This window comes from Perognathus longimembris, chromosome 21, assembly GCF_023159225.1.
Source record: "Perognathus longimembris pacificus isolate PPM17 chromosome 21, ASM2315922v1, whole genome shotgun sequence".
Classification (NCBI taxonomy): domain Eukaryota; kingdom Metazoa; phylum Chordata; class Mammalia; order Rodentia; family Heteromyidae; genus Perognathus; species Perognathus longimembris.
Window position 1 is genome coordinate 6,046,724 of NC_063181.1, and position 276,995 is coordinate 6,323,718.

General features: G+C 50.2%; 4 protein-coding genes and 2 long non-coding RNA genes across 9 annotated transcripts; 3 read left to right on the forward strand and 3 right to left on the reverse strand.

The window, feature by feature from the left end:
- Positions 1–54,796: 54,796 nt before the first annotated feature.
- On the forward strand, positions 54,797–122,269 carry Adra1a (adrenoceptor alpha 1A). Of its 2 annotated transcripts, XM_048330822.1 has the most exons (3): positions 54,797–56,361; positions 115,435–115,817; positions 120,327–122,269. In XM_048330822.1, the coding sequence occupies exons 1-3, from the start codon at positions 55,452–55,454 to the stop codon at positions 120,333–120,335; spliced, it is 1,302 nt and encodes a 433-aa protein (XP_048186779.1). In that variant the 5' UTR covers positions 54,797–55,451; the 3' UTR covers positions 120,336–122,269. The 2 variants fall into 2 exon arrangements, with proteins under 2 accessions (XP_048186779.1, XP_048186778.1); XM_048330821.1 differs by lacking the exon at positions 120,327–122,269 and having other exon boundaries at positions 115,435–116,279.
- LOC125339613 lies at positions 56,521–76,653 on the forward strand. Its single transcript, XR_007208569.1, has 3 exons — positions 56,521–57,415; positions 59,034–59,038; positions 76,643–76,653. It is a non-coding gene; the product is annotated as an uncharacterized LOC125339613 (long non-coding RNA).
- On the reverse strand, positions 119,047–133,469 carry LOC125339612. The gene is made up of 3 exons (XR_007208568.1): positions 133,458–133,469; positions 127,012–127,014; positions 119,047–119,681 (listed from the first exon to the last, which is right to left on the reverse strand). It is a non-coding gene; the product is annotated as an uncharacterized LOC125339612 (long non-coding RNA).
- A 16,844-nt stretch (positions 133,470–150,313) lies between these two features.
- On the reverse strand, positions 150,314–222,342 carry Dpysl2 (dihydropyrimidinase like 2). Of its 2 annotated transcripts, none has more exons than XM_048330818.1 (14): positions 221,989–222,342; positions 198,343–198,431; positions 195,377–195,561; positions 171,185–171,349; positions 168,823–168,884; positions 168,159–168,239; positions 167,695–167,763; positions 164,039–164,159; positions 156,240–156,396; positions 155,831–155,972; positions 154,148–154,318; positions 151,659–151,838; positions 150,816–150,981; positions 150,314–150,631 (listed from the first exon to the last, which is right to left on the reverse strand). In XM_048330818.1, the coding sequence occupies exons 1-14, from the start codon at positions 222,340–222,342 to the stop codon at positions 150,540–150,542; spliced, it is 2,034 nt and encodes a 677-aa protein (XP_048186775.1). In that variant the 3' UTR covers positions 150,314–150,539. The 2 variants fall into 2 exon arrangements, with proteins under 2 accessions (XP_048186775.1, XP_048186776.1); XM_048330819.1 differs by lacking the exon at positions 221,989–222,342 and adding an exon at positions 201,577–201,922.
- A 4,335-nt stretch (positions 222,343–226,677) lies between these two features.
- On the forward strand, positions 226,678–228,072 carry Pnma2 (PNMA family member 2). Its single transcript, XM_048330737.1, has one exon. It carries the CDS (start codon positions 226,678–226,680, stop codon positions 227,773–227,775), a length of 1,098 nt encoding a protein of 365 aa, XP_048186694.1. The 3' UTR covers positions 227,776–228,072.
- A 20,161-nt stretch (positions 228,073–248,233) lies between these two features.
- On the reverse strand, positions 248,234–269,327 carry Bnip3l (BCL2 interacting protein 3 like). 2 transcript variants are annotated; one of them, XM_048330417.1, is made up of 6 exons: positions 269,125–269,327; positions 260,863–261,043; positions 257,600–257,672; positions 252,346–252,449; positions 252,098–252,247; positions 248,234–249,995 (listed from the first exon to the last, which is right to left on the reverse strand). In XM_048330417.1, the coding sequence occupies exons 1-6, from the start codon at positions 269,222–269,224 to the stop codon at positions 249,947–249,949; spliced, it is 657 nt and encodes a 218-aa protein (XP_048186374.1). In that variant the 5' UTR covers positions 269,225–269,327; the 3' UTR covers positions 248,234–249,946. The 2 variants fall into 2 exon arrangements, with proteins under 2 accessions (XP_048186374.1, XP_048186375.1); XM_048330418.1 differs by lacking the exon at positions 269,125–269,327 and adding an exon at positions 262,327–262,435.
- Positions 269,328–276,995: the final 7,668 nt, after the last annotated feature.

Sequence of the window (276,995 nt, forward strand, 5' to 3'; positions counted from 1 at the left end):
TTTATCAAGCCTGAGGGCAGACAGTACAAAGGAAAGTTTTTATTTGAAAGACCTGGATTTTTTTTTTTTTAGGGCGTGGGGTTGTGGCACCTTGTACAAATTATGTAGTTCGGTGCTGACTATAGGACAAGGCGTTATCAAGCCCAATTTCTTTGGCTTAACGTGACTGTAAAAATATTCAACTCTTTGGATTTTTGTCACGGCTGAGCTAAAACAAGTAACAGCATGTCTTAGACACAGAAGAGTTCTTCACAAAGGTTTTGTTCAGTCCAAATGTAGCAAACTAATTATAACGATCAACGTCTTTTTACCTTTTTATAACCAGCCACAGCAAAGCAAAAAATATATATAAATGTTTTATCAAACATGACAATATCAACATTATGTTCTCTCCTGAACTATAACTTTACACTTTAAAAGGGAGTACATATGATAATATATAGAAACAAACAAACAAGCAAGTTAGTAAATGTACAAAGCCAACAGTGGGAACGAGCTTCTAAGTTGACTGGAATGCTCGATCGTGTAAATTCTGACATTCTGTTATGATGTCATGATGTTAGGAAGATGTTATCATTCAAGCAAAGATCTTTTGAAAGGGAATTAAGTGGAAAATGAATTTAATGACATGGAGCCAAACCCGAAAGGAAAACTATGAGGAGAGGAGCATCATTTTAAGCCTATGTTTAATCAGCTTAGCGATATCCTGTTCCCTGAACATTAATTATTTCACGACATGAGGAATTAAATAATACGATACTCTTTCCCATTATTTATGCTATTCTCCAAAAAATGTGGACCAATACATAGTGCTAATTTGGGAATTAAAGCAGGCTTTGAACATTTGGACACCTTGAAGAACACACACTTTGTTGTCATCTGGCTTAATGTGACAGTTAAAATTACCATCTAGCCGAGACATTTCTACATCAATAGTGCTTGGGCTGGGAAGTTTCAATGAAAAAAGAAGGACTGAAGCTATCATCTAGCTTCTTGTGGTGAAATTTACAAGAATAGAAACAGAAAATAGAAATCAGCTCCTTTCCTAATACATCTAAATAGGGCTGACCTTATAGCAATCTAATTACAGGATCCATTTATAAACCATAATGAACTTATTAGTAGACTGCATAGATTAAGTTATGGAAATAATTTTTTTCCAATAAAATACGCCACGTTAAGAATGACAAGTATTCCAGTGGCTATTAATTTACATCATTCAGAGCAATTTTAAATTTCATATATTCATAATTCTTTTCATTTACCTATAAACTAATCGTAAAGGTAGGAAAGGTAGGTATAACCTGTACTTCAATGATAAAGAAACTTGGACTGAGTTTGGGGGTGATTAATAATAGGAAAAAACAGGTTCTTTCTCCCTGGTGAAATTAGTACTCCAATTTGCATGGCCCCTTACCAATTTTGTAAACATTTAAATAATACTTGCTCAGGGAGAAACTCAAATCCATTTCATCTCAGAATGAGTGAATCCATTGATTCCCATAACTAGCAAAAGCAACGCTACTGCATTCACACCACCCCAGTCTCTGTGTTACGAGTCGCCTGCTTCCTTCGTTTGCCTCAGTCTTCTGTATATGTCCTCTCTCTCTCTCTCTCTTTCTCTCTCTCTCTCTCTCTCTTTCTCTCTCTCTCTCTCTCTCTCTCTCTCTCTCTCTCTCTCTCTGCCGAAGGGCTTCCGTCTTAGTCTTTCTGTAGGGCATATGAGTGTCTAATGCTCAGGATTCTCACCTGATACTGGATCCTAAAAGAAGAGCCATGGTCCTGCCCATTCCCATCAGCCAGCAATGTGAGCAAACGTGAGAGGCTTCCTGCCTTCTACTGCTTCCACCCCCCACCCCCGAGGAGGACAGGTTTATCGTTGTTGTCGTTATTCCAGTCTAGCATGCATGCCTACCTACTATTAGTTCATCAGATAGATTTTCTTCTGCCAAGTGACATGCTTGCATTCATCTACCGTGGATTAAACTTTCTGACTGGATCTTCTTGAAGGAAATCATAAAAGCTATCCACCAAAAATACAAAGAAATTTCTCTGTGTACAGAGTATTGAGATTGCCACATAAGAACAAATAAGGAATTGATTGTACTCTAATCCCCTCCATTTTCTTGTGGCTAAAAACAAATATGAGCAGGCTGAAGGCCAACGTAAGCTCGGTTGTTTTTATTTTTTTATGTGGTTTTTTTTTGCTGCTGCTGCTGCTGTTGTTGTTGTTCTTATTAGCTTAAGAAATACCACTTTTCACCTAGTCTTCCTTGTTAATTTTAGCTGACTGAAGTAGGAAGATAACCTAGAGAAAACCAAAATAGAGTCAAATAAGATCTACTAGCAACTTTTGAGAGCTCCAGGAATCTCTCCAGTCTTTTTGCCAGATTCACTGTCTCCCTTCCTAAACTGCAAGAGTCGAACAACTTGACAGGGCAAAGAGGCATTCACCACGGTCTACGCAAGGATGGAAGAGTGATCTAGACTCGGACAAATGATTCAACATTCCCAGCAAGTGGGCCAAAGGTCTGGGTTAAAGGGTTTTCCTGGCCTGACCTGAGAAGATTGCTTCATAGTGACTGACTTTTGGTCCAGTGACTCTACTAAGTCTCCCTTCTGTGGCACCAGGTTGTTTAGAAGTTCACACATGATTTTGACATAGTTTGGGTCTTTATGGCTCTATTTTAAAGGAATAATACCTTGGATAAAGAAGCATAGGCTTGAAGAGTAGATGGATATCATCAGCTCAGTGTTTATAATGAAATGCCTGAAGAGATTGGGTTCATGTCCCACTCTTGCCACTTAAGAATGAAGATAATGGGTCCAGTTACGTCTCGTGGCTTCCATTTCCCCTCAAGTGTGGGAGGTTGAAATGAAATAAACACGTATAAAGCACTAAGAACACCGTGGCAGCAATCAACCACTGCCTGCCTTGGAGATGGAGGCCATGTTTCCCCCAGGATCAGAAACATGAGGAGGAGAAGCAGTTACCCTACACTAGTGTCACCCAGGACAAAGCACTTCTGTCCCTGGCTGGCATCCTTTTCTTTTAGACCTGTGGCAAATGTTCTCATCCTAGAGAGGGCGGGGTGGTCCAGGAACAGCTACCGAAGCTCAGGGACACCAGTAAAGCAGGAGTTCTCCCCAAGAACAAAAGAGTAGCATCACTAAAGTTGGAATTGCACCTTCGCTACTGATAATTAACCGAAAAAGGAGTGATTGCTTGGGGGCCACATGCCCACGAATAAAAGAGAAATCTCGGGCTTGGAAAATAAGTCCCTACCCTTTCCATTGTTGCTTACTGAATCCATCAGTCTGCCTGAAGAATGTTGACTCTGAATTCTAATCACTCTATATAGAATGGTCTAGAAGTTCTATAGGAGCCCCTTTCCCCTGTGTGCCGTGTGTGTTCCTCTATTTTGTGTCTTTTGTGGCCACTGGCCAACAGTCAGGACTGAATATTTGATCTAAAATGAAAGCCGCAGAGCTGTGCGGTCCTCATTTGCAGTCTGGGCCTGTTGCACTGCAGCAAGCAACAAGTTTAGGCTTAGGAAAGGGAAATGCACAAACAATCAGTCTGGCTCCCTTCTGAGCTGATGAGCTGGACGAGGCAGCCAGCACAGCCGGCTCAGCTTCAGTCTCCAGCAGCACAGGGACCTGGCCTCTCTCCCTTCCTCGGCGGTGGATTTATGAGGCTGGGAAACAGATGAAGTGGTGTCTACGCCACCTAAGGACAAAGACTGCCGGAATCCATCTCCCATACGTGGCAACCCCACAGACCTTAAGAAACTTCTAGAGCAGGAAAAGATTTAAAAACAACAACAAAAAAAAAAGAAAAGAAAAACAACCTGCTGGGGACTTTGCTGCTCCCATGTGTAAGGCTGGTGGCATCTGCTGGTTTCCCCAGACTGTTGACCTCACGAGGACACAGGGCTCGCCCTCCGGCCGTGGAGGAGGCAGCCAAAGGGAGGCCACGCGCAAACCCAGGAGAAAGCCTTCGCCGCACACTGGGTCGGGCTGCGCTGCGGTTTGGACTCCTGCCTCCAGACCTACGAGAAAATGCGTGTCTGCGATGGTATTTCGTCTTGGCCCCTTGCATGGACTCAGACATTGAATTTCTGTGACTCGGCTGTTTCTCCTGAGTTTGCTCTGGAACGTGTGGCAACTCCGCACAAGTGACCGCAGTCCCGGCTCACCTGGGGTCTACGCTCAGAGGAAACACAGGGCTGGAGCCCCACAAAGCACCATGCCTAGAGAAGCAAGGTTTTGTGAGGCTCCAGGTCCCTGAAGAGAAGAAGACAGCACTCATGTGGGCAGGTGGATAATCATTGGTCAGGGAGGTTGGGTGAGAAGCAGGGCCTGGAGTGGGGGGAAAGGCTGTACATCTCTTGAGTAGCTCTGGGTTTCTCAGGACAGAGACCCCCCTACCTGAGAGGCGTTAAGTACGGGACTTGGAGTGACAGCAAGCTTTTGCATCTCCAGGAATACCTGATAGAGCTGGCCTCCTCAGACCCATACAGGTGCGCAGACGTGACCAGGAGAGCTCTGACTCAGGGCTGAGTGAAGACTGACACGTTGAACACCTTCTTTACATAGTCAGCACCCACAAATCTTACACACTAAAAGGCTTTCACATCCTTTAAAACAAAGGTATTTTACATCAACAGCTGTTAATCACTGGTTGCCAACGTAACAAAAAGTTTCAGGTTGGATGAGTGGGCCCAAAGCAGAGTGAATCCACATCAGGATTTCTGTGTGTAACCCTCCGGTTCCTGTGTGTGTGTGTGTGTGTGTGTGTGTGTGTGTGTGTGTGTGTGTGTAATGGATATCATGCTTTAAAAATACTTTGCCCAATAAATTCTGCTTCTCTACAGGGTGTGATTACATGAATAATCTTGTCAGAACAAATGGGTGTTCTCCTCCACCCGCCTGTCCACCCCCTCTTCTCCTCCTCACAACCAGCCCTCCTCCCTTTCTGGAGTTTATCCCAAAGATTTTCCTTTGCTTTCCACTGTGGGACCCAAAAGAGGCATCAGGACCCCAGGGAGGTGGGCAAGGGGGGATCAGGGAGCATGTCTGGAAGCAAACATGGAAGGGGCCAGTGTAGCTGCGGAGAGATGGCACAGACAGGGAGGGGAGGGTTTGGTTTCAGAGAAGCCTTACGTAAGAGAAAAGACCAGGAATAAGAGGAATGCCTCCCACTGCCCAGTCTCTTTCTCCCCCATTGTCCCTCTAGTGGACCCCAAGATGTCAACTATTTGCATTGAAGCTGGCCATCACCTACCTTAGACCTTACAACGCTTGTGCTCAGCAATTTCCAGAATGTTTCTAGCCTGTTTTGAATGAAGGATGCGAGGCTAAGTCAAAGTCATTAATAAAACATAGCTCTCCCAAGCCGCCCTCACTGCTGTGACAGGATCAGCCTTTCCTAAGCACCTCGGCAGCTTGTCTGCCACAACCGAGACCAAGGCCACGACTGGATCCACAGGGGCTGAGGCCTTCAGCCACACGCACTGGCGTCTCCCCTGCCGGGGCTCGGGGCCTTCCTGCTCTGATCTATGGGCGTCCAACCCTCATAAATCATTGCGTCACCCCTCGGACTTGCACTCCTCTAGGAAGAGCTGCTGCTGTGTGCGGTATTTCCTAAGCGTCCTCTGGGTTTTCGTGTTTGTCTGATGGCGATGTCCCAGGCTTGTGACCCAGGGAGATTGCAATTCAGACAAGAGTGCCGTAAGCACCTGCAGTTCCCACAAGTAGGCCAGAGATGGCAGGGAGCAGACCTGAGGACCAGAACCCCGACTCAGCGCCCCGCTGAAGACGGTTGTGCTGTGCTCTCCGTGAACCCTGACAGATCCTCACAGGGGCTGTCCATCTACACGGTGCTCACACTGCTCCCGGGTCCAACTCCAGAGCGGAGGAGCCTCCGGGGTCAGTTAGTAAGTTACTATTCTGCCTGAGCTGGCTATACAGCGAGTTCTGCTGGTTGTGCCTTAGAACCAAGCCTTTGGGGTTCCATGAGTGATTATAGGCGTGCCCAGGGCCAGCAGGCCCTCAAGGAAGAGCTGTCCAAGGACTCCAGATGGGGCTGGCTGCTTCTGAGCTGAAAGACCATCCAGACAGAGAACAATTCCCACATCCTCATTTGCCAACCCCTGGTTAAGAAGCCAGGGAGTTTTAAATTTTTTTATTTCTATGCCTGTGCTAAAAAAAAAGAGTTCATCTTTATGATCGACACGGGGCTGAGGTAGCAAAAAATTCAAAGTCAAGGTCTAGGCCTGAGAGTTGCCAAAAATTCAGTCCGCTGCAGTGACAGTACTGCCTGGCTTTGTCTGTGATGAGTTAGGCGCAAGAGAGGATCTCAGAGCACAGGGATGGATACAAAACAGGAGGAGGTTGGGAAGCACCTGTAGACTGCTATTGGCCTGAGAATCCCTGAGCAGTGGATGAGTCCGTCCTCCCTATCGGATGATCTCCCATCCTTGTTCAGAGGCCACTGCAGATCTTCATTCAAAACCATTCAATCTTAACAGCCCCCCCCCCCACCTATCTCTAGACTACACCTAGACCCAGAGCCCACTTACAGGAGCAAGTCACATCACACCTAGGAAATCACGGATGGGGACAACAATTTGTTAGAACTCCTACTTATATTAGGAGGAACTTAAAAAAAAAAGTATCTCCCATAAGCTTATTTTTACATTTTGATCAATAGTTGGCAATTTATGTTCAAGAATCGCCTGCACAAGTTGTGATATCATGTGGTATGAACACAGGGCTGATGGTGGTTCATGCCCGTTGTATCTTGCCACTTATGTCTAGAGAACCAGCTTTTCGGGAGCAGAGCTGAGCAGGACTCCTGGTTTGTAGCGCTTTTCAATTTTCATGTTGTAAAAACGACTACCATGGGGAAATCTCCCATTTCTTAAAATTTTAAATTGTTATTACAAAGGTGACGTGCTGAGGAGTTTTAGTTACCTAAGTCAGGAAATGAGTACATTTCATTTAGAGCAGTGTCACTCTCTTCCAGTTTTTCCCTCCCATTCCCACCCACAAGTTGGACAGTTCATTTTCAACATAGTGTCTCATGAGTATCACTGCTGCATGTGTTTACCGTTTGCTCCTGTATACTTTTGAAGGATAGTAAAATCTCTGACAATGGTAGTTTGTTCAAGTCCCATTTAGTCTCTATGATTCGGAAAACTTAACACCAGCAGCGTGAACTCGCATCTCAGACCTTCGATGAACTTAGATTCCTCTCCCTCTTGTCCATCATTCTCAAACTACATTCAAAGAGGCTGAAACATCCTGGGATGGAGGAGGAAAAGACCAGCCCTACATGGCTTGTGTGCTCATTTCTCCTGGAATAGTGTTCTGTGGCGCTTGAGCTCAGCAACTCAGGTATACCCAGGGTGTAAAAGCCCCTGCCCTGCTGTCTCACGGGTGCATGCAGCAGACGCTGTGTCTATGTCTGCACTTCCCTGGGTCTGAGAGACAAGAACGTAGAAGAGTGGACTACGAGCTGTCCATTGCTCATACCTTTGTGTGACTACTCTAGGCTTAGAAGCTGAGCCCCTCACCAGAACACAGGTGACCGAGTCAAACAGAGGAGTGTCCATGCCTCTGAAAGATCTGCAACTGGCTTCCTTTTGGTCAAGGATGTGAGTAGAAGATACTGTCATTGACATGATCTGCCTGGATATTAGATAGGAGCTTTGAACTGTCCGAGGTTAGATTTCTGTGGCCCAATCAATAGGCAACAGGGGCCACATCGTAAATATACATATATATATATATATATATATATATATTCTTTAAGTAATCGTACAAAGGAATTGCAAAAGCAATTATGAATACAATGTATCTTGATCAATGTCATCCCTTTCAACATTCTCACCCATCCCTCCCCAACCCACCCCTTCCCTCACTCTTCTTAATTTTGTAGGCTATACTCTTGACCACATTCTTCCCTTCTTCTATTCTTCATTCATCCCCACCCTTCCCCTTCACAATAGAATCTTTCATGTTTGTTAAGGGACAATAATGTCTCTAAACACAAAATGAGTGGATAGTTCACCAAAGTCTTATTTGATTTATGCAACGGAAAATTTAGGACTGGAAACAAGAATACAGTTGATACTCTGCAGAAGGGGAGTCCCAGACATGAACTACACCCAGAGCCCTTGAAATGGAGGTACAGAAAGGACCTCAACATCTCCTGTATATCTTGCCACTTTCCCTCTTGGCCTTTGAGGCCACATGAACCCTCTCACCAGGGAAAAGAAAACGCTTAGATATTTTAGAGATAGTTGTCATTGATGCTACAAACCTGGAATCTGGGGTGCCGATTGCAGCCCATCAGTTAGTGGAGTTGGCAGAGAAGTGTGACGGGAGCTGGAATCTAAGTTGGGGGGTGGGGAGGCCTCCTTGTCCCCTTTCCTAGTTGTATAGCTAGAAAGAAAAGTCTGGTTCCTTAATCCACGGATTAAAGCCTACTAGGAGTGAAATAGCCACATTGAGAGTCCCTAGAACTCATTTTCTCCTTGAATTAGTAAATCTGAGCTTTCTTGGCAAATGGGCAACGTTGTAAGGTTATTTGACAATCGTCAATGTTAGCATCAACGAATGAAAGACACCAAGATGGCGATGTGTGTTGTGCGTTGTTTAAGCTTCCAGGCCTACCTGGGGGGAGCACAGATGCATCTTGGGAGGTGACAGATGAGGAGAAGATGGGCCAGTGTTGCAGCATTGCTAGGCCCTACAACCCTATTTGTGAGCTTGTTTGTTCTCAGTATCAATGTACAGAGAGTCTAGAAGAAGTGTGGAAAATCGTGTACCAAGGACTTCTCAAGAGCAAAGATTTACTCATCCCACAACACAAAATGAAATGCTCACGGGTGCAATGTAGGTACAGAAGAAACAAGGGAGGAAGGAAGACAGAAAGATTTCAGGGTGAGTGTTTTAACCTGAGGAGACTTGGAATGTCTGTTTTGTTTTGTTTGCTTTTTGTTGGTCCTAGGTCCTGAACTCTGGGCCTGGGCGCTGTCCCTGAGCTCTTCATCTCAAGGCTAGCACTCTACCACTTGAGACACAATACCACTTCCAGTTTTCTGGTGGTTAATTGGAGATAAGAGTCTCATGGACTTTCCTGTCTGGGCTGGCTTTGAACTGTAATCCTCAGATCTCAGCCTTCTAAGTAGCTAGGATGACAGACATGAGCCACCAGTGCCTGACTGGGGATGGAGCTCAGGGGTAGAGGGCTTGCCTAGCTAAAGAAGGTCTTGGGTGTGATCCCAGTACTACAAAAGAATTAAAAATCATATTTTTAACTCATAAAAGACTAAGAATGTGTCACCAGTACATCTACGTGACAAGTAGAGTTGATAAAATAATACCAGAACTAGAGGCATGGTAAAAGCAGTAGACTATCTACCAAGCTCAAGGCCCTAAGTTCAAACCCTAGTAATTAAAGGCAATAAAAAACAAATGCAAATATAGTCTACAAGTCATAAGATCTCTTGTATGTGAAAATCTCTCTTCCTTCTCCTCTTCCACCTCCTCCTCCTCCCTCTTCTTTTTCTTCTCTCCTTCTCCTCCTTGTTCTTCTTTCTCTTCTTTTCAGTACAGTAACACAACTTAGATCACTGACGGCCCAAGGTTTCAGAGCCATTTTGCTGCAAAGAGAATTACAGTTGAATTATACAGAATTATACCATGCTGCAAGGACAAGATTCTTTCCAAAGACACCAGATTTCCCCAATGCTGTAATTATTTCAATTATAGTATATTATTTTGTGCTCAGACCACTGAGTATATTTTTGGCTAGGTCAATGCCTTCAAGAACAGTTCAGACCAGTAAGAAGAGAATTATAGACTAATGATTCATTTTGATGCCACCAAGGTAAGGAGGAAAATGTTTCAAAGGGCTCTAAAGTATTTCCTGGTATTCACTAGTTCCCTGTTCAATCAGATACCTTATTTGAAGGTTTCCAGGGATGTTCTCTGCGCTTTCCATCACATTAGCAGCTTTGTCAAGAATATCAGCAATTTCTCCAATTGTTTCCATCACACTGATTTCAGAACCCTGAAAGGACTTTGTACTGCTGCGATGAAGTATATCCAGAAGGCCAGCTAATATCGGGGGAAAGCCTTGTTTCAAAGCATTTGGAGAGTTTTCAAAGTGGTTTTTTTTTTCTTTTTGCAAATGAAAACTTCTACTTTGTGTTTAGTTAAGTATGTGACGATCTGTCGTCTTGTAGGCCGGCAAACTTTGTCACTCAAATCATGACTTTCTTTTTCCTTTGTGTCATTGCATGAACCCTGAGTTATTTCCCATGCTCATCATGTTTTCAACTACAGGCACACCACGAGAACAGCTGGCCAACCCCCAAGAGACGCTCTGTCTACTGGAGGACTCGCTTCCTTGCCAGAGATCCATCCATCTCGTTTGACTTTCGCTTTTCTCCTAGTCACAATTCATTGCTGACAAGTGTATTACTCTATCTAGAACAATATAGACCAAACAAGTTTAACTATCCTATGGACAAGTCAATGGTTGCCATGTAGTCCTTAAAATAATGGGTAATTGCTGGCAAACTGCCAACTGGGCACCCAGCACATCTGCTATGCTATGATATGTGGGAAGCCAGAATGGTTTCCCATCTGCATTCTCTTTTTATACCTTGTGTGGATGCTTCATTGACTGTGAAATGGTGCTCATGTCCAGTATCTGATACAAATGGTAATTATGTTATTGTCCTGTGAAACTACCATGCATCAAAAAAAATACCTTTACAAGAAAGCTATGAAAGGAGAAAGAACAAGTAGAAAGAAAAATTCCCAAGCAGCTCCCTAAATTTCAGGAAGGGTACAGAGTCTGATGAACTATTGTAATCTGCATGTCTTCTGAATTAAAAGTTGGGGTAGTGGTACATCTTAACAAGGGGATTAGTCCTGAAAAGTACCATCATTAGGCAATTTAACCAGCATGGAAATATTACAAAATATCACACAAGCATTGATGGTTAGACTGCACACTTGATATGGACATCATGATGTAGTTCAGAACCATGAAGAGAAAATGTATGAAGCTGCTGCTAGTGTGAGTATAGCATACCATTTACAGTCAGCATTTTAATAAGTAGGAGTCTATTTTAAAATAAAAAGTGCAGGAGAAATTGCATACTAGTAGCTCATGTGTATACCCTAGCTACCTGGGATGCTCAAAGTGGAAAGATCATGGTTCAAGGCCAGCCCTGGAGGAACAGTCTACAAGATGACATCTCTCTGGAGGGAAGATGGATGTAGTGGCATGAATTTATTCTTCACAACAACAATGGGAAGTCAAAAATAGGCACCTTGCAGTCCAGGCACATATTGGGCAAAGTATGAGGTCCTAGTCTCAAAAAACAACCCATAACAAATAGGGCTGAAGGTATGGCTCTGTAATAGAGCTCCTGCCTGTCTGCAGCAAGGCTGTAAGTTCAAACTTACAATCCTAACAAAAGCAGCATAGTCAATGCCCAAACCAGGAAGAGATCCATTTATCACCACCCTGGCTATAGTTCTGTTCTTACCAGCGTGCCTCAAAACCTGGGAATAATGTGTTGGACCACAAGGGTAGGACAGCCATTTTTTTTCAGCTCCATTATTATCTGTGCAGATTAAATCCACAAAAAATATGAAGTTTCAAGTCCAGAATTGCAATTGAATCCATCATCTTTTAGATTTACTTCTTACTGTTTACCTGTACAGACCCAGTTTAAGTTGGAACATCAATGAAATAGAAGCAGAGAGACTCCTGGAAACATTTTGCCCTTGGTTGGTTGATATGAAACGGTAGCAGAAAGCAAAGTCATGGTATTTTCCAGGCCAAAGTTTCAGCCACTGAAGCATGAATGCAGCAAACTGCAAAAACTGTTCATAACTACCAATGCTCAAAAATGCTTCTAAACCAGATATTTAGGGTAAGGAGGTGGTAGACTGGGTCAATCTTAACTCCAAAAAAAGTTGGGACCTGCCTAAACCTTGAATTTACCACTACAGCAAAACTGCTTCTTAATGTATTTTGAACAATCTTGGGGTAAAGTCGTGTATTATAAAGAGTTGAGCTGGTTTGTGAAACAGACTGGAGGAAAGACTAGAAATGATTTTCTTGTCTAATAACATGTTCTGGAATAGTTGACACTGTATTTAACACTGTGAAGTGACTCATCAAACGGTTGACAGCCTTCTCATTTCTTCTCAGTATGTAACTGCCTGGAACGATAGACGTCTTTCTATGTAATCATATCCTTTTAAAAAAAATATTCACTATTTACATGCTAATGCCATCAGAGAAAGCCACATTTTTGTGAGCTCCTTTTGAAATGACAAAGAATGCCAATCTTTTGGAAATGGTAAAACAAAAAAAAAGGTGGTTTTTTGTGTTGTTTTTTTTTTTTGCCAAACTGCTTGTACGGAAGATGATAAGAGCTTTGGAGCTTCACAGATGGGGCCTGGAGAGGCTTGAAGCGCACCTGGATGTGCTGCTTTGCAAAGAAAAGAAATACCGTGCACATCTTTGCCAAGACGCTCTCAATGTCTCAGAAGGAAGTTTGGTTGGCAGCGGTAAAACCACAACCTTCACCAAAACTGACCAAAATTCCTTGACCACAAACGACTAAAAGTAAGTCTGAAACTTCAGTGAAAAGACAACGCATATGAGAATTCTTACTGCAGAAGCTTGGAGACCAAGGCTAACAGGGATTGAAAACATAATGAAACAGGCTAGAAAGATCCAACATTTTCTAGGGGCATTTTGTTAGAAGCTAAGCACTATTAAATCATGTTACCTTGTTGTTAAATATGCACATTAATGTTAAATATGTATATTTCCCTTCAAATAAGCTAAGTTGCCGTGGGCTAGGGCAGTTAGCCCCCTTCAGTGACAAGCTGTCCATTCTTCATTTCTTCCCCACTACAGCAGACAACTGTCAGTCAAGACATCGTTTCTCTGGCAACAGGCCAGACTGATCTCCTGGCACCCTGGCTGTCTGGAACACTCTCGCAGCTGAAGAGGACCTCTGCAACCCGTGGCTGCAGCCAGAGATGCAACTCCTGCCTCCGAAGGCCTTGCTCCAATCCGGATGGCTTCGGGCAACCTGCGGGGCCTTGGAAGGCCATTGGGAATTGCCATTCAAGACCCACTAGCCTCCAGGGATTTTAGAGGAGCTCGCTGCTCAAGGAACATCTCCTCAGCAAGAAGCCACTGGTGGGTGCAGCGCAGGGGCTTAGGACTGGCTTTTATGCAGGGCTTCTGGTTGGTGGAATTGTAGGCTGTGCTGTGATTGGTGCAAATCAACTCCTTCATTTGCATGCCACACCCACAGCACGCACTTGGCACTTTCCTCTGAGGCAGCCAGACACAAGCAGCAGTGTGGCCCCCTAGTGCTGTGACATGATGCCCGAAGCCTTCCCAAGGGGGGGTCGGTGAAGAGAGGGAGTCCCTCAGGGCAGAGACAGCAGGGAGGAGAAGGGACAGAGGCCAGAAGGAAGTGTGGAGAACCCTAAGAGCTGACAACCACACTGACTGTGGGACTGAAAGAGGGGCAGGGAGCTGCCAAACCCTAAGAGACTGAAGGTCCCAGCACCCGAGGCCCAGGAGCCTAGTTAGCTACTCATGAGCCCCCCTGCTGAACAGTCTTGTTTCATGGACGCCATGTCTGGGAAGCGATGAGCAATTGTTCTAAGCAAGTCTTCATGTCATCAGATAGTGGCTAGTCCTTTCCAGTTGCTTCTTCTGCAGATTTGTCGTCATCTCTGAGATTCTCGATGTCGTGGAGGACTGCATGCTCACCGCGGAGTGTCCTGGCGTGGGTTTCCACTGTGGAGTCTTTCGCGTCACACGCTTCCAGTTTGACTTTGTTGTTTAGCTTTCAGCTTAGGGGTGCACCTGGTCAGATTGCCCACAGAAATCGCTTCCAGGATCAAGGGATATAAACTTAACTCTGAGGATTCTGAGAATCAAGGTAGGAAAGAAACGTGGAGGTCTCAGCTTAGAGGAACAGACCCAGATAATACCACGGTCCAGGTGTTGCCTTCTTTCTCCCTGGGGCTTATTGTCTCCATCCTCCAGAGAATAAATCTCACATTTTCTGCAAGACTGTGCAAGACTCTAAATGGTCTCGAAAGAGACTTTTAAACATTCCACCTATTTGAGGATCCTATTCATTCTTCACAGGACCTGGTGTCCTGAGATTTGGGGATTTAGCAGTGAAATTGGATTGCCTCCTACTTTATCTCCTGCCAACTTAGCATCTAACACTCAGGTCTAATTAGTCAGTCACCATCTCTTCTGCTGCTTTCTAGTTTCCAGTATGTTATTGCTAATGGTATCCTCATCTACCCTCATTCATTGTGTGGACTTAAACATTTTTGTCACAAATAAAATGTCCTTTCTATCCATTGCTATTTGGGGAGAGAACAGAAACAAAGACTGAAATTCAGTCTGCATCTTTGACAAGTTATCCCCATCAGTTTCTAAAGATATGTTTTTCTCTTTCTTTGCTTTATTCCCTTCAACCAAATTAAAACTTGACTCTCGCAATGCTACAGGAAAAGGATTCTTTGTTTGAAATTTCTTCCCAATTAACTAATAATATGTTTTCTTATTCTTCAGGATTTTTCTTTTTTTTTGGCCAGTCCTGGGCCTTGGACTCAGGGCCTGAGCACCGTCCCTGGTTTCTTCCCGCTCAAGGCTCGCACTCTGCCACCTGAGCCACAGCGCACCTTCTGGCCATTTTCCGTATACGTGGTGCTGGGGAATCGAACCTAGGTCTTCATGTATGGGAGGCAAGCTCTCTTGCCTCTAGGCCATATCCCCAGCCCCTTCTTCAGGATTTTTGGTTGGTTCTTGTCAGATATCTCTACAGTTGTTAAGCCACTTCAATCTAAAATCAAGAATGCATGCTCAAAATTTGAACTAATTAGAAGTTCTTTGAGATTTCAGTGTCTTATGTGATTAGAGAGGGAAAGTAGGAGAAAAATGAGAAAGGAGTAACAAATATGACAAGAAACATACTCACTACCTTGAGTATGTAACTGTAATCCCTATGTACATCACCTTGACAATAAAATTAAATTAAGAAATAAAGTTATGATCATTTCTCCTAATGTATTTTCCTATTTGGAAGAACTTAGCATGCCCATAACTAAAGCACCAAGATACAAGCAGTCTTGAAAAGTGACCATGATGTTGAAAATAAATTAAATTGTGATTATGTCTATCTCTATTGATGGGACGTGTTTCTACTCTAATTGACGAAAGAACATGGGAAGTTGTATATTTACATATCTTCCCTGATAACTTTATGCATTTTTTTCCACAGTGCCATTTGTATCCAGTATTTAAGAAACTACAGCATGTACTAGATTTGTCCTGGAACCACTAAGTCAGTACAGCTCATTATTTTAGAACCACTCACATTTTTATGGAATATCAGTTACCATATAAAAATTATATGATGGACAAATATTTCCCAAGAAGTATCTCAATGTTGATAAATTCAAAGGGCATAGTTTTATCCTTGAAGGCCCTTTGGTTGAGTGGGCAGATGCTTGTTCATTCTATTACGAAGGGGAAAATCTTTCAAGCTACTAATGGAACACGTTTCAATGTGCTAGTTGAAGTCTGGAGCTCCACCTTGGTTGAATTATTTGAATTCAGAGGAATGGAAGTCTCACATCTCATAACATTCGCAAAGTCAAAATCTTTTATTGAAGGTCCTTTCCTTGAGAAAACACTGCAAACCCGTTATGGGCTACCCATTCTTTTATGAGAATATGATATTGAAAGATACTATTATTAAGAAGTTTAAAAAACATTGATCCAAGCACAAAACTTATGAGGGGAGAGCTTCAAAGTGAATCAGAAACCCAGAGGACTGATTAGGAATGACTCGCTGCACCGTGTCACGGTTAAGAACAAACTCTGCCAGGGTCTGGAGTCCAGAACCAGCCCCCGACAGAAATGAGGTTCTTGAATGGCAGCCTGAGCTCATTCAAGGCGGCCCTACTAGTGAGGCCGACACTGCGTGGGCTTGGAGTATGACTACCGTGATACTAACAAGACAGATGGAGGACATAAATATAACTCCCCGCAGGAAATGGCAGAGCGGAATGACAAGCTATGCTACCCTCCCAATATCACCGGGAAGAGGGCTTTCCAACCACTTTCCATTATAGCACCTCCTGGTTTAGGGCTGGATTCCTGAGGGCCTGGAGAAAGGCCAGCACTTGGCGAGATGTGATGGAGAACCAAGCAATAAGAAGGAAAGGGAAGCAAAAGAAGAAGAAAAGGAGACAGAGATTAATGGTTGAATTTTAAGCTTGCAAATTAAAAGTAATGAACTCCACATTATGGAAACAAGTGGTATATCATTGTTGTGGTTATTTTCAACATGCCAAGTGAAACAGCACCTTTTTTTTTCTCCCTCTCATATTCCCTTCCTGTGGTTTTACCCCTGCTATCACTGTATCTGATCTTAGTACCCTGGATACTGTATATACATGTATTAGAACTAGGGAAGGGAAAAGGAATACCAAAATTGAGAGACAATGGATAAAAAGATGAACCATTCCAAAAGCAATACTTATAAAACCATTTGGTGTAAACAAGGGTACAACTCATGGGGGAGGGGGGGAAGGGAAAGGGGGAGGGGAAAGCGGGAGGGGGGGATGAGGGCGGAGGTAACAAGTTGAACAAGAAATGTACTCACTGCCTTACATATGAAACTGTAACCCCTTTGTACTTCACTTTGACAATAAAGAAAAAATAAAGAAAAATGGCCAATAAAATCAAAATGTAAACTCTTTTAGCTAAATCTAAATAATATAGCAAGTTGAAGTATGCTTTGAAATAAGTTAATGTACTTTATTGCAAAAATAGGCAAGCTTAACAGCAGCATAAAAGAATAAGATGATATTAATAAGAAGCATAAGTAAAATAGGAAATAACAAATATAAGACAGCCTGGTGGTAGACTTGTCTTGAAGTAACAAATGATGGAATAGGGTGGAATAATATTTTTAAGTGTTAGGAATAAACGTGAGGCTAGAAATAATTATTTTACTAATCTTTTCTAATTTTGTTTTCTATAGTATTAGCATGAGGGGTAGACAAATAGGCATGTGATTAGGATAAAAAATGAATGACAGAATTACACATTCCTAGGAACTTAATATGTGCAAGAAGTTGAATTATAATTAGTGAGGAAAGGCCAGATTTTAATTACAATTTGATGTTGGAATTGCTACTTTCCCAGGTGGAAAAGAATGCTACATCTCAGTTCATGACCAAAAGTAAGCCCCAAGTGATTTAAAGATCTACAATTTTTAAAAGGAAACTTCAAACTTGTTAGGAGAAAATGCCGACTATTTCTTATAATGTCAGAGTATAGAAAGATTGCTTCAACAACAAGGCATAAAAAGCAAATTAAAATTGCAAAGATTAATAGATTTGATTACATTAAAATTAAAACATACTGTACAAAAACACCAGGAACATGATGAATAAAATTTAGTTTCCAATATTTTTCCATTACACAGCTATAATGAACATCTGTACGCACATATTTTTGTGCAAGTGTTTCATAAAACAAATTTCTTGAAGTGGAATTGCTGTATTGGAGAGTGGATTTTCCTCAAGATTCAATAGTTCTTTCTTAACTGTTTTATCCATTTATTTTTACATTAACATTAATGAAAAGTGTATCTTCATTATATTCCTTTCGGTGTTGATTATTATAACTCAGTACTTCTTGTATCCACGCTTTTATTTTATTTCTAATCTTTGCTATCTCAAGAAATGCTTCATTAAATATCATTGCATGAGTGTTTTTGAACTTGTAAATACTCCATATAAAACACAGAACTATGTAAGGCTCTATATCAAAATGAGGATGTGGAATCAACATGGCCTAACTATTGTCAGATTTATGTCCAAAGAAACAGTTCCTAACTTCGACCAATCTAAAAAAAAAACAAAAACAAAAACAAAAATCGCAATGACCTTAATGTCATTCTTTCGTTATGAGTGAGGTTGAATCTCTCTACATTGTCTCAGGCTATTTGGGTTTCCTGTTTTGTGAATGTGTTGATTCATTATCATAGTTGTGTATTGAGCACATTATTTATGGAGCCAGACTGCAATGGAGACCTCGGAGAAGCAATGATGATACAAGGCAGAAGATCCTAGAATGTGGAATGTTTGGCTCAGCGGAGGGAAGTTAGGTAAGAAACATGGAGGGAAGTCTGGTAATAAACAAAGAAGCAGCCAACGCTTAGGCAGTGAACTGGAGGAAATGCAGCAGGGTGTTGTTATGGTTACTGGGGTGATGGAGAGATGATACCATGTGGGGAAGGCAGACAGCACAGGTTTCCTTGTTGAAACTGCTCTTCCGGGTTCCTGTCTCCCTTTCTCTTCATTGGGATACTTTTTTTTTTTTTACACAGCATGTGTAACTCTGCTTGGTAATCATAATTATACCAAGGTTAGCTCTAATTCCAAGTTTAGGGCATTCAACTCTCGGGAGCATCTTTCTTACCCCAGATGTCTTTGTTTGTTTGTTTGTTTTGTTTTATTCTCAAATTCTTGCATGGCCTGTTTCTGAAATCCACAGGGCCACTATGGAGAAGGACTACTTAGCTCCGTCTGAAGTCCTACGGTGGTACTTTATCTTCTTCCTAACCCTGTAGCCATTTCAGTGACCTCTGCCATCTGCTGTTTTCTGTCATTTGCCGTGACGCCACCTCAATCTTTTCCTAAGGGTGACTTAAACGATAATCTAGATTCTTCTAAGATTGGAGTCCTATCCTTCAGGTCTGAAACCATGACCAGGACACAAATCAGGAAAATGCCATTCTTCACAACTCAAATTTCAGAAAATGTCAGTCTATGCAGTTTTACCTGTGGTGGTGCTGGGGTTCAAGCTCCAGGTTTGCTGGCTAGGCAGGCATTCTGTCATTTGAGCCGTACCCTAGCCCCTTTCTGCTTTTATGTTTCAGGTGGAATCGTGTGGTTTTGCCTGTGGCTGCCCTTACATGTTGGTTCTCCTACCTATGCCTGGTCATGTTGCTTTAATTCCTCTCAAATCAGACACATCTCTCTTGAACTTTCTTATATTTTGAAGTTGAATTTTTCTTCTGCTTTGTATTCATTATTTGACTTTCGATCTTAATTCATGATGTAGTTTGTATTTATAAGACCCGTCACTCAGTAGTCATGTTCTTCCCTCCCTTCTCATTTAAATGAAGACTGTTGGGGGAGGGGGCGGGGACACACTTCTGCAACGCCCGCTTTCCTTCTTAAATTGTACAGCATTTCCTCTCAAATTGATGCTGTGTTTACCAACCTCCATAGCTGCATGAGCTGAGCTAAGTCCTTGTAGTGAGGCCCACGTATGTGTACAAATGCCCCCCCCACACACACACACACACTAGACAAGAGTAACAAAGCAAGGAGTCACAGGAGGCCTTCCCTCCTAGGCTGAATCTCTAATGCTTAAGGAAGCACTGGCTTTCTGGCCAATCAAGCCCCAGTGCATTTAAGCACAGCCCTCCGTGGGTCCTGCTGTCTGGTGTGTGCTGGTGGCTCCTAGAATTCGGCTCTTCTCTCCCTTTGATGCCTGCTTTCCACCCGGTCCTCTTGGAAGTCCTTGTGGTTTTCCATCCTTGCCTTTATCCGCCCACAAGGCAGTGAAGGGCAAATAGAGAAGATTTTTCCCTTACTTAAAATCTACACATAAGTTCCAAGGACAGCATTTTTTTAAACATAATTCTCTCATTACTTGACAATAGGGATGTATTCTGAGAGACAGGTTATTATCAGCTTGGTTCTTGAGCAAACATGATCGTGTGTTGTTACCCAAACCCAGATTAAAGCCTGGAATATGCAGGATTTATCACCATCTACCCTGTCTGTTAACTGAAATATCCACAGGCAGTGTGTGACTGCGCTGGTTAAGTTTCTAGTCCCCTAAATCACCAGAGATTAGTAGTTGAAAAGAAAACAATAATTAAAGGTCTCAGGCCATGTTCTCATGTGATTAGCTAGAATACCTTTTGTGGCCATGGGTCCTTTTAGATTTTGTTGTTCACAAGTGACAGGAGTAAATCTGATTTTTTTTAAGGATCTCTAGGTAGTCATTTGGCATATGCTAAGACGAATCTCAGGCAAAACAAAGGTATGTAGCAGTTAGCTGTTCAGTAAAGAAAGCCCAGTGTTTGCTGCAGCTTTACCCACACTGTGTAATGACACCGTGTATCTGAAATCATACCCATTGGGAGGCCATAATTACAGCAACGCCACTCTGCACGCCATTCGCCATTCGTTGCTACGCTTAGCTGAAAACTGAAAGGAAGTTGAGCCACAATCTACCCACTTATTCTACAAATGTTTATTCTACAAAATAATCACTAGAAAACCAGAGCTGAAGAGCTCAGGGACAGCACCAAGGCCCAGAGTTCAAGTCCCACAACCTACAAAAAAAAATTGGGGGGCTGGGAATACGGCCTAGTGGTAGAGTGCTTGCCTCATATACATGAAGCCCTGGGTTCGATTCCTCAGCACCACATACGTAGGAAAAGTCAAAAGTGGCTCTGTGGCTCAAGTGGTAGAGTGCTAGCCTTGAGCAAAAGAAGCTTAGGGACAGTGCTCAGGCCCTGAGTTCAAGCTCCAGGACTGGCAAAAAAAAAATTACATGTATTTGGCTGCATTAATGTTATTCTATATAGAAACAAACTAAGCTTAGCAAGGAGGAATGAGTTTGTTAAAGGGAAGCTCCTCTTCTACATGTTCTATATGGCTTTTACAATGAGAATGCTTCAATATACTACTTTTTTAATTTTTGGAAGTTATTATGGCTGGGAAAGCATAACTGCATGTGTTCATGAGGTACAGAGTGATGTTATTCCTTTATGAGTGATACCATTATTTGTGAATACAATATGGGACACTTAACACAAGCTAATGACTATATCTATTACTTCAAATATTTTTTTTGTGGTACGAATGTTTGCAATTTACCTTTTTGGAGACTTTGAAATACCGAAGTACTTTCTTGTAATGTTTCACGGTGGTAAATACACAGAACAAAGTTTGTCCTTTTCACCCTAGTGTTAAGTATATCCCACTATGGGAAAACTAGCGCAGCCACTCATCCCCAGAATTTGTTTCATCATAACAAACAGAAATTCTGTCCTCATTAAAAAAGGGCTCTCTTTTCTCTTCCCCTTAGCTCTCATGCACGCTAGGCAAGCACTGGCCCGCTAAGCCACATTGCCAGCCCCCTCTTAACTTGCAGTAGCCTCTACTCGACGTTCTGTTTCTACTCGTGTCCCTCTTCCGTCAGTGTTCAGATTTTTCTGATTGGGCTAGCTGGACCAAGGTCCTTCCGATCTCAGCCTCCCACGTAGCTTAGGATGACAGGCACGTGCCGCTGCTCCCAGAGATGAGTTGAGAACAAGTCTTGAGAACTTTTCTGCCCACGTTGGCCTTTAACTGTGGTCATCTCGTTCTCAGCCCCCGTGGCTTGACTTTACGCATCTGTTCTTGAACACACGGGTCATTGCTCTCTCTTGAATAATGTTGCCGTTAACGTCCGTGCACGTCTCACTGGGGTCCTTGCTTTCCGTTCTTGTGGTTATATATCTGGAGTGGAGCTCCTGGAAAATGTCATTCTATTTTCAATTTCTTGATGAGCTGCCAGATGGTTTTTAATGGTGGCTGCACTATTTTACATTCAAACCAGCAATATATGATGGGTCTAATTGTTTTTCCAATTTTTATTACACAAGAGCCATGCTAATGGGTGTGAAGTGACACTTCATTGTGGCTTTTCTGAATATTTCCCTAATGACTCACGATGCTGAGCACTTCTTGTGTATTTATTAGCAATTTATAGTTCTACTTTGGAGAAATGTCTATTCAACTCTTTTGTCCATTTTTAAAATTAGATTGGTTTCAGTTATTGTATATACTACTTTTTCAAATAATGCATTTCATATACTCACGGTAATCATCCAGAATCTGAAATCCAAGAGCATGTCCAACAGCTAAAACAAAGAATTCTGGGACACCGTGAACTTCTTATCTCATAGGGTAGGAATGAAATGAGAGCCGTGTATTCTGACATTAATAAGTTAGAAAACAGGTTCAAATGACAAATGTTTAGCATTAGCACTAGCAAACTAAAAATGATACCGTTTATTTCTTTACCATGAAGAAATACACTATAAATACATTTATATAAAAGGGGAGAAAGACAGCAAAGAAACATCCGTTCTCACCGTCGATGGTTGGCTCATGCCCTTCTGTCTATCTGTACTTGCATAGGAAGATTTGTCTCTTTTTTCATACTTAATTTATTATTCATCTTTAATTTGTTTTCATTAAACTTCTTATTAGCATACAAATAAGCCTACAGTATGAGTTCTTTCCTTTTTCTTTGGCCTGGCAATAGACTCTTCCTTTCCTGTGGCCTCAGGGGGAAAAAAAATGCCCCAGGATTGGTGAGTCAGAGAAATTTATTCCCTTATTGAATTAACTGATAGAGGAATAAATAGTCCCCGGATTGGGCTAGCTAGATCCTTCTCAAACCTCCCTCCCACTCCGTGCAGCATGACCAGAGAGAAAATAATGCGGTCTCTTTTCTCTACAGTCACCCAACTATTTGGATCTGATTTTCAGCCACTGACACCCAGATATATTGTTTATCTGTTGGTTTTCTCACACCAACAACCACTTACAAACAGCATCTCTCTGGATACCAGCTGAGTATCTAATGACTCGAGTCAGCTCTGGTCCTAACTGGAGTTGGCACAGACGCCCCAAGTGAAGAGTTCAGTCTCCTTCTGCCTCCATTTTAGACGCCAGTGCCCATGTGTGTAATAGGCTACAGAGTTTGGAGGAGAATGAGACGTTTCCCTAACTCCCCAGAGGATGGTGTTTCTGAAACCCTCCACTCCGGTTCATTTATTAGCGGAAATGGTTCACAGGACTCAGAAAGGCCCCTTACTTCCTCTCCCGATTCATTACACGAGAGGCAGATCAGAAGCATCACTCGGAAGAGGGGCATGGGACAAGGTGTTTCTGCCAAGCTAGAAACTCTCAGAACCCCATTGTCTAAAAGGTTTTTGTGTCACTCCCATTAAGGAGGAGGTGTCATTGATTAAATTATTGGCCATTGGTCAGGATTGGGTCCAAAAATAAAACTTTTGTCCATTGTTTTAGGTTTTTTCCCCCCCTAACAAAAAACTTGACTATGGGTAACACATAAAGATAAGATGTTAACTTGGCTCACAGCTCTGGTAGCTGAAGGTCCACAGCAGAAGGTTCTGATAGCCTCATGAGCATTCACAGCCTGGAGAGAAACCATAAAGGGAGTCTGCTAAGAAGGGCAAAAATAAGTAAATTAAAATTAAAAGAAAATCCCTGAAGCTTATGACCTTGAGCACAATCTTCAATTTCTGTTTATCATGGTATGCTTATCAGTAAAATGAGATACTAACATCTCTATGGTTCTTTTTTTATCTCTAAAATTGTTTACTTCGAAAGGGAACATTGGCCTTCTTTGCTGACAATTCCAATTTCTATGCCCCAAGGAGGATAGATGGTCAATGATTCTAAAATATGATAGTGCGGTAATATTTAGGGCCTATTTATCTGTCTGCGGAGATCCCTAACGTGATTTTTATGAAATAGTAAAGGCAAAGTGGCCGTTTTTCAATATTCTTAATTGAGCAATAAATCAACAGAACTTGAAAGTGAATTTCAAGACATGCTTAATACAATAAAATGCCGACTCCTGGGTTTTGAGCCAAGGATCTGAAGTTTGGACGCCTATTTAGAGTTCTGGCCAGCACAGTGCCTCCTTTGTCATTGCAGGGGACACTGTGTGTCACCGAGTTCCTCGCTGCAAATCTGGGGGAAGTTCTATTTCCAATGACACGTGGCTCACCCTTCAATAACAAACTGCCTACTCATTGTGCAAGTTCTCTGGTTAAAATCTCCCATCTTCCACCTATACGGTCTAGGAAGGAAATGTTACAGTGAGGAAATTACAGAGGGAAAAATGAAATGCAGAGGAGTTAAAAGTAAGAGCTGATTCATGTCATTAGAACATGTGACTCAGCAGGGGACAAAGGTAAATCATCGGAAACCAGAGGCTGGAGAGTTCTCACAGACTCAACATGTCAAGATGCTGTCATCTCATGACACAGCAAGTCCTGCCAGTAAATTAATTGGCACTGTCAATATTCTACAAAGCTTCAAGAAAGCCCCTCCAGCATCTTCAACAATCCAGACCCCGTAAAAGATTAACTTCATCTTCCTACCACTTCGAATCCTGGCCATGAGCTAATACATATAACTCACGAAGTTCTCTGAGACACTCCATAGGTAGGTGACTGGGATTCATAGGTATTAAAGAAAAAGAGAAGCGGGGACGTCTGGCAATCCAATACTTGTACTTAGAGGACTCTCAACGTCAGATAAATCCAGTTCCTGGCCTGAGTTATCCAGAACCCCTAAGGCCTCTTTTCCCTCCACATTCAGCCTTCTCGAAATTAAACTGACACTAAAATGACAAAAGATTTTTTTTGCCTTGAGTTTTAGAAGAAAGGGCTTTCTTTGTGTTTCGGATTTTTCATGTTTGTTTTGCTTGTCCTCCTACTGATTTCCAGTAGGAAGGGGTGGGAGGCGAAGTATCAGAGCTCTTCATCTTTATCGAAAGCAGGAAAAGGGAAAGATGATTACTTCAACCAAAGACACATCCATTTATTTTTCCATATGTATTTGTGTATTTAAATGTCTATGCGCACAGTCATGGGCTATTTGTGCCAAATCAGATGCGGTAGTCACACGGCCTAAGATGGCTCCAATACCACAAGGTGACAGGCTCTCCCGGGACCACCGTCATGCAGGAAGCATTGTCGTCCATCATTAACCCATGCTTGCTGGTGTGGCGCATGTCTATACAGACGCGTGTGACCATCGCTCGCTATCTGGACATGTCTGATGAAAAAGATTGGCTAGTTTTCAAGCCTAGGAAAAATAGCCTTCAATCTCATAAAAATAATGATTGAATAGACAATGCAGGGAGGGAGGAAGGAAGAGTTGCATTTTGAATACACAAAGCAAGGTTTGAACTTGGCTTCAAGAGTTGTACAAAAGGGTTTCAAGGCAACATGGTCGTTTTTAAGTGTCTTGATGCATGTCATCCCTTCCATCATTCTCCCCACCATCTTCATACAACATTCTCTAAGCACCTAGGATGAACAGGGAGTGCCATGACCACGTCCAGGACCCAGGAGTTCCGCATTACTTAGAGACAGGGGATAGAAGCAGCTACAAAGTACGTGTGTGCAGAGAACAGCCCCTCCAGCTCCAACAGAGCTTGAATCCCTATCATTGTGGGGACACAATTTCCCATGAGTTCCCATGGTTATGGACACAACATGGAGAGGTGGTGAAGCAGAGGAAACCGAGTGAGACATGAAGCACAGAGAACACCCACATCTCCAACCCCCAGGGCCCAGGAAGGGAAAACCCAGCCCTGCCTACAAGATGGAGGGGTCACTGTCCTAGGAGATGTAGCCACGCTACTGAAATAAAGAGAGCTGGAACACCCGTGAATCCCTTCCTATCAGCACCCCAGAATGGGAAAGGTTGGACTAACTGGATGTGAAGTTGCTGACAGAAAACAAAAAATGAAAGCCCCGTCCAAGGTCAATCAAGAAGCAGAGGAAACTGCTGATATCAAACGTCAAAGTGAATTAAATATCCTAAAACAAGCATCTCCTAAAGCATCTCTTAAAACCTTAGAACTAAAAATTCAAAAACTAAGAGCATGCAAAACACAGAAAGAAATGAAACAAGAGCTAATCAAGACCAGGAGAAAAACAACAGGAAAAGGCAAAAAAAAAAAAAAATCAACTCAGAAATTAAGAATAGATTACGAGGTCCTCAATGGAACAGAATCCAACTAAATTATAAAGGAATAATAAAGAAAAAAGTTTAAAAATCTAAGACTAGAAATGAGGTAAAGGAAAAAAGAATGGAAAACAGACAGAATGTGGTTGAAAATAAACATATGCAATTAGAATCCCTGAAGAGGAAAACAAAGCAATAAATGGCACAAATACTGTAATGTGAAGCAAAACCCTTGTCAGAAACAGAAAGGACGCAAATCTACACATTGAATGGCACTCCATGTAACTCAGAAAATTTGTCCTGAATGAATAATTCTGGTGCATATTTCAGAAAAACAAGTAGACCTTAAAGGCCATGGGAAAAAAAATGCTTGGTCCCCCCAGGCTAAAAGAACAAACAAGTAATAAGAAAAAAGTTTCAGCTGGCATGAAACTTGTAAGAAGAAACATATAAAGCACAGCAACCATGAAGCTACGTTTTCAAGAGCCCCCACCCCACCAATACAAAGTAGGAGGGAACTGGAAGACTTATATCCAGCTGTGCCTGGGCTGAATGGCATCAGTTTGAAGAGTATGTTGGAAAGTTAATCTCTAATGCAATACTGGAAGCAAAAAAGCTCATGGGAGAAATAGTAGCCTTTCGAGTTCTGTCTCCTGGATGGGGTAATGTCATTACCACAGGTGTGGATGCTTATTATGGGAGTGGGTTTCCTTCTGAAAAGATCCTCTCCCCTTCTTGTGTCTCTCATCCATGCTTGCCCTTGCCATTTCTGCCACAGGATGATACAGCAAGACGGCTCTCATCAGATGTCAGCTCCTGGAACTTGGATGCCAGCCTCTGCACCATGAGCCAACACAGTGGTTTCTTATAAATTGCCCTGAGTCAGGTCTTGGGTTGCAGCAGCACAAAGCACTGTTGTAGCTTGGGTCTTGATGCCTTCTAAAGCTCCCCAGCCAATGGCACTGTGGGGAGGCAGTGGAGCCTTGGGGAGGCACGGACAAGCGGGAAGAAGTTAGGTGACTGGGGGTGAGACCTCCAAAGGACGCTGGCCCCTAGCCCCTTCCTCTCACTCTCCTGTTGCTTCCTGGCCACCACGAAGTGAGAAGCCCTCTTCCACCTCACACTTCCCATCATGCTGTTCGTTTTTTCCAACATAGTGGACAGCTGACTAGGACTGAAATCTTCACAAACGTGAGCAGGAACTGCCTTTCTTGTAAAGCTGTTTAACTCGGGTACTTGTCACGGTGATGGAAGCTGACTGACAAATGACAGCCGTAGATGGGTATCTGATGAGGGTGTCTGTGGCTTCCAAGACAGAGAGAAGACGTTGAGTCCTCACATGACAGAAGAGATAGGAGGGGAGAAAGCAGTAGGACATTTCCTTCACCTTCTTTTTTCAAATTGTTTGGTTGCTGTTGTTGTTTCCTCTCTCCCTGCGTGGCTACATCTCGTAGGACAGTGACCCCTCCATCTTGTAGGCAGGGTTGGGTTTTCCCTTCCTGGGCCCTGGGGGTTGGAGATGTGGGTGTTCTCTGTGCTTCATGTCTCACTCGGTTTCCTCTGCTTCACCACCTCTCCATGTTGTATCCATAACCACGGGAACGCATGGGAAATTGTGTCCCCACAATGATAGGGATTCAAGCTCTGTTGGAGCTGGAGGGGCTGGAGGGGCTGTTCTCTGCACACATGTACTTTGTAGCTGCTTCTATCCCCTGTCTCTCCCTTGACTTCTTTGCTTGCTTTCTTGCTGGCTTCACTCCAGTCCCTTCGGCTTCTTTCACAAGAGCACTAATCTGACCATGCAGGTGGAGCCTCATGCTGTAATCGTTTTCCAAAACCTTCATCTCTTCATATCATACGTAAGGGGTTTAAATTCCAAGGTAAGAATTTTGGAGGCACAGGTACCCAAGTCATAGCACTAACCACCCATCACTGTCCTCAAAAGGATCGTCAGACCTATTTTTGGCTGGAGCTACCATCATCAGGACAAGAATTTGTTATTATTGATGGGTCAATTTTTTTTTTTTAAATCACAAGCTTCTAGTGGATGAAAACATTTGAGACCACCTTCGGCTGGAATGTTTAGGGGAGTGGAAGATGAACTGTGACTGGCAAAGGGATGCCAGTCAGCTGTGCCAAGGCCCTGGTGCCACTTCCTAAAGGCTGGACTGAGGAGGCGCTGCAGGGCAGATACCAAAACAAAGAAAGCTAGTGACCCCAAACCCTGAGTACAGGGCTGGGAGAACAGGACATGTAGAGACTGGACTTGGCTGAGCCTCTTGTGGGATTAGACAGACACTGCTAGTTGGCAAGGTTGCAGTCTTGCAGGTATTATAGAACCAGTAATCTGGAGATGGATCAACTCAAGAAAGATTTCTAAATGAAGGAAAAGGATGCGCAAAGATGGAGCGTGCCTTGTGCCGTCACCAGGCGGCTCCTGACGTGCCGTTACTATTTTGTAACTTCCTGACTGAGCTGAGTCTGGCTGAAGTGCTTTCATGAGCTGTACACTCGTGGAGGAAGAACTTAAACTTTCTCCTAAGGAAGTGCTTCCCAAAGTAGGAAATTTGCTACCCAAGATGCTAAGCCCTGGACCGTCTCCTCCGACCCCCGAAATTCTTCTTTTGGTCACCACCTCCCCATTCTCCTCCGCTCACCCCACCACCCTGGAGTTCAAGAAGGTGCTGAAAGGAGAAAGCTTGCCAAAGTCAAACTTGAAAGCTTCATAATTGAGCCGTTGGCTAGGACCATGTTTTCATGTGAGAGCCAGGAATAAACCTGAATCAGAGGCATACCACTAGGGAAGCCAAGAAACTTCAGAAACACGACCAAAATACAAGCTTTCTCCTGCTCTCACGTTTCCGCTTGATGTGTCGTGCTTCATACCAACATTGTGCATTGCACATAGGAGGAGTCTATATATTTAAGAGTGAGGTGGAATATTCTAGGCTGTGTCCTGTGATGGCTGTCTGCCTCATTCCACCCTATTGTCTCCTCGACCATTGCAACAGTTCTGATTTCCTCTACGCCAATCCCTCTTACTCTTCATCATCCAAGAAGAAGCCTACAGGAACTTTCTGGTAGGAATAGATTGTATTCTTCTTAAGAAGGAAAATGACATTGGTAGTGTCTTTGCAATCCATTATTTCACTTAACTTTAAAACTCCACAACACAGGTTTGATAAGTGAAGACAGTTTCAAGAAAACTCATTTGTCCCTATTTCCACAGCTCAGCCACAGAAATGATCTATTTGAGTACAAGGGTGTGGCTCCAACCCCCATGTTCTTTCTCGGGCTTCTAAAGTTAGTGGAATTGTTTTGGAGATGACAGAGGAACAGTGTGTACCTTACAAAGAAGCCAGGAAAGACAACAGAGTCAAACACAACCTAAAAAATAATTCAGAGCAATTAACTTTCTCCACCATCAACTTGTTCATGCATTCTAAGAGAAGAAACAAATTGAGGATAAATAGATTTATCTTCATCTACTTTTACAGCCTGGAAGTGGGTAGAGAGGGGGAAGCGTCAGACTGAGAAAAAGAAATCCATGAAAGTGTCCATTCTTGATACCCGTTACTTTCAAATTATAATTTTTAAATGCGCATCGCTAAAATATGCAATCCTTTAGATATTAACTGAATCCACTGCTTACCATTTTTGTGCCGTTTTGGAATTTGTCTTAGGTAATGATTTTCAAACCTTGGAGCTCCTAGGATTGTCGCACATTCTCTCGCATCTGGGGCAGGCTGGGAAAGCAAGGGTTTTGAGGAAAGCAACAAAACTGAGTGGGCTCCCAAATAAAATGATCGTGGTTGCTTAATTTTAAACAGGAGAGACAGAGACTGCTAGCTGTATAGCCTCCCTTTCGGTCTCTTGTATCCTCATCAGTAACAGATATCCAATCCTACTTGAGATAAACACGTACCCCTGACGTGGAATGCTCAGGAGGCGAGGTGAACCATGGGCGAGCTGGAAGAAGACACAAGTAGGGCATGATGCACCACCAACCAAAGGACTTCACTCCAAGGGACGATGGCGCCAATGCACCCTCTCACTTCTAGACTTCCTGTCCCCAGACCATTTTATACAGGTTGAAAAATAAAATTCTATCCTAAGCCAGTGCTCATTCTTGTCAGTTAAAACCAACTGTAATTCCTAGCCTCGCTTATCTCAAAGAATCAGAAGTCTTAGAAATAGTCTTTCAGGAAAGACACCACCAGGAGCTAAACATGTTCCCACTATTCTTTCTAGAATGTCAATTCCAGTCATTAACCAGCCATCTTAGGGTCCATAGGGAGGGATCTGGGCACATATACTAAAATACAAGCTCATTGTCTAGTTATTTACAGTAAACAAAGGAAGCTTTTATTTGCATCTGTGAGATTAAGTCATTCTGTATAAACTGATTCTCAGGAGCAAATACAGCTAATAAGCTAAAGAAAACACATGCATGGAAATAATTTAAAGTGGATAGTAAAAACAACCATTGCTGTAGATCAATATGTTTTTACTCTTGGCGAAAAACATTGAAAAGAATGGATGTACATAAAGTGCCCAATAAAATTAGCCATAAAGTTAAAATGCAAGAAGAAAATACAGAATGTTATACAGTCAGCAGGGTGACTGCCCAAATAATGCATTGGTATGGAGGTGGACTTTCACTATGGGTATTTATAGAGGTTTGGAACATGGTTTGGGGGTAGAAATTACGAGAGAGAGAGAGAGAGAGAGAGACAGAGAGAGAGACAGAGACAGAGAAGAGAGAGAGAAATGCTTTTCTGCACTGGGTTGGTTGTCTTTCCTTTTTATTTAAAGTATTCCCCATATTGGCTTTTTATTGCTATGAAATCTAATGTATCCATCTTTCCTGTTTCAGGGCCATTTTTAGAACAGCCTTTGTCACCCCAAGATTGCATAAATATCCACCAAAATTTCCCTCCAGTACTTTTATGGTTTCATTTTTGGGATTTAATTCTTAAATCCATCTGGAACTGATTTCTGAAAGAAGTAAAATAATGCCAGCTATTTTGTCTTGGAGCCAATGTCTCCTAAGTTGAAAACTTCAGCTCTATCCAGTAGGGTGATGTCATTAAAGATAATAAGATTTAGGATCCGATTCTGAGCTGTGCTTCCATCGCTGTGAAAATTTTAGCAAGTCATTTCACCTTTCTGAGAATTCTAAACAGACCTTATGGGAAGAACTCAAAGGAACAGGTGGCTCAGAAATCCTTGTGAACCAAAGGCCCGTTGAAGAGAGAGGACAGCAGAAGGAGAGCCGGAGGGTTGAGTGTGGGCTGGGGTCAGGCGAAATCGCCATCACCACTTCTTTATTTTCTTCTCAGTAAAAATAGATTCATGGAATTGGAGGCATGCCTCAGTTATTAGAGTGCTAGCCAATGGGGAAAAGTAGCAGGTACTGAGTACAAGTTTGGTCTTGAACATAACAACAACAAAAAAGTAAATAAAGATAAAAGTAGTAACCTTCTTTGTATGATTTATTGTGATGGTTAAATTAATAAATGCAAAGAACTTAGACAAGTGTCTAAACCATACTGGTGAGAAGGTAATAAATAATAGCTCTCTGAAGAAGGGATGTCATTGTTTCTGTGAGCATACCGGAGATTTCTGGCTTGCCCTCTTTGAAAGAAACAAGACGAGGGTGTCCTCAAAATGTACTCCACAAAGGGATGTGTTGTCAGAATGTGCTCCAAAATGAGCTCATAGTAGCAGTAAAGAAGAGAGGTAGAACACCAGGTGACTGGCTAGACTACCAAAGTAACCCTCTCCCCAGAAATAATTGCCCTGAGTTCTTGCAAATGCATTACTTGTCTTCTGTTTTTAAAACCCAAGAAGAGTAACTGAAAATGCTCTCTAATTTGTGTTGTGTTGTTGTCTTTTCTACTTGCAGTACTGGGGCTTGAACTCAGGGCCTCAAGCTTGCTAGGCAAGTATTCTACCATTTGAGCCACATCTCTCACGTCTATCTTTTGCTTCACTGGAAATAAGAGTGTCACAGATTTTTCTGCCTCAGATGGCTTCAAATCTGGCTCCTCAGATCTCAGCTCCTAAGTAGCTAGGATTACAAGAAGGAGCCACCAGTGCCCAGCTGGTTTTAATTTATATAACTAGATTTTACTAACTGCAGAGAAGGATTGATAAGGATGTTACAGAGTGTATAAGAAAATGGAATGGGAGAAGATGGTTCCACCAGACATCCAATCATAATGAATCCTTGCACTGTTTTGATTTTCTAAAATTTGAGGAACTAAAAAAAATAAATAAAATATGAGGAACTAGGAGGGGGGCTAACTCTGCAGTGTCACAGAATAATAAAAACTAAATTGCATGCTCTTTTTCCTTCATTTCCTGGTATTTCCATAATTGTGCAGCACGGAATGGCCTCACCTCTCTTCAAACAGGGCCAGCTTGTGCTGCCAGAATTGTAGATCCCTTTCACTAAGTTCAAATGCAGGGACTTATTATGTGCATCAAATTTAACACTCACTTATCTAGAATTGCTTCTCATGTTACAGCTTGTCATAGAACAGAATAGCATCAGTTACCCAACTAAGGATAAAAGAAGTTTCATTTATTGTTTTGTTTTGTGTTGCTGGGATTAAAAAAATATATTTTTATTTTCGGACACACTTTTACAACAGCAACATCATCAACTGACACGTTCCCACAGAGAATTCCAACGCCTGCCAGACATCGATGGTGGTAACTACAATCTAGCCCTTTTACGTTTATTAAGCCATTAGACAAATTTATCGTTTTTCCCATTCAGTATGATGAATCAGAGAAATGACAGTTATTGGAAGCGTGGGAGGAAATGGGCTGCTTTTCCATCTATACTTCATGCTTGCGGGTAGGGACCTTGAACCTATTCCTGTCCTCCACTAGTGAGTTAGTGCAGGGTTACAGCCTCACTGTGTTACAATGCCATAGAAATTACTTGGGAAAATAGAAAGAACTAGAACTAGAAATTATTTGGGAAAGCATGCTAGTGTACTGAACATGTGCAGATTTTCTTGCTTGTCCTCATTGCTTAAACAGCAAAGCAGGATGGAGATTCATACACAATCTACATTGTCTTTGGAGTTCTATTAGTCTAAGAGAAATTTTTAAGGAATGGGAGGTTATGAATGCGTATCTGCGAACACAGGGCCATTTTATAGATAGAAGCTGAGCATTCGATGACTTGGGTATCCATTAGAGGGTTATTGTTCATGGATATCAAGAGTTGACTGCATCTTCTACTACTACTTAAAAAGAGCCAGCTGGCTCGCTGTCTGGCTGTCAGCAGTCTGTCACCAGCCCTGTAGACCAGAGCACCGCACCTGTGTGTGAAGCACACCAAAGGCCCCGTCTCGTACAGCTCTGACTTAGCCAGGCCGCATGGATAATTCCAGTCTGCGCTCTGCTCTCCATGGAGACTGGTTATCTCAAATTAAGAGACAGTTAATGGAATGAGGCTGGGTTTGTGCTCTGGTTCAAGCCCTGTTCTCCAGTCAAGGGTCGACAAGAGCCTAAGTGGTAACTTGACCATCATTTGCCCTTCCTGTTTCTTCTCTAAGCACCGGAAGGCAAATTGAAGTGGGATCAAGCTCTCATGGCACACGGTCAGTTTGCTTGTGTCCTGGAGCAGGGTCTTTGTGACCTTTGTCCACGGTGGCAGGGACATCCCGGTTTCCAGCTCTCACGTGGAAAGAGCACCACTCTAATCTCGTCAAGTTTCAGCGTTGCTTGGCATTAATTACCTGAAACAGCAACACGTTTTCTACTTAATACTGTGACAGGAATCCACTACTATGCCAGGACAGTTCACCAGAACAGGAAGAACAAGGGTGAAAATCACTGGTGGATTTACTTGACCTAAAAAAACAAAACCCAACTCAACAAAGTATGTTCTTGCCTTTCATTACTGCCTTCTATTGACATCCCCTATTCAGTTCCCTGTAAGGCAGACTCTTCAGATGGGCTGTTACTGCATAGAGTGTCAGGTAAGAAAACGAGTCACTTTCTTTTGGGACAACAGCTATGCACCACCTACTACGCCATTGCGGGATTCCAGATGGCTCTGGGGACAGCCATCAGACACTTGAGGAGCGTGGTCTGCTCCCGTGAATTGCCACATGGGTGTCAGGAGTACGCACCACCAACCTAGGTCAGCACGGGCCAGAGTTATTATTTGTATTATTCTTTCAATTTCCTTGAGGATGCTGCTCACTTTATTGGGAGAAGGAATTATTTACATTTTGACAGTTATATTAGTTTTCTCCGACTGTCATAACAAATTGCTGCAGACTTGGTGGCTTAAAACGGGTTGAAATCTCTCCCCCCCACACCCCCCGCGCGCCCGCATAGTTCCAGAAACTACAAGTCCAAAGTCAATGTGTCAATAGGGCCACGGGCCTTCTGGAGACACAGAGAAGACGTCTTCTTTGCCTCTCCCAACCTCTGATGGCTGCAGGCACTTCCTTGGTTTATGGCTACATAACTCTCATCTCTGCCTCCATTTCCACATGACCCCTTCTTTTGTGTTCTCTCCTCTTGTTTTATAAGGTCACTTGTCACTGGACTCAGAGATGATTTCATCTCTAGTTCTCCTTCCTTCTGGCTGCAAAGACCATTTGTCCAAGTAAGTTCATATCTTCAGGTCCTTTCGGATGGCGTCATTCCACCCACTCTTCAAGGGAGGTAAAGCGGATATAGAGACTTGAGCTACCTTTGCCTGTGTTCCTGGGGTCTGCTGTTTGTTGAGAGCTCTTTAAAGCTCCACCCTGAGTCTAGCTCATGGCTGCAGAGACGAGAACAGAAGCCGAGCGCTGGGAGAAAGACACACTGGAAAGAAGAGTTTCTATCATAGTGTGTCAGTCAGCTTTCCACTTCTGTAGCCAAATGTCCGGTAGGCTACTTATCAAGCACAATGTTCATTCCGGTTCGTGGTGATGAAGGTTCGAATCCGAGCTCTGGTGGCTCTGGTGGCTTCAGCATGTCTTGGCTAGAGCACATACCTGAGTAAGAAAAAAATGTTTGCAAGAAAATCTTGGAAAACTCAAAAGTGGTAGATGATGATAGGTAGGTAGGTAGACAGACAGACAGACAGATGATAGATAGATATCAGCTTTAACAGCACCACTTAAATGTTACTCTGTTAGCATAAACATCTATATATTATTATCTAAAATCAACCACTGGAGTGATAAATGATCATTTCAAAAACTGGCAAGACGTGTTTTTCTGTAAAGGTGACTAAAGCATGGCTCTTGTGCAAACCAGATTGTTCCAAAATATCTTTGGAGCAAGATCATCAGAATACGTCTCCAAGAATGTGCATTTATAGAGATCTCTGTGTGCAAACAAGTTTCCCATCTATTATTTTATCTGATCTTCACACTCCCCAGTGGAGTACTGGTGTGCACCCACTTGTCATGCACACAAGGAACAAGTCTCACAGAGAGGATACGACTCAGCCAACCTTCCAGCTAACGGTTGCCTTACACCCATAGCTACTGCCCCAGTTGCCTTACCTTGGGGTGTCCATTAGACTCGCCAGTGGGGCTAGAAGGGCCACAATGACAAGGCTATGCCCACAGAGCAAAGCAGAATCTCTGTGGTAAGACCAAACTAGGCCCGGCTCAGGGTGTCAAACACTGGATAATCTACATAATGTTTTTGTCGTAGAAACTGAATGTAAAAAGGTAGTTACTAGAGGTGAGGGTGGGAGGATGGGGAAGAGTGTGATCAAAGATGACCACGTTTCATTTCGACTGGAGAAGTATGTTGAGGGACCTAGTAGACTGTATGGTGACTACAGTGAATCGTGATGTTTTAAAGCTGCTGAGAGAAGAGATTATTTTTTCACATTCTCTGCTCAAAAGTCAGTGGATGAAGTAATGAATATGTTAGTGAGCTTGACTGAATCATTTAACAATGTATACATAGATGAAAACATCACTTTGTACAACAGGGAGAGAAGGAGAAAAGGAAAGGAGGTAAGAGGAGATACGGGGAGAGTTGCAGAGAGGATAAAGGAGAACTAGAGGACGGGTGGGGAGGAGAGATGAAAGGCAAGGACTGGAGAGAGGAAGGACAAGGGGAAGAGGAGAGGCAGAGGGAGAAGGGGGGAGGGGTGGGAAAGAGAGAACAATCCCCAGGTTATTTTAGTGTGCATTTAGAATCAGTAAATTACTTGATCCTTTTGTGAAACCTTGTTATCTTTCTTTTTTTTTCTTTAAAGAAAGCTTTATTTACTACATACATCCTAAGAATGTATTGTAAATGGAGCAAGATCTAAAAAGCATTTCCAATACAAAGAAGCTACAGATAACTAAACTATGAGCATGTTTGAAAATAAAACTCTAAGACTTTTTTTCAAAACATTTATATACTTTGTTCTTAACCCTAAAAAAAAAGTTCACATTTCAAGTTATAGACTCACCTCAGTAGTGTGTACATGAAATGGTTTTTCAAACAGGAACACGTTAAGACCACAGAGAGAGGGCTCATGGGTAAACTTAACTGGCTGTCACCAACATTTGTTTTTAAGGTAGCTTGGTAGTTGCCACATTAAGACATCACCTTTTATTTTTTGCAAATGTTTTGTAGGCACATGTAAAATACAGTAGGAGCACTGGGTCAGAGTTTTACCCAGTGAATCTCTGTTAGCAGTTCTTTGCTGGAAGGACAATGCTTTCGCACAAATGAGGGGAAGAGGGTCCAATCCGAATGGCATTTTTTGGTTGTGTTCTGGTCACCCATCCATTTGCATTTGGATGCAGCTTGCTGGCTGGAACATCAGGATCATTGCACGATTACTTCATGTCATACAAGAATGATGGAAAGGACTATCAGGAATGTTTAAAGGCCTTAGTGGGCACACAATAATTTTATAGAATAGCTAAAAAAATAAATATTCCTTACATATAAAAACTCATCAAGATGAGCAGAGATGGAAGGCATTTTTAGAATCTCCTAATTTTTCTTGTTATCTTTCTTGATAAAGGGGGATTGTTACAGAAAATTACAAGGCAAGATAGACCTTTTAGGATCAAGTCTCTTATGAACAGAGATGTCAGATTTTTTTTTCAAATTTTTATTATCAAACTGATGTACAGAGAGGTTACAGTTTCATACATTAGGCATTGGATACATTTCTTATACTGTTTGTTACCTTGTCCCTCATATCCCCCCCCTCCTCCCCCTTTCCCTTTCCCCCCATGAGGTGTTCAGTTCACTTACACCAAACAGTTTGAGATGTCAGATTTTTATAAAGGGGAATAAAAGAATCTTGGAGCACTAATGCGCCAATTACATGTAGAATGTTCTCTTGTTTTCTGATGGGCATTTCTACTTGTGTACCCCATGGAAAATGAAAGATGTCAAGAAGGAGCCAGGTAAAGTGGTTAACCCCCACTGCCCAGCAACTTGAAGGTCAAAGTAGGAGGCCTGCAGTCCAAGATTGGCCCAGACACAAGTCAAGACCATCTCTGAACAAGAAACCAAAGCAAAAAGGGCTGCTGAAATGGCTCAAGTGGTAGAAAGCCTAGTTATAAGCAAGAGCACAAAACCTTGAGTTCAAACCTCAGTACTGCAAATAAATAAGGGATCAAAAAGTACATAGTGTGATTCATGGGAAATATCAAAACATTCGAAACTATGTTATAGGTTTCTACATGCCGTATGGGTTTTCATATTCAAGCTTACCTTCAAAGATCATATGGATAGCATTTATTTCTCAACTAAAGATATGATTCTGGCAATATGGGTTATCTGGTTGCTTTTGTTTGATAGCTGAGGGCAACACTGGAAAGTTTTGAGGAGCAACCAAGCTCTCTCAACACTCGCACTGGAAATGTTCCTGCTGTGTGTAAGAGCTGAGGGCTGTAGGTTGTACAATAGGTTTTGCATTTCTTTGTGGGGTTCAGAGGATGGGAGGGAAGGGGACAATTATTCCGTGGTGACAGTGAAATGGTTCTGCTTTCAAGTATGCACTGGGGAGAGGTGGAGTGGGTAAGATGTTAACTAATAGCACATTGCAGTATTTCAATTATTAAGAGGGCATTTTTCCTGCACAGTTGGGCTATAAATAAAAAATAAGTATGTGAAATATTCCAGAAATAAATCCCAAGACTGGTTGTAATACCATTGCAAGAAGAATATTAAAAAATGAATTGAAACTAGCACTTCTTGTAGCCATGCTTAGGAATACAAAGCAGCTTGGCTCATGCCAGTATATCCTGACTATTCAGGAGGCTGAGATCTGAGGAGTCAAGGTCCGCCCAGACAGGGAAGTCAGTGAGACTCTTATCTCCAATTAACCAGCAAAAAAAAAATGGATGTGTGGCTCAAGTGGTAGAGCACCAGATAGGAAAAAAAAAACTAAACAAGAGCACATTCCTGAGTTCAAGTCAGCAGATGGATTGCATGGCCCACACAATCTCAGCTCTTCAATTGCCCTTCTTCCCAGCATCCTCTCTGCTATCATCAGGCTGTTTGCCGCCTGTCACTCCTCCCATTCCTTCAGACCAAGGCCCAGAGCTGTGACTCGGTCCCTGCTGCTCTCTCATTTGGATAGCCTTTGACCAGGTGCCCGCCCTTGGGCTCACATCGCCTCTGGGGAAACCCCCTCCACTGCTCTAGGCCAAGCTGGTCCTGTCATTCCACCCACTACACTTCAGCGGCCACAGTACAATCCTCTACTCCACGTGGGACATCACTGCAAGGGACTAAGATGAACGCACACAGATGCCCAGGGTCAGAACACCAGATCTACAGAATATCACGTGAGACAAGGTCCTTCAGGCACTAGAGGCTGAACTGTGATGGTTTTATGGGCTCATTTGTCTGAGGCATGGAGTACCCAGATATGTGATCAAACTTTCTGTGTGTACCTGTAAGGACCCTTCTGGATGGGACTAACACCGAAGTCAGCTTGGGTGAGCCGATCGACTTCCTCCATGTGAATGGGCCTCTGTCCTCCTTATATTTCTTCCCATGGGTAGTATTCAGACACAGAGCTACTGACTTAAGAGAGATCCCATCTATGGCTTGGCATAGTGGTTTGTGCTTATGATTGCAGCTACTCAAGAGGCAGAAGTTTGAAGGATTGTGGCCTGTGGCCAAACTGGGCAAAACTTAGCAAGATCCCGTCTCAAAAAACAAACCAGGTGTGGTGGGATATGCCGGTCATCTCAGCTCCTTGGGAGATAGGAGGGTCACAGCCTAAGGCTGGACCAACCAAAAGCACAAGAGTCTATCTGTTGGAAAAAAAAAAAAAACAACAACAACAACCCAAAAACCTAAAAGGGCAAAAGGACTGGGATGATGGCTCAAGAGGTAGGGCTCTGTAAGGTAACTCACTGGGACTTCTGCTCACAGGCCCCTCCAGGGTTCCACAGTTGACACAAACTCACACAGATAACAGCCAGTCCAGTTATAGGGCAGAGGCCCGCCTATTGTCTAAGGCACCCTGTTCGTGATTGGTTGCTCTTTCCTTGTCTGTGTACGTCATCATGCTCAGAGGTTCTCTCACTTACCAGATTATGAAATTTAATCGCCTTCGTTCTTTGGAGCTCTCACAGTGGTCACCCATCCATCTGCTCTGCAATTGCTCCGTTGCTTTGTTCCAGAGGCTGATCTAGGTTGGGGGAAGCCCTCGCGAGGTAGATGCTTCTTTTAACTGTATAAGTAGACGGGGAAATAAGCAAAACAAACAAAGTCTGGCCTGCCCGACGGTGCCAGGGGCTAGGAGGGAAAACCACAGGGCAAGGGGTGGCAGGGCCAGGGCCAGGGGCAGTGACTCCCCAAAGTTCGGGTGTGTGTAGAAGCCCTCACTGATAACGCCTTAACTCATTAAGAAATATGGTTTTCGGGCTGGGGATATAGCCTAGTGGCAAGAGTGCCTGCCTCGGATACACAAGGCCCTAGGTTCGATTCCCCAGCACCACATATACAGAAAACGGCCAGAAGCGGCGCTGTGGCTCAAGTGGTGGAGTGCTAGCCTTGAGCGGGAAGAAGCCAGGGACAGTGCTCAGGCCCGGAGTCCAAGGCCCAGGACTGGCCAAAAAAAAAAAAATATATGGTTTTCATATGTGAATAGGATTAGCATCTTTATGAAAAGATCCCCCCCGCCCCCACTTAGCCCCCTTCTCTGCCACACGGTACACAGCCAGAAAGCAATGTCTACAAGCCATGAAAAAGGTGACCATCTTCACCAGGCCTGAGAACTTGCAGGCTCCAGAACTCGGAAAGATGCAGACGCATTGCTGAGGCCAGGAGTGGCCCGGGGTCACTGCGTGGCAGCTGCTCTGACCCCCACCCCCACCCCCACTGCCCGGCCTCTTGATAAAGCAGGAGCAGCATGACGTGTGTGTGTGTGTGTGTGTGTGTGTGTGTGTGTGTGTGTGTGTGAATGAGAGAGAACCCCAAGAGGTCACTAAGGAATAAAACTGGAAAAGGAGCTGCAAATAACGCGCCTTTCCTGTGGCGAGCCATCTTTCGTGGCCTCACATTCTCAGACACTGTGTTCACAGATGACTAGCTCGGCTAATTCAGTGGCTTAGTCTTGACTTTCATACCAGGGATCAGGGCCACATCCCTGTGAACGTTTCGGGAGAGATTTAAACGCTGCTGTCTTGTTGTCTCGTTCTTGGGGCTGAACATGAAGGCGGAGGCAGGGACATCTAGGCAGAAGCCAGGCTGGTTTTCTCCCTCTCAGTCTATCTGCCTCCCTGGGTAATTCGCACAGCCGAACGCAACGAGGCATGCATTTCACTTGCGATGCCGAAGGCCCAGGCTTATTAATCCAATTATTTTATTAAATGAATTGCAGAAAATTTCCCTTAGCTGGTGCACTAATATTACCTTTGTATTCTTGAAACTTCACAAAGAAAATGGGTGGCTCTGTTTTCATTTTGTAAGAGTCCCTGCCAGTCGAAACATTGATATTTAAAGCCCAGATTTCAGGAAGGGGGGAGGGGGAGGGGGAGGAGAAGTGATTGCCTTAGAACTCAAACCATCCGGTGTTTGCAAAATTGCAATGACGGGCAGAGGGCTGCTGAGGAGCTGGAAAACCGGAGGCTCCAGCAAGTTCTCTGCTGTCTACGAAGGGAGACAGCGGAGACCCAAAGAAGCAGGATACGGAATCGCTTCTGCCAGTTCCTACTGAAATGCCTTGGAAGACTGGGAGCAACAGCAAAGTTCAATATCTAGAAAATACCATGCGTATTCATTCTTATATGGGAAGGGAACGAACTGGCAAAGGGTGGTGCAGCGCTGCCACTCCACCAGCAGGTGTGGAAGGTTCCCCTGAGCTGCAGGCACACAAAAGGGCAGCCTCGGGGACCCACCTGGCGAGGGACCCCATGGAGGTGCCAGCAGCCACAGTCCAGTGGCCAGCATCTACCTTGAAATGGGCCAGGGCTGAGGCCCTGGAGCTCCGCAGTGGGGGAAGCCGTGGGAGAGAAGACTGCCTTCACTCCTGATTAGGCTAAAAGGTTCAAAAAGAGACCAGGGCCATCCATACTTAAATACAGTGTACAGACCATCTCCGCCAAACCCTAACGGGACACACCAACGCTGAGCACCAGCACGCCTAGACCTCCGTCCCTCAAGAGCAAACAAGCCATTGACAGCACTGTGAGAGCAAGAAGAACAAATGTCATACTCTTTCTTTCTATCTCTCTTTCTGTTGTTGTCCCTTCCTCTCTCCCTCCCTCCCTCCCTCCCTCCCTTCCTGCCTGCCTGCCTTCTTTCTTTCCCTCTTCTGTTGCTTTTGTTTGAAGGCAATGTCTCTCTAAGTAGCTCAAGCGATCCTTAAACCTGAGGTCCTCATGCTTCTTCCTCCCACGTGCTGGGATGACAGCATGAGCCACCACATCTGTTAAGAGAAGAGGGCAATGTCTCCCCTGTCAGAGTCACTTTGATCAGTAAATGCTAGAGATTCTATGTGGAAACTTCAGCAAGTATTCCAGCAAGAGGACATCCACATTTCCAGTGGCTTCGATGGAACAAGGGGGTTCCTTGCTCATTTTAAGGCCCATCCGGGTTAGCAGAGAGGGCTGTGCCCCAGGCGACCCTCACTCAGCTGAGAACAGCCCAGCTGCTAAAGCAAAGCGGGGAACTCACACCTTGAAGTCTCTCTGATCCGTCTCATGGCTATCTCTCACTTCAAAGAACAGAGAAGCGCAATCAAACCGCATATATGAAAGGAAAGAAATCAGAAATATAGGTAAGAGGTACAAGTATCACAAGTGTTGTTTACCATGCATGACTCCTAGACATCCCACAAATAAACCTATTTAACAACTCATCGTATTTTCATATGGGCACATCAAACATGCATAATAAAAACAAGGAAAATATGTGACCATTTTAATAGTAATGACTTTAGGTGGTAAGATCATTACTTGATCCTTTTTTGCTACTGTGTTTTCTTTATGATGCATCTATATTGCTTTTAAGGAAGGTAAGTAAACAAAAACAATATTGACTACTGTACGCATTGCTATTTTCAGAAAGTTGTTTAACATAAATTGAATTCAATACCACTTTCCTCTCTTTGTTAACCACAACTCTGGATGCTCAACCCTTTAAAAAAGAAAGTAAAAGATAACACATATTCATCCCAGAGACAAAAGATGCATGCCTTCCCTTATATGTGGAAGTCAGATTTAGTTAATAGACCTATAAGTCAATATGTTAGAGGGTTTACAAGTATATATAAATGTATTAGCTGAAATATGATAGATTCAAGGGAGAACTCAAATAGTATAATTCCTTAGAAAGGCAAAGCCAACGCTTAGCAAAGTAGAACACCAGGAAGGGATGGAGAGAGTGCCAAGGGGAGAGAATGAAGTCAAGAATCCAATGTATAGCCTACAAAATTAAGACGTACAAGGAAAAGAGTGGGGAGGGGAGGGATGGGTGAGAATGTTGAAAGGGATGACATTGATCAAGATACATTGTATTCAGAAACTACTTTGTGAAATGGCAACTCCATTGTACAACTACTTGAGATAACTTTTTTAGAAGATACTAAAGAAAAAACAAAATAAGTATAACACATTCTCAGAAGACCAAACACTAAAGCAGCCTATGCAGCTAGCATTAAAGATCCCAGTGTTCAAATGGTAGCAAAGCCAGGAGCTCCACATAGATCTGCAAATGGCGCCGTCAGCGACACTGTAATGAAAATCCTAGAGAATGGCTAGCCTTCTTCCAAATTGTTTGATTAAAGTCTAGATAAGTTGTTTTCAAAATGTCACCTTACTTGGGTTCAATAACATTTTTTAAAAAACCCATTATAATCTTTGGCTAAAATATCCTCAAGTAGTGTACTAAAAATTATAGCTTTTGTAATGGAAAAAAAAAAGGTAGCTGGCTGTTTTTAAGAATTCCCCTAGGGCCAACGAAAGTCTAAGCTTATATTTAATAAAACAGAAACTTCTTTAAATGGTATTGCAGATTTAATGTCCTCCATTAAATTTCTCCCTATTCAGCAAGGAAAACATTTCCTTCCTGTCTCCATGTGTGGTTATCAACTATGACCCTACACCCCAGTCTGCTCGCAGGACAAATTGTGACCCCATAGTCTGGTGACAGGAGCTTGTTGCTTTGAGTCACAGTTGTCTGAGCCAAAGATGTCAGTTTTGTTCTGTTTTGTTTCTTATTGAGAACAGTGTTGTTGAGAAAAGGACTTGGAGTTAAATGGTGCTTATAAACCAATCCAGTGATGCCTAATATTGAACCACTCTGAAGGAAATAGATGCAGGCTAAAAGCTTATTTATCATCACAGCGCTATGCTCTTCGATAAGTTAGTGTCACAACTAAACACTGGTTTAGTGAGGAGACTGGTTGTTTTTTTATTAAAAGATATTTGGAAACATACAATCAAATGAGAGGCCTGACCCTTAGTTTGTCCAAACAAACCACGAAGAAAATATTAGGACACAATTAGGGAAATTTGACAGTGAGAGCAAACATCAAGACAGTCATAATCTTAAAAAAATGAGATAAAAAGCAGGTAAAGCAAATGTAAAAATAATATTGTTCATGATGGAGTGTTGAGGAGGAGCATGTGCAATACTATTATGGAATTAAAATATTTGGTCTCTTTTTGTTCTGTGCTACCTCACAGGAGTGGCACCTGTCTTGCCTCAGCCAGGCCCCATTCCAGTCCAGAACCGGACCCCAGAACACACCACCCCTCCCCCCTCGGCAACTCTAGGTCCAGAGGGCACTGTGAGGAGACCCAGCAAAAGAACCCAGACAGACAGGGAAATGAAATCAGAGTGGGAGAAGACAGTGTCCAGCACGCATGCTTCTCAACAAGGCCGAAGTCCGCCTTGTATTTTCTCTATTTCTCTTCTATAGTTATGTTTTTTCTATTAGTAATTTATTCTAGCCATGTTATAAATTACTCTTAATTTTCTATCCTTTTGTACTCTCTGGCTTATTTCTACCACCTAATCTTTACTTCCTATGCTAATATTTTTTTTCCAAGCCCTAATCTCTTTCACCCATTACATGATTGGTGATCTGGATGGGGTTGCCAAAACTTACTACTTTGTGTAAATACTTGGTTTTGAATTGCCGAGTATGTCACTGCTGAGTTCCATTCCCAGGCCGGTGCTGAGACATAGAACACCAATGCTACGCTACCCAGTCTGTCAGACATGGAGAATAACTCAACTAAGAGAACGACTTGACTTCAGATGAGCAAATCTCAATGCAGAAAATACGAAATACAAAAGGCACCATGACAACACACAATAAAGTCAACAACCACACAACAACATGTCTGAACGATAGCAAAGTACTCAAAACCTCCAATATTGAACTCGATGATGATGATGATGATGATGATGATGATGATGATGATGATGATGATATACAGCACACACCAGTGGCTGACATCTGAAATCCTTGCTACTCAGGAGGCTGCATTAGGAGCATCTGGGTTTTGAGACCATCCCAAGCAGCAAGTCTGAAAGCCTCTGACTCCAACTAACTGGCAAAAAAAATCTGGACTTGAGGCATGGCTCAAGTAAGGTGCCGGCCATGAGAGAAAAAGCCAAGTAAGAGTGCAATGCCTTGAGTTCAAGCTCCAATACCACACACACACACACACACACACACACACACACACACACACAAAGAAATGATGATAATGATGATGAGAATAATCAACAAAATAAGAAAAGTCATGTGGAAACACCTGAATAAATCCATAGAAAATACAAATAAATTCCTAAATAAACTCCCACAGGATATACATAAATAATAAATTAAATAAGGAAAACAGTACAAGGCTGAGCAAGAGAAGTCAGTAGAGATACAGAAATCCTGATTTTTTTTTAAAAAGCAAGTGAAACTTCTGGAAATAAAAAAAAACTTTTATAAGTAAAATACAACTCTTTAAAGGAGACTGGATCAAATGGAAGACAGAAGATCGGTACTGGGAGATGAAACAGGAAATGAAATAGATGAACTAGAAAAATCTGATGAGGATAAGGAAAAGAATGAAGGATGAACAGTAAAAACTCTGTTGTCCTTGCCTGCCTTGTGGATTGACAGGAGCCTCCATAGAACCATCCGTGCAACCAGTTCCTCTTCAGATGCCATTCCCATGAGCAGTTCAGAAACGAGAAGACTCCTCTTCCTCCTTCCACTGTGGACCAACAGCGGTCTGAGTTTCACCCAGCAAGAAGGGAAGGTCGGTTTCCAGAAGCTGAGTTACATTTGCATTTCTCTAATAAATAATACCCTACTTTTTAATACACATCTTTGAAATGTGTTAACAATGACGGGGGAGGGAGGATTTACATGGATTAAATAAGTGTTGTTTCCTCAGCAGGGATTTAGATGAGTGACCAAATTGCAAAGATGCCTAAAGTTGTAAAACTGAAATTAGTTACAGGGGTAACTACAGGGTAGTTACATGGATGAAGAGAATTTACAGCTGTAAATTCAATTCTCATGTTTCATTTTCGATTTAACATATTTAAATCTAAGTCAATCTTCCTCCCTTCCTTTCTTTTGCATTTTCAGTATAAGCTTGGAAAGATTTTTTTATTCCATTTATTTATATGTTATATATATATATATTTAAGGTATAGAATAGCATGTGTTGACACACATTCATGCAGTGAAACGATCACTACAATTAATCAAATTAGCCTATTTATCACTTTACATTGTTACCTCTTTTGGAGTATGGTTACGGCAGATTTCTGGTATGCAGTGTCAGAGATCTGTCCTTAGAAATATGTATCCTTTGACTTCTATCTCACCACTATAGTGTTATAGAGGGACTAACTGAGGGCACAAGAGTTGAAAGATTATACAAAATACTGTACTGAAAAACAGTAAGAATAAGTAATCATAAAACATTACTTTGGTAATGACTGTTCTACCACAAAATTGTCACCTTGTCTTTTGGGGGAAAAACCCACGAGTTTCCTAGTTTTAGTTTCTGCTGGGGGGAGGGGAGGGGACTTCTGCTATGTTCTGGTTACATTTAATGCCTATTTCCCGGCCAGGGCCAGCCCACAGGAAACCAGGTAACAGTCCAAGCCAGCCCACGTCTGTGGGGCGGTGCACGGGGTAAAGGCCTGCTCTGAACTCTGTGCATGGTCTAAGCTTGCACGGGCCTAAAAGGAGAATGACTATTTCCATCTGAACTTGGCCTGGCATCAACACTGCCTTCATCTCTGGATACCACTGCTCCCGCTGCCAATTTCTCATAACTCATCTGGAAGCCTGGGACAGCTCCGATGCCCTAATAGCCAAAGTCACCCCAGAGCGTGAGACAGTAATCCTAGGGGCACTGGCACCGCAGTCAGGAACGAGGGCCAGTCTGGGTTCCTCCTGGAATCTGGGTACAAGGGGAAGTAAACCGCAAGGGACAGATGTGTGGTTGGTGGAGAAGATTGTGTTCTCCAGCATAAAGTTAAAAAACGTGTGAAATCTGAAAGTAGGTGGGCAAAAGTGGCGTGTGAAAAAGATGAAGGTCACATTTGCATCTGATTCAGAACAAAGAGGGACAACTACACACACGCACGCACACACACGGGCTGTAATGTGGCCATTTGTGCCCAGGTGCCAGTGCCCCTGGATAGTTCCCTCTGCCAAGCCCACCCTCGTTCCCCGATGTACCTGTTTGGATGGCTGTGTGTGTGTACCACTAAGCTCCTTGTGAATCTTCTAGCAGACACAGCCAAGAGATCTGTTGGCTAGTGGGGTGTGTGCGTGTGTGTGTGTGTGTGTGTGTGTGTGTGTGTGTGTGTATGAGTTGCCCTTACCCAGTGGTAAAGTTCAACACCTACTGCAACACTGAGAGGCCAAAGTGGACTTCAGTGTTGACACCACTTGACGTCTTCCTGGGAAACATTTTCACACATGGAAGGGTAGAGGCCTGCCTGGTGAGAGCCAGGAAGTGTGGGATTCACTATCCCCCCACTGACCTGTCTTCAATAAAGACTTCTAAATCTCATCTTCTAAACAAAAACCTCCAGATCTCCTTTTAATAAGCTAAAAGGGCGGTAGATATTGTCAAGATTTATCCATACTCAATGCCACAAAAATAGAACCCATATCATTGCATTCAGTTTCTTTAATGCTTACATTCGCCCTCACATCTTTAAGTATCTCTGAAGTCTTTCAGCATCTTGTCCATCGTCGTATTTACAGAATTTGGGACCGTGTTTTTCAAGTCGATTTTCAACAACAGTCTGGAGAAAAGCTGTCCTCAGCCTTCCTTGTCCTGTGTTCAACCTTGAAGTGATAGAAACAACACGATCAGGAAAAGATGTCAAACAGGAAGACATCGATTTGACGTGTGCATCCTGGTGCACAAGCGCAGTGAGTGAGACCCTGGGAATGGGAAACACGGGCTTGTTTTGTGCTCATGGTTAGAAAGTGCCCTGCGTACTCCTCTGGCATGGGGCTCCTCCTCCTGGCACCACTTTGTGGAACATCACTGGAGAAGCCTAAAATAGAGGGGGCACTGCCACTGCCTTGTGCACACCAGAGCAAAGATGCCTGGCTCCAAAGGCATGCTCAGCCTCAGAACACAAGTCCAGAGAAAGCCAGGCCTGGAATGAGCCGCTCACTTCCCTACCGGTGCAGAATGATGCAGGGTCAGTCCCCGGAAACCCTGGGAACCTATTCCAAGAGGTCCGCACTTGCAGTGGTGCACTGGAAACTGCTGTCACCCTGCACACCATCACCTGCAAAGCACAGCAACACAGGAGCCCGCCCTGTGCGTGGGACCCACGCCACAAACCAGAACTAGTCAGTAAGGGACTCAACTGTAGTTAGCTTCGACTTCTCCAGTCACCTGCAGCTGAGTTGCATATTCATTTGGTTTGGTTTTGATAAACACTAAATATGGTTTTTAAACATTTTAGTTGGAGAGCTCTACCAAGAAAAAAAATTAGACCAAGGGACCACATTTGGCCGATAGGCAATTTACAAATTCTTGAAAAATATTGGGCTGGCTGGTAGACAACATTTCTATTTTTGCTTTATGAAACTTCTAACTCAACAAGGAGTTCACTTTATTTTGGACATCTTCTTGGTGAGTTAATTAGTTAATTAGTAGGTTCAGAAAACACAGGTTTGGGGCTTGAAATTGTTGTGATTTGGCTCCACTTATTTCCTATCTTTAGTCTTTGGTTATCTTCTTTTTAAAATGTAGAGTATATTATTTTACAGAGTTGTTCAAAGAATCCAATGAGTTTATATTGTGAAAGTGCTTTAAAAACTACTTTAAAGTTTACTACTGTGACTGTCACTGAACTCTAAGGAGACATACTTACTCTAGTGCCTTGTGGGTGAGTTTGTATGTATACTGTTCCAATGATACAGTGTGGGAAAATCTCAAGGAAATATATGTTTGAATAGTAAATTATTAGAGAGCTTCAAACTTTCCTTAAAAGTTATTTTTTGTGTGTGTGGGAAAATTACTTGTAAGGAAAGGATCTGTGGGTCTTCTAACTTTCCACATTTAAAAAATTAAAACCACGTAAGAAAAGAAAAAAATTGTAAAAAAAAAAAAAAAAAGATTTCTAGAGGTCTCTTTCTTTAAAATGACCTTCTGAGATTAAAAGGAGTAAGGACTTACTTCTTTGGAAAAAGTTTTTATTTTCTTGAAAATTAATGCAGTAACAATTTGGGAAAGAGAAAAAGATGGTTGTGATACCTTGCTTCCCTATCTGGTACATTTAAGAATAACACAACTATTAAATGTCACCAAATTTTGTCAGCAGCCAAAAATGAGTTTAAAGCCTTCCTATGAAACTCTAAAAGTACTTCACAGAAAAATAAAAAATTTCAGTACACTGTAGTGTTAGTAACAAAGTGAGCATATACTGTATGCATTTCAAGCTGTCTCTAATTCTTTGGTCTTTCCCTTTTGATTTTCAGCCTTCAACATGAGATTATAGCTTTATATTTTAAAACCTGGAATATTTTCTTTTACTCCCTAGATCCTTGTATCTGTTCTCTAGATTCTTCTGTTCAGAAAGAATGAAGATCTCCAAACATCTTGTGATTGTCCCCAAAACTTCCCCCTGGGTTCCTTCTCAGACAATAAACTAATCCATTCTTACAAGTAGTTGTCTGATGAGCCTCTTCTCGCTAGACTGTAGACCCCAGAAGAGCAAGGACTAAGCTTCTGTGTCTGTATCATAGAACCTGGACCCAGTGTAATCCAGCCCTTTAATCACCTCTGGATACCCCACATTCTTTGTGGAACTCCATCTTTCTGTGTTTACTTCAACGGAAGCAAACCACCCAGGTCCCAGTCACAGATTCCCTCCTGGTTTTCTTCTGATTAATGGGAATCCCTAAGAACAGTCTGCTTTTCTCTCATCACATATCAGCTTTATTATTGAGTCATCATTGTTTCCAGTCTCTCTATCTGTGTGTGTGTCTATGTAGGTAGCTCTCTGTCTCTCTTTGTGTCTATCTGTCTGTATCTCTCTTTCTCTCTCTCTCTCTCTCTGAAAGTTTGAAATATGCTGACTTAGGTAAAAGTCACCAACTGAAGGAACTTGACTTTGGAGGTGAGATAACCAGAGCCCAGAGCCGCTGGCCTCATCAACCCCCAAGGTCTCGAGCCTTGGAGAGAAGGCTTCCACAGATGGGGAAGATGGAGTTCATAGCATGCACGTAGAATGGAATTGCTATGCAGAGGGGCGGGGGAGGGAGGAGGAGATTGCCACAATTGGTCATAAATTCACATGAGAATGAGGTCACAAAATATGTAACTGGGAAATTAAGACATATAACTGCAGATATGGTATGGTTACAGTGTTGCATGTAATGCAGTATATGTGTATATGCATTATAGTCTACTAATATTATATATGGCACATACATCATATGCACACACATACTAAATACATGTATATATGTCAGACACATGTTTTTCTATGTACATGATTACTCATGAGCTCAAAATAAGAACAAATGCAACAAATATTTAACAGTGGCTAAGGCTACAAAGGGTAAGATTACAGATGATTTTAATTTCGGTCATTATGGACTTTTAAGAATGTGCTAAATTGAGCACGTAATCAAATGCAGGTAGATGAACATTTTACTTAACATGTAACAGTTCATCAGGTGGATAAGGGAGACTGAATATTTCTCTAGTCCCTGCAGTTGCTTATTTAAGTCTTTTTCTTCCTTATTTAACAAAGGGATTAGAGGAATTTGATTAACATGGCTCAACTCCCATTTGTTATGCAAATGGGAGCGACTTTGCTGGATTTGCTACAGGTCAACTTCACTCCATATTCCTGTTCTAATATCCCTATCGTTCAAGAACAAGGTGATGTAATTCATAAGACTTGGGACAAATTATAGTTCCAAGATGTCAAGAATTCAAGCAAATGATACAAAAGAACCCATACTTCGCCAAGGCTTTCTTCCAGCCACATCTCAGCAGTGTCCACTTTCCCCAGTTCAATAAAGGATTAGAACACAGTGCTCATTCTGCGGGCTGTGATTTGATACTGCATCGATATCTCTCTAAGCAATGTTTTTCATTTTCCTCCCTCTGTAACTTGTTAAGCCGTAAGAGAATTAGTTGAAAAGCCAAGTCTTTTTGGTGGAGGCTAACTTTAAGCCCTCTGCTCTGTCACTTGGGATCCTAAGTCCCAGAGTACAGCCCTAATGCCATTTTCAATTGTTTTCTAAAAGAATGAGGCTGGGGATATGGCCTAGTGGCAAGAAAGCTTGCCTCCCATACATGAAGCCCTAGGTTCGATTCCCTAGCACCATGTATACAGAAAATGGCCAGAAGGGGCGCTGTGGCTCAAGTGGCAGAGTGCTAGCCTTGAGCAAAAAGAAGCCAGGGACAGTGCTCAGGCCCTGAGTCCAAGGCCCAGGACTGGCAAAAAAAAAAAAAAAAGAATGATTGGCAGACTTCCCCCCCCCCCCAGCAAAAAAAACCAACTCCAAATCTCTCACCTTTACTTTTCTCACTGACCACTAACAGAATCCAGCCAATGGAAGGCATCAGATAATATATTCATCATACATACCTTCTATGCAGAGAGAGAGAGAGAGAGAGAGAGAGAGAGAGAGAGAGAGAAACACAGGCAGCTCCCACCTCATGATGCAGCTGCTCCCGTTTTAGTCTCCCAAACCAAATCTCCCTTATCAAGTGTTATCACCTCCATGTGCCTTCTCAGAACTGCCCTCCCAACTAAGTTTCTCTGCCTCCATCATACATGAGATCTTCACCTTAGCACCCTTAGGTGGAGGCAAGAGGGCCCCTCCTGGGTTTCAGTCTCTAGAGAGCCCAACTGGCTCCTTTCTCAAGTCAGAGGGTTCATGGGACTGAAATGATATGCTTAGTAGAAACCTGCACCCTCACTTCTAGACTCTAGTTTGCTCACGGAACCCTCTGCCCCCAAAGAGGCACACGGTCCCTTTCAGGGGTTCTGAACTTTGACTTGGGCTCCCATGCTCTCTGGATCGACAGTCACATGGGTACAACCAAGGCACAGGAGCAAAAGGCAGCGGGAGCAATCACCGCATTGGCATGGCTTCTCCTCTTGAGGTACAGGGCTGGTGGGGCTGGGAAGAAGCAGCAGCCAGTGCCCAGGGCCCAGGGGCGACTCCCCCCCCCCCCCCCCCGTCACAGCTAGTCATTCCAGTTTCACGGTTGGGTCCAAGTGTAAAACTCAGCTCACCCAGGACATTCCCCAGGAGGGTTTACCAGCGTCTACATTCTCCCAGGAGTCAGGAGTGTGCTCCTAGTTAGAATAACACCCAAAGTGAGCAGAAAGAAGAAGGGCTCACGAGATCAGTCAGGAAAGCAGCAGTCTCCATTGTCAACGGCATTCTTGAGGGAGGTAATTTCAGTCAACCCCACTCACAGCTGGGGAGGACTGGGAGTCCTCTGGGAGACTCCATACAACCGGGCCCATGGATACACAGATGGTTGACAGTTAGTGCCTGAAAAGCCAGTTGTGGGAAATGTTTCCCCAAATTCAATGCTCCCAGGCAAAGGAGTCAACCTGAAGCTCCTTCCTGTGGTTTGCAGGTGGGTTGGAATGGGGTCTCATTTCTTGTGGCTGGAGGATGGGAGAGTCCCAAAGGCCTTTGTGAATTTGGACCTTGCAGAGCTGAGTGATTTTTCCCCCATTGGTTTTCTTGCAGATAACATGATTTCCCTTATCTACCAGAGAGCAGATCTTAATAAAAACGAATGTTTCATAGCTTGAAGCAAGAGTGACTGGGTCTAAGCCCCGTGCCTCCCTCTGCAGGATGAGCGTTGTGAAGGAGCCCTCGAGCGCGGCAAAGCGCGCGTGATGATAGGATGGGAACGTGGTGAGGTGATATGCCTTCACATCCTTCCCTCGCCTGGAAGGGCCGAATCACAGAAGCATCAGTGTCATCAGGCAGGTGAAGGCCAGAAGAGCCACGTTTCCTGCCCATTCATCCAGTTGGCTGCTCCCAGAGACTAAAATTCAGTTTGTGGTGAGTACATATATAGACGTTTAAATTAGTATTATTAAAGTCAGATCAAATGTGGTAGGTGACCAACCCCATCTGTACAGGTGGGGGGGAGAGACTTCGGGAAGGAGCCCCATGTTAGGCCTCTGAAGAGTTCCAATCCTTGGAGGACACACACCCCCCACCCTCCACAATTTGCATTTCCAAGTTCCTTGATCTAAAGTCTTCCAAACATCTCACCTGGGGGAAAATGCACTAATATAGATGGCACTAGGTCCAAGGGAGAGGATTTAAGCACCTACCACACCTCAGCGTTATCTTTCTGTTGCTAGGTTTAAGGGAACCTAATAAATACCTCAAGGAACTATGCTCTGTGTGAATCAAGAAGGATGGAAGAAGATGACTTGGGTTAGGAACTGAGGATCAAGATTCAAAGCCAGGCTGGGGCTGGGAACATCACACACACACACACACACACACACACACACACACACACACACACACACACACACACACACCATACCTTTTTAAAGAAAAATGACAATCTAAGCTAGAAGCAGGGCAGGCCTGGCTGCGCTTGTGCGCGTGGCCCCGGAGAAATACGGTACCCGCCGGGGATTACGGTCGGAGCGGGGCCCGGCCCGCGTGACGTCAGCGGGAGCCGCAAAGTTCGCTCCCCGCGTTGCTGCCCGGCGTGGACGCGCCGGCGATCGGGGGCGCGGCGCGGGCTTCGCGGGGCCCCGGGCTGCCTTGCCCGTTGGTTTCCACAGTGCTGGACTCATCCAGGCGAAGCGCAGCGAGCCGGGAGTGGGCGGCCTCCGGCGGTGGTGGACGGGCGAGTCGGTCACCCCCTTTCCGGGCGCCCCGCAGGTGAGTGCACCGGGGACCCGGGCGCCCCGCAGCCCCCCGCGGGCCGGGGGCGGAGAGGGGGCCCCGACTTCTCCGAGCGCCTTTCTCGGGGTATCGCACCCGCACCCACAGCCGGCGCCCGGCGCCCGGCTCCCCGCGTTCCGAGAAGTCACCCCCCGGCGGGGTAACAAGTGTCCGGCCCGCTTCGCCCGCCCCGCAGCTGCGGAGAGCCGGGCTCGCCGCCCGCGTGCGCGGCGCCCGTGGGGACCCGAGCCTGGGGCTCCCGCCCCGGGGCCTCGGCCCACGGCACGGCCTCCACGCCCCGCACCCCGTCCCGATTTCCAGTCGGGACAGCCGGGACCCCGCGCCCCGCGCCTCCGCCCACAACACCGCAGTGGCTGCGGCTCCGGAGGCGGCCCCGCCCCCTGCTCCCGCAGCCTCCCGGGGGTTCGAGCCCCGAGGCCCCAGGTTCGGAAGACCTCCCCCCCCCCACGCCTGGACTCGGGCCGCGGTCAGCCCCGACCCTCGGGGCTTTGTTGGGGACCCCCGGCCGGCTGGGCGGGTGGACAGACCCGCGCACCCGGAACCACAAGTGAGCGCGCGCGCGCGGCGGGCCCCGCGGGTCCCGGGTCCCGGGCAGCCTCGCCCGGCCGCCCCTGCGGGGGCTGCGCGCGCCACCGGTTCCCACCGCGAACCCCAGCCCCCCGGCTTCCCGCGCCCGCCGCGGCTCGGCTTGGGTGCTGCTGTTTGTGGGGCTTTCTTGCTGTTGTTGAACCTGATTTGATTTTATTTTGCTTTGGCTTCTGGACTTGGCCAGAGGCGGCCAGGCGAAGCGCGCTAGGGAAGGTCCCGGCCGGTGGCGCGGCGCGCGGTCCCCTCCCGCGCCCCGGGGTCGCCTCCCACGGGGGCCGAGCGGAGCCCCCCGCGCGCGGTGCCGGGCGCCGTCCCGCTGCGCTCGGCGCGCCGGGCTCATCCCAGCTCTTTGCGCTCTTTCCGCAGGACTGTGGCGAACGCAGCTCGGGCGCCGCGGGGTCGCAGCGCCCCTTTCACCCCGCAGCCCAGCCCTTGGCAGCCGGGGCTAGCGCGAGCCCACCGCGGGCCCGCGCCGCCGCCGGTCCCCGCGCCACCCGCACCTCCGGCCCGGGCCGTGCGCTTCGGCGGCGGCAGCGGCGGGCCCGCCCCTCCGTGCGCGGCGGGGACGGACCGGCTCCCGGATCCTGAATTCCAAACTGCACGGGATGCGCAGCCTCCCGTCCCCGAGGGCCGATCCGACGGTACCGGGGATCCGACTCCTCCCGTGACCCAGGACTGCGCTGGCCACGTTTCCCGGTGCCCCCGCCCAGCCTAGGGGCGGGAGGGCACCGGGGTCCCCGGGGCCCGTGAAGAGATCGGCGAGCCCAGCACGACCCTGGCCATGTCGCCCTCAGCCCCCTGCACTTCGCCCCGGTTCCTCGAGTGCCCCCTGGGCCGGCCCGGGCCGCTCCCCACCCGCCCGCTCTCTCCAGCCCCGGGCCCAGCCCAGCCCGCCGGCCTCAGCCCCGCGCAGACTTGGTGACTGCCCGCGCCTCGCTCCGCCCCCGTCCCCGCCCGACGGTGGCCCTCGGGAGCCGGGCGTCCCCGGGCCGCTCCCCCCCTCCCTCCCCCGGCCGGGACCATGGTGTTTCTCTCTGGAAATGCTTCGGAAGGCTCCAACTGCACGCACCCTCCCGCCCCGGTGAACGTTTCCAAGGCCGTTCTGCTGGGGGTGATCCTGGGGGGGCTGATCGTGTTCGGGGTGCTGGGGAACATCCTGGTGATCCTGTCGGTGGCCTGCCACCGCCACCTGCACTCCGTCACGCACTACTACATCGTCAACCTGGCGGTGGCCGACCTGCTGCTCACCTCCACCGTGCTGCCCTTCTCGGCCATCTTCGAGATTCTGGGCTACTGGGCTTTCGGCAGGGTCTTCTGCAACATCTGGGCGGCGGTGGACGTCCTGTGCTGCACGGCGTCCATCCTGGGCCTCTGCATCATCTCCATCGACCGCTACATCGGGGTGAGCTACCCGCTGCGCTACCCGGCCATCGTGACGCCCCGGCGGGGCGTGCGCGCGCTGCTGGGCGTCTGGGCGCTGTCCCTGGTCATCTCCGTCGGGCCCCTGTTCGGCTGGCGGCAGCCGGCCCCCGAGGACGAGACCATCTGCCAGATCAACGAGGAGCCGGGCTACGTGCTCTTCTCGGCGCTGGGCTCCTTCTACGTGCCGCTGGCCATCATCCTGGTCATGTACTGCCGCGTCTACGTGGTGGCCAAGCGGGAGGGCCGGGGCCTCAAGTGCGGCCTCAAGACCGAGAAGGCGGACTCGGAGCAGGTGACGCTGCGGATCCACCGCAGAAACGCGCCCAGCCCGGGCGCCGGCGGCGGCGGGAGCGGCGGGGGCGGCGGGGCCAGCAGCGCCAAGAACAAGACGCACTTCTCCGTGAGGCTCCTCAAGTTCTCCCGCGAGAAGAAAGCGGCCAAGACGCTGGGCATCGTGGTGGGCTGCTTCGTGCTCTGCTGGCTGCCCTTCTTCCTAGTGATGCCCATCGGTGAGTCTCCTCGGGGGGCCACCCCTTCCCCTTCCCCCCCCACCCCGGGCCCAGAGTTCACAGTCTGGGGCAGAACAGGGGGGAAGGGGGTGGTCTCCGTCCAAAAGACGGGGGGGGGGGGGGCACTTAGGAGAGTTCTCCCCCTGGCCCAGGAGGGAGTTCCTAGGGCACTTTTTTGTTTTGTTTTGTTTTCCCAACTGCTGCCATCTGTGGCTTCTACTATGCGGATTAATTGGCCTCTTTAATAAGCGTGTCAACTTTTCTTAATGCCTGTGAGCATGCTTTCAATTTAAAGGCAACTGCCTTTTTTTTTTTTGCACCTCAGTCTTGCACTAAGTCCTTAAGCAGACGGGTGGGATGCCAATTTCCTTTGGATAGGAATGAGGAATATCAATTCCCATGAGCACTCTGCTTGCTCTGGGCAGATGTGCTGGCTCTATCACTGCCTAGAGTTATTCATTAGGGTGACTTACGATGCTCTGTGCTTTTTATCTGTATGAATTTTATTCTCAGCATTCACCGTGAGAGGAAAAAAAAAAGGTCTCAGAAGCTATTAATAACAACAAAAGAGTATTTTATGTCCAAACGAATCCAAACCTTAAAGAATTCATCATGCTATTTCCAGGAAGTTAAATATGTCGTTTTAATCATAAATATCAAAACAGACACTGCTGGTATCCAAACTCATGCCAGAGGCTGCAGATGACACTGAAAATACTACAGTAATGTTACAAATCTGATTCTTGCAGATGCTAAGTGAGCTGTTGCCAGGACTAATTAGCTCATGATGAGTGTCAGCAAGCCGGTCCTCTTGGAATAGTCATTTGTCTCTAATAGACCTTCAGTGGTTGTTAACTTTGTGAGCTCAAAGACAGACCCACACAGTGGCTATCCATTAGCTCTTCCCAAACAAAGTCATGATAAAAATTCATTTAAAACATCGATGACATAATTATAGCTCCTATTTGTTTGGAGTGCCAACTATGTTTCTGACATTTTACCAGTCTTCCTCCATCTTGTTAGGCCTTTCAATAGCTATTATCTTGAAATTTCAGTGTGTTGGGGGGAGGGATTCTTTACTTCCTAATACAAAAGCTGCCAGCTTTCTAAAATGTGAATTTTACAATGTAGCTATTTAAGTGTGACTTGAAACAATATCAAAATTCAGTTACACCATCCTATCCCATTAGCTACTAGCTCACACATAGCTGCTGGCTACAGCTTTGGATGGTAGATTCCTCCTCCTCCTCCTCCTCCTCCTCCTCCTCCTCCTCCTCCTCCTCCTCCTCCTCCTTCTCCTCCATCATCCTCTTCTGCCATGTCACATATAGCTACTAGGCTAAGGGGGAACCGGAGGACCCACCACGAGGTCCTTAGCACCGGAACTTGGGTCTGGGAGAGAATTGTAAGGTGAAGTGGGGACAGAGACAAGAACAGAGACAACTCTGGAAAAGTTTGCTAGAGTGGAGGGGGGGGGAGGGATGGGACTGGGAACCTAGAGCATTTCACAGGTGGAACAGGAACCATAGTCCTTCTGTTCTGCGAGAACAGCGGGATGGAGTGGATGCTGCGGGCATGGACGGGAGAAGAGCGTCTGTGTCCAAGACGAAGAGAGGACAGGGACTTGGTGACAGGACGTGAACAAGAAGCGGTGGAGGGGAGAGTCGGGGTCTTTTCCGAAACCGTGCATGTCTTCAGTGAGATAAAATGCAGAGGGAGGAAGGAGTGGGGTACATGGAAGTTCAAGGAGCACAAAGAGGGGAAATGTCGTCTTGGAGAGTGAGAGAATTATGGAAATGTAGCGGTCCCCAGAAGTCCTGAGGAGCTTACGGAACTATGGACGTGCACTGAGGGTTCGGCAGTCCGGACATCTGTGTGACACATCCCCACGGAACCAGCTGAGAGGGGCACGTGGCCGAGGATGGACGTGTGTGCTAGGAAACAGGGTGAAGTCACCAGTTTCCTCTACGTCCCCAGGAAGGGGTGCGGTGGGGGGAGTTGAAAACCCACAGCTAAAGGTGTCTGACCGGAGGGCAAAGGACCCAGAATCTCCCAATCCTCAGACCCTTTCCCAACAGCAAATGCGTGTGTGTGTGACCGTTTCTCCCAGAATATTCCAACAGTATAAAAGCCCGGGTACTAAGCTGGACAGAGGGAACCTTCCAGGGCCTCACAATCTAGGCAAGCAGACACACTGTGAATGATTAACACCAAGGTGGGGAGACCAGTGCTCCAGTGGTATTGCTGCCAGCTTCTGAGGAAAACAGCAGGCTTGGGGTTTGTTTTGTTTTTTGAAATCTGGAACTCACCACAGAAGCTTCTAGAAGTACCATGCCCCACTGAGCAAGTTCCTGAAAAATGACAGCACTCGTTCTGCTGGGCCATCAGCAATATTTTATTTGTTTTTCGTAACAACCTTAAGTCCATTTTTTTTCATGCAAAAGGTGACCAAGGAAATAAAGGTGCTATCATAAATAAAGATGTCACCATACCCACGGGACCTAAGCTTTTAAGTCTGACAAGTGCTGTCATGGGAGGAAGAGGTTATCATCCTGAACTGGGCTGCCAAGAGAGCAGAAGGAATCAAAGTGAGACCAGGGCAGGGCCGGGGTGGTACACAATGCTTCGAGGTGAAGCCTCCACCTGCGATAGGAACAGAACACCGTAGTCAGGTCGAGTGGATTCTGGGCTCTTGTTCTAGACTTTGAGAAGACGACCCCTGCTGGTCACTGTCTCTCATCCCTTCCCCCCCACCCCCAATTTCTCTCCTTCTCCCAAGGTGGGGCTGCTCTCTGGATGGACAGGGCAATGACAGGTGGGCATCTGGCCTGCAAGTCTCCCGAATTCCAGTCTTTCCAATCGGGTTTCGCTTTGGCCTCTTGAATGTGTGGTTGAAATTCAGAGCCCCCAGGCAGAAAGAGGCAGCGTGGTTGATGTTCATACCAGTCGTTATGGCTGAACACCAGATTGGATCTCGGGATGAGGAGAGAGAATAGGTAGGTGTTATCCTCTAATGACGGAAGAGAAAGAAGGACAAGGACCGTGACCACCTCCCAGGTGGCCTGCAGGGCCTCTGGGCCTGTGGTATCTCCTTGTCTAGGGCCCCCTGCTTCCAGGAGGCTCCTTCCAAGCAGGGTGAGTCTGAGACTTACTTAAGCCAGGGCTGTCTTCCTCCTGAACCAGGCCTGATGCCTCCCACCAGTTCTCGCACAGTGCCAATGGTGATAAGTCCTGATCTGAGCAGGATGCATGGGAATCCTAGACCAGTCCTGACAGCTAACTCACAGACGCTGCCCTGGAGGATGGGGGGGGGGGGGGGGTGCCTATCCTTGGAGCTGTGAAGCAGAGCCTGGGAATGAAGGGGCTGACTCTAAACTGGCTGGTTCTCCCCACTCTCCTTCCTTCCCTCCCTCCCTCCTTCCCTTCTTCCCTCTCACCCTCTCTCCTCTCTCTGACTCTCTTTCTTTCTTTCTTCCTTTGGTAGACAGGCACTCTACCACTTGAGTCACTCCCCCCAGCCGTTTTTGTTTTGTTTTTCCAGTCCTAGGGCTTGAACTCAGGGCCTGAGCACTGTCCCTGGCTTCGTTTGCTCAAGGCTAGCACTCTGCCACTTGAGCCACAGCGCCACTTCCAGCTTTTTCTGTTTATGTGGTGCTGAGGAATCGAACCCAGGGTTTCATGCTACTGTGAAGCCACGTTCCCAGCCCCCCAGCTTTTTCTGCTTGAGCTATTTCTCAAGTAAGGTCTCCTGCTTTTGTCTAGGACTGGCCTTGGACCAAGGGCCTCCTATCTATGGTCTCCTGTGTAGTTGGGATGGCGGCTGTGCACCACCTTCACTTGGCTTATTAAGATTGGGGGGTGGGGTCTCACTCACTTTTTGCCTGAGCTGGCCTTCAACCACAAAACACTCCCAACTTTGCATCCTAATTAAGTGGAATTCCAAGCATGAGCTAGCATAAGCTCGCCCATCATAAGATCCCTGATTCTTACAGAAAATGCTCACTTCTTAGAGATTACAATGCAGAGATTTTGTTAAGACTTTAAGATTTAAGATGAGACAATGGTTTTTCCATCATTCTTACATCACAGACTGTCTCAGAGTAACGGTCTTGAGTGTGAGAGCCAGCATTAAGTCCCCGCTAGCTTGGCTGGGAGTTGTGGCTAGCTGTCACTCCCGGTGGCTTCCCATCCACCAGTGGCCTAAAGCAGATTTCTTATAGCACGGAAGTTCCGCCCAGACAGCCATGGCAGGAGAATGGGGCTGGATGAATGCCCGGTCCAGATTCTCAAGGAAGGGAGAGGCATCCATCTCTTTATGCAGAATCACCAGGTACAGACAGGGATTGGGAGTGTTGCATAACGTCTTGCAGAATGTGTCCAATACTTTCTGCAATGCAGTCAGTAGAAATAGTGAGGGTCTCTGCCTGCGTGCTTCTAGCTTCTAAGTGAGACAGGCAGTAATCAGATGACCACATAAAGCAGCCCCGAATCTCTGCTCAGAGTTGTAATGTCATCCTCTCTTGTACCAGCATGGGCAGGGAGGGCTGCAGTGAATATCTGTAAACTGGGCAAGTGTGTAATGGCTAAAAGGGGAAGGGAGGCCACAGGATGTGCGGAAATTGACAGGCATGCTGCCTGGGAAGATTTTGTAGGCCACTTTGAGCCAGAAATGGGTGTCAAATGGAGCTACAAAGAGAAAGAGTAGACTACACAGGCTTTGATAACCATTCTGCAAGTTGTCTTTTTCTGAAAGATAACCAGAGAACAGAGAGCACATGATCAAGTTGATATTCCCAGCTAGGAAACGCTGATGTCAAGAAGATGGTGAATAAACGAGTTGGGAGGCCTTCCAGCGGGACAGAGTGAGGTGCAGGCTTGGAGGATGCTCTTTCTAACCTGCTCACTCCCATGCTTGTCCCCATGGCGCCGGGATGTCTCCCTTTGCCTCGCCCTCAGAGCTTAGATTCACGAGAAACTGACTCGCCCGGTCACCAACAGTCCAAGCAGACCAGGCTGTCAATTCATTTGGGCTCACTCCCCGAGAGAGCTCTCAGCAAAGATGTGTGCTGCAGACTCTACGGACGGGACGTCAACAAGGGAGTTTTGAATGACAGCTCGCTTTCTCCAATCAGATGATAGCCGGGCAAGTTCTTTCTTGAAAGAAGTGGTGACTCCTTGGTCCCTATACAAAGTCATGGCTGAGTTCTCTACTTCACAGTGCCATGGTGGGCAGGAAGTCACTCCCAAAGGAACTTCCTTTGCTAATAAACTTCCTGTATCTTAGCCTTGCTGTTGCATTTGCCGATTTGGCACTTGCATGGAGACCGTTGGCTTTTAATAGTGTGTTTCTTTGATGGGTTCAGCATTTCTTTTCACATTTCTATTCGTTATTAATACTTCTTTTATGAAATGGTCTAGCTGTGCTCTAGGGACACATTTTTTAAATTGTTTATTTTTGGCAATCTTACAATTTGAATGCAGGGGATGTACACTTGCTAGGCAAAGCACAGCATTACTTTGAACCATCATCCCACCAGCTCTTTGGGGCTTAAAGGTCTTGCTTTTGCCTAGGGCTAGCCTTGGAACTTAATCCTCCTACCTTTGCCTACCAATAACTGAGATTTCAGGCATGAACACCACATACAATTTGTTTTTTGAGAGAGCACCTCCTCAACATTCCCCTCCCCCTGGAAATGTAATCTTCCCAGGTCTACCTCCCACAGATCTGGGACTACAGATATGTGCCACTGTACTTGGCATACACTATCTTCTTTTATCTGTAAGCTCATTCTATCCACTGAAGACAGTAAGCATTTATCATAAATTCTGAGCTGCCTGCCTTCTCATGCTGTATTTAGAAGTGCTACGAAAATGTGGATTCTTTCATTTCCACAAACCCTTATGGTTGTCCTAACAAATTACCACAGGAATGCGCCCACAAACACACACTCGCCTTTAGTTTAGTCCAGTCCAGTCTGATAATGTATGCACCTTCTTACTTCCTCAGTCTCCTTTAGTGTAGACTCGGTGTCAGTCCACTTGACTGCTGTAAGATATTACTATTAACTGGATCATTTATAACAACAGAAGTCAGTTCTAAGGACAACCAAGGGTAAGGCACCAACAGATTAGATTTCTCATGAGGACTTGGCTTTCTGGTTTATGGCTTGTACCTTGTAGTTGTGTCTCCACATGGTAGAAACAACATAGTTCTTGCTACCTCTAATCCCCACTCTCAGGCTTCCCCTCTTAATACCATACGTGGAGAATTAATATTTCACCACACACACACACACACACACACACACACACACACACGTATATATATATTTGAGAACACTACCATCCAGACCATAGCATTTGGCCTTTCAGAACTCTGCTGTAAGATGTAGTAAAGGCCAAGGTCTTACATAAGCTCAGGGTGGTCAGAGAAAGATGGGAAATGAGGGCCTTTGTTACACAGCTTTCCATCACTAGGATGAAAGACTCGAGGTGATTAATCTGTAAGGAGAAAGGTTTCTTTTTGGCTCATGGCCCAGTGGGCTCATTGCTTGAGCCCCCAGCAAGCGTGGCCCATGATGGCAGGACCTGGGGCTGAGGCAAACACTTGCCAATAGCCAGAAAATAAACAGAGGGGTGGAGGTCCAAGCACCACAGTCCCCTTCAAGGGTGTTGCCTAAGAAGGACCCACCTTCCCGTTGACAGCATCTCCCAACAGTGCTCCGCAGAGAACAGGCCTTTCGCATTCAGACCCTTGGTAGACGTTCAAGTACCCACAGCACAGCACTGAGGACACTGGGGAGAGCCAAAGCCCGGTCCTGAGATGCCAGCGCCTGCTCTTGTCCTCTGGGGAATCGGAGGCTGTCGGCCTGTGTGCCATTGTCCTGCCTGCAGCCCCAGCCCTACCCAAGCCTGGCTGTGGCTTCCGACCCTCACGGTGTTCCTGGGGCTTCATTGGCTCCTGGGGAGGTTGACACTGGCTTTATGGCCCTTACTGAGGGAGTTGCTCTGCCCAGCAGCCCCTGGGCTTCTTTGGCAACTGCCTGACCCAAATTCTCAGTGATGTTCCCATCCTCACCCTGGTCTAGTCAGGGAGAGCTCTGCCCTACCCAGGTGGGCTGACCCAGGCTGGCCTGGCCCTGCCCTGCCCAGCCAGGCTGAATGGCTGAATCACATGCAGTGGCCCCTTCTCCTGGACACCATACTAGAGACAGGGTAGAATCCCTCCCACCCCCCCTCACCCACAGATGTCCTCAGCGCCCTCGTCACCTCGTGGACGGGGGCCTCCGCCACGCCGCCTGCCACCCTTACCCTCTTCTTTCCTTTCCTGCATGGAGCAGGCCCTGGGGCCAGCCTCCTTCTCATCTTCTGTGGAGTCTCAATGACCAGCACACTGCTGGGAAAGAAAGACACACGTGTGCGAGGGGAGTGGCGGTGAGGACTGTTTCACGCTCGTCACTTCCCATTTGCATTTGGTGGCGCTTATGGTTTGGGTCTGGCATCTTGGGCTGTTTCCGTGTGGGATGTGCCGTCTCGGGGCCTTGGGCGGGACGCCACCACCCCCTCCCCCCCAGGAAGGCTTTGCTCCTATTCACAGGTGATGCTAACGGTATGAATTTCCAAAGGGTTTTTGTCAGTCTCAAAAGACTTATCAAAGACTTCCTGTCTTCTCTGGGAAGCCACATCCACTGTATTAAGAGCGCCGAGGCTCTTTCCTTTTCCTGTCTCTCCTCTCCTATCGACGCCGTTTTACTGGATGTGGTTTTATAATATACGTGGATGTTTCCATTCTTTCAGCAAGTCCCCACACTCTTTGGTTCTTTCTGTTTACTGGCCAACCTGCTTTTGAACCATTGTTTTCACTTTCTTTTAACCACGTAACTAATCTCTCCTGAAAAAAAAAAAGTGACTATGGCATGAACAGTTGTTGCTTCGGTATTGCAATTTGGCATGTGCACTGGCCGTGTTTTTATTTCAGTGTACTTCCTCAAATCAGTGTCTTCGTACAGTTTGCAGAGCTACATAGAGCTATATGTTAAATGCGTGTTCGTTTACTTGCATCTTAGAATAATGCATTTTAAGAAAACAAAATTTTAATTCATTGACGGGATCAAATACTGCCTTTTTGGTCCCATCAATATGTGTATTTTATTTTTATGACTTCTTTATTTATTTGACATAGGGTCTTTTATGTAGTTCCACTGACTTTGAACTCATTCTTAGCCCATTCTGGACTTGAACTTCCACCCCCCTTGACCTCGGCCTCCCAAGTGCTGGGATTAAAGGCATGCATCACTATGCCCAGCTAACACAGTTCTTCATTGGCATTGGTTTGATTGGTTTTATTTCCTACTGTTGCTCTGTGTGTTCTTGGATAGGACGGCATTTGATCGAGCGGCATTATTCTTTTTTATGTTGCTGTGCAGCGATAACTTTTTTACTTTCTGTCTGAATTTCTCTGTGTTTGTGAAGTCGGTCTAATGGTTTGCTTTATGGTTCTGTTTTTGTCACATTCTGGTACCAGGTTTATGTGAAGCTCATAAAGCAAATTGTGACACTTTTCATTTTTTTTTTCCCCTCGCAATCTGTAGTCGTTTAAATAGCATAAGAATTATGTGTTCCAAGAAGGTTTGAAAAACGCCCATAAAACATTTGGGCTCAGTTCCTTTTATGGCTATGATCCTCGGGGCCGGCTTCGCTCCACGGATAGTGATCTATTGCGATTGTCAGATTTGGTAACGTTTATTTCCTCCTTGTCCATTCTCCTTCTCCTGAGCCGCGCCACCGCAGTGTGGATTTCTGTGTAATGCTGCAGTATCCCACATGGCATGTTGGTGATTTCGTTGGTGTTCTCTCAGGCTTCTCGGATGACTGTCGATTTTCTTAGGATTGTTTTTTTTTTTTTTCCAGTGAATCCACCTTCTGGGTTTATTAATTATTTTAATCCATTTCCCAATGCATTTACTTAAGACCCTCTGAGTTCTCTGTTTAGTTTTTCTCTGTTACATTTTTGTGTTTCAAGAGAAAAACAGCCTGAACAGAATGCTTTGTTTACCTGGACAGTCTTTTCTTCCAGTCAGGCTGAATTGTTACTTTTAATATTTGCTCTCATCCTGTGTAGACAAAGGAAGTTCTTGCTTGTGGTGATTATTAATTCAAAACTAGCTATAACTATTATTTCCTACTTTCTTAAAATTAATTCCTAATTTATAGCAATGTGATCACAGAGTGAAGCCGAAATAATTTCTAGCTATGGAAATAACTGAGATTTCCCCTAGGACTTCATGTACGATCAATAACTTGCATATGTCATAGACTTAATGTTTAATAGATACATTAAAAGTTCTTAATAATGGCATTTTGAGATCTTTATTTTTGTTATTTTTACCTTTACCTATCAACTACTTTATTTTTTCAAATATTGAGAGAGGTATAAGAAGCTTTCCCAGTGCTACTAGCTTCTTCCCTTCGTTTCTGTGTTGGCAGCCTGTTTCCCTTGCGTGTGCTCATGTTGTTTGATAAATAAAGACGGAGTGCGTAATACCTCCATTCAGACGCTGATGGCTGTGTGTGGTGGCACTTGTCTGTAATCCCAGCTACATGACAGCCCATAGATAGGAGGACCTCAGCCTGAGGCTGGACTTCACTGCAAGACCCTACCTGAGAACTAACGAGGGCATAACACAGTTAGGAGAAGGATGTCATGCAACTGGCAGAGCGCCTGCCTAGCACGCACAAGGCCTTGAGTTCAAACCCAAGTATCACAGCAACAAGGTCAACAACAACAAAAATTAGGAAGGAATTTGGTAGATGATTCCATCGGAAGTCACTGCCTGCCAGCCGACTCCTTTCACAGCAAAGAAGGGCACAAAGAAGAGTCTGAAGGGAGGTTTTGGGGTTCAAGACCAGGCATGCTTCCACCATCCAGCCTTTGCCTTCCAATGCAGGTAGAAGACCACACCATGGGGTGAGGTGATGGCCAGTCCCAGCTGCGCTCTCCTTTGCAGTGGGTCCTGGTCACAGGAGGGCGGAAGACCGTATGTGAGGGTTGAACGAGTCCCTGCCGGGGGCGGGGCGGGGGGAGGAGGGGGAGGAGGGGGGAGGGCAAGAGTCCCCCTTTCTAGGGTGTGATGAGTTGGGAGGCCGTCTTTGTCGACTGGCAGCTTAAATAGCACACACGGATCCCTTGCAGGCTGGAAGCCTGAGATCTGATGCACTTGGCAAAGAGAGAGTGCGCCTCAGTTTCCCAGTCTCCTTAGAAGGATGCTGATCTTGCGCTGTGGGCTTGGAACCTTGTAGAAAGCTACTTTCCAAGGCTCCTCCCTTTCCCACCCAATCACCGTGGAGATCAGGCCTTCAACATCCAAGCGGAGGAGACACAAGAGCTCCTTCCATCCGTCCTCATCCCCAGCGCGTGGTGTATCAAGGGCATCATTTCATTCCCAGAAGCCGCAGTGCCGGTCTGAGATGGGGACACCGAGGGGCCACAGAGATGAAGGACTTCTCACTGCAGCTGCTGCCTTCCTGGAGTGCGGAAAGGGGTCTGGCCACCGGGTCGAGGCCCTGCTTCTGCCCCCTCCAGCCCTTCCCCTATGGCAAGAGGGGCCTGTGTTCCTTGGGCCTGTGGCTTTCCAATCTATTTTGAGAACTGTCTGGCCAGGGGAAATGGTACTCAGAAGCCCAGATATAACTGTGTGACAGTGGCCGAGCCCCAAGGCTGGAACGCTCAGCCTTCGCTGGCGGCTGGCACAGCCCGCCTTCCGTGCCCACGGCGTCTGAGTCCAGAAGTTCTGTGGGAAGTGAGGTTTGCATTTTCAAAGGAGAAGGAGGGAAGTGGACCAGGGACCTAGGGGCTGTCATTATTCTGGAATGCCGACAGAGCAGTAGGCTTTGCCCTTAAAGGGTTTGAGAAGGGAACATTTTGCATACTCAGGTTGTTTTTTTTTTCCTTCCCTTTTTTAATGTGCTATCCGCATGTAGCTCATTGCCAGGGCATTTAGCTGCCAGTTAGAAACACACTGCTTACAAGGTGATGATATGGTTTGGCCCCTAAGAATGAGAAATACTTTTTTGTTGTTGTTGTTTGTTTTGCCTTGTTGTGCCTGTACTGGGGCTTGAACTCAGGGCTGGGTGCTGTCCCTTAGCTTTTTCACTCAAGGCTGATCTTTTACCACTTAAACCACAGCTCCACTGTTATTTCTTTTTTGGGGGGGGGCAATAATTGGAGATAGGAGTCTCATGGACTTTCCTGCCCAGGCTGGCTTCAAACCATGACCCTCAGAGCTCAGCCTCTTGAGTAGCTAGGATGACAGGTGTGACTGAGCCATGTCTTTTTAGTGTCACCTGCAGTCTGCGGTGGTGTTGGTTTCTTTTCTTCCCCCTGAGTCCACTGATGACTGAGAAATGGACTTTTTCAAAGAAATTCTAGAGGAGGATGGAACCCTGATACAGCAAACCATTCCTGAAGTCACAACAGGAATATTCTCAGCCAGGGATGATCTTGCCCAGAGGACACCAAACCCTCTCGAGCGGCGTGTTATGTATCCTGACACTGGGGTGAGAAATGTCCTGCCCCACAGAGGGTTAGACCAGCACTCCACACTGCGCAGGTCAGCCCAGCGAGGGAAGCAGCCTGCCCCACGTGGAGACAATGCCACCCCTGGCAAAACACTCACATCTGCCCAAACACTTTAGAAATGTCCCCCATGGAATGCGGAACATCAGTGTGCATGGTCCTTCAGGATTGCTTACTGTATTTCCAACATCTTGACCAGGGATGAAAGCATCCCCAGTCTCTAGATGCCTGCAGCTCCCTGAGGAAACTCCGCTGTCAGTTTCGTTATTGTTTTGCTTTTAATTGTAATAAATGTCCTTATTTTAACCCCTTTAAATTGTGTGGTTGGGTAGCATTTAGTACACTGACAAAGGTTTTGTTTTTGTTTGCTTGTTTGTTTTCAGCCTAGGTCTCACAATATAGCCCGGCTGTCCCCAGACTCATGAGCCTACTAGTGTTGGTATTATGAGCATATGCCACTAAGCCCAGCTTCGTGCGATCTTACCTATATTGTCCTTTAACTTCTCCTCCTCCTTCTCCTCCTTCTCCTCCTCCTCCTCCTCCTCCCCCTCCTCCTCCTTCCCCCCTCCTCCTCCTCCTCTTCTTCTCCTCCTCCTCCTCCTCCCCCCTCCTCCTCCCCCCTCCTCCTCCCCCCTTCTCCTCCCCCCTCCTCCTCCTCTTCCTCCTCCTCCTCCTCTTCCTCCTCCTCCTCCTCCTCCCCCCTCCTCCTCCTCTTCCTCCTCCTCCTCTTCCTCCTCCTCCTCCTCCTCCCCCCTCCTCCTCCTCTTCCTCCTCCTCCTCTTCCTTCTCCTCCTCCTCCTCCTCCTCCCCCTCCTCCTCCTTCCTCCCCCTCCTCCTCCTTCCTCCTCCTCTTCTCCTCCTCCTCCTCCTCTTCTTCTCCTTTCTCCTCCTCCTCCTCCTCTTCTCCTCCTCCTCCTCCTCCTCTTCTCCTTCCTCCTCCTCCTCCCCCCTCCTCCTCCTCCTCTTCCTCCTCCTTCTCCTCCTCCTTCCTCCTCCTCCTCCTCTTCCTCCTCTTCCTCCTCCTCCTCCTCTCCTCCTCCTCCTCCTCTTCTTCTTTTTCTTCTTCCTTTTCTTCTTTCTCTTCTTCTGTCTGAGACAAAAACTCAAACTCAGTTCCTGACACTTTCGTTCATTGGCTAGCGCTCTACCAACTGAGCCACACCTCCAACCTGTGTCTTTTGAGACCCAATTCATCTCCTTTTTCTTTGGTAGCTTGTGGGTTTGATCTCATAAATAAGAAGTCGATGCCAAACCCAAGGTTAGAAAGATTTATACCTACGCTTCCTTCTACAAATTGTATAGTCATAGCTCTTTCAGGTCAATCTTTGATCTTTTGCATTAATTTCTATATATGACATGAGGTACGTTTCTAAACGTTCTTTAACCTATGGAAATGAAGTATCCCAAGCACTATTACTGAAGAGACTTCTCCCTCACCCCCCAATGAATGGTCTTGGCGTCCATATCAAAATTCAGTTTTCCATAGTACGTGGCTTCCCTTCTGAACTCTACATTCTCTTGGGATGAGGGCTCATTACCTGTCTCCCTAATTCTCTTCTACTACACAGACTTCTGTTCTATATTCTTCTGATCCTTAAGCCAATACCCCCATGTCCTGTCCATTGTAGGTTAGCGGTAACCTTCAGAATTACTGTCTACTGGGTTTTTTTTAACATTATGAAAACATAATTGGAAGATTTGAAAATGACTACCTCTTTCTGTAGAAAATCATGTAGAATAGTACAGAAACACAACTAATTTGAAATTTCTAATTAACAGTGTCTAGATAGAGAACTCAATACTAATCATTTATTATGTATTCATTAAAATTTTAAATGGAAAGCATATATTGTGTGGTATATATATTACATGATCACAGTGAACTTCACAGATATAATTGTTATAATAATAAAAAATCATCATAATTTTAGGGTCAAAACCTGACCTGATATGAACCCCTCTGTTAGTGAATTCGATCTAAATCCATAGGTCACTTTATAGATCTTAAATCCATACATCATGCTGTACAAATATGTGTATTTTTTATTGTGGAGTATTCTCCACTGGTGATGTTATCCTATGCTATATACAGACTGTGACTTGTATTACCTTGGTACAATCTGAAAAAAAATCCTGAATTTTAGAACATCTTTGACTCCAAAGGCTTTAGAGAAGGAATTAGAGAGCATTACTTTCATGATGTGCAAAAAATTTGGTGATTTTCTTTTTGGTCTTTTATTAGCTAAACACAAAGGTAAGCAGAGGCAGCCCACGCTGACAGCACAGCTGACCTGTGTGGCGGGGTACGAGCCTGTCTCCTGCTCTGACTCAGGTGCCTCTAGCCACGGCTGGAGATCTGACTACCCCTGGCTTTCTGCGTAGGTTACACAGACTGAAATTTTGAGTTTTAATCAGTTCCTTTGGCTTAAGCATTGGTCATGTAGATTATCCTTTAAAATCAAAATGTCTGCACCACCTCTGTGGTGTGTGCATCCCATCCAATACCATAATGTGCTAATTGAAGGGCTATTCTATCCAACTCTGCAGTTCCCCTGTAAGAGTTGAGGCTGTTATAGCTTAGTCTTTGATCTATTGTGTGTTTATATGTGGTGTGAGCTAAGATTCTAGCCCCATTCTTCACGGCCTGTGGAAATGAAGTGGTTCAAGCATTAGGACTGAAATGTTTTCAATTATGTGATCTGTTCCCATGAATAAGTCTCAGGTTAGTTAAGTAATTTACCTAGTACCACCAAGCTATTATAGACAGAAGTTCTGTGAGTATTTTCACTTTCTGTCCCGTTAATTTGTTTTGACAAGGCATTAGTCGTGGCTGCCATGTCTGTTCGGCAGAGAAACAGAAAACCCTGCACTTTCTACTTAAACCCCGTCAGGGGTAGCACATACAGTTTGTTGGAGGAAGGGAGATATAGCAAAAGAGAGGAATTCCAGTTGGCAAAAGCCAGGATGAGCAGGAACTAGGGAAATCTGGAAGTAAATGATTAACCATGCGAGTCTGATGTTTGTGTGCTCTGGTGTTTTTGTGTCCAGTTCTTACCCTGAACCTGCTGACTCACCATCTACTGGACACTCGGTGTAGCGCTGAGTCTTGTAGAGGCTACTGAAGAGGAAGACCTGAAAGGTCAGACCTAAGAGGAAAGGTGACCTGCACAAAGGAGTAGTCAGCAGGACAAAGTTTTGTCCATTGTAAACATCCCAGGAATTCACAAGGGAGACGTGTGCCAGTCACGGGACTCTGGGACTCTCTATGGAGGGAGGGTGTCTTCAACCAGGTGTGGACACGTAGAATTGGAAAGACCAATAAAATGAGAATAGCATGTTTATATGAGATATTCCATGAGAGTGTGTGTGTGTGTGTGTGTGTGTGTGTGTGTGTGTGTGTGTGTGTGTTGTAAAAAGAGAAAGAATCATGGAAGGCAATATTGACCAAATTTAGTGGGACCACGTTATCTTCAACATCTTTTTGAAAACAGCAAAGGTTCTAGCCTTTGAAGTAGGGAGAAATGGGAAACCACGGGGACTGAGAGCAGATACATGGCGTAGCAAAGCGTTGTTGGCCTGAGGTTAGATCAGCAGCAATGGCGGCACGTGTGGACATGAAGAATACTCAGATGGCGTCGGTTGGATGAGATCCCGAATGGGGGTGTGGCCAGGGAGTGCCGGAGGCCCAGACACATCTCAAGGCAGAGCAGTGAGACTCAGAGGGACTTGTGGGGAATCGGGGTGGTAACGGTGACACAGATTTGAGCGTGGATTGTGGGGTGGGTTACCCGTGCCGTAGAGAGGGCAGGAAGGAAGTGGCTCCAGAGGCCTTCAGTTTTGCTCCTATTCAGCCTGGGATTGTGGTGTAGAAGTACAGCACTCTGCAACTGTGCTGTCCAGGACGGTGATGCATTTAATTAAGCTTAACTTAGGTAAGATCTTAGTTCCCCAGTCAGCCTAGACACAGGTCAGTTATCCCATGACCACCTAGGACTAGTGACCGCCCTATTGGAGGGCTTTGGCATAAAGTATTCCATCATCTTACCGTTTTTCTACTGGACAAGATTGATCTAGAAATCCATAGCCAGTATCAGCCCATTGATGAGGGACACGTTCAAGAGTCAGTTCCCTGTTGTTGTTTTTCCTACCCTGCCTACCCCATCCCCCAGGGCCTGGGTTTGACCTCAGAGCCTCACACGTGCTTGGTCAGCTGGAACTCACCACTTAATCCACACCTCCAGCCCAACTGTTTTGCTGATTGTTTTAGGGACGGAATCTTGAAGACTTTTCTGCTTGGACTCACTTTGAACTCTGATTCTGCAGAGCATGGCCTTCTGAGTAGCTAGGGTTACGGGCACGGGCCACTGGCATCTGGCCACTTCCCAGTTCTTTACATAAATAGGCAAATGGTGAAACAGAGTCACCGGGTCATGAGATTGGGTAGAATATGGAGAATACACAGAAGTTGTCTGAGCTGTGGGAGAAGTAGAATACTAATATAAAACCCAGGCAACAAAAAGAAGAGAGCATGTCACTCAAGAGGGAGGAGTGTCATCACCCAGTGTAGGAGCAAAGTCGGAGAGAGAGAACCAGAAGAAAAAGCTTGTTCAGGAACCTTGGGTCATTTGTAGTCAACCTCTCACCCTGATGCAGAGTAGAGAAGAGAAGAGTGATGTAGAAGGCCCCAGCCCTTGCAGAGTTCGGGACATGGACAAGCTTTCATTGAAATGTTAAGTTCTAGGAACTCCCTAAGGAGGGAAGTCTGGGGGGTGGGGGGAGGTAAAAGGAGGAGGAACAAAGCCATCTACTGGGAGAAAGGGGAGAGGGGAGGGGGCAGGATTGGAGGATGGAAGGGAAGGAGACAGGAAGGAAAGAGGAAGGGAGGGAAGGAGGGAAGGAAGGAAGGAAGGAAGGAAGGAAGGAAGGAAGGAAGGAAGAGGGATAGAGATGGTTAGATTTGGGTTCCATGGTCAAAGTTGGGTGGTTTTTTGCTGGATTTTTTTTTTAAGATAGATACATGAGAAGGGCATCTCCAGAAATTGTTAGAGATGAGTGTGACATAGCACATCTACGGATCTGGATGGAGAAGAAAGGGGCAGGAGGAGGTGAGGCTTTGGGAGTTGGTGGTCAGTGGAGGGAGCACTGGAAGCCCATGTCCCAGCTTTGATCTCCTTGTTTTTGCTCCCCTGTCTTCTCCATATGTCTTCCTTTCATCTTCTTCATTTTCACCAATTTGCTCTGGGTAATGAGTTTATTATATCAGATACTTAATACTTTATGTGTATTATTTCACTGAATTCTCTGCAGCAATAGATATCTCGGTTCTCCTTTCAAAAAAGAAATTGTGGCAGAGGGTTTTTGAGTAACTTTTCCTGGAGTCTTGCAACGAAGCACGTGTCTGAGTCTGAATCGGGACCCGGTTCTGTGCAATGCCAGATCGCGTGCCCTCTATGTCCTCTGTGTCGAACAGTGTCTAACGTGCACTGCCACTGGGCTGAGCCGCTCAGAGCACAGCTTCCGTCATGTCCACATAAGGGTGTGTTTGCTCTCGGCAGCCATAGTTCCCCTCTCCTTACCCAGAGGCGGAAAAATGGTTGTGGTGGAACAGCACAAAATAACACCTCCCAGTGTCAACCCAGCCTCCGTGGGGGACAAAATGCTTAGCAACTCTTTCAAAGTAACCAAGACAGAACTTGACCTTTAAGCCATTTCTCCATGTAGAGTTAAATTTGTCTTCAGCAAAATATGGTTTGAATAAATCAAGACCTCCTGGTTTAGCTATTTCACTGAGAAGGTAAAATTCCCAATCTGATTTAAATTTTTCCTTTTGCCAAATTCCACAGGGTGAAATCTTTTTTTTTTTAAATGATAAAGTTCAGGATAAAAAAGAAACTTCCTAAGGAGTATGTTGTTACAGAGCTTCACTGCAGTCATCCTAAGTATCGCTTATACTTTCCAAACCAAAGTCAGGGGCTCCCGTGGCTACTGATTTTACTGCAGCTGAGTTGCATCATGCTATTTGTGTCGAAGCCATTGGCGAGACCCAGCTCTGTCACAAAGTTCAGGTGTCCATCCACTGCCTTTCCAAACCCGTAGCACTTTCCTGCTGGAGACCCCAGGGTTTCCCAGAATCCACCACTCTCCCTCAGTTAACCCACTATCAGCAGCTCCTGCGACTAGATCTACGTCCAACTGGGTCCATTGGAGTTGGAATGAGAGCTTCCGACTTTTAATTTTACAAATGTTGCATTCTCCAAGGGTTCTTGGGTAATCGTGTTTCACAAGTCGGGATGGAGATTTGATGGCCTGAGCCAAATACAAACTTGAGAAACTGCATACTGCTTTCCTGTGATTCACTCAGAAGGAAAGGACGTGTAAGGTCAGCAGCACCGCGGTGCTTGGAACAATGGTGTCGCATGTGCAGAGCACATGGTGGGAAGTTGTGTCTTCTCCCTGCTTGTTGGTCCAGTTAGCCTGCCTTGCACCAGCATTCCTTCAATCGTGGGCAAGTCACAAGTCCCGGGAACAGTTTGTGCTTTCCTCCCCCATGCCCTTCCCACCACCCGACACCAACCCTGTTGCTATTTTCTAGTCTCCATCAAGTCATGAATGGAGAAACGTGTCCCTTCTACCAAGTCAGCCCCGTTTTGCAAAATGAACTCCAGTTCTCCTCTTCTGGGAAGCCACCCAGAGTAGTCAAGGATCTCAAAATGTCTTCATTCAAGGAATATACGGAGAGCTTGTTGGGTTTCACACCCCAACAGCCCCTGACCTAGCCATCATCATCACAGGGATAGATCTGATGCTGGTTTCTCAGTGCTGGAGTCAATCTAGTCATTAAAAAGTGACGTAACAAGCTGGGCACTGGTGGCTCACGCCTGCAATCCTAGCTACTCAGGAGACTGAGACCTGAGGATCACAGTTTGAAGCCGGCCCAGACAGGAAAGTCCTATGAGACTCTTATTTCCAATTAACCACCTGAAAACCAAAAGTGGTGCTGTGGCTCAAAGTGGTAGAGCTCTAGCCTTGAGTGAAAATGCTCAGAGACAGTGCCCAGGCCCTGAGTTCAAGCCCCATGGCTGACCAAAACCAAAAGTGATTTAACTAGCACAACCAATCACCTTCTCACCTAACTCAGAGGCTTTGTTTATCATATGGGTTCTATTATATGGGCACTTGTTGGCTATTCATAGCTACATACAAGTCTCAGTTGCTACCTCCTTCTCTCCTTAGATAACAAAGATATTGGGTCTTCACTGCAGTGGGCTCCACATCTGGTTTGCCCAGAGTGGATGGGGCTTAAAATGTAGTAAGAGTCCTAGGGGCCCTGCCTCTGCCTCCACAACTGAGGAAGCCAGTGGAGGCCACACAGACTGTTTGTGTAAGGAGATGGCTGCCCTGAGCAGATGGAGGTGTTTTCCTGTATGTTCAACTGAGGGATGGATTGGTACCCAAACCCCTCGGCTGCAGGGGAGGAGGCTTGTACTAGCATTTTCATCTGCCACCATCCCTTTCTGTGGTAACGATATCTTCCCTTCAACTGTGACTTCAGATACTTGCATTGCATGTCTCTCCCTCACCTCGTTCCCTGGGAAGGCTTCCTGATGTCTGGGCTACAGCTTTTCATCAGCAGGAGCACAGGATAGGCTTAAGTGATCAGCACTTAAGCTCCAGATCTCATTCCGCAGGGCCTAGCCTGAGTCCATCGTAAGCAGCCTTGAATCCTCAGGGCCTTTGCGCAGTAGTAAGTTCTGAATAAATACTTGTTGAATTAAAGAGAACCAAAGCCTACTTCTCACTTCAGTGCATGTCATCAGAAAGAGAGCCTAGCTGGCTGTTTTATTTACTATAAAAAGCAGACCACGGGCTTGGATTTTCCACCTGCCACCAAAACTTACAAGGAGGCTTTGGAGACTTGGTCTTTAAGTTGATCCAAGTTGGCTTTGCCAGATATAGATTCAGACAAATCCTGAAGCTGAGCCTTATGTTGTTAAATATCTGAATGATCACAGCAAAAATAAGTCTATTGTCCAAAGTAAATATGGCCATATAAACTGAAGAAAAAGTCCAAAATGTTTTTTTGGTGTCTGGGGAGAGAAAAAAAAACAACACGGTGTGAAACATCTGTATGATTAACCATCTGTCCCTATTTGTACTCAATTACTTGGCTTAAGTTTACACAACTCAGAGAAACAAGAGTCTTGTGATCGGTGTAGACAGCCAACTGGAACAACTCAAGCCCGGGCCGGGGCGGGGGGCGGGGGTGGATCTGAATTTTCCTGATTATGTGTTGCTCTGCTTGCAATAAGTTAAAGATAATTCTGTTTCTGTACATGCTGAGGGACTTTCGGGGAGACTAAAGTAATGAATGTGTGAAGACAAGAATCAAAGCCACTAAAAGTAGGATCTTCTGAGCTACCCACCAAGCCATTCTGTCTTCTCCGTACATGTTTCCTCACCAGGTGGGTATGTGAAAATCCCCTGCAAAACTGTCTCTTAGCACAAAGCTGATTTCTCCATAACGGTTGCTATCCTACGAGCCCTCAAGCTGTCGACAGCTCCAGTGGCTCCTAGGAACGCTGAGGCAATTCTTCTTGTGTTTCCTTTGATCTGTAATTCTTCATGTAAAGTCTGTACTCCACCCAAAGCTTTTCATTCTGTATCATCATATAGGCAAAAATAAATTTGCAGTGTTTTTCAAAAAAGGGGCCAAAGGGGTGTAAACAGATGTCTGGTAGAAAGTGAATCCTGTGTGCTTTTTGTACACCGCTTCTCACCATCGGTATGCCAGCCATTTCTCTTTGTTTTAATAATGAGAATTCTGCCAGGCAGAGCGGGATGTAAGACCATCCCTCAGTTAGGAAGTGACTTGGCTTAGATTCAAACCAGGACCCCTGGGGGCCTGGAGCCAAGGTCTTTCCTGGTGCTGTGCTGCCTTCCTGGGCTGCTCGTTTGTAGCCTATTACCTCTTGAACTGCACACAGCCCAAGGTGACCTTCACACTCACCTTAACCCATCCACACCCCCACACCAAACACGGGGAACAGTGCCCCTCGTGAACAACCGACTGAGGTTTGGCTTGAAATCTCCGAGAACTGTTTGTAGTTTATATTTGCAAACTCAACATAAAAGAGGCTACTGACTTGCTCTTCTACATTCAGACCAGGAATGTGCTGAAAGCAGATGTGGAGCCTAATAGGCAGGGTATCTGTGCTCTCGCATCTCTCTGTCTCTCTCTCTCCTTCCCTCCCTCTGCCTTGCTATCTCCCTCTCCTTCCTTCCATTTTTCTCTTCTCTCATCTCTTCCTCCCCCTTCTTTCCCTCATCATTTCTTCTTTCCTCTCTTCCTTCTCTCTTTCTCCTCCTCCTTCTGTCTCTCTGTCTTTTGTGTTGTCTTCATGTAACTCAGATTGGCCTCAACCTCTATCCTCCTCCCTTAACCACTTGAACACCAACATCACAGGTGTGTACCACCACGGTACCCACCTACATCTCTCTTCTTGAAGAGAATAATGCTGTCTCCTTTAGTCACCCTGCTGCAGTGGTGTTTGCTTTCTGAGTGATGAGTCACTTGAAATTTTCCTCCTGACACTGATGCAGTGTGAGAACCACATCATTAGTACAAGAGCCCTGGATAGCTTGGTGAGTTTCCTCTTCAAAGGACATGGGATAACAAGATGTGATAAGCAGGGCTCGGGAGCCTCAGTGCTAACGATGTTCTATCCAACACAGCCATGGGTTCCAGTCACTGAGTCATAGAGTAGGAGCTCTATTTCATCACCATACACGGTTCCATTAAAAAGGGGAGAGAACTTGGGGTTGTGAATCAGGTCATTACAGGCCCCTTCCAACTCTGTCTCTCCCCACTTCAGATGGATCACAGATGTTTCTTCAAAGAGGTGCATGACTTATCTGAAAAGTGGGATTCGTAACACGCTGCTCTTGTACCTAGAGTAGGATTGTTGGAGAGACAGGAAAGAAACATGGTTTGAGTACCATAAAAAGTGAAATGTTATAAAAATGTAGGTCTTCATACATAGACCACAGGGTGTGAAGAATCCTCAGCAAAAGTAGAAACTAGTCTTGCAGCAGTGCAATCAGTCAACAAGCGCGGCCAAAGTGCACAGAGACATTTATAGCCACAGAACAGCATCTTGCTGTCTGTTGAATACAACAATAAGAATTGAAGCTCGTCTCTGCTTGGCAGTTGTTTACCTTTCCTTTTCTCATTCCACTTTTCACAGTTTATTTTTCTTATATTTAAAACCCTGATGAACACATTGGCCCTTCACACAGGTGATGTAAGGGACTCTAGAATGTAACCAAGGGACAGGTGAAATTTTTAAATTGAAGTCTTACCTGTCCAGCCAATCAGAAATGAGAAACATTCCAGCAGGATGGGCCCCTTCTGTGCCAGGTGTTCAGGTCCCGGAGAACCAGCCACAGGTTGTGCTTTGGTAGCCAGACCTTGGAGACTCACCTGGGGTCATCCAAAGGACTACACATCCAAAGCATGGGAATGTCCTGCTTTTCCTACAAAGATACCCCAGGAACACAGGATAATGGCTCTTCTGGGCTGATGGACTGTCATGAAGACGCCCCCAAGACAAAATAAGGGCCACAAGAACCCAAGGTTGGCTGGGGAGAGAGAGGGAATGCTCATTTCCATGTCCAGACATAGCAAGCATGGCTGGCCATGCAATAGAAAACCTGCTTTATATTCTACTATCAATATTTGTACATTTATGCAACTTTATAAACAAGTTTAATATCCAATTGGCCAGTGTTCATTCCCACTGTCTCGTTATGACTTTGCATTCATATTTATCCCTTTTGTTGAAACTAAAGATGATTTTATCTAGTTCAAATAAACTGGTGCTGATGATTCATACCTATCATCCTAGCTACTTAGAAGGCTGAGATCTGACAATCATGATGCAAAGCTAGCCCAGGCAGGAAAATACAAAAGGTGCTTTTCTCTAGTTAGACAGCAAAAAGTTGAAGTTTTGTTGTGGCTCAAGTGGTAGAGTGCTAACCTTGAGTGTAGAAGCCAAGAGCATGCAATGCCCTATATCAAACTTCAGTACTGGTGATAGATAGATAGATAGATAGATAGATAGACAGACAGATAGACTCAGCTAGCATTTTGTTATTTTACATATTAAAATGGGTAAAATTGATATCCTCACAATAGAAAGAGGATATACCATCTACGAATGTCTCATTGACTTGAAGTCAATCAATTTGTATAGTTTTCTCTATTACTCATTCTACAAATCCTTGTTAAATGAATTCTTAAGTATTTTCTATTTTCATGGCTACTGTGAGTGAAATATTTGCATTCTAATTTAGGCTAGTATTTTTGGAAGCTGATTTTAATTTATTTAAGTGTTTACCCAGATAATTGTTTCCAACTAAAATCTGTTCGTATTATCCAAGGATAACACCTGCTCATCTCCTTCATTCCTAAACTCTTCCTGGTAGCAAAATCCCCCACCATGAAAGATACCTCAGGAACAATGGCAAGCCAAATGTAGGGTTCCTGCCTTGCCTCCATAATATGGTGTGGGAAAGTGGGATTTAGAAATTGGTTATGTGTCTATTATGAGGTCTCTCCATTTTTATAGCATTTTAATTAGTCTCAAGATGAGTGCCTTAGACACACTGAGATGTCTAGTTAGGGCTGGGACAGAGAAATTACCTTAATTTTGCAGCTTTCTGTGTGTTTCTCTGCCTCTCGGGGTAACAGTGGGTGTCGCTCTGGGGTCTTTACTGTGTATTTTACTCTTGCTTCCAATTTTAACCCACATTCAAGGTACCCACTCCTGACAAACTAAAGGGAGACAAAATTTATCCCTTGGTTCTATTTCTAACCCATTCAAAAATAGAAGCAGTGGAGTTCTCAGGGACCAACATTGGTTCAGTTTGGAGTCTGAGCTCTATTTGCACTGTGACCAAGTCTGAGAAGGCCCCAGGTCCACGATACCACAGAATTGTCCCACCTGGGGGTCCTGATGGTCTCTTGTTGGAATGGAGTCCAGACTTGTTGGAATGGAGACTTCAGAACTTCCCATATTAGGAGCAAATCGTATGCCTTGAGAATCCAAGGGGCCCTGTCATCTTCTTTCCCCTCCTTCTCCTCCTCCTCTCCTCTCTTTCTCCTACTCCTCTCCTCTCCTTCTCCTCCTCTCCTCTCCTCCCTCCCTCCCTCCCTCCCTCCCTCCCTCCCTCCCTCCCTTCCTTCCTTCCTTCCTTCCTTCCTTCCTTCCTTCCTTCCTTCCTTCCCTTCTCCTCCACCTTCTCCTTCTCCTCCTTCCTAGAGTCTCTCTCTCTCTCTCACACACACACATCTATATGTCACAGCAGTGAGCATGCTCTCCTGTAGCCTATGACATGTTGTGCCAACTGCCCCAAATGCAACCTGCACTGCTGGAGTGCCTACAACTAGCAGCCCAAGGCTGAGTGCCACCTCCGGCTGTCCTCTCTGGATGGGAGCCGCCTCCTCCCTGGTGGCAGGAAACCCAATGGCTGGCCCAGGTCCTGCTGTGAGACCACTGTCCCCACGAGAGCTCGGTCACACATGGACGGAGGCCTCTAGCTTGGGAGCATGAGTCCAGCCTGTCCCCACTCCCCGCTGCCCCCATGCTGGGCAGCTCCAGGGCTAAGCCTGCATCCCAGGACCTACATCTCAGCCGGCTTCCCTGACAGGTACAGTCAGACAACACTTTCCTTTGGGGGCTTTGGTTTGTTGTTGTTGTTTTTCCAACTCCTCCCCATCTCTTGTCCTAAACATAAACTAATCTGCGTCCACCTGTATTTCCCCTCCCTGCATTTTCATTTAATTCTCCTCACAAGCTATCAGTCAGCTATTGTAGGTCATCCCTCCCAATCAATGCTTTACCTCTAGACATTTGCTTTTGTTGTGTTTGAGGCAGGGTCTCACTCCATAGCCCGAGCAGGACTGCAACTTTCTCTTTTTTTCATTTCTTCTTATTATCTTTAAGTGATTGCACAAAGGAGTTTCAAGTTTCAATTTGAGCAAGGACTGGAACTTTTCACTTAGCCCAAGCTGGTCTTAAACTCACAATTCTTCTGCGTCACCCTCCCAGGTGATGGGTTATAGGCATGCACTACCATGCACAAACTTTTCAGAAATTGTTACACATGTACTTTGAGATAAACTTCTATGACAGTGGGGATGGGTGCTTTCTGTTACAAAAATCCCCTCGCCAGACCCCTCTCTCCCGAGGCTCCTACACCATCGCTGTGGTGGTGAATGAGAGAAGCGCGTTCCACCTGTCTGCACACCTGTTGCATCCTCCTTGCAAACCAAAGCCTCATTCAGAACTGCACCATGTGGACCAGAGTAGGAGGCCCACAGACTTGAGGAATGCTCCCAGTCGACTGGTGGCGCTTCTCTCTAAAGGAATGGAAGATGTGGCGAGCAGAGCAGCGGTGTCTTCTTCTGCTCCATTGTACAAACCGGGGCCGGGGCGCGTCTAGCATGAGCTGGCCTCAACCGAGCCACTGCCTGCCAGAGCAGGGAGCCCACAGCACGGGCGGCGGCTGCCGACAGCCACGGAGACCACGAAGAAGGCCCTAGGGAGCAGAGAAGGAAGATACAGTGAGGCTGGGCAGGGGCCGGGTGCAGCAGGACCCACGGAGTCTTCCGCTTCCTGTGGCTGAAGCTGTGCTCTTCTTGTCTCTGGAAAACAGGAAGGGAGGGAGGGAGGGAGGGAGGGAGGGAGGGAGGGAGGGAGGGAGGGAGGGAGGGAGGGAAGAAAAAAGGCAAGAGAGAGAGAGAAAGAAGGACGGAAGGAAGGAAGGAAGGAAGGAAGGAAGGAAGGAAGGAAGGAAGGAAGGAAGGAAGGAAGGAAGGAAGGAAGGAAGGGGAATTGGCATGCCATTGGCCCGACCAGGTTGGAAAGGAGGATGTTCGAATGAGAGTTCTTAAATTTGGGGGAATCCATTTAAGATGTTTGAGTATAAATCCTGTCCATGTCACTGTCACCTGCCTTCCTGTGCCCTCTCCCTCCTTTCCGAGCTGGAGGTCACCGGTGATGGGGTCTGTCAGGCCGCCCCCGGGGGAGGCTCCAAAGGCTGGCGCCCAGCCCATGTGCTTGATCCCGGGCACTGTGCAGCAGCTCGGTCCCTGCCCGGGAATCTTGACATCTCCCCTCCCCTCGCCAGTGTCTGGGATGAAGCTGACCTTACCGACTGTTTCTGCGACACAGAATCATTATCCATAACAGGCATTTCATAACTCAATCTCGTCCTGCCAATTGTTTTAAATCTTTCTTATTAGCAGTGTCAGGCACACTATTATCTTAATCTTCTTAAAGTCCATGTGAGAGTTCGACAGATCAGCAGGGGCGCTCGCCTGCCCGCGCTGCCAAGGAGACACAATTAGGTTACAGCTCCAGAGACTGGGGCTCCTGGGGTCCCCTTTGCCCCCACACTTATCGCCACAGTGTATTGCTTTAACTACAGAAGGACACAGTCTCCTGAAATCTGGCCCTAACACAATCAGTTTGAACAAAGACACGTACCCGGACCAACACCTTATGAGTTCAGCACATTGCTTAAGCTATGTAAATCAGTACAGTAAGAAAGGTGAGACAGAGACCACTCACTGACCCTGACCTTGGCTGAGACAAGAAGAGTCTGCCACCACAGACGCTTGTTCCCATAGGCTGCAGAAGCAAATCTCGTATCCCAAAGAAGTTCACATGACGTCCGAGGGAATCGTGGACGCTACAGTAGAACTGGCATCTTCTCAGGGTAGGAAAAGAACTTGGCATTCCGCTGAGAGGACCATGGGAGGAATAGCTTATTCTTAATTCCTGAGTAAACCTTCGTACCTGCAAACTCTTCACTACCTCAGCTGATGAGAAGATTCAGCTACCCTGTCCCCTCCAGCCAAATTGTTTTGGGTTTTACCTTCTGTGAACTCATTTCTGTGTTGAAAGAATATAGCCTGGCTTCGGGGTAGACTCATTCCATGGTCCTTGTCCAGGGATCCAGCCGTGTAGCAGGGCCAGGGAGCCCCCATGACTAAGCGTAGCATTCTGAAAATAGAAGAAAAGAAACAAGACTTTCAAGCCAGGTTTTTTTAGACAGCGAGATCAGGGAATGCAAAGTGGTGGTGCGCGTCTGTAGCTCCAACCCCACAAGAGGCAGAGGCAGGAGGATTGTGGTCTGAGGACAGCCCTAGGGGAAAAAAGAGGATACCCTACCTGAAAAAACTCAAACAAAAATGGCTGTGATGTGGGTCGAATAGTAGAGTGCAAACCCTAGTACCACCACCACCAACAGCAATGTGTGGGAACACTGTACCACCTTCCTCCCGCTTCTCTGGAGCAATGGCACCCAAAGTAGGTGCGCGTAGAGCAAAGCCAGGAAGCATCTGTCGCTGACATTGATCTGTGTGTTCACCCGCCCTTGTCCTTCCTGTACAGAGAACTTGCTAGAAGTAGGAAGAGAGGAGCAAGGGCAGCTCTGGGTGGAAGGGACTAAAGTGGCAGCTCTCAATATTTGACGAGGGTAAGACTCACCTAGAACACTAAGAGTGTATAGATTTCCAACTCCTCCCTCAGACCCACCCCCCCAAGCCCCTTTAAATATGTGGAGCCACTGTTATCCCAAATGAGTTGGCTCCATCGTAGTGCAGGATTTCCCTTAAGAACATGCTAGAGGCATGTCAGCAAGAGGCACACTGTGAACTGTCCGTCTTTCTTCAGGTCTCGCTTTCCTGCGAGCCTCTTCTGAAAGCCATCACTGCCTCTTTGCCCATCTCTGGGGGCAACCCCAAATGCAGTGAGAATTCTGTATTTCCTGACGTAAGATGGAGGACGATGTATAACTAACTAATGGCTGCATTTCTCCAATACGCACTTAGCACTTTATCACTCCGCTATTCATTTGTCGTTTGTCCTTTTTCCATGTATTCAGTCGCCTTTTTCCTACTTTTTTTTCCCCTCATGGATGAAATCCATAACAATTTTAAGTGCTAAGGGAAATTTCACTAGCATGATTTACTTATTAACAACATGGGATTCATTAGAATCTTCACAGTATTCTTTAAGTAACAAATATACCTGTTTGCTGATTTTTCCTTTTTTTTAGGAAGGACCTCTGGGATTGTCTTGTTTACTGGTTGTTCCTTTTCTAAGACAGCTCTCTGTGGTAGGCACAAGTGACAGACACTTGAATTTGCCCCATGGTTGTGTTCTCATCAGTGGTCTCTATGTACTCCTCTCTCCATACCAGAATTTCCAAACTGGCTTTGCCAGCAGGGAGCCTATGCTGTACCGGTAGCTGCGGGTGACGGTTCAGTTCCCACCTGGTTTATCGTGACTGGTGGATGGTTCGATCTCCACCCAGGTGACAGCGAGCTGGCCTCACTGTTGCCCGTGCATGTCCTAGCTCCCATCCACCATGGATCTCGAGTGGCTCTGCTGGATTGAGATGTGACACGTGCAGTTACCACGTGCCTGACGCCGTGCACTATGCCACGCATGCAACCCAACTAGGCAGGTGCTGTTACTGCTCAAATAATAAAGGAAGAAATGCAAAAGAACATATCCCCCAAATAACGGATTCAGCTCACAGAGCTGGCGTCTGGGAAGATCAGGAGTGCAGTCAGGGTCCAGGGCGCCCCTTGTATAGCTATCATGCACCCCTAGCAAACATCGGCAGCACGATTATTGTCTTCAGTGTCAAGCAAGGATTGGACCACTAAGCACAAAAACCTCAAAGAATTGGGACACTGACTCTACCACTTCACTTAACAGAGAAGTATTCTGCAGGGAGCATGATCTACTAATCAAGAGGACTTCGTCCTCAGACAGCAATGCCCGTGTAACAGAATTGCAGGGGAGAAAAAAATAGCAGAAACCAAGTCCACTATCCTTTGAGTTAAGGTATGAATTCCTGATGCAGAACTCACTTGGAACTCTTTCCAGACGTGGTGTTTTTATTTGACTGGAACAGGAACAAGGGAAGGCAGCTAGCATCCTTGAAGTTAGCACCAGATCTGGTCTGATGCGGAACAGGACTGTAATAACCACAGATGAGTGGGACGTGTGTATTTAGGGCACTAATCCTTGTCCTCAGCAACAACAACAAGAGGAACGTCCTGGTGACAGGGGTATCTGGTGCAGAGTACCAACGCTTGTGAAGTAAGGACTGTTACCATGTCATTGTTACAGACGGGAAGACAGCAGTGCTGAGGTCTGTCCCCACACACAAGGACACATGTTGAAGCCTTATCACCAGTGTGAGAGGCCGGGGGTGAGGTCCTTGGGAAGTGATTACGTCATGAGGACAGAGAGCCCCGGTGTTCTGAAAGAGGCTACACAGGACAGCCTCTGTGGGGACACAGCCAGGTGGTGTCATCTGTGAACCAGGAAGTAGATCCTCACAGACCCCGCATCTGCCCGCACCTCAACCCTGGACTTCCTGGCTCCTAGAACTGTGAGAAATGAACTCCTGCTGTTTGTAAGCAACCCGGTCTATGGTGTTCTGCTCTAGCAGTCTGAACGGACTCAAACATGCACACTCCAGATGTGTTACTTCACCCGGCTGGAAAACAACAGAGTTGGGATTTAAATTCATGTCGGTCTTCTGAAACATTTCTGTCAAATGTCAGTGCTTTCCACAAACAAGTGTTGTCTGCAGCACAACATGTTTGCCTGGTGTCATCCTGTAGCCGTTCTTAGAAAATCCAAGTGTTCCGTAAATAGGAGTCATTGTTGTGTTAAACCACAGTGATAAAAAAGATTGAATGTATTTAGTGCTTACCCCAGGCCACGTGCTATGTTGAGCAGTGTAGCAGAACCAACTAATGTCATCTCCATGCAGTATGGGATGGGGCAAGGGCAAGGCAGGTGGTGGAGGAGTGTAAGGGAGATTCTGCTGTGGCACTCCAGTCTACAGATGAATTATGAATGTGCCCAGTCGGACACAGCCATGTTCTCAATAATGTGGTATTCTGGCTCTAGAAAAGGAATAGTGCAATACGCTCCAGAGCTAGCGGAAGGCCTGAAGTCTTCCCTCTGTCTGGGAACCCAATGTGCATGTACCAAAATGGCAAAGCACGGGCTGGGAATGGGGCCTAGTGGTAGAGTGCTCGCCTCGCATGCATGAAGCCCTAGGTTCAATTCCTCAGCACCGCATATATAGAAAAAGCCAGAAGTGGCGCTGTGGCTCAAGTGGTAGAGTGCTAGCCTTGAACAAAAAGAAGCCAGGGACTGTGCTCAGGCCCTGAGTTCAAGACCTAGGACTGGCAAAAAAAAAAAAAATGGCAAAGCAAGCAAGCATGATGAGTTGGCACCAGGGTCATGGGGCTGCCTCTGACCAGGAAGAAACGGACTTAGACTAGACTAACATACATGTACAAGCCTGCTGGAAATGCTCTGTTCCTTTAAACTAAGAATCAAATAAGCTCTTCGGTCAAAGAAGATATGTCAATGCACAATGGAGCCATCTTTATACTTACAGCTTATAAACTACAAAGTAGTTGTAAAGTGTAATATTTTCATATTTTTTATGGCAGAAGGGGCCCATGAAGGCAAAAATAATTGGTGCCAGGAAAGTCATCTGTGACCCCAACATGGCCTCTAAGGTCATATCCCAGGCCCTGGGGGTGGCAGAGCCAGGCATAGAAAGTCTGGATCCCTGATGAGGCTGCTGGGTGTCTGCCTGTCCATCAGAAACACCCCGCTACCCACCGGAAACAGGTTTGAGAGCTCCTGCACTTCGAGAGCCCTCCCGTCGCTCACACGGTTTTCTTGGAGGGAAGGGAGAGTTGGCATTACATCTTCCGAGGAAAGCCCCTGAAAGGAATCAAACTTGCACTAAGCCTTGATGGGCAGAAAGTATGCTGGAGCACAGCCCACAGCCTCATCTGCTCTAGAAGAACGAGGTCAGCCCGGAGGGGGGTTGGCCTCTCCACAGGAAGAAGAGGGCAGCTCTCTCTGGACAGACTGTGCTTCTGGCACGGCCAGTGCCCAGCTCAAGATCTAGAGCGCTGGGGAAATTAAGAACACACCGTGTTTACGAGCACCGCCGAACAGCCCTCAGACTGGGTTTTGTCTTAAGCAGGTATCAAATAGGCAGCCAGCTTTGCTGAACACTGTACTAACTACCCATGCAGAATACTAGGAAGATGGAAGACGTGGTCCCTCCCCTACAAGATCACTAAATCAAATGGAGTCTAAATTAACATTCAAGAGAGAGGCAATGAGCATAGTGAGGAGCTAAACTTGGGTCTGTCTACAGAAGCCACAGGAGCTCTCTGAAGGCCTGTGAAGCCAAAGGGCAGCTTTGAGGAGTGATAGTCTGTGTTCTGGGACTTGGAGAATAGGTAGGAAGGACTAGGAAATTTGAGCAAGAACAGTTAACTGGTAGGGTGACCGGTGAAGAGTGCTCACTCTCTGGAACATCAAGGGTCCATCTTCCTCCCTACCCTGCTTCCCATTCTGTAAAACAACCCAACTTCCCCTTGGGTCTTTGATGGGAGAATGGCTAAAGGCAGTGGGTCAGTCAGAAAAGTCTGATGCTGACAGTGCTGACAGAATAGAGCTGGCCCATTGTAGCAGCGGTAGTTTCATTCCTGGCTTATGGACAAACTATTAAAATCCAAAGTTCAATGAGAAATGGAAGCCACCTTTGCTTTCTGCAGATAATTAAGAAGCAAGCATGATCATAGGTCAGAGAGCCTTTCTGTCTTTTCCCCCAAGAATAAAGATGGGCTCATTTAACACGATTTCTACCTGTTCTCCTGTGATTAGTGTTTAAGTGACTGTCTCGGGGTATTAGTCACTCCAAGGAAATGAAATGATGCTATGGTAATTGGCCATGTGGTTTGCTTCACTTCCCTGGGGATTTCACTCGCCTCAGAAATCACAGTTGCCCATAGGCCCTGTCTGCACTCTTTATTTAGCTCATTAGAGGGATTAAGGGAATGGCTGGCAAGGGGTGGGGCGGTGAGAGGCAATAGGAGCGACGGCGTAATATAATGCGAGGAACACTGGGTTGAAAGGGGATATCTGGGTTCTAATCCAAAGTAATGAATTTTCTCATCTTTTAAGTTCTTACCCTGGACAGCTGTGATTGCATATCTTGGCTCGTTCAATCCTCACGTAATTGTAAGGTGTTGGCATCCTCACTTCCTTTTCTTTCCTTGGCCTTGGCCAGGGTTCCGGGTTTATTTGCTACCTATGAAGTAACACCTGGATTGCTGGGAGTGCTGCGCGCGCCACCTCTCTCTTGCTCCTTTTGTTCGGGAGTCTTTTCTTTGTTCATGATTCTGTATGGCTGCTGCCTCTCCCGAGAGTCCTAAGTGCCTTTCCTGCAGAGCAGATGAGGGACATGAAGAAGCAGCCTTTCTACCTTTCCTTTTCCTTGCACCTCACCTCTTTTGTTTGCTTTTCCTTTTACCTCCTACACCCAAGGCAGGGGTGGACTTGAGCAAGGAGAGCAGTACCTTCAATAGGTGTGTGCGTGTGTGTGTGTGTGTGTGTGTGTGTGTGTGTGTGTTGTACTTTGCATCAACCCATAAGGCTTACTATAATTAATCTTTACTTTCTAATCATGTAGAGCTGCCTGTCCAATAGAACATGTGGCAAAGCATGCATGTAGAGCCTTGCTTGCCCCACACATGCTAGCAAGACAATCTTTGAAGCAAGCATGGCTTCAGAGATGAAGAAACGCAGTGTTGGAGCCGAGATGACATAGCGGCAGATCCCAAGTCTCCTTTCTGCTCCGGGAGACCACACTGTACTCTTTGTGGAAAAAGGGCCACCAAGAGCACTTACAAAGCATGATGTCAAAATTCTGTTTCTGGAATGAGGATGAAATGTAGTTTTACTTGTACCTGTTTTCCTGTCTCATGCAATGATACCCAATCACTGAATACAGTGCCACACAGCTACCAGTGCTGTGCTAGAAACTTTCCATGCTAAAGAATTACAGTTAACAAGAAGAAAAACTCAATGCAAGAAACTAGAAAACAAAGAGCAAAATAAACCCATGCCAAGAAGGAAGAAAACTGAAAAACAAGAACAAGTACCCCTGAAGTTGAAAAGAGAAAATCCATGAAAGAAAGGATTGATTCTTTGAAAGGATCAATAAAATTGACAAGCATCTTAGAAAGTCTGAGAAAGAAGAAAGAGAAGGCATAAATTTCAAATGTTAGGAATGAAGTAGGGTATTCACACAGACTGTGCAAATATCAAAAGGATAAGGAACACGATGGACAGCTCTGCACACATCAGTTTGACAACTTATATGAAATTGACTCATTTCTTAGAAAGTACAGACTACCACAATTCACTCTAATAGAACATTTGAACAGCTCTGTACCTCGAATACATCACTTAAAACCTGCCAGGAAAGACAGGTCCAACTGCAGGTTCTTTCACCGAATAATTCAGTCAAAAGAAGAATTAACAATAATTCTACACAATTTCTCCCATAGTAGAACACATGCCACTTTGTGATACAGCTTGCATTATCCCAATACTAAACTCCAAGACAGCAAACAAAAATGACAATCTGATCTTCCTTCTTTCATTTAGTGTAACAACCCTTAATAAAATAATAGCAAATAGAAGTCAGCCATAGTTTTATTAATGACATATAAAGTATGCATATCATAGCCGGGCACCAGTGACTCAATGCATGTAATCCTGGCTACTCACGAGCTGAGATCTGAAGACCACAGATCAAAGCGAGCTTGTGCAGGAGAGTCCATGAGACTCTTCTTATCTCCGATAAACTACTCAGAAAAAGCTGAAAGTGGTACTGTGGCTCAAGAGGTAGAGTGCTAGCCTTGAGCACAAAGAGGCTCTGGCATAGTGCCCGGGCCCTGAGTTCAAGCCCCAAGGCTGGCAAAAAAAAATGTGTATCATTGCCATGGAGATATATGTGTGTGTGTGTGCATGTGCGTGCACGCTTTTTGCACGCACACATGTGTGTACATATATACATATAAGTGTATATATGTAATGGTATATGCACAATGAGATTTGCAGCTTTTGCAAAAAGACTGTTACAAGGATGAAAAATAACTACTGACAGGAGAAAATATTTTCCAGCTGTATATCCAACAAAGTGCTATTACCTAGAGTGTATACAGAACTCGAAATTACTTTAAAAAAAAAAAACACAAGCAATCCAGCTAGAACTTGAGCAAAACCCATGAGCAGACATTTCACTGAAGAGGAAAAACAGATGGCAAACAAGCACCCAAAAAGATGTTCACATCATTAGTCATTAGGAAAATGCAAATTTAAACTATAATTAGGTATCAGAAGGTTAAAATAAAAACTAATGACAAGCCAGATGTTGGCAAGGGGACATAAAAACAGCCTCACTCATGGCTTAGTGTTGGCTTTCTAAACTGGTAGAAACTTTGGGAAAGCTTAGGAATGCCTTTTAAAATCTATACTTGTAGCTGTGGTACAACACAGTAGTTGTGCTCATGGGCATAGGCCAAAGGGAACTGAAATTGTCTGTTCACACAAACAACAGTACAAGAACCTTTATGTCAGCTTTATTTCTAATAGCACCGAACCAGATAATTGTCAGTGAGTTAATTGTTAAGAAAATTGAAACAGGGCTGGGGATATGGCCTAGTGGCAAGAGAGCTTGCCTCGTATACATGAGGCCCTGGGTTCGATTCCCCAGCACCACATATACAGAAAACGGCCAGAAGTGGCGCTGTGGCTCAAGTGGCAGAGTGCTAGCCTTGAGCAAAAGGAAGCCAGGGACAGTGCTCAGGCCCTGAGTCCAAGGCCCAGGACTGGCCAAAAAAACAACAACAACAAAAAAAAAAAACAAGAAAATTGAAACATACTCCTGCTCAGCAATGAAAAGGAATGAGTTATTGGCATGTGCAGTGCTCTCTGAACGAATTTCCAGAGAATGCCTATTTTGTCTGGGTAAATATTAGTATGGCTATCCCTGATATCCTTTGGCTAACCCATGGAATAGCTGTTTTTATCAGTCCATTTTCAACCCATTAAATGTCCTTAATCTCCATCAAATGTCTTAAAAACATTGAATTCATTCAGCCACTGTGAATCTTTCTACTGAAGAATTTAATATATTTATGTTTAAAGTAATTACTGACAGTTAAGGATTTGCTGTTGTTCCTTGGCTCGTTGTCTTCTGACTCTTGTGCAGTTCCTTCGTTCCTCAGTCTTCCGTTGTGATTTGCTATGCTGTAGTGATTGTTTCTTATTCAATACTTTCTCTCTTCCTCGCACATTCATTGCAGGTTTTTACTTTTCGGTAGCTTTGAGGCTTACCCGAAGCATACGATGGCCTACTTTTAGTGGATTGCAATTTAACTTAACCCTGCTCTGTCACGTCTGCCCTCAGGCACACATTTCACCTTGCTGGCGATTTCAGTCTGTGTCTTTTAAATGTGTATATATCCTTCTCAAGTTATTGACACTCTAGTTATCCTTATTCTTCTCTCTTTAATTCTTATGGCAGGACAAACATGATTTTACACCCTGGTTCTACCATATGAGTCTCTAAATTTGTGTACTTACCTTTAGCAGAGAGCTTTACATTTCGTGTTTTCCTGTTAGAAATCAATGTCCCTTCCTTTCAACTTGTGGAACTTCTTTTGCATTTTCTGTCAGATGCATTTTTTGGTTTTTGCCTGGGAAAGTCTCTTTCGGTTTTGAAGGTTAGCTTTGCCTGGTACAATATTATTGCTTAGCAGGTTTTTGTTTATATGGGCATTTACTTGTTTGTGTTTGAATTCCACCACCTTGAATCCGTTATTCCACTGTCTACTAGCTTGAAAACTTCCTGCTGAGAAATAGGCTGCTAGCCTTATGATACTTCCCCAGGATGGAATGAGCTACTTTCAAAACTCTGATCTTTGACTTTCCTCCTCCTCCTTCTCCTCCTCCTCCTCCTCCTCCTCCTCCTCCTCCTCCTCCTCCTCCTCCCCCTGCTCCCCCCCTCCTCCTCCCCCCTCCTCCTCCCCCTGTTCCCCCTCCTCCTCCTCCCCCTCCTCTTCCTCCTCCCCTTCCTCCTCCTCTTCCCCCTCCTCCTCCTCCTCCCCCCTCCTCCTCCTCCTCCTCCTCCCCTTCCTCCTCCTCTTCCCCCTCCTCCTCCCCCCTTATCCCCCTTCCCTCCCCCTCCCCCTCCTCCTCCCCCCCTCCTCTCCCCAGTCCTAGGATTCCCAAATCCCCACCCTTTCCTTTGTTCCTATTTGAGCCACACCAGTGGACTGCTGGGTGGAGTGGGGCAGTGGAGCTGAAGGTCTCTCCACTCGCTCTCTGAGAGAGCTCTGTGAGGAGAGCAAGCTCCCTCCCCTCCAGCGTTGGCTCATGGGAAAGGGATGGCACATCTCCTGATTTCCAGGACCCCCAAGGTGAGTGCCCCTCCCAGGTGATGTTAGAACTCCTGACAGAGAAGGTGGGTGAGAAACTAAAAGCATTCCACTGACTGGCATTTTTTCCTGTTGCGCTTAGAAACTCTTTGAAAAGAGCTCAAGCCATTTTGCAGAATAAAAGTCAGATGAGCACACGGATTCCATCCTTCTTCACCTTTCTTATGTAAATAAAATAGTACCTATTTCCTCACTGGATCCACATAGGAATTCTAACCTCTGTCCCTATAGCAAGTTCCCTTCAAACATTTACTGAGGGATTTTTGAACTTTTATTATTAAGTAGTTGTACGGAGAGGTTACAATTCCATAAATCAGGTTATGAGTACAATGCGTCTTGATCGATGTCACTCCTTCCAAAATTCTCCCCCATTATTCCCCCTCCCTGTGGAGAACGAACTGTACTTTTCTGTTTTTCAGTTCTATGCTATGTGTTTTGATAAACATATGTGTCATGTCACCACCATCAAGGAACAGAAAGCATCCATCATCCCCCAAATTTTCTTTGCACACCTTTCGAGCCCCATAGCTAGCCCTCTGTCCCTCTCAACCACTAACCCATTTCAACAGCACAGTTTGGCCAGTGAAAGAATGGAAAATAAGTGGAATTACACGTTACGTAGCCTTTGGATTGTGGCCTTTCTCACTTAGCATAATGCATTTGAAATGCTTTCATTTTGTTGCCTGAATCGGTATTACATAAACCAACACGAGGTATTTCATCCACCTGGAGTTGATTTTTGTGTACGATGTGCAGTCGGGATCCAATTTACATAACAGGCTGTACAAACACCATTTATTGAAACATCTTTTTCCCATAATCGGCGATGCAGCCTCTGTCGTGCATTAATAACCCATACATATTGAACTTGGGGAAGGTGTTCTATCCTTTTCTCTTAGCCTATTCTCCATTCCCAAGCCAACAGAACACTAGATGCTTTTATATTATTTTGAAACAGGCTTTGTTTTATAGATCCATTTCAGGCCGGCGGAAAGTTGTGCAGACAGTACATTCATACCCCTGTCCCCGCCCCCGCCCCCCCCCCGCCCCATACGTGTTGTTTCCATCATCAACATCTCCTATCAAAATGGTGCCTTTGTTTCCAATGTGCATTGATACATGGTTAGCAGGGTTGGGCGTGGAGATCCACAGTGGATGGCTCTTGGTGCCGACTGCAGGCGCTGCGGCCTACTCAAAGAGCCGGGCTTCCCTAGGGTTCCATCTTGAGGCAGTGTGCCTCCGTTTAGACTTCCTGGAGACAGAGGAGTCACCAGATGGCTTCATCCGCACAGGGACCAGCTGATCTCATCAGCAACAGTGAGCAGGACCCCTGCAGCACCACGGCTTGCGTGTTAACCATCCTTGTCTCCTTCCTTGCTCTGAGGATGGACTTCCCAAAGAAGGCATCCGCATGGATGCTTGCCACAGAACATAAATAGACACCTTGCTCGTTGGTTTTTCTGCCTGCTTCTTATCTTACAGAAGCACTTAGGGCTGTAAGTTCCCAAATGCTGCTCTGACTGCGCTCTGCAAATTTCGATGTGTCTTATTTTTGCTTTGTGTTTGTTTTATTTTTGGTTCTGTTCCCAACAAAGATCTTTCTCTCCTTCAAGACAGTGTCCAGGATGAGGTGGACGAGGTCCCTCACTGGAAATCTTGCTCCTGAGGCTCCCGTCTCTTAGGTGGTGGTCTCCGTTCACGTGGCTCAATGTGACATAAGTCCCCATGTGTCTCTTGTTTACCAATGTCAACAAATGCCCACAAGGCTGCTTGGACCAATGCTACATAAATACTTTGTCAGTTTCCTCTTGGCCTTGGAGAATTGTGTTCCTGTCTCCCAACTGTAACTAGCCACCCACTTACCAGGGAGTTTGTTAAAGTGCACGCATTATGTCGGTTGCAGAAGATTGTTTGGTATTCTAGACTACCCTGTTTTCGACAACAAATCTGCATGAGATCTGTCAGTACTTATGTAAGGCTATAATTTTACCATCTTTCATCACATTATTTAATCCAGTAATTATTATCCATTATTTAATTTGCTAGTGCAAATATGTGACATTTTGCTTTATGTGTCTAGATGGTTTTGACCAATGAAAGGAATAAAATACATATTTCTCTAAATTATTAAAATGAGAGAAGAGGTTGTCCAATAAGGAAGTTCAGGCTTTAAAACTTTTCTTATAATCTGAGCAATGAGACTCAACATTGAGGTCTCACGCACATCCATTCAAAGTAGTCAGGCATGAAAGAATAAGAATATATTTTAATTTTGAAAGTTTCTTTTAAACGACAGGGACTATAGTTATGTAAAACATGATATGAGTGGAATGCTAACTTTTCAAACAACTCAAAACAATATGAACATGTTAAAGGTGCTCTGAAAAATCCCACAAACACCAGGCACCGACATTTCTCTAACTGGAAGGATATACGGAGGCCTGAATCAATGGAAAGAATATAAAAATTTAGATCATTTAGTAGAAAAAGTACTAAAGCTAAATAGAAGGAATTATTCAATTGTGAAATATTAGAGGCTTTTTTTCATCATAGGAGATAATGATCACTAAAAATATTCCTGTAAAGTGGAGGGAAAAAAGTTCATGAAAATCATTTAACAGGGTTTTGGTTTTTTTTTTTTTATTTTGTTAAGATCAGCCAGATATAAATGTTACATGAAATAGTCTAACTTCAAACTTGTCTAACTTCAAGCTTTTTCAACTCCTTTATTATCTTAAAAATATTGCAGTAGCCAAACAAAACACATCACAAGCTGTATTCCGAGGATCACTGGATTCGCTTTTGGAGGCTATGCCATTTGTAGAGAAATCCTCCTCCTGCTCCAAGTTAAAGGGAAAAGGAAGGTCAGCTCTCAACATCATGTAGTCTAGGGTCAAGACTTTTTCTGATGAAATGGTCAGCTCTCCTCAATATCCTATCTTCCTAATGGTTAGCAGCAGAGAATACTCTCATGAGAAGATTGGTAATTTATTTATTTTTTAATCTGTTGGTTACTTTCCAATAGGTAACTTGGTTACCTTGTGAAAATGAACTGGCTGGAGGACTTAAGTAAATTCCCTACCATTGGAAAGGTCCAAGCATGGAATGGGTGCTCCCAGAGAGAGATCCCAGCCAAAGAGCCAATGGATGATTGGATGGATGGATGGATGGATGGATACATTTCCCTCTGGCCCCAAGTTTCTTTTCAAGTTGAATTTTTGTGAACTTCTTTCTTCCCAAGGGATATGCTCCATGAGCCGGAAAGTTGCAGAGCAGGCTGGGGAGAATAAAGACAAGAGAGTCCCAAACTGTTATATTTGCCTTTGTCCGAATCTCACCTTAAAGCACTGGCCCCGTGATGTCTGAACACATGATTTTCCCTGCCCTTGTGGTGACTTAGCTCAGGGAGCAGATATTTACCAGGTTTTTCTTTCTCAGAGCAACTGACAAGCTTCCCACTCCCTTGAAACTAACTGAAAAGCGTGCCTCCCGAGTACTCTGCTGTGCGTTTCGATGCAAGCTGTCCTTTGGCTGGCAATTGTCAAAAGGCTATGGTTGCAATTAATTCTGGAAAATAGCAGGTAAACTACATCAGGACCTTGGGGATTGTTGATAGAACTAATGAGGTTGGCATTTAAGAAAAAAAAACTTAGATGTACCATTAAAAAGGCTACCCTGTTTTAGATGTATGAAGAGCTGGCTTAATGAGGAAGACACTTACTGTGTGATTTTTTTTCCTGGTACCTAAAAGGTTACTTCCTGATCCGAAAATTGTCTCCACATCTTACTTTTAAATTTCCTCCATCAAAATTGGGTACCTATTTTCTGTAAATGTGCATGTTTTACCACTAAGACGGTATCTTTTTGTGAAAGTATTAGTTACTTGGTGATCATTTCTTCTGGGTGGATTAGCAGCTGGAGGAATTTTAGGAACGCATGGACAAAGGAAGAGGAGCGCGTTAGCGTGGCCACTGCGAGGAGTGGAGGCAGAAGAGGAGGAAGAGGAGGCAGGTGGAGCGCATGGAAGTCTGAAAGGAACAACCTTGCAGAGGTCATGTTGGGATCCGCCTCGGCGGGGGCCCCTCAGCGCAGTCTAGCAGCCATGGGGCGATGCTCCCATCCTTCCATCTTACTTTGTTTCAGATCTTAACATAAGTAATCAGTTATAACTGCGCTTCTGGAAAAAAAAAAAAAAGTTCTCGGAGCATTTCATCGCTTGGCACACTTCTAAGAAGACTCGGGCAGATGGTTCCATTCAAGGCACACGTGCAACCTCTCCCCCACCGAGGCAGAGCAGCTGTTGGAGTCTTGTTGCCTGTCACCGACTCTTCGGATGGAACAAGGGGGGAAAGCAAAAACAAACTGCAATCATGAAATCATGCCTACATTCAGGGGAAACTGCAAAGAGGATTCAAGCATGTAGCACTAAATTAATCCAAAGTAGAACTGGCCTGAATCCCCGGGAATGGACATGACAACAACTTTGGCAAAAATGGCATTGGTACATGCCACGACCACACTGATCTTGTCACAAGTGATATAGCCTCTAAACTTATTTAAGTATGAATAGTTTCTAAAAGTAAAGGCTTGTGCAAACTCTGGTAAGGAAAAGGCGGGAAGTAAGGCCGGGCAGTTTTCAAGGGGACATCTCCTTGTTAGAGCCAGAGTTCCACTGCCAGGATAAAAACCACATGCGAAACAGGATGTGGTCCTCAAAGAAGGAAGTTCCACTAATGAGGGGTTTTTAAGGACCAGATTGGTCATGGATTTTACCAAAATGACACAGAAACCCATTTGAAGAATTTTGTTTGTTTGTTTGTTTTGGCCAGTCCTGGGGCTTGGACTCAGGGCCTGAGCACTGTCCCTGGCTTCTTTTTGCTCAAGGCTAGCACTCTGCCACTTGAGCCACAGTGCCACTTCTGGCCGTTTTCTGTATATGTGGTGCTGAGGAATTGAACCCAGAGCTTCATGTATAGGAGGCAAGCACTCTTGCCACTAGGCCATATCCCCAGCCCACAGAAACCCATTTGAGAGGAAAGCATAGCCCTGGATTGATTTGTCACGGTTGTTTTTCTGTGAGTAGATCCATTTTTGCGTCTATTGAGATTAAATCAGTTCATATAGCCTTCACTCTCACTCTTCCTCCTTCTCTCCCTTCTCCTCTCTGGAATAGACCATTCCATTCGTATAGCACATTCCCAGGGTAGAACAGAGTGGGAGCTTAATGCACTTTAATTGCACATATTTACTCTGTAGAAGTCACCAAAAAGTCTATAAAATTTTGTGCTATCATAAATGGGTTACTACACTGTTCATGGCCTCCTCCCGAGTCTCCCATGGAGTTGTAAAGCAATTATCCCCCCAGCCTCTTACGGCAGGGTGACATGCTTGCTGGGAGGAGAATGCGTCCTTCCCTCTCTCAGAATCTCTACTGTCTCTAGGTTTGTCAAAGCTGAGACAGGATTCCAATTCTTTTTCTCATCTCCGAGATAGATCTTTCTTTTGGATCTCCATGTTTTTAAGATAACAGGCTAGCATTTCCCAGAGGTTCTCTGCCTTAGAAGCAGACAGAAATGGCATGAGGCAAAAGGCGTATCTGGACAGTAGTTCAATTTGGCATTGGTGCAAAATTCATTTGGGGAAGTAGGAGGAGGAAGAACTGAAAATGCCCATTGGAGTGATGGTATGGAGACAACTCTAACAGGTGTTAGAGGTGCATGCAGTATGTCCTGTAGCCTAGCAGAGCTGAGCAGATCATGGCAAGCCAAGAGGTCTCCGCTGTAACAGAACTCACCCATCTGCTCCGAGATAGCTCCGCCTCGCACTGCAGTCGGCAACACACACACAGTCCTCATGACCAGCGGGACTCTCCTGCTGGCAGAATATTGATCCTCTGAAGGTTTTCTGAAGTCTTTTGGGTTCTTTCCCAAACTTTTTCTGACCACAAGAATCTTCATTTGCTGACGCACCTGCATAGAGCAGGCACATTGGGAGACTGGGGTCCCGAGCGAACTACAGTACCTTCCTTTGAAGGCTCCTCTGTCTATTGAGAGAGGCAGACATTGAGATTAATAATGCAACGTGCCCTTTCAGAACAACTTCTCAGGCAGATGACATTTACTCTAATTAGTAAAAATTCACCAATGGGGAGGAAGTTCCTTCCAGTCGAATCAGGACGAAGGAGAGTGACATACCACCCTTTTTCCATGTCAAGGTGGCAGTAATTCGTATTGCTCTGATTTCTTTCATTTGCATTTTTTCCATCTATGTGCTTGGTCACAACCTTCTTGTAGCTACACTGTTACTTAATTCTCAGAGCTTTGCTCTAGATGTTGGAATTGACATCATGTGGAACCGGAATGGGGTGTGTGTGTGTGTGTGTGTGTGTGTGTGTGTGTGTGTGTGTGTGTGTGTGTGTTGTGCGACTTCAAAGCTGATTTTGCCACCATGACATGGTTGCTCTCGCTGATGAGCTGTGAAATTCCAATTTCATGGCTTCCCGCTCGTTGTTAATATCAAACAATAAGAAGAAATTAAGTTTTGGTCAGACCTTATCATTGCAATTATTTTTGACACCTCATATTTTTTTGGTCTGAAAAACAGCCAGCCTCAACAGCCTCGCACGCTCTGGCACCGAGACACACAGACCAACTGGTGTTGTTCTAGAACTACACCTCAAATTTGGGCTCCGCGGGCTGTCCACGTGCTGTCATCATTAGATCACGAAACAAGCATGGATTGTGTGTTCGAAAGATCTAGAACTCAAGTCTGCTGCTGTGGTATCCAGGGAGACGTGGGCCCCCGGGAAGTGCAGTTCTTGATATCTCTTGATATCCTGCTCCGTTTCCTGTCACTCAACACAAGCTCACGTGACCAGAACCATACGGCACGTGCCACTTCTGCATTCCCCACAATAATTCTGAGGTGCCTGATACACATATATAACCGTGGGTTAGTTTTTTTATTCTGGAGCAAAACATTACAATTTTTATGCTCTTACCTCTTAACAAACATTCCAACCATTTCCTTTCCAGTTAGGGGACTTTCACAAATCACCCCTCCTTAAGCTTCACACACAAGCCGTTGTGTGAATGGATAGTTTTACTTCTCATGAGTAAGGATCAAGGAAATAAACAGCTACAGACTTGTTTTTTGTCAGCCATGGGGCTTGAACTTGAGGCCTGGGTGCTGTCCTTGAGCTCTTTTGCTCAAGGCTAGCACTCTGCCACTTAAAGCCACAGCCCCACTTCTGGTTTTCTGGTGATTAATTGGCAATGAGTCTCATGAATTTTCCTCCCCAGGCTGGCTTTGAACCACGATCCTCAGATTTCAACTTCCTGAGTAGCTAGAATTACAGGCCTGAATCACCAGCTCCCAGAGTGTGATAGACTTTCGTTTAGCTCTGTCCTTCCTTTTTGTGACTCTACTGGGATTTGAACTCCTCAGGGTCTGGTTCTTGCTAAGAAGGGTCCTGACTGGCTTGAGTTACTTCCCCAGGTCATCTTGGCTTTCATTATTTTTCAAATAGGATTTAATCTATTGCCCTGATCAAGTTAGACCACAATTCTTTTTTTTTTTCTTTTTGCCAGTCTCAGGGCTTGAACTCAGGGCCTGGGCACTGTCCCTGAGCTTCTTTGTGCTCAAGGCTAGCACTCTACCACTGAGCCACATTCCCAGCCCCCAAGTGGTTTTATTGAAAGCTGACTTTCAGAGGTAGGGCTTAGCCGGATGTTTGAGGTCATTGGGGTCATGCCTTTAAGGGGATTATAGGACAGCAGTCTCTGCTCTTCCCTTTCCCACCGTGCTCTGAGGAGAATGAGTTTCCTGTAGTACACAAATCCTCTGTGACGTACCATGCTGCCTGCCCAGGCCTAAAGCAATGAGGACTTTTGCTCATGACTAAAATTTTCAAACCCAGACACCAAAATAAACCTGTGTGCCTTCTAAGTGAAGTGTATATTTTCACCAATATCTTATTACAGTAACAGGAAGCTGAGTAACGGAAGAGTTGGAGCATCTTTTCACAGACATATCAGCTACTTGCTTTTCTTATCTGCTATTTCTGTATCTTCCTCTTCTGAGTGTCTATTGAAGTCTTTTACATATCCTTCTGTTTGGACTTTTTATTACTGAGTTGTAGCACCTCGCATATCTTCCGGATACAACGCTTGTCATATTTACATTGCCAGTCTTGTCTTGCAGATTGTGTTTTGTCTGTTCATTTCCTAGTGCTATCTTTTGATCAACCGTATCTGTCTACTTCTATGTCTACTGCTTCCTAAATTCTATGAAATATATCCCCACTCTAAGACCGTGAGCCGGAGCCTTCTAAAAGCATGAAAGAGTTTGCCTACAAAATCCAGTCACTCTTATACCCTTTGTTAAAGAGACTTTCCTTCGCCCCACCGCCTCGCTTCTGTGCCTCTGCTGAAAAGCCAACGGGCCTCACGCATGTTTCTTGCCCTTCCATTCATCATTAGTGTATCTCCACTCCAGTGCAACACTGCTTCAGAGACTCTAACCCCTCCAGCTTTGTCTTCTCCACGTCACGTTCGCGGTGCTAGATTGATTGTATTTCTGATTGACGTGTCCTCTTTCCTTTGAAGTCAGTTTTGCCGACCATTTGCCCGTTTCACCTGTCTCACTGGACTGACTGGCAACTAGCCTAAACTATTCACTTGCTGGCAGTCCCTCAAGAGGGGTTCAAGAGGCCCTACTCAAGGACACATGGAACGTGCAACAAAGTGGGGGGCTTTTCCCATGGCCTGGGCTCAGCTGAGACCCCAGAACCAGATCCCTGAGGAGTGAAAGCTCCCCTAGTCTAGGAGCAGTGGCAACGCGGAGGCCCCGCCCCCGCAGACCGAATGGACCCGCCCACCCTCAGGAGCCAGCGGGAACTCTAAGAAGGGTTTAGCAGACATTCATTGGCACAGCTGCGTGGGCAGCTTGGAGGACCCGCGTGCGGGCTGCCGGCACCCCGCTGCCCAGCCTTCTCTCTGACACCTTGCCTCCATCCACCTCAGTATCCCTGAGTGACCACTTGGGCCTCCTCCACCCCATGTGAGGACCGCGTTCTTGTGCAGCAGGTGGACAAGGCTAGCGCGGAGCTCACCCCAGTACTTTCTCCTCAGGAGGGCCTCACCCGAAGTGCTGGAGAGCAGCACCTTCGCACTGCACTCCACTCTGCCACTCTTTCTGTCAAGAAAGCGTGTCTGTATCCAGCACCATGGCATGGCTGAAATCCAGCAGGGCACCTTTGAACAACTGCATTCATTAAATAGACAAGGGCCATAGGAACAGCTCAAGAAGTTATTTTAATATCTATTATTGAAATGTGTTACATAGAAGGAAGGGATTGTGTGAGGTATAGCTGGGATGCAAATATGAATAAAGCAAAAGGTCTCCCTAAATCTGGAGGTAAAATAGAAGTAGGACAAATTCTCACATGCCAGAGGCCAATTAATGCCATAAGAGGCAAACACAGAAGTCACGGGAGCACTGGGCAAATGGGTGCCTGGGAGCTGAGTGTATCTGGGAAAGTTCTCTTCATCTTTGCTTTCATCTTAGTATTGAAGAATGGTAGCCAGGCCAGGCTCTGGTGGCTCGCACCTATAAGCCTTGATACTCAGCTTGCTGAGATTAGACAATCACAGTTTCAAGCCAACCCAGGCAGGAAAGTCCATGAGACTCTATTAACCAGCAAAAAGAAAAAGAAAAAAATCCCTCAATGTGGAGCTGTGGCTCAGGTGGTAGCATGCCAGCTTTGAACAAAAAAGCCCAGGGACAGCACCCTGGCCCTGAATTCAAACCCCAGAACCCTCACACAGAAAAAAAAGAAGATAAAGAAGAAAAGAAAAATGGCAATCTACATAACTCTCAAAGTGTCTTCCGTGTGAACGCTCTTGTAGTTTATAAAGCTTGTCTCTTACTGACAGATACTGTTCTAGTTCTATTTTTCATGAGACTCCAATGAGTTATTGCATGCATATTTAACGGCATGTCAAGATAACTACATAATTCTCTCTGCCTGGAAAAATAATTTGGGAATGAAAAATGTCGTTTGAACAAAAAGTAAATGAGAATAAGCAGGAGAGAGCGAACATTAACTTTTGATGAGTATAAGCCAGGGAATCATCTATTTAGATCTGTGTAATGTAGTGGGAATCCTTTCTAAGCCTGTTCTTGCTGAGTGCAATGCTTCGTGCCTAGAATACCAGCTCCACCAGAGCTGGAGGCAGAAGAATTTTGAGGCTAGCCCAGGCAAAGTTCACTACACCTTATCTCAAAGACAAACAACAAAAAATAGAAACGAAGGTCCGTATGGTAGAGAGTTTGCCTACCATGTGCCAGGTCCTAGGTTTAATCCCCAGTACTCAAAAAAATAGCAACAAAGCAATGTTCTTTCTGTATGGGGTAAGAAAGCGGTGCTTTCTGGGCAGGAGAAGTGTAGAATCTCTCCCATCCAACCCGCAGAAAGAGAAGACAGCTTTGAGCATCTCTGGAATCTCAAGACAGGTTCATTGGTCAGTGAAGACAATTTGCACCTGACTAAGTCAAACAGACAGCTAGCTTGCCGACTTGAAATGTCCTTATCCTTCCTCTTCAGTTCTACGGACACAGTGAGTGCTTAGTCATTATTACCTGAAGTGGCCACCATATCTGGACCACATTTGCTTTGAAATTGCTCTTGAATCCTTCTTCCCACAGCCTTAACAAATACATCCGATGGTGATTCTCAGACTAGGACTCTCGTGCCGCACTGCCTCCTTCAAACTAAAAACAAAAACCCTTCTAAACCTTGGACACTGTGACCTGTGTGTGTCATACTTATCCTATAACATGTAAACCCTGAGAAAGCTTTGTAAGTTTTTTTTTAATTTCTTTAAGAATAATCATGATAAATACAATAATAATAGTAATCGACTCCCTAGGTATTAAGGTACACAACATTTGTGTGAAATGAAACTTTATTTTCCAAATTTAAAAGTAGCAATTTTAAAACCTTTTTTTTTTTCAGAAGTAGCACTGTCGCTCAAGTGGTAGGGAGATGGCCTTCAACAAAATGAGCTCAAGGAAGTGCCTGGGCCCTGAGTTCAAGACCAACAAAAAATAATAAATGACATGCTTTCAAATGTCTTTAATGTCTGGCTAGAAAAGACAGCAAAGTCCTCATACCTGCTTCTGGAGTTTGATATGTTACAATAAATCATGTCTTGCCATCTCTGAAACATTCCATTATACTCAAGAGGGGATGAAAATGAGAGACACCAAGACAGATAAGGCCTTGGTTTTATTATGAATTTCTTTTCCACCTTGCAGGTGGAGATGCTCTAATATGCTTCTCTTCGTTGCTCGCTTGATTCTAGCCTCATCTCTATCAATAGTTGCTCAGTGAGTGAGAAGACCTCACATGTTTGTCCTGAATGGATCTGCCTTTCAATCTGGCCATATCCAAAGTTTCCTGAGAGCACACATTGCAAAGACCTCCCAAAAATCATGATATCAAATCCAACCGCCTCCAACTCATTTCCAGGACCTCCATCCTGGCATTGTGTGTTGTGATTGACAGGTGGGTTTCTACTATTCTTGACCCATAACTTATGAGCCCAGGGGGCCAAGTCTCACCATTTCATGAGTTAAAGACTTAAAGAAAGTTTTAAGAAACTTGGAAAGGTAAACAAAGGCAACAAAACATCTTAAGTGATTAGTTTATCTGACATGCTATCGTTCTTTTCAATTATTATAGAAATTATCCAATATACAAATAAAGAGAATAATGTAACAATGTTAATGTATTTTACATGATCAATCAATAGGGAGACAGTATTGTTTTATTCAAAACCAAGTAAGGCCATGATGTAATCCTAACTGGTTAGGAAATGGAGATCTACAGAATGGCAATTTTGGCCAACCTGAACAAAAGCATATGGAGACCACATCTCGATAAACAAGCCAGGCACAGCGGTTCATGTCTAGTATCCCAGAAACATGGCAGGCATAGGCACAAAGACCACAGTTTGAGAGCTATCCCAGACGGAAAGCTTGAGCCCGGATCTGAAAAGTAAGATCAAACAGGCTGGAAGCATGGCTTCACGGGGTAGAATAATCACCTAGTACACATGAAGCTCTGAATTCAAATCCCAGTACTACTAGGAAGCTTATGGCATACTTGAGGATTCTGAAAAATATGCGTGTCACATGAATATAAAGCTTGGATGCCACAATTCCTGAGGATAAATTTTCTGCTCCTTCTTGACCGAGACCTAGCTCATCTCTTCAAATTTACGGAGATCCCTCCGATGATTTGCAATCTTCTCCTGAAGGGACTTTGCCCTTCTTGGTACTTGGCAGTACTTCCTTTCTCAGTACTGGGGGCGGGAGAAGCGGGAATGCTTCCCCCCCCCCGCCCCGCCCCCCGACAGCTTTGCTCAGGCTTATTGGACAGGAAAGGTAGGGGCTTTGCGGTGAGTCAGCTTAAATGCGCTACTTAATCCTAATGACTTTCTACTTTCTCATCCATTGCTGCTAGCTTCTTTTGTTTAAAGGTTGCGGTCCTTTTTTAACTCACCTAGCATAATGAGCGTCACTTCCTCCCTGTCGGGGCAGAGCTTATTGGAGGCTCTGCCAGAAAGTTCAACTTTGGTTTCTCACATATGATTATCATTTTCAGAATTTCCAAGTCTCAGGTCATTGCAAGTTCAGTTTATTCTTCAACTGAATAAATATAGGTAGATAATTTGTTGTGTGTACACTGTAGTCATTCACTTCAACATAGATTAGCCAGATTTTCTATGAACCTTTTTTCTTTTTTATAGTTCCTATCGTTTGGTCCATACGATTTGTTAACTGCATCTCTTATTGGCAAGTGTGTCATTGATCAACATAGAACCATCAGTCACTGTATACAACAATCTAGAATTCTGGTACCTAGTGAATCTCCTTGTCATTTACTGCTATTGTCACAGCTGAAGTGCCAGTGCATTTCGTTGCAGGCAGAAATGTAAATTGAAGTCGCCTCAACAAAGAGAAATTTAGAAATAAGGATTCAAATACTTGTCAAAAATTTATGTCATATGACCTAGAATTCATTTTCCAAGAATTTATCTTGAAAAAAAAATATTCCAAAATGTACCTCCAAATCTAGCCACACAAATGTTTATTTCATAGTTATTTATAACAGAAAACTTGGAAAGACTCAATATGTTCAAATCAGCAAAGGAAGATAAATAAATTTTGCTGTACTCAGATGATGAAATGCTGTCATAAAAAAATATGTTCTGAATTAAAAATGAAATAGAAGAATGTCAGTGATTTGAAAATGAAAAAAAAATGTTGGTCAGAAAAAGCATGTGATATAAATACAATCCCAGTTGTTTAAGATATAATCATTGCTATGATACTGCCACTCAAAGGGCCAGATTTGACAGGAAGGAATCAGGCATGTAGATGGATGGATGGATGGATGGATGGATGGAGATATAGTTATAGATATTGCCACTCAAAGGGAAGGCTTTGATAGGAAGAAATCATGTATATAGCCAATTTCTTGAGAAAACAGAGGGGCTCCAGGACACAAAGAACTAATAGGTGCGTTAAGAGAGCTGTCACCAAATTGGACTTGTGATCCATCCTGGAGAAGGGAGGGCAAAGTAATCTGTAAGAGGCCCTATGAGGAACTCCTCCTGGAGACTGGTATAGTGAGGTGGCGGGTTATGGCAGTGGTGGAGGTGGGGAGACATGGAGAGACACTTGAATCCAATAGGCCAGGTCCTTTGAAAGTGTCAAGAAGAAGACACCAAGACTGACCTCCGTGGTAGACATCTTTTTCAATGCTGTGACAAGTGCCTCAGAGAAACCATTTGAAGGGAGGGGCCTGGGGATATGGCCTAGTGGCAAGAGTGCTTGCCTCCTACACATGAAGCTCTTGGTTCGATTCCCCAGCACCACATACATGGAAAACGGCCAGAAGTGGCGCTGCGGCTCAAGCGGCAGAGTGCTAGCCTTGAGCAAGAAGAAGCCAGGGACAGTGCTCAGGCCCTGAGTCCAAGCCCCAGGACTGGCAAAAAAAAAAAGGGAGGAAGGATTGCTTGTGGCTCACAGTTTCATAGATCCCGGTCCGGCAGGTCAGGGGAGGATACAGAGCAGAGCCATTCAGCGGACAGCAGCCAGGAGGTAGAGAGGGACAGCGGTAGGTTTTAAGCAATTCGTTTTATATCAGGTAGAGTTAGGCTTCAGGGTGATGATCTAAAATGTTTTCGGAGCTATGATTCTCAATTCTGTTTTCCAAATAGAAATCTCTGTCCATGTGTAACATTGTTCATGATCAAATGTGAGGTTACATTCAAATATAGAATTCCTTGACCCACAAAAGAATTTTTCAGTATTTTTTAAATTGGTGACTCCCTCCCCACCCCCACCACTGAGAAATCACATTTTTAGATTCCAAAATGGCGTCTTTGATTTGTACAGTGAGCTATTAAAATTCCTGGCTAGATCTGCTGTTTCTGTGAGGATACCAGCCGCATTTGACAGAGGTCTAGTCTAGTTGGAGCCGAGGCTGGTCACCTCCAGACAGGGCTGGAGAGAAATGGCGGAACTCACACAAGTCCTCGGGTCCAGCTAGGGGAGGCTTGTGTCCAGGAGTTGGGAGGTGTGGGTCCGCAGATTCCCGCCCTCCACAGAGCCGGCCGCTCCTGCTGGAGGTCAGGAGACATTGTCTCTGAATGACCCAGTGGCCTGGCATGTTGTTTCCAAGTAGGGAACTTGTCCAGGGGGCATGGACTAGGCGTGGCACACAGCAGGACAGCACTAAAAGTCCCTTTGCCTCGGCCGCCTTCACCCTTTTTCTTACACAAACACCAGCCAGCAAACCCATGACTTGACTGGCAAGAATCCAGACTCGGACTCACGGGGGCCTTCCGGCCCAACGCAAAGGGCTTGGTCCCCGCAGAAGGCCCGAAGCCCCGCACTTCCTTCTTGGAAGACCGAGTTTGGTTGTTGATGTCACCGCTTTGGATTGATGGTGTTTGGTCAAGGGCTCAGGTCCCACAAACATGAGACAAGATGACAGCTCTCATATCTTAATTACACGCTTCAGTCCTCCCCCGGGGGACTCTGTAAAATATCTTTTTATAAGTACCGGGAGTAATCATTTTATGAAGTGCCTGCGACTTAGCCATATAAAATTCTGTGGCGGGTGGTCTTATTTTCATGGAAATAGGAGTATCGTGAAGCTGTGGAAGATAAACTTTAGGAATGTGAGCCGGGGTGGGCTCTCCTCAGTTTCAGACCGTATTTACAGCTGTGAGTTGTTGGAGCAGGAGCTGGATTCCACAAGTGGTATGTGCCTTTAAAAAGACTGCAGTCATAGAGTTTGATGGTGTTCATACAGTTGGATTGCCAGGAGCCCAGTCGAAGGTGTGGAGGAGATGGCAGTGAAATGAAAGGACAAAATGTTCTGCCTTTGAGGACAAAAAGTAACTAAGACAAGCGAAGAAGGCAGGAGCAGGGGCTATTGGTAAAAGTAGCCGTTATTCGGTGGGTAGGAAAAGGGGACGAGAAGAGGGTGCAAAGGCTGATTGGTGCCCTAGAAGGCAGCATGGGGGGGAGGACTGTGCTTCCGGAAGCTGGGTGGTCCAGGAACCTTTGGTGTGGAGATGAAAAGGTATTTGAGACGAAGGTGACACTAAGAAGAACAACAGTATTTGAAAAATAAGCTAAGGGCTGAGAGAGACACCCTTCTAAGGAAGCGGCCCATAAGAGAACTTGAAGACGTCTACTGCTAGCTGTGTCCTCAGCCTCCTGAGGGGGAAATGATTCTATCCTTGCACCTTTCGAATTATTTCTTCCCCACGAGGAAATCCTCTAGGGAAGACACGTTCTCCAGGGATCCATGCAGCGGGCCCTGCCGTTCCTCAAGCTACTGTGTGGCTCTGGCTCAGTACAAGTATGGGGCAGACACGTCCCTCCTTTCCAAGGGGACTTTGTTGGCCAGTGAGACAACCCTGTTGTTGTTGTCGCCATGGTGGTCCTGCGGTTGTTCTCTGGACCTCGCACTTGTGAACGCCCTGCCACTTGACGCCCCCCACCAGCCCTTTAAAAGAAACACTTGAGTTACCGTTGGGACGGGATCTTGCCGCGTGGCCCAGCGCCTGCCTCGAGTTGTGATCCTCCTATCTGTAGCCTCTCACCAAGCCGCACGACCGACTCGCTCGTGGTACCACGCCCGGCTGAATGAGGCAGAACCAGTCACGAACTTTTGGTAGGGGATGGCTTTGAACTGCAGTCTTGCGGCCCTTGCAGGGGGCTAGTGTGCGAGGCACGAGCCACGTGGCTACCCTGGGATCGCGTTACCCCTATGCTGAGTGTCCTAGGCTCGCCGGGAGACCCTGAGGAGTGCCGCGCCTCTAGCAGAAGTATGGAGGGTGACTTCACGTCTCCCCACGTGGCGCTTGCCTCGCCTGGGTTGTCAGGAACCGTGACGTCACAACGGTGGCCCTACGCCACACCCCCACCGCGAGAACTGGGGGCGGTCCTCTACCGCACACGGGCAGGCCCCACAGGCCCCGACCTGCCCCCCTTGGATGCCGTGTTTCCACACCGCACGCGTTCTGCACCTGCCCTCGCGCCCGCCCCTCTGCTGGGCCTCCCCTTGTCTGGTCTTCACGCTTCTGATCAGAAAGTTCAGGAAAGACCCCACACACTGACTCTCAAGGGAGCCTGAGACATGCACTGTGCGGCTCCAGGCCCCAGTGAAACAACAGAAGGAGAGAGCTTTCCGGAGAGGCACTGCGGGCGCCCGCTGGCCCTGTCTGTACGCTGGGCGTGCTCGGGCAGACAGAGAGGCCGCGCAGAGTGAGCAGCTGCAGATGCTGCTTGTCTGCACCAGCTGAGAACCAGGCCTCGCCCTGTTCGCCATCACCCCAGGCCACGGTGAGAAGCCCACCGAGTTACAGATTTCTCCCCAGGAAATACCCTCACATGCAAAGACTTGGACTCAGTTTCACAGGAAGTCCAGCTAGGGCTCTTGAGTCGTGAGACCAGGGCTTCCATTCACGATAGCCAGCATTCTTAGGGAAAATTCTAGGCAGCTACCACAGAGATGTCTGGCTGACTGAGAACGGCCTACTGGAGGCCTTGCGTGACCCCAAGAAGGCACTGTCGGGTCACCGCAGCTCAGCCAAACTTGCAGGTCATCCGGTTGACCCCAAGAGGATAAGAAACGGAGTCTGTTCTTGTCCTGTGATGCCCACAGCTTTTCTCTGGGGTTTCAGTGGTATAGCCTGAAGCTTGCTTGGCACTGGAGCTCCTTGGTACAAAGCTTGGTGCTTCCTTGTGTAACAGCTGTTTCTCTCCTTTGTTCACTAGCTGAAGAGACCACTGGCCAAACAATGAGAAACAATTAAGAGTGATTTTCTCCCCTTTAGAGTGATTTTTGCTTCCCCTTCGGAGTCCATGTTCTCTAAAGTCATTTAAACACTAATTTTCAGAATGTGATGTGCTGCTGACAAGCCTGAACAGTACATTCTGGCTTGTTAAATAAAGCAGTTAATGATACCACCTTCCTTCTCCTTCGGTAATGGGCAAAGCCTGTTGCCATCGCACGACACTCGGACATAGTGTCCCATGAACACTTGCCATGCCAGCGTAGGGTTGCTCAATGACCCACAAAGGCTGGGGGTGGAAATGAGTGAGATGACAGGTTCTAAGCTGGTCCTGACTTTGTTGTGAGAGAGCCATTGAGTCAGCTTTATTTATAAAGGGGATCTATCAGATCTCGCCAGTCTTCATTCACAGCTTAGATATTTACGACTCCAACTCACTGGAGTTGAATCACAAGCCGAGGACTCTCAGAGGGGTCATTAAAGAGACTTGTCAAGTTTTCACATAAGTAAAGGAAGCCCAGACCCTGGGAGGCTAGAAGATTGACTGGGTTTTCTGCTTCCATTCTGAGAGTCACCCTGATTCTGAAAGAAATTTTTTAACTTAAAAGAGGCTCCCTAATTACTGGTGCCAAGCTGGAATTAGATAATTCCATTTCTAGTCTTGTGGATATAGCAAACTCACAAAGGAGACCAACACTTGCAATAAATAAATAAGCACATGTTTTTTAACAGTGTCAGAGAGGGAAAACAATGTTGTTACTTTATAACTAAAGTTGGACTGTAATGACTCAGACTTTGCTAAAATAAATCCTAATATCACCTCCATAAGCCCAGTAGATAAACCCCAGATCAAAATGAGAAAGCAAATGGCCTCCATGTAGAGATATCATTTGAAATCACCCGTTTCCATTTCTCCTTGGAATTTAGAAGCTTCTACCTTGGAAGAGAAGGATCTGAATTTCCAAAGGTGAGGAAACTATCGGTGGTGGTCAGTCTTGAACACCTGCTTTACCACGTCCATCTGGCCAGTTTGGGAAAGTTTAGAAAGACTCCCAAGTTCTGCAGCAACTAAAGAACAGAAGGAAAAACTCAGTGAAGGAAAGTTCCTCCAGGGACTTGGGGATTTTTCCAAAGTCCAAGAATTAAATTAGGCAAATTCACATGCAAAGGATGACCTGACCTACAAGCATGTTCAGGAAATTAAGCCGGGAGCCATTGGCTCCTTTTCAGGCAGAGTCTAGGCAGAGATTGTTGAGAAGTAAAACTCAGCTTGGTGAGAAGAGAAACAGGAGCCCCTATTCTCATGGAGGGAGCTCGGAAATCGGCCTCTTCTTAGGAAGTATAACGACAAAAACTGGACTACTAAATATCACATGACAAATCAAGAACGAAAAGGCAGAGTGACACAAAGAGAAAACCAGGGGACTGGAAAGAACCAATGCACAAAGGAACCACACTGCAGAGGGGAAGCGGGGTGCGGGAGTGAAGCAAGAACCGACGGCTTCAAGGCAGAGAAGGAAAGTCACAGAATACGTGGTAAGACAGAAACAGAAGACAAGGAGACCCCGTCACTCATTCAGCTGGTAGTGAGAGCCAGGAGATCAGGGGCTCCACGGGACCTGGGCAAGCCTTTCAGGTACCATTGTGCTGGGTTCAAGAATTTCAGAGTGAGCAACCTGGAACTACTCAACTGGAACTTATTCCCCACTGATGGAGTGAGGGCATCTGTCCTCCTTCCTTCTGCTGCCTTTGCTTTTGGTCTTCCGTGCCCGGGTGGATAGAGGAATGGTCGTAGCATGCTTCTGCTGTCTTCCCACACTAAAAAGTATCATCAGTGTCAAGGAGTGAGGGATTGGCTGAACATAGCATCTCCCTCCTGGAATCCTAAACATGCTGAAGGCAAAGATCAGTAGAATCACAGTTCAAAGACAGCCCAGACCAAAAATTCCAAGAGACTCCCACCTCTACCAGGAAAAGGCTGGATGTGGTCCATGGAAAGTGTGAACAGGAGGGTCCTCTCCAGCCTGGCCTGGGCATACATGAAAGACCTTATTTTTTTTTCTTATTTATTGTCAAAATAATGTACAGAGAGGTTACAGTTTCATACGTTAGGCCTTGGGTACATTTCTTGTACTGTTTGTTACCTCCTCCCTCATTCCCCCCTCCCTCCCTCCCCCTTTCTTTCTCCCCCCATGAGTTGTTCAGTTGGTTTACACCAAACAGTTTTGCAAGTATTGTTTTGTAGTTGTTTGTCTTTTTATCCTTTGTCTCTCGATTTTGATATTCCCTTTCACTTTCCTAGTTCTAATACCAGTATATACAGTTTCCAATGTACTCAGATAAGATATAGATAAGATAGTGCAGGTACAACCACAGGAAGGGGATACAAGAGGATCATCAACGATAGAAGCTACAGTTTCACATGGCATGTTGAAAGTAATTACAACAGCGATATAACAGTCGTTTCCATAACATGAAGTTCATTTCACTTAGCATTATCTTATGCATTCATAAGGACATAGCTATTAGGCTCTTGTGATCCTCTGCTGTGACTAGCCTAAATCTGTGCTAATTATTACCTATGAGGGAGATCATAGAGTCCATATTTCTTTGGGTCTGGCTCACTTCACTTAGTATAATTTTTTCCAAGTCCTTCCATTTTCTTACAAATAAGGCAATGTCATTCTTTCGGATAGAGGCATATAATTCCATTGTGTATATGTACCATATTTTCCTGATCCATTCATCTACTGAGGGGCATCTAGGTTGGTTCCATATTTTAGCAAAGACAAATTGTGCTGCGATGAACATTGTTGTGCTGGTGGCTTTAGTGTGTTCTTGTTTGTGGTCTTTTGGTAGATGCCCAAAAATGGGGCTGCTGGGTCATAGGGAAGCTCTATGTTTAGCCTTCTGAGGAATCTCCATACCGCTTGCCAGGGTGGCTGAACCAGTTTACATTCCCACCAACAATGAAGTAGGGTTCCCTTTGGCCACATCCCCTCCAACCTTTATTATTGTTAGTTTTCTTGATAAAGGACATTCTTACTGGGGTGAGGTGGAATCTCAGTGTTGTTTTGATTTGCATTTCTTTTATGGCCAGTGATGTAGAGCACTTTTTCATATGTCTCTTGGCCATTCTCATTTCAAGACCTTATTTCTTTCTAACAATGAAAGCAAGAAGCAAGAACAATGGAAGCAAGACTGGGTGTGTGGCTCCAATGATAAAACACCCACTTACCAAACACAAAGCCCATTAAAATCCCACCACTGTAAGACAGAGAGAGGGAGGGGGAGAAAGAGACAGAGAGACACACAGAGAGAGAACAGACAGATATAAGAAGCAACAGAAGTTGTGGGGGACTGAGTTCTCTCGATGACCCTGAGCTAGGCAAGTTTGGACAGCGAGGGAGACGGCAGGATGAGGGACTCTGACAGGAATGGGGCAGTTGCAGATCTTTGCCAAGCCTGACTCCAGCTCCAGCTTCCCTTCCAAAGAGAAGAAAACACATCTGAAAAAGACAGGCTGAGGATGGGAGATGAGAGGCACATCAACGGGAGAAACCAGCCCTTTGCTGTCTCTTCTCCCACTTTGGAAAATGTCTAAAGGAAATATCATTCGAAATCCTCCGCCTGGCTAAGCCATTTGGCTCCCAGAGAAGGAAGAGATTTCCAAGCAAAAGCGGATCCCCTCTGACAGATGCCCCTGGAGTCATCAGACTGGGAGTGAACGAATCTGTACTAGGTTTAGACGTGTCTGGATGTTGTCCCACCCTTAGTGGGAATAAACCGAGTGGTGCTGTTTATGGGAAGGTCTTTGGCCTGGAAGTATCTCCCACTCACCATCTGAAAAGCCAATGTCCAAATATGTTCTTGGATTAGCAAGCAAATATCCCTGAAAGATTGAAGCTGGAGACGAATTTTCCAACCCAACCTTAATATGTCAGTTCTCCACCGGCATATACTGCGGGGTGTTCTTGCAAACTAGCCAAGAGTGCTCTACAGTTTGTTGAAAGTGTAAACTCGTTGACTCTTTCTCACTCTGTGCCTCAGCTTCGTGGAAGGCTGATGGTTGTTTCAAGTGGGGCACGTAAACAAGGGAAGAACTTCCTTTACTTCTGGCAGTGTGTATGTAGCTTGAGGATCCCAGGAAAGAGAGCGCCCTGGCTCTGGACTTAAGGAATGGGGCATGAGGGAAGAGGAGGGGGAATGAGAGGCAGATAGCCACATGGAAATGGTGAGACTTAGGAGCACAGGGCTGGACTCTGTAAGCCGAGAGAGTGTCCTTGAAGGAATCCTGGGAAATTTCAGGACTCTTGGCTCTCTGTAATAGCATTCACATTCATAGCTCATGTATTTTGTTGTTGCTCAGTAAAATTCTTCAAATAAGGGAAATACTCTCCCCCGTCTTGATGATTTATTTGGAAATGAAATCTCCAGACAAGCTGGTTTTTGCTATACCCGGCTCATCCATGCCTGGGGTCATTAAGCATAGGGAAAGGTGGGCATTGTGAAACAGATTCTCATAATCACACAGCTGGCCCTGGTACAAAGAAGTGCTGGATAGTATATAGGCGTTGTAATGGGAGGCAAATCTTCCCTGGAGTTGGCCATACTCACCTAGCACCTGTAGCTGTAAAATTGACTACTTTCTGTACTCTCCTCGGTAGCACATGCACTAAAAGTCCAACTGGAACTGATTCAGAAAGCATTCCTCTGTATGTATTATTCTATATATTTTCAGATCCCATGAAAAAACTGAGGCCCTGAAATCAGACTGCCTAATATGAATCCCAGCCCTACCAGAGACCATATGAGTAACTTTAGCTGAGCTTTCCAGCCTCCTGAGTTGGCACTTTCTCTTTTTGTAAAATACAAGTCACGTCACTCTTAATATCACTGGAGGTAACTGCAATGCGTGGAAAGCGCTCATCACCGGGAGGAAGCGGGTAAAAGGCCACCATAAAACTCCACACAGAGCCTATAAAATTAAGGAAATTGAGGGAAGGGCCAGGGTTGGAGGAATGAGGGAAATTGATAAAAGGGGTGACCTAGATCAAGACGCATTGTATTCAAAGACTGGCAGCCTTGGCAGGAAAATCCATGAGACTCGGTAATTATCTGCCCAAAAAGTCGAAGTGGAGCTACGGCCCGAGTGATAGAATGCTAGTCTTAAGCAAAAATGCTCAAGGACAGCTCACAGGCCCTGAGTTCAATCTGTAAGATTGGCGCGCATGCGCACGTGTGCGCTTGCACACACACACACACACACACACGTACAACTTTCAGGAGGGAACAAATGCAAACATTTTGGCTGCATGTGCATAGCACTGAGTCACAGACTAAATGACTGTTTTCAAGTCACCAAATTGAAATGAGGATTCTTTGAACGTATTCCAACTTGTTTTACAATTCAGGCAGGACACTTTATATAGTCTACTCAGTCCAGAGGTCATTTTCCATCTTTGAGAAATCAAGTGATGTTGCGTTGCTGAGCGGGAGCTAGCCCGAGGCCGCCATTGATGGCCGAGGTGGATGAGGGACACAAACCAAGTAAGAATTGTCGGGCCAGCAAACGCTAGAGGTCCAGATGCACCTGCAATCATTTGGAGGTTTTTAAAGATGTTTATGCTTGTTTTCCTCCCCGGTGGACCTACTGGCTTGCAGATAAACATGCTCAATTCTGTGTTTTCTTTCAGGGTCTTTCTTCCCTGAGTTCAAGCCCTCAGAAACAGTCTTTAAAATCGTATTTTGGCTCGGATACCTAAACAGCTGTATCAACCCCATCATCTACCCGTGCTCCAGTCAAGAATTCAAAAAGGCCTTCCAGAACGTCTTAAGAATCCAGTGTCTGCGTAGAAGGCAGTCTTCCAAGCACACGCTGGGCTACACCCTGCACGCCCCCAGCCATGCCCCGGAAGGGCAGCCCAAGGACATGGTTCGCATCCCCGTGGGATCCGGAGAGACCTTCTATAAGATCTCCAAGACCGACGGGGTCTGCGAATGGAAGTTCTCTTCCCTGCCCCATGGATCTGCTAGGATTACAGTGCCCAAGGACCAATCTGCCTGTACCACAGCCCGGGTGAGAAGTAAAAGCTTTCTGCAGGTCTGCTGCTGTGTGGGGCCCTCGACCCCCAGCCTTGGCGAACACCACCAAGTTCCCACCATTAAGATTCACACCATCTCCCTCAGTGAAAACGGGGAGGAAGTCTAGAGGATGGGATAGGTCAGAGGGAAGAAGGATGTCAGGTTACCACGTGCACACACACACACACACACACACACACACACACACACACACACACACTCTTCCTACTTGGAATACCAGGTCAACCTTCCTGGTAGGAGGCCCATCACACTGTGTGTGGGGATGGAGAGCGGCTGCACCGGGCCAGGTAGACGTGGGACCTGAGGAAGGGGCGGGATGTTTCCCAACCATCACAGTGACTGTAGACAGCATGTCCCTGCAGCTGAACCCCGCCCCCGCCCCCACCCCGGCCATCCTTCTAAGCCTGCCTTCCACGACAGACCCTTTCCATGGAAAGTACCACGGGAAACAGAATTCCATACACAACCCAAAAGACGATCACTCTAGGCCCATGGTTTCCTCGTGACTCTTTTGAGCACACATTCTAAGTTTGGAGCTCCTTCTCGATGGGAGTGAGGGGATTTTCCTTTCAAGGTAGCCCCGCCGGCAGCCACACGTGACACGGGTGAAGAGAGGATCTAGCAAGAAGAGCTGTAAAACGGTGCCAGGGATGCTGACACACCGCTGTAGGAATGAGCTTTCACACGCCACCATTTCCCATAGGCCCAGTGGCTCTGTACGGGCGACACTGGACCGGGAGACTTACCTCTGGTTCCTGGGGCTGACGGCTGGTCCATGTCCCCTAAGCTAAGAGTAAAGGACACTGGTCTCAGAGTGAGACCATGGAACCTTCTGGAGCTTGTGGGCCTGAACATCATGAACCAAAAAAAAAAAAAAAAAAAAAAAACAAGATGGCAGAGTGAGGCTTGCTTTTTTACAAAGTAATGACTGAGCAGTTCTGAATTGAGAAGGAAAGCTTCTTCTAGCTTGTATTTCGTGATCAAGAGGTTGGGTGGGCGCTAAGACGGAGGCTTTTTACCTCATCACCTTTTGGCGACGTGGCCAAGAATGGCCTTTCTTAAACTGCTTACCCTCTTCTAGAACTCTATTGTGGAATCCAGAGCATTTCTAGTATTTTGAAATGCAGACTGCTGGCTGGCACTTCTTTTCGAGTATGGCGGGCCCCGGGATGAGTTTGTGCTGGTGTTTGGCGTTGCATGCACACGGATTGATCACCAAAGAGCTGCCTAAAGTAGGGGTTCACAACATGTTTGACAGAACCCCCATTTTTTTCTGATGGGACATCCCACCCCACTTTCTCCAGAACTTGAGGACTGTGTTTCTTTATGATTTATATATACCAAATTTTGACAGACCTTATTAACTCAGATTGTTACTGACGATAAGGATGTCTAAAAATTTCAAATATGCCTGTCACTCCACAATAAGAATTTAAAATAGAGGTTATGTTTTTTTATGTAATTTCTGACAAGAATCACTGTTCCAAAACTGACCATTTCTGTGTCCAACTTCCTCAATTTACATATCTTCCTCCAAGACTTTCAAAGCAAGTTAGAATAATGACGTGACCTTCCAAGTGAAGGTCCTGACTCACAAACTTGCTTTCCTTCCCTGCCACACAGTATTCCTTCTCTTAAATTTTTCTAGAAGACAAACCCTTTCCTACGTTGCAGTGGAATATGAGTTTGCCTGTATATTTGGATTCTGCGGTAGGCTGTGTTTGGATTGTGAATATGGCTGCTTTCTTAGCCATTGTTCTGGACAATGTCTTCGTATTGGTAGGATAGATAGGTCCTTGGCTTTGAGTGCAGAACTTGGATTTTGGCACTGAGAAGCTGGCTGAACTTTAGACACTGTTGGACTCTCTGCATGTCCCAAAACAGCTCTACCAGGTATGGGTACAGACAGGCATCTGGGGGAAAAGTGAATATGGCCAAGATGGCGGACATGACTGCACTCCCAGTTACCCAGGGGGCAAGGGAGGGGAATTGTAGACCAAAACTTTTGTGGGCAAGAGTTCAAAATCCTCTTTGAGAAAAAGAAAAGAGAAAAAGGCAAAAAGAGCAAAAGGACTGGGAGTGTGCTCAAGTAGTAGAGTGCTTGCCCAGCCCTGAGTTCAAATCCCTAGTGAGGGAGGGGTCGGAGGAGGAGAGGAAAGGAAAAGAAAAGAGTAGAATGGAAAAGGAAGGAAAGGGAAAAGAAGGAAATGCGCGCCTGGTTTGCCTGTTAGGAAGGATGAACTTCATGGTTGGCAACAGCTTCTTTTAGGAACTGAGTTTTAAAATCCGGCTCTCAACCCAGGCTTCCCTTGAAGGGACACCCCGCCACGGGCCCCGTGGTTACCCTTTGTCTTCAGCAGAGGAACACAGCAGGACCCCGGTGGTGTGTGGATCTTTAAACACCTTCGTGGATAAAATTTACACTTTACAAATGGAAAATGGTATCAGAAAGCGAGTGTGAATGCCACCTTCTAACCAAAATATAGAGCATCTTCTGGTCAGCCCACAAAAACATGACGATGGTATCCCTGTAAAGTTAGCCACAAGTCATTGTGTGACACACTCTGCTCTCGCACCCCTGCCCCAAGGGGGGCAAACTTGTACCCCTGCCTCACCCACCGGCACGCGATGGGGTAGAAACATGCCAATATTATAAGAGATGCATAATGTCACCTAAGACTTAGTAAAAAACAACAAAAAGCTGAGATGAACAGTATAAACATTGAGCTGCTTTTTACTCATCCACAAAAACTTCTACCTTTAGGCATGCCAAAAAAAACTCTCTAAAATTGTTACAGCTAAACAAGTGATTGTCATATTTATCCTCACACGTTTACAGCTTCTATTTGGAGTTTGAGGAATTTGCCCTGTGGAACCATAGTTAAAATGTCTCCTCTAATTGTGTGTGTGTGTGTGTGTGTGTGTGTGTGTGTGTGTGTGTGTGTATCAGCAGTTGCTTTGGGTTTGTCTGAACATCACGCAAATCCATGTGACATTATAGGATAGACAAGAATTGAGATTATTCTGTGCTTCTAACTGTGTGCATTAAAGGCTCTTCAGTCTCTTAAAGCTCAAAAACTTCCCCCAGACTATCGCAAGGGGGTACAAAGAAGCATTTCACCTATCGCTTTTCTTTCTTCCACCTCTCTCCTGTCTCACCCAAAACTACTGTGTGTCATCACTCTGAGCACCCCATACTCTTCAAGATACTCAGACTTCGGACTCCCTCCTCACTCACCTGCATCAGTCCATCCACGACAGATTATGGTACTGGAGTGCATAAATAGTCTCTGGACTTTTCTGTTAGGTCCTTGTAGATGTCAGGGCTGGTGGGTGCTAAACCGTTAGAAACACTTCTATTTCTGTTTCAGAAATGAGACAAGTGAAGGGCTTTCCCGAGGCCAGGGAGGAGCCATGACTGAAGCCATGCCTATCCCTAGCTCCTCAAGTGTATGTTTTCCCTGGCTCTCAAGTCTTCTCACCATGCATTAGAAGGACAGAGATTTCCTTACAACCGAGCTCGACGTAGATGCTACCAAATCTCCAACTCAGCCAGCCCCAGGAGCAGACAATCATTGGAAAGATTGGTGTTGCTACAATTGTACCTGTCAGACCGCACAACTGTTCCAGAGGTCCGGCAGGGGACTAAGGCCTTACAAGGAGGGCAAATTAGATGAGACTGGAGAATGCAGCCAAGGGTGCATGGGCCATGGACAGCAAACACGAAGGTGGGCAGGACACTGGCTGGGTGACGTGCTTAAGTTGCTGGCCGCCATTGGCCGTTGTTCATGTGAATCCTTAGAAAACACATCCATTCAAAACTAGACACGAATGGATACTCTTCGCTCACTCCTTCCCCAGCACTGCAACCCTTTGGTTGTTTTTGTCTTGGGACAGAAGGGAAGGGAGGATAGGCATTTCCCCAGGAGCTGCAGAGAATGTGTCAAGCACACGATTTTCCCGGACGGCGGCCTTTGAGAGAAGAGCGCAGAATGTTGATCTCCTGGTTGTCAGAGACCTGGGGAATCTTTGAAAACGATGAGCTGCTCCTTGCAGGCAGCACCCCCTTGCTTCTGGATTTCCTTTCCAAATAAAAGGTGCATGTTCCACTCAACTCGTCTGCTCACGCCTTGGCAGCGTGAACCATCAGGCAGTCCTTTTGGTCTCACCGTCATCAGGGTTACGGTCTGGAAGTGAGAACATTCTAGAACCTATTTGCTTAGGCTGGTGACTGTTCACTCTTTAACCACAGCTGACAGACCCCCCTCCATTGCTTCTGGGAGTAGTTCTGCTTAGGGCCTCTTGCCAAAAAGAAAGAAGGCAAATGATGCTGCCTCTTGCATGTGAGTATTTGTTGACTTGATAAAAGGGAGCGTGGTTCGTCCGCAAAGGGAAAGGGAAACTCTAAGGAAAAGTCGGGGTGACACTAAAGAAGGCAGAAGAGGCAATACTCACTGGTCACTGATCTCTTTTGCACTACTAGGACTTTTAGCCATGAAAGCACCTGTACGCAGCCCCAGCCGAGCCCAGCTGGAATACATTGCTCTGCTCCGTGTCCACACCTCTGCGGGGCCGCGTCCGCCATCTCCCAACGGCAACGGCAGCAACCGCCGCTGGCTCCCCAAGGTCCCCGCCAGCTGAACGGACCGAGAGGACAGAGAGGAAGGAACACGTTAGGATTTCCGCAGAGGACGCGGGACTCCTGTCAAGGTGACCACGAGCATGCGCCTTCAAGTTCCCAGACCCAAAGGCCACGTGGGTAGACTGAGACCCGGACCTGTCTTCTCTGTGCAGGAAAGTGTCCTCACTTCTTCACCACTGTGAGGTGGATTAGGGGTGCTCTTCCCCACCCCCACCCCCCGCCCCCAGGGCTGCGGGAGTGGCCTTAAGAGAGAAAACTTGGGGCTGGAGGCGTGGCTCAGGTGGTAGAACTCCAGCCAGTGAGTGAAAGGATCAGAGACTGAGTTCGAGTTCCAGACCAGAAAGAAAGAGAGAGAAAGAGAAAACTTACCAAAGATGTGGCTCAAAGCAGGGCAGCATAGTGATGCTGTGCTTCAAATAAGCCGGGAACTGTGCCCCAAAAAGCACAATAATGACTTGGCTTTTCGCGTGGCTCAGGAGTTAAGACATTACTCTCTCTTTCTCTTGTCACTCTCGCTCTCTCTCTCCATATCCTACGTACTCAGTGAGGCCGCACTGTAAGGTAGAAGTGATTATTGCTGAATTATGAAAAGGCAGATTTAATTAGCTTAAAAAAAAACTTCGAGCAAATTTATACTGCATTTGGAAAAAAATATATATGCTAATGGCCCTGACCTATTAAATAGACTGAATACAGGAGATGCATTCAAATGGGAGATGAAGCTAAATCAGAAATCCCTACCTGAGTTTAACGTTCCCATCTACTCTCAAAATAATGTTTCCTATCTCAGGTCTTTCCTGCATAGTGTAAGGAGGACAGGGTTCTTACCTATTCTCAGCGTATGGAGAAATGGGAGGAGAGGGCTTGAGGATTTCTTCAAATACCCACTCTGCCTCTGGTTCCTTTTTCTGTGACACCTCGATGTCCCCCCAGTCCACTGGATTCCTTACCTCCTTGACTTCTATAGCTTGCTTTTTCATTTCCAGTCGGTAATTCCCATAATTCCAGCTTGATTTGCACCTTCTCTCCTGGTCTCTTGGCCAGCAGTTACGCAACACGGGACTGTTCTTGAGGTCAAGTGCACATTCTTCCTTAGCTAGCAGACAGACACTTGCCATCCTGGTTCTTTCTCCCTTGATAAGCCACCACGGAGCCAGGAAAATGGGGTGCTATGAGCAGGAAACTACTGATCTGCCCCAAAGGGTGACATGGGAAGCAAAAACCAGCTGTGACTGTCACCTCAAAAATCCTCAGAAACACAAAGGTCCCAAAGGAGAGTTGCAAGAATATTCCTTCAGGAATGTTCAAGCCTGTGGCCAGCAGCGAGCTACCTCCCCGTGCTGGCCTTGCACTTGGCACAAAACCCCAGGGAGGCACAGACAGTCCCCAGCTAATGAGCCGGGTGATCTCCAAGGCCATCTGTTCTGAAGTCAAGAATGCGCTTTTCCAAGAGGCATTCTTACACGTGGAGAGGGGAAGATGTTCCCAGATGAACTGAAAAAAAAATCTATTTAATGTACACCAGGAATTGGCAAACATTTTCTGTAAGCAGCTAGATAGAAAATCTCTTAGGTGTTGTGGGCAACACGGTCTCTGTCACATTCTTTGCTTTGTCTTTTGGGGGGGAAGAAGGGACAATCCTTGAAAAATACAAAAGCCTTCTTGGCTCAGGAAAGGGAGATGGAGCCAGGCACCGATGGCTGATATTTGTGATCCTTGGCTACCCAGAAGGCTGAGCTAGGAGGGTCGTGGTTTGAAGCCAAGCCCAAGCAGCCAAATCAATGAGACTCCTATCTCCAATTAACCAGCACAAAGTTGCAAGTGGCTCAAGTGGTAAAACACCACCAGCCTTAAGCAAGAAAACTGAGGAACGGTGCCCGTGCCTTGAGTTCAAGTCCCATTAGCCGCATTACATCTAGCCAGTGGGCCCCAATTTGCCAATCATGCCTTGAACTATCCCCAGTTCACCAGATAGTCCAAACAATGCTAAGCAGTGGTATTCTGGCATTCAACACACAGGCATCATTAATAAATGTGTCGTTGGCCCATCTCCTCCAGGCTAAACTAATGTTCTCGTTAGCAAATGCAGGCGTTGTTACAAATCCCTGTGAGTGTCTGGGCAGCTGTCAGCAGCTAGAGGGGAGCCAGCCCAGCCCCCCTCCCCCAGCCTGCATTCTGTGGGTGGCACAGGCAGGTCAACAGAAGCCCCGGTAAAATCCATGTGTCCTAAGCTCTTTACCCTATGGGCAGTTTGCCCAACTCAAAGAAGTCAGATGCCACTGACCAAGGCTACCCTGAAATTCCTCCCAGACTCTCAGAATGTGAAGGAAGCTCCTCAAACCCCTTTGGCTCCACACTTGGCTCTTTGAAGACACCATGCCGGTATCTGAGAGGCTGCCTAGAGCTCATTAAGATCCATCACAAACAGGGTGCCCATGGTTCACGCCTTTGTAATCCTAGCTACCAGGGAGGCTCAGATCTGAGGACTGGTGTTCAAAGCTAAACTGGGCATGAAAGTCTGTGAGATTCTTATCTCTGCTAAACAACCACAAAAAAAAAAGCTCAAAATAGAGCTGTGGCTTAAGTGATAGAGCTCTAGCCTTGAGCAACAGAAGCTCAGGGACAGTGCTCAGGCCCTAAGTTCAAGCCCCAGGACACACACACACAGAAAAAGATCTGTCACAAAGTACAAAGAGAGTGCATGCTCTAAAAGACAAGTAGGGTTGTCTCTCCTCTCCTTTCTCCTTCTCTGCTTCTTCTGCCTTTTCCTGCAGTCTGGATTCAGCTGACTAGAGTTGGTGGTGTGGCTATAGAGAGAACACACCCATTTCACCCCTGGATCCTACCGAGAAGCCACGAGCATTTGTTCTCATTAGGACAACTCGGGCATGTGCGGCTCCTGCTCTCTCTCTCTCTGCTCAGGGAATGGTGCTGCTACAGTCCCCCCCCACCCCCACCCCACCCCCGCCCCCTGCCTGGAGCCTCTCGGGTTGGAAGTGTTTCTGGTCCCGCAGTGGTAGTCGCAGTAGCCACCTGGCTGAGAGTGGCACAATCCGTCAGCATCATCGACCCATCTAGAACTTAGGCAGAGACAATCGCACGCCCAAGTAGGAGTCTGCACGGGGTGCAGCGGAGCCAAGTCCAAGGCCACCGCAAGGCAGGCTGGAGAGCGTGGTCCTGGTGTACTTGGGTCCTCCGCTGACGCTGTGTCTCGCTTCCTCGCTCTGGTCTGCAAGCCTTTCACCAGATCTTGTCTCTCCTGAAAAGGGTTCAGCTAATGGAAGCCTCAAGGGTGGGGAGGCCTGAGGCTCGAGAGACAAGGCAGCCAGGAACACGGACGCTGAATGGTGTGGCGGGGGGGGGGGGGGCTGCATGCCCGTCCACCTTCCATCTACACACAAGGACGCCCCAACTCGGACAAGGAGGAAGGCGGGGGTCAAAGCGCGCGCTTTCTTCATCCGATGCGAAGGGAATGGCCGTCGTCGTCGGGGGCGGTGCAAGCGGCCTCTCCCCGACGGGGCCCATTGCCCTTCTGCAGACCACACCTTCAGCCCCCCGAGTGCAGCCACAAGGTCTAAGTCAGAAAAAACAAAAACTACCTTTCCACAGCACCTGCGGCAGGCCAAGCCCGCGTCCACACACCGGCGGGGACGCACGGATGAGGTTCCCCGTCGTGCTGTAAAAGGAAGGTTCTAGAGAACCCCTGCAGAGGTGCAGGCACGAGAAAGGAGAGGGAATAAGATCTGGAGGGAGTGCGGGGAAATGAGAAGACAGGAAAGCTGAGCACATCCATTCCTCCTCCTGGGGTTCACTCACACACACACACACACACACACACACACACACGTGAGCCTGACTCCGCTTGCTGAGCCTCGTCTTCCCAGCAGTTTAGGGGCCCCTCGTGAGCTGTGAACATCTGCACCGGGCACCCTCTCCTGGGCTTCCTTGCTCCTGCCAGCCGCTCTGGACATGGCCTCGAAGGCGACGCCAAGCACTGAAGAGAGAGAGCAAGCCCTTCTTTCCCTCCTTCCCTCCTTCCCTCCTTACTCTACTTCAGCTTGACCTGTCTGCAAAAGTCGTGTGGCCCTTGTTTCTGTTTAATTAGAAACTGTCACAAAACAAGAGTCCTGCCATACTGTGGGGGGGGGGGGGGGGGTGGAGGGCAGGGGTGGTTCCTAAACTGAGATTGCTGCATGCCACACTGTAACTCTGTTCCCCGCCTCTACTATCCGAACCACTTTGAAGAACCCCACAAAGCTCAGGGTAGTGACACAGCCCAGAACGCGAGTGAGCGGGGCTGGCGTGGGTAATCTTGCTCACATTGGCTATGCACTTGGCAGTAGGAAGCAACTTATGCTATCACGGTTATCCTGTGAAAAGTGAAGAAAAAACAAAAACCAAACCTCAGTCATTATAGAAAAGGTTATGAGAAAAGTCTCTTTTTGACCGCTGGAAGGAGAGACAGGATTTGACACAATGTCTGGGTTTAAAAATCTCCTTGCAGGAAACGGGGCTGCCCACTGCCTGGCAACTCTCAGAAGTAAATATTTACACGATGGGACAACAAGCCCCAATCGGGGCAGAGGCGCTTGTGATTTCCCTGGGAATTCGGTCCCTGCTGGGGGGGGGGGGGGGGGACCCTCCAGTTCTCATGTCAGGCGTTTTGGTACGCCCTGGAGAGGAGGGCCAAGGCTCCGGCCAGGTGTGCTGGGCAAGGCCAGTGCCCGGCGCTCTCGGGGGGCCTGGCCAGCCCCGGGCTGTTGGGCAGGACCGTGGCACCGTCTCCCTGCTCGTGCCCTTTCCTGACTTTCGTGGTCTACAGGAAGGGGGGAAACTCGCTTTCTGAGCTGAGGATCTTGGCCCCACGGTGCTTTGGGTAAACACAGCCCACGGCTATTTTGGTCTTCTGTGTTTTCAGAAGCAGCTGCTAAGTTCTGGGGAGAAGTGAAGGGATTGGTGTTGGCTCGAACCAAGGGGAAGGGTTTCCAGTTCTCTCCGAGAAAGCCAGCAAGAGGCATCCGGCCTGGGAAATGGGGCCGGAGTGGCTGAAAAGCCCTTACTAGCAAATCAGAACTTGGAAAATTGGATGCATTGGGTTTGGAGCAAGAATTCTTCTTCTAGGGAGGAGGGGGAGGGGAACAAGTTGATCACACTGACACATAGTAGCTAATGAATTAAAAGCTTGTTTTCATTCATTAAAGGTCGACTTACCCCATTCTCTAAGGGGTAATACACTGGTCACAGGATAGCAAACCTCTGTTCACTGCGGCTGCCCATACTGCTGCCTTATGCACACCTCAGGCGTCACTAAGCCTGGCCTGACATGTGAATTTCCTTTCTGTCCCGCATTTGTCCGAGTAAGGCACAACTATGTTCCATCACTGTTGTCACACTCAAAAAACAGCTCGCAAGTTCTAAAGCCAGCTTAGTACCCCTCCTCCTGCTGTGCTCTTCAAAGTTAAACCTGTGGCTCAGGCCTGTAGTCCTAGCTCCTGAGAAGGCTAAGAGCCAGAGGATGGAGGTTCAAAGCCAGCCTAGGCAGAAAAGTCCCTGAGACTCATCTCCAAAACAGCCAGCAAAATGCCAGGCTGGAGGCATGGTTCAGCAGCACAGCACCTGCCTAGCAAGTGCAACTCGGGCAGGCACCAGGGCTGACCCCCTCCACAGCCCGCCCGGCACAGGAAAATCAGCCTGCTGGACACATGGGCCAGTCGGCTCTGCAGATCTGGTTCCCTACGACCCGTAGGTACGCCGCACCTGCTTCACGCCTCACTCTTTTAAGCCAAGGAAGAGCTCAGGGCCAAGACACGGTGTGCGCAGGGATTTTCCTGATACCAATTCGGACAGGGCTGAAAAATCGAAAGGATTTGGTCTTACAGTGATCTCTGTTTCCAAGGCCTTCCCGCGGCCTTCCCAGGAGATGGCTAAACGGGAGGGAAGAAACAGAAGACTGTTGCTTCCTCCAACACCAAGTGGCTCGTCCGAAAGCACTGTGAAACGCCTTGGCTGTCTTCACAGGAAAATTGTACACAGGGCAATCCATCAATCCCATGTTGTGTAAAGACGGGGATCTCTCCGTGGTGAGAGGTAACATTGTGCAATGGGTTTTAAAAGCTAGAGTTTCGTCTCGCAAAAGAAAAAAGGTTGTAGAAAATACTGGCACCCCTCTGAGCCCCCGTGGACGCCATTCAGACGGCGGTGGGATGGCGTCAGAGGACGCAGCCCGGGAGTGCACTGCACACCAAACACGGCACACGCGGTGGGGGGAAACATCCCCAAAGCGGGGGGCCTGGAGTCCCACTTTTTCATCAGCCAGCACGTCGGGAGGACTTACCTGACTTTCTGGAGCTAAGAAAAACCCAACTTGGAGCTTCACCTTCCCCGTGACGTGGAAAGCTGTCCTCTGTAACTAAGGCGGGCGTGATTGCCTCCTGCACCTGGTGACGTTTCCTGGCTCGCCGGGGCTTTTCCGGGTGTGACCCCCTTAGATCGCGTCACAAGAGAAACACGGCGTTTCCACCATGACTGGCTCTGACCGCTGTGGTTTGCTCACAACCTCGGCGATTGCCGGATGCCATCGGAACCCGGCGAGGTGCACCTGCTAGCCACCCCCACCCGCTCCGGGTTTGCTAGCTGGTCCTTGGCTGGATGCTCTCATGGCCTGTGGGAATCCTACACAGAGCTTGGTCTGTGCTTCACGAAGGAGGCCCCCCGCTGCATCAGATTACTATGCTCCTGTGTGTGAATTGTTCTACTTGAATTACCTGCACCATTGTGTATAATGCATAGAAATGGCACCCAGGCTGTCTACAATGGCTTCGAAGCATTTAACTCCTTTGAAACGAACTCCGTATCCTTCAGATGTGCTGTTTGTTCCTGAATTTTCTACACACTATTTTTACAGGTCCATTTGTTTATGATGTGACGTGATGAACTATCATGTTAGTTTCATGTTCTTTTTTTTCTTTGTTTTGAAGAGGATGAATGTACATATTACTAAGCAAATGAATAAATTATTGAGATGAGATACTTTATGGATCATGCCCACTGATACAAATGAATTTACTTGTTTAATAAAGTGTTTAAATGACAAGAACTTATATGGTGGTTATACATATGGATGCCATATATTTAAGTGTTAGATATTGATGTATGTTCTCCAATAAAATATTTTAAACCTCTCTCATTAAATGTATAATGCTCTGTCCTTCATCATGATGTCTGCAGAGAGATAAGATAATCGACAGAAGTGTATCCAGCCAGCTAAACAGGAAAGAATAAACATTTATATTCCATATTGTATAAATATAATATAAAGGCTACCTCTTTATCTTTCAGTTTTAACCAAAGTATTTCATGATGGAACCAGTTGTTCCATGCAAAAAAAAAAAAAAAAAAAAAAAAGCTGGGGGCTGCCAATATGGCCTAGTGGCAAGAGAGCTTGCCTCGTATATATTAAGCCCTGGGTTCGATTCCCCAGCACCACATATACAGAAAATGGCCAGAAGTGGTGCTGTGGCTCAAGTGGCAGAGTGTTAGCCTTGAGCAAAAAGAAGCCAGGGACAGTGCTCAGGCCCTGAGTTCAAGGCCCAGGACTGGCAAAAGAAAAAGAAAAAAGCTTCTCTCTTAATGCCAAATAATCCTGTCAACCAATTATTCATTGCAAGGCTGTTTGCAAATGCAAGAAACACCTGGCAGAATCCACACTTGCTCTCGCATCCTGACCCAAACTCTGCCCTCAAGCATGCCACAGAACAGGGAAAACCCAGGGAGCACTCAGAGGCTCAAAGAAGGTTCTGGATATGCACTCAGGCCTCCTGAGTGCTACTGAGACCAGCAGTTAAAATGGGGTCCATGGCTGCTGGAGATACGCACAAGACCAGTCCCATGGATCTACCCCAGCCCGAGAAACACCCCAAACCCTCCTCACAATTACCCGCCTCCAGACCATCAAAAAAAAGTCCTGATAACTGTCTTTCAGGCTCAGTGGAGGCCCCATCCCAAATGCACCTGTGTCTCATTTGCCTGTGCTTTAGGGAACTTTTGGGAACCAGCTCCTAATTAAGGCAGAAAACAAAAGTGTGGAATGAAGGCTGAGCGTAATCCCAGGTAGGATGCACACGTGTGTGGAAATGGTGGCATTCAAGCCTACAGTGGCTCACGCTGGCGAGCCCAGCTATTTGGGAGCTGGGGCTGGGAGACTAGCCAGCCCGGACCTCATGTCAGACAATAAGCAATGCAGGAGGTGAGCACCTGTGATCTCAGCTACGCGTGAGGCCTTACATTGGGCACTGCTTGAAGCCAGCTTCAGGCCAAAATGTAAGACTCTACTGGAAAAGAACCCAAAGCAAGAAAGGCTGAAGAGGTAGCTCAGGGCGTACCGGCCTCTCCTGTGTCCCCTGATTATCTATATTTTGTACATATCAGGCATCCTCTCACCTGCTAATGGACGTACTGAAATATAAAAGGACTTCTCCCCACCACCCCCAAACTTGCATCCTCTAGACATCTTCCAGAAACATCCCTCACACATAAAGCAGATCTGTGGCTCTTCTAAGTATCTTTATAAAGATGGAAGGAGACAGGTGTCTGATGGGCTATCTTAGGTGGGTTTTTGTAAGCCATTGGCTGAGTGGTGTGTCCCTGGTTACTGTGGACGCCTGCATTTCTGCCTTCACAAACAAACCACACAAGTAAAGCTGAGTGCAGCCTCCTTCTCTTTGGAAAGTTACAGTTTGGTAGTGTATGCCCTACAAGACGGCTTTGATGGCTTAGAGTTTCGAGCCGTTCTCAGGGTCAAAAACCCACTTTGACAAGGTTGTTGCCACCCAAAATAGTTTTGGAACTTCTCTGAGGTTACCGTCCAAGGCAATTTCTATGCGGTACCTTCCCCCACACGTCTCTTATTTTCTTATGACCACACATAGTCTTGTCCTTGACCATGAAGCTCTTCCTCACCCGTGGAGGGGGAGCTGAGGGGCGGCGTCAGCGGTCCCCGATGCCATGGGCTCCCGTTGCTATGGCGGCGGCTGCATCCTTCCATGGTCGCACTGGCCCAATGGGTCAGCGCGGTCAAACCACTATAAAAAGCCATTCCTTATAAACTCAGTGGAAAAAATTAGGTCAACCATTTTTCAACTTTTTTTTTAACGGTGGAGTTCTCTTATTAGATAAAAATCTTAACTCAGAAGGGGAGGCACAGAAATAGAGGGACAAAAAGTGAACAAATGCAGCCAGTGGGCCTCACTGGACACTGTGTTGAAAATGAACTCTACAACTTGTGGGTGGGGGCAGGAGGGAAAAACTGAGAGAGAGCGAGAGAAGGTGTAACATTACCCAAAAAGAAATGCACTCTTTACCTGACTGATGTAGCCCCTCTGTAACAACAATAACCTTTGTAATAACAATACAATTTTTTTAATCTTGCTCAGAAACTCAATATGAAAAACAGTTGTGTGGTGGTCATGGGGATTGAACTCAGGACCTCACTTGAGGCTTGATAGGCAGTCAGTCTAGTACTTGAGCCATGCCACCAACCCTATTTCGTTCTGGTTATTTAACATATATGTTAAGCAAATATTCGTAAAAATCACAACCAAAGTAAGGTAATAGGGTAAACTAAGGCAGCCCAGGAAGTTGGGCAGAAGAAAGAAGCAGAACCCAGAAATGGACTGAGCAACCCACCATCCACCATCCACCTTCTCTCAGCACATTCTGAGTCAGTTAATGAGCGAAGTTGGACAGCACGTATTTACAGCTTTCTGGGCCAAGTATCCCCCTCTGTGTTGTAGGTATGCTCAGTCACCCAGTGCTCCCGTGGAAGGAGGCAGATTCCACCACCTCCACTCTTGTATAGAGGAGAAACTGAGGCTTCCACCCAGCTTAGTAGGTAGTGGTGGCAGCTTGCAGCCTGGACAAATGAGCTGGACAAATGACCTGGGGCTTCGTTCTAAGAGGTGCAGTTCCAGGGTGTGGGGAGAAGGGACCAGGGTTTCCATCAAGAACATCATCAAGCCAGGAGCAGCGAGGGAGGGCAGTGCAGAGGAGTCTGGGAGCTGAGCCCGCCCCGTTCAGCAGTCAGGTGAAGCTTATTCCCGGCACATGGTCTGAACCAGCCTGGGACGAGGGCTCCACCTGCTGCCAAAGGAGAAGTCAGGGCCAGGTCACCTCACAGGAAGCACTTGACACACGCCGCGGGTGTCATCAGCTTCCGAAGACGAAGACAGAACACCCGGGAGAGTCAGCTTGCAAGGAAGAATGGTTTGTTGGGGCTCACGTGGCAGAGAGGACCTTTTCAACTCGTGATGGTGAGGAATAGGAAGGGGCCTGCATCCAAAATCCAGTTCACATCTCCCCCACCCCCGCGTGGCCTCACTTCCTCCGTCTTCCCATATCTCTGAGATCCGGCCATCTATACCTCTGTGCCAGTGCCAGGGGGCCAAGCCCTTAGCATATGGGCCTCTGGAAGATTCTTCAGATCCAACTGCACCCGTCTCTAATGTTCTCTTCACAGCCAGCATTGCAAGTCCACAGCCTGTCCCTTTCACAGGAGAGGAAACTGAGACGTCGAGCCTCTGCGCATGCCTCCACGGTGCTAAGCACCATTCTCTTCTTCCTCAAGTAGCTCTAGTGCGTAGCCAAGAAGAAAGAGAAGCTTGTGCGTTGTAAAACATTCAAATGTTGCCCTGAGAGCAACAGATGTCTTTAAAGTCTCCACTGTATATAGTAAAAACTCTTCTTAAATGTCTAACCTGATTTCTTTCTCCAAACACAGAGTGGAGCCTAATCCCAGGCCTCAGGAGTGAGCTGATGGCTTCGGACTTCTTCCTATGCGGAAAGCTGACAAAAGGCCAATGCCAGCTACTTCTCGGTTCTCTTCGGACTCCGAGATGGAATTCTCTAGATAGCTTCCAGATCGACCTCTACCCAGGACTTGTGTCCACAACACTCTTGGTCATTACTGCAAGATGAGCCCACGCGTTAACACTCTTGCTCTGTGGTAGCTAGTGACTGGAGAATTCCTGATTCAAGAAGACCGCGAAGGATCATGTCCGCCATGATGAATATTTAATGAGAGAAGGAAGGGATAGTCTTCACGGGGCTCGCGGCTCTGTGGACAGTCAGAACTATGGAGTTGGGAGACAATTCACATCCTGACATCTCAGCTGTGAGGAGAAGTCACTAGAGCAAGACAGACAAGAACCCCACATCTCTGGTGCCTATGGGCTTCTTTGGATTAAAATGATCTAAAATGAAGGAATCACCTTGATGAACAAGCATCGGTTTCCCAGCTACTTAACCACTGACATCTGTCTAGACAGAATCCTCAGCTGGGACAAGAGGAGAGATGCCCCCCCACACACACACAGATTACATTCTACAGACGCCCAATCTCAGAGCCCCAGTGGCCCTGGATTGGTTTTAGAGCTTGTTCCAGCCCCTTCCTAACCCCTTCATGCAGGCTCAGGCAGTGGCAAAGCGGCCCTGCGGCTCAGGGAGTCCGCACGAGGCTACACAGAGCCGGAGGCAGGAGGAGGCAAGGATGCTACGAGCCAGGGGCCACCTGCCCAGCACAGGCCGGGCATCCAGAAGGTTTGCTCGTCCCGGTAAGAAGAAAAGCATACAGTTAGTTGATTCTCATTATTCACAGTACTTGTGTTCTCTGAAGTCACTGCACATTCTAACTAAGTGAACACTCAGCCATTGCTCCAGGAAAAATAAAGGGCCTCTGGTCAGAGATACTGTTAATTGGTGGATTTCAGTGTGCTTTGGTCTTTTAAATTATGAATATAAAGATGAGAGCAGGGGCGTTATCATTTCATACACCTGGCAATGAGTACATTTCTTTTGGGACACTGTCACCCCTTGCTTTGTTTGATTAATAGCACAATACCATCGAGTGGTAAACGCGTGGTCCTGCAGGCTGAGAAGCCCGGGAGCCAGCCTTTGGTGAGGGCCTTCCTGGTACCCTGCCCCACGCCACCAGGAGAGAGGGGAGACAGGCAGACAGGGGGCGGAGCATCCTTTGTCAACCCACCTGCGCCCAAGCGGTGGAGCCCACTGGTGACAGACGGGTCCGGCCCTCCTGCCCTGGCCACGCCTTACAGGGCCTCCCTCATCGCCACAGTGCTGGGCTTGCACTGCGGCAGCCAGAGCCGCGCGTGTGCCTTTCTGCTTCCAGAAAGCTTATTTGCCATGCGTGGCTGGGCGCTCGCATTGAACTCGGGTGCAGTGCCATCGCTCTGAGTGAGAGGACTCGGGCTCTCGTGGAGGACCGCGACAGGCCTCTGGCACCCAGGATCTGTCCACAGCTCTGCCCGTGAGCACCCTAGCGAGCCGCAAAAGCCCCCACAAATGCAAAAACATGGTGATCAATAGCCAGACCACACACTGGGGAGCACGTGCCTGTCCATCTCGCCCCCCCCCCACCTTCCAACTGCATTTTTATCACTTTTTAGGTAGCCATGAGATATAGTTCATGCTTTCCTCCCATCTGGGGTCTGCTTTAATGCATGATGTGAGCATAAACCTCTAGGTTTGGGTATTTGTCGTTTTTGCAAATAGCTCATTGTTCTCGCAAAATCAAGTAGCTGGCTTTCCATCCTGGTCCTGGCTGCTCTAATTCCACTTGGAATAAACTTTTACCGATGTGCTTTCCATTATCCCCAGAGACCTTTGAATTAAATGCACCCCAATGTCACAGTCAACGCCAAGTCAAGAAGTCACTTCTCTTATTTTCCATTTCCAATTATATTCCATTCTCCCCTCCATCCCAACACAGCAGAGAAATTAATTGAATGTGCTCCAAAGAGGCAGCAGCTCATCATCATGGGAAGTTTCTCATTTGCGACCTTCTGTGCACTCGATGGCCTCTTCTCCTGGAGAAACCACGGCGCCCCTCACCAAGTCTCCCAGCATCCCCTAAGACGGGCCATGCGGATGGCGCTGAAGAGCTCCCGGGCGTGGCTCGACCATTGCTCAACCCTGTAATGACTGTGCAAGGACTGCGTCTCGGGGCTCCTGCCTTGAGGTATGCCCGAGGACTGTACCCCCAAAGTGGACTTGGCCAGCCCTCGACGCCCCTCATGACACTTTCCAAACTCAGGTTCTGGGGCTCCCCATTCTACTGCAGAAGCAGATGCGACCCCCATGGCAACTTCTGAAGCAAGCATACACGACCCATGTGACAGGCGACCCGGCCCCAAGGGCGTGCAGGGGGTCCGATGGGAAGCTCCCCTGGAGTGTGCGCTGTCATTCTACTCCTCTCTCTGAGGAGATGACAAACCCCAAGCTCTCGAGACTATCGCTCTGTTGTCTCGGGGGCTACCCACCCGTGCCTGAGAGCATTGCTCGGGTCTGCCCTCCCCAGAACACCGTACCTTCTGACACTAAGTCCTTTTAATTTTCTTGCCACACTAGTACTGGTTGAATCTGTCTCCTTCTTTCCTTCCTTCCTTTCTTTGACACTGGAATTCGAACTCAGGACCTCGCTCTTGCTAATCACGCACTCTACCGCTTGAACCACATCCTGAGTTGCCCCAACCCTTTGATTCTTTCGTTCTTTTCCAGATACTGTCTCCAGGGTTTGCTGGAGGATGGCCTGTACCTGTTGCTTCCTAATAGGTGGAATTGTAGGTAAGAGCCACCATGCCTAGCCCAAATCTAGTTCTTCTGGAGTACCACGGGTCAAACGGATTCAGAAGCACGATAAAAGGAATAAAGAGACCAGGGTAATAAATGCTAAACCATCTCTGACCTTGAAAGGCAAACCTGAAGGGTTCTCTCCTTGAGCCCAATCCACGAGGGCCCTTGAATCGGAGCCAGCTGTGGCCTGCTGGGCTGGGGAAAGTGCCCACGGGTGAGCCGTTTCCCCCGGGCGGCTCCGCTCTGGCCCTGGAATTGATCCCTCCCTCCCGCAGATGCCCACTTTCCTCCAGCGGCGATCGCGTGAGGTGAGAGCGCCTCTCGGCTCTTGGGGGGTCCTGGGGGAGCTCCGCCACTCCTGCTGGGGTCCCTGGGCAGGAAGACACAGCTACGCCCAGCGACGGAGGTGATGGCGAGGGTTCCGGCGATTGAGTGCGTGAGAATCTGGAGGCCCCGCGGTCCTTTCTGTCCATAGCGGGCCCCGCCGTGCCTCCCGGCCATTTAAGGAAAAAGGAGGAATCCAAGCCTGTGACAGATAATCACTACTAACGAGAAACTGGCCCAACTCCCTCCCGGGTCTCCTGCCAAATCATTCATGCCCCTCTCTGCAGTGACTCTTCATCGTTCCCAGGATAAAAATCCAGATTATGAGCAAACCCCTGGTTGAATGGCCTCCTTTCCTCCCTTCTCCTCGAGCTCCCAGACCTCTGCCCTTCCACTCCAGGAACGGCTCTTCCTGCCTCTCTCTATCTGGAAGCTATTCCGCTCTCCCCACCTGCCCAGCCTCTTTCTACTCTCTCCTCAGCCCTTCCATCTGGTCCAGGACCCAAGGCCGGATGACATCCTCTCGGAACACTTCCTACAGCATCTTCTACTTCTTTGTAGCGCTTATTAAATTATAAGTAAATACGTTGTGATTGAAATTCCGGTTCTAGGACTCCCCACTGTACAGACACCAAACTCCATGGGTGCTCAGATCTCTGCTGTGCCTTGCCCCAGTATTTGTATAGAACATAGATATGTGTCCTTATGTACTTGGATTGTTTATCTACCTGGTACATGTAATATAGATTTAAATGTAATGTAGATCGTCGTTGGATGTATCGTTCAGGCCACAAGAGCAAGAAAAGATGTCTGACACAATTTTTCCCCAAATATTTTTTTGTCAGTCCTGAGGCTTGAACTGTGGGCCAAGGCATTGTCCCTGAGCTTCTTTGGCTCAAGCCTAGCCCTCTACCACTTGAGCCGCACACCACTTCTGGCTTTTTCTGTGTATGTGGTACTGAGGAATCAAACCCAGAGCTTCGTGCATGCAAGGCAAGCACTCTACCACTAAGCCAGATTCCCAGCCCTTCCCCAAATATTTTTGGTCCACGGTTGGTGGGATGTTCAAGGGCAGAGCCCACAAATGTTAAACACTGGTGGGATCCAGTGCTGATTTTGTCTGTGGCAATTCCTGGTGAGACACAATACCAGGCACAAAGCAAGAGCTTGAAAGTATCTACTGATGGGGCAAATAAGTTAGGTGGGGTCTTAGTCTTCATATTAACCAAAGAACTATTTCTCTGCCCACTGGGGCTTTACATTTTTCTATTCCTCCTGTGAATGTCCACCTCAGCCTTCCTAAGTGATTTAGTCACTCCCGCAAGCCCTTCCTAGCCAGCACCTACACAGACGCGCATCAGAGTCAGCCAAGCCGCAGCCCTTCAGAGCTCGCATTGTCATTCCGGAGCTGTGTTTTCTCCTCCAGTCCCATAAATCAATCTCTCCCTCTCTTCCCACAAGCCACCAGCTTTGACCTTTTGAAATGCGGCTGGTTTCCCTAGAAAGCTCTTTACTTTGAAAAGAAAACGGAAAGCAATTAAATCCTCCTTATAGCACACCACCTTTGCCTTTGCCAAGCTAATGCACCACACAATACATCTTCCTTGGTAAAGCCTGGAGAAACTAAAAACCCTCAAACCTCACCCCTACTGCACGCTCCCAGTGAGCACGTCCACCATGAACTCTGCAATCCTGCAGCTCCATGGTGACCCACAGGAGAGTGATGAAGACTTAGCTAAGGAGCTGGACGCAGACAAACGCGTTCACTCTGCGAGAAGCTTTACCAGCTGTGACCCTAGCCAGTCCCTCCATCTATCAAAGCTAGGTGTGGCTCCCTGGCCGCCCAGGGACCAGGCACGCCCCTCACAGGGACACTGGAGGACACGGGGAAATGAAACATCTGGAGTGGTTTCCAGCAATGCCAGCCCTGTAGAAGAGAGTTGCCGTGGGCCTCTTCCATCCGCTCATTGGCCCAGATTGCTCCCACGGTCAGATCTCGGGCCCCACTCCACGCAGGATCCTTCTTCATTCACCAGAGTCCTGCACTCCAAGGGGGAGGGAGGGAGCAAATTATGCCCATCTGTGGAGTGGGTCCTTAAGGATGCATTCAATCAAAGAAATAGTCTCGCTAAATGTAATCAAAGGCAATGTATCTGCAAGCAATTATGCATCGTGAGCCGTATCTTTTAAACTTCCTGTGAGGATTTGAACTTCACATTAAAAATCGGATTCTTCTTTTTTTTTTCTGTCAGTAGTGTTTGTCTTAGTTGGTTTTCCTTTACTATAACTGAGCACCTCAGACTGGGTAATTTATAAAGAACAAACGCTTTTTCGTCTCATGGTTTTGGAGGCTGGGCGGGTTGAGATTCAGGGGATGAGTTCAGGCAGGAGAGATGGCAGGGACACGGGGGACAGCGTCTGCTGGCTTTGGTAGCAGTCGTGCTGCTCTCCAGCTAGCCCACTCGAGCCCTCTGCAGGCCCCACCTGGCTGCTCCTCCCAACGTCCCACAAGGGGGAATTCAATTCCAGAAAGGGCTTTGGCAGGGTTTTCAGATCAAAGCAGTGTCCGTGCCGTGTAGACGGGCTGTGTGAGAAATCCACACGGGAGCACTGTGCACAGTGACTCACACCCTAGCCACAGAGATCGGGGAACACCACTTGCAGCCAGCCCTAGTACAGAGAACCCCCCATCTCAACTGGGCATAAAACGGTGTGTGCCTGTGGTCTCAGCTTTCGGTTGTGAAGACCGGGAAACACACTAGTCCAAGTTGGTTTTTTTTAACAAAACGCAAAAGGCTACATTAAAAAAGTCAAGAAACTGACAAAGGGAAACTGGATAGTCCCTGATAAAATGAAACCAGTCTGCTCCATTCTACCCCCTCCCCAGATCCTGGCACATACCTACAATCCTTGCCCTTCCCTGGCTTAGAGTTCCAGCACTGTCAGCTCCGCCTCGCAGGCCCATCCCCAATAATACGCCAACACATATCTGGGCACCTCGTGGTCCAGTCAAGTGATACATAAAAGTAGTCATGGCAGAGAAGTCCCCAGATCTAATGACTAATCCAACCCCCAAAATGAGAGACTGGGCCACCTTGAACCTGAGTCTCCCAGCAGATTTACTGTAGCTATGGCTGAAGCGAGTTGCTTTCCCAGAATCCCTCGCTGTGACAGGGGGGGGGGGGGGGGTGTGACGCTTCCTCTAGCAGCTCCTGAAATGGGAGCAATGAGATGGAGCGATGTTCATCAGCAAACCCAGGTAACAACGGGAATCGCAGTTGGCCTCTTGTCTTCTCAACCCATGTCCCGGATGCAACAGGCTCTGACACTCCAGGCCTGACGGAGACTGGGAACTCAGCTCACGGATCCCCGAAGGAATGCTCTGTGAGTCCCTTGAGAAGCACACATCTGCGCTGGTGTACTCCATCTGGAGAATCGCTTCAGCCTTCGTGACTCAGACCCCAGGCCCTATGCTATCTTGCACGTAACATGTAATAAACGAATGCCGAGCAAACGACTGAAGAGCATCCATCTTCGCTTTTATGCTCACACTGCTAGAAATCCTCATCTCCTCTGAGCGCTGCATATGCTTCATCATCTGAGATATATGGAAGAGAATAATACCTAGATGCTATGATTAATGCTGCGAATGGAGGCGCAACGAGAATAAAACAAACTTTATCAGCACAGTAATCTGTCTTTCACTGCCTTCTCCTCGGCGCTCGGCACAATGTCTTATCTAACACCACATTATTTATACTTGGATCAAAAAAGTTTTCCTGTGACATCCCCCAGTGTCTTTGACTCCCATTATTTTAGGATCAATTCACCATGCCTATACCTCTGAATCTTCAGCAACTATTTAATTCATTTCTTACTCATCCATTATATGCTGAGCTGCGAACTGCAATTCACAGGCTTATAAATCAAGAATATGCCATTGTACCTGTATTTGTCAGTGTCTTGCCAAGTACACACACCTCACTCTAGATAACCAGATGTGTCTAGAATGCAGAGGACTGCCCTCCACTGCAGGGTAATGGCTGGGAGGACTCAGAGAGAAGGGGTAGGGAAGCAAAAGAAAGAGGAGAATTTCGTCCACATTTCAGGACTCTGCTTTCACTCCTGCCTGGGGCCCCTCGGCTCACCGGATGCAGATCTGGGCAGGGCACTGACCTGCTGCTGGGGTGTCTGCTGCTGCTTGCGGGCAGCACACCGGGGGCCCACGCGCCGTCTGTACGGCTGTGTCCAGAGCCCACCAATGCCTACAGCCCCTCAGCCACCTAGCAACACTTCCGCGACTGCCCTCCTAGGTTTCTCCTGCTCCTGCCTCCCTGGCTGGACACGAAGGACTGACCACCAGTGAACACAGATATGCCCGAACTTGTCAGATTTTTTTTAAATTAACCTACAATACATACAACTTAATTTGACTTTCAGATAAGCAATACATAAATTTTAGTATACCTCTGTGTCAGGAGTCATAAATTCCTTTCCTTCTCTGGCCCTGAAATCAGCATACCATAAACTATCCCTGAAGTAGTCACAGACTGGGGAGCTTAGACAGCATCGAACCCTTGACCTGACCTTGAGCAGCCCCGAGCAGTGGGCCCCCAGCCTCCAAGTCCAACCTTCCTAGTCAGCCATGCAACAACACTTCCTGAAGCTAAGTTGTCCCTGCGCCAGCCCCAACCCGGCAGCTCTCGTGCGAGGAGGCATCTGATTCCAAGGCTCACACCAGCCTGTGCCGACGCAGGCCCCGTGTGCCAGCCACCAGGAGCAAGCCGTCCCAAACAACCGACAAACTGCAGCGGATCCATTGCTTGGCTCTCGTGAGTCACTTGATCATCGTGCTGTGGCTCCAATGGCTGGAAATCCGGCCCAGGGCCCGGCGGAAGGCCGGCTCAGCTGTGCAGGTGCAAGGAGAGCCCGACAAGGCCAAGCGTAGCAGATGAGGCTTTTGACAGCAAGCGACAGCAACCCCCTCTCACTCACTCGAAATGTGTTCAAGGGATGGCGACAAGCTCGGGGAACTGGCAGGAAAGCCAAGGACGCTGCCTAAGAGAACATCAAGGTTAGTCAAGTGGATCCAAGGAAGCACGCAGCTGAGAGGTCACGACACATGCACAGCACAAGGACACCCATCCTGATCGAGTTCCGTCACAATTGCCAGTGGATCACTATCCATGGACCAGACCAGGGATGCCCCCCCGCCACCCGAAACAGCACGGCACCTCAAGCTGCAAACTCAGGGTGCCAGGATGACGAAGCCAATGTGGAGTAAACACATCTGTCTGTCAGACTTGGAGAGAATTCCTTCTGGGACTTGGGCAGCCATGCCTGTGCTGAGCTACTGCTCTGCACTGCCCTCTCTCTGTCGGCATAGGGATGATACCGCATAGGGCTGATACTACTGCCCTCTCTCTGTCGGCATAGGGCTGATACTTCCTGTGTTTGCCAAGGAATAGGCAGACACTCGTTTTGAGTCACTCTTGAAGTTGGCGATGGGCTCCCCTGACCTTGATTGCATTGATTGGATGGGGCCGGGTGTAACAGAATGTCTCATGCTGTGACCTCTCTTACTTCTCAACAGATTTTTGTAATGTCTGTACAGAATTAATATGTCAGTAAAACAATAGCTATCATAATGGATGCAGGCTATCGAGTCTTGTAACTACTTTGGACAATACGGTAGCCAATCCATGTCAAAATTTAAAATGTATTTTGTCTCAGATCCCAAAAAGTGGGCTTCTGTGCGTTTCTTTTGCAGACAGCATCATACTATTCCTCCAAGCTCTGCCCACAACCTAGCTAACTGCATTGCGTGGTGGTTTGAACAACCTGCAATTCATCCACGGAGAACTGGTCAAATTCCCGCTGCCACATCCATCTGTGAACTCTTATATGGCCATTTTTTATGCGCATTCTAAGATAAAAAGTGAATCTTGCTGTAGAAAACAATCTGCCCATCACCTCTTTAATCTAACAGTATTATATATTTATCTGCTTATGGCTACAAATGTGTTTGTTGGTGTCATTATGGATTTTTTTTAACTTCTGGCTCACCTGCATCGTTTAGATTTCTGCGCTGAACGTACAACGTTTACAACAAAAAGAAAACGTTTAATTTCTTTAAAAGAGACACTTTCCCTTTGATCAGAGCTCTGATCACTTTGAGCCGCTCCCTATCAGGAAATACTCTCTGCTACTCAGCACTTTACAACGGAGGTATTTTAGAACTGAATGTGAGCAGGATTTGTCTGATTGGTTAGTTTGTTGGCTGTTGGTTGGTTGATTGGTTAGTTAGCCAGATAGTAGGTTGTTGACAAAGTAGTGGTTTGGGTTATTGGTTTTGTGCAGTCAAAAATGACTGGGTGGCATCTACTGTGACTCGGTAAGTGGGGCTCAGTGAGCTAACATCTTGCAATCCAGCATAAAAGGCCGGAAGAATGCGTCCTGGGGAGCTGAGTCCATCCTCAGGCATCGGACCCACTCCTGTGTCAAGGGGCAAGCCTGTGCCCACCACGTACCTGCCGCTGCCGGATCCCTTGCTTCTGGAGAGGCAAGCCAACAGCATTAGAGGATGGGAGCAAGCCATCTCCAGCTGCTTGGCTGTCTGCATCTGGCCGAGACTGCCACCAGCCGGACGGAGGCCGCACGACTGCAAAGCTCCTTGCATGGCAGGTGCAAGGCTCGGTGAGCGCGCTCTGCTTGATTCAACCCACTCAGTTACTGAATCATCGCCGAGCACCTGCGACCTGCGAACCAAAACTCATCCAGCCTGAACTTCAGTCCAGCAGGAGACACACACAGAAAATGGAGTGGCAATAATACCAAAATTGCCCTTTAACACCAAATGGGGTGTTTTAGGACAGGAAGTCAGGGCCTCTTCTCCAGAGAGAATGGGCTCTTGAAGCCCTCTGGAATCTTGAAACCTCTTGGTGCAAACCACCATGGTGTCCCAATTTTTCAGTGGAACAGTACGCACAAGTCATTTCTGCTGCTAGATCAGTGTCCCTGTTGTAGCTACTTCTGCAGCCTGTAGTCTGCATTCTTGACTATTTTTAGGGGAACCCACAAGTGTAGAATTTCCACGTCCCCTGCTGCACTCTGCAAACCTGAAAAGCGCCTGTGAGATTCCGTTATGGATCTTCATTTTTGTCCTCCCAACCTCCTCTCTTTCTGGGTGTGGCTCTGCTTGCATTGGAGAACCCTCGGCCACGCCCGTGGCCCTGGTGGTCGCGCCCATGGTCCCGACACATGGAGAAGCTCCCAGGAATTCCTCATCGTGACCTTCCACCCGCGTCTGAATCTCAGTGCTGTTCCTTGTGCTGCCTAAAAGGGGATGGACAGCAAGAAAGGGGGTGTCCCCTAAGGAGGTGCAAGAGAGGGGGCTTGTGAGGACAGGAAAACAAGCCTGCCTTCCAAACCAGTTCAAAAAAGGAGACAGGGCTGCCATTTCTCCAGGGAGATACTCCCTACCCTCTTGACTAAGCCCAATGCTATAAAGGCACAAAACTTTCATCCTCGGAGCTTTCTGAAGTCCCCTCTGGGAGCTGGCCCTAGGGCTGGAGATACCTTAATTAGAATCTCGCTGTTGTAATAGGCCTACTGCAACAATGACCTTGCAGAACAAGAGCCTCACAAAAAAGAGACAGCCTCCCCCATTGGCTTGAAGTCTTTTTTTTTCTTTCTTTGCCTGGGGACATCTGGCAGTAATCATAATTTAACTCATTTGGACCGAATGAATGGTGTCTTATTTCCTCCCCTCTGCGCAAACCCTCAAGTATGGCCATTAGAGACTCTCACGTGTCATCAGATGCTGTTCTTGGCCAAGAAAGCCTCATTCCCTATTTTTTAGCTCTTAGAACAATCCCATTTTAGGATATTTTCTATCTGGACTTGCTTTTCGATCATCTGTATCACCTGTTTTCCTTTTTTTTTTTTTTTTTTTTTTACTTTTTAAAGAAAAATGATTTCTCTTCCTTGCGCATGGGGTTGTGTCTCTGGGTCTCCTGTTGGAATTTCCTTGGGTTTCTGTTCAGTGCTCTCTCTCCTGCAGCGGAGAAGGTGGGACCCCTCCAGCCTGTTGAAAGAAAAATCCACAACAGCTCAAACGGCCAACACCATAAAAGTCTTCAAGATGGCGACATTGCTCTGTATCTTATTTATGGTGGGTTTAAGAGAATTTGTGCATGTGTTGATCCTGAAAAGAAAACACCTTAACTATGACCACGTGGATTTTATTGTAAATTTCGATGTCCAGCCCATAGCTACACTAACTCAGAATTTCCAAACGACAGCCAGTTATTTGTGATTTTTTTTTTAATGTCCCCTAGGTCTTCCGCGGTTCAGCAACGGAGACCAGTTAAATAATGTTTGCTGTGGGAGTTATTTTGTCAAGTAGCTGTCCATCAAATCCTGTCCATCAGCACTTGCCTGCCACAGCCTGGGTAGAAGGCGGATTTGGGGTGGGGGGGGGGGTGACTTGATTCTTGTGCCCAGTATAGATTTCTGTCTCTGGGGCTGCTGCCGGGTACCCAGAAGTAGACCTGTGAGACATGGAAGGGACCGGAGGCCCGTGTCGCTAGGAAACTCCACGCCCACGATGGCTGCTAGCCCCAGTCACCGATAAAGCCGCGTCCGTGGCGATCAGTGCGGGGCGAGCTCCGCACCGCGCACCGCGCCCCGCGTGCATTCATTCGCTGGAGGGCGCTGCGGTGCCGAGGCGGCTGGGAAGGTCCTCGGGGTGAGGTGAAGGCTGAAACCAGCGTCCTCTCCCCAGCCCAAACATGGCCTCTTTGTCCCCTCCCCCTCCCAAGGCCCAGCTCTCCCCGGAAGCTGACAGCGCATGGGGGGGGGGCGGGGAGGACCCCGATCCGGTCACAACCGGTGTCCCCCTGAGAAGAAATCAGGACCCCCACGCTCTCCACAGGAAGAGCATGTGAAGGCTCAGGAGAACATGCTGGAACGAGCCGGCGCGCCCCTCTGCCGGCCCCTGGTGTGCAGGTCCTCCCTCCGCCGCTGGGCACTTCTGTGGAATGACACCTCCGGAAGGGCGTGGTGGCTGCTGGCGCCGCCCGGCCTGGGGGTGTCTGTTCTTTGTGGCTTGCTCTGGTGTGCCCGGACCCTGCCTCAGCCGCAGCTCCTCCCGCCACACCCCTGCCCCGGAGAATGAGTGCTTCCCCTCCCTGGATCGGGCCGTTACCCCGACATTTCCCAGCTCTCCTGCTCCCAGTGAACGGGTCTGGGAGGCGCAGCCACGCGGGGCGGCGCCGCACACCCCTTGCTGCGGGAGAAAGCGAACTCGCTGGGCCAGCTCCCTTCCCGGAGTGTGCACGTTCAGATCCGCCCCTCTGTCATCTCGCGTGCTGACCCCTGACCCCCGGGGGCTGTGCAGAGCGGGTGGCGATGGCTGGAATGAAGCTTAAATGAGGCCTACTGTGTGCAGCCTGATCTGATAGGATTCGTGGTCTTGATGGCAGATCTCTCCCTCCCTCCCTCCCTCCCTCCCTCCCTCCCTCCCTGTCTCTGTCTCGCTCACTCATCTCTCCCTTTCTCTCTGTGTCTCCCTCTCTCTCTGTCTCCCCCCCCCCCCCCGCCATGAACGCACAGCAGGAAAGCCAGGGAGCAAGGCCCCACTTGAACCTAGGCCGGCAGAGCCACTCGCAAACAAATGTGTGCGGTTAAGTCCTTGGCACTTTGTATGGCAGCCTGAGCCGACCGAGGCGGCTTCTGGGCTCCTGAACACAGTGGCATCGAAGGTGTCTGGCTGGGGTCAGGAAGCCCTGGCAGCGGGGCTGGGGTGGGGCTCGGAGATCGACCCCCAGCACCGAGGGAAAAAGAACCCCACTAGCAGTGCCTTCTGCATCCCCAAGAGGCACCGCAGGATGGCAACACGGGCAAGAAGCCCTTCCCGGGGTCGAGTCCTGAGAGCCGCTGGGAGAAAGTGGGGCTCGCGCTCCCTTCCCACCCCCAGAGGCTCGGGATGAGGGAGCTGCGATTATCAAGAACTTCCCAGCTGCTTTCACGGCCGTGGCTGCTGGGTAATCTGTCCTCACACCTGAGAGTCAGTGCCACTTCAAAACAGAAGCCAGCGGAGGCGGTGTCCTTCCAACCGTCCTCATTCTGTCCCTCTGTCTGTCTCTCTCTGGGTGTGTTCGTAGTGTCGCGTTTCTCTGTTAATAGCTGAGCAGTTTTTCCACGGGTCACAAGGCCACACCATGCACACACACGCACACACACACACAAGCACACGCACATACGCACAGCCACGTGAACACCGGGGAAAGGCAGTGAAGCCGTTCTCCCCAGCTTCCCTCCCGGCCTTCCACACAGAGCCCCTTCCCGTCAATTCTTCCCCCTCCTTTCCGAGTCCCCCGGGGGGGGGGGATCTCATCCAGGGGCCCCTGAGCGGGTCAGACCGGGAGCTGACTCACCCCCGGGATGTCCTGACCAGCTCTCCTTCGGGCAGCGCCCCAGAACGCCCCACTGGCGTCTTATGCCCACCCAGACACAGACGCATCTCCCTTGCCCTGCCCAGTCTCCCATCCTTGAGAAAGGCCAGGCCCTAGGGAGAGCGGGGCTCCTTGTTGCTGGCCCCCGCAGCCCATTTGCAAGTGTTGACTCTTCTTGCACTGAGCACAGCCCCGTGTGGTGGGGGGTGGGGGGGGCTGCCATCGGTGCGAAACGACTGAGATGAGGAAAGCGGTGGATTTGTGTGCCGGGCGCGCCCTCTACTGGAAGCAGGGAACGTTGCCTCTCGGTCTCCTTGGCAAAACTATTAAAGACTCGGTTTTCAAAATTTGTTTAACAAACTATTAAATCCATCTGATAACTGTAATAAAATCTAGTCTCCTCTTTTCCCAAATGGATTGGTAAGTGGGTGCAACAGTACAGAGACAGCCTGGTGGCTGGAAATGTAGAATGTAATGACATCCTGGCTTCACTCCCAGCGAAGCAGTCTGCTAGTTGTCTACACTCGGGAAAATTATTTAAACTCTGTGGGCATCAGTTCCTAATCTATGAAAGCCTTCAAACCATGTTGTGACCGTTCCCTGGGTAAATATGTTAGACGCTTAGAACCATGCCCAGCACTCCATAACTGTTCAAGTGCCTGGGTTTTGAAGAATCGCCACTCTTGTCACCGGTGCTCTTGACAACCTTTTTATTACTTTACTACCATAAAGCCATTTTGTGATTTATTTACTTGTGTATGTGTGCACACACGCCGGTACTGAGGTTTGAACTCAGGGCCTGGGCACTGTCCCTAACCTTCTTTTTGCTCAAGGCTAGCACTCTCCCAACTTGAGCCACGGCCCCACGTCCAGCTTTTTCTATGTATGTGGTGCTGAGGAATCGAACCCAGGGCTTCATGCATGCTAGGCAAAGCACTCTACCACTAAGCCACCTTCCCTGCCCCTGACAACCTTTTAAAATACTTAGATATACTTAATACTGCAGCTGGAATAATTGAGGAGGTGACACCTCTACAAAAAAAAAAAAAACAACCCTGAGACTAGAGAAAGGAAAATGGGGTCATTCTGGTGCAAACGAGCATCAAACACTCCTTAGCAAGCCTCTCAGGAAAAAAGGCCGTACACCAGGAAGCCTCACTTACCCGGGAATGCCGGAGATTCTCACTCCATACATCTACACAAAGTGCGTGCACGAACCGCGTCCTGACGGGTGCCCTTCGGCCTCCACACTGACGGGGTGTGAACCATACCGGTGCCTGGCAGGCCGGCAGGGACGGACCCAGCCCCAGGCATGGCAGGGAGACAGGCTGCAAGACTTGGCCCCCACACAGCCTGGACGCTGCTGCCCCCCAGTGGAGAGCTGCAGACCTGCTCCGGTTAAGCAGCCGGGTTCCGGGCACATTCCAAGCCAAGGGACAAGACCTTTGTCAACAACGGAACAAAGCAACCCCGCCACGGGCTGTTTTTCCAGGAACCCCAAGGACGGGATGGTCTGGGGGGCTGGCTGAGAGCTGCAGGAACGGAACGGCAGGCAGAGGATGGGAGGTGAGGCTGAGGATTGGCTGTAAGTCGGCCATTGGAGTAACCCTTGGTGAGCACTGAGTTGTGTCCATCAACACCTGAGGGAAACCAACAGCAGAACCAGGGTCACTCGGGTCCCGACACCGTGTCTGTGGAAAGCTGGTGAGGGCGTGGTGGATCTGGTAAGCCCGTCTCCCTGCCCCCCCCCAGGCCCGGATGCCCCCATCCATCCCTGCAGTGGGTAGGGCCCAAGCGACCCCCCAGGACACCCACCCACCCTGTGAGTCCTCGAAGAATACATCCCTGTCCAGCAGAGGGCGCTCACCAGCACCAATGACCTAACTTCATACCTCCTCCTTCGAGATCATCCTAAGAAATTACACATATACTTGCTGTAGATGCACATCTTTAGTTTTTACCACAGCGATACAGTTGCCCCAGGATCTATAGAATGTGCTGAAATTAATTTCCCTTTGTATTTGTTACCCTGCTTGGGGCCCCTTTTCTTGTGAGGGGGAGACATCTCAGCCTGCCTGCCTACAGGAATGCAGCTCTGTTCCCTCGTGGGTTGTGACCGGGTGGTCCCTTCTACAAGATTCAGACCTGCCCGTGGTCTGCTTCCTGGCCCCGCCTACCTGCAGCTTCTTTTCCAGCATTTTCCACCCTCTTTGCCCACAGCCGCCTAAACAAGAGCCTGTTCATGTGTGACAGTGGATAACATGAATTTAGAATTCAGCCGGTGCCTTCATTAGGTAGTTTCATCCTTAAGAGATGGAGGACAATCTTCCAGACCTATTTCTCGCTCTCTTCTGAATTCCTGCGTGTCTTCCACCATCCATTTTATGTCTTTTGCCATCAGTACCCTAATTACCTATCGTTTCTTGATGCCTAGAAAGTCGTTTGCTTCTTTGGTAAAGTAACTTGTGGGCTAGACGTGACATGATGCCACCCCTTAAAAGGCAGGTCAGAAAACCAGGCGTTCAAAGCTATGTAATGAAACCCTATCTCAAAAAAACAAAACCAACAATGTATATGCGTGCCAAGTGCACATGTACGCGTGTATTATGTCTATGTGTGTATGTGCCACTCTCATATCGCTGATATTCTCAGACCATTATTCTAATTTGCCTGTGTGCTTCTGGCCAATGCTGTGCTATCGTGTGATCTTGTCCATCCACGTAGGGAAGGAGAAAGGAATGAGAACGACTTTGCCGTACGAGGGGCCCGGGGTCTCATCATTCGTGTTTCCAGCTTGAGGAAGGGGAGCGTGGGCCACGGAGACACGACCGCCAGCCGCTGGGGTGGGCGTGGCTGTTCCGTGCCAGGCCTTTGGGTCCCGGCTTCCGGCAGTGCCCCGGAGATGGCCAGTCAGTAAACAAGCAGGATGGAAGCCCCGAGCCCCACCCGGGAAGTCCCTCCTCCAGGGCCAGGGAGGTCCCACCCAGTTCTGCCCAACAGGTGGGTCGCTCTTCTGCACCTCAGCAGGACGGATTCTGGATGTTTCTGACACTCAGGTTCTGTGTGCCCCACATAGGCTGGGAGTTCGGATTGCCTGGAATGAGACCAGGTCCTTCCTGGGACCAGGATGGAATAGCAACCCGTGACATGTCAGGAACATTCTGGAAATGGGACCGTCTCAGTAGCCTCCTGGGCATCTCAATACAGACACAACCCTGAAATCAACACATTTTGCTTTATTAGACGTTCCATAGTAATATAACACAGAGTTCTTAGGGAATAATAAACACGAGACTTGTTCTTTTACCATAATTATTTTGCCATGGAGACAGTGGTTACAAAAACAAAAACCCAAGTTACCTTTCTGGCTGCACACAACTAGCTTTAGCCCCGAAAGGTTGCACTCTCGACTGACAACCACAAGGCGTGGATGAAAGGCAGCTAGCGTTAAACCCTACGGGGACGGAGAGCATCAAGTCGCTGCGGTCGCTCAGCTCTGAGACGCGGCCCCTTGACTTCAGCGTTTACACGGGACGTTCGTGGAACAGACAGAAAGCAAGCCGACGGGGAACATGCGCACACGGCCCGCGGAGATCCTCAGCTCTGAAATCACTTCTCAAGAACACAAGCAACACGACCAAACAACCCGGGACAAGGGGGAACGGGGAGCCCAGTGAATCCTGAAGAGCTGCATGCACTTCTGAGAACGGAAACCAAAAGTGACTTTCCGACCTGGTCCAACTTCCTCGAAGTGCGGGTGAGAAAGAAACACGCCCCCCCCCCAAAGACAAATATATTAAGTCAATCAATTACTTTTCCTGGGGGGGAAAAAGTGCGATTTACCTTTAAAATAGCAAATAAACAACAACAACCCAACGCCGCCCCCCACCCCACCCCCCAGAACCCCAAAGGCAAACCGTGTGGAGGGTGTGGGGGGAGGAGGGGCTCGCTGTTGGTGAACCACAGCACACTGGGGGCCAGAAATGCCTGCAAACCTAGCTTTGCGTCCGAGGACTTGCAAACACCTTCGGAAAGAAATCCGACACAACATCAGCAACGACAAAAAGGAGCCAGCTACTGAAAAAGTGTCACCGAGATGCCCAGAGGGAGGGGACACAAAGGCGGCCTTCCCAGGGGACCGTGAGTCCTATCCGCCCCGCTGTTTCTCCTCCACTGCAGCCCTGAAGTGACTAAGTCTGCTCGTTAAAGATTTCCCTGCCTCTTGCAAAACTACAATGGACTTGTGTGTGTGCGAATGCACACTTAAGAGACCTGGGGCTTGAACTCGGGGCTTTGCGCTCAAGGCTGGTGCTCTACCCCTTCAGTCACACCTCCACGTCGGGCTTTTGGGGAGGTTCACTGGAGATAAGAGTCTCTCAACTCTTGCCTGCCCAGGCTAGCCCTGAACCTCATTCCTCGGACCTCAGCCTCCTGAGTAGCTAGGATCACAGACGCTGGTCAGTAAGAGAGATGCGGGTGAGTTTGTTCCAAGGATTTGCCTAAGTCCCTGAAGGCCTCCCTCCCTCCCTCCGTGTGTTAAACCCTTGTAAATAACGGGACAAGAAGAGCAGGTGTTTGCTGTTTGCTCCAAAAGACACCTTCTCGGAGGGAAAGCAGCCCGGGGCACCACGCACCCCCCTCCACAGGGCCTGGGGGACGCAGGCAGTGCAGCGGTGCGTGTGGGTTCCAGGGCTGTGTTCACGGGGTTCACCACCTGCAGCCAGGCCACACCCCATGGTCCCTGCTCCCGTTCTACACTCCGAGCCCCGTGTCGGCACCGCGTGGCCCCGTCCTAAGCCCCCGGGGAACGGGCTGTCAGGCCACCCCTGCACCTGGCCCCAGGCAGCTAGCACCAGTCGTCCTGGGACTCTGGGCAGGAGGGGCGAGGCTGGGACAGACGGGGGAGAGACGGGGATCTGAAGAGAGCCCTGAATGACAGACGAGCCAGGGGGAGACGAGAGGGGGCGCCAGGGGGAAACGGCACAGGAAACCCCCCAAAGATCGGATCTGCGGCAAAATCCAGGCCCAAGGTGATCCAGGAGACAGAGGTGTGGGCGGGGGGGTGGGGGGGGGAACCCCACTGGAGGGCGAGAGCTCACCCAGCCCCGCGTGAGCCCCGGGTTCTATCCCTGCATCCTCAGCCTGTCCAGTTCAAGCCCCGTGGATTCATAAAGAATTCGACTTTCCAATTTAGTATTTAAAAAAAAAGAAAAAAATCCTCCTCCAACCCCATCCCTCCCCAGCCCCACAAAGAAAACCTTAAAAACAATTAACAACAAACCCCAAAAAGGCAGCTCTGGGCAGGTCACTGCTTCCCGTGATGGGGGAGGCGTCCAGCAGGGGGCGTCGTGGGCACGGCAGGAGGCGCCGTGGGGGGGAGGTGTGGCTGGGGGGAGGGGGAGGGAGGGCAGGGGGGCGCGGTTGTGGAGGGAAGTGGAAATTCAGAAACTCCAAGTTAGAGCTGGAGTGAGGGAGGGGTGGGGGGAACCGGCGGGAGCCCCCAGGAACTGGCTGCCCACAGCAACTATCACAGGCTCTTTAAAAAGAAAAAGGGGGGGGAGGGGGGTGACCGAAAGGAAGAGGGGAGTCGTGGAATGTCCTCAGCTGCCCGCCCCGCCCCGCCCGCGCTCTAGCCCAGGCTGGTGATGTTGGCACGGCCGCCCGGGGGGGCCACGATGCGCTGCGTGGTGCGGCGGGGGATGTTGTCATCGATCTGAGCACCTGGGGGGTGGGGGGGTGGGGGGAGAGAGAAAAGGCGGGGGTGAGGGGGCTGGCGACGCACAACCCAGACCCGTCCCACCTGTTGTGTCTCCCCCTCCTGACCCCGGGATTTGAACTCTCGGCCTCACACTGGCCGGACCCGCCCTCCCCTCCCCTCCCCCGTGACCCCCGAAGCCCGCCCTACCGGACAAGCTGAACCCCGACTGGTGCAGGTTCCGGACGGGCGGGGCCTGCTGCTTGGCGGGCGAGGTCTTGGCGGAGGAGGCGGGCGTCACCGCCTTGGGGGTCACCGACACCTCGCACACGGGCCCGTCGTACAGGCCTCGGGGGACCCCTCTCAGCTCCGCCAGCTGCAACACAACGGGCGCCCGTGATGCGGGCCGGGAGGGGGGGGCTCCCGTCCACGTCGGCCTGGACGCCCCGGACGGGGACAGGGGCGGCAGACGGACCCGTGGGGGGGGGGGGGGTCCAGCCCAGGGGACTCCCCGTGAGGTGGGTGACGGAAAACCCCGCCACCCCCACCCCACCGTGCCCCTCGTAAGGCACTTGACCTTCAACCCCGAGGAGAACCCTCTAGAAGGAGGTGTGATGCCACTGTCTGCATTTCCAACCCCCCTCTTCCTGTAATCCCTTACAGCTCAGACTCTTGTGTCCCCCCCTTCCCCCCCCCCGCAGTCCCCTGCCCACGTCTCCTGCCCCCACTCTTTACATTGGCAACCTCTTCCTTCACCTCTGAAGCCCGACTCCCAGTGCCCCCTCCCGCAACGCCTTCCCGTGCCGGCTGAGGGGTGTGCACCGCCCCCTCCTCCACCCGGGTGTCACGTTCCGGGAGTGGGGATCCGGTTCACCTTCCTCCTCGCACCGCCCTGCGCACACGCGGTCATCTCCGCGTCCGCACCCCCCGAGGGCACCAGGGTTCCGGGAGTGGGGATCCGGTTCACCTTCCTCCTCACACCCGCCCTGCGCACACGCGGTCACCTCCGCGTCCGCACCCCCCGAGGGCACCAGGGTCCCGGGGGCCACTCACCCGGCTCCGGGCCTTGATGCGCTTGTACACGAAATCCGGGAAGGGCTTCCGGGGGATGTAGCGGCCCGAGCCCTCGGTGACGTGCAGGGTGCTGTCCTCCAGGACGATCTTGCCCTGGCTGATGACCACCAGCGGAGAGCCGCGGTACTCCATGCCTTCAAAGATGTTGTACTCCAGGGCCTGGACGGGGGGGGGGGGGGGAGGCGGCGTCAGAGCGGGGCCCGACCCCCGGGGCCGCCCCAGGAGCTCCCCGTCACCGACCCCGTCTAGGACTCGTGTCCCACGGCCCAGGTACGGAGGCCGAGCGCCGAGTGGGCGCGGGCAGAGTGGGGACAAGGCCCTGGGTGCACGGGGCGCCCCCTCCCGGCAGGCCGCTCCACATCACGGGCCTCTCCGCTGGGCCCTGGGGGTGGCCTGGGTCCTGACCTCCGCGGCTCCTGCTCACATCCAAGCCGGGGGGCCGCCCCACACCAGACGCCAGCCTCCGGGCACGCGGCACCTCCCGTGGCCACCTCCCGACCCCACCCCGAGCCCAGGCCCGGCCTGGGCCCCCCACCCGTGCCAGCCTGGGCCCCCCCATTTCCTACAGTCCTCAGCCTGGGACCTCCCTTCACTGACACCCAGACATGAAACATCCAGAAGCTGAGCCAGGCACCGGCAAGTCGCTCATGCCTATAATCCAGGCAACTCAGAAGGCTGACGTCTGAGGATCACAGTTCAAAGCCAGCCCAGGCCAGAAAGTCCGTGAGATTCTTATGTCCAATGAACCACCACCAAAACACCAGAAGTGGAGCTGTGACTCAAGTGCTGGAGCATCAGCCTCGAAAACAGCGCTGGGACAGAGCCTGGGCTGCGTTAAAGCCCCAGGACCGGCGCGCGCACACACGCGCACACGCACACACACACACACACTCCAGAAGCTGTGTGGCGCTAGGCTATACACACACACACACACACACTCCAGAAGCTGTGTGGCGCTAGGCTATACACACACACACACACACACACACACACACACACACACTCCAGAAGCTGTGTGGCGCTAGGCTACATTAACTCAACCCCGCCTCCGAGGCCCTGCCCAGCGGTTCTTCCAGGCCTAGGCCACGCCCATCCCTTTCCCGCCGCTCCAGTGCCCGGCACCAGCCTCCTCGGGTACCCGCTGCACAGGGGCGGGCAGTGCCTTTGGCCACGGGGCAGCGAGGTCTCTCTCCACCCAGCTGGGGAGCCCCCAAGGCCGGGCCCCAACTTGACTGCCCCTCTGATTGCCGAAGGAACCCCACGAAGGACGGACAGCACTTCCTCCCCACACGCGCAGTCTGGCAGGGAAGAGCCCAGGGCCATTTTGGGTTCTACTTCTGGCTGGACCGCCAAATCGCACCATAACACTACACGCCTCTCTGTCCACGCGTGAGAGGCTTCGGACCTGGCAAAGGGCCTGTCCCCGAGAGGCAGGGCCCTGCCCTGGCCCCGGGGCCCTCGGGAGCAGCAGATCGGAACCCAGTTCCTTTGGAGCCGGCTTTCCCCTCAGAACTTGGCACCCAGCACCCTCTTCACTAAGAGCCCGCTTCAAGCCAAGTGCCAGGGGCCCGGGCCGCGACCCCAGCGATGGGGGGGGTGGCGATGGGAGGGGAAATCACCGTTCAGCCAGCCATGAACATTCACAAGAGCATCGCCAGAAAAAAAAAAAAAGCACTCCAAGTGGAGGTCTAGCACGGAGCACCCCTACCCGAGGTGTTTCCAGATCTTTCCAGGGCCCTCGTTCTCCTCATGCTGTACACCTACGATTCGCTGGTTAGATCTTGCACCCTAACCTTGTGCCCGGTGCTCCCACAAAGCCACAGGACACTCACCGATCTTGCTGACCCTCTCCATCTCAGCAGAGGCACCTAAGATGCACGTGCCCAGGCTCCGGATGGAGAGGCAGGAACTCCCCAAGCCTGTAACCGGCAACCTGCACCCCGACCTACTGACAGGGAGAGACGGGAGCTGACCAACCGCTGCCACCAGAGCAGGGACGGCAGCCGCAGTCCAGGCTTCTGAGACGGCCCCGATGGGAGCCTGGGGCCCTGTGCCGGCCCCGAGGCCACGCCCACTGCGGGCCACGCCCACTGCGGGCCACGCCCACTGCGGGCCACGCCCACTGCATGTGGCTGCTACTCAAGACGGAATCACGCCTGGTTCTTTCTAGAGGCCTGACATCTGGCATCACTTTGAGGACCCCCAAGGAGCCGCCGAAGCCCTCCGATAAGTGGATGAGGGGGACAATCTTCCTGACCGAAGAAAAAGATTTTTTTTTTTTCCCCTCTCTCAGCAAATCACAAGTTACAAGAGATCCTGGGACACTTCCTCCCAGACAGACGCTCCCTTCCTGTCTCTGGGCATTGCCACGTGGGGACTGCAGCCCAAAGCCCAGCTCTGCACAGGCTACGCTGGGTCTGCCTCACAGGCTCCGTCGGGGGTGCGTGCACAGGGACCCCCTCACTCACACTGTTGTGCGTCTTGGCAGAGATGGTCTTCACGCTGTCAGGGTCCCAGATGACCAGGTCGGCATCAGATCCCACTGCAATACGGCCTTTCCGGGGGTAAAGGTTGAAGACTTTGGCCGCATTGGTGCTGGTCACAGCCACAAACTGGTTCTCGTCCATCTTCCCGGTGACCTGAGGGATGGACACACACACACACACACACACACACACACACAGACACACACACACGACAGGCACGTCAGACAGCTGGAGCTGTGATGCTTCCTTGCGGTAAAGAAACACACACTGGCGCCTGCAACTGAGATGTCCTCCTCCTAACGTAGAGGCACACGTCTAGGCTCCTGGCCCGAGTCCTGTGTCTGCCTTCCCAGGGTAGACAGGAGGGGGCCAATCACATTCCAGATGCTTCCTTTCCTAAACCCACTCGACATTCTGTAGATTGATGGGTGGAGGTGACAACAGATGCAAGGGGGGGAGGGGAATGGCCAATGTGCACTAGGAAAACAACACTCGCTCTCATCAGTGATGGGAGACACTCAAAATTCCCTCGTCCAATCAGCGGTGATTTCATTCTTGGTTCGTAACGCCCATTCAGACTGGACTGCTTTGGAAGTAGTTTCATCTCTCTTGAAATAATTTTAACCTTGTGTACTTACAGACTTCAACAATCTACACACCCCTTGCAACATGCCTACAAGGATTCTCATGCGAGTACAAATAATTCAGAAACAAGCTGGGCAGTGGTGGCTCACGCCTGTAATCCTAGCTACATAGTTCAAAGCCAGCCCGGGCAGGCAAATCCATGAGACTTTTATCTACAAATAACCAAGTGGAGTTATGGCTCAAGTGGTAGAGGACCCAAGCCCTGAGTTCAAGCCCCAGGACCAGCATCAAAAAACAAGGGGGGGGGGGGAATTGCATTTGTCGAGGTGTTCATTGTTGTTATAGCGGAAATAAGGTGATTTTTATTTATGTGAAAAAAAAGCTCATTAGGAAACAGAAAATCTGCATTTCTATTTTAAAACATCCCAATAAAAAGTCTACATAGGGGCTGGGAATGTGGCCTAGTGGCAGAGTGCTCACCTCGTATACAGGAAGCCCTGGGTTCGATTCCCCAGCACCACATATACAGAAAAGGCCAGAAGTGGCGCTGTGGCTCAAGTGGCAGAGTGCTAGCCTTGAGCAAAAAGAGGCCAGGGACAGTGCTCAGGCCCTGAGTCCAAGCCCCAGAATGAGCCAAAAGAAGTCTCCATATCCCCCCCCAAAAAGTCAGAGTCTGTTCCAAGGAGGCAACTAGAAACCTGTGGCAGGGCAAAGGCTAAATCCTGGCCCTGAGAAAACCACCGATGACCCCGAGCAGAAGGCGGCACCAAGCGGGACCGGACAGCACAAGTCGCAGCTCCAGCCAGTTTCCAGTCCGCACCACTCCGACAGTCACGGTACGAAAACACGGTGAGATCCAACAGGAAAGCACCTCCGAGGAAGGGCCGAGGACTTCCAAACCCAAGCCCTCTTGTCTCACAAGTACGGGCTTCTAGAACGCTCCCAAAGGCAGTTCAAGGCCAGCATGAGCGGGGGGAGTGACTGAGCAGTGCCGAGAAGCCCTGAGTTCAAACCTCCGTGGCAAGAGATACCACGCGGGGGGGGGGGGGGGGCGGGGGGGGCGGGGGGCGGGGGCCTTACCACGGCCTTGTCCCAGATGACGGACATCCGCTCCTCCGTGCCGTTCGTGCCCTCGGGGATCAGCGTGAAGTTGTCCTTTCCCACGGCCTTCTGGGCGGTGTTGAAGGTGCAGTGGGCGCTGCCGGTGACCTGCAGATCCCCACTGGAGGAGACAGGGCGCGTGAGGCTCCGCCCGGACGCCACCCGGGCCCTCCATTCACCAGCGGGCCCGGTGGCTTCTCAGCCCCTTTGGCTGACCGGCAGGAAGGGTGGGTGACAGAATCCTTCCTCTGTCCTCATTCAGGGACCCCCCCCCAACACAAGCCTGCTCATGGCCACCATGTTGCCACCCACCTGGTCGGCACGGTGTGACACGACTGAGAACACCAAGTGTGACCCCTGACCCTTGACCCCTGACCCCCCGACTCACCAGGAGAGCAGGGAGCTGAGAAAGTCCGGCGTGGTTGGATCGGGGCTCAGGGGTGGGGAGGTGACGAAGGCGGCGGCCTTGGCCCAGTTCTTGCTCCAGTAATGGGATCCGTCGGTCCCCAAGCTGGCCGTGATGGGCTCGCCGTAAACCACGGTTCCTGACCGGCAGAACACATGGGGCTCAGTTCCCCGCGGCAGGGGAGATCACACCACCCCTCCTGGGCCTCCCCGCCTGTCCGGGGCACACCCATGCGTGTGTGACACACCACCCCCGTCCTAAACACGAAGACGTGGACGACGCAAGTCAAGCCGCTCGGCCAGCCAAAGCCACCCCCAAGCGGGCACTCGGGAGGATTTCCCCGGGGTCCTGTCCGTTTCCCTGGGGTCACTGTCTTCCGGGGGTGACCATCCAATCCCCTGCACCCATCCGCCTCCCACATCACCAACGTCCAGCTTCGCGAACAATATCCAACTTCCAAGAACCGGTCCAAAGCTCTTCTTCTGGGACTTGACCTTAGCAGGGACCAGAAGGCCCCCCCCCGCCTCCCATCCCCCACCCCCACCCCCACCCCGCCGGGTCTGGTCCAGGCCTAGGGTCAGTGAGAGGCTAGCACAGGTGGCGTCGCTAGGCACGGGTATTTGAGAGCAGTCATTTGGATCTGCCCAAAAGACAACCTGGCTCCCCTACTCCCCACCTGGGGGGCACCGCCCACGGCAGACACCGGATCGCCAGGCGATGCTCTCAGATAAGAAGCAAAGTTTTGCACCGTTACACTATCAGGGTTTCTGTCTCGGGAAGCGGAGCCCGTTAATACGACGGTCCAGAAAAAACAGCAGCTCCAGCAGCGGGCCGCGGGCCCTGCGGGCCTTTCCACGCGAGCCAGGAAGCGAGGGGCGGGAGGCTCCACGCGAGTGGCAGAGCTCTACGGCCTCCGCCCGTTCAGCCAGGCCTCGCCGCCGGTCCCAGCTCATCCCGACAGGACCTGAGTGCGGGTTTCCTAGGCCGTCCCCATCTCCCCGTTGTCCAGGGCACTTCCAGAACCATCTTCGTCGACACCATCCTCTCCCGACACCTCCTGCAGAACACCCTGCTGAGGAACCCGCCCCGTCGCCCTCAAGGACGACCTTCTTCCCACTCGGCTTTCGCCCTCGGCACGGGCGCTCTGCCACTGGACCCCCCGCCTTCGCTTCAGCCCGTCCCTGGTTAGCTGGAGGTCATCGGATGGATTTGTCCACCCAGGCTGGCTTTGAACCACAATCCTCAGATCGCAGCCTCCTGAGGAGCTAGAATTCCAAGCGGGAGCTCCCCGGCACCTCTTCCCCCACACACAGGCCAAACTCAGGCCTCGGGCCGCCTGTCGGCGAACCCGTCCTCCTGGCTCTCCCGTCTACTGGAGATAGTTTATCTGCCGGCACGGAGGAGGTACTCGACGCACCCATGTCAAGCGGATTAAATGGCCTAATACTTTATGCATGAAAGGCGTCAGAGCTGGAACTTGATCTGGGATCATCTAAATTCCCTCCTCTCCTCCCCAACCCCGTCAGGCCTTCTGGCCTCCAAACCCAGGGCCCCCAAGGCCAGCGCCAGCTCAGGCAGGAATGCGCTCCCCCCCCCCCCTCCACACACACACGGTCTTTATGAAGGCTTATCACTTGAGAGGCTCCGGCGGCCTCTCCCTGCCCCGCTCTGACTGTCCGCTCAGGGCCGCCTCCTCCTGCCGCAGGAATTTCACCAAGGAGTGGCCGCTCCGCCCAACCCAGCCCGAGGCAGGCAAGCAGAAGCGACCCCCAAGCAGAAGGGAGGGCTCCCCAAAATCACAGGACACCTGGCCGGAAAGAGGCCTGGGCAGGAAGTCCGGGGGGGGGGGGGGAGGGCCCAGGGGCTCTCCCAGGCCCCTGGCTTCTTGGTTGGGGCCTTCCACCCAAAGATCTGGTGGCATCTTAACTCGGTGTGGAGAAGTGTAATTTCTGACCCAGCCAGGGCTGGAGGTGCAGCCAAACTGCCTGAGCGGAGAGGTAACGTGTGTACAAGCGAGAAAAGCCAAGGCTCTCTGGGCCTGAAGGCTGCCCGGTTTCTTGGCCTGGAAGAGCTTGGAGGAAAGCTGGCCTGACCGTCTGCCAGGGCCCGGAGCGGCGTCCCCGTCTCTCTGAGCTCCCGGGACCTGGCTGAGCGCACCTCAGTCCTGTCTTTGGAACCCCGAGGCGGAGGGAGGAGCTGCTACCCACAGCAGATGAGAGGGGGGCAAGCTGGACAAAGGGCTGGGAACCCCCCCCCCAAAGCCTTCAGCCTGGGGAAACTCAGAACCGGGTCGGAGCATCCAAGGCCACTGCTGACCAGAACCTGCCTCCTTGGAGCAGAGCTGAGCAAAGCGAAGCCAAAACGGGGAGAAGCAGGGGCAGGCGAGGCGGGCACGGGAGACCGGGAGACCACGGGGGCTCCTTTCTGCTTTGCTTGGTTCGCAGAGCCTTGTACCTCATGATCCCATCTCTATTCGTCAGTCCCCGAGGGCTGACAGGAGTGCACCACCCAGGCCAAGGGCAGGCAGAGTGGGCCTGCGGGCTGGGGCTCCGTCCCCCACCTTCCCCACCACACTGGGGGCCTCATCCAGGGCTCCTCTCCCAGCCTCAGCTCTACACAGGGGGCCACAGAGGGACGGGCTGCCGCAGCCCAGTGAAGTCACGGACAGCAGAGATGCTTGCACTAACCATAATAAACCCGGACCCTGCCGACACTTTCTTGGCGGCTTCGGGAGCTCCGTGACTTCCTTCTCCAGGGAAAGTCTACACTGAGGGCGGTGACCCCGGCCGGCCTCTGGCAGGCCCGCTAAGGAAGCCGGAATGCAGGGGACTGGCGGGTGATGTTTATTCACAAACCCGCCTGGGGCCCCAGTGCATTCATGAAGAATAAATGCCGGGCCAGGGTGAGAAATGTCTGACAGCTCCTGGCTCTGAGACTTCAGTCGTTTCCCATGAGCAAGAAGCAGGAGGACAAACCCAAAGCGGGAACAACAGAAACGATCAAGCCACAAAAGCAGAGCGCGAAGGCGACTGGGTGGACAGGTGGGGAGAGAGGGACTCTCTCTCAGACTGTCCTCCACAGCTCCAGGGCCTCAGGACTGTGCGCTTAAGAGTCTGGTACCAAGAAATAAAATTAAAATCCTTTTCCACTTTGGGGTCAGAGCCCCCCACCCCCACCCCACGGAGCCCAGGCTGGCCTCTCGGCTGACATCCCCCCGGCTCTCTCGGACCATCATGCCTAATGAGAAATGAAATCTCCAATGTGATTGTCTGAACTGGCTCTGAGGTTTCTGGAACTGACTTGCTAATCTAACACACTCCAAAGGCAACTATGCCTCTAGTTACACTAGCAAAACCCCACACGGGCCACAGAGCCAGTGGATACACAGCATCTCACAACTGAATGCTCCCGGTCAAAGACTTCTGGGATGCAGGGTTCTGGCGCATACTTGACGACGTGGAACATCTTCGTATCACATTAATGTGCCTAATGGGGCGGGGACGGGGAAGAATGAATCCAGGACTCCAAAATCCCAGGTCAAGTACCACCAACAATGATTCAAATGTCTGCCCTGAAAGAGCCCCATTGTGTCTTACAGATCCAGAGCGGAGATGGCTGAAAATGAGATCCAGGATCTCATCCCACAGTGGCTGGATCACACGACAAATGAGTGCACTCAAATGAGTGCACTTGACCAGAGGGAGAGGGTTCTGCCTCCACCAGGCCTGTCTCTCATGGGATTCTACCCTGCTGGGTTTGCCCACGGGTGTTAGACCTGCCAGCTCAGAACTACTTGAGCCAATTCCCTAAAACAAATCTGCTTGTCTCCATCCTCCCACCCCACCCCCTTTGGCTACTTTTCTAATACAGATTCTGCTGGGATTTTATGACAACCACACTGAGTCCACCTGCCAAGATAGAGGTTTATCTTAAGACTGCAATGTGGCACCTTATCTTCACTTCCATGATTGGGCCCCCCATGGTGAGGGGTCCCCACAGGTCCCTAACTGCATGACTACATGACCTCCACGATGCCCAAGCACCCAGCCCACCCTGTCCAGCATGACAAGTCCCGTCTGTGATTTCTGTTCCCAGGGTTGACTGTCCCTCAGCTGACACAACTGTTTGGATCTTCTGCTTCCAGTTCTGGGTCTGGGAGTAAAGAAGGGAGTGGAGAGGGGTGTCCACCTCACAAATGAGGTCGCAGGCACTGCCCAGAGCCGTCTCCCACACACAAAAAGCATCAGCAGCCATACTGGACTCCTACGTGGTCAAAAATACAACCTGAATGTAGCCCATTCTCAGGAGGAAATCCCACCCTAGCCTTCAGAGAAAGGAGACACGCTGCAGTCTGAATCCAGACTCTGCTTCCCATCTGTATTCTCTTCTGAATACAGAAGATGATCGTCCGCTTCTCTCCCATGAAAGGAGAAGATTAAACTGACAAATGGCTATGTTTTCTCAAGAACAAAAAACGGGCTGGGTGCCTGTGGCTCACTCATTCCTGTAATCCCAGCTCTGTGGGAGGCTGAGATAAGGAGGACTACAGTTCAAGGCAAGCACGGTGGAAAAGCTCACCGTCTCCCTTCTCAAGTAGGTGCGGGGGGAGGGGGGGTTACATACCTGTGATCCCAGCTAAAGCCAGGGAGCCTAGAGTAGGCGATCTCAGCCCCGACAGGCAGGCACCAAGGCAGGAAGGTAAGAAGACCCTATCTCAAAAATCACCAGCATAAAAAAAGGCCGGAGAGGTGGCTCGAGGGTAGAACGCCTGCCCAGCAAGCTTGAGGCCCCGAGCTGAACCTCAAGTACCACCAAAAACTACAAAGTTTGGAAAGTATTCGGTCCCGGCTGTGATTCTGTTACTTGATGTGCAGGAGGCTGCTCTGGGGCCAGTGGCTCAGCGGGCTGAAGGAGAGTGACGGCGGTCTCCCGCACCGACGCCCGCATCGAGCTCACAGGTGCACGCGGCATCCTCACTCCCTGGAACAATCTCCTTAGACCCAGGCGCAGCGGCTCTGCTGGGCCTCACTGGGAGAAGGACCCCTACTGTTGGCTGGGTGGTGACCTAACAGCTGCCTTCCCTCACCCCAGCCTGCTGGGTCCATCCCCCCCCCCCCGCCCCCCGGTTCCCCCGGCGCTCATCCTGCACGGTTTGTGCACGACATGAACCACCTCGTGCCCTCCCTGCTCTAGAAGGTGTCGAGGGCCCAAGCCACTGCTGCTTCCGGGCACCTGGGCCGGAAGTGCCCCGAAGGAAAACGGTGTGGATGAAGGATGAAGAAACGAGCAGCAGGCGGCCACAGCAGTGCTTACCCATGTCTGGGTGCGGGGGCAGGGGGGGGCTGAAGACCCCACGGGAGGTGGAAACGCACCCCTCCGCAGGACACCGCGGCCAGAGGCGAGCTGTCCACTTGGCTCTGCCTGTCTCACAAGCTCCAGGTTGGACCAGCCCTGGGTTATCCAATCACCGAGATAACCAGACATGACTGTGTTCGTCCTCTCCTCTTTCCCTCGCACGTCATCAGCCTCACCCCACGAGCCATTGCCAAATCCCTCCCCTGACAGTGGGTAGAGAACAGACCAACATCTGGCCGTGGGGATGCCGAGCCCCAAGAAGCCAGCATTGAACCGAGCCATTCCACCGGCCCAGGGACCGAGCCCCAACACTGCCTGCTGCTCTTGGGACTCCTTGCTTCACCACCCCGGCCTCTGCTGGGGGTCAGGCTCCAGCTCCTAGCAGGTTTGGTGAGTAACGAGATCCCAAGTGTTGCCTGTGCCAAATAACCTCCAAGTGTGACGGTGAGGCCATGCAGCGTGAGCGTGGCGATCTGTGCCCTGATCGTGCAAGGATGCCCAGTGCCACATCCCAAGGGCCCTCCTGCCTAGCTCTGAGCTTCAGAGGACACCGGAAATGTGGCAGCTCCTGCTTGGGCTCCCTCTCGGAAGTTGCCAGATGTTCTGAGATGGAAAGAGCCCCCCCACCCCCACCTCCAGCCTGGAGAAGGACGGGCCTTGTTGGGTTTATGGACCGGCACACAAATGTGCTAGAATTCCTTCCCACCACTCAGGTGTGTCCCACACTAAACCTTTCAAGGACTAAAGGGCAACCGGCGCCCTGGGAACTGCTGCTGCGTGGCTCAGTGGGCTCACACACAGAAGGCCCTGTTCCAGAACAGACTGAAATAACTGCCTCTGGGGTGTGCCCCGAGATGCACCCAGGGCCAAAGGCTCCGAGGAGAAGGGGGGTGCAGCCCTGGGGCAGAACTCAGCTCCACACTGATACCTTCCAGCCCCACACCAGTGGGAGTCTGGGTTTCTCCGGGGGAGGGGCTTTGGAAGTGCACAGCCGAGAACCGGCTCACCAAGCCACCGCCCTGACCACCCACAAAGTCACCTTGACAATTCAAAGCCAACTCTGAGTAGATCACATTATTTAGGCAAATACATTCCTGCTTTGAAAATGTTAATTCCTTAAACTGCCAGCAGGGGGCAGGCTCCCAAGAACACGGAGCACAGCAATAGTCTGGGGTAGAGCCCTAGACCCTCTGAAGACCAGAGCCAGAAGTGAACTGCATCTGCCCCCAAAGCTACCACCGTGCCTGGGGACGAGCTAATCCCATGGCCACTGGGCCATGGGATCTGGGGCTTTGGGTGCATCACCTGCCAGCGGAAAACCCAAAGCCCTCCTTGAGCCATGTGAACCACATACCAGAGTAGGAGAAGCAAAGAGCCAGAGAGGCCCAAATGCTCCCTGACTGACAGGGAAAAGGAGACAAGAGAGAGAGAAAAAAGAATGCAAGAGAAAAGCTGCAAGGAAAATAAAGACTTGAGCTTAGGGAAGGAGAAATCAAGAGGGAACAAAAACAAAAACCAACCTGGTAGTATGCTACTATAATGGCAGTAACTGGGGAGGCAGAGGTAGGGGACCAAGGTCTGAGACTAGACCAGACAAAAGCTCAAAGCCCGATCGGAAGAAACTAAAAGCAAGGAGGGCAGAACACATTCCCTGGCAAGCCTGAGGGGGACCCCCAGGACCCACACAAACAGCAACAAAAAGCAATCAGAACCCAGTGGAGGAAGGAAAAAAATACACAGAGATGGGGAAATACAGAGAGGCCAAGGGGCAGGGAGAGGACAGTGGGAAGAAGGGAAGAAATGGCCCCAGCCCGGCGCTGTGTCAAAGCAGCCCAAGGGCAGGTGTGTGCGCTCTCGGTCCCGCATGCCAATCACGGGCCTGGAACATGCCATGTGATTAACCAGACGCACACAGTGGTGGCAGGTGCGGAGCAGGGCAGGGACCGAGCGGCCCCTGGGGAAAAGCAAGCCGCACTCAGTAAATTAAGTTTCCAAGACCCTTATCAATGAACCATCGCCACCAGAGAAGCAGCCTGGCAGAGATGGCGCCGTAGTTGATTGGCAGGGAGCAGCTGGCACGATTGGGGCTTGGGGGGGGTGGCGCAGGGAGACAGGCAGTTCTGCAGAGGAGTGATTACCAGCAGGACTTCCAGCCTGAGGAAAAGAGTGACCTGTCTGTTCAGACTCAGGAAAATGCAGCCCAAGTTTTCTATGGGGGTCGGGAAGGCCTGCCCGCCCGGCCTTGCCCTTAAATAGATCCGCACAAGGCCTTCACCGGGAACAAAGGGAGGAAACCTGAGCCGCCCGCCCCGCCGGGCTGTAATTAGGTTAATGCTGGAAGGAGCCGCTGGTGGCCCACTTGGCAGGAGCACTGGAAAGGGAGCCGACCCTCCCCGGGTTCCCGCCGCCCCAGGCGCGGGACTCACCCTTCTTCCGGGCCTGGGCGATGACTTCGGCCGCGCTCTTGCTCATCACCTTGGTGACGTACAGGGGGCAGTTGGTCTGGTTGGCGATGGTGATGGAACGGTTCACGGCCTCCGCCTCCACCTGCAGACGCCAGGCGACAGTGATTGCTCAGCCAGGGCCCCCCCGCCCCCAGCATCACTCAACACTGGGCCGGGCAATGACGGGGTAACCGTTCCCCGAGCCACGTCACCCACCCCGGGGTGTGGAAACACAGATCCTCCAGCACCAGAGCCTCAAGGGCGAGGGCCCACCTGGCCATGCGGGGAATCACACGCCCCCTGACCTTAACACCTGCCGGTACGCGGGAGCCACCACGAGACCCCGGGAGAATCTGAACTCGGTGCCTCGAGTGATGTGACATCGTCTGATGTTCCCAGGCCCCGCCAGCCGCGCCCGCCCAAGTGTGGCTCAGAGCGCGAGGGGCGGGCAGCTGCCTCTGCGTACCCCAAGGGCCCTGTATGTGGCACTGGAGCACGGCTGGGCGCCGCGGCCTGGTACAGCCCTCAGCACCGCCCGCATCCACCATCTGCCTCTTTCCATCCCAGGTTCTCTCAAGAACAACCCCACGGGTGGGAGCAGCTTACTACGCGACAAGGGATCTCAAAAGGCCACTGGCAGCCAGGCCTAAGGCCTCACGCCTACAACCCCAGCCCAACAGGAGACACAGATACAAGGATCGGGGTTTGTTTGAGGCTCGCAAGGGCTTGAGTCCAATCCCCGATGGGCTAGGGTCCCTCCTCCCAAATCCCGGTGAGAGTCTGTGATGTGACGCTCCGGGTCCCACCCTCATGTGGGGCCAGTACATAACGGGTGCTCAGATGTGTGCTGGGCACGGTTGGGGCCGTGGCTCAAGTGGTAGAGTGCTCACCTAACAAGTTAGGAGGCCATGAGTTCAAGCCCAGAGACACCAGGAAGCAAAGAAAGTGTTTTCTGGGCAAACAAATGACTTCAGCTATTGCCGGTACTTGAAACCTAGGCTATTCTCACACAAAATGACTGAGCTTCTGCCTCCACCAGCGCAGCCACCCCCAGCTGCACGAGTTTGTCTGGAATGAGAACCGTGGCGGCCTGAGCTGCTCAGCTAAGAGAGAGAGAGACCAAGACGGCGTCACTCACACTGCAACGCCGCTGAGACGGAGGAGAGCCCCGGACAGCCACGGACGGGCGAGGCAAAGAGCTCAGGAAAACGCTCCCTAGACAGCCAGTGTTTTTCATTCCTGGGATAGCTGGAGAGCGGCCCTCCCTCCTCCCGCAGCCTCCTCCCTCCCTCTCCAGGGCCTTCCCGGCAGTAGGCTCAAAAAACTCCAGAGTACGTGTGAGGAGGACTGGCTAGAGTCCTCGGCCCCCCGCGCGGGGACCTGGGGACCCCAGACTGGATGTCCCAACGCAGACAGGAGGAACAAAGTGGAGCAAGAGCTATCAGTGGCTCCGGAGGGGCGGGGCCTGGGCTGGGCACTGCTCCTAACTACTTGTGGATCCATTGAGACCCAGGGGTCCGGACCCACCCATCCCTGAGGAAGAAGCCCAGACCCCAGCCCTGCCCCAGCCAATGAGAGGCCAGAGCTGGCCAGACATCAGCCTAACACATGAACTCGCTAAAGGAGGAGGCAGCTTAAACCCCAACACCCCAAGTCCTGTGCACAACAACGGACACCCCTGTGAGTGTGCACACACACCTCAGCTACCTCAATCACACCATTTTACACAAGACTGAACCAGCTGGAGTAACAGCGCCAGAGTATGGTGAACACGGCATGACAGTTTAAAATAATATCTGTTTTCCAAAGACAGGGCCCCCGAGAGAGCAGGCACCTCTCCTGGGATGCGGAGCAGCTCAGCCCCTCAGCCCCTCAGCCGAGCCGTTCTGGAAGGTCTGCTGGGAGGCAGGCTTCTCAGGGAAGCAGCCATTACTTATGCGCTGGTCCCCGCTCTTCCTGGATGGCAGGCTCTCATGTCTGCTTCCTGCCAGGAACCCACCCACTCCAGTCCTAACACCTACTTCCTGTCTGTCTCTTCCTCCCTAGCGCCTAGAAGAAACCCTTTCTTTCCAGTCCTGCTGCAGAGCACAGGCTCTTGCTCCTCATCCATCTATCCACCGGCTGTGTCCTTTCTCCAGGTCTCCATCCTCTCAGTCTCTTTGTTTTGTTGTGATGGTGCTGGGGCTTGAACTCAGGGCCTTACGCTGGTCCTCTATCTAACACCGAAGCCACGGCTCCACTTCTGGGTTTGGTTTGTTTGGGGGCTTGTTGTTTGTTTGTTTGTTTTTTTAATGGTGGTTAATTAGATATGAGTGGACTCCCAGGCTTCCCTGCCCAGTCTGGTTTCAAACCACAATCCTCAGATCTGAGTAGCTAGGATTCCAGGCGTGAGCTGCGGGCTCCCTGCCTCTGCGGTCTCCTTCGCCACTGGCTACAAAACAGGGGCCACCCCACCAGGCTGAGAGGAAAGGCAGAGGCCCCGGAGGGGGCTTCGGGGAAGCATCAGGGGGCCAAGGGGGGCTGGACGACACCGTAGGAAGCGGCTTCCTCTGTTCTGAGCGAGCGGCCGCTTCCCGTGTGCTGGTGGCTCCCCCGTGACTGGCTGGGCCCAGGCCACGCAGAGTGGACCCATGCTGTAGTCACTTTATCAGCCTCGGCAGGAGCCAGGGGAGAAGGCGGGGCTGGGGCCTGGGAGGACCAGCAATCCCCATGCCCTCCGTGTCCCGTGAGCTCAGGGCTCCCTGGGACACACCCCACCCCAAACCTCATGGAAAAGTCGGAGTGAAACCTCCCAGGAGAAGCAGCCAGGCCGGTGCGCAGCACTGAAGAGGTCATTCCCACGTCCACCTCCCCAGATCGGGGCCCTCAAGACCCTCAGTGCGCCCCTCAAGTCACTGCTAAGGAAGAGCTCCCCCTCCCCCCAACACACACACACACACACACACACACACACACACACACAGGCCAAGCACCGACAAATGGTTCCAGTCCTCTGGGCCTTGAGCATCTGCTCTCCCTCCCACACCTTCCCCTTGGCCGGGGAGAACGTCCCACATTCCCATGAGCCCCCCCCCCCCACCCCTTCACCCACGGCCACCAGACATCCCTTGGCCAGGACGTGCACGAGGCCCGACCTGGGGCCTCTCGGTAAGGAGGGAACTTCTGCAGAGTTCTAGAAGCTGCAAGTTCCAGGGCAGAGCACTGGGAATCTCTGCACCGCCCAGAGCCCCGCCCAGAGCTTTCCCTTCTGCGATTTTAAAGGATTCAGATGCCGAATCTGGCTGAGAAGATGACGCCAGGGCCTGCACGGCCTCGTGGTGGGAAACCTGCCGTTCCCCCCCGCACGTCTGTGCCCAGATGTGGCCCAGCTGCTTCCGCATCCCCTTCACATTAGGAGACTAAGCTGGGGGCTGCAGGTCACCCCAAGAAAAGGCTCAGGGAGTGAGGGACAGGAAGGAACCCGCAAGGCTAGAACGAGCCACTGAGGACTCAGATACGTGCACACACGCGTGCACACACGCACGTACGCACACACACATCGGCACCGGAGAAGCCGAGTTCCCGACGGGCACAAGGGGGTCCCGAGCTCGGCGGGGCGCCCGGGGGACCCCGAGTTGCCGTCCCAGTTCTGCTCTCACCTCCTCAGGCCGGCTCAGCACGTGTCCCTCGGGGCCCGTGATGCCCAGGTCCAGGATGCGCTGCTGCTCCTGAAACGCGGGAAGAGAGCAGGCCATCAGGGGGTGGGGTGGGGGGCCGGGCTCCCCAGCCAGGAAATAAACCTGGCACGACTGGCCGCCCAGCCACATTCCCAACAACCCCAGACGAAAACAAAAAGGGGTCCCAGCGCAGCCGGCCGTCCTGCCTGAGCCGATGCATCCATTGCCCCCTCCCCCACCCCCCACCCCAAGACCACCCAGCATCCCAAAGCGCGTGTCCTCTCCTGGGGGCTCGGGGTAAGACCCCGCGTGTGACAGGGGAGCCCCGGAGCCCCGCCGTGCCGGGCTGACAGGCCAGGCACAGGGGAGCGGCACTCGCGCCCAAGGGCGGGAGCTCCAGGCCTGCGCCATGCTCCCTCCCTCCCCCAGGAAGGCCCCCCCCCCACCTCTGCAATGATGTCGCCATTCTCCGCGTGGACCTGGGCGATGGCACCGATATCCCGGATCACGCTCAGGACCTCATAGATCTGAACGAGAGGAGGGCGGGATCAGAACCAACGATGCCGAGGAATCCCTCTCCGGGACGGCCACGTTTCCAGAGGCCCGGGGGACACCCAGGCGCACATCCCATTCCTGCGGCTCGCCCCCCCCCCCCCCAGGGCCCCGGTGCCCAGGTTACCCCTGCAGCCGCCTCCACAAGGCTGGCTTTCTCACACGCCCAAAGGCAAGGCTCTTAGCTGCTTCTGGCAGAGAAAGCCTCTCCCCCCCCCTCCCAGTCCCACCTCCCCCCCAGTCCCACCTCCCTGCCCCCCACCACACACTCTGCAATCCACGGCGGCAACGCAGTCTGGTGACAGAGCACCCAGCATCCCAAGCGGCTCTGTGGCCACAATATGCTCAGCTTTTCAGTTCCAAGGCTCAGAGCCAGAGCCCAGGCCGGGGGGTGGGGGTGGGGTGTGTGTCAGGGAACCCAGCCCCCCCTCCCCCTCCGGGAGAACTCCACCAATAACCAAGAACAAGGCCAGCAGTCACATCCACGGTGGTGAGGAGCCCGGACAGCAGCCGGTTCCAGGCCACCCCCAACAGCAGAGGCAGAGTCCACGGTCTCACCTGGGAATCCGTGAGCTGGAAGCGATCCTTGAAAGCCATGTAGACGAGGAAGGAGTTTACGCCTGGTGACAGAGGAAATGGAGGTGAAGATGTGACTCTTAATACAAAAACCAAACCCAAATAACCTGGGAAGGAGAAAGAGCACGATAATATGCGTGCCTGCGCATGTGTATCTGTGTGTGCGTGTGTGTGTGTGTCTGCGCACACGCGCGCGCGTAAAGAGAGGGATGAAGACAGAAAGGGAGACCCGGTTTGAATGATAAAACAAACATGGTAAAAATAGAAATAATCAGCGTATCGGGGGAAAGAATCCCGAGAACTCTTTTCAGTGCTCTTACAACTTTCCCCTACGTTTAAAACAAGACGAAAGTTAAAAGGTGCTGCAGTAGAAATACACCCATGTTCACAGCAGAATTAATGATCACAACCTAAGCAGCCCTCCGTGAATGAAGAAATAAGACTGTGGTCAGTGTGTAAGTGGAATTATTAGCCAGCCATGAAAAGGGAGGACGCTAGAATTCTACAGGGATGAGTCCTGAAGACGTTTTGTCAATGAAACAAGCCAATCACCAAAACCAAATTCCTGAGTGATCGATTCTACTCCAGTGAGGAGCTTGGTGCAGGGGATTTCAGACACAGAAAGTCAACTCAGGTTGTCCTGCGCTGAGGAAGGCAAAGAACTGCTCTCTAGTGGGGCAGAGTTTAAGACAAGGGTTTTAAAGGCAGACAGTGTTGATGGTGGCATGTACTGACTGTACTTAATGCCACTATATGACAAGTCTTATGCATATTTCACCACAGTTATACTTAAAAAAAAAAAAAGCTGCTCCAGAAACAAGTCTGCTGTGACTTTTTTTTTTTTTTTTGGTCAATCCAGGGGCTTGAACTCAGGGCCTGAGCACTGTCCCTGAGCTTCTTTTTGCTCAAGGCTAGCACTCTGCCACTTGAGCCACAGCGCCACTTCTGCCTTTTTCTGTTGATGTGGTGCTGAGGAATCGAACCCAGGGCTTCATGCATGCTAGGCAAGCACTCTACCTCTAAGCCACACTCCCAGTCCACTTTTGTGACTTTTAACAGCAAAGCGAACCAGAGGTTTCTGTCTGTGAAGCCCAGGAATTAATGTCTTTTCTTTGGCAAGCTGACTGCCCTCCATGCTGACTTCTTAAAAATGTGTTGTTGTTTTTCCTGAAGGTCCGTTAATTGGACAAGCAGCAGTCGCCATGCTCATCTCAGACTTCTTGCCTGCCCAGGCACCAGGCCAAACAGCCCTGCCCGGCATCTAGCTGAATTCTGCACAATCGTCTTGACAACCTGGCAGCCTCGGAGCTTAATTCAAGCCACCTGGGGGTGCCGGAGGCTGCCTGGACTGCCTGCCTCCGGACTGGCTCCTCAGCCTCGGCCTGGGCCCGGGCCCGGGCAGGCAGTGGTTGTCATGGCAACTCTCCCCCTGCTTTGCAGCGGATGCCTCTCCTGAGCCAGACTCAAACCCACAGGAGTCTGGGTATTCTCAAAACTGAGAAAAGGTCAAAGGCAGCCTAATTTCCTCTTGGTGAAGTCTTCATGCTGGAAAGAATCTCAGGAGACATCTTAGACCAACATCCTCACGCAATGGATTAAAAAAAAAAAAACCAAAACAGGGATCCACAGAATGCAAGTCAGTTGCCTCATGCGGGTCGCGCAGTTCCATGGGAGGCGGTGGGGAGAAGGGGCCCGAGCGTGGGGCTTCCTGGCCGGGAGGCTCTGTGCGGGGCCCACGGGTCATGCCCGGCACCCGTATCCACACCTGCGGAGCGAGCTGCCCCCTCACACAGAGCGGGACCTGAAACCCACAGGTGCTTCGCTGAAGGTCACTGAGGTCAGGGGCCCCCAGGGACTGAATCGATAGCCAAATTCCAGGAGGCTCAGGAAGCCGCACCCCTTTGGCTCCGCTTCCTGAACCCCAGAGGTTCCTAGGGGTGGGGGTCTGGAGGCCGCCCTCTGACAGCCCCGAGGAGGGGGTGACACGGGAGCCTCTGTCTCGGGTTCTCTCCTAGATGCTTCCAGATTTGGGGGAAGAGGTGGAGCAGCCTGCCCCGCCCCCAGCCTTGCAGAGGTGACCCTGGCCTGGGGGGTCCATGGACATCCTTCTGGGGGCTGCAGTGCAGGTGCCTCCAGCCAGTGACTGAAGGAGAGGCCACCCGGGGAGGGGGGGGGGGACGGGGGCAGGGGTGGGGGCGGGACGCTCTCCCCAGCCCAAAGCAACCCCTGCCCAAGACAGACAGGGCACGAGGCAGGCCCGGGACGCAAGAGGACCATTCAGAGCTGTGCCCATGAGGACTGAAAGGGTGGGGGGGCCTGCAGCGGTGGGGGCTGGGGCACCCACCATGGTCCTTCACCAGCGCCTCCATCTCTTCTTGGATGCCCTTGTGCCACTCGGTGATGTCCACGTGCAGAGAGTAATCGCAGCAGGACTTGCTGTCCGCCCACTCCCGCCACTGGTCGAAGGCGGCCAGCAGGCCGGTGCCAGGCTCCGGGACGACGTGGTCAACTGGGAAAGAAGAGACACCTGTTACCCGCAAGAACCCCCGCGGCCGCGGCCGGCCAACGCACCCCCGCCGAATAGGGGATTCAGCTTCTCAGACTGTCCCCAGGAATCACGGCTGTGATCTGTCAAGCCAGCGCCGAAGAATGCCCTTCAACCAGCGGGGGGCCCCCGGGGGGAGAGAGAGCAGAAACTTGGCCTTGGCCCATGCTAGGCGAGGCGATGCTGGGGTGAAAGCACGCATGAACTCCCAGATCCGATTGCTCAACCCGAGGTCCTGACAGCCTGGGGCACATTTCAGACAACGAGTCCCCGTGGACAAGGGCAGTGTCAAATGGCTAGCCAGAGGACCCCGGCCGGGCCCCTGGCGGGGCTGGCGCTGCACCAGGCCTTGCTAGGCCGGTCTCCAGAGTGCCACACAGTCCCGGTCCCTCCTGACCGCTCAGGTTTCTGCAGCCTAATCCCACCCGGTAATTGAAGGGGGCCTCTTTCATCTTAGGAGTTGAAAGCATTTCAAGACTGCTGTTGTGTTACTCCAGAAGAAGGCTGAGAGGCTGCACAGAGGGCCCTGCACTCAGGTTGCTGGGAGTTGGTTCCTTGGCTCCACAGCTTATCTGCAAGGTGCTCCTGGCTGGGTAAACTACTTAATCTCCTCTGCCTTCCATGTCTGTGCTGGTTTAGAATGCGGATAATGTTACCTCCTCCACGCTGTTTGCTGAGGCACACCATCTACCAACCCCGTATTGCTCCCAACCTAATCCTCTGGTGGCTGTCCCTCCTTACGGCTCACAGAAACATTCCCGTCCCCAGCAGCTCGGCGCTGGCCTCCCTCTCCCATGTGACCCTCAGCACCAGTGCCTCACTCTCTGTTCTGCAGCAACGGAGGCTGACAGGGCTACATCGATGTCATACCAGGGGGCCTTTTCATCTCTCTCTCTCTCTCTCTCTCTCTCTCTCTCTCTCTCTCTCTCTCTCTCTCGGGTGACGTGGGGAGCTCTTGTCCCACCACCATGACAGGGAAGGTACCAACCCCACTCTTACCCATCTTCAGCTCAGAGAGCACTGAAATACAAACGGAAATGACCCATCCAGGTCCGCCTTGTGCAGCAATACAAATGAAATGCAGGATTCTAGGCGCCTTTAAAGCAAGGAGCCATCCTTCCAAATTGAAGAACTCCGTTTCCTACGCCCGGGGTCTCAGGTAGGCAGGGGAGAAAACGCAGGCCGAGGCAACCCTAGTGAGCTCTGATTTCTGAAATAGATCAAATCTTGCTGATGTTGCTAAACTGTGACACAACTGACCTTGGCTTTTTGCAAAACAGAGATATCGCCAGCCCAGGATGGTGTTGTGGCACCTGTAATCCCAGCACTTGGGAGGCTGAGGTAGGAAGGCTGTGGGTTCAAGACAAACCTGGGCTACTATGTAGCAAGACGCTGTCTCAAAAAAAAAAAAAAAAAAAAAACAAAACTTTCTAATCCACCAGCTATACCAATTACTCTGACCTGATCCTTAAAAAGGTACAGGTTGACTAAGCCCCGCCCCCCATGCCCTGTAAGTATATACTGTCACTATGTCAATTGAAACCATGTGAGAAATGTAGTTAGGACATGTGGTCATCTAAATCAAAAGTTCTTTTGACAGACTTCACTCTTTCAGAAGTATTAGTTTTAAAAAGAAGTATCCGTCCCTGTAACTAAATGGAAAAATCTGAGCTCACATAACAATACTGGCAAAAACACAAAAAGATACTTACAATACAAAGAGATTCCAATAAACTAGAAATGGGAATCAAAAACAACCAGGAAGAAGGGAAATAATGGTGGGGTATGTTAGGTCCTCTCCCTGAGGGCTCCATGTAGATGCCCCCACCTCATTAAGTCTCCACACAGTTACCTGGGTAACCTGCAGACCTGGAGGCAGTTACCTCCCCTGTCCCTGCGGTCACATCCTAATCCACCTGGCCATACCCCTTGTCCCTGCCCTAGATATAAGGCGGGGCTGGGTGGGGGTCGCTCTCTCTCTCTCTGTCTCTCTCTCTCCCTCTCTCCCTCTCCCTCTCTCCGGCCATGGATCACCTTGGCCACAGGCCAGCAGTTCGGTAATAGATGTTCTCTCCTGCCTGAATACTGTGTGGCGTTCTCCTTTACCGGCTACCTACTTTAAAAACCTAACAGGGTATAAAAAGGAAGCCAAGAATACAGCCTGTGGCCAAATACCAGTGGCTCAAGTCCGTAATACTAGCTGAGGATGCAAGTTCAAAGCTGGCCAGGCAAGAAAGTCTAAACTCTTATCTCCAATTAACCACCAAAAAGCCAGATGTGGAGCTGTGGCTCAAGTGGTAGAGTGCCAGCCTAGAGAGAAAAAGCTAATAAGGCCTTGAGTTCAAGCTCCAGGACCAGCGCGCACACACACACACACACACACACACACACACACACACACACACACAGGGATGCATGTTTTATATGTGTGCCTGACATGTATGTTTATATGTTTCAAATGCGTGTGGATTTGTGTGTTGTGTACTGTGGCAGATAAATAAATAGAACCCAGCCTCGTCCCCTGGCCGGATGTCGAATGGCTAAACAGAGCCAACATAAACAAGGAAGCCGCTCTCTGTTCAGCAGAAGAGCAAGCAACTTCATTTGGAATTAAAGGAGCCTCTACTTGCCTGAAGTTCCTGCCACCTCTCAGCCCACGTGTGCCGTTAGTAAAATAACCTTGCCCCTCCCTGCTGGTGCACGGGCATTGGTTTTAAATATTTTGGTATTAGATCAAGTACTTTCAAATACCTGGAGTTTCCACACACATTACAGAGAGCGGAGGTGCCGGCCTTGGGCAGCTCGTCCATCCTTCCTCCACCCCAGTCAGGGTTAAATATAACTTCTTGCTCCGTCTCTGCATCCGGCACTGAGCGAACCCTTTTGTTTTGCCCTTACTACTGTTCTGTGTTTTGTGTTTGTGTTTGTTTTCAGTGCTAGGGCTCGAAGGCGGGGTGTGGCCCGTGCTTGACAAGTGCTCCCCCCCTCCTCCCTGAGACTGGCTCTCCTCCTCCTTCCCCTTCCCCTGGAGGGCCGAGAGGCCACACGGGATACCCGGTCCTCGAGGGCCCCAGTGGCATCACCCCGGGCCCTGGGGATGCAGGCCAGCTCGACTGGGGACACACCCGAGCCGTGTTCCCGGGAAGCCGGCGCGTGCTTTCCCACGGCTCCCCGGGGGAACCAGAGCGCCGAGGGAACGGGGCAGAGGCCACGCTCGCTTCCGGAGGCAGCGCAGGCCCCTGGCCGCTCCCCTCTGGCCGCCTCGTAAGCCCTCTGTCCCCGCAAGACGGAGCGCTCGGCCAGCAGCCATTGCTGCGGTGGCTGGAGGGGGGTATGGGTGTCGACGTGCCGGTGGGCCGTCCTGGGGCCTCCCCTTCTTCCCCTAGAACAGGTAGAGGCCATGCAGGGCTGCGGGAAGAGCGCACGGGAAGGCGCAGCAAACACCCGAAAGGTGCCGGCCACAGGCTGCATGGGCTGCGCCCCTCCGAAATGCCAGTGCGCAGCCAGTACATCGCGGGGCCCCGCGAGCAGGCCCTGGCAGCTGGGCGCGGCGGTGCAGCCCTGTGAGCCCAGCTACTGGAGAGGCAGAGGGAGGAGGACCTGGATCCGGGGCTTGCTCGGCTGAAAGCACGAGGACTCACCCACGGGAGAGGTGGCGCTAAAGACGCACAAGGACTGGAGTGCGGCCCAAGAGGTACGGGGCACCGCCCGCGCGCCGGAGGCCCTGGGTCCAGTCCCTGTCACGGGAAAGGAACTCCCGCGAGACAGCGGCGGCCAGCTGTGGGGGCTACACGCAACATCTGGAAGGACGTGTACATCTGCACCACCCGCCACTAGGGCTACCACAGGACGGTCATCCACAAGGCAAAGGTCCTCCACCCAAAATGGCCCCAGCTCCAAAGCAAGGTGCCACGCGCTAGACTTGATCGTGGCAACGAAATACCTGGTAGCAACACCTAACGGAGCGGAGCGTTTGCCTGAGTCCGTCTCGGTGAGGGGGGGGAGCAGCAGCAGAGAGCAGGAAGCAGAGGGAAAGCGAGGAAGGGAGGGGAGGGGAGGGCCACACGGGTTTATTCTTTATCCTCCTCTGTCTAGACCAGAAGCCGACGTTCAGGACAGGTGTAGTTCACCCTGGCTGGGAACACCCTCGCCAACACCCAGAGGTGGTCAGTAACCTCCTAGATGCTTCTCCATCCAATCAAGGCTCACCATCACCTGTCCCCAGTGGGAAGGTCCCCATGGGACCTGAGAAGACACGTCAAGACTCAGGCATGCTAAAAACATGGCATAAAATTGCCTGCAGCTTGCCCTTCTTATAAGGTTTTATGCGGTTTATAAGGTTTTACATAAAATGGACTTCGGGTTTAGGCTCGGGTCACAACCCAAGGCAGCACATTCTTCTGAAATTTGAAACACTGAAATCTGAAACTCCTGGTGGCCACCATTTTGGTCAAGGGACAGTCTGCCTGTATTACTTGCAGTGATGTTGTCAAAGGACACTGCATATTTTTAACAGTTTGATTGAGATATAATCCACATATTACGAAATACACCCACTGAAGGGTACAATTCAATGGTTTCTAGTATATTCACAGACTGGGACAACCATCACCACAGTCTAATTTTAGAGCAGCACCCAAAAAAGAAACCCTGTACCAGTTAGCCACCCCTCCCTGGTCCCTTCTCCCTGCCCTTCTCAGGGCTGAGAGCCCCAAACAGCCACTAATCCACGCGCTGTCTCTGTGGATTTTCTTCTCCCAGACATTTCACTTAAACAGAATCATATAATATATGGTCTTGTGTCTGGCTTCTGAGACTTAGCATAATGTCTTCCAGGCTCATCTTGCTGTAAAATGAGTCAGGCCTGTGTTCCTTTTTACGGCCTCAAGTGACTTGTGATCCTACTTTTTTTTTTTTCCTGTTTATTGGACATAGACACCAAAACATAAGCTACAATCCAAACATGGGACCATGTTGGAGCTTGCAAGTTTGTCAAATTTTAAAGACCTGACCTTTTATTTTCACTTTTAAAGATCATCATAGACTCTCATAAAGGTTTTGTTGTTGCTGTGATTGTGTTTTGTAGTACTGGTGGTTTGAATCCAGGGCCTTGAGCTTACTACTACATTGGTGCTCTATCGGTTGAGCCATGCCTTCAGCCTCGCTTTTTGCTGGGTACTGGTGGCTCACACCGGTAATCCTAGCTAGTCAGGCGGCTGAGATCTGAGGATTGCGGCTCCAAGTCAGCCCAGGCAATCAAGTCTGTGAGACTCTTATCTACAATGAACCACCAGAAAACCAGAAGTGGTGCCGTGGCTCAAAGGGGTTGAGCGCTAACTTTGAGCAAGCAAGCTCAGGAACAATACCCAGGTCCCAAGTTCAAGCCCCACAACCGACAACAACAACAACAAAAAGAATGTCTCTTAGGTTAGGTGCTGGTGGCTCACTCCTGTAATCCTAGCTACTCAGGAAGCTGAGATTTGAAGATCATGTTTCAAAGCCAGCCCAGGCAGGAAACTTTATATCGCCAATTAAGCACCAAAAAAGTGGGAAGCGGACCTATGGCTCAAATGGTAAAGCACCAACCAGCCTTGAGTAAAAAAGCTAAGGAACCATGGACTGGCCCTGAATTCAAGCCCTATTACAGGTACGTACACACACACACACACACACACACACACACACACACACACACACAGTAACCACTTCTCTTTACTGATGAAGATTCTGTGTTCGAGCAAAGAATCTGAGAGAGATGCAGAATCAGATTTCAATCCCAGTGAAATCCAGGCCTGAATGTCAACTCTCCACTGTTTCTTCCCCATCACATGCGGACTTCTGATCCCACGGCCTTAAGAGCCCTCCTCCCTTCCGTGTCACCTTCCGGGTGTGTTGTAGGTATCTATCTCATGGGGGTGGCTCACAGAGCATGCTCTCCTAAGCATGTGGGGTTTCTCTCTGACCCTAATAGCATATTTTCTTTAAGTTTTCATAATTCAGCTTCTAATTGGAGCTACCCTCTGGGGACTCCATCACTTTCTTAAGGATTTTCCTATGGAAAAGTCTGTAAGCTTCTTCTAATTGTCCCCATTATAACGCTCTCACAGACACTTGACACTAGTGGCTTGTCCCCTGTTCGAGCTGGTCACAGACTGGCACAGAGGCAGACAATGGGTCTTCATCCAGGCGGCAGCGGTCATTCAGAGTTCCAAAAATATCACCACTTTTCCTCTGCCACCAACAACGCATCAGGCTGTCACCCAGCTACTTGTGTTCCCCATTTTACTTGCATCCTAAGAGAACGGGAAAGACACAAAGCCCTTTTCAGTCCATCGCGCTGCCTCTGTTCCAGATAAGTGGCCTCTTTCCAAGTCCCCCAGCGTGGGGACGGAGGAGGAGCTCGGGCGGGATCAGACCTGCCGGTGGTGCGGAAGGGACCAATGGCCCACAAGACCACAGTCCGATGGCCACTTCTCAGCCCCAGCCCTCACTGGGCCCCCCCCCCCCGCCTTGTCAACCTTAGCGCCGGGGTCCAGGCCCAGGGTGGGCACGGCGGCAGATCTGGAATCAGCCCAGGCCTCCAGCCCCCCAGGGCTCGGAGTCTCCCAACTGGCTACAGAGACAGGCTGTGCTTTGTCTCTGCTCCCTGCACACGCGCGAGGACAGACACTCAATGGGAAATGCCAGCCCTAAAGCTGGAGGGCCTGCGGGAGAGGCAGAGGTGCCCAAGGCCAGCCAAATCCATCCGGGATGCGAACTTCCCGTTCCAGGCCCAGAGAGACGTTTGCCCGGGAGATGTTGAAATCGCTCAAGTGTGGGATGAAGTTTCTGCTTCCTGTAAGGAGACAGGCACTCTTGGGCAGAGTCCAAACAAAAGCCCCCTCAACGGCAGCGCCCGTCCCTTTAGTAGTGACAGGAACGCGGACTTGCTTCCCAGCCAGCTTCCACCAGGGAATTCCTCCAGTTCCCTGCAGTCCTGAGGAGGGACCCCTCCACCCTCCAAGGGACACCACAGGCCCCTCCTCCCACATGCCAGCTGACCAAGAGGCCTCCCCTACACCTTCCGAAAAGCTGGCTGAAACCAGAAAAACTATGTGGGAACAGCCCCAAAGCCGTAACTGTCCAGCCTTGAACACACTGGGGACACAGACAAGATGACAAGCCATGGGGCGCCAACCACACTACCAAGGGGGCTGAGGCTGCAGCTGCAGAGGTCTGTGCTCGAATCCTGCTACGGCTGCAGGCAAGGGAGCCTGGGTAAGTTCATGAACCCCGCAGGGCCCTCAGTTTCCCCTTATGCGAAGGAGAAAAGGCAACAGTGCCTACTTCAGAGTGAAGGGCTTCCCGGCTTTGCTACCCATTCGCCGGGCCTCCTTAGCCCTCGGTGCCCTCTCCGGGCCCTGGCTGGGCCTTTCCTCCAGAGCGTTCAGGGCCTGGTATCCACCATGAGCCTGTGTCACACAAACGGAAGGAGCCACAGGGCACAAAGCTGCCCGACACAACTCCCAGCCCAGGGCTGGTTCTCCAAGCATTAGAGCACCCTCGGGTGCTACTCACGGGGAGCCCAGCCGCACCCCTCAGCGGCAGGGGAAGGGTGAGGCAGGCTCAGGCAGAGAGGCCCAGTGAGGAAGAACGGGGTGAAGGGGCTCCTGAGAGGAGGAGGCTCCCAACCCACAGCACCACCAGAAAGGCCTGGAACTGTGAGCCGTTCATTCAGAAGAGCAAGCTTCTGTAGAAAAGGGATGAAGACCCAGAGAACAAAACCCATCTGTCCTGTTTACACAGCCAGGCAGCACTGCCCATAGATCTCACATCGATCTCACCCTGGGGCGGCCCTGCGCCCCGACGCCATGATGCACACGGCCTTCCCACCACCCAGAGCAGCTCCGGAACAAGCAAGCTCACTTCCCATCGGATTAGGCATCAAACGCAAGCAAGGCCGCCACCCGGAGCAGATAAGACCAACTACCCTCATTAACAGAGGGCCTGTCATCGCGATGAAAGGCAAAGAAAGCGGATCCCGAGGGCCCCTGCGACATCAGTTCCATCTCCAGCAGGCTTGGATGGTGCTGGAGCCCCGGGGGACTCAGGAGGCCAGGCTGGGCTGGCTCTTACCTGCCTCTGCCCTCTGTGTGTGGGCACAGGGATCTGCCTGGGTGGGTCTGTGTGCATGTATCTGTGTACACACGGGTATCTGTACGTACATGTGCCTGTGTGTGCACGCGTATTTCTCTGCATACTGATATGCGTTCATGGCGGTAGATGTGTCCATCACACACGTGTGCACGTCTGTGTCACGCACAGGCATCTGTGCACATGGGTGTGCCTTGCACACATGTCTATGCACATATGGATGCTTCTGCATACATGTGGATTGCATGATGCGCGTGTCTGTGTGCATGCAGGGGTGTTTGTGTGCACGTAGCTGTGCATGATACGGTGTGTGTCCGTGTTCGTGTGGGGTTGTCTGTGTGCACATGAGTGTGCACGCCGTGGTGTGTTGCTATTGTGTATGCATGCATGTATGCACTCACGTGGGTGGATGTTCACGCGTGTCTACGTGAGCATGCCGGGAAGGGGGTAGAAGCCAGCTCTCTCTCCCCTACTTCTGTCTCTCTCCCCTACTTCCTGAGGCTTTGAGTTGCTGGAAGGAAATGGAGGCTACTTCCCCGTTTTCCCCCCAAAGTCTGCCAGAAATAAATCTCCAACTATAAATTATAGAAATGGAGAGATGGAATGAGTGACAAGAAGCCTGGAGATTGTTGGGGTTGGGGGGGGGCAGATGGGCCCCTCCCAGCCAGCCGGCAGCTCTGAGGAGCTCCTCCCCCTCGGAGGGCGGCCGCTGGCTGGACGGGCCAGATGAGGTGGCGGGAGAAATATGTGAGTAATGACACTTCCTCTGTTTGTCTCCGCTTGTGGTTGCCCTGGACTACAGGACCACAGATTCGGTGCGAGCTGGCCAAAAATAAGAGATTACAGAGCCGTGCGGAAGATCAGAACAAAATAAAAGTCACAACACAGGCTTCCATGAGCAGAGGGCTGCCTCGTCTCCGGTTTCCTTCCTACTGGCCTCGTGGAGAAGAGAACTCAACGGCAGCTTGAGGACCCACAACCTCCCATTAGGCACGGCAGGACTATGTGAGAATGTTCCAGAAAGCCCACAGCCATGGGCAGTAAGAAGAACAAACAATGTACAGAGCCACCAAAAGGTCAAGTTTACATTATCTTGCTGTCAACTCGATGCAAATATCCATGGAACTACAGGAGGTGATGCACACCTATATTTGAGGACATCATTATAGACAGAACAATACATACTTATAACAAAGAGCACCAAGTTCAAATAACTAATGTGTACACAACTCTCACGGGTGTGTGAACACACATCCGGCCCGTGTATAAAGGCTGCTGGAGTCGGCTCACAGCTCTGAGAGCAGAGCTGAACTCGGAAACGAGGCGCCTGGCTCCATGTGTAATCCTGTTGTGCAATTCCTGCTGCATCTCCAAGAAATGAAGTCCGGCCGGGAAGGGAGGCCGGTGATGTCATCTGTTGACTGGGCTCCGTCCACAGCCAACATAATCTGATGGGTGTTTTCCTCCTCGGAACCTGGACTGAATTCAAACACATAGGAAGAGAAGGACCACGGCATGACATCACACACGCCTGAACCCCAGCCTCGGGGCCTGGTCCTGTGTCTGCCTCCCTTCTCCACTGCAGGCTGAGGGCTTAGTGGGTCTTCTTTTGTGCTCAGCTGATTAGGAAAGGCCAATGTATCTGAACAATGAGGGAGAAGCCCGACAAAGCACCTGTTGTCCCCAGAGCCTGTAATTACTCTTTACAAGCTGGTGCGAGGTTCTGACTCCAGGTGAAACAGCACTAGCTACCGCCCCTCCCCCCGCCCAAAGGGCTCGCTCACAATATGTTCTCTTCCTTCTCAGGAATGGCGGGGCTAGCAGATAATATACCAGATGCAAAGCACAACTCCAAAGGAGCTATTCTGGGCAGAAAATTCTAGGAAATTCCTTGATCCTCCTCCTAAGGAAAAGACAGCCAGGCCCAAAAAGACCAATAGTGCATGCTTTCCCTTACACGGGACTTAACATAGACCTAAGAAAGAAAAGAAAAGAAAGAAAGGTGAGGGTAAGAGGGAGAGAGAGGGGGGACTATTTAGGGCCAGGGGTGTCCCAGGAGGAGAGAGAACAAAGGCAAGGCTGTTGGGGAACACCAAGACCAGCTTGGATACCATAACAAGACTCCTGCCTCAAGGAAATTAACTGATTAAAATAAAGTTCACAGGAGCTGGGAATGTGGCCTAGTGGCAAGAGTGCTCCCCTCCTATACATGAAGCCCTGGGTTCAATTCCCCAGCACCACATATATAGAAAACGGCCAGAAGTGGCGCTGTGGTTCAAGTGGCAGAGTGCTAGCCTTGAGCAAAAAGAAGCCAGGGACAGTGCTCAGGCCCTGAGTCCAAGCCCCAGGGCTCGCCAAAAAACAATAATAATTAAGTTCACAATAAGGAAGTCTGGAAGGATAGTTCAGTGGTAGAACATGCTTATCACATACAAGGCCCTGGGTTTAATCTAAAAAACAAAACAAAGTGAAAAAGACATACCATTTGATGGGACATAGTCAGCATGAATGTGGTCTTTTCCCATCAACAGACCGTGAGCACATCTATATGGGTAGCTGTTTTTCACAACGGTTTTTAATGATTACCTTATTTTTCCTAAAGAGGGACACGAGTATTTGGCCGATCACGTGTTTTGGTCATGTAAGTGGTTTCTAATTCTTACTTATAATAATTAATATCCTAATGAAAATCTTTAGAACTATATGTTGGTGCATCAGTTATTCAGCATCCATGGCTATGAACTTTTGTTGTTTACATATTTTATCTATCTATCGATATATCTATCTATCTACTTATCTATCTAGCCAGCTTTACTAGTAGCAGGGTTTCACCTGGGGCCTCATACCTATTAAGGCTTGGCTTGCTTGGATGGTACTCCACCACTTGAGCCATGCTACTCACCCAGCTTTTTTTTTTTCTGGTCCTAGAGCTTGAACTCTGGGCCTGGGCACTGTCCTGAGCTCTTTCGCTCAAGGCTAGCACTCTACCACTTGAGTCACTGTGCCACTTCTGGCTTTTTCCGTGACTAATTGGAGATAAAAGAGTCTCACAGACTTCCTGCCCAAGCTGGCTTTGAACCACGATCCTCAGATCTCAGCCTCCTGAGTAGCAAGGATTACAGGCGTGATCTATCAGCATCTGGCTTACAGATTGTTAAGATACTGTCTTTCATGCTCCAGAAAGTCCATACCAGAAATGTATAAATTAATTTATGCGTTAACCTCCAAAGAACTTCTTACTTTTTTTATTTGTCAGTTGTGAGACTTGAAATCAGGGCTGAGGCGCAGTCCCTGAGCTTTTCTGCTTAAGGCTAGCTCTCTATCACTATGAGCCACAGCTTCACTTCCGGTTTTCCTGTGGTTAATTGGAGATAAAAGAGTCTCGAGGACATTCCTGCTCTGGCTGGCTTCAACCGCAATCCTCAGATCTCAGCTTCCTAAGTAGCTAGGATTACAGGCGTGAGCCACCAGCGCCCAGCCTAACTTGTTTCTTGAACGTATAAAATCTTACTCACTAACATAACATTTCTTTAGGTTTCTTTTTTTTCTTGAATTCCACATGTTGGAATGTATTCTTATAATCCCTAGTAATTTTATATTGTTTCATGTAGCTATTGTAAGTGGGATTTCTAACTTGTATTTCCTAATTGGCTGTTTATACTATACAGGAAAATTACTAGTTCTAGGATGTACTTTTAAATTGGTTACTTTAAACTTCTTAGAATAAATGTTTCCTTCAGTCGGCTCCTTTAAATGTGAGACAAACCATACAAATACCTATCAAAAGTTTTAGTGTTCCTCTCTGGAACTTTTTACTTTGTATTTTTTCTTGTCTTGTTACAATGGCTAGGTCTTCCAGAACAATGGCAACTAATGTCTCTTCCCCAGGGAGGTAGAGACTCAAGGAAGCATTTGCTAAACCAGCCTTAGCTACTGCCCACGTCACGTGGCCCTGATATAGACCACATAGTAAGGCAATTTTACAAGAAAGGGTGTCTTTGAGAAACACATAAACTATTGAACACCAAAACAGACAGAATGGTGGCAATGCTAATAATTTCTATACTAGTTCACTTTTCTGTTGCCACAAAATACCCAAAGCTGGGTAACTTCACAGAGAAATGTATTGAGCTCACATTCTGGAATGTTGCACATTGAGCTCCGCCCCCAGGCCACGCCCTGGCCACGCCCCTGCGGAGCCCTCCATAGCAGATGGCACAGGTAGGAGCGCTCAGGGGCACAGGACATCACCCGGCAAGATTCAGTGTGCTCTCCTGAAGGGAACACTACTTTACACCCTGGGAGAGCACAACCTCCATGACCTAAGGCCCTCCCTCCAGGCTCCACCTCTTAAAGGGCCCGCCCCATTGCAACACAGCCACCCTGGGGACCAAGCTTCCCTCCCAGGAACCCCCGGGGATAAAAGCACAGCAATCTCCACGCAGGGCTGGGAAGGGAGGGGCCTGACCTGTCAGCTCCGAGCTCCTGGGCTCCCCTCCGCCTGTCTCAAGCCCTCAAGTCCCTTGCCCTCCTCCTTTCCCAGTTGAGCCTATGAACCTTCCAGAACCTTCCAGATCGAACTGGCCACTAGACACTTTCACCTCACCCCTTGGCATGATTGTCTAGGAACTAATGACCCTTCATCCTTGAAACCTGACTCCTCACACACACACACACCCTCCCTCCACACAACTGCCCCAAAGGGCCTTCATTCCTGAAAACAGTCACCAAATTGCCCCCTGGGAGTGTGGCTAGCCACCCTCTGTTCCACTGCCACTGTCACTCCCACGCTGAGGGGAGACCTGGAGGAGGGGGGCTGAGGTGGCAACCTCACCCCGTGTGGGACACAGGAGGGTGACGGCGGGAGAGGACAGAGGGCCACGAGAGCCGGGCTGTGAAGGTGAACACAGACAGTCCTTTCCCTCCCTCCCTCCCCTCCCCTCCCCTCCGCCCTCCGCTCCCCTCCTGTCTCTCCCCACACTCAGGCTCGAATCCTGTACCTCTGTCCTTGCACAACCGTCCCCATCCTGCCCTCCAGGAACACAGCAGCGGGAAGTCCTCACTCCACTGTCCTGACAGGGTCTCAACTCCAACTCGCTGTTCCCCCATGAGACGCGGTGCTGGCCGCCTTGGGGGTTTCGTAATTGTGATGAAAAGCAGACAGAAGTCGGGGCGGTGGCATGCACTCTGAAGGCTGAGGGAGGGGGTCACTACTCACTACCCCCCACCAGCTCCACCTCACCCCACTCCCGTTCTTACCACCCACCCCCAACCCACTCACAGCCAGAGAAAGGAAGGAAGGAAGGAAGGAAGGAAGGAAGGAATATTGCTTTACTTTTTTGGGGGGGCCAGTCCTGGCCTTGAACTCAGGGCCTGAGCACTGTCCCTGGCTTCTTTTTGCTCAAGGCTAGCACTCTGCCACTTGAGCCACAGCGCCACTTCTGGCCGATTTCTGTATATGTGGTGCTGGGGAATCAAACCCAGGGCTTCGTGTATACGAGGCGGGCGCTCTTGCCACTAGGCCATATTCCCAGCCCCGCTTTACTTTTAAATTCTAAAACTCACCAATCTCCCATCGAGGTCCATGTGCTTCTGGAGCTTCCTTCCTTCCCGAACTGTCCCATAGCAGGACACCCCTTCCCAGCCCCTCCCCCTTTCTCCCAATCCCTTTTCCTCTTTCCCCCATCTCCTCCTGCCACCCCATCGCCGGACCCCAAGGAAGAACAAAATCCAGCCTTCAGGAATCCTCTCACCCCAATCCACTGCAGGATGGATGGATGGATGGACGCATGGGGTGGACGGGTGGGTAGTATTGTTACAGTAACCAAAAGCAGACCAAGACAAGAACATATCCAGAGCTGAGCTCTACTCACAAGAAACCAAAAGTGGAAGGGAGATGGAGGCAAAATAGGGTCATAATATTCAATGCATATCCTATGAAATTAGGAAAATGGAAGGGATTGGTGGAGTGGAAGGGAGGGGGAGAACAATGACAGGGGTGATGTCGATCAAGATGCCTGTATTCACAAACTGACATAGTGAATGGTAACCCCTTTGTACCAGTACTGAAAGATAATTTAAGTATAATACTTTTTAAAAGAAGAAAATCAGGAGATTAGAAGAAGGTACCTTTGGAATTGACAACAATGTCAGGGCAATTTCAGAATTTCAGAACCACTTATTTAATTAATTTCCAGCAAGAAGACATCAGAACAAGAAGAGGAGGTGCACAATGAAACCACCGAGCTGCTCACATCATTCACCCCGAAACCAACTAGGCCTTCAAATATCTCAGGAGCCAGACTACGTTAGAAACAGCTAAAAAGAAGACAGGTGCTGGAGGCTCACACCTGTAATCCCAGCTACTTAGGGGGCTGAGAGTTGAGGATCATGATCTGTTTTGGTACTGGGGATCAAACCCAGGACATTGCACTTGCTTGGCAAGCACTTTGCCACTGAGCTACATCCCAGCCCCCGTGAGACTCTTATCTCCAACTAATCACCAAAAACCTTGGCTTAATTGGTACAGTGCCAGCCTTGAATGAAAACACTAACAGACAGACAACACCCAGACCCTGAGTTCAAACCCCAGAACTGGCACAGAAACAGCTAATAAGGAGTGTCAGAAACTGATGGACCACCTTCTGACCTCTGTGACCGGCCAGAGCTCCACACATCACACCCACCATCTCCCTACATCCCCCTAGCAACCCCAAAGCCATGAGGCAAGGTGCTCCTGGCAAAAGAGAAAACCAGGGCAGACACGGGGCAACTTGCCTGAACTAATAAGCTTCAAAAATCAAGCCTGGAATTAAGATCCACAAAGATGTGTCCTCTAGAAAGTGAGGCCTCAAATTCTTTCCATTCCACCTCACATTTCCTGAGAGAATCCTTGGACTATCTCCACAAAGGAAAAAATGATGTCCAAAAAAGCAGTTCCAAACCTGACACAAGGATTTTTTCTTCCTGTCCCCATCCTGCCTCAAACACTGCCATGTAAACCAGGTACTCGTAGTAGCTCGTGCCTGTAATCATACTTAGGAAGCTGAGATCTACGGATCTCAGTTCAAAGCCTGGCGGGGCAGGGAAGTCTATAAGACTCTTATTTCCAAGTAACTACCAAAAATTAAAAAATAAAAAGCCAGAAGTGGAGCCGTAGGTTGAAGTAGCAGAGCACTGGCCTGGAGTAGCAAAGCTCAGGAATAGCACTCAGGCCCTGAGTTCAAGCCCAGAACAAGCCCTGTCCCCCCCCCCCCCCCGCAAAAAAAGCCATGTGTCAGTTGGAAGAGGAGAGGGCTGAGCAAATAAACCTTGAACCACGCCAAAGTAACATGGCGACACAGCCAGCCAAGGGGTGCTCATGGCTGCCATCCACTCAATCTGACCCAGGCCTTCAGAAGAGGGGGGGCCATCAGCTGATGACTACATGGCCAGGACTCCTACTGACTGCTCCCCAAATGCCCCTCTAGGGTGCAGGGGAGAACCCAGGCCAAGCCAGAGCTTCTATTGGGACACCAAAGACTCAAGTGACCGCCATTATACAGTGAGCCTCTGCCCATGGGCACAGCCTTGGCTAAGATGGAGACAGGCGGTACCTGACTGCACAGAGATCATCGGCACAGAGTTCAGAGCGGTACCTGATCGCACAGAGATCATCGGTACAGAGCCCCAGACCTCCCATGTGCAAGCCTCCAGGACAGACCAAGTCCTGGGGCGTGTCTCAGCCTTCCATGCCTTCACTTCCAGCACGAGGATCAGCCCTAGTTGTCAGGGAACACTAAAGGACTGGAAACCATGTCTAGGCCTAGGGCCAAAGTCTTAATGAATGCTACTGACTTTACCCACTCCCCCCAGGTGACCCAGCTTCCCTCCGGTGCCTCTTGTGCCCTCAATGTCTGAGTGGTCTGCAGAGAGCCCAGAGAGCAACTGTTAGGTCACTTCCTTTCTAGAGGACTAAGACTTCAATATCAGTAAGATCTCAGAGACAGAGTGAGCCATGTCTGGGTTCTCCTGGAACAAGCTGGTTGGCAGCAGTGCCATCACTGGAGGATACATTAATTAGTGTAATCTATCCAGAGAGAGGCTTCAATGTTCCTCCTACCAGCAGGGCCATCTCACTGTGTAAAATGACACAACGGGCCACCGAAACTTTGCCTGAGCTGTCACTGTTCAGGTTTGAAGCAGAATTGCATGTCTTCCAAAATATTGAAACACACCTCCCCACCCCCCCACACACATACCCCTCACTAAACCCACAGTGGCTCAGAAACACCTGACAGTCCCTTGGGGACGTGTTTCCTAACCACGACTCATAGCCCCACTTTAAGCACTGCTCTTCCAGCTCCTGTGACTTGTGTCCCTAATGAGACAAGGCACAAAGTACTAATAATGGCAACTTGCAGCTACAGGAAAGCAGGAGATGGTCCTGCGTCTGCTTTGTCCCCGGTCTCCATGCAATGAAACCGTAGATGGAGGAGAGAGCACAGCCCTCCTCCAATACTCTCCAAACCCACAGTTCTGAGTCTTAGGTTGTCCTTGCCCAAACACTGGGGAAGAATTTGTCACCAAGAATAGGGAAGCAGCCAGGTGGCCCAGTGGCTCACACCTCCAATCCTAACTACTCGGGAAGCTGAGATCTAGAATCCTGGTTCAAGGTCAGCCAAGGCAAGAAAGTCTATGAGACTTGTAGCTCCAATCAAAGCTGCAAGAGAGGAGCTGGGACGGAGGGTCTGGGGGACCCTGAGTCCACGATTCCGTTATTACGAGGATCTTTAGATTTCTTCCTCACAGGCTCCCCACAAGGAGGGAGTCCAGCTCTGACCTATCATTAGAGGGAGACCAGGTCATAAACACCATATGTTAAACTGAAAGACAGAGGGGCTCCCAGGGAACTAGCACAGCCGGTGGCCCTGGGGCCTGGGGACAGGAGTCCAGGGTCCAGAGTCACTTCACTGGGCCTCCGACATCCCGCCTCTTCCTGCCCATCCCCTGGCCCTCTTCCTGCCCACTGCCTTGTGCGCTGACCACTCTGTGTCCCACCCAGTGCCCCTCAGGGAACTGGCCTAGCAAAACCTCCCAGGTCACCGAGGAAAGCAAGTGAAAGAGGAAGATGCTCTGGGGTGGGCTTCAGAAACATCTGGAGGGCATCTGGGTACGAACCCCGCTTTCCCAGGAACACCAGGAGACCCCTCCCTTCGCAGAGAGGGCGGGAACCACCCCTGGTGTTTACGAGCACTGGCCCACATTCATTCAGTTTTGCCAGAAGGGCCCTCTTGGAGCCCGCGTGCTTCCTTCACCTTGGCAGCACCTGGAAGCCAGACGGGCCAAAGCCAGACCCACCTGGAGCGGGGCGGTCGGAAGTTCTGGTGCCTGAACTTCGTCATAAACTCCCCAGGGGATCCTAATGAGCAGTTTCTAATGACACCCCACCCCCCAGCTCCCTGAAACATCCCCTTGGCTGGAGAGTGGCCTGTGCCCCAGAGCCCGGCCCCCAACCGCGCCCCCCCACCCTGTCGTTACTGGGAATGCCCAGTCCCATTCAAAGGAAGCTGCTTCCCCAGCGGGCTAACCAGAGAGCACTGGGATTTCTACTCACAGCAATTCTCCTTTCTCATTAATGGGAGAAGGCTGACTAGAAGCAAGGAACCTGAGCAAATGGCTTCACACAACGGCCAGTCCTAGACAGGGACCTCAGCAGTCAGATAAGTGATCATGGGCATCTGGAGGAAAGCACAAAGCCCTCAGGCCGCCCACTCCCAACAGGCTAGTGTTCCCCTTTCAATGTTATGGACCAGTTCTTTTTCCAGGGGAAGAATGCTCACACCACGACGGGGCAAATGGCACAGGTATCCATCCCTGAGCTTGGTTCTGAATGCAGGGATTACAGTAAACAGAACCACAACAACTTAAATGTGGTGAGGACTTTTCGGAAGTGACTAAGAAGGTCCGGTCTGCCCCTATGACTCAACATGGAACCCGGGTAGCACCAGCCTCGCTGCCAAACTTGAGGGGAGGTAATGAAGGACTTCCCCAAACCCTCGCACTCTCCAGAGTCAGGGAAAGAGGGTTTCCAAGAAGCGGAAGACGGGGAGAAAAGTGGTGACAACTCCGGGTCTCCTGAAGCCCACCCCACACCCTCCATTCCCAGTGTGGGCAGCACAGGAAAGTGGGCAGGGGATCGTCTCCGTCCTGCGGAAGCCTGTGCCCAATTCTATGGCTGGAACACAGGACGAGGAGTCCGGGGGGGGGGGGGGGGGAAGGTTGTCATGGAACCCACTGGCTAGTAACTGAGACTAGGATGCTAAGCCTGGCACCGCCGTTCAAAGGTTAGAAAGGCCTGAGGACAGCCCGACTTGTCCCCTTCCACCGCCTCCACTCCCAGAGGAGCGGCCATCCCAGCCAACAGGACTGCCAGAACTTTCCATGGACCCAGCCTGAGCACTCTCTAGGGAAAACCACCGCGATTTTGGAAGCAGAGGACAGAGACCGCCCAAGCTCTGTGTGCAGTGCCCACCAGCAGAGCTGGACCTGGGGTCCAGGAGGATGTGGCTGGGGCTCCCCGCCGTGAGCCGTTCTCACGTCCAAGGCTGGTGACGCGCATCCCTCAGGACCAGGCACCGGGCGAGACACACTTGTAGACCAAGTATCTGCCACATGGCCACGCTGTCAGTCTAGAGACGCACCCGGGAGGCCCTTGGTCTGGAAAGGGCTGGAAGACTGACCCCACGGCCCCACCCCTTTGTGAGTAGGCCGTGCGCAGTGGGGGCGGCCTCCAGCAGGGCGGCGCTATTCCCCCGGGATGCCTCCTCCTTGCTCCTGGGTGCCAATCCTGGAGGCTGGATTCAGTGCCTGGGCGCTGTCCCCGAGCTCTCCTGTGCAGCTTTTAGTGGCTCATTGGAGATGAGTCTCACAGACTTTCCTGCCCAGACTGGTTTCGAACCACAATCCTCAGCTGAGGAGCTAGGATGACACCTGGCTGGACGCCTCCTTCTTTCACCTCTTCTCTGCCCTGCTCAGCACCAGGGATCGGGAGATCTGCCCAGACCCTGTTGGGGAGCACCCAGTGCCTGCCGGCCCAGGCGCCCAGGGCTGAGACCAGCCATGCGACACCCGAGCAGGCCCCGCCTCCTGGCATCAGCTTTCCGAAGGCAGGGTGTCCTTGAGTGAAACGTGCGACTCCCCCCACGAGGGACCTGGGGAGACAGAGGAGGAGCGGGAGGAGCCCAGCGGCAGACGCGGCTTCTCATCGCCAGACCGCAGGCGGAGCGTGTGGCCACGACTCTGGTCCTGGACTCGGGAGCTTCGGTCTGATGTGGTCGAGTGTTTCTGAACATACTTTCTAACCCCAGTCCAATGAGCGCCGTGAAGGGAATAATCAAAGTATCGATTACGGACACCTTCCCATTACAGCGCGTGTGAGCTCACACATGCGTGCCTGTCACCAGCGGGGAGCAAACCCACACGCCACGCGGCTGAAACAATGACAAGCCGTGGATCTACCACAGCGGCCTTCCCCAGCCACATCCCAGGAGGGCGCCTCCCCGTCCCTCCCACGCCTCCCGCCTCCCTGGCAAGGATCGCCCGGCGCTGGGAAAGACCCAAGCGTTTCCGGGAAGGGCGGCTGAGTTCGCCAGAGTGCCCAAGGCCACGTGACTTCTCCACTAGCCGCTACCCCCCAAGAGCAAGCCCTGCCCCTGGAAAGGACCAGCATGAGGAGCCAGCATGTCTGCCTAGAACCCCATCTCAACGAATAAGCCAAGGAGAGCTGCCTACACCTGTTATCCCGGCTCCTTAAGAGGCACGAGAAGAAGGATTACTGTCAGAGGCCAGCCCCGGGCCAGAACAGGAGACTCGACTGAACGAATAACTACGGCCAAACGGGCTTTGGAGGTGATTCAAGCTGTAGAGCTCTTCACAGCTAGCGCAAGGCTCTGAGTTCAGACCCCGGTACTGCTACATATGTCATTTTTAATTGCTTCTCTACGAAACATGTATGGACTTTTTTCCTCATCGTTATTCCCTAAACAATGTAGTGAACAACTATTTGCATAGCGTTTACGTTGTAGTAGTTATTTATAGCCAAAGGGTAATTCAAAGTACCTGGGAAGGCACGAGTGGGTTATATGCGAATGTTCTGCCATGTTCTAGGAACTGACACCCCGGGTGCTACAGAATCAGCCTCACAGCAGGGATTCGAAACCAGCCTGAGTATCACTGAGCTAAATACCACCTCACCCGAGGACCAGACAGGGGCTCCCTTAGCTACATCACTAACGTATTATATCCAGGCTTAGACTCCAGGGAAGAGGGAAGGAGAAAGAAGAGGAAAGAGAAGCTGCTCCAACCGCCGTCCTTAGCCAGCGATGAACATCCTTTCATCCAGCGCTTGCAGCAAGCTCCTGAGCACAACACCCACCCACCAGCCCTTCCAGAAGGTTCCCTCCTTCCACAGGCTGCCTGGGGCCCAGAAACCAGACGTGTGCACAGGCACTCCCTGGTGACCCCTCGGCTCCATAGGGCGGCCTCTCGTCTGGCCCTGCAGACACAGCTGAGCTCCAGAAGGTTCTGTAACAGAGCGGGGGGTGGGAGGGGGGATGCTGAAGCAGCAAGCCCATCTCTGGGACAACTTGTCCCCAAGGACAGAAGAGGCCAAGGGGGCACACACAGCTGGGAGGCGGTGGGGCGGGGACTGCACCAGCAGACCAAGTGGGGCACTGGCCGGATCCTTCCTTCTGGCCTTTGCGGTCCCCTCCGTAGAACAAGGTAAATAACTCTTCCACCCACCTTCTGGAAGCTGGGCAGCCTAGCAATTCTAATGACCCCACGAGTCCCAGAGGTCAGTGTTTTCCCCCAAGGAGCCCTGGGCTAGTCTACATGAGCCCAGGAGGCTCTGTCAGAGGCTCTGCCCACCCATCCTTGGATGGAAAGGGCAGAGGGCGTCCCCCTGCCTGGCCCTGGATCCTGTCACAAAGATCCCATTGTGCGATTCTCAATAGCAGGTTCTGTGGGAAGGCAATAATATTATTTTCAACGGCTGGCATGCCATCTTCCTTAAACAGGGAGCACACGGCGTGCAGAGCTGTGTCACACGGAAAGGGACCCGCCAGGGCCTGAGACACGGGAAAGCCTCAGCCAGCTAGGGGACAGCGGGAGGCTGCCCTGCGGGTGCAGGTGACCCAGCGTGGAGAACAGAAGGTGGGAGACAAGGCCGGCGATCCCGTGGCAATTTACTTGACTGCCTGCCTCAGCCACAGGCCTGGGCCCCTCAAGCTTGGACTTCAATTGGATCAAAATGCTCAGAACATTCCTTTGGTGGCCTCGCCATCCATTCAAGCTGCAATCTCCCTGACGAAGGAGGCGTGGGTACCCAGGGATTCACAGTGAGCGATTCCTCTCCCCCCCGGCCCGTGGTAAAGCAAACCCCAGCCATACATTCACTTGAAGTACTGCGGAATGTTTATGACCACCAAGCCCCGAGGGGGGGGAGAACACAGGAAAATAAAGCCTAATTTCGTCATCACCTGAAGGAAAGGCAAAGGCAAGCCGGTGGGAACTGCGCTCAGCTCAGCTCCGCACCCAGTCGGGTCTTCGGAAGCAGTGAACATTTTCCCCAGGCTCCCAGAGCCATGGAGTTTGGGGCTGGGCACACGCTACCACCTCTGCTTGCTTGCCTTCTTTGAGTTTTACTCATCAACCCCTTTGGCCAAACCAACCGGGAAGGGAAGGCGTGGTTCAAGTGGTACAGGGCCAGCCTCGAGCTAAAGATAAAACATAATAAAAACCAAGCATTGTGCCTGTGATGGGTGCCGCTGCATTGTGCGCGCAGGCGGAGCGGGTCACCGGCGCTCAGTCCCCTTCCCTGACCACCGGCCCACAGGCCGCGCACTGCCTCTCCCGCAGACCCCCGGGGTGAAGGGATGGAAGCCCTGGCCGCCAAGGGAGAAGGCCAGGAGGAAGTCAAGCAGCAAGAAGGGACGTGGCATGGGGATATAGCCTAGTGGCAAGAGTGCCTGCCTCGGATACACGAGGCCCTAGGTTCGATTCCCCAGCACCACATATACAGAAAACGGCCAGAAGCGGCGCTGTGGCTCAAGAGGCAGAGTGCTAGCCTTGAGCGGGAAGAAGCCAGGGACGGTGCTCAGGCCCTGAGTCCAAGCCCCAGGACTGGCCAAAAAAAAAAAAAGAAGAAGGGACGTGGCCCCACGGCAGGGGAGGGGCAGGAAGAGGCGAGAAAGAGAGCGAGGCATGAGAAGCCCGGGCCACGTGAGAGAGAAGACGCCTGGCAGAAAGGCAGGACAGGAGAAAACGCCTGCAGAAGCCCCTGGAGGAAGTGTACGAGGACACAAGTCCCACCGGCGTGGGCTGAGCGAAGCCCACGTGACTAGAGGCAACATCTCCCTCCGAGCAAAATGCACAGGAAGCCGGGAAGCCTGGGAAAACTTCCTGTGCGCTACCGACATTCCTTCGCTAGGCAGATGAGCCACCACGGCCCAGAGAAGTAAGGTGACCTGCCCATGGCCACACAGCTGGAAAGCACCAGGGCTCCTCCCATCTCTCCTAACCTTGGGGATTCCCCATCGGAGGGTTCCCTGGACGGTATCCCTCCAACGACAGCTACCACATTATTCGTGGCACACTGACCCTTCTCCGGGCACCGTCTGCATCAGAGCTGAGGCTCTCACCCCCTGACCTGGCCTGCCAGCTACTCGTGGGCGAGGTGTGCTTTGCTGGCTCAGAGGCTACTTGATGGCTGGACCTGAAGGCAGAGAGGAAACGCTCACTTGGGCCAAGAGTAGTCTTGAGCAATGGACCAAGCAGCAGGAGTGCCCAGGGGTGCCAGAGGGTCCCTTGAGAACAGTACAGACTAGGCTGGAAAGCAGCGCCTGGAGCAAGACAGAGGTACTGGGGATCTATCTTGAAGTGACAGCAAAGCTCACACAAGACAGAGCCATTCTGGGTACCTGGACCCCTAAGACCAGGCTGGGAGAAGACCAGGGAGGGTGTGAATTCAAATTCAGGGGACAGCAATGTTCCCCACAGAAGACAGGCAAGAAGCTTCCAGACAGACCCTGAAGCGAGAAGAGAGACATCGTGGAGAGTCCTCCAGTAAAGCAATCTCCTCTGAAGCGGCAACGGCGGGGCTCTCTCTCTCCTCGGACCCTCTGCTGGGCCGCAGCGAGCGCGTCAGGCGTGCCCGTCAGGCGTGCCCCACGCCACACTGACATTCGCTCTCGGAATCTGTTTTCCTTCCTATGTGCCTCATGGGCCACCATGGAGCCAGACCACCCTTCCGAACGAAAATGGCGATGGCCACGAGGCAGGCTAGGACCTGAGTCCAGTTAATATCCTTTCCATCTGGCCAGACAACGAGCACAAATTCCTCGAGGCAGTGGGTGAAGGGGGCCCCCGCGGGCTCTCCACAAGACACGGACCGTCTAATCCCTCCCGTGTCCAACCAAGGCCGGCAAGGATCCCTCCCCTGTTTGAGTGTGCTCTCTCCAGATTACAGGTTAATGGTGGCTCGGGCTGTCACTGGGTGCGCCCCATCCTCACGCTAAGAAGCACCCTAAGGACGATAGTTAGGAGCCGAGGCTCAAAACGGATAGCTCTGACGATGATGGTGTTCTCACAACCCAACACATTTCAAGGTCAAAGGAAAACCAGAGGCCTCAAGCAGAGAAAGCAAGAAGCCATTCCCCTTATACTTCCAAAAGGCCCTAGAACCATGTCCTCAAGTTCCGTTGGAAAAACCCCAAGTTTGACAGAAAATGAGGGTCAGGATATAGGAGAAAGAGCTACCCCAGCCAAGTCCAGCCCAACCCCGCAGACTCGTGGGGTGCTGGTATCGGCGTCTCTTACTGATCATGGTGGTCCCCCCGGCCAGGGCTGCCTTGGTCCCCTGGAAGAAGTCATCGGCTGACGTCATCCCCTGCTCGGGCATCTGGAAACGAGTGTGCACATCGATTCCGCCGGGGATCACCATGCGGGAGTGGGCTTCGATGGTCTTCACCCCTCCGGGCACAATCAGGTTTTCTCCTATTTGCCTAAACAGACAGGATGATGAGTCATACAGTGAGTCAGTGAATGGGATCGATCTGACAGCTATCTTTTTTTGTTTGTTTGTTTATTAATTGAACACAAATTTTTTGACAAGGTGTTGTGCAAAAAGGGTACATTCACATAGTAGGGCAGTGTGTACATTTCTTGTGATATCTTACGTCCTGTTTTTCTATCTCTTCTGACAGCTATCTTCCCTGAGCTACAAACTGTCCCCCGTGTAGGCAGGACAACTTTCTGGATTACTGCTATACTTTACCTGCTCCTCACCCAAGTAAGAGGGTGTGCAGAAAGCAAAAATCTACACAAGGCACCAGGTGCCCAATCAAAGATGAGCTACCGGGAGCCCCCAAAATAAAATAATACCCAGGCCCCAATGCATCAACATAAAATGCCACTCCACCATCTTCAAACACATACCACTGAACTAACTTTCCAGTCGCAATCTGCGCCAGACCTAACTGTACTTTCCAAACATGGGTTTCACCAAATTCTTTTCAACAAAGGGAAAAAGAGGTGGAAGGGAAGAGGGAGAACAAAACACCCAGACACACACATTTTTTTCAAAATGTAAACACTGTATTGTAATGATTTCAAAGCCTAGAAACAGGTGCTGTACAACTCCAACAATAAAGGCCAGAAAATAAATAATCACCATGTGTTGAACATGATCCATTTCCAATTTTTTTTTTTTTTTTTTTTTTTTGCCAGTCCTGGGATTTAAACTGCAAGCCGGGGTGTGGCGTCCCGGAGCCTCTTTGTGCTCAAGGCCAGTGCTCTACCACTTGAGTCACAGCACCCCTTCTGGCTTTTTCTAAGTAGTTTATTGGAGATAAGAGTCTCACGGACCTTCCTGCCTGGGCTGGCTTTGAACCGTGACCCTCAGCTCGCAGCCTCGTGAGTAGCTATGATTATGATCATAAGCCACTGGCACCTGGCTCATTTCTAATTTTTAAAATATTTTTCTGACATCCTTCTACCAATTTTTTTTTTTTTTTACAGTGAAAGCTGGGTTCTGGTGGCTCACGTTTGTATTCCTAGCTACTGAAGAGCCTGAGATCCGAGCAGAATAATTTGAAGCCAGCCCAGGCAGAAAAGTCCCTGAGACATTTTTTTCTTACTTATTGTCAAAGTGATGTGCAGAGAGGTTACAGTTTCATACGTTAGGCCTTGGGTACATTTCTTGTACTGTATGTTTCCTTCTCCCTCATTCCCCCCTCCCCCCTCCCCCTTTTCCTCTTCCCCCGTGAGTTGTTCAGTTGGTTTACACCAAATGGTTCCCTGAGACTTGTATCTCCATTTAAACAGCACAACACTAGAAGTGGAACTGGGGCTCAAGAGGTAGAGCGCCAGCCTTAAGCAAAAATGCCAAGCAAGAGCATGAGGCCCTGGGTTCAAGCCCAAGTACCAGCACCAAAAAAAGAAAATGAGCTAAGAAGGAGTTGGTGAAGTCCTAAGGCAAATGACTCAGAACAACAACAGCACAGCCCTGACCCCTTCCTTCCAAGCCAGCAGCCCTCTGCCAGCCATGCTACGTGCGCTGTGGCTGGCAGAGGAAATGGAAGAAGACCGTCATGGCCTTTGAACGCCTGCAGCTGAGACCCGTCACGAGCAAACTCACATGGAGAAAACATTAACTGGGGGAATGCTAAGTCCTATTTTAGCTTCATCAATCAGGGGGTGAGCTTCCAGGCCACCGAGAGCCACTCCAGCTTTCCACTCCTCCGGATTGATGTGCTGCTAACACTTCATGAATCCTGCTGTCTAAAAGATGTCATTCGCTGCAGTGTTTGCCTTTAGGCGCACATGTGCCTTCTCTCCATAGCCCAGTGGAAAGGGCACAAAAATACACCTGGACCCTCCAAAGTCCCCAAAGACCCATACTCCTAAATGCCGTTTCTCCTCTGTCCCCTAACACACAAGCAACAGCAGGGCAGCCTTATTTGTGCCAGTTGCCACTTAAAAGAATGAAACCGAAAATCCCCCAGGATTAGGCAGTAGTTTGTGTTACTTGGTAATTAACTCAGTGTCCTTCTGTGGCCCTTCCAACCTGGATTCCTAATGAAGGCAGACGCGTGTCTTCGCAGGAGATGCTGCCTACCATGTTTGGGTCCTTTGATTGGGTAATCTCTCCCAAGGAGCTACATTCTAAGAAAACGTTCCAGATACTCAGCGTATCACACACCCAAGTATCTGAGCTGGCAACAGAAGGTAATGTGTCACCACACACCAACAGTGAAACACATAATGCATGGGTACAGCGGTGACTTATGACTTTGAATCCCCAAAGCCTGAATTACCAAATTCATTAATTACCACCAATCAAAGTGGGCTTAAAACAGATACTAAGGCTGGGTGCCAGTGGCTCATGCCTACAGTCCTAGCTACTCCGAGGTTGAGATCGGAGGACCATGGTTCTAGTCTCATGGGAAAAAAAAAAAATCCATGAGACTCTTAATCTCCAAATTAACCACCCAAAGAACCCAGAAGTGAAGGTAGGGCCCAAGTGGAAGAATGTAGGGACAACCTGAGTTCAGGCCCCAGTATTAAGATCACCCTTTGGGGGGAAGGGGTAGGTGCACGCCACTCTGCACAGGATATGTGTTGAGGATCCAACACAGAGTTTTATCAAAGAGTCTGTGTCCCCAGCCCAAGTTTAGTGACTCTGGGTGACCAGGTAAAGCTTGGGATTACATGTGTGAGGCTTACATGGGAACACAGGGAGGTGCACAGAACCACACCTCCATGCACAACTGCATTAGACTTACTTGATCAGCCCATCTTCCATGTATATGTCCGCATAGAAGGACTGGTCATCATTCACTATCTTCCCTCCTTTGATCAGAAGACGATCACTCTGAAAATAAACAGGCAGCAAGGTCACCACACAGAAAGGGCCCAGGATAAACACAAGGACTAAGTGAGCCGGGAGCACGGTTGCACTACTCCAATGTGATGCTCAAGATTAGTCTCGGGAAGGTTCGTCTACCCAGGGGAACCTGTAAGCAGGCAACTCGCTCATCAACTCCTGAGTCAGAAGACAGCTGGAAAAACTCATCCTAGATAAATGGGCCATTTTGTTCAATGAGACCTTAGGCCTGAAAGCCAAAGGAAAGAAAGAAGACAATATACCCCTTAAATGACTTTTGGCTAAATCTCATTAAAAAAAAAAAAATCCACCCACATGCAGGCAAGTCATATCTTGGCACTGTCTATGAGGGGGAAAGTGACCAAAATCTGTTGTCATGGCATATCCCACACAAACACATTGGCCCAACCATAACAAGGCTTCGAGTCACTATGTCCTGTTACATTTGCATTTACTCGGCCCAAGTCTACACGAAATAGGCCACTTTAACGAAGCCACTAAGAAAATGGTCAGGCTCTGTGATAAATGACTTGGCAAACTTTACAATTTAACGTGGTTATAGATTGTTGATGCTCTTCTATTTTAACTTAGTATTGGTGCAAAATAAAACGAATAAAGGACAGGCAGCCTTTGAGGGAGGGCCAGGAATGCAACTGAAATGCTATCATGACTCGCAGCTATCCCAAATACTGTGATGGAATGGAATGTTAATATCCTGTGTCCTGTGAATTTGTGTCTACATTATTTCAGATCAGATTTGAACTTGACATGGGGAACTGTATCTTATTTCACCCTACAACACCTTTGAAAAGATGTCATTCATCTGAGCAAGGGTGAGTGAACAGCTTAGTAATATTCTCAGGAAGGGCTTTTTAAATTTAGCAGTTACCCAGAAAATCCTAGAAAAATCTTTTATATATACATATATATATGTGCATACTACTACTAAGTAAGAAAAAGAAGGTACATTTGCACACAAACGCACACAGGCCTAAGTTCGGAAAGTATTTATTGTTTCTCTGATAAATTGAAAAACATAGGATCATTTCCACTTTGTACACAGTAAGGCCTTTCATCCTGAAATAGACGCAGTCAACAATTCCTGCACTGGAATAAATGTAGAAATCCTTAATGAGTCCCATTCACGGCTCGATTTGGAGATTCAGAAATAATTTGTGAGGGGGAGGGGGGATGGGCACGATTCTACTCCCTAGACATGAAGGAAAACTGAGGTTCGGAGAGGTTGGATGGAGCAGACACCCTGCCCACCAGCACCCTGGTCACGGTGGTGATGATCACCCTGACTCCCCCTGGACGCAAGGCACAAACAAAACAACCGCGCTGGATCACTCCAGTGTCTTCGAGAAGGCTTCTTACGTAAGAGGCCGCCCGGTGGTGATGGAGAAAGGGAGGGAGAGGGAGGGGACGGAGGGAGGGCAGGCTGCAGGACCTAGGATCATGCGACCAGATTTTTTATTTTTGAGGGTGGAGGGAGCGCTCTCGTAAAAGGTGGGCTTGCGGATGGTTGTTCGCCTAAAGATTTTCTCCCCACCCTGTCCAAAATGAAAGCGCCTCGCTCATTCAGGAAGACAGCAGATCGCCCGGGGATCTCAACAAACCTGGGCCCTATCTCCTCCCACCCCCATTCTCTCCGCCGGGGCGCCCCCCCCCCCCACCCACCCACCCAGTCCCTTTCTTTCCCCCAGCTCCGGCGTCACGCAAGGACGGCTCTCCGGTGGCCCCCGGGTCTTCGGGATCTGGGGAACTGGGGATACATTGTATGCGCGCACCAATGTCTCCAAGCGAAACCCCCTTGTTCGACTAACTGGATGCTAGCGATTACATTGTTACACATCTCACCCAAGCGAAAGCCAGGGGAAAAAGGAAAGCTGGTGGCCCCCGCCCCCGCCCCTGCTCGGGGTGGCCGGGGCCGCGAGCGCGCGCGCCCCTCCCCGGTGCGTTCGTTCCCGCATCTCCCTGCGGATGGGTGTGTCCCCGTGCACCCAGGGGAAGCCCGGGTGCCCAGGGCCACGGGCACCCGCCGAGCCCCGCGCGGACGGCCCCCGCGCCCAGCCCCGCACACGGGGTCTGGGTGTGCGAGGGTCTGCCTGGCCCCGGGTCCCACCCAGGGATCCGCCGGCCAGCCCGCGGCGCGGATTACATAACAATGAACCGCCCCGGCGGTCCTCCCTCCCCGGGATGGCAGTCGAGGATGTGCAGGACGGGGAACGGAGAGATTGCTTTCGCCGCTCCCCCCCCCCACCCCCCGCCCCTGGCCCCCCACTCCGGGAACAGAGGGCGGAGGGCGGAGGGCGCGGGGACCCGCACGCATCTCCAAAAGCATCCGCGAAGCCTCCCGGGATGGGCGGACCAAGCCACGAACGGCGCCCGCTGCCCGGGACCGCGGCGATCATTGTCTGCCCGGGCCGGCCGGGCCATCTGCTCGCGCGTCGCCCTGCGCCATTACCCCGGGGCCGGCGCGCCCGGTGCCCGGCGCCACCTCCCAGCCCGCTTTGTATGCGCCACACGCACCCGCGCCGGGCGGGGAGACGCCGGGACGCCAGCTCGCGGCCGGAAAACCCCGGAGGACACACACACACACACACCCTCGAACAACAACCTGCCCCCCGGCCAACAAAAAGCCCCCGCCCGGGCCCCCGCCCTGCCCGGCTCATCCCCCCCCCACCCCCGCGCGCCCCCCAGGCCCGGGCCAGCATCCCCGCGCTGTCACGACGCCTCGGGGCTGGAACCGCGCCTTCCCGGTGGGGTGGGGGGTGGGGGGGAGCGGAGGACCGCAGGATGCGTGTCCCCCCCCCTCACCCCCCGCCTCGAGCCCAGCCCGCAGCCCGCGCGGACGCAGCTCGGAGCCCCGGCCGTGCACGCCCGAGCTGGCATCCATTTGCCGCCGGACGGCTCCGCAGCAGCATCCCGCTCCCGCCACAATGAACGGGCGCAGCGGCGGCGGAGCCGACTCCAGCCGGGCCCGGGGCTCGCTCCCGCCGCCGCCGCGCACGCGAGGAGAAGGGGGACGAGCGAACGCACTCGAGTGCGGGTCTCCTTCCCCGCTTCCCCGCTTCCCCGCGCGCCCCCGGAGGTTTGCACATCCCCCCCCCCGCCCCGAGCCCAAACTCACCGTGATGCGTGGAATGTTTTTCTTCCCCTGATAAGACATGTCTCTGCTGCGGGCAAGGGGTTAATTCTAGGAGGGCGCCGCCGGGCCGGGGGACTGGCTGGCTGGGGTCGGCTCCCTGTCTCCCTGCAGGATTCACAAAAGGCACCGGCGCCCGGCGGGTCTGGCCGTGAGCGAGGCTCGGCAACGCCAGGGACTAATGCAACCCTCGGGCTCCCTTTCTTCCTCTCCTCCAACACAGCCCCGGCTAGGGCGGAAAAAAAGAGAGAGAGGGAAAGAGAGAGAGAGAGAGAGGGAGAGAGAGAGAACAGGAGGGAAGGGGGTGGAAATAAACTACAGCAATAAAAGCCTCGGTTCCAGGCTGCCGCCGCGGCGCATGCGCCGCCAGCCACTCCCTTTCCTCTCAGGCCAAAGCCATCCGCTTCGGGAGAGGCGCTCCCGGATTGGCCACCATCGCGGGATATGCAAATGAGGCAGGAGGGGCGGGCGCGGCGCCAGAGCGCGAACTGCTGCCGCTGCCGCCGCGGCTGCTGCAGTGTGCGGCGGAGGGCGGCGGTCGGTGCGTGCGCCCGACGGGGGTGCGCGCTCTCCGCGCCCTTTCTTTGGGCTGAGACAGCGGGGATTAAGGGACCGGCGCCCCAGATGCGGCATCCGCAGCGCAGGGACAATGGCGGGGTAGTGGTTCCGGGCGTGGGGAGGGGGGCCGCAGTCTGCAGACGGAGGGGGCTTCGGGGCCAGGCCGGGCGGCACGCACTCGCCCGCCCGCCCGCTCGCGCGCGCGCGCCAATCCGAGGGAGCCGCCGCGGCGGCCCCGCGTGGGGTGACTGCGCCGAGCCAATGGCTTCGCTGGCGGCGAGCGCGCGACCGCACCGCCGGCCGGCGCCGCGCAGGCCGGGCGGGGGGGCGGGGCCTGCGCAGGCCACACCCACCTCCAGCCGGGCCGCGGTGCTGCACGCGGGCGGGCGGGCGGCGGCGGCGGGCACCGGGCTCCCCCGGGCTGGATGGATGGGAAAGGCCGGGCCCGACCTGGGGCTGGGCCGGGCTGCGGGTGTGTGGGGTCCTGCGGCTGCAGCCCGGGGAAGAAGCCGCCCAGCGGGGAGCAGGAAGCATCCTCGCCGGCTGCAGTCCTCCGCAGCAGGCCCCGCCCTGAAACCGCCTTTGTGCCTGCCGGGCACATTGAACTTGGGGCCCGGGGCAGCCCTCTTCGCCTTGACGACCACGCCCCCCGGGGTGGGTGGGAAGGAGGGGTGAGCTGTGAAGGCGCTTGAGGGGGGGGGTCAAAGAAAGCAGAGCTTAAATCCCAAAGGAAGGGGAAACTGAGTCAGAGGAACATCTCCAGACTCACAGGCAAAGACCCTAGTCCAATCCAGCACCTACTCACTCTCGAACAGCACGCGAGGCCTTGGCTCTGCCTGTCAAGCCAGGCTGTGAGTCTCTACCTTCAGGATCCCCGTCGGAGAAGGCAGGCCCGTGCCTCGGGGAACCTCCCTGGGCCACCCCTCCAGGCGACTAAAACACCTAGACAGGTGCAGCTTGGGCTTGTGGCCGTCCTAACGGTACACACAGCCTTCGCGTCCACTAGGCCATCAGGCAGCCTTGCAGAAGGGGAGAAAATGTCTATTGGGCTCACACCTGCTCACCAAAGATAAGCCCCGATGATCAGAGATAATCCTGCAGCCCCTTGGATTTTGTATTACAGCGTCTTTTCCTGCACCTAGCCACTGTGGCTCTTTGGTCCTTCTGGAGTCAAGACAGGTGCAAACGTCACCTTTCCTTCCTGTTTCTATGAAAGTCCCAGAAGAGGACCGTGGGGGCATGCAGCAGGCTTCCCTGGTGAATTACACTTCGCTGTGAGCCTTAAGAAGAAATGAGACATTTTCCCCCTATGACCATCTGACAGACAGAACAGCTGGGCTGAGGGGCGTTTGGTGTCTGCCAGCAATGACTAGATTCTCAACTCTCGGCATATACTGGGCTTTCCTACCTGAGAAAAGCAACCGCAGGTTCCAGCTAGGAGTCCGAGGGTGGGGGAGAAGGGGACAAGATCCTAGTCAATCAAAAGAAAAATGACCCCTAGGCAGGTAAGTAGTGAGGTTCAAAATGGACTCTAGTTATCTTATTTGTGTCCATTATACTTTCCTGTTCCTGATTTGGTTGACCTTAATGAGTATAAATATATCCTGTTATTTGTCAATTTGCCATGGCATCTTTTATAATAAAAGCTCCAAGGAGCTCTTGGAAATCTTGTTTCATCTTAATTCTATAGCCATTAACGCAAGGACTTTAGTCCATAATAACTGACATTTCTACCCATTTATATTCAGAAATGCTAGGTATAAGTTGATTTCTCTGCTCTGGAGCCTAAGACAATACTTGCAACATAGAAGTGCCCAAATACGTCAGTCAACCACAGAAAATCACTGGCCTGCATTTTGTGTGTGGCAGGCCTGGACCTTGAACTCGGGGCCTGGATACTGTCCTCTACCACTTGAGCTACAGCTCTACTTCTGGTTTTTTAGTAGTTATTTGGAGATAAGAGACTCACAGATTTTCCTGCTTGTGCTGGTTTTGAACCTAGATCCTCAGATCTCAGCCTCTTGAGTAGCTAGGATCACAGGCGTGAGCCACCAGTGCCTGGCTTGTGATCTACATCATATCTTAGCCTACTTACCAAACAATGCCGCACAGGAAATCCCAAGGGGCCGGACGAGAACAGCACACCCAGTCTGCCCTGGCTGATTTGTTCATCTACACTCTATCTTTATCCTCTGTCTTGAGAAAAGCACTCCGTGAAGGTTTCCTGTGAAGTTGCATCGTTCATGGTCTGATGTTCGGACTCTTCTCCAGGGTGACTTCTGGATGTTTAATTGGAATCGCCTGCCCAGAGCTATAAGATAACCGACTCCGCACTTGTGACCACCCCTTCCCAAGTCTGTGCCTCCCCACTCTTGAAGATGTTTGCGTGTGAACGTTGTTAAGGTGATGGCAACTCCCCAGCCATTTGGAGTGGGGAACCTGTGTTGGGTGGCCTGTGGGGGGGGGGGAGGGGAGGGCTCTCATCAAGTGGTTTCATGTCCCCGAACTCAGTGGTCTAAACACATACAGCACCAGGGCTGGCCTCTACTGCCCTTCAAACATGCCTTCTCCCGTGTGCTCTGCTCTCCCTCCCTCCCTTCTCCCGGGACTTCCTCTCGAACAGCACCTGTCCCTAAAGTCTCCCCTCTAAATCCTTGAGCATCCCTTTTCCTATGGCCCTGTTGTGACACACCTCCCAATGGTTTCTGTCTGTTTCCCTATTCTGTCTGACTGTGGTTCCGGAAGTCTGAGCACTGGGGTCCTCTTCCGGCTGCCAGTACCCTGCCCAGCCCACAGTGGGTGCCCTCACGCTTGCCATCAGAACACTGCCATCGTGGTGAGAGGTTTCCTTCTGCTGGCAGCACTGGGGACAGAGCCGAGGGCTTCCGCTTGCTAGGCAAGTGGTCGGCCGACTTGAGCCGTGCCCCTGAGCCTTTTCGCTTCAGATCCGGTCTTCTGCTTTTGTCTGGGGTTACAGGCATAAACCATGCCCTGCCCCATGGTGAGTTTGGGTGGAAAAATAAAATACCAATCCCTCACTCAGAGACTGCCAATGCCATTTGGCTATGGTGTCCTTTAGAACAGCTCAACTCCTCTGCCTTAAGCCCTCAGGAGTATAGGGAAATTCTGTGACACGGTGGTGGTGTGGCTGCCTCCGTTAACAAAGCTGCCGTGATGGGCAAGAGCCAGTCCCAGATGAACACCAGAACCACACAAGGTGTCCCTGGAATGTTTTCCTGGCACCAATTTCTGAAATCCTTCTTTAGGGATCAGTCCAGGGCAGGCCACGCAGAGGCTCTACACACCTCGGAAATAGTGCTCTTCTCTACTCTCACTTTATTCTTTCTGAAGGCCCATACTGTCCCATTTGCCCTATTATACCCCCTGTCCTGCACAATGCACACCCTAACTGTGCTAAGTAAGCATCATTTTCCTTCCTTTTAAAGCTTGAGCTCAAGAGAATAACAATACTCATACGTCCTGCTCGTCTCTCAGCCTTATTATACAGCCCTGAGGGACTGGGGGGGGGGCGCAAAAGGCATGCATGTGTTGGGCACCGGGGGCTCACACCTCTAATCCTAGCTACTCAGGAGGCTGAGATCTGAAAATCACTGTTCAAAGCCAGCATGGACCAGAAAGTCCATGAGACTCATCTCCAACTAAACATCAAAAAGCCAGGAGTAAGCCAAGTGCCACTGGCTCACACTTGTAATCCTGGCTACTTAGAAGGCTGAGATCTGAGGGTCCCAGTTGGAAGCCAGCCCAGGCAGGAAAGTTTGTGGGACTCTGGTCTCCATTGAGCCACCAGAAAACTGGAAGTAGAGCTGTGGCCTTGAGCAAAAGAGCTCAGGGACAGCGCCCAGGCCCTGAGTTCAAGCCGCAGGACTGGGAGGAGAACAAGGCTGCGTGTATGAGTGGATGGAGGAGAGGTTAACACCAGTCAGGTGTTGAAGATGTCTGCATCATGGTCACCTGCGGGGAAGTGGGGGGGTGACCCAGCAGAAGGGGCAAGAGGAGCTGTGGGGTAACAGGCTGGGAGGGGTGACTGGCTACTCTCACTTCCCCAGCAACTGCCCGGTATGAGTTCTGCCTGGGTCTAGCACCGCAGTTCTGTTTCCCCTTTCCGCTGGAGTCACAGTTCTGCTGGGTGGCGTCCTGGAGCTCTGTGGAAGCGCACTGCCCTCAGGAAGGGGGAAACGGGAAGAGGAGCTCAGACGTGCCCAGGAAGAGAGAAAGCCGCAAGTCCCGGGCCGCCACCGCCTCCGGAGCGCAGGCAGGGTGAGCAGGGCCGGGGAGAAGGGCCGAGGACCAAGGGCTCTGACGGGACACGTCGGCACTGCGGCTGGGCGCCAGCAGTCGTGGGGGTGTCCTCAGGAGGGCGACCCTGGATGGCACAGACCGCAGAGGGACAGACGGGCAGGCAGAATGGCACCTGGCCACGTTGCCGGGCGGTGACCACGGAGGGTCGGCGGTGCTGCCCTCTGAGCCTTTGCGGGAACAGGGCAGACGACAGACCACTCCCCATCAGGGCCGAGAAAGGGCTCCTGAAGATGCCCCAGGAGGCTCCCCTGCCCCAAAGCGGGTACCTCACGGAAGCTAGTGGGCCTGGGATTCCCACTGACACCACAGAGAGGCCCCCGGCATTTCAGCACCTCAAGTCCATCCTGGACCGCCACAGATTCACCCAGGGTCTCTGTCTCAGCAGCAGCTCCTCCTTCTGGTTGGCCTGGCTCGGGTCCGCCCTCTGCTGACGAATGAGGGAAGTGCACGCGGGCCCCCTCTCCTGGGTCTTGGGGTAGTGGACTGGGCTGGGAAGAGGGCCTTGGAGGTCGTTTGTCCCAGTGTTCCCAAACCTGCCTGTCCATCAGAATCACCTGGCCCAGCTCAGCTTCACTTCCTGGTACCCCGAACTTCCTCCCCAAAGCATACCCGTGGCCAGCTATTTTACCCAGGGGGAACAGCACAGAAGTAAATATCACCATCGTTTGATTGGTCTGCTACCAGTAAGGGCTGAGATCTGAGGATCGCGGTTCAAAGCCAGCAAGTACAGGAAAGCCCATGAGACTCTTATCTCCAATTAACCAATTAACCCGAAGTGGTGCTGTGGCTCACATGGTACGGCGCTAGCCTTGAGCTGAAAGCTCATAGACAGCACCCAGGCCCTGAGAGTTCAAGCCCCACGACTGACCCCCGCCCCCAAAAAAGAAAAAAGCTCTGTTTCTGCCTGGCTCCTGCCAGCTTTCCTCTTGGAGTGGGAAGCCTGGCCCTGACACCTGGTTGTGATTCCGGGTCTGGGGTCTCATCCACGGACAGGACTCCCAGAGGGTCAGGCCTCCAGGGGAAGGGTGGGCCTGGCATGGAGTCCTGACCACTCCCTGCTCGCTGGGGCTTCTGGGAATGGCCCACGCTTGGATTCTCATCCCGGGACTGCACTGAAACGATGGACAGCTGACCTCTGTGTCCTGGGAGGGTTCCCTCCCCCCCCCCCCCAGCCAACCAGCACCAACGCTCTGCACTGCCTGACTGTAGCGGAAGAGAGCTAAGCTGCTCGAAGGGCTTGTCCTACTGCGCCCTCATACCTGCGGCAGAGCCAGCTTCCTTGCGTATCGGTCCTGGTGCACAATGAGGATCTGAAGACGGACCACGGCCCCTCCCAACGGAGGTCCCAAAGCACCGCCTCAAATCATGACACTCGGCCCTCCGCCTGCGCACACAGAACGCAGCGGACCACCCCAGGATGGAATGGCCCAACGCCGAGAGCTCCGCGACTCACCAGAATGACCGCCCGGAAACGTCAGCCACCCGCACCCAGGCAGGAGAAAACGATAGGCTGGTTCCTGTGACACCCCTCCCCACGGATGGACGATGTAACAACCCTTCCCAAACCCACACCGTCCGCCTGTGTCTCGGGAAGGAAGATGTCTGCAGCCGCCACCCAGCTCTCTGCCCCCTCCAGCCAGCCAACAGCGCTGGGAGGCTGAGCTCTGAGGATCGCAGTTCAAACCAAGGCGACCATCCACTAGACCCCCCGTGTCTAGCCTCCGGGACGCGTAGGGATGGGGCGTGGGCTCGGGCCGTCTAACCCCGCGTTCCTGCTGCGTGGAGACCACATGGGTCCCTCTTCCGCTGGTCCCGCAGCTTTCCTCAGCAGACTTTCCACGCTCCTGGGATCTCAGTATCTTGGGGCACCAATTGCAGCTTAGACGTCACCCTCACCACTTCACCCTTGCAGGGACCGTGTGCGGGGAGTGTGGCCTTGCACACGCGGCCTGGCGCGCCCCAGGACTTCCTCTCAGTGGAAGCGTCCTGCACAATCCGCATCTCATGGACGGCACCCCGGCTTCCCTCCCTCAGCAGGAGCCAGGCTCCCCCTCGAGCCAGGCCTGCAGCAGCCTCCAACAGCCTGGGGGGTTAAACCCAGGAAACCTGCCCTGAACGGCCCTCGGCAAGCAGGGGACCCTCGGGCCCCCCCAGCTCAGGGAGTCTTCAGAATGCAATGTTATACCCAGAAGCTTCAGCTGGGCGGGGCCTGGCCAGATCCTGAAGTAGCCTCAGTGTATCTTTCCTATTGTTCTAGAACAAAGCACTTCGCTTCCCTTTAACTAAACACCACACTACTTCCAGTCCTCGGGTTCAACTCCTTTTCTGGTGAGGATGCACCATTTTTTTTAACCCACCTGCTCTGTTTTGTTCTCGGTTCTTTCTGGAAACCTGGCTAAAAGCAGCTAGCTAGCAGCCTGCTACCTCCTGAATGTTGTGTCATCTTCACATGTCCTTGAGCAAGTTAATTAGTCTATTACTTTTGAGCTCAGTCTCATTCAAAGTCTCAGGTCATGGACAAAATGTGGACAGACTCTTGGCTGGGTTGTAGCACGAATGGCTTTTGGAGCAGTTTCCACAAGCGTCCTCAGGCCTACCTGCAGCCTCGGGGCCTGGCCTGCACTATCCGCATTCCCGTCGGCTTCTTGTCTCCTAAGCTCCCGCTGCAGTCACCCATTCAACTGGTTTACAGCACCCTGGAGATTCTCTGCCCTGAATCTCTCAACGTCTCCCAAGTTCTCCTACACATTCATTCCCAAGGCCTGAGAACCACCAGGCCAGGTTTTGTCACAGCAACGACCCCACTTCCCTGGTGCCAGTTTTCCATAGATGTGGCCAAACCACTGACATAAAGAACTGAAAGGAGAGCCAGGTACCGGTGGTTCACACCTTTAATCAGGAGATCTAAGGATCATGGTTTGAAGCTAGCCAGGTCAGGTAAGTCTGTGACACTCTTGTTTCCAATTAACCAGCAAAAAGCCACAGATGGGGCTGAGTCTCGAGTGGTAGAGTGCTAGCCCTGAGCAAAAAAACCTCAAGAACAACACCCAGACCAGGCTCGAGTTCAAGCTCTGAAGGGGTCTCTCTCTCTCTCTCTCTCTCTCTCTCTCTCTCTCTCTCTCTCTCTCTCTCTCTCTCACACACACACACACACACACACACAAACACACACACACACGCAGGAGGGAAATGTGCTATACTTGCACTGCCCAACACAAGTTGCCACTCGCCCCTTGTAGCTACAGGACATGACTAGTGCAACTGCAGAACAGAATGCTTTATTTTATTTCATGTAAACTCAACTAGTTTCCGTTAAAGCAGCTGCCCACAGCTGTCGTGAACAGCACAGCTGCAGAGATGCAGCCGCGCACACAGACCAAGGATGTCAACCCAGAGGCACTTTCTGTTTGATCCACACAATGATTTTAAGTGTGTGTGTGTGTGTGTGTGTGTGTGTGCATCTGTGTGTTGTGTGGGCTTGAACTCGGGACTTGGGAGCTGTCCTTTAGCTTTTGCACTCAGGGCTAGCACTCTACCACTTGAGCAACAGCTCTTCTTCTGGCTTTTTCTGGTGGTTAATTGGAGAGTCTCATGGACTTTCTTGCCTGGGCTGGCTCTGAACCTCTATCCTCTGAGCAGCTGGGATTACAAGTGTGAATCACCAACATGCAGCTTTTTAATGAGTTGTTAATTTATAGATAACACTCCACACATAGAGTGTGTGTGAAAATGCCACTCCAGTGCCTTCTAGAGAAATCAGCAGTTCTAGGCAACGCTGATGTCTGTTCCTCCAGGACGCCAGGCATCTGGAGCACGGGCAGCGCCACCCCGGGGAAGGTCTGGGCTTCCCTGCTTGCTCTCCACGCCCTGTGGTCTCCCTCACGGTGAGGCTGGGTTTCAGAGCCGCTGTCGGTGCTGGCACAATTGGCCCGGCCCCTCTGCATTCAGGAACAGCCACGTCCACCCACCTGCCCGCAGGTGCCCTGCGGACGAGGCGTCCTCCAGCCAATCACAGACATCCCCCAACGTGTAGACAGCCTTCTCCTTCTGCGTGTGACTTTAAGATCCTTACAGAAGGAGAAGGGGGACACATCATTTATGAAACAGCTGCTGTTCACCAAGAATGGTGTCGGAAATTGTCCTCCACGCGATCAATGGCTTCCGGTCCCACCTTACAAATGAAGAGACCAAGGCTAGAAGAAGTCAAGTGAGGTCAGGAGCAGAGCTCGAGTGGCAGGCGCCTGCCTTGAAAGTAGGATTGAATGGCTGGAAATTACCATACCTGGCATTCAAACCCAGACGAGTCTGACTCCTTCCCAGGCCATCTGTCCCTTTCCAGACCCTCGTGCCACAAAGCCCCGCCCTCCTGGGCCTTGCCATCTCGGATTTTTGTTCAAGACAGAGCAACAGGTCTGTTGTCCTCTGGCTCCCTGCGGTGGCAGAGGCTGCCGGCAGCGCCCACATCCGTGTTTTCCTCCTCTTCCCTTCCCTTGCCGCATCTCGAGGGGGCCTGAGACCTGGGGAGCGTGGGCTCCATTTAGCCTACTGGATGATGGTCCTCTCGTGCCCATGGGAGCTGATAGGTAACCAGGTGCGACCACGACACCCACCTGCAACTATTCTATGACGCAGAAGCTAACTCCTTGTGCTTCCGCCAGTGGCCCGCCATCTTGGGGACCATCGGTTTCAGGGACAGCATCCTGTTTGTCCTGGCAGCTTAATAATCCACACACTCACACACATACACACTAATACTAACATTGCTGACTGCCCTAGAGCCCAAAGGTCACACGAGGCTGCTGGTAAGTGTATACAACACGAATACACTAAAGTACACACCTAAAGCCATTAATGAAAACAGTAAATTTCATGTTATGTATATTTTAGTAGAATAGGAAAAATTTTTAATTGGAATTCAATTAGCTTCCCAAATGTTTGTCTTGTGTGTGTGCGTGCGTGTGTGCGTGTGTGTGCGTGTGTGTGTGTGTGCATGTGTGTGTGCGTGTGTGTAGCGTGAGCACAGGAAGATTGCAAGGCAGAGGACCAGGCTTATGTGGTGCACAAAACACTTGAGAATACTAAGCTGCTGTAAATACTACTCTAAGTGAATTTCAAAGCTCTCCAAGGATTTATTTTTACAAATACGGCTCTAAGAAATTAAGTCCTAGAACTCCCTGTTAGATTTCAGTTGATTTCATAGTTTTAAGAACAGCCAGAGGGCCAGGAGTTTGGCCTAGTGGTAGAGTGGCTTGCCTAGCATGCAGGAAGCCCTGAGTTCGATTCCTCAGCACCACATACATAGAAAAAGCCGGAAGTGGCGTTGTGGCTCAAGAGGTAGAGTGCTAGCCTTGAGCAAAAAGAAGCCAGAGACAGTGCTCAGGCCCTGAGTTCAAGCCCCAGGACTGGCAACAAATAAAAGACCAGCCAGTGTCTGTGGCTCAAGCCTATAGTCCCAGCTCCCTGGGAGATGAAGATTGGGGAGTCACAGTTCACAGCCAGCCCAAAGGGAAACATGGGAGAGGCTCCACCTCAACCAATGGCTGGGTGCAGCGGTTTGTACCTGTCATCCCAGCAACACAGGGAAGTAGGAAGCCCGCAGTGCAGGCCAGCCTAGGCACAAGGCAAGACCCTATCTCCAAAATGACCAGCACCGCTGGGCTCTGGTGGCTCACACTCAGATTTTGAATACGCCAGCGGTTGAGAGCTGAAGACTGTGGTTTGAAGCCAGCCTGGGCAGGAAAGTCCGCGAGACTCTTATCTCCAATTAACCACGAGAAGCTGGAAGTGGAGCTGTGGCTCAAGTGGCAGAGCACTAGTCTTGAGCACAAAAGCTCCGGGCCCATGCCCAAGCCCTGAGTTTAAGCCCCAGAACTGCGCATGCACACACACGCATGCACATACACACCACCAAAAGGGCTGGAAAGCCAGGAACCCATGGTTTACACTTGTAATCCTAGCTACTCAGAAAATAAGGGTTCAACGCCACTTCAGATAGAAAAGTCTTTGAAACTCCATCTATCTCCAATTAACTAGCAGAAAAGCTGGACTGGAGGCATGGCTCAAGTGGTACAGCACCAGCAATGAGCATTGAACCAAGCAAGAAAAAGGAGCTGGTACATACAACTGGTTCAAGTGTAAAGCACATCTGTTTAACAAGGTCTTGAGTTCAGACATGAAGTGAGGGAGGGAAGGAAGAAAGGAAGGAGGGAGGGAGGGAGGGAGGGAGGGAGGGAGGGAGGAAGGAAGGAAGGAAGGAAGGAAGGAAGGAAGGAAGGAAGGAAGGGAGGGAAGGAAGGAGGGAAGGAAGGACAGAAAGAAGGAAGGGAGGAAGGAAGGAAATGAGGGATGGAGGGACAGAAAGAAGGAAGGGAGGAAGGAAGGAAATGAGGGATGGAGGGACAGAGGGAGGGAGGGAGGAAGGAGGGAGGTCAGATATGAAATTATAACAAAAACACCAATAACAAAAGGTAAATTTGGTTTCCTTAAAATTAAAATATTTTGTGCAATATACAACACTATCCAGAAAGTAAAAAGATAAGAGATCGCCTACAGAATAGGAAAAAAATATTATCAGAAACTTTATATGCAGCGAAGGTACAGCGTCTAGAATATATGAAGAAGCCACACAATCCAACAACAAAATGATCAAGCTAAGAGTAGGCGATAGCATAAAGAGGCAGATCTTCAAAGAAAATCTACTACGGTCCAGCCAGCACAGGAAAACATGCCCAACGCAGTTAGTTATTAGGAGTGCAAAAGGACCACCATGAGATGCCAGCCCTACCTCCGCAGACGATCGTAATACAGAAGAAAACGCCGTACTGGGGAATGCTGCGGAAATCAGGCCCCCCCCCCTGCATTCCTGGAGGAATAGAAAACCATACAGCCTTTATAGAAACAGTTTGGCCCTTCCTCAAAAAAGCCCAACAGAGAATTAACATATGGTTGGGGGATTCCATCCCCAGGTAGAATCCAAGAAAATGGAAAACATGTTTAAACAAAAATTTGTACAAGTCTGTCAGATAACCAGAAGCCTACCTGTTGAGTAAAAGAAAAACAAAAACACGGACTGGGAATGTGGCTTAGTGGTACAGTGCTTACCTAGTATGCAGGAAGCCCTGGGTTCGATTCTCAGCACCACATACACAGAAAAAGCCGGAAGGGGCGCTGCGGCTCAAGTGGTAGAGTGCTAGCCTTGAGCAAAAAGAAGCCAGGGACAGTGCTCAGGCCCTGAGTCCAAGCCCCGGGACTGGTAAGAAAAAAAAAATCAAGAAGAACAAGCCCAAGAAGAGCTGGGGACAGTATAGCTTTTGTTCAGAGCATTGAAGGGCCAGGGGAGGAAGGAGGCTTAGCGAAGGAGGCCCTCGCAAGGACGGTCAAGGTCAGATGACAGTGGGGTAGCTGCACAGCTGGCAGGTCGCAGAGCTGGGGCGGCAGCGGGCTGCTCGGCTCCTCACCCAGTGCTCTTCCCGCTAGACGCTCGCACCCTCCGGACAGCACCTTCGTGCAGCTTCTAGTCAGGGCCACCGGACCACCGCCACAGGCCACCCCCTGCCACACCCATGCGGCCCAAGCCCCTCCTGACCACCCTCATCCACCGCAGACACGCTGGCCCTCGAACCCCAACGGGACTGCGCGGCGCGGGGAGGCCTTACGAGGAGACCGGGGCAGCAGCTCAGCTGACACGGGCGTGGCTCTTATGAAAGAGAGAGAGGCCTAGCAAGGCGGAGGCTCCACCTCCAAGGCTGGTGGGGGCCAAAAGGAAGGCGCAACCCCCCAAAATAACCAAAGCCAAAACAGGACTGGGGACGGGGCTCAAGTGGTAGCGTGCCGCAGTCTAGCAAGCACACGTCCCGGTTTTGTCTGAGAGAGAGAGAAGAAAAGATGTGCAAGAGAAGGAAAAGGAGTGGGGGGCCTGCCTTCCCTCTCTGCCCCACGAGGGGACACGCCGGTCAGCTGAGCGGCCGGCGCGGCCCGCACCTTGCTCTGGGCCTCGTGGCCTCCGGGGAGATGGGGGTGAGTGGCCTCCATCCCAGCCCACCCATCTATGGTAATCGGTTCTAACAGCCCAGATTGACTGAGACAATGATTTACACCCGACAAAATCACACTGTCAGCAGCGTTCTAATCTTAGCAAGGGCTGTCATTCATGGTGTTCAGAATTGGCCTGCATCCCAGTGGTATTGGGGGACATCTCTAGTCTTTGGTGGACAGAGTATCGGCAGCTAAGGGCACATTCACAATGACTAATTGACAGTCCGCTTTATAAATGACCTTATAGGACACGCTGAGGGAAAAAAAAGCAGGCACTGAACTTTTTCTTTTTTTTTTTTTTACAGTAAGCCTTTGGAGATAAAAAATGAATACATTATGCATCCAAAAGGCAATCCAGTACATCACAATCATTAAAAATCTCTCCAGCTAGGCACAGAGGCTCACGCCTGTAATCCTAACTACTTGGGAGGCAAAGATCAGGAGGATCACAGTTTGAAGATAGCTTGGATGGAAGTTCAAGAAACTCTCAGCCAGACACTGGTGGCTCAGGCCTGTGATCCTTGCCACTCAAGAGGCTGAGATCTGAGGATCGAGGTTCAAAGCCAGCCTGGGCAGGAAAGTTATGAGACGCCTATCTCCAATTAACCATCAGAAAACCAGAAGTGGAACTGTGGCTCAAAGTGGTAGAAGCACTAGCCTTGAGCTAAAGAGCCCAGGGACAGAGCCCCAGCCCTGAGTTCAAGCCCCACGAGTGACAAAAAAAAAAAAGACACCATTAAATCTCACCTCCCTCAAAGGCTACTAGGGCAAGGCTTAACCTGCCACGCCCAGCATGCTCTGTCATAGAACGGAGGGCTGGGTGGAGGTCAGCAGTGCAATGCTCGCCTAGCAGCCCCAAGGCCCTGGGTTCCATCCCCAGCACCACCAAAGGTGGAAACAAAAAGCCTATCTAGAGCTCGATGATGCTACATGAGTAGCAAGGGTGTCGTCAGAAGAAAGGCTGCCGAGAGGAGGCCCCCAGCCTAATCTAGCCATTGCCCGAGGCCTGAGAAAGGAAGTAATGGCTCCAGCATCATTTTCTCTACCTCCACAATGATGGAGTTAAGCAACGGGCCTCCTTCCAGCTCTGCCATTCAAGGAGGGAGTGATCGATTCTGACGTCCCCTCCTTCCTGAAGGAAGTAGAGCAGGACAATGTGTACCAGCAGACCTTGTAGTATCCCTGGCCAGTCTAGGGATGGGCGTGATGGTTCATGCCTATTATCTCGGCTACTTGGGAGGAGATCGGAAGATAGGAGGATTACACTTTGAGGCAGCCTGGCAAAAGCATGAGATCCTATCTAAAATACAAACCAAAGGGAAAAGGCTATGGGGAATGGCTCAAGTAGTAGAGCTCTTCCCTAGCAGGTGTAAAGCCTTGATTTCAAACCCAAGCTCTGCTAAAAAAGGACAAAGAAAAAACCTTTACTGAAAAATAGGCCCAGCCCTGGCCTAATTTCCATTGTGTGAGGTCATGAGTTTGTGGAGGATACGACATTCAACTGTCAGGGCCACTGGGGAAGGGCGGTTCACGCCTGTCATCCTAGCTACTCAGGAGGCTGAGATCTGAGGATTGCAGTCGGAAGCCAGCCTGAGCAAGGAAATCTGAAAGATTCTTATCTCCAATTAGACACACACACACACACACACACACACACACACACACACACACACACACACACAGAGCCAGATGTGGAGCTGTGGCTGAAGTGGTAGAGCTCTAGCAAAATTAAAAAAAAATTATGAAGGGTGGTGCCTAGGCCCAGAGTTCAAGCCCCAGGACCAGCACAGACATATACACAATGTCAGGGTCAGAGGCTGTCAGTAACAATTCTCCCCCTCTTGCAGGGGAGGGGCCGGGGGGGGAAGAGAAGCAAACAGATAGGACAGTTTTCCTCCACTCAGGCCTTAGGCACCATCCCAAACAACCCTTCCTACTTCTTATTTGTTTATTTTTTAGCTAGTACCTAGTTTTTTATATTATTATTATAAAAGTGATGTCGAGAGGGGTTGCTGTCACATACATCAGGTAATGAGTCCATTTCTTTTAGGGCAATGTCATTCCATCCCATCCCCATACACAAATTGTATAGTTCACTTTCGCTATAGTATCTGGTGAGTACCCCTGCTGCATTTGATCACCCCTGTCCTTTCTAGTTCTTTCCACCACTAGTTCACTGCAGACCCATTCATGGAGCAATGATTTTTTTTTTCAGGATATCAGCAATTCATTATATTATGCTTTAGTTCATTACAGGAATATTATTCAGCCTTACAAGAAAACAAAAAGGAAGACATTCCATCACACACTACTGTGTGGATAAACCCAGGGGACAGCATACTTAGTAAAAGAAGCCAGTGAGTCGGTCACAAGAGACAAACACACTGGAGATAGCCAGAACACCAAACCCCAAGGCAGACAGAGAACTGATGGCAGGGGATTGGGGTTGGGAGAGGGGGTGATGGGGAAGGACTGGAGGGGAGAGCGTGACAGCTTTGCAAGATGAACAAGTCCTGCAGATGGACTTCCCACCGCATGGGCGTGAGGAGCTTGGCCGGACTGGATATACCCAGTACGGAATGGTTACCGTGGCAACTGGGCCACACGCTATTTTCCCACCCATGTCAACAATATAAGTCAAGGCATGATCAGAGTAATTAATAATTAATGCGAGCAGTAATAACTGATCAATAGTAAGTCAAGGAACTGAGACAACTAGTAACTATGACTCTCATCCAGTGCCCTCCCAAGGTGCTGGGGCGGTTTTCAGGAGTCCATTCACACCTGTGCCTCTCCTTCTGAACCAGCGGAGCCTGCCAAGTAGCAAACCACTGCCATTGTCGGAGGCTCCCAGCCAAATCTCCACCCCACACCCACCCGAGTGGACATCCACCGGTTCACCGGTTCACTGTCTGCAGACAGTGGGCTATTCGCACTCACACAAGAGGCTTTCCTCACCACCAAGATGAGCCAGGGAAAGGAAGTGGGAGTGGACGATGGAAATGCGAAGGGGGGACGAGAGACCTTGGGGCATGGTGTCATTTGGAGGAAGAGAGACCTGGAAGAAGCACCGTACGGTGGGGGCAAGGGAGGCGGGCGCTGAACCGCACAGGGGCAGCAGAACGGAGGACGGAGCTCTGGGGCAGAATCCGCGTGGGGAGAGGCGAGGGGAACACACAACAATGGGAAGGAATGCGAAACTCGAACGCACTGCACAGACTTGGTGACCGTGTTACAGAATGCCCAAGTCTGGGTAATTCATAACAAAGAGAAATCTGACTCATGTCTCTGGAGGCTGAGTCGTCTCCATATGGGAGGGTCACACGGTTGAGGGCCTTCTGGCTGCAGCCACACAGGGCAGAAGACATCACGGCAGTGAGAAGACAGAGGCAGAAGCCACGGCCTCGAGCACTGGCCGTGCTGGTGGGGGGAGCGCGCCCATTAGGCACGGGGCACTAAGGTTACACCGTGAGCCTGGGGACACAGGGAAAGCACAGCAGCAGAGCTCAGCAGAACGCCGCTCAGCCCACCCACTTGGCACTTGGCCACTCCAGCCTGCCAGGGTGATTTCCAGCTACGAGAGGACTGGAAGCCCCTGGAGGACAAGCTGATGCAGGCTCCCTGGATGTACCGCCGTTCGGGACACACTGTATCTCCCGTGGAACGGAGTGAACGCCCAGGAGGAAGGGCAGGCCAAGGTGCTGGGTACTGCTGACAGAGAAGGTACGGTCTGGATGGTGAATGTCCTCCGAAGTTCCATATCGCTAAGGCGTGGTCCTGGGTGGCAGTCCCAGGAGGTCCCTTGGGCATTATGGGTGGTCAAGACTGATGCGGGGTCCTGGCGTCCCCCCTGCGCCCCCCTCCACTGCCCCCAGCCGTACCTCTCTCCTTCCCAGATCAGGATGCGCTCAGCTCTATCTCCAGCTTTGACCAAACCCAAGGAGCCACCACATCCTGGACAATCTTGGGCCAGACCCTCTCTTCACTTCAGAAGTCACCTGCCTTGGGTATTTTGTTATAGTGATTCAAGAGTTTAAAAGAAAGAAAGAAAACCACACCAACCGAACTTGCCCCTGCTCTCTACTCCCAGAGCCTCAGAGTCCTTCCAAGATAGCCATGAGTGTAACCGCACTGCTGGCCAAAGAGACACCAGTAGATAGACAGGTGATTGCTACGTGACTGATAGGTTATAGATAACGGCTTAGATAATTGAGGGGTTATTATGACAGATAGACAGTTTTGCTCCTTCATAGCCCCTCTACTGGCTCCCTCCTTTCAAAGGCCGATGGGTGTGGTTTCCCATCGCTTTGTGGAGCTGACCGGCTACACTGTGTAGCTTCCTTGACTTGCTCTTCCCAAATGCCCTACTCACGCGTATCTCCCATGAGCTGCATGGCCAATGATGCCTATCGCGCCCCTTTCCAAGCCTTGGGAAGGAACAGCAGGTCCACTCGTGTGGCAGACAAGCAAAGCCCCTTCTAACCACACTTCGCAGTGCCCTCAAATAGAGACCCAGGGGCGAGGGGGCAGGAGCTCCGCATCACTCAGTCCACCTCTCAGCAAGTCAGGGCCTCGGGGAGGAGTTCCGAGAAGCCCAAAGTCACCCCGCCCATGAGATGACAACCAAGTAATGACAACCCACTTCCGCCAAGACGGCGGGCCCAACTGGTTCTTCAGAAATCACCCTTGTTGTAACGCACATATACAAATACCCACATGTGCAGATACACACACATATGAATATACACACATGTGCACATGTGCACATCTAATAGCTTTTATTGTGTGTAGAAATCAAAAGTTCAAACCTTTGTAAAGTACCAGGCCAGATGAAGGCTCCTAATCTTGAATGGCAAAATCCCTCAGGAACATCCACTATGACCCAGTACTTGACTGGACCAGGACTACAAAGCCCAAGCCAGAGTGGCCCCTGCTACTAAAAACCAGTCACCTGAAGGGGAGGAGGGTGCAGAGACTAAAACTGCCTTGGTTTTGCATTGAGGATTTTTTCTCATCAAACCCTTTGCTCCATGTACCCTGGGTTCACAATTTCTACTTTCTACTAAATGTAGAGTGTTAGAACAAGTGGTGCTGATGACCAAGCATGTAAAGCTTCCAAATGAACAGGAAAGCGACTGTGTTATTCAGCCTGGTGGAACTATGTCTTTCATACTCAAGTTTTTCATAGTGGTGGTTTGGTTTGTGTGTGTGTGTGTGTGTGTGTGCGTGAGCACGCACGTGTGTGCATGTCTGTGTAGGTGTGCACACTGGTACTGGGACTTGAACACAGGGCTTTTTACTTAGCTTTTCTGCTCAAAGCTGGTACTCTATCACTTGAACCACACCTCCACTTCCAGATTTTTGCTGGTTGGTTGGAAATAAAGAGTTTCTTGGGCTTTTCTGCCTGAGCGAGCTTTGATACTCAGTCCTCAAATCTTGGACTCCTAGTACCTAAGACTACAGGCATAAGTACCTGTACCCTACTCAAACTCATGTTTTAATTCCCTGCCATCCTTGTAGGTAGCCACTATCAAACCTTGGCAACTGATCTGCTTTATTGTGTGTTTCTTTTCTTATTGTTGTTGTTTTTGGCCATGGGGCTTGAATTCAGGGCCTGGGTACTATTCCAGGGCTTTTTTGCTCAAGGCTAGCATTCTACCACTTTGAGCCATAGCTCCATTTCTGGCTGTGGGTGGTAAGTTGGAGATAAGAGTCTCATAGACTTTCCTGCCTGGGCTGGTTTCGAACCACTATCATCAGATCTCAGCCTCCTGAGTATCTAGGCTTAAAGGCATGAGCCACCAGTGCCCGGCTATGATCTGCCATTTCTAAACAATTTCTTAATTCTTAAAGTGCTTTTTTCTGTTCCCTCTGGGATATGGAATTACCAGCACAGCTGTCCTACATGAAACAGTTCACATAACCATAAGGACACATGACCTCGACCCTGTGACACAGGGTGTCTCCACAGAGAGAAGTCTCTCCCACCCACTCGGCAAAGCTGAGACTCTCTAATTGTCTGGTCACTTGCAACATAAAGCTGGTTGGACTTAGACTGTCCTGGGTGTCTCAGGGAACATGGACAGGAGATAGATACTGCCCTATGTGAACAAATCAGAAGATGGGTGGGGAGTGGAGACCAGTTATGTGAGTAGTCACCTCACCTTTAGAAAACGACAGCCAACAATCTACCGCTCCTAGGATTGGTCCAATGTAAGTCCGACGCCTCAAACCTCTATGCCACATCAGGAAACATTTAGGTCCCCAGCATTCTTCCTCCAATGCTGCCTCTAAGCCCACACCCCCAGTGCGCAATGAAGGCTGGCGGATGCTTCCGTGAATATGTGTGTCCCACCCAGCTTCTCCAGAAGCCCTTTGAAAGAAAGCCTCTTGAGTTCTTTATGACTATCCATCCTTTCTCCGGGCACTCAATAAATAAGCACTCATTGATTTATTTTTTCATCTTCACCGAAGGCATGGGAGAGAAACAGCAAAAAAAAAAAAAAAAAAAGAAAGCATTAAAACATTTTTGCACTGCAAGTGATCAGTAGGGAAATTAAAGCTGTGGGAAAATATGGCACCGGTGCAAAGTTCACCCCATAAAGAACCAAGTGTGTGTGGAAATCAGGGCGCACTCCCCTGCCGCAGGGGCTCCCCGGTTGCCAGTGCGGAGCGGCTTCTCGATCAAGGTTAATCAAACTAGCTTTCTTTGTCTCCCACGGCCGCAGTGTAAGGAGTCTAGCTTTCAGATGGGAGCCTCCTTTTTTCCTTTTTTTTCCCCCTTTGAACGGAATCCACTCAGGCCCCATTTCCCCGAGGCGCCCCCACAGGGCCGGGGTGGGGTGGGGGGCGCTTGGGGACGCCCTTGCTGAGGCACTTGGTGGAACTTCGTTCCCCACATGGGTCATCTAGGAGCCCGGGTTTCCCGGGGTGACTCCACCGCCCCCCTCTCCGCGGCGCTCCCGGGAGGCGCTGGCCGTGGTGCTGACCTGGGCGCTCAGGACCGGGCGTCCGGGGAGCGCGTGCCCGCCCGCCCGCGGAGGCCGTCGGAGCCCCGGCCCCCACCCCCACCCCGACCCCCGGGAGACCGCCCGCCTTCCGACCCAGCCCTCCACGGCGCGCGCGGCTTCAAAAAAAAAAAAAAGAAAAAGAAAAGAAAAAGGGTGGGGCTCCCGGCGCCAGCTGCAAGGCCAGAAGAATGGAGCCGCCGTCCGCCCCGCACCCGCCCCGCGACGCCGGCGGCGCGGGCCCCGCGGGTCCGTCCGGCCCGCCCGCGGCCGCCTTTGTGGGCGCCCCGCGCCGGGCAGGGGCGCAGGGCGGGGCGCGCGTGCAGATGCGGGGGGCCGCGCGCGAGGCGGGGCGGGGCGGGGCGTGCGGGCCGGCGCGCCCGGGGCTCGGTCCTCCACCGCCCGCCCGCCCCCTCCCCCCCCAGGCCGGGCACGAAGGGGGAGCCGGGAGGGGGCGACCCCCGCGCCCCGGACCCACCTGGTCGTAGACGTTCTGCAGGGCTTCCTTGCCCGAGGCCCGCCGGATCTCCACCTTCCGGCCCGATTCAACAGATGGCTCCCCGCCGGCGCGCCGGCCCTGCCGGGAGAACGGCGTCTGCGGGTCGGGGCCCAAGTGGGCGACGTCCCGCTGCTGGGCCACCACCTGCCCCGAGCCCCGGCCCACCGACAGCGAGTCGAAGTCGATGGTCTTGTTCTCCGAAGACCCTTCCACCGGGCAGAACATGCCGCAGAATTTCTGCCGGGGCTTGGGGCTGCCCGAGCCCAGGTTCTTAAAAAAGGCCGGGACCTCTTCGTCCTCGGCCGCCTTGCCGGACGCCTTCCGCTCGGCCATGGCGCGGGGGGCTCGGGGCGGGTCCTCCCGTCCTCCCGTCCGTCCGTCCGTCCGTCCGTCCGTCGGCGGCGGCGCGCACCAGCCCCTCGCCGCTCCCTGCCTGGCCAGGCAAGGTGTGCCGAGAGGAAGGCGAGCCGGCGACCCGCCCGGCCCCTCCCCCTGACCCGCGCCCGCCCGCCCTGCCCACGCCCCCCGCGCCGCCGCCGCCGCGCGAGCTCCGGCGAGCGGCAAAGTTGGGTCCCGGCGCACAGCCGCTGCGGCAGCGAGCGCGGAGGACGGCGCTTCCCGGCAGCGCGGGGCGGGGCTCGGCGGGGCGGGGCGGGGCGCGGCGGGAGGGGGAGGGGGAGGGCGCGGGGGGGGGCGGGAGGAGGGGGAAGGAGCCCGGAGCCCGCGCTCCGGAAGTGAAGCGGCCGCACCACCTGCACCGGGACGCACACCCGCAGGTCTGCAGGGCGACCTCGGGGCCACGGTGAGTCTGGGGCCCGGCGCGGTGCGCGAGGACCCCGCGCCCCTCTCCTCCACCCGCCGCATTGCAGAGGTGGCCCGGGGTGAGGTCGCCACCGTGCTGGGGGCTCCGGGTCCCTCCGCCCGGGTGACCGCCGATGGTTGCAGCAGGGATCGAGTCCCCCGGCCCCGGGATCCCCGGGGAGGGACACACGGCGGAGGGGCGAGGGGTGCTGGCGGGGATTCGAGGGGGGCCCTGGAGAGCGCCTCAGTCTACCTGGGCGCAGTGGGAGCCGACAGGGTTCTCGCTTGGTGGTGCCTCGCAGGGTTTGGAGGTGGGGCGCGCAACGTGGCGGGGAGAGGGGCCCGGGGGCGCAGCGAGGGGGAGGGGGAGGGGAGGGAGGGCCGCCTTCGTGGACTGTGGGGCTGTGGCACCGAGACCCTTAGGGCGTAGACCCTCTAGATTGCCTGCAGTCTCCATGCGCCCTAGCTGCGCCACTGCCCCACGAAAGGCCGCACCCCCCCACGCGCGCGCGCGCACTGAGAGAACCAGGCCGAAGCCCACTCCCTACGCCTCCAGCCCCGCGGCCCCCGCGGCGCCCCGCCCAGTCCCCCCGCCCGCCTGGCGCACTGCGTCAGAGCCGCCGGCTGGCCAGCGGCGTCCCGAGCAGGTGCTTGCTTGCTTGGGGACGCGGAGGGAGCCAGCATCCCTGGGCCAGCGGGGCCGGAGGTAGGTCGGGGTTGGGGGGGGGGCCTGAATTGTATGACGATTTGGGGTGTAGGTAGGGATCGCCTGGCCACGGCCTCGGTTAGTAGCAATCCGGGCGGGACTAAAGGCTCCGCGGGCCGCCCCTGGAATAAGCCCTTCCCTGCGTCTTCCAGTCTCCTGGCCTTTTCCACGTCTCCGCGCCCCTGCTTCTGATCGCTTCCCACCCTGCCTGTCTTCCCACAGTAGGAAAAACCCTGCAGAAATGGTGTCCATCTTCGGTCTGCTTACTGGGCATGCTCAGTAAGTCAGGGTGGGTGTGGGCTGACAGAGGCCCTTGGCTGCTGGGAGGTTGCACCAGGCAGCTGCCTGCCTCATTCCCCCCAATGTCGCCAATAGCTGCCTTTGGCGCATATCTGGGCGTGGCGTGAAGATGAGCCCCACGCAGGACGAGAAGGCTCCGGAGAAGACACCTGTGCTGGGAAGAGAATCTGAGCAGGGCTTTGGGGACCTAGCGCCTGCCATGTTTTCTGTGAATAAAGTGCTTCCACGTGAATCACAGCATCTCTCAGACACAGAGCCCAGTGCCTTCTTGGGTGGGATCTGGGTTTAGAGAGATGGGGGGTCCCGTGCCCGAGGTTGATCCGCCCACCCATTCCAGCAGGATCTTCAGCTTCGAAGCCAAATTATCCTCTATGTGAAAAAGTACAAAGTCCTTCCATCTCTCCATATCCAAATATTCCCAAGCTGGCCCTGTGGTTCATGCAGGTGCTTTCTTCTGTGGCCTTTTCTGTTTTGAAAGTGGTGCTGCAGGTAAGGTTGCCTTTGGGAAAGATCCCTGGAAAGCCAGCTTCACACAGCTGGGCAATTTGTGCACCGGGCTATTCCTGGACATTCCCTCTCTTTACATCTCAGGTTTCTCTATCCTGCTAGAGAGGAAAGTCACCCCCATATTTTAGAAGGAGAACTAGAGAAGTCTGCAGCAGTAGGGGTTCGGCAGCATTCTCCTCTAGGGGCCGACTTTGGGGCTGCCCCCACAGCAGGAGCAACTGTTGCGGTGGCCACAGGGTGGCATCTGTGGCATTAGGCTTTCACACTGGCGGAGACCGATCCGACTGAGAAGATCACTGCAGCTTCCTAACACACCCTTCACACAGATCCCTGGGAGGGAGGGTCACACTGAACCATGACATTTCAGGATGTGCATTCTACATCGGTCTGGCAGGATGACCTATCATGGTGCCGTCATAGCCACCCGAGCTTGTGTCCCCGAACTCTGATGTTTCAGGATGAGGAAGTCCCCTGGGGCCAGCTCACTGTCACTGAGCCACCATGCTCTAGTGGGGACTTGCGTCTACCTCCTCCAGTCTCCCAGGCACCCTAGAACCAGAAGGAGCTCCTCAATGGTTTTCCTTCCTGCCCTTGTCCTCCTCCAGTGACCCCTGCTCATTCAGATGCCAGGAAGAAAGGGCTATGTTAGGGGCTGGGGATATGGCCTAGTGGCAAGAGCGCTTGCCTCGTATACATGGAGCCCTGGGTTCGATTCCCCAACACCACATATATAGAAAATGGCCAGAAGTGGCGCTGTGACACAAGTGGCAGAGTGCTAGCCTTGAGCAAAAAGAAGCCAGGGACAGTGCTCAGGCCCTGAGTTCAAGGCCAGGACTGGCAAAAAAAAAAAAAAAGAAGGGGCTATGTTAGTACCTTGCATTCTTCACCAGAGAAACATACCGTTGTTTCCTTTTAAAGCCTCACTCAACAAAACAGAAGGGAATTAATGCAAAACACCAAATTTAACTTATCTAGCCCCAAGATTTGTTGTTGTTGGTGGTGGTGGTGGTTGTAGGGCTTGAACTCGGGGCCTGGGCACTGTCCTTGAGCTCTTTGCTCAAGCCTAGCACTCTACCACTTTGGGCCACAGCACCACTTCTGGTTTGCTGATGGTTAATTGGAGATAAGAGTCTCAAGACTCTCCTGCCCAGGCTGGCTTTGAACCACGATCCTCACAGCTCAGCCTCCTGAGTAGCAAGGATTACAGGTGTGAGCCACCAGCACCTGGTGATTTTATTTTCTTATTGATTTACCAATATTAAATCAAATGTTTGAACGATTCACAGCTGAATTTCTGTTTGTCTTTGGTTATATTTTCTGTGAGCCAGGGTCTCCTATGTGGCCCAGGCAGGCATTGAATGCAGTCTTCCTGCCTCAACTTCTTCCTAAGTGCTGGTCCTTGCTCAGCTGTTTTTTGGTTTTGGTTTTGTTGGTCCTGCTACTTGAACTCAGGACCTGAGCACTGTCCCTGAGCTTTTTAGCTCAAGGCTAACTCTCTACTACTTGAGCCACCAGTCCACTTCCGGCTTTTTTTGCATGGTTAATTGGAAGTAAGAGACTTTCACAGACTTTCCTGCCTGGGCTGGCTTTGAACTATGATCCTCAGACCTCAGCTTCCTGGGTAGCTAGGATGACAGTTATGAGCCACTGCTTAGATATACTTTTGAGTAAGTCCATTTTCAACCCTGGATACTAGTTGGGGATGAAACCGTGTTTTTTTCTTTATGCACAGCAGGACTGTGTGGCCCGGCTGGAGTGAAGACCACAGGCCCCTGTGTGGAGGTGGGTGGCCTCTTTCGGAGCTAAAGCTGAACAGAGAAGCTCCCTGGCTGTCTCGCAGAGCATTCTGGAACACATCAAGAGGTATTTAGCCCCCATCTTCCGATTTCTTCAGACACATTAGTGGGCCTGTCTGGTGAGCCGGTGGTATGGAAGCTAGACTGTAGTGGAGTCCTTGGGGGGAAAAAAAGGGGGTCACGTAAGCAAGCCACACCAGTCTGGACAGGGGGACCCATTGAGGCACAGCCCCCCCTCCCCATCTGCTTTCTCCACAGGCTGGGGTGTGTTGGGGAAGGGCAGGCAGGGCCTGTGGTGAAGTGAGCGTGTTTTGCCAGGAGCCTCGGGCGCTGCCGTGTGACTTCAGTCCAGCGGAGCCAGTCCCGGCCCGGGCCCGGCTGGGGAGGACGGAGGAGCGGCAGCGGGACCAGGCCACAGCGGGGGTCCAGCGGGTCCAGGTCCTCCGCGCCCCGGGGGCCTGAGCCCCCGAGGCTGGGTCCTGGGGGTGGAGTGAGCAGGCCTCCCTGTTCGTAGCGCCCGGGGGGGCCCCCCGGGGCGACCCCCTGACACGAGCGGCCATGGCCGTGGCGCTGCTCGAGGGCTGGTGCCGCATCATGGGCATGGACGACCAGAAGGCGCTGCTGGTGACAGGCATCCCCGTGGACTGCGAGGAGGCCGAGGTGCAGGCGGCCCTGCAGGAGGCCTTGGAGCCGCTGGGCCGCCACCGCGTGCTGGGCAAGATCTTCCGCAAGCAGGAGAACGCCAACGCGGTGCTGCTGGAGCTGCTCGAGGCCCCCGACGCGGCGGCCGTGCCGGGCGAGGTGCAGGGCAAGGGCGGCGCCTGGAAGGTGGTGTTTAAGACCCCGAACCAGGACTCGGAGTTCCTGCAGAGACTCAACCTCTTCCTGGAGAAGGAGGGGCAGACGGTGAGCGGCATGTTCCGCGCACTGGGCCAGGAGGGCGCGACGCCCGCCACGGTGCCCTGCATCTCGCCCGAGCTGCTGGCGCACCTGGTGGGGCAGGCGATGGCGCACGCCCCGCAGCCGCTGCTGCCCATGCGCTACCGCAAGCTGCGCGTGTTCTCGGGCAGCCCCGCGCCGGCCCCCGAGGAGGAGCCGTTCGAGGTGTGGCTGGAGCAGGCCACCGAGATCGTGCGGGAGTGGCCCATGGCCGAGGCGGAGAAGAAGCGCTGGCTGATGGAGAGCCTGCGCGGCCCGGCGCTGGACCTCATGCACATCCTGCAGGCCGACAGCCCCGCGGGCAGCGTGGAGGAGTGCCTGGACGCCTTCAAGCAGGTGTTCGGGAGCCTGGAGAGCCGCCGCACCTCGCAGGTGCGCTACCTGAAGACCTACCAGGAGGAGGGGGAGAAGGTGTCGGCCTACGTGCTGCGCCTCGAGACGCTGCTGCGCCGGGCGGTGGAGAAGCGGGCCATCTCCCGCGGCATCGTGGACCAGGTGCGCCTGGAGCAGGTCATGGCCGGGGCCAGCCTGAGCGGGGCGCTCTGGTGCCGGCTGCGGGAGCTGCAGGAGCAGGGCCCCCCGCCCAGCTTCCTGCAGCTGGTGAAGGTGATCCGGGAGGAGGAGGAGGAGGAGGCCACCTTCGACAACGACCACGCAGCCCCGGAGCGGGACGACCGGGAGGGGCGCGGCCGCTGGGAGAACAAGGTGGACCACTGAGGAGCAGCCCTCAGGGCAGGGCCTGGGCCGGGAGCCTGGGGTCCGGACCGGACCGGAGCCAAGGATGGAAATCAAGGCAATAGAGCCGAGAATTTTTTTTTTTTTTTAACATGGTGAAACAAGGTCTCACCCTCTGGCCCAGCCCAGGCTGGTCTCCAACTCCCAGTCCTCCTCCTGCCTGGGATTCTCAGTGTGCATCGTCCTGAAAGCCAACAGAGGCCACACACCTGGAACCCCAACAGCTCACTTGAGAGGCAGAATGGGAAGGGTGGGGAATTCAAAGCCAAGTCAGCACTCTCCTGGCTCAAAAACAAAACACAAACAAAAACACCAGGGGGTATAAAGCAGACACAAGGCCCTCCATTCAATCCCCAGTACTGAGAGGAAGGGAAAAAACAAACAACCACCCGACAGTTTCTTAGACCCTAATAGACTGTTAATAAATAAAAGATTATATTCCAGATACTAAGTAGTGAGCCCAAAGAAGTATGAAACAACTGTACCTCCGGTTTCTTTTAATTACCCCAACTCAATCAAGTTTACTCAGACCATAGAGGAAGAATTGTCTTTGGGGGGGAGGGGGAACCCCAGAGTTTGCGATAAGTTTGGAAGATGACCTGGCTTAGCTTGTGTGTATGTGTTCAGGGGAAGGGGGGCGGGGTCCTGTCTCAAATGGGCATCTTATGAGTCCTGTGCATGGTGGGAGGTAGGAGAGCCATGGACCCCCAGCTGCCCCCCCCCAGCTCCGGTTAAGCAGCTTACAATGGGATGAGCCATGTCCTCTGAGAGTTTCTAGCTGGCCTGGACAGACATAAGCTGGGTGCCCAGAAAGTCCACACCCCAGTGTGAGGGCGGAGCCAGCCATCTCTGCCTTTAGGGTTCTTCTCTGGAGTGGGAAAAGGGTACTCCTTCCACCTTTCCACTAGGTGCCCTGTGGATGGTTCCAGAACCATCTGCCGTGTTGGGCCCCGAAGGTGCACATGACTCACTCAGTCCCTGTGTTCTGGAGATGCACCAGCCCAAGGAAAACGACTGTAGAAGACGTGGCCTAGGAATGGGCGTGTGTGCATTGCACATGGGCTGGACTCATGCCAAAGGAAGGCTTGGAATGGAAACCAAGCATGAAGGGAAGAGGAAAGCACTGCATGGTTTACTTGTACAATACAAGGCATTCAGAGACCGGCCCTCCATGCAGCTCCAAGGGGGGTTCGTTCTGTGCTTCACAAAGTGCAATGAGATCCGACAACAAAGTGCAAAGAAGTGGCCCAGCCCAAAGCCCAGAACTCTGACCCAGCCGAATGCATGCTCCACCATCTTAGCTTTCAGATTGTGTTCCCCGAATTCTGCATAGACTTTTCCACAGTCTCAGCTTCAAAGTGTATTTCAACCTTTTCCATCTCCTATATAATAATTCACTACCAAGTGGACCGGGTGTGTTGGTGACCAATGTCAACATGTTGACATTCGCCCAGGACGACCTGCTTGCATTTCCAGATTGACTCATTTGGGGCAGATGTAGGAGCACCGCTGCTCTCTGTGCTCCTATCCACACTTGCGTATAGACCTGCACAGCTGTAGAGCCCCAGGTCAGTGCTCGGGGACAGCACAAATGAACAGCACTTGGTTACCTGCTAGGCAAATACCTGATACATTTGGTAGCCAGCCTCTGGTAGACTTGTGCATACTATCCACATACAAGTTGCTTCGTTTCTTTAAACATCTGTTTCCTCTTCTGACACTAGGTTATCTTAGGATCAAATAACGCAAAGCCTTTTAAACGCTTCAAGTGATGTGTGGAAATTAGAAAACCCTACCATACCTTGAGCCTCTTGCAACTTTCGTGATGCTGATTTTCAGATTAACTACTAGCGCATGCTGTCATTATTCTTGGAGTTGTTCAGGAACTAGAAAGGTGGAACATCTTTGCATTACAGCCATTTCAGCTCATCTTGAAAAGAAATGTGTTTCTTGTCATTTGTATTTGTGATAATTGTTCCAGCAGGTGTGGGAAATTGTTAGATACTTAACTTGAAGGCAGTCAGTGATTCTTTCTGATGGTGGATTCGCTGAACTGAAGAATATCCCAAGATGGTAAGAAAGGAGGCACTTGATTTTCTTTTTCTAAAGAAAAAGTATTTGTGATCATGTATTCTATTCAAGTGTATTTCTCAATATTACTCAACAATAGTGATAGGACTATCACAAAGATATACATACATATTTTGCAACAATTTTGTGTGGTTTTGTATTTGTGGACATGGCCCCATTGCTGTCATTTCTTTAAAATCTGCAAAATAAAATGTTACTGATGTGAAGTGATAAAAATAAATCCATGCTAATGAAATGCTTTGGTTTTGCTGTGCTGTGGTCTATATAAGCTATTGCCAGAAGAAGCTTCACTAACAGAAGAAACGAGAGAGAGAGAGAGATTCTTGTAGAAATCACACTAAAGCCAAAAGGTCTAGGCGGGAAAGCTTGCGAGCCCGGAGCTAGCGTGGGAGTCCTGGGCCATGTGTCCCATCGCTGGCCTCCCTTTGAAATAAATGCACAGGAGCAGGTGGAGGCCTCCCCCGCCGAGACCCTCCACTCAGAGAAGTAATGGGCTACACAAGTTGCCCAGCCCCAATTCTGCCAAGCTTGAAAAGCCTTCACAAGATCCCTACTTTCTCCTACAGACGTGGAAGGACAGAGTCCCTCTTGCCTTTTCAAATTCCTTTTGTGTCTTGACATTGCTTCTCCTCCTCTTGTTGAAAGAGCAGTGGAGAGCATTTTCCGTGGGGCCAGGCAATACTGCCGAGTGGTCCACCAGAGTAGAACGTCCTGGGGGACTCCCAGCCCCGTCTCCCAGTCCTGTGAGCAAAACCCTCCCAGTCAGTATATTTTGTGGGTCTCCTGACCCCCAGAGATTGAGCTCTCCAAGATTCGTACACCACTGCTGGAGACCACTTTCCACTAGGAGTCTCTGGTGCTAACTGTGTAGGCCAGGCTGTCAGCCGCCCACCTCTGCTGGCCTTTGGTGTCACCTGACATCCACACCTGCACTGGCCATTCCCACCCAGCCTTGCGTCCTGTGGGCTTCCAGCCCAATATAAGACTGTCAGCTGTCCTCTGCTGAAGCTCATTCCTGTGTGTCCTGGGCTAGAAGAGGGGGGTTGGGAGGTTGCATATGGCTTGCAAATCAGCCAGGACCATCCATCTTGACAGAGTCCCTGGTCCCCTCCTCCTTTATCAAGCCCCAGGTTTCCTGCCAGTGCTGTACAGCCCTTGAACCTCTTCAGAGGACATTGCTCTGTCCCTTCCACTTCAGAAAAGGTTGGAAGATGGAGGCAGCAGTGTGTGTGTGTGTGTGTGTGTGTGTGTGTGTGTGTGTCTGTGTGTGCTTTTTGCTCAAGGCTGGTGCTCTACCACAGCTTCACTTTTAGCATTTTGCTGGCTAATTGGAAACAAGCACCTCTTAGGCTCTTGCGCCTGGCCTGGCTTCACCTCACCAAACTCATCGTCTTGAGCAGCAGGCGTGAGCCACGCGTGCCGGGCTGAGGAGGCAGCATTTCTTGGGGCTCACCATCCAGTTTGCACTTGCAAATACACCTGCTCCTTGCTGACGTGTGGACACTGCCCTGCTCCGCCGCTGACTGTGGAGGGGGTCTCACCAAGCCTGGACAAGGACAGAGGGCACAAGCAGTGAGGAAGGAGGCCCGTGCTGACGGCCAGCCACTTAGGACCGACTGGATGGGTAGGTAAAGCTCAACAGAGCGAAAGGAAGAGATGGCGGGCGTCAGCGGTGCCCTAGCTGCTCAGCCAGCCTGGGAGGGTGCAGAAGCTTAGCCGCTGGGGTTTTGACAGAGCCTGAAGTGAAGAAGAAGGAAAGAAAGAGCACTAGGGACAAATGCAAGACAAACGGTCCGGTATCGGTTACTTTAGCAGCGTCTGGAGACGGTGTAATGAGGGGCTCGGGGCAGCCTCTCCCCAGCTCGCCTCACAGGTGAGTCTGCACAGGGAGGCTTCAGGTGCGTGGAGATGCGTCCTTGCAGCGGAAGGCGGCGGGACTTCCTACCTGGCCAGGGCAGCCAGTGGCCCGGCCGGGCCCCGCCTGTCACCACCCCCTCCTCCCCCCCCCCACACGCTCCCCAGCAACCCAGGCGGACCGTTGCTTAAGATGCCGCTCCAGAAATGTTGGCCAAGATCAATTTTCTCATAAGGAAAATGGCGTACGATTTCAGAGCCACGTTCAGAACGCCCAGCCGGCTGGACCTGCCCATTTCGGGTCTGGGCTGCTCTAAGCAATAGCAGAAGCATTGCCATATTTGCCCCGCCCCTCCCCAAGGGGGAGGTGAAGATGGCAGCCCCTGGGACAGGGGCCCGCTATGGAGGGCACGGTGCCCAGCCCACCCACACCTGCCCTTGGCTCAGATGGCCCTGTGAGACGCAAAGCAAGTGTCAAAAAAAAAAAAAGCAAAGAAAGGTGCACTTTATACCATCAGTGAACAAGTGAAGGCGATTGGGTGGGGCGAGGAGGCTGAGTCCCGCTGGCAACGGCCAGGCGGGGGTCGCTCCTGGTGACACCTGCTGATTTTAGAGCCGCTGCTCATAAGTCCGGGTAGTGCCTAGCAGGCATTTCAGACGTCCTAACTAGAAGGCTGCTAGGGAGCCCAGGGCAACTCGACAGGTCGATGGCCAGGTGTGCGGCCATCTTGGAAAGGCATGTCTCCAAGCAGATTAGCCAGGATCGTTTTCCAGTTCAAGGTGGTCGATGGTCTGAAGCCCTGAGAAACAGGGCCGTTGAGGTCCCAGAGGCCACACACACCGGGGTCTCCATACACTACCAGCAGGGTTGCCGGCAGAGCCCAGCTCACATCTCCCCACTGGACCCAAGTACCCGGACCCATTCCGCCTGTACCAGGCCTGCGCACAAGCATTTCGATGCTTCACGATGACATGATCTGAACTGCGGTTCACTACATTCTGACTCCATTTAAAAATGTCAGTGCGAAGGGTAAGTCTGAGCTGGTCTGGGTTTGGTGGTGGTGGTGGTGGTGGTCAGTTTTTTGGGGTTTTTTTGAAGTGCTGGGATTACAGGATGACAGAACTACGTGGTAGAATGCACGCACCATGCCCTGTGGTATCTGTTTTTATTCTTAGTCATTTCCAAATACTGTTCAACTTCCCTTGTGGATTCTTTTTAACCCATGAATTATCTAGTAGCATGTTGTCCAAGTTCCAAGATTTGAGTTTGTTTTCTTTTATCTTTCTCAGGGCTAGGATCAAATCCAGGGCCTCACATTAGGGCTACATTCTACCAGTCAGCTTCAACTACATTTGATTACTGATGTACGATTTAATTCTCCTGTGAAATAATCTACTCTGTATGCTTCCCATGTTTTTAAGTTGTTGAGACTTCTAACCTAGCCTGTGGTCTAGCTTCGTGCCTATTTAACATACACCGAAGGATAATAGAAACTCTGTCATTGCAGGTTGTAAGTTTTCGTTAAGTCAAGTCGGTCGATATGATTTTCCTATTTCCTTACACATCTTCTGTCCACTTGGTTGGCCACTTACACAGACAGAAGGTTTATAGCATCTAACTACAACTGTAGATTTGTCCTCGCGACCCCCCCCCCCAGTTTGTTCTTCCAGAGGTTTTTCTCTTTTTGTTTCTTTTGGATATAGATGTTTGAGTGTTCCACGTAACTTGTTGAAACTATCATTGCTCCACTGATTCACATCTTAGAAACCAACTGACTACACTTATGCGAGTGTGTACATGCATGTTGTGTGGGTAGTGTATGTGTGTGCACTCGTGTGCTCCCTATTCTGTCTCATGGATCGCTTTGCCTACCACCAATGGCCACCAACACTTCCTATAACAAAATAATCAACAGTTCAATCTCTACCAAAAAGACTCGAGGAGGGGCTGGGAATATGGCCTAGTGGTAGAGTACTCGCCCTGTATACATAGTGAAGCCCTGGGTTCGATTCCTCAGCACCACATATATAGATAAAAGCCAGAAGTGGTGCTGTGGCTCAAGTGGCAGAGTGCTAGCCTTGAGCAAAAGGAAGCCAGGGACAGTGCTCAGGCCCTGAGTCCAAGGCCCAGGACTGGCAACACAAACAAAACAAATAAACAAAAAGACTCTAGGAGTTTGCTTGCGGTTTACTTCCTCACGACTCCAGAGCCGCGAAGGCCACAGATGTGGGTGGACAGCAGGATTGGCTTCTCCTGAGGCTGAGCTCCTGGACTCCCCCTTGCAGACCGAGTACCCCTCGATACCTGTGGGACGCTGAGCCCCGGCGAAGCAGGATCTGGAGGCCGGCCTTTGGGGAAGTCATTAGTTCATAAGGGTTGCATGAAGTGAGTACCCTTAATAAAAGAAACCACAGAGCGCTCCCTGCGCCTGCCCACCTCCTGAGGACACGGCCACAAAGCAGCAGCCATGAGCCAGACAGCAGCCCCCACGAGCACTGTGGCCTCCGCCCTTCCAGCCTCCACGATTCAAGGAGGAAGCCGGCTAACCTCCTAAGACAGCCGCCTTCTCCGCCCGCCCTCACCCAGCCTCTGCCTGGTGCACATTCGTCCCTGGTGTCTCTCTCTGTGCCGTCCCACTGCCGAGCACGGAGGTGACAAGGCCAGGGGTGGGGGACAGAGCGAGCCCCCCCCACCCCTGGGAAAAACTGGCCCGCGTGTCCAGGCTGATAAAGCACAGGAAGAGGAAGCCAGCCGCTCCCAGGGCCGGCACTGGTGCTCAGAATGTGTGAACATGGCTCTTCTCCAAAATTAGAGCGGGCGGCTGCAAATAGTGCCTGTTTGGTGCTGCTGTCAGCGTTTGCATTCTTCCTTCGGGGGTGTGTTAACCCTTTGGTGGGCACCCCTGAAGCCCTGAGGAGACAAACCTCAAGTCTGCCCCCTGGGCGGGGGGGGGGAAAGAAGCTCATCGCTGCCCGCCATTGGCTGTGTGAATATTCTCTCCCTGTCTAATCTTCCATGATTCCCAAGAAGAGAAAGGTGGGGGTCTGGTGCACCACACAAGATTTGACTTCAAAGGAAAGCTGTTGCCATGGTAACCCATCGCCAACTGCTCCTCGGCACAGGCCGGGGGCAGGAGTGGCCCCGGGATTGGCTAGACTCTGCTTTGCTTTTGTCTTCAGCGAGTGACACGAACAATGAATGACTGGAGGTGGGGGCAGGGAGACAGGGCTGCCTCTCAGAGGCGGGGCTCTTCTCTCCAGGCCTTGCCCCTGCCCCTGCGGGGGCCCGTGGGAAGTCGCAGTCCCCACCCCGGGACTCGCTCGCCCCCCCCCCCCATGCTCTTACTCCATCCACAGCCCACGCCGGGCTGCGGGGCGCGCTCCAGTCACACACAGCCCCGCAGCTCAGCGTGCTAACAACCTCGCTGGGGAAGTGGGACCCAGACGCACGGGAAGGAGGGACATGGCCTTGTGGCAGGTGCTCAGGCTGTGGAGAAGCCCTGGCTCCGGGCTGGGGGCAGGGCCCACGTGGTGGGAAGCCAGCCTCTCACTAGTGCAAGGCCCTGAGTTCAAACCCCAGGAGAGCATAATAACGTCAGGTCATGGTGCTCATGCACCAACCAAGCTCTAAACAGTGTTTGTTTGTTTTTTAAACAACCCGCCCACGAACACAAAAATCACTGCCCCAGTGAGGGCATAGGTTCAGGGTTTTGCAATTAAAATACAGTAGTGCTGGTGGCTTACACCTGTATTCCTAGCTACTCAGGAAGCGAAGACATGTTGCCTCACAATTTGAAGACAGCCTGGGCAGAAATGTCTGCTAGATCTCATCGCTAAAATAACCAACAAGATGTCTGCTAGATCTCACCGCTAAAATAACCAACAAGATGTCTGCTAGATCTCACCGCTAAAATAACCAACAAGATGTCTGCTAGATCTCATCGCTAAAATAACCAGCAAGCTGGACACTGGTGGCTCACACCTGTTATCCTAGTTCCTCAGGAGGCTGAGATCTGAGGATCACAGTTCAAAGCCAGCCTGGGCAGTATGCAGGCCCTGCGTTCAAGCCCCATGACAGGCAAAGAACAACAACAACCAGCAAAAAAGCCAGGCTGGAGGTATGGCTCAAGTGGTAGGGCACCAGCATCATGAACACAAAGCCTTGCGTTCAAACCCCAGTCCTGCTAAAAACACAAAGAAAAACCTGGAGAGGGGCTGGGAATATGGCCTAGTGGTAGAGTGATTCCCTCGTATATGTGAACCTCTGGGTTCGATTCCTCAGCACCACGTATATAGAAAAAGCCAGAAGTGGCGCTGTGGCTCAAGTGGCAGAGAGCTAGCCTTGAGCGAAAAGAAGCCAGGGACAGCGCCCAGGCCCTGAGTCCAAGGGCCAGGACTGGCAACAAAAACAAAACAAATAAACCTGGAAAGGGTAGCTACAGAAGCAGCCCTGTATGGAAGAGTGACCACAACGCAGCTCACCATCCCTCCTCTGGGCCCTCTGAGTATCTCCCGCACCCCAACCTCATACTCCCTCAGGAAGCGTAGCATGGCCCCTCCAGTGGGCAAATGCAGCTAACCCACCCTCAGGCACGCTAGGAGCAATGCGTGGGCCGGGCAGGACGGTTCTCAGCCAATGTCTTTTGGAATGGGATTTCTTTTTACTTCTTACTTTGTGAGGCAGGGTTAAAAGGGACTCAGCATGGACCAGAAGCCGTGCCTGTCCCTGGGGAAACCCAGGGCACGTGGGGCTTGAAGCCAGCGTCTGAGACAGGGTGGATTGTTTGTGGTAGCCGGGGGGGTGGGGGGGGTTCCTGAAGCCACGCATAGGAGCCATGCGTGCGGGGCTGTGGATGTCAGAGCCCAGCCCCTCCCCCCTGCAGTCCCTTCACCCCGCCCTGGCAGTGCTGTGTGCCCCCTCCCCCTCTCCCGCTTCATCCAGCCTCCCTTCCCACCCCAGCCTTGCCTGGCATGGGGCCTTGAATCGGGGCTGGGAAGGACCAAGGGAAGTAGAATATTGACACTGTAGAGAGAATTAAAGAAGCATAAATGATCAATTGTGCTTGCCAGATGGGACTTTTAACACACACACACACACACACACACACACACACACACACACAGCTCATTAATTAAACATGGGAGGATTTTTTTTTACATATTAAAATTTGAATAGACCTAATTTTTCATTCCAGCTGGGTTTTTTTTGTACGTTCAAGGGAATGCATATATATTGTAGAGGAGAAGGTTCTGGACTTCTCAGAAGCAACCGATCCATTGTTTATCCAAGGCCACCAAGATCCTGAAGTGTGGCATCCTCCTTCTGCGGTGTTCCCATGGAAACCAAGCGTGTTCTGTGCATGCAGAAGGGCAGCCGGCTGGGCTCCTGAGACAAGGCCGCCTGCGGGGGAGGGGTGCCCAAAACACCTGCCTGCAAACGGGAACGCACACCTCCTCCCCACACAACAGCCCTCCCCCCTCCCCCCCACGGCCTTTCCTCAGCAACTGTGCCAGTCCCTCGCCCCGTGACCTGGAGCACGGACCTCCTGTGGCCCGAGTGACCGGCCAGGCGGGGCCTCCGCCCGCGAAGGCTGGAGTGCTCGTTGCCCCCGTCAGGTCAGGGAAGGAGATGAGAGGGCGCGCAGGGCCAAGGAGGGGGATGACGTCTTCCGTGCCTCCTACCGCGTGGCCGGGTGGCGATGGGCACACGGGGAGGGGGACACGTGCATGTGCCGACGGTGGCCGCCCTGCCATACCCCCCCCCCAATTCCCATCAGCTGGGCAGTCTTTGCGGCAGAAACCATTGCGATGTCTTGGGGCGCTGCGTGACCTTGGGAGCCCGAGTCCGCCTCTGACAGCCCCTCCACTTGGGGGTCTTGCAACTTACAAGACGGTATTTGGTCCTGGCCTCCTGGCGCCCCGCCTTGCTGGCCCGCCCCCCCCCCCCCACCGTGGGCTCCCGTCTTCTTGCACTTGCATCCGTTTCTTCCTGCCGGCCAACTGCCCACCTTTCCACGCAGCTTTGTAAGCCCGACCGGCCCACCTGCCTCTGGTTCAGGGAGGTCAGCGGTGTCCCCCCCCCCCCCCCCCCTGCAGAGAACTGTGACAGAGGCCCCTCCTGTGACAGGAAGGATTCCCAGGACACAGGCTAGGCTACTTGGAGCCAATCTCTCTCCTTTTACGAACTCATATTTGGGGGAGAAATTGAGAAAGCTCATTTGCACACAAAGCAATCAGGAGAGGCCCCAGTGCTGTGTCCTGGGGCGGGGGGGGGGGGGTTCTTTCCAGGGCTACTCGATTGATTGATTGCACCTCTCCTCCACTCCCTCTTCCTGGCTTCCCCCACGTCCCGGCACCAAACACACAAGGACAAATGCTCGGCGGAAGGCTTCTGAAGCCAGTGGATTTCCACGAGAAACTTCACAGCGATAGACCTCGGCGATCGCATTCATCTCTCACACCACGGAGCAGGGCAGCGCGCACCATGGAGGCCACCTGAGCCGGCCCGGGGGCCCCGGGTGCCTGCGGGCCCCGCCTGAAGTCCGCTTTCCAGGACGAAGCGGGTGGGTGCAGCGCCCCCTGCTGACCTCTTTCCAGAAGGGCCGGCGGAGGCTGTAGAAGCCGCCGGCGAGGCAGAGTCCCGCGGCCACGTCCCCCGGGAAGCCCCGGCGGCCCGGGCCAGCCTGCCTCCTCACTTTGGAGGCCTGTGGCCGGCGTCCTTCGGAGCCACAGCGCCCTGCTCACTTCCTCTGAGGTCTGGGCAACCCCCAAAACCGCAGCACCAAGAAACACGCACGGGAAGCATGGCTGCTCTCCAGACCCCGTGATGCAGACAGAGAGAGAGGGCGCAGGAAATAAAAGGGGGCTGCCAGGTCCCCCCAAGAAAGCGTCAAGAAAGCGGCCACGGATCCCATCGCCGTGGTGTTCTACCAAACGCTGCGCACGGCGCTACCCCAAGTCCAGCACGGGGCAGCAGTGCAGCGGGCCAGGTCCTGCTCCTCTTCCTCGGAAGGCCGCGTTCCCGGTACACGGCGGTCACCCCAGCTCCTCGGGAGCCAGAGGAGGAAGGGGGGTCCCGCCAGTTAAGTCAAGCCCCCAGGCAAAGTTAGCTCACAACCTTCTCTGAAGACAACGAACCTAAGCCAGCAGGGAGGGCCTGGCTCAGCTGGTCGACACCCCCCCCCCCCCCCAGCCTGCTCAGTGCAACCCCCAGTACTGACAGAGAAACAAGCAAGCCCCAGATTCTGCTCCCTGACCAGGTCAGCGCTTACAACCAGGACCAGGTGGAAGGAGACTCAGAGATGGCCTCCTGGGGGGGGGGGCAAGGAGTCCCCCCAACACCCCAGCCATCAGCTGCCTACCGATACAATACAAACCAATACAAACAAGGTGGACCCCTCGCCCCTCAGGAACTCAGGCTGGTGGGAGCCAGGGAAGGAAAGTTGACCTGCTCTTTCCCAGCCTGGGTGCTCCTAGTAAGGGCCTGGTTACGTACCTGAAAAGCTCAGTGGGCTTCTGAGCTGGGTTTGAAGTCAGAAGTGGGGGGGGGGTCAAAGACAAGAGGGAGCAACGACAACAGACAAGAGAGGAGGTCAGTGGACAGGGGTGGGGGGCAGCAGGAGAGCCGGGCTGGCAGGCAGTACCCGGTGGGGGAGACCAGTGTAGGACGCCCGAGCACGCATCCATCATTCTTGAGTAGGGGGTTGAGGATATCACAGCTATACTTTAGGGAGTCTCTGCTCTAGCCTTGGTGAGATGGGGCAGAAAAGTCCAGAAGCAAGAGCCGGCCCAGGCTTTGGCAAATTCACACAGGAGCACAGCTGTGTAAAAGGAAATGAGAATCACACAGGAGGGAAGGAGGGCGACAGGGCAGGAAAGGGAGCAGGAAGAAGGAAGAACAAGCCCATCTCAGGCCTCCCGGGCAGTAGGAAGTAGAACTTCCTGCTTGCTTGCCCACTGAGCTCTGACAGGTGCACACGGGGAGGTGAGTCACAGGGAGGTCGGGCTGGGGACAGCGATGGCTCACGCCCGTCTTCTCAGGACGCAGTGAGGTCAGCACCAGCAGGTGTCATTGCCTGACTGACACCTCCAAGTCACAGGATGTGCCGGAATCGGCCACACGAGGGGTCAGTCAGTACAAAGACCCCTTCATTCGCTACTTGCTGTATGGGCACGCTGGGCGCACTGGCTAGTTCATCCTAGAGACCAACGTCCCGGCCCTCTGGAGCCTAGGTTCTTGAACCGGCAGCCGGCTTTGGAACAGAGGCCCCGAGAGCCCCTCTACGCCCCCCAGGGCATGGGCCCGGTTGACCATTTTTCAGGGTTAGGAGAGGATGTTAACCTTGCAGTCATCAGTTGCGGGGCGCAGTCTGGTTGGGATAAGCCTGTCGCAGATGCCTGTCACCTTCGTCACTCCATCCTCCCTCACGGTCATGATGTCACCCATCAGTCCTGTCCTTCCGGGACTCCAACATGGCTGCTGGGTGAGTGTCCCAGATTCCAAATGGAGGTAGAGACGTCAGACTTCACTCCCGCTGCCACTTCCTTGGTGGGCTAAGGAACGAGTCGGTGCCTTGCGGCAGGCGGCAGGCGGCGGCACGGGTTAGCTCCGCGGCGCACGCCGGGGCTCTGTGCTGAGGACTAGCCGTGGGCCGCTGGCAGGTACACTACAGCATGAATGAACCTGGACATCATGTTCTTAAACCAAGGAAGCCAGGTGCGAAAGAACAAGTTCTCGGCCATTCTGCTTATGAAAGGCACCTACTGTGGCTAGATTCATAAAAAAAATAAAGAAAGAAAGAACTGTCTGGGGGAAGGAGAGCTGGGAGAAGAGTGTTACTGACCGGGTCTAGTTTATTCGAGAATGATGAAAAGGGTTACGAAGAGAGACCGCAGTGATAATTACACAACAGTGTGCATGCACTTAATGCCACTCGACTGTCCACTTAGGAAATATCGTGGCTCACGCCTGTAATCCTAGCTACTCAGGAGGCTGTGATCTGAGGACTGCTGCTTAAAGCCAGCCCCAGCAGGAAAGTCTGAGAGACTCCTTATTTTTTTTTATTTGGGGGGGGGGCTGTCCTGGCGCTTGAACTCAGGGCCTGGGTGCTGTCCTTGTGCTTTTGCTGGAGGCTGGCACTCTACCACTTTGGTTTGGTTTTCTGGTGGTTAATTGGTGATAAGAGTCTCAAAATTTCTGGCCCAGGCCGGCTTTGAACCATGATCCTTAGAGCTCAGCCTCCTGAGCAGCTAGGATTACAGGCGCGAGCCACCAGTGCCTGGAACCATGAGAATCTTATCTCCAATTAAGCACCAGAAGCTTAGAAGTGGTGCTGTGGCTCCAGTGGCAGAGCGCTAGCCTCCAGGGAAAGCTCAAGGACCACACCCAGGTTCTGAGTTCAAGCCACGTGATGGACAAATAAATAAAAAATGAAGTGTTGGTGTGTGGTAACACACATCTATAGTCCCAGCACTTAGGAGGCTTGATAGGAGGATTCTGAGTTCAAGGCCATCCTGAGCTATACAGCAACACTCTGCCTCAAAAAGAAGTCAACAAAAACAAAAGGTTAAACTATAAATGGTAATTGTTTTGTGATGTATATTTTACTACAATTTAAAATTAAAAAAAAAAAAAAAGAACAGCCCTCTCTTCCATCTGTCCTCGAGTGTCTTCAGCTTGAACAGGAAGGGCTGGACCTGGTGCTTCCGGAGTTGTAGCCTGATGTTTCCATGGCAACCAGGACCTGGCCGTCGAATCAGCGGCGTTCACCGAGCGCGCCTCCTCCCACCACTGCGCTCCGAGCTGAGGAAAGCTCGGTGTCACACTGGCCTCCTGGACCTGCGCCACCACCGGCGACAGCCCCCTGCTGCCCACCCCGTGCTCCCTCCTCCGTGTCTGGGGCTCCGAGGACCACGCCCCGCATTAATGTTTATGAACTGCACTTTCTTTTTTTTTTTTTGGCCAGTCCTGGGCCTTGGACTCAGGGCCTGAGCACTGTCCCTGGCTTCTTCCCGCTCAAGGCTAGCACTCTGCCACTTGAGCCACAGCGCAGCTTCTGGCCGTTTTCTGTATATGTGGTGCTGGGGAATCGAACCTAGGGCCTCGTGTATCTGAGGCAGGCACTCTTGCCACTAGGCTATATCCCCAGCCCTGAACTGCACTTTCAGTGCACATCCCACCGAGTCCCACAGTGCCAGGCATGTGAGAGACAGGGATTTCACACACGTGTGTGAAGCGACCAGGCCGAGGACGTAGGGAAGAGTGGCTGCAAGGGCAGGGCCCCACGTGGACGGCACTCCCGGACGCTTGCACCCCCCCCCCCCCCCGTGCCGGCGGGCGGCCAGTCAGGGCGGGGCTGAGTCTGCCAGGCCTGAGGTCACCCACACCGCCCTGCCCGGCTCTGCCATCCCCGCCTCCCGTCCCCGCCCCTGGGGCGGCAGTGGCTGCCGTCCTGGATGAGTAGCCAGACAGCAGCCCGGGGAGGCAGCGCGGAGGCCGCGCAGGGGAGGAATGCTTTCCGAGGACACTCGTGAGGCCCCCTCGCCACACGCCAGCCCTGCCGGGCACGGGCGGTGCCCTGTGCTGGCATTTCTCCTGCCTCGGCTGGGCCAGGTGGTTCAGACATAACAGCATCACACGGAGCGGCTGCTGCTTTGGGGACCGTGTGTGTTGTGCGTGTGTACGCGCATGCCCATCGCGGGGCTTGAACTCAGGGCCTGGCCTGGGTGCTGAACTTGAGCTTCTTTGGCCCAGAACGCCATTACGTGAGGAGCCACAGCTCCACTTCCGGCTTCTTGTTAACTGGAGCTAAAGCATCTCACAGACTTTCCTACCTGGGTTGGCTTTGAACCGGAATCCTTAAAGCTCAGCTTCCTGAGTAGCTAGGATTATAGCACATAGTTTAAAATTTTTTAATCACATAATTTTTAAAATCACATAGTTCTACCAAGAGTCCGCCACTATGGGAAGCATGTTAACATGCTCCCATCCTACAGATTCTGCCACGTGAGCCACAGCGCCACTTCTGGCTTTTTCTATATATGTGGTGCTGAGGAGTCGAACCCAGGGCTTCTTGTATACGAGGCGAGCGCTCTTAACCACTAGGCCGCATTCCCAGCCCCCATCTTACAGATTCTTAACATGGCTGGTAAAATGGAAGTGTGCTCGTTCTCATAAGGAAGGAGCAGCCGAGCCCCGCAGTTCCTGTCACTGGAACAGGAAGCAAGGTGGGTGGTAGCCCGGCCCAGCAGGGTTAGGCTGACTCGGGCTTGTGAGAAGACTGGCACCTGCTGTCTGTCCCACCCAGAAGACACCTTGCTAAATCACAGCTTGGCATTCAGACCAAAGAGAACCCCCCCACCCCCACCCCCGCTAGCATGTAGTCAGTCACCTTCGATCCCTGGGGGGGGGAGGGGTGTCACCGAGTCTCTCTGGGAAGGCCCGGTCACACTTGTCCACACTTCCTCCTCCCCCAGCTTTTGGGGAATGCCGTCCTTCAAGCCAGGCTGCTTCCCGGCTCCTTCTGGTAACTTCCTCACCTCACCCATGGAAATGATAGTGCCACCCACAGCCAATTGCCTCCACGTGAGAGGAGCTATTTATGACAGCACCTCCCCTGAGGAAAAGTGACACTAGCCCATGTCCTGACTCCCAATTTACATGCGGACACCCTGAATCATGAGAGTGGCTTCCTAGAGCCCGCCCATCCCCTGGGCCACTCAGCCAGGCCGACATTCCACCAGGCGGCAGGTGCAAGTCTGGCGCCTCCAGCCTCGCCCCCTCTGCTCCGGGCGGTGCGGGCACTGGGCCTGGCCGGGGCGCCAGGACCCTGTGGTACTGTGGCCATTCAAGCTGAAATCCTGACTGCAGTCCAGACTGGCACACACAGGGATTATGGCACTCGTGTTCCCAGGAGAGCGCCGTCACAGCGCACGCGCAGGTCTGATCCGATGTGATCTGATGCAAGAGCGGTGATCAAGAATCCCTGGCACAGTATCAGCAGGCTGGAATCTTTGATCACCCCCGCAGATGCAGGTGAGTCGTCAGCCACGCCCCTGGGGAGGCGGGGCCTGGATGGCGGCTTTGGCAGGGACTTCCTGGGCTGGATGCAGTCACTTGGGTAATTTGAGTGTGGCAGCTGGCTAAGGCAGAGGAGGTAACTTTCCTGTCATCTGTGTTGAACTGCCGTGTTCCAGTTCACCGTCTGTCTTTCTGCATTTGTTATTTTTCCTATACCAGGTGCACTCTTTCAGTGCACCTGAAATTGAAATCATTGAATATTTTCCTTGGGATTTTTGAGCGACTTGCATCTACCTCACATTGAAATAGCAAAAATCACCAAAGTAAAACTGAAGTTGGAAAAACTGTTAATGACCCAAGAGGGTGCTCAGTTACAAGAAGACGCTTCCCCACATGAAAAGAAAAATAAACACGTCCACTACGGGATACAGTGCCAGTTAGCCACAGGAGCGCACTTCCCTTATGTCAAACCCACCCGGAATCCAGCTCCTCCACGCGAGCCCACGCCACACGCAGGGCTCAGAGCGGGCCCGCCTACTCGACGCGAACTTCCCTCCTGAAGAACCCAAGGCAGATCAGCCTCGAATGGACAGGATGGAGGGTGGGCAGGAAGCGCTCACCATTCGCCGCCTGGACTCGTTACGTGTCCCCTTAGCTTCTGCGTCTCCTCTGCCCTTCTCTGCAGCGATCCGTTCGTTAGCCCGGATAGCTAACACAGACCTGCTTCGGAAACCACGGGCAGAATCATCCTGCCATCCCTCCCTCCCTCCCATCCTCCATGGGATAAGGGTCCTTGGCAGGAGAAGCATTATCAAAGCCTGGGCATCTTTCAGATCGCTGAAATACAGACGGATTGTCTTTTCAAATCTATTCCTCATGCTGAGCCTAGCAATGCCCAAGCACGGATGATAGAATCAAAAGTCTCTACGCCAAAACTAAGTGCCAAGTGGGCCAGGCCGGCACCGCTTAGTATTCTGTCTCCCAGGTCCGCTGTCAAAGTGAGGATGAGTGTCTTCAAGAACATGCATTATTCCCGTAATGCATTCGTTGGGTGATTTTCTTCAAATTTGTTTCAGGAAAACTAAGAAACTTCAGATGCTTTATCTTGAGGAAGCTGGGGCCTAGAAAGCTCTTTTGCCTTTAACAGGGTCCAACTCTGACTGATGGGGTGTGGTGTGGTGTGGGTGTTAACCAACCACGCAGAGACCCGATTCCTTTACCTGGAATGCCACCATAGTGTTTTTTTTTTTTTTTTCAAATTTATATTATCAAACTTATGTACAAAGAGGTTACAGTTTCATACGTTAGGCAATGGAAACATTCCTTGTTCTGTTTGTTACCTTGTCCCTCATACCCCCCTCCCTCCTCCCCCTTTCCCTCCCCCCAACCATAGTGTTCTTAATAGCCTTTTCCTTTGCTTTTTGTCAGTACTGGGGCTTGCACTCAGGTTTTTGGACTTTTCATCCTCAGCTGGTGCTCTACCACTTGAATCACACCTCCAATTCTGGCTTTTTGCTAATTGGAGATGCCACACACATTTGTCTGCCTGGCTTCATATTGTGATTGTGATCATCAGATCTCACCTCCCGAGGAGCTGACCTTACAGGAATGAGCCACCAGTGTCTGGCTAACAGCCTCTTTGATGCTTGCTCAGCAAAAAGCACGTCCTCGTCCTCCGACGGCCTGGTTTCTCTCAGAAGGCAGTGGGGATGACTTGTTGCAAATGCTGACAGAGGTGGACCTCTCATCTTTTCTCTGGAGGCTGGATTTTAATCCCCCCACCCGCCAGTCCAGCCATGTCACTCCAGGTCATGTAATCCCAGCCTACAAACCATGTCTCAGGGCCAAGATGAGCCCACAGTCCTGTGCTGACTTGGGGCAGGGTAGACGCACGCACTCTACCTCAGCAACACCCTGCTCCACAGACCCACGGGTTCAACGTCACGTTTGAATATGAAATAGCGAATGGGACCGTTTGTAAACAGGCGCCAGGCTGGAACATGAAGAGAAGGCTCTGGGCTTAACTAGAATCATACACTATCTGTTCAACCCAAGTCACTTCAAGAGATTGCGGGTTCCTCCAAGCTCCAATCTATTTCTCAATGCTCCTGATTTCTTTTATCTCTCAAAAAATCTGGTGCCCTAGGAAACTTTAGAGGTTCAATCATACCTGACTCCTAGGTTATCTCAAAATGTACCTTGCTATTCCACTTCAGCTAAATCCAGTAAAAGTGTGACATTTTTGTTACTGAAAATAAAAGCCAATATCTGTGTTTAGCATGCATTAGGAGTCAAACACCATCAACTCGGATTCCGTGAGGAACGAGAGACACAGTGCTTACCTAGCTTGGCCCTGCACTACAAGCAGTTACCCAGGGCGATGGGCATCACGAGGACAGACACCACGTGAGCAGGCAGGTGGCAGGGGCAGCACCCCCCCCAGTGGGGGCGGGGAAGACCTCCAGGCTGGGCCTGAGGAAAGCAGGGGCAGGCCAGAACGAGGACAAGTCCGTGTGGCTTACCCTTGCAGGGACTTTACCTCCACCCCTAAGAAAACAGGAGGCAACCAGGACTTCCAAAGGTTTTCAGGTGACACGGTGATCTGATTCGCTCTCCAATGACTATGGGTGTGGAGAGACGTATGAAGGCGTGGAGCCCACCTGGAAGGCCTGAGAGTGATCTGGCAGAGGCTGGACAGCAGTAGTGGGGCAGGAGGGGGAGGACTGCCATCTTCAGTCTCCTTGAGGGGTAGAATACCTAATCCGTGCCACGGAGAGGGTCACGCGGGGCTGGGAGTGGAGCCACGTGAGGTAGAGTAGCAAGACTGCAGGCTGGCTCAGGCCTGGGTGTGAGTGACACTGTCTCCAGAAAAGCTAAAGCACTGGAAGGTACAGACAGAAGGGAAAAAAAGTGGGGCAGAACAATGGAAGAGATGACACTGGTCAAGAGCGCTGTATCCACAACTTAAGGATCTGTAACCTCTTGGTTCCTACTTAACAGCAACAACAACCAAACACCAAGGCCTAGGGCAATGACTCAAGTAGAGTGCTGACCCTAGTAATAGGCATGTGGCTTGTACTTCAAACCTCAATCCCACCCCCCAAAACCCCCTTATATTGTACTGGTGAAAAACTAACGGTCGGGGCTGGGAATATGGCCTAGTGGTAAAGTGCTCGCCTTGTATACATGAAGCCCTGGGTTCCATTCCTCAGAACCATATACATAGAAAAAGCCGGAAATGGTGCTGTGGCTCAAGTGGTAGAGTGCTACCATAAAAAAAAAAAAGCTAACGGTCTACAATTGTTTGTACATACTACTTTCCCCAAATATATTCCAGCCGAATCCACATGGGTGGCTGGAAGCTGCGAGAGCTTTATCGTGTGCTGGTTCTAGGACTTGAACTTCAGACGTGCATGCTGCCCTAAGCTTTATTGTTCCTCAAGGGTAGTGCTCTACTACTTGAGTCACTGCCCCACTTCTGGCCTTCTTTCTGGTTAATAGGATAAGACTATTGCAGACTTTCATGCTCCAGCTAGCTTTGAACAGTGATCCTCAGATCTCAGCTCCTGAGCAGCGAGGGTTACAGGCCTGAGCCCCTGGCACCAGGCTGCCCTCTCTCCCGGGCGGCGGTGCTCCTGGTGACCCCTGGGGTGGCCATGTCCCCTGGGAGCCAGCTCTGCAGGTCACTCCTCCGCTGGGAGTGTTTTGTGTAGACACAGGTAACACACATGACATAAAAACGATATGCGGACACCAAGTTTCGTGAGAGCTTTAATGGCACAAAATGTTTATAGCTACAAGTTATACATGTATTGTAAACTGTATAGAATGATACAAAGTGCTAACTAAATAGATGAGAATGCATAATCACTTTGGCTCAGTTCATTCCAATCATTTCACCAGTGGTCCACTTAGAAAGCCACCCCCGTCTGGAACAGTCCATCTTACTGCAGCCCCGCGAGCGCGCTGCTCTTCTCACTGAGCAAGCGCGCTGTCTCGCTCCTGATTTTATTTACAAGTATTTAAGCCAGTTTTCACCATGCAGAAGAAAAATCAAATCTGCCTTTTCATCCCCAAATTGTAAACAGGTGTAGAGCTTTTTTAGCATTAATCTAAAATTGTCAGCGGTTAATCAGCGAGGTCTCCTTTCCAATGAGAAAGTGTGTTTGCATTCAACATGATTGTGTCCCACAGGAGGGCTCCCAGCTCATCATGGTAAGCTCTACTGCGTTCTAGCTGGAATTCCACGTCAAAGATGCTTCAAGAAAAACAGCACAACTAAGCTAGTGTGCCCACAGCCCAGCGGCACAGGTCACGGGCTACTGAGGTTCCTAGGAAGGCAATGTGCTGCCTATCAAATACTGCTCTTCTTCGTGATGCCAATTTCAGTGAATTGGACACCGCAGTAGTTCAGCTTTATCAACCTTTCCAATTTTATCCAGACTTTTAAAAAGCATCAAATGTACTCCTTTTTACCCCCAAAGAAATCTGAATATGAACACTTGAAATAAATATTTGAGAAGGCAAATCAAGTGTTACCAGGTCTAAGAGTAAGACAGAAACAAGATATAATAAAAGTATTCAGACATCAAATGCTAGAAAGAAAAAGTAATTCCGAAAACTATTTGGGATATATCATCTTTCCTAAAGACAGCCAGCTATATTCTTGAAAAAAAAAAAAAGACAGAAAATAAAGGTTGTTTCTCTGTGTCATTTGCATTCTGGCATGAGTGTTACAAGGCTGGTCCCAGGAAGGGCTGGTTTCTGCCAAGGGCAAAGCTGATAGCCTGATGCTGTGCTGGGAGACTGAGATCACCCCAACATTGGGTCTCCAAACACTCAGCAGCCAGCCGCTCGCTATATATGAAACACAGAGCAGTGAGTGCCCTGCAGAGCCAGGCTAGATTCTGAGACCCAACAGAACCTACCCAAAGAAGTCACAAAATCCTGCTGCTTTCGAAGGATTTGGTCCTAAAGCTTCACATTACAGAAAGCAACGAGGTCGGCCAGGGAGGATCTGTGGGTGTTCCGGAACACCAAGAGCTCAGCCTTGCAGACGAGGCCCCTCCCTGCGGCCGCAGGACCCGTGGGGAGGGTGGAGGGGGCCCCAAGGGAATGAGTGGCATCTTTCCAGAATGTTGTCACCTGTTCCCACAACCCAAGTCTGCTTTCCAAAGTTACACAAGCGCTCGGAAGAACTCCGAAACGAATTTCGTCAGAGTTTAAAGGCTTCAGAGTGTACGCTGAAGCTTCCTAACACAAGAAGCCTGGATTAACACCATGAACTCATTGGACTCATCATTTCCAAGTCTCTTCTTAGAGAAAAACAGATGAAGAACTAAAAAAGAAAACGGAAGGGCACAAAAAATTCACATGCAGCGGAACACGTGAAAAATACCAATACGCGCAAACGCCTCCAAAGCCATTTCCTACCTAGGCCTGAGATGCTCCTCATCAGAAATACAGACTCTGCCACCGAAAAGACGCCCGGCAAGCGCGGCGGGCCGCCCCGCTCCCGGCGCTAAGGACCGCGGCCTCCTGCGCATGCGTCCGCCCGCAGGCGCCACCGGAGGCTGAGAAAAGACAGCTCCAAAGCTGGTTTCAAATGATTTTATTGCCCAGGAAATTTTTTTTCTTGTGTCTTGCTTTTTTGTTTTTTGTTTTTTTCATTTTTTTTGTTTTCTTTTTAATAACTATAAATTCAAGCTTCGAGAAGCTTGTCTGGTGGTCTTGGAAAATAAAACCCCAACTAAACAACAAAGCTCTTTCTAGCATCATTTCTACCCTGATCTCGTTGTGAGAGAGGTGGTAGTTACACGGCCAGAGTCAAGTTCCCCTCATGAATGGTACGGGTTCGGTTCTGGGGGGTACTACAGGAGACGACAGCATGGTTGACGAAATTAGAATCTGCTGGTGGCATTTGCGGAAAAGAAGCCCTTGCAAATTTCTAAACAACAGGAAATTCTGTTAGGAAGTTCTAAAGTGTCTTACAGGCCCCAGAGGGAACAAAGTTAGTAAAATGCCTCAACAGAGTTTGGAGAAAATACTGGATTTCAGAGTTACTGGAACTGGATGTGTAAAAACAGGGTGGTAAGTTAGGTCATGCTTATTAACAATGGTCTCAAGTTCAGATAAACTACGTGACAACACTCCACTCCACAGGCCACGCGCATTCCCGGGGCTCCTTCCTCAGTAGGTGCTGGCAGAGGGCGTGCTCAGGCGTTTTCCGATGTAGATGCTGAAAGGAAGCAGAAGACCCCGTGACTCTCCGCTTGCAGTCACCCAGCTTGTCTGCACAGGTACTTAATTCTCCAGTGCTGAGGTACAGTGCCAGTTCCCCAACTCCATCTCTCCTGCCTCACCTCCTGGGAGTGCCGGGGCTTGAACTCAGGGCCTCGCGGTTAGTAGGCAAGCACTCCGCCGCTAAGCCACGCCCATGAGCCCACTGCCTCGGAACAGCCAGTCGCAGCCCAGACTGGTTTTGCATGACTCAGCTCACTCCCCAAGTCTGGCCCTGCACTCCATCACAGGCAGTGTGGAGACTGGGCCAGAGCAGAGCAGGGCCCCCGCCCCGGCCAGAGGGAAGCACAGGCCCCCGCGTAGAGAAATCCCTTCTGCTGTGCAGATACAGGAGTACAGTGAGAGGCCAGGTCACGTGGGTGCCAGGGAGTAAAGAAGGCTCTTGTGAGAACTCTTGAGGGGGAGTGTGACGAAGCTTCACGCACCCACACTAACAGCAGAGCCACTTCCACGTAAGGAAAACAGAGGAAGAGTCCGAACACCTTGCTATGCCAAGCAGGCGCCTGAACCCTGCAATAGCATGCGCAAAGGGAAACGCTAAAAAACAGTAATTAGCTCCACCCTTGGTGCAATAAAAGCTACCACCTTTTAAAAACCGCTTTTTATCTGCATCTATAGCAACACTTACACTTAATTAAGACGAGAAAAACAGTCTGAAGCCTCGTGAAAGCAAGAAACACTGCATGCACCAAACCCAGCCTATTGGGGGCAATGCACGAAGCAACCGGTACCCCATTAAACTCTGCGCCCGTCCCACGACTTTCCCACCCCTCCCTCCCTTCCTCCGCAAGCCTTCTGCCTCGGGAGCCACGCTCCTGACCGCAGGAAAGCTGTCGGCCACGCCGCACGCCTTCGGGAAGGCGCTCCAGCTGCTCCACGGAAGAGGACGCTGAGACTAGCAGACAGGTCCTGAAAGATAAACGGCGAGCGCATGCCCCTCGGAAGGGTATGAAAGCATTAAATCCCAAGACGTCCGTGAAAAATGCTCCGATGCCAGGTAAACAGGAGGCTGACGGGCGAGTAGTGAAAGTGCTGCAAATCCAGTCTACCCCTTGGCATGCGCGGCTGGGCTGCTTTGGGGAAATGCTCCCTATCGGTCCCCAGATGTACACGCCAGTCATTCTCTTCCTTTACAAATTGCTCAAGACAGGGCTGGGGCGCTCGCCTCGCATACATAAAGGCCCTGGGTTCAACTCCTCAGCACCACGTCTATAGAAAAGGCCAGCAGTGGTGCTGTGGCTCATGTGATAAGAGTGCCAGGGACAGTGCTCAGGCCCTGAGTTCAAGCAAAAAAATAAAATAAAATGAATGAGTCAAGCCACACATCAAAACAAAAGAGGAAGAAATTATTTAAGAACACAAAACTCCAAAAAGAAACAAAGTCACACAAGGACCACTTAGAAATGATCACTCCGGCTGGGTGACAGTGGCTCGCCTATAATCCCATAGCTACTCGGGAGGCTGAGGTCGGAGGATCACAGCTTGAAGCCAGCCCAGCAGCCAAGTCCTCAGAGACTCTCCAATTAGCCACTCAAGAAACGAAATGAAGGTGTGGCCTAAGTGGTAGAGTGCTAGCCTTGAGTAAGAGAGCAGAGACAGCCCTGAGTTCAAGCCCCATGACTGACAAAAAATCAAAAACCAAAACAGATCACCCCTCAGTATAGTCAACACTGCTGGGCTGGGGCGCTGGTGGCTCACGCCTGTAATCCTGGCTGCTCAGGAGGCTGAGATCTGAGGATAGTGATTTGCAGTCAGCCCAGGGAAGAAGAGTCCATGAGACTCTTATCTCCATTAACCACCAGAAAAATCGCAAGTGGAACTGTGCCTCAGAGTAGTAGAGTGCTAGCCCTGAGCACAGAGAAAGCACGTAGGCCCCGGTTCAAGCCCCAGGACTAAAAACAATAGCATACACACTGCTGCCTCGTAGACTGATCTCATACCGAGTTCAACCATGGTTGCGTTTACCTTGTTTGCACTGGGGCATGAAAAGCAGAGCAATGAGGAAACCAAGGGGCCCTTTAGGAGCCGAGGGGTACTCACCCCAGCCCCAAAGCCAGGACGTGAGAAAGGAAGAGGGACGGAATGAACACCTTCAGGAACTCTGCGGAGAAGATGCCCCCTTTCTTCATGGCTCCACTTTTCCTCATGCTTAGCGACACAGCACGTTTAGGGTGTCTGAAGTGGAACTCCCTGGAAAAGAGCGTCAGGGGCAGGCATCAGAAACGTGTGCTGAGAAGCCCGGAGGACTGCAGCAGGCCCCTGCGCAGGGTGGACAGGTGGGGACTTACTTGGGGGGAATGTTCTCGGGCCTACTGGACCAGTCTGATACCCAGTCTGCACTTTTCTTCAAAGACTCTGCTTCCTTCTCTCCTTCTCCAGCTTCTTCCTCTGACTGTAGAGAACGAGACAAACTGTGAAAGACAAGTCTGGACAACACACTAAACACAGAAGGCTGTACGTGGTCATTCTTATGTAAGAAATGGTTGCTGTTCTACAGAGGCTGGTGAAGTAAGCTAAGAGGGCAGAGGACCTTCTTCAAAAGGACTGAGTGAGCCCAACTGCTGCTGTACCTCAGCACAGACTACAACCTGACAACCACTGTGTAGAGACGGAGCTTCCAAGTGGAACGTGGGTGGTGATTACATGGAGTTTCACTGTACTCTTCTCAAGCGTCTACAGCTAAGAAATCTGCGAGTCACACTCAGAAGAACATGTTAGCAAAACAGTGTTAAGAAAGCTGAGACCCGGGGCTGGGAATGTGGCCTAGTGCAGAGTGCTTGCCTGGCATGCATGAAGTCCCTGGGTTCGATTCCTCAGCACTACGTACACAGAAAAAGCCAGAAGTGGTGCTGTCGCTAACCTTGAGCAAAGGCAATTCAGAGACAGTGCCCAGGCCCTGAGTTCAAGCTCTGGTGTACGTACACGTACACGTACACACACACACACACACACACACACACACACACACAGCTGAGACCTGGCTTAAGTAACTGCCCAGGGGCTGCAAGCAGAGCCTGCGTGCACATCTGAGGTCCTGCCCTTGAGGTCCCCACTCCTGCTGTGCAGCACTGGGGGCTGAACTCGGGGCCTCCGGGTGTGCCATGTTCCCAGTCCAGTCAGGTGTCAAGCCATCACCCTTCTGCTTGCCTGCTTTAGCTGGGGTCACAGTCATGGACTACCAGAAGCAGCTTGTTTTTGAAGGCTAGGAATACGGCCCAGTGCTGGCCTTGGGCAAAAAGAAGCCAGGGACAGTGCTCAGGCCCTGAGTTCAAGCCCCAGGACTTTGTTCGACTGGCTGAATAGCTAGGATTACAAGTGTGCACTGTCAATACCCAGCCCTAACACCCCAACAACTCTTTAAGCACTAAATCATAATTTTAGGCAATTTATTATTCAAACATCTCTCAAAGTTTTGAAATTACGTTGACCAAAAGTTTTTTTTTAATAATATATTTTATAGGGTTAGGCTTTAACATCTACTGTACCAAATAAATGAAAAATAAATTATTTTTATTGCTAAAAATAACTAGATTTTCAGATTCAGGCTAAGAATAATTGACATTTCCAAAAGCCTCCTTTTCTGGCATGTGTGGGGAAGGGAGAGAAGACAAGGTCTTGCTACCCATCCCAGGCTGGTCCTGACCTAGTGACCCTCCGGTCTCAGCCTCCTGGAAGCTTCTGTGGTAACAGAACCCAAGGGAGTGAGAACTTCCTACAACGACCGTAGTCCTCCTGTCAGGAAGCTGAGCTGTGACCACACCCCAGGCTCTCCAGGTGAGCGGCCCCCTCCAGGGCAGAGCGGGGCCTCGTGTGTGGGGTCACGCGCTTTCGCTCTGGTTGGCCTGGCTCTGGGTGACAAAGCTGCCCCGGGAAGGGCTTTGCACAGGCGCTCCCTTCACCAGCGAAGCCCTGTGGTGTGTGCTGCACAGACAGTGTCGTCTGGTCTACTTCTGCCCAACTTGGCAAATTCCAGCGCACGGGACAATGCAGCATTTAGGACTGAGCTTTACCCACTGAGCACGGAGATTACTCAGAATCATGAGTTGGCTCTTTGGAGTACACTGAAATCATCCTAGACCAGAAACAATCAACCGTCACAATTTACATACAGATCAGTTTGTGTGCTCACAATATCGGACTCTCCACACACACCGTGGCTCATTTCTTCTTGTTCTGTTCTGTCTTGCGGAGCTGGGGCTGGAACCCAGGTCATGCCCGCTCATCACTGCCAAGTCCTGCCTCCCTTCCCCCACCCCCTGCGGTGCCTTCAGCTTTAGGCTGACGTTTCTGAACAAGTCAGCGTCTCCAAGTTGTCAACAGAGTGAACATGCACTAAGACTTTATGTGCTGGATTTTCTCCAATGTGCTGTGATTCTTCTCTCAGCTCAATGAAGTGAAGTTGTCTGTGGATCAGTATTTTTTCAAAAACCAAAACGTCAGGTAAGTTTCTAAACGTCGCCATCTGCTTCGTTTTGCGAATCGCCTCTTTGCCACTTTGGGGTGGGAAAGCACCTTCCACTTCCTGGAGTTCCTGCCGGGTCGTTCTTCAGTGGTCTCCGGGAATGGCTTTGACCTGCACACCACGATCACGTGCATAGTTTTCCAAGATGGGGGAGGAGTTAATTCCCAGTCAGGACCACCTTCCAACACCACCTAACCACCCTAAACACGGGACCTGTTCCGAAAGGTGCTGCCTTAGGACTCGCACACCCCCGCGTGCGTGGCAGAGCCCAGCTAGGCCCCGCTCACCCTCGGGGCTCTCCTGAGACCACATCTAGTCAGTGCTCCAAAGGGAGCGGCGCGCCCCAGGCTCAGACCTGCTTTCAGTCTAGCGCTACGAAAACCTGCTTCGTCATCTTAGGACGTAACTTAATTAGGACAAAGCCTCACTTTTTCCATGTGTCCATGAACATCATTCTTTCATTGCACTGAGAATATGGAAGTGAGAGGCATTTTTAAAATAAAATTAGCACCTAGAACAGATGTGTCAAATGTCAGTGCCTTTCCTCCACTCTCCCAGAAAAGCTTGTCTATTCCGTAGAGGCAAACGGATGCCTTGAAGATGAAGTGTAAGCAAGTTCTTCACCCACTGCTATGCTCTTTGGTGGTACTGGACTTGAACTCAGGACTTAGCATTTGCTAGGCAGGCGCTCTACCGCTAAGCTCACCTCCAGGCCTGATATGCTAGTTAATTGTAATAGGGTCTTGTTTCCTGCACATTTGGCCTGCGACCCACCTATTTCAGTTTTCCTGTGCTAGCTGAAGGGACAGGCACACAGTGCCAAGCTCAGCTTCTGATGAGGTATATGTATTGTGGCCCTTTCTGCCTCCCAAACTCTGCCTCCCATAAAGCTTAGGATGACAGCTGTGCACCACTGGGCCCAGCGATGGGTTAGGAAGGGGTCTCCTGAACATCTTTGCCACTGTCCTGGAACTGTGATCCTCACATTCTCAGCCTCCTCAGAAGCGAGGGTTACAGGACAGCTAGGGTTACCAGGGCCGTCAACTATTCTTTTTGCTTTGCTGTTGGTCCTGGAGTTTAAACTCAGGGTCTTGTGCTTGCTAGGTAGGTGCTCTACCACTAAATATATTCTGCCACCTCAAGGCAACTGTTCTTCTATGTTTTCTAACCCTAAACCTTCTTCTCATTCAGGAAAAAAATCATGCTGGGCACTGATGGCTCGCGCCTATAGTCCTAGCTACTCAAGAGGCCCCGAGTTTGAGCCCCATGACAACAACAACAACAAAATGCTTCCCAAATTCCTAAGAAATTAATTTTAAATTTCCTCTAATATTTTTGATCATCTTTTAAATAGTCGTATAAGGGAGCTGCACTATATATAACCTGTTTATTTGTGTCTAATACGTCTTGACCAGTCACTCCTTCCCACCAATTTCTACAATAAAAAAAAACTAGGGAAAACAAGGTTTTCTGAAAGTTTAAGTTATACTTATTATTAGTACCCATATCCTAAGCCTTATTAGCAGCTTATCATCTGCTTGATGACAGCTAATTCTCCTTCAGCGTGGAGTCACGCTGGCAATCCTACGGTAATTTGACACAGAGGCTAAAAACCTTCCGCCTCCTCCCTCCCCCATTCCACAAACTCTGTAGGATCCCAGGATCGGTACATTCAGCTCTAGGATTCCACGCGTATGAACGGCAAGCCTAGTTGGATGCCTGTCACTTTGCAAGTCAGGGCAGCGCCAATCGGTGCTCAGAAACGGGGACACGTGAGAGAAGGCTGTGTGAGAGGGTCGGAAGGTGCGCTCGCGGGGAACGTGCGCAAGGGCTTTCTTTCCTGAGCGCACCTGCAGAGCCCCACTCAGCCGGGTCCCCGGCAAAGGTCAGGCTGCACTAACGACTGTGCCGAGTTCCCCTCCGAGAAACAGCACTTTTTCACACTTTCAATTTCTCTGAAAAAAAAAAATACAGACTGAAGATGTCTTCCTCAGGAAAGTTCTTTTCTTTCTTGGATCCTTAATACATTTCTGGTTTGGGTTGGTACTGGGACTTGAACTCAGAGCCTGGGCACAGTCCCTTTTTCACTCAAGACTAGTGCTCCACTACTTGAGCCAAACCTCCACTTCTAGCATTTTGATGGTTAACTGGAGACAAGAATCTCATGGAAGCTGCCCAGGCTGGCTTCAAACCTCCATTCTGAGATCTCAGCCTCCTGAGTCGCTAGGGGTACAGGCGTGGGCCACCGGTGCCCAGCTCTTGGAATACTTTTTTTTTTTACAGCTTTTTCTACTTTAGTTATAGTGTAACCTCGTATAGTCAAACACACACATGCCAGAAATTCAACAATTCCCCCCACCCCCAAATCATCTTACTACACATTTTTCAAGTTTCAGAAAAGAGCGAATATAGATCATAGTAAAAACATAGAGAAGTTGTGTGGCTTTTTACCTAGTGTACTGAGTAGACCCACAGCCCAGCCTGGATAGGCCTAATGCGAAGGGGTCAAGGTCACTACAATGAGAATGCCACAAAAGGAGACTGGTTTCACAGCCCAAACCCTGGTGGGGATGTTAATACTATCTCCGTCTATACTTCCAACCATTTCAACTCCTAGTAAACTACATTTACCTTCTTTATCTCAAGAGGGCTTAGATGAATGCTTCTATTGAAATTTATCTAAAAAGTCACTGCTTTGATTTTAGATGCAAAATTGTCAGACCTGGTTCAAACCTTCATTTACTTTTGTGACCTTCAGCAAGGAGTCTGTCTAGGTTGTCTGTTTCTGAACTCAAGAAACTCACCCAGGGAACACTGTGGCGAGCCACTGTAGAGCAGAACTGCCCACCTCTAAGACTGAACAGGTCCCAAATCCTCAGCAGGAAAAGCAAGGCGACAACAACTATGCTCCCTTATGTCAGTTCTAAGCTCAGAGACTGAGGAACTTCAAAAGAGCATCAAACCATCCTGCCTGGTCCTCGTTAAGGTATTTCATCAAAACGCAGCTTTCCCGGCTGCACACACAAACACACACACACACACACACACACACACACACACACACACACACACACACACACCTGAGAGCTGTGGTCTCGGCTGGTGTGCATCTCCACGTCAAACATGATCTGCCCATCTTCTTGCGGGGAAGGGCTAGGAGAGAAAGAACGCAGCCGTTACTTTCACGCTTCTTTTGTCACATAAACGTGCCTCTATTAGAAGTTAGAAAATTAAAAGGTAACAGGAAAATGGTTTTGGAAAAGCAGCATGTCTCCAAATCTACCATAGCTCTGCACACACAAACCGGATGTGGCAGCCTGGGGCTAAGCGCAGGGAAGGCCTCCGCAGGCGTTGTGGAGTTGGTCAGCGGGGGTGACGCCTTCGTAAAGAAAATAGCACCTGAAAGCACAAGACTGTCACTATGTCATCTTTGGCTCTTTCTTCCACTAAAGGCGAAGTGATCTTCAAGTTTGGAAGCCCTGAGGTTCCCCCAGCAGTTCTCAAAGATTCCTCCCAGGGTCTGCGAGGTCAGTGCTGCACAGTACTGTGAGAGTTTATTTGTCCCTTGATCATTTTCTTTTGAGTACACAGTGGGTCTTCCAAAGGTGACAAGTTGTGAGACAGTGCAACAGACAGCATGCAAAGGCAGATGGGAATCCAGCCGTTTCCCAGACATTGAAAGATTTGCAAATAAAACAACTCACATTCTCATTATTTTTGGCTATAGGAAAATGATTTTTTTCATTAAAGAACTGCTTATGTTAAAATGTATTGCGTTTATTGCTTTGAAATTTTCATTCTCCCTCTTTTCCCCCACCAGAACTGAACACAGGAACTCACACTTGCTAAGCAGGCACTCACCACGGAAGCCTCCAGTCTTTTTATTTCTGCTAGATTTCTTTTTGGATAGGGCCTTCCTTGCTTTTTTGTCTGGGTCAGCATGAATCATGATCCTCCTATTTACACTTCCCGCAGAGCTGGGATGCCACGCACTGTCATTCACGCTCAGCTGACAACCACACCCAGCTTTTTTCTAGGTGAGACAGGGTCTTGCTTGGGCTGGCCTCAGCTAGCCTCCCAAGGGTGGCCTCCCGAGTGGCCTGAGCCACTGGACCTGGTGCCCAGTTTTCATTTCGGAGTAAATAGTCACAACACAGAAACCAGAGTGTTTTGAGGCTGCTAATAAATTTTAAAGATTATACAGGGGCTGGGTGCAGGTGACTCACCCCTGTGGATCCTAGCTACTCAGGAGGCTAAGATCTGAGGACTGAGGTTCTAAGCCTGTCCAGGCAGGAAAGTCTAGGAGACTTTTATCTCCAATTAACCACCGGAAAACCCAAAGTGGCGCTGTGGCCCAAATGGCAGGGCGCTAGCCTTGAGCAAAAAAGAGCTCAGAGACAACACTCGGGCACCGAGTTCAAGCACCATGACTGTCCCCCCCAAAAAAGGGGGTTAAAGATTTGGAAGTTTAAGAACCATTATTTTACTTATTTCAGAAACCTGTGATCTTTAATATTTCAGAGCAAATAACATAGGTTTTTGTTTTTTTGCCAATCCTGGGGCTTGAACTCAGGGCCTGAACACTGTCCTTGGCTTCTTTTTGCTCAAGGCTAGCGCCCTGCCATTTGGGCCACACACAGTGCCACTTTTGGCTTTTTCTATATATGTCGTGCTTAGGAATAGAACACAGCGCTTCATGTATATGAGGCAAGCACTTTACCACTAGGCCATATTCCCAGCCCCATAACATAGGTTTATAAAACCCTTATAGTATTACCAAGTTTATTCCTGGAATTGAAAAAAATTATAAATTTTTAGACAAAAACATGATCACAGCCAGACACTGGTGGCTCACGTCTGTAATGCTAGCTACTGAGGAGGCTGAGACCTGAGGATCATGATTCAACAAACCAGCCCAGGCAAGAAAGTCCCTAAGACTCTTACCACCCATTAGCCACCAGAAAATAAGAAGTAAAGTTGTGGCTCAAAATGGTAGATCAGTAATCTTGAGGAAGAAAGTTCAGAGACAGTGCCCAGGTCCCAAGTTCAAGACCCATGACTGACAAAAAGAAAAAACAGTTGAGTGTGTTAGATATCCCAGAAGAGTGTTACTGAGCTAGGTCCTGGGTTTCTTCTGAAAGGCCTGGAGGTGTGCAGACTGGGAGACAAGATAGGGTCCAAAAGCATTTGAAAACCCTTCACATACTTATAAAACCCCAACTAAACATGACCTGGAGAAAAATCCATGGGTCATCACTTGCGTAAGTATGACCACAAGTGAAACCATGTGAACAGATAGGTAAGCTGGTAACTTCTTCTACCAGGTGAAAGGTAATAAACACACAGTATCAACGATCAAGGTTCGTGTACTTGAATGTATGGGGACAGTAGGTCACAGCAAGCAAAGACTTGAGAAAGGCAAATGGAAAGGATGTAGACATCAGTGGGCAATTTCTTCATCTACACCATTCTGGAGACAGCATCAGAGTCAACGGCAACTGTGCACACAAGGGGCCATCAGATCTGCTCTAGGCTCTAAGAAACGCGACGACACGGGAGTTCTCCGGCTGTCTACAACACCGGCACCCAGCAGCCTCCCCCTGGGAGGCTCAGGCACCACTTCACTCATTCCTCATTTCTCTCTCTTGCACTAGTATGTACTATATATAACAAGATTTACCAAGTGTAAAAGAGAAAAATACCCCCAATCCTCGTCCTTTGGAATGTTTTCTGAACCGACTTCCTGTCTGCAGGGCCAGCGGCACCCAGTGTCTTGAAGAAAAAGGAAAGCCTAGCCGGAGAAACAAGTGAACTGCCAGGGGGCGTTCGACCCACAGCTCTCTCTGGAGTCTTACTGTCAGCACGAGCAACACTTGGCCAGTGGAACTGGCTTCCCCGTAAAAAGAAGATCTGATGTGAAATCTCCCGAGGAAACGGAAGGCCTTCCAAATGAACTGTCCTCACACACCGTGCGGTGCTGCGCACTGAGCAAATGCTGCTCAACTCCACTCAAACTGCAGTTCCTGTCAGGCACGCATTCGCAGAGCGTCCAGAGGAGGCATGACCCTGCCGGCCCCTGGAAGCCTCGCTTCCTGGAAGGGGACAGCCCAGGGACGAAGGAAAGTCACGACAGCTCATCAGCTCTACAAACAAACATCTGTGCCACTGGGCTTTAAACACTAAACACCTAGGGCGAATACAAGCTGCCGAAGAAAAGTGACTTCATCTCAGAGGAACGGCGGGCGCTCCGGTGCTTGTCAACCTGTTGTCCTGGAGGCCAGCGAGCCCTGTCCCCGCGGCAAGTAGCCTGACCACCCACCTGTCCCCCGGTGGCACCACGCACCTGTCACAGTGAGAGCTGCCTCTCGAGCTGCTCTGCCCCGACTCGTGCTGGGCATCCAGAAGAATCTTCTCCATGTCTCCGTTGTGGATGGAGGATGAGGAGGGCACGTGCTCCAGCCCTCCGTTCTTCCCGTTGCCATTCTCGTTGCCATTGCTGTTCATGGGGAGCTCCACCCAGGAACCTGTTGGACAAGTCCGATAAGTTCACCAAGCCAGGGCGCTGCAACCCCCATCCCCACACACAGGGTAGCATGGCGGCTTCAGATAAGAGCTCAGGCCCTCAACGTGAAGCACAAGGATTCTGAAGTAAATAAACAAGGTATAATAAAAGTAAAAATCTATATTGTTCCATCTCTGAAGTTTCTCCTGCAATCAGCCAATTTAGAAGAAATCAAATCTGAAACTAACTTTTAGGGGAAAAAAAGGCTTCCTGCCAGTTTTCCCCCTGGTTAAAGTTCAGTTTATATATAATCAATACTAAGCTACAAGGTTACTTTTCAAAACAATACATAGTTACTGTATGACTAGACAGGTCACATTTTTGGGGTACTGGGATTTGAACTCAGGCCTTCACATTCGCCAGGCAGGTGGTTCTACAGCCTGAGCCATACCCGATCCCTTTAATACATTAGATTTACACAAAGCACAATATATATTGCATAGTCTGCCTCAGCTAGTGCTGTATCTGTATCACAAATTATAATAATACTCTGTTATGAAAGCACTGGCCATAGGCATGGCTCCAGCACTTAGAAGTGCTAACCTCAGTTAAGAGAAATCAAATATAGCCAGGCGCTGGTGGCTCACGCCTGCAATCCTAGCTACTCAAGAGGCAGCGACCTGAGGATCACAGTTCAAAGGCAGCCCAGGCAGGAAAGCCCAGGAGACTCTCATCTCCAACGAACCATCAGAAAATGGGAAGTGGCCCTGTGGCTCACTCAACGTGGTGGAGTGCTAGCCTCGAGCAAAGAGCTCAGGGACAGCGCCCAGACCCTGAGTTCAAGGCCCACGAAAGACTAAGACTAAAAGAGAGATGTCAAATATACATACGTAACTCATGTACAGCTTAGTCAAGAGGAGACTGTTCACTTGTTCCTGACGCGGTCGCGGCGCGGGTGTGAGGTGAGGGAGAGGTGGCCTCTGGCCGAGTGGCCCTCTTCATGCCCAGCATGAGCTTCTCCGAGAGGTAAGCCTAACTCCTAGCCCCTTGCTGCCATTCTGACGGAGAACCATCCTACAGTTCCTCCCGCGAGGCTGACATCTGAACTTCAGGTACCACCCATCACAGAGAAGCGCCTCTCCAGGAATGCAATCATGCGGCCGCCAGCTCCGCACAGAATCTGGGGAAGATGCCCAGAGCCCGCGGGCCCTTGCCAGCGCTGCCCTACAGGCCTGCTGCTTCCCTGCTCCCCTCACTTTCCACTTCTTCTCCTCTTTCGAGCACCAAGCACCCTGGTGAACTTACCTCTTTGCCGTCTCCCGGGAGCTCCTGCTTTCTAGGGTTTTCATTAAGCCCTAAGGATGTGGAAGGAGAAGCTGCAGCCAGGAGGAGGCTCTGGGAAGACAGCTAGCAGAACTGGGTGGGGCCACACAAAGGGGAGGGGCCCCGTAATCGGAAGTTCTTGAAAATGTGTTGGGCCCAGTGAGTGAATTTTAATATGAACTGATTAACTGCAGCCAATTAACCAACTTCACAACACAAACAGAAACGTGCGTTTCCCCTAAGTTTCCTTCCTCACAATATCTGTTCTTGGAAAACACAACCAAGCAGGTTGGTGAGACCTGTGCTATGAACGCCCAGCGTCCCACAGCTGAACAGGCAGCTCCCCCAGAAAATACCTGCACCACCTTACACCCTACAGCACCCTGAAATGAGGCAATGCGACCCCAGACCCACAGTGAGGTCACTGTCACCTTTGCAGGGTGAGCCCCTAAGGCACCTGGGGCTGGGAACCTGACTTTACACCGACACCCTCCCAGGCTCTGCCCAAGCTGCACAAGCACAGTGGGGGGTCCATTTGCAAGGGTGTTGGGGGGCGGGGTGTCTAACCCTGGTAGTAGGAAGTGCCTAGCAAAGAGCCAATCTCGCACGCGCTCCTCAAGCGCGGTAATGTTTGTAAAGTGTGCTCTGAGAACAGGATCTGCAGCAGCCAGCGTGTCCCCTCCTCCCTAGGAAGCCTGGAGGGCTGTCACAGCCCCACTGCCACCACGCAGTCCCAGGGCTGTGCTCCAGAAAACGCAGGTGGAGCTCAGGTCCTGGGCCTCGTTCTACATGGACGGGGAAAGGGGCCCGGCTACAGACAACTTAAGACACATGCATACACACAGCTAGCAAAGCCATGAGAGGTTTACACCGCAGACATTTAGTATCTGAAATGCCTCTGGAATGTGTGAGAAATATGCCAAAGCATCTCTAAATTTAGAGCTCTGTAAAACATTAGAGACACTGGGGCGAGAAGGAAGAGAGGGAGGAAGGAAGAGAGGGAGGAAGGAGGGAGAATGTGTTGTGACAAAACTTTCTTTCCTAGTCTTACTGCTTCCAGGATTTTCAAGCTTCTGAAACCAATGGGCCCCGTTCTCCTTGTGCAGAAGCCCAGAGTGTAAAGCAAACAAAACCCCAGGGCTGGGCTGCCTGGCAGGCGGGGGAGCGGGGGACCGCGAGTTCCAGACGGGCCTCTGCGGAAGCCAGCCCCCCTCATCACACAATTAGGTAACGTGCACCAATGGGGAACACGCCACAGTGCCACGCTTTCTGCTCCTGACTTTCCGGAAGGATTTCCAAAACAAGCCAATTCTATTTTCTACATTAGCAATTCGCACTCGCGCATCTACCGTGTTTGGGGATGGCCTTCGGCACCGTGGCACGCGTGCCATGGCTGGCCACGTTCATGCACCGCGGATCGGCGCAGCAGTTGAAGCTGAAGCCCAACTCCGCCCAAGCCACCGCAGGTCACTGGGCACTCGTGGGGCTCCACTCCGGAAAACAGGGGTAACAGCTGTATGCACTGCAGAGCTGTTAGGACGATTAAATGAGCCCACAGAAAAACAAGCAAGGTCCCGCACATGCTCAGTGCTGCAGACGTGGTCTGTACTGTCTCAAAACCCTTTGTAAAAATATGCTCCTCGACAACATAAATATCCACACAAAAGGAGGGAGGAAGACTGAGCAAGTGCAGTCAATATATTCTTTGTACATCACGTAAAAATTGAACTGTATAATGAAGGTAGTATGGAAAGGGAAATGAGGGAGTAGAGGAGTGGATGCACTGTACTTGTAACCTGACATGCAAAATTGTAACCCCACTGCACACCTACTTAATAAAAAATATAAGTAATCAATACACGAATTGAAAAGTTAATGCGCCTCTTTCCCCCACCTCTTACTCCTGTTCCTAAAGGAAACAACTTCAAATGGATTCACATGGAGATTTCCGGAAATGTTTTTTTTCTTCAGCTTGCTTTTTGTTTTCATTGCAAGTGTAAATGTATTATACACTGTCATGCACTGAAAGTTTCAGTCTTATACACTGTGCTGAGGGCTTTCACCCACAACTCACAATGTCCAATGTCCATCCAAACACAAGCATTCCCCCACTAACTAACTGACTTGCATCCCACCTCATCATTTATAAACTTACAGTTCTTCAACCATTACCCAACAGCAATGGTTAACTATTACCAACTATTACCCAAAGGACTTCCAATACTTCGCTGATACACTGAGGACTCCAGTGAGCTTTCCAAAAGATGATTTGGCAATATTTATTCAGTGATTCTTACAAAAAAGATCACCTAAGATCACTGGGGCAGGGTGGAGGCTCCGGTGGTAGTACCAACCAGCAGTAGGTCCTGAGAGTTCAAACTCAATAGCCCCCCACCATATACATACATACATGTGTGCAGGCCACCTGTATAAACAGAGCATATTCATGACTAGAAAAGGCTGCACAGTAACACGATCTGTAGCGTAACATACAAAAAAGCAGATTGGATTCTTTTTGCTGTTGTTTTCTTGTGGATTTTTTTCAGTAATTTTTTTGTGGGGGGGGGCAGGCTTGAACTCAGGGCTTCTTTTGCTCAAGGTTAGCGCTCTACCACTTGAGCCACAGCACCACTTCCGGCCTTTTCTGTGTGTGTGGTGCTGAGGAACTGAACCCAGGGCCTCCTGCATGGTAGGCAAGCCGCCTACCACTAAGCCACATCCTCAGACCTCAGTAAATCTTTTTAAATGGTATTGTCTTCAAGTAGCAGTACAAGGAGAGGGGTTCCATTTACATGTCCATTTATGTGTTCAACGCATCTTGAGTAACGCCCTCCTCGCTCTCTCCACATCTATCCCATCTCCGGTCATCTCACTGTTTCCCGGTTCCATGTGCTATCCGTGACCGTACGCACCCACAATCCTCCTCTCCACTCATCTATCCCTGCTCCCATTAGCCTCACCTCTCCTCACAGCCAAAACATGTTGCAGTTTTATTAAATTGTCTGATAATTACTCGGAGGAATCTCACTCCTGTGCGCCTGACACTTCAGTGTGATCCTACAGATAAGTATATGACCTGTGTTGACATATATACTTGTGTTAGGTGTGACGTCACATGTTAAAGAAACATCTCCCCTCTTGTCTTCCTGAGCCTGGCTCACTTTTCTCAGTGTGATTTGTTTCAGCGCCATCCATTTCTGCCTGGGTTTTGTTGAAACAAGGTCTCTCTCCATGTAGCCTGGCTGGCTCAATCCTCCGGCCTCAGCCTCCAGTGCTGAGACTATGTCTTTCCTTTTTCCTTTTTTTGGCTGATCCTGAGGCTTGAATTCAGGGCCTGGCTCCGGTCCCTGAGCTTTCGTGCTCAAGGCTAGTGCCACTTGAGCCACAGTGCCACTTCTGGCATTTTGTGGTTATTTGGAGATAAGAGTCTCATGGACTTTCCATCCAGGGCTGGCTTTGAACTGTGGTCCTCAGATCTCAGCCTCCTGAGTAGCTATGATGACAGGCGTGAGCCACGGGTGCCTGGCGTGTCTTTCTTAAATATGCATGTCCTTTCCTCATCACCGAATCCATTCCTGACTTACAGCCCAGGAATTTCTTAATGTTCTAACTCCAGCCATTCTTAGGAAGTTCTCTTTCTACTTGGGAAGGAAACAAGGCAAGATGGGAGGTTTGTGCTGTCCCACCAATACAGCACACTCTTCCTAACAAGCACACTTCCAAAGTAAGAGCAAGAGCTTTCTCCATTCTATAAGATTATTTACATGCTGAACGCTGTCAGTATACAATGACATTTTCTGTAGTTTAAGTTTTGGGGAAATAGCTGGTCCAATAACTGTGATTAGACTTACAGTATGCTGTGGACGTACAGCTTCATAACTGCCAGTTCAATCCTCTTAGGGGTTCAGGAGAGGGAAAGAAGGAAAAAAAAGTGTTCCTCCTCATTTTTCCCCATCTTTAAAGGCCCCATGGTTAACTCCTACTCTAACCAGGAATGACATATTTCACTCTATTTACCTTCTTTCCTCAAAGCCATTCTATTTGCTCACTGGGTACCTGAGGCTGGAATCCAGGCTAGACCTACAACAATCATTGGTTTTCCTGAAAAGCTAGCTTTCACTAAGTGGGTGCTTCCACTAGCCGCTGACTTACGCACAATGCCACTACAAGCAGAGGCATTTCATGTGCCAGCCCTAAGAACGCTCTGATAATGCTTGGCAAGAATACTGTCGCTCAGGAGCTTTCTAAACAAAAGGCCAACAAGAATTCTCCTGCGACCTACTGAACTGTAGGCTAGGAGTGACTTACTAAGTATTTTTAAGGATACAGGCGGCTTTCTTAAAAATCAACAAATGGACATATCACTTTGATTTTGAAACGAGTTTGTCTATTTGTCCCATAATCTGTAATTTTAAAAAAATCAGAGGACACACTATTTCAAATATTTCAATTATTTGCTATTAAAATGTTGCTTTGACCCTCAACTAAAATCTCAAACTAAAGCTAATCTATATGAGCTTCATCCGTTTTTCACAGTTGTGCAACATTAGTCAACAAAGTCCTTGGACTTATCAGCAATTCAGATAGCATTTGATGCCTGAATAAGTTGTTTTGCTCAGTGTCTTAAAAAAAATCACTTGAAGGAATCAATAAGACTTCTTGTTTTGTTCAGTCTGCTGTTGTGTAATGAGCTAAAAAGGCACACAGTAAGAAGCTAGAGAAGAGTAACTAAATATGGCATTATCTAAAAGCTTTTCAAGTAACTTTTAAAAGTGGTCCATCCCAAATGAAAGATATATCTTCTTTGTTGGTTTTTTTTTGGGGGGGGGGCAGTCTTGGGACTTGAACTGGAGGCCTGGACTTTGTCCCTAAACCTCTTTGTGTTCAAAGCTAACACTCTAGTGCTTGAGCCACTTCTGGCTTTTTCGGAGTAGTTTATTGGAGATGAAGAGTCTCATGGACTTTTCTGCCCTGGCCGCTGGCTTTGAACTGCAATCCTACACAATCCCAGCCTCCCAGGAATAGCTAGGATTTACAGGCATGAGCCACCAGTGCCAGGCTCCAAATGAAATGCTATCTACGGAGCAAACTTCCCAGGGCAGCCTCCGATATCCCACGGCTGGGAGGTAAGAAAAACATAGCAGAAACTGAATCCACACCTGACAGCAACTCCAGGCCCCAGCCCATTCCAGGCATCTAAATCTCCATTTGGGGTGGCTTGCTCTTTTAGTCCTCTTTGCTTGCAGTGAAAATCGTACACAGTCCGACCCAACTGGGCACAAGTATGGAAGCAGTGCAACTAAGAAACTCAACATGAAGATGAGATGAGACCGGCTGGCCCCTTGTGTAATAAGGAGCAACAACACAGAGATTAGGATACACACAGCAGTCAGGCCCCCGGCAGGTGTGGACTCGGCCAGGACCCTTGACTCTAGTTTTTTGTTGATTTTTTTTTTTTTTCTTTACAAGCGAGCCACCAGGGCAGTTAAGTCAGAAATCTCATTCTCAGAAAATCCACGATTTCTAAGAACAACTTAAAACTCCCTATTAAAATGTGACAAAGACACACCATGCCGTCTCTTGGCGTGAAAAACAACTGTATATATATATAATATATACATATGCATATATACACATACATAGGACGTGACACACTCGAATGCTTTTTTTTTTTTTTTTTTTTTTTTTTTTTTTTTTTTTTTTTTTTTGCCAGTCCTGGGCCTTGGACTCAGGGCCTGAGCACTGTCCCTGGCTTCTTCCCGCTCAAGGCTAGCACTCTGCCACTTGAGCCACAGCGCCGCTTCTGGCCATTTTCTGTGTATGTGGTGCTGGGGAATCGAACCTAGGGCCTCGTGTATCCGAGGCTGGCACTCGTGCCGCTAGGCTATATCCCCAGCCCTCGAATGCTTTTTTAAAAAGCCATCGGAAGCCTCCTGCCCCCCCCCCCCCGCCCCAGGGTCTGCCCGCACCCCGCAAGGGCAGAAACCCCCCTCCCAGGTCTGCTGGGTGGCGGAAGCGTCCTTCGTGGGGCCGCGTGCCGACGGCTCCCACGAGCTCTCCGCTCAGGCAGCAATTCCAGGTGGGTGAGGTCGGAGCCTTTCCCACGCCGGGGGGGGGGGTGAGGGGGCGACCCCGGGCGCCCCAAAGGCCCCGGTCTGCGGGGCACGGCTCCCGCGTGTCAAACAAAAGGGGACGCTCCCTCGAGCAACTCGGGGAGACCTCAGGAGCCGAGCTGCCCTCCGCCACCCATCCACGCGTGATTCCAGGAGCCCCCGGATCACCCGAGTTGGGGTTTCCGGCCGGGGCCCGCCCCGCGCCCCGCCCGCCGCCCGCGTCCATCCCGGGGCCGCCCCGCCGCACGTCCCCGGCCCGCCGCACGTCCTCCGGCCCGCTCCGCCCACCGCGCTCCGCCCTCCCACGTCCCGCCCCGGCCCGCCGGCCCCGCCCGGCCCGCCCGCCCGGCGCCGCCGCGACCCCTCGGCCGCCCGCCCGCCCGCCCGCTCGTCGGCACGTCCCCCGGGCGGCGGGACTCGGCGACCCCCAGCCCAGGCCCCGAGGGGAGGCCGCGCCGCGCCTCCAGGAAGCGCCGAGCGCCTCCTCCGGACGGGAGCGGCGCGACGCCAATCACCCGCACATCCTCGGCGCGGGCCAATGGGCGGCCTCCTCCGCCCCCTCCTCCCGCCCCCCGCCCCCCGCCCCCCGCGCGGCGCCGGCGGCCGCCGCGGCCCCGCAGCCCCTCCTCCCCCACCGCCCCGCCGAGCCCCTCGGCCCCGCGCTCACTGTTGAGGCCGGCGGGCGGAGGCAAGGCCTGCTCGCCTTCCTCGCAGTTGTTGTTGTTGTTGTTCAGGGGCGGCGGCGGCTCCACGAGATGAGACGACATCGTCGGGGGGCTGGAGGAGCGGCGGCCGCGGCAAGACCGTCGCCGGTGCTCGGGCCGAAGAAGCAACACAACAAGCCGAGTCCCCCGCCCCCTTTTCTGCGCCTGCTCAGTCCCTCCCCCGGATGACGTCAGAGCCCGCCCAGGACACGTGATGACAACACAGCCCGCGGCGCGGCGGGGCGGGGCGGGGCGGGGCGGGGCGTTCCCGGGCCTGCCTCGCGGGGCCGGCGCGGGAGTACTGCCGACGTGCACGCGGCGAGGGGGAGGAGGGGAGGGCGGAACGCGTGCGTGCGTGCGTGCGTGCGTGCGTGCGACCTCCACCCGCCGCGTGGGATGCGTGGCGCCGCGTGCGGGCGGCCCGCCCCCCTCCACCCCCGGGCGTCGTGTTCCCACGGGGTGTGTGTGTGGGCTCCCCCCCCCCCCACGATGAAGCCCGCGGCCGCGCCTTTGCGTCCGAGGTGTTTCTGAGCGGTCGGGAACCGAACCCGCGGCCTGGCGCGCAGACCGTGCCGCCCCCTCGACGCCTCGGGGCGCTCTGCCTACTCCGGCCCGGCCGGGCTCCATCAGGGCTCTGAGCTAGAAAACTAAACTCAGCAAGGGGAAGAAGAAAAAAAAAAAGCCCAGTACGGACTTGTCCAGAATGGACCGCGCAGTGGCGACTGTCTAAGCGTGGTGACACTTGGAAACGGCTTTTAAAGATCTGGAAAACAGGTACACCGTGGAGAGTGTCCTGAAGGCACCTGTCAAAGCCCAGGGGTCAGGGATGCGGTCCGTAGATTGTTGGGAGGTCGTTGACGCTGTTTCCAAAGGTGTGCTTCCATTCCACTCAGGACCGTGACACTCTCCGCCCCCCCTTCTTCCCTTCCCTGCTCCTCCCCATCCTTGTGTGGGGGGGGTGGGGATAGGAGATGACGGGTGCTTAAGATTGAACCTCCAAACCTGCACGCCCCACCCCCATTGTAAGCACTTCTTCTAGAGCTTTGAAACATTGAAAAATCTTTTTTTTTTTCCCCCTTCAAGTTTCAATATAACCTGATGCCGGCTTCTCTGGGCTTAGGTAAATGGAATGGGAAATGTATGTCTATCGGGACATAACTCGCTTGTGGAAACGCGGGGGCTTGGCGCCTTTAGTTCTCTTGTTTCTAAAGGATGTTGTGACATTCACTTACTGTGTCAGAGGTGTTTTTGAGTCAGGCTCTCCCTGTGTATCTTCTAGGCCGGCCTGAAACTCTTGAGTGCTGGGATTAAGGTGAGGACTATCCCTCACGTCTTGCTTCCTCTTCTGCCTTTGTGTGATTCATCCTTTATTTTTCTCTTGATTGTATTACCGGATGGTCTGTTTTATCGACTCACTTTGTAAAAAAAAGTATTACTCCTAACTTCTTTTATCAAGCTTTATTGGAATGCAAATCACACACCATGTAATTCATTCATGAATCAGGGCTGGGAACATGGCTAAAATCCACAGTCCGATATTTCGTCATGTCCGGGGAGCGGTGCACCTGTTACAGTATGATACTAGAGCACTTTAACCACCTCAAGAAGAAACCCTGGAATCTTTTGTTTTTCCCATTTGGAATTTTCTTTCATCCTTGTATTCTGAACAATTATCTATTTTTAAATATATTTTAAAATTGCTATTACAAAGGTGATGTACAGAGGGTTACAGTTTCATAAGTCAGAGAGTACATTTAATTTTGGACAATGCCACCCCTTCCCTCACTCTCTCCGTTTTTCCTTTCCAATCCCATTCACAAAATGTTCATCTTCAACATAGTGTTTAGTGAGTATCACTGCTGCATTTGTTTGCCCTTTGTCTCTCCATTTCTGTGCTCCTCATACCCTCCCAAAGACAGAGAAATGAACAAGACACAAAGGAAACAAAGACAACAAAAGAAAAAAAACTCGTTTCCATTTCCTCTGAGTTCATTTTAATAAATATTGCGTTATAGATCAGAAGCACATTGACATTGTGCCTTCCTGTTCCTCCTCTTAGACTACCCTTCTTTGGCCTCACTGTGTGTGAATGTCTAGAGTTTTCTATAATTTATCCTGTCCCAGAATATTTTAGGTATAGCTTCTGCGTATGAGAGAAAACATGTGCTATTTGTCTCTCAGAACTTGGCTTACTTAACATGTTTTGGTCTAGGTCCATCCATTTCCCTGCACATGACATAATATAAAATTCCATTGTGTATAGGCACCCTATCTTGTGGATTTATTCATCCATTGCAGGGCATCTGGGCGGTTTCCGTAACTGGGTTATCAGTGCAGCAGTGATCATGGACGTAAATGTCTTTAAGGTGGCCTGGCTTGTGATGGTCTGCGTAGATGCCCAGGTGTGGTCGTAGGTTTTGTTGAGGAACCTCCAGACGGCTGTCTGGAGTGGTTGTGCTAGCCTACATTTCCACCAACCGTGTAATAGGTTCCTTTTCCCTCACATCCCCGCCAACATTTGTTGCTCACATTCACATTGGCCAACAAGAGGTGAGATGGAATTGCAGTTTTGATTTGATTTGCATTTCCTTTATGGACAAGGATGTTGAGCATTTCCTCATACGTTTCTCCTCTTCTCCTGAGAAGTGTCTCCTTAGCTCCTTTACCCATTTAGCCATTTGCTAATAGAATAGCTTTGGGAGGGGTTAGTTTTTTGAGCTCCTTGTATGGTTTGGGTGTCAGGCTTTTGTGGGATGTCTCGCAGGTAATGATCTTCTCCCAGTCTGTTGGCTGTCTTTCTAGTTTAGTAACTATGTCCTTTGCTGTGCAGAAACTTTTTGTATTGACGTAATTCAATTTGTCAAGTCTCTCTCCTATCTGGTGTGCCCCGGGACTCTTTTCAAAAGGTTTCTGCCTGTGCCTAAGAGCTCTAGTGTTTCTCCTACTCCTTCTTGCAGCAATTTCAGAGTTTCAGGTCTGATGTCCAGGTCTTGGGTCCACTTTGAGTTGACAAACAGGGATCCACTTTGAGTTTTCTGCATAGGATGCTCAGTTTTCCCAAACACCAATTATTGAAGAGACTTTTGGCTCCCTTATCAAATATCAGATAACTGTAATATATGGAAACTGCCATTTTACGAGGCAAGCACTCTTGCCACTAGGCCATATTTCCAGCCCCCCCCTCCCCTTTTTTTTGCCAGTCCTGGGTCTTTTTTTTCTTTCTTTCTTTTTTCTACATATGTGGTGCTGAGGAATTGAAGCCAGGGCTACAAGTATACGAGGCAAGCACTTTACCACTAGGGCATATTCCCAGCCCCAACTTTGCCATTTTAATCTTGCCAAACAGGTGCTCTACCACTTAAGACACACGTCTAGCTCTTTGTGCTTTTAATTTTCCAAGTCTCACTTTACAGCTGGGGCTGACCCAGGCCACACAGCTCTGTTTCCTATAGCTAGGATGGTAGTCATCTACCTACTGGGCCCAATCTCAAACCACAATTTTCTATCTTTGAATGCCCAACAGGCAAAAAGTTTTAGTGTTCATCTTTTACCTCCATTACTACCTATTACTGTAGTTGCTCAAATCCTCCTCTAGATTTGAACTTCATACTTTAAATACAGTTGCATCACTTAGTAGAGTCCTGTTGCCGTAATTTATGCAATTACCTCTGGCTAGGTAGTTTCCCGTCTAAGAATACTATTTCCTTGAAGAAACTTGGTTGTCATGGGGCTTGTACTCAGGGCCTGGGCACTGTCCTTGAGCTTTTTTTTTTTTTTTTTTTTGTTCAAGGCTAGTGCTCTACCACTTTGAGCCACAGCACCACTTCCAGTTTTCTGGTGGTTAATTGGAGATAAGAGTCTCGTGGATTTTTCCTGCCTTGGCTGGCACTGAACCATGATCCTCAGATCTCAGCCTCTTGAGTAGGTAAAATTACAGGTGTGAATCGCCAGAGCCCAGTGAACGTTTTTATTTTTGAAGAACAATCTATATACCCAAACTCACATGTGCATAATACATATTTGATAATTTTGGAAGTAGGTACACCTCCATAGTCATTACCAAGTGAACAGAACCATCACCTCAAACAGGTCCAGTGTCTTTTTTCTCTGCCCTCCTGCCCTTCCTTTCGTTTTTGCCCTCAACAGCTGTTAACCTACTTTGTAATTTGCATTATATATACATATATGCATTATATAGGCACTGACAGTGCTGTTTTTCCTCCAGTATGTTATTTTTACTCTCAATAGTAATAGCCAGTTTTGGTAATACCGTTTTTTCATTAAAAAAAAAAAAAGATCATTTGGGCACATAATTGGAGGGAAAAGGGCAAACAAATGCAGTAGTGATCCTCACTAGACACTATGCTGAAAATGAACCATACAACTTGTGGGTGGGGACAGGAAGGAAAAACTGGGAGCAAGAGAAGGGGTGACATTTTTTTCTTTGTTCTTCTTAGTCATGGGGCTTGGACTTAGGGTCTGGGCGCCGTTCCCTGCACTCATTTTACTTAAGGCACATGTTGAGCCACAGTACAACTTTGGGTTTTTGGGTGGCTCAGACTTTAGTGCTGGGGCTGCTTTAAACCTTGATCCTCAGATCTCAGCCTCCTGAGTAGCTAGGGCTACAGGTGTGAGCCACCAGCACCGGCTTAAGAAATGTACTCTTTACCTCACTTATGTAACTGTTATTTCTGCTGTGCATCACCTTTGTAATAACAAGAGTAAATAGACCACGCTTAGAAGTCACACCTACGGTCCTATTTCAAAACCGCAGAAACTATCCTGCTGAGGACACAACCAGCGACGAATGTAAGTATTGCCTCTGAACTTTTCAAATCAACCAAAACAAGTTAACTTCTCCCAGATAGTGGGAAAAACATGGCTGTCTCATATACTTAGAATGGAATGCGTTGGAATTCTGGGAGGGAAACTCACGTTCCAGATCCCAAGTATGTCTATTCATTAAACACACAGTATTTGTAGCTCTAGGAACACATCCATTAAAATCTTAAATGTTCATTATTTCAACATTCCCATTTTCAAGAATGAACACAATCAGCTGGTCACAGACTAAGTAGTGGGATAGAGGAGCTAGTGGCTTACAACACCTGCAATCGTAGCACTCAGAAGGCGGAGGTAGGATTGCCCAGCAAGTTTGAGGTTAGCCTGGACTATAGTGAAATTGTCTTAAAAAAAAAAAATAAAGCCAGTAGTACTAAAATATAGTATTACTTGATATATGTACAGTGGAGACATGAAGCTTTTGCCAACTGTTACAAGGCGCTATCTTCTATAGAAAAATGGCATGCTCAGAACACATTAAGAATACGATGAATGGATGTTTCCTCCACACAGTACCGGGGGGGGGGGGGTGTTCTTTTTTAAAAGTCCAAAGAACGTGTGTGAAAATGCAATTCATCTTAAAAGCAATTATTGACATTCCAGAATTAAATATGCATGCCTGGGCAGCACGAATTCCATCTCCTCACAAAGAAGGGCTAACCTGGCACAGGGGTCTGAGAGGTTTGGGTTCATACCAAACTCCTTTAACAGAACTCTGCCTGTATTCTCAAGATACTCAATGCTGCTCCACACGCCCTCTAGTGGGAAGCCCCAGAACAACCAGCTGCCAGCATCCTTACATTGGAAAGCAAATAGGCTCTTTTCCCTCTTTTCCAGTTGTCAGATTCCTTTCGGAATTCTGACAAAACTCACTAGTGCGGACTGTAGAGAGTTACTTTGAGCCTGCACAATGGATATTCTTAATGTTAACACTGGTCACCCAGTTTAATGCCACCATGTAAGAAGAGAATTGCATGAAGGGCTGGGAATGTGGCTTAGTGGTTAAGAGTGCGTGCCTGGCATGCATGAAGCCCTGGGTTTGATTCTTCAGTACCACATACACAGAAAAAGCTAGCAGTGGCACTGTGACTCAGGTGGTAGAGTGCTAGCCTTGAGCAAAAACAAGCTCAGGGATAGTTCAGGGACTTAAAAGCCACAAGATTGGCAGGGGAACAAACAGAATCCTATCTAACATGCAGTGCATGTGCAGTCTGTTTGAACTTATTAATAAAATGAAGTCTGCTCAATTTCCAAGACTTGGAAAAAAAATAGGGGAGTGGTGTTAAAAAAAAAAAAAGCCAGTGCTGGCCGCTTGTACCTGCTCTATCTGGCTACTCAGGAGGCTGAGATAAGAGGACAGCCTGGAAGCTTGTAGGAGCATAAATTCCCTAAGGCTCCATTCTCCAGGCGCTATTGAATACTAACAGGTGTGACAGCCTAGCACACACTGTGTTGTTTTCTTGGCAGAAAGTACAGGGGAGGAGTGCTTGGTTTTGGTCTTCCTCAAGTGCACATGACCAATTCCACCTGAATTTTTGGGTGGCAGAGAAAAGGCACTAAAGTAATATTCCTGGATACAGTGATTTGAATTCACTGAAAACGCTCTGATCAGTAGTTTCCAAATACACAAGGTTTTCTAGGTCACACTACCCTTACAACACGATGACACAGCAAGGTCCTGTTTCCGGTTTTGAGACTACCTCCAACTACAGGACTCTCACATTAAAAAAAAAAAGATTTTGAAGAGTGCATGTATGCATTTAATTCAAAGAGACTAAGAGCTACACAACTTAATCTCCAGTAGTTACTATATAAAACGTGCATCTATATATTTACAAGGTATTCTTACCGCCCAGCCACTGAGTAAAGATCAAAAGAACAGAGTACTCTTCTACCATAGTCCTTTGAAAAGGTTTGATAGAAGGGAGAACTGTGTATTTGTGGTAAGAGAACAGGAAATACAAGCAAGTTGACAAGACTAAGTTTATTCTATTATTTTTATTAATAAAAAATTAACCATGATCATATAAAATGAGTGGCTGGGCTTAGAGTTTGCTACACCAAAGAAAGTAAAAAATACTTGAGATTGTGTTACAGTGATTTATAATAGCATTCCTTGATAGGCATTTTAACTTTAGCATTTAGGCTTATCTCTTAAATATATAAAACGAACCCTTAGGATCAGGGATGGGTCGTCACAGCTACTTACAAACCAAAAAGTGTTTCCAAGAGATAGGATCCACACTCTCAAGCTACCTCCCAACAGGATCCTCTGCTAAGCTGCCCAATCGGAAATCAGAGAATCACCCACATTCCCATGGGAAGGGGACCCCATTTGCCACGCAGGTGTTAGGAATAAATAACAAAGTAAGGATGTGCGCATGATCCCCAGATAAATTAGTATAAGTGCCATCGAGAATTAGCAGACATATAACCAATGTGTTTAAATACAAAGTCCAAAAGATACAGTAATTTTATTACATAAAAATTCTGTGTACTAAAAATGTTAACTTACAAGACATACTATTTTATAAGTGTAGAGGGAGTTATGATGGAATTTAATTAAAATTTTCATGACTGAAGAAAACAGGTAGTGAAAATATAAGCACTCCATCCTCTAAATTCAAGACTGTTATAACCATTCTCTAATAATATAAATGCCTGCTTGACTCATCTTTCAAAAATAAAGTCCATTTTGTTCTCCACAAAAGCTTCTTGCGGGGCCAACAAAGATATGCCCCATCTATCAAAACAGGGCTGTCTTCATCTTTGGATAAGGTGTCACCACTTGAGAAAAGTGTAGCCAGACAGATTACTATATTTATCTGATACAGCAGCTGGGAGTCCATTAAGCACTTTTGAACACTGTACCTTTAAAAACTTTCTCTTTAATATAGCTTTGGAAAAAAAATATCCATAGCAAAGTACATTTCATTCTGACTGGACAGCAGAAAAATACAAAAAAGGAATGTAGTGTCAGTTCTACCCATGA

Excerpts from the sequence above, each read along its gene's own strand:
- Adra1a (XM_048330821.1), top strand. The coding sequence starts at position 55,452 with ATGGTGTTTCTCTCTGGAAATGCTTCGGAAGGCTCCAACTGCACGCAC. Across the intron at positions 56,362-115,434 it reads CTTCCTAGTGATGCCCATCG|GGTCTTTCTTCCCTGAGTTC; the intron begins GTGAGTCTCCTC and ends GTTTTCTTTCAG.
- Dpysl2 (XM_048330818.1), bottom strand. The coding sequence starts at position 222,342 with ATGGCCGAGCGGAAGGCGTCCGGCAAGGCGGCCGAGGACGAAGAGGTC. Across the intron at positions 195,562-198,342 it reads ATGGAAGATGGGCTGATCAA|GCAAATAGGAGAAAACCTGA; the intron begins GTAAGTCTAATG and ends CTGTCTGTTTAG. Across the intron at positions 167,764-168,158 it reads ATGGCGACATCATTGCAGAG|GAGCAGCAGCGCATCCTGGA; the intron begins GTGGGGGGGGGG and ends CCCGCGTTTCAG.
- Pnma2 (XM_048330737.1), top strand. The coding sequence starts at position 226,678 with ATGGCCGTGGCGCTGCTCGAGGGCTGGTGCCGCATCATGGGCATGGAC.
- Bnip3l (XM_048330417.1), bottom strand. The coding sequence starts at position 269,224 with ATGTCGTCTCATCTCGTGGAGCCGCCGCCGCCCCTGAACAACAACAAC. Across the intron at positions 261,044-269,124 it reads TCCGCCCGCCGGCCTCAACA|GTTCCTGGGTGGAGCTCCCC; the intron begins GTGAGCGCGGGG and ends CTTGTCCAACAG. Across the intron at positions 252,450-257,599 it reads GCCGAGACCACAGCTCTCAG|TCAGAGGAAGAAGCTGGAGA; the intron begins GTGTGTGTGTGT and ends CGTTCTCTACAG.